General features: G+C 40.6%; 2 protein-coding genes and 2 long non-coding RNA genes across 12 annotated transcripts; 2 read left to right on the top strand and 2 right to left on the bottom strand.

Moving 5' to 3' along the window:
• Window positions 1–7,454: 7,454 nt before the first annotated feature.
• Window positions 7,455–8,105, bottom strand: LOC127681806 (uncharacterized). Its single transcript, XR_007977175.1, has 2 exons — window positions 8,055–8,105; window positions 7,455–7,944 (listed from the first exon to the last, which is right to left on the bottom strand). It is a non-coding gene; the product is annotated as an uncharacterized LOC127681806 (long non-coding RNA).
• A 578-nt stretch (window positions 8,106–8,683) lies between these two features.
• Window positions 8,684–13,316, top strand: Lysmd4 (LysM domain containing 4). The gene is given in 4 exon segments (XM_052161016.1): window positions 8,684–8,903; window positions 9,258–9,540; window positions 11,522–11,596; window positions 11,598–13,316. Coding segments are annotated over 3 exon segments (882 nt in total). The 5' UTR covers window positions 8,684–8,903; window positions 9,258–9,267; the 3' UTR covers window positions 12,132–13,316.
• Window positions 13,317–16,917: 3,601 nt separating this feature from the next.
• On the bottom strand, window positions 16,918–145,373 carry Mef2a (myocyte enhancer factor 2A). Of its 6 annotated transcripts, none has more exons than XM_052160966.1 (12): window positions 144,904–145,373; window positions 122,113–122,166; window positions 93,248–93,438; window positions 76,354–76,557; window positions 54,608–54,745; window positions 52,518–52,737; window positions 51,605–51,664; window positions 39,679–39,866; window positions 29,317–29,340; window positions 25,775–25,901; window positions 22,360–22,486; window positions 16,918–20,994 (listed from the first exon to the last, which is right to left on the bottom strand). In XM_052160966.1, the coding sequence occupies exons 3-12, from the start codon at window positions 93,299–93,301 to the stop codon at window positions 20,625–20,627; spliced, it is 1,512 nt and encodes a 503-aa protein (XP_052016926.1). In that variant the 5' UTR covers window positions 93,302–93,438; window positions 122,113–122,166; window positions 144,904–145,373; the 3' UTR covers window positions 16,918–20,624. The 6 variants fall into 6 exon arrangements, with proteins under 6 accessions (XP_052016926.1, XP_052016943.1, XP_052016965.1 ...); XM_052160983.1 differs by lacking the exon at window positions 54,608–54,745 and adding an exon at window positions 54,810–54,941 and having other exon boundaries at window positions 144,904–145,363; XM_052161005.1 differs by lacking the exon at window positions 29,317–29,340 and adding an exon at window positions 54,810–54,941 and having other exon boundaries at window positions 144,904–145,362.
• Window positions 145,374–195,312: 49,939 nt separating this feature from the next.
• Window positions 195,313–233,066, top strand: LOC127667718 (uncharacterized). 4 transcript variants are annotated; one of them, XR_007973926.1, is made up of 4 exons: window positions 195,313–195,463; window positions 199,927–200,051; window positions 202,071–202,135; window positions 232,917–233,066. It is a non-coding gene; the product is annotated as an uncharacterized LOC127667718 (long non-coding RNA). The 4 variants fall into 4 exon arrangements; XR_007973925.1 differs by lacking the exon at window positions 232,917–233,066 and adding an exon at window positions 204,483–204,565; XR_007973927.1 differs by lacking the exon at window positions 232,917–233,066 and adding an exon at window positions 202,549–202,903.
• Window positions 233,067–233,641: the final 575 nt, after the last annotated feature.

The following is a 233,641-nucleotide window of genomic DNA, read 5'->3' as shown; positions in this document are numbered from 1 at the left end:
AGCTTCCTCTCTGATAACTGTGCAGAGCCTGATGTCATGCCTGGATTGTCTTCTTTTCTTACCATGGTGACAGAGTGTCTGACAGAAACTTGGGAGAGGGAGGGTTAATCTTGACCCACAGCGGCAAAGAGATTTCTCTCATCCTGGTTAGTGAAGGCCCAGTGGAAAGGGTGAGTTATCACCACATTCTGATGGGAGGCCGGAGTCTGAAGCAGGAGGAACCTTTAAAGACCCCTAGTGCCCACTTCTGCCAGTCAAGCCTCCTAAAATCCACAGCCTTCAAAACAGTGTCATAAGGTGGGGGATGAGAGCGTAAAACACAAGCGGTAGGATGTCTGCATTCAAGGACTGACTCACAGGCTCTTGGGTCAGTCTGTCTGTCACCCTTTCATAACTGCTGGCACGAGACACCCAAGAAGCCTGGGACAGAGGGCAGCTCCTCGCCTTCGTCACTCACTTCACAACAACAAAGGAACTGCGTGCCTGTGTCGCATTGCACCCTGACCCTAGGGCTCAGAGACAAATTAGCATAAGCTCTGGGTGGTTTCCCCATGACAGAACTGGGTGCTGTCAAAGTTCTGAAGGTCAGAAATCTGAACTCAAGATGCGAACAAGGCAACTCCTCCCGGAACCTAACTTCCCCTGGCTTCTAGGATGGGGGTAGTAGTGAGCAAGCTTGGCCTGTGCTGGTGTATAGCCGCTCTGTCAGTCACTCCAGTCTGGGCAGGTGTCTTCACAGGACTTTGTATCCCAGCATCCCCTTTCCTTATTAACATACCAGCCATTACACTTAAGGGCCACACTAGCCCAACAGGACCTTATGTAAAGGTGACTACATCTGCAAAGACCATATTTCCAAAAAATAGGCATCTGGGGTGGTCAGAACCAGAATATAATTTTGGGGGAAGATATGATATCCCAACCTATGATACCCTCAAATCCTATGGGGCAGTGATGGACACACAGAAAGCACACATCTACAGTTCACAGTGTTCTCTACAGGAGCTGAAAGCCATCTGCGCAGCTTTGCACAGAGGGTGACGTCATCTTTGTTCTTCCAAAGAGCAAATAGACCCACCCTTGTTCCACAGCAAGAGGCAACCTGCCTACCTTCCAAGGCCTTTCGCTCCACAAACATCCTTAAAAAGGTAGAGGAGAAGGAAACTATTCTTGTGATGTACTTGCAGGATGGGCCACTTCAGGACTGACCCACAGAGATCTGTCTCCAACAGGATCCAGCCTCTCTGGGGAGGGACGCAGCAGGTCAGCCTCTTTCCATGGAGCAGGGTATCTAGAGCCACCATGGAGGATGCGGCCTTGCCCCAGCATGCCTCTTCATCCTGCTTTCCTTGCTTTTCGTGGGACTGAAGGGTCCAGTGAGATCTCCTGATGCCCTGAGACTTTTGTCCCTTTCCTCCCTCCTAGCAGCCTATGTCAGGCTTAGACAATGGCCTAGGACCTCTGAGATCAGCAGGATCTGAAGGCCCCATACCAACTATCTTCATAATACAGTGGCCAGGCCTGCTTGTCCTTAGGCCAAGCTCTGCACTGGGAACTATGCTGGAGGGATCTCAGGTAGACATTCCATGTTTTCATGACTCAGTTTCCCTACCTGAAGGGTAAGCATGCCCTGTGCCTTGGGGATGGAGAGATTGCTCAGCAATCCAGAGCCTTTGGTAATCTTGCAGAGAACATGGGTACGATTCCCAATATCCACACGGCAGCTCACAACCATCTGTAATTTTAGTTCCAGGGCCTCTAACACCGTCTTCTGGTTTCTCTGGGCACCAGACATGCATGTGGTACACATGTGTGCAGACAAAACACTCATATACATACATTTTCAAAAGAGAACAGAAAATAAAAACCGCCACGTCCTGGCATGGTGGTGCTGGTGTGGAGGCTGGCGCACTCCACAGCGCCTGGAAACGGGTGAGCATAGAAAAGGTTGGCGTGGCCCCCAGCCCCTGCTGCAGTGCAGAGTCGGCAAAGCTCAACCTTTAGCCACCTTCAATGAAGCCAGCATAGAGCCTGGGTGTCGGTGATGGTGATGGGCGCCTCCCGAGCATGTGAAAGTGTGGATTACCCATGGCTGCCACACAGGCCAGGCCTTTTTTTTTTAACGTTGAAAGTAGTAATTTTTAAATCTATTTATTTATTTATTTTTACTTATTTACTTTATATCCTACTTACTGTCTCCCTCCAGGTCACCCCCTCCCACAATTCTTCCCCCCCTCTCTCCCCCTCTCCCCTGAGTGGGTACCCCCTCCCCATCTCCCCAACCCTCAAACTTCAAGTCTCTGGGAGGCTAGGTGCATCTCTCCCACCAAGGCCAGGAAAGGCAGTCCAGCTACAAGAACAGATCCCATGTCCCAGGCAGCAGCTTTTAGGACAGCCCCCACTCCAGTTGTTCGGGACCCACATGAAGACCAAGCCGCACATCTGCTACACATGTGTGGGGAGGCCTAGGTCCAGCTGTGTATGTTCTTTGGTTGGTGGGTCCAGGTTAGTTGACTCTGTGGTCTTCCTGTGGAGTTCCTATGCCCCTAGAGGCTGCAACCCTTCCTCCTGTTCATCCATAAGAGTCCCCAAGCTCCATCCAAGGTTTAGCTCTGGTGTCTGCATCTGTCTAAGTCAGCTGGTGGGTGGCGCCTCTCAGAGGACAGCCATGCTACGCTCCTGTCTGTAAGCATAACAGGGTATCATTATTAGTGTCAGGGATTGGTGCTTGTCCATGGGAGGGGTCTCAAGTTAGGCTGGCTATTGGCTGGCCATTCCCTCAGTCTCTGCTCCAGCCCCCATGCCTGCATTTCTTATAGACAGGATTAATTTTGGGTCCAAAGTTTTGTGGGTGGGTTGGGGTTCCTGCCTGGCCACAGGAGGTGGCCTCAGAAGAGATAGAGATCTGTAATAAGGGAGGTGCCCAAGAATCAATAAGGATGTCCTTAGCTGTGACTCATGGCATATGGAGTCCGAATAGGCCTTTTAACAGAGTAAGCAGGAAGGATGGCCACCTGCCTGGAGTCTGTCTGTCTGTCTGTCTGTCTCTCTGTGTGTGTGTGTGTGTGTGTGTGTGTGTGTGTGTGCAGCCTTCACAACCAGCTATCATGAGAATGGAGAGAGGAGGAGGAAGGGGGGAAGCTCTGTGGCGTCAAACCATTCATATCAAAGTTCTCATCAGCACTAAGTCCCCAAATGGATCCTTCTGTGGGTTCGACTTTAATGCTCACCACGGGTGGTGGGTGGCACAACTGGACATCTAGATGGAAAGCTGCCAAACCAGGCTCTGTCTCTATAACATACGAAAATCAAGTCAAGGACAATGGAACATTTGCATGTAAAGAACAAGTCAGAGATGGGATTCAAAGCTTAGAACCAACAAAGGTAACGGAGTCTGTATGCAAATCCTCTGCCAGGCCAGACAACCTGAATGCGTGGCAGAAGAGCAGGGGCAGCTGGATTTCTGAGAGGCAACGGGGACCTCAGACTAATCTGGTTTATGTACACCTGCAGAAAACGATTTTTTGTATAGAACCAGAAGGCAAAGAGGATATATATCTGAAGGATATGTATCTGCTAGGTCAGAATCAATGAAAAGGATGTTTCTGTTCCAAAACAGTGAAATATCAACTCCACATGGTCTAAGCTAATATCCATGGGGAAGTGTGTGTAAATGGACCACAACAGCAGCAGTGGTCTCCCATTGCCTCCTCCATGCCTGCACCCTCCTCAGTAAGGCTCCCTGGTTCTACTCACGGTAACAATTTATTTAACTCAAGGAGCAAGTTCCCCAACCTCACTTACTGCTAGCTCTAGTTTTGTTGATTTCTGATAAATACATGGCAGCAGAAGTCTTGGGTGTTGCAGCCAGAGTCTCTCTTTAGAGGTGGGGCATGCTCTCAGTGTGTCTGCTTCTCCACAGCTTCCTGGAGCAAGGATATTGTATCTGGCACCCTAGCAACTGTGGCGGGGCACAAGGGCCTGAGTACTCCATCTGTTCCTGAGGGAAACTGAAAGAGAATACTGGAAGACATTTGCATCACTAATGTGCTTGAAGAGTCTCACCACCAATCTTGAAATGCCTAACCATGTCCAGCCTTATTTATTTTGCTTGTTTGTTTGTTTATTTATTTATTTACTTATTTATCAGAAGATATAACTAAACTTCTATCTAGTTTCTTGGTTTCTCTGCTACATGCCACAATACCTAATGCAATTAGCACAGTGGTCCACAGAGGAGCAAACCCAGATGGCAAACATAGAGAGATGCTCGAACTTGTCAGTGGTGCAAATTAAACAGCGTATCACTCGCGTTCATCAGACTGGTAGAAACGGAAGTCAATGTTAGTGTGTACTGTGCACAAAGGAGTTATCAAATCCAGGAGTGAGGGAGTTATTAAATGCATTGCTGCTGAAACATGGATTCTTATCATTTTTGGGAAGCAATCTGAAAACACCTATTTAAATTCAAACTACATATACCATTCCATCATTCTGGCAAGCCCCCCCCCCCCCCCCCCGGGAATCTGAGCGTGAAAATTCTCCCTCCCCCCCCTTTCTGTGTGGGGTGGGGGTGGGGTAGGGAGTGTTTGCTTGTTAGTTTTGCATGGAGATTCCCTGCAAAGGTTGTGTCAAAAAAATATGTGGGGAAATACAGGAACTCCAGGTCATTGACATTGAGTGACGTTGTCTCAGGTCCCTCTGGAATGTGTTGAGTCTGAGGAGCAGGGGGATTGCTGGGAGTGTGGGGCCACAGCTCCCTAGGCTCCTATAACACTGCCCTTTCCCCTGTCTCCCAGATGGGACAATGGCCCCAGTCATTATTAATCCCTGGGTTATCCTGGTGCTTCCTCTGTCTTCTCCTCTCCTGTGACCTCCATGTCTTTGTTGTGACTGCTCTTAGATAAACCCTGTCTGCCACTGAGACTTAACTTTCCACAACCATGATGTGGAAGGTGAGGCCGGGGACCCAGGACAGAGCAGATTCTTAGTGATGGGGGTGGGGGGTGTCCTCCAAGTTTAAAGAGACCATCTGCTCTATGGTCCTGTATTGGTTCAATACACACTCAACCATTATATTTGATAAGGTATGACACTATAATCATGTGGCAAAAAGGGACCCATTCTAAAGACAGACAACCATGCCCCTCTCTCTCGCTATCAGGCTATTGAGACAGTGAATCCTAAGAACTGGGATTTCCCAGAGTCTCATGCTGGCAACAGGAATGGCTGGGACCTTGGCCACAGTCCGAGAGCTTATCTCTCAGAAAGGGATGCCACAGTTTGTGAGGACAGCCCAGGAGCAAGAGGCTGAGACAATTATGAGTCACTGATGATCAGGATCACACCTTCATCTGGGCTGCTTAGCTAAGCATATCTTTTGCCTTCACTTCTTTGAGCTACTTTGCAAACAAATCCCATTTCCCACCCCACCTCCGCTTCCGTTTCTGACAACCACGGAAGAGCTGATTTCTGTTTCTGTTCTCTTGCAACCCCCCCCCCCCCCAATGTCATTTAAGGAGCCTCGCTTCTTTCCCTTGGCATTGTGCTTCTGAGATTTGCTTAGGGCGTCACAGACATCATGAGTTACTTTTCATTCTGAGGGACAATTTCTGAGGGAAAGTACCACCATCAACTCTGCCATTCGTGGATTGATCTGGTTGATTATGAATAACCCACACGTGTCTCCTCCTGTTCTGGTCTTCACATCCTGGGTAAGCACCAACAGAGGAATTAGTATGGCCATCTTTTCAAGGGCCCTGGGTCTTTGCAGCATTGCCATGGGGCACTGATGTCTCGAGGAAATACAAAAATTGGACCTCACTTAGATTAGATGGATCTGAGTGTAACAAGTGATCAGAAGGCTGTCCGGTGCCCCATCGTGAGGAGCAGGGCCCTGGGGGTGTTGCATTAAGCCCTCCAAACCTGGATATAACCCCCAGATGCCGGAGCTCAGTTCAAAGGTTAACCAGAGAAAGTTGAAGGATTGGAACAATGGAGTGAGGGGGGACGCCAGGGATGAGGTCTTATTCCTCACAGAACAAAGTGGGGGTGTCAAGCCCCACCTCGAGAGCCTTTAAATGCCCACCCACAGCATACAGAAAGGAATGTGGGTGTGACTCTGGGGAAACCCTAAGGTGAGGTTCAGTCAGCCCTGACTTGCAGCAGGCAAAGAGTGGCCAAAAGAAAACTTTTGATGGTCCACAGGGAAACCTCTAAAACAATCTATCCCAGAAGGCATTGCACTGCCCAAGGATGTCTGAAGGGCAGTGACTCCAGTTGACACCCACTTAACTCAGCTCACCCTGTCCAACAGGTTCCTGTCTCCAGGTACTTCCCCATCCTCAGCCCTGAGTACGACTGAGTGCGGTATAAATGAATCCATAGACAAGGGAGATTAAACTGCGCCTGACAAACCTGTCCCTGTGTAGAAGAAGGCTGGGCGCTCTAGATGCTCCTGTTAGGGCCCACTCTCCATCAGTTTCAGCTGCTTTGACAAAGTGCCTCAGACTCATTTCCCACAGTTCCATGAAACGAAAACCCAAGTTTCCAAGGGCGGAGGCGTGGGGTGGTTCTGGGGATGGGGAGGACACCTGCTGCAATGCACCCACCAGACTGCTGTCTTCACACTTTTTTCTCGTTTATAGACTGAGATCTGATATAACCCCTGCTAGTCCAAAGATCAGATGTTGCTGGGATGATCCCTGGTGAGTGTTCAACAGGCACAGCTCATCAGGTAAAAGGGAAATGTTAGCCACAGTATCCTCAAGAGGATATGATGAGAAGCATAGACATCCACTTTCCACTAAAGAAATTCATATTCAGGTTTGCCATGGACTGATTTCTGTGTCCCCTTTCCTTCCTGTTGAAATCCTACCCTCTGAGGTGAGCTTTTAGAAGGCAGACCCTTAAAGAGAGGGCCTGGGTCAGTGCCCTTGTGAAGGCCTGGCTTAGCCTCCTTAAGAGAAATGAAAAGACAAAACTTTTGAAATTCCATGGCAGTTCTGCTCAGCCCTGGAGTTTGGAGCCATATCCAACCCCCTGCTACCTTGCATCCTCTATCCCAGAAGGCTGGACTTGGGAGGAGACAACGTTTGACAAGGGTTGGAGGATATCTGAGTAGACACTTGTGCTGATGGGGTTGGGCTCCACTGGCTTGAGATCAGAGCAGTAGACCTATTCTTGTGGCTGGGTCCCTGGCCCACTTTGATAGGAGGGACATACCTCTCATAACTTCTCAGGTAGCCTCATCCAAGCCTGTAAACTATCACAAACCACGAATACCTCCGTGGGGGAACTCATGAGTGTGTGTCTGAGGGAACTGTTGGATATATGAGCAAGGCTAGCCTCCTGGGTTGTGTGGCAAGGTAAACAAACACCCGATGTTTAAAGCCAGAAAGAGTCCTGTGGCTGAAAGAGAGGACCATGACCCAGTGCCTTCCTGGCCTTAGACATTTAGACCAAGACTTTTAGTTTTATTCTAAACCACAGGAAGAATTTCTGGGCTCTTGTTTTAATCCTGACTCCCAGAAGAGGCTTAACACCTTGGTTCAGCTGGAGCCACCTGCATTCTTTGGTGTATTGGCGGCTCACGTCACGTAGTTTCTTCCTTGTTCACTGGATGAGTCTTACTCCATTAAGGATTTTAGTCTTTGTGACACAACAATGCCAAAGGTTCTCCTCCCTTTTCCAAATATCAGGGATTCTCTGGCTAGCCAAATGATACATATTCTCGTTTATCCAATTCTGGTCTGTGTTGACGCGGCAATATTTCATAGCCCTAGACTTTTGTGTATCTCCAGGCAGAGGCTGGCAACCATTCGGTCCCTCAAAGGATACTGTGTCAATGTCAGGCTCCCTGTGCAAAGCCTCCCGAGTGGCGCGCCGCCGTACTGGGTACGCTCCTGGCCACGAATCAGGACACACATGGGTCAAAGGTCTCTCCTGCCGGGGAGAAGACTGGGGCTTAGCACAAAGCCGAGGCCGCCGCGATGGTGGCAAAGCTTCACAGCTGGCTCCGAAGGGGAAACTAGGCACAGAAGAGGCGAACCTACCGAGGAGCAAAGGTCTAAGGTCCATGCTGGAGCCCCGCCCATCAGTGCCGGCCCGCCCCTTGAGCAGGGCGCTTTCTGACCTCTCAGCACCTCCCGGCTGAGCCAGGGCCCGCCCTCCTCTGAAGTCATTGGTTGGCTCTTAGTCCCCGCCCCCGGAAGACCTGCTTTTTGCAGCCAATCGGAGGGCGCGGTGGCGGTGGAGCCTGGGAGCGAGGTACCCGAACCTGGAGCGGGGTCTGCTGGGTTGACTTGGCGGGGGAGCAGAGCTTCTGGGGTCGCTTGTCACTGTGGGCTCGGTGGTAGGCTGCCACTCCAGGGCCAGTGCCTGTGTCCACTGAGGGCTGGTGCCGGCTTGCGGGAGTGGCAGGATGTGTATTCTTTGGAAAGTTGGGGCCCGGCTTGTTTAGGCCTAGGGGCGGGGACGTCTGAAATTTGTTTTGTCCCCTGCTTAATGACAGCCCACCTATCATTGGAGGGAAACTGGCCTCTTCTGGCCGCTCCGGGTGCCAGGGGCTCAGAATTTGAGACCTGAGGGAGATACGCTGTTCCCTTAAAGGGCCACTCAGAAGGGACCGCCAGGAATGCCTGGAGTCCCATTCCAGCCATGTGGAAGGGAAAGGTTAGTTGTGGGTCTGGTGGTTGACTCTAGGTGACAATAAGGGGAGCGTGGGGTGAAATGAGTCCAGAGTGACCGTGAGACACGGGCAAATTGAAACTCGATAGGTTTTTCCATTGCTTGCCTCTTAGGTCAAGTCAGCCAGGTTCAAAATAGGAGATCTATGGTTGTTCTGAGCTTCTGTCCTTGGTAGTGGCCCTTTTCCCTGAAGACACCTGGGGATGCCTAACGAGGTTTGTGTCCAAAGATTCTGAATGAGAGATTCTCAAGGGTCGAACTGAGAACAGTGCTCCCCTCACACAATGCTGAGACATAAGTGGCTTCTTATGTGGGCTAGGGGAAACATAGTTGTGGATGGGGAAGAAGGGCAGGGAATCTTTTTTGCACATAGTAAGTAGTAAGGAAAAGTATGATCTTAGTCTGCCTCAGTATCAGATGGACTGGTGTGAGGATGCTATCCTTCTGTCCTGATGCTGTTTGTTTAATATCGGCAATATTAGGAAATTACTAATGAGACAGTTCTCTTTAGGAAGCCAGAGGAGAACGGATAGCATTTGTGTGGAATTAACTCCAGGTTTGACTTACAGTTAAGAGAAAATGAGGCAGAAGGAAGTGTTAGCCAAGACCTTCCAAGGCCCAGCTGTTGTCTGTAGGACTCCAAACAGCCACGTTTACATGTTCAAGAATGACAGCGGGGACTCCGGGGACTCCTCTGAGGAAGAGTCACATCAGGTGGTGTTACGACCCCGAGGCAAGGAACGCCAGAAGACCAGCAGCCAACCACCAGGACCGGGCAGCGTGGTGTTGCTGCAGCGGGAGCTGGCCCAGGAAGACAGCCTCAACAAGCTGGCTCTCCAGTATGGCTGCAAAGTAAGCGGGCTCAGCCCTCTGCCCTCCAGGCCAGAGAGAGACACAGGGGAGTCACCAGAGGAGGGGTCCTTGTCCTTCCTGACCCCCACAGGTGACTAGAATCCCACATAGCCAGGGCTGGAAGCTGGAAGCTTCATTCAGAACTCTGGGCTCAGGAAGGTCAGTTAGTTGGGAACCCCAGTTCAGGGTGCATTTTCCTGTGCCCTGCCCTGCCCAGGGACACTCTGAAACAGTGTGGTCTTTGAGCACATTGGATTTAAGATCTTAGGGCTGGAGATGGAAGGCGGAGTCTACAAGTTTCTGTGGCATGCTTCTCTCACTACTTGTATGTTCTGACCTTTGCTTGGCAGTTGCCAATCTGACTAATAGAGTTTTCTTTCTTCTCCCTAGTAGAACTGCATGGTCTAGCCTCTGTGCTGTGCATTTGTATAACCTTATCTTTCTTTTTAATTATGTTTTTAGCACTCAGAGTGATTAACAATGGCAAAGTAAGTTGGAAAGCATTTCTGGAATCGCTCTTCTCCCGCATTGAAACAGTTGGTTTCCTGCTGTTGACCCCATGCTATATACACGTTATATAGAACATGCTGTAACCATGCTCTATACTGAGACTCCATGCTATATACACGCTATATAGTACATGCTGTAACCATGCTCTATACTGAGACTCCATGCTATATAATGCTATATAGTACATGCTATAACCATGCTCTATACCGACAGCAGCTTTTACCAAGGTTGCATCAGCTACACAATTAAAAAAGAAAACTTTACCTCCTAAAAATTGTCCGTGGTTTATCAAAAAAGATCCAAATGAGCAAAAAGACTGTGGGTGTGGGAGTCTTTCCCAAATAGAGGCTCCTCTCCAGGGATGCATAGCATCTTAAGATTGCACTGGTGTTTGTATTTGGATCTTATAATCTGCTTCTGTGGGCATAACATATGCTTTATAGACCATGGACTGAAAAAAAAAAAAACCTTCCCAACAAAGTCATGAAAGATAGACTTATCTTTCTTGTCATGTCAGAAACCCAGAATGGCTATTTATTGACTCCACTAACTAGTCCGGTACTATTGGAAGCGAATACATGTGCTGGTCATTGAGAGCACAAAGAAGGAGAGCTATCAAGCTCCTTCTGTTTCTTATTTTCAGAGCAAGATAAAAAAGCATCCCTCAAGCCAGTTCAGTAAAACTCTAAAAATGGCTGCTGAATACAGCCATCACAGACATGATGCAGTCAACTCCATGGGCTGTGCTTACACTCTAGAGAAGTTTTCTCAAGTAGCTGGGGCGGGGGGGGGGGGGGGGGGACATTAAAATTTGGCTTCCTGTCCCCCCTTTTCTGTTAAAAGCTTTGTGTTACTTGTAAAATCCACAGTCACAGTCCCACAACCTTAGTCTAGGAAAAAAGAAGACTCAATTGGAAGGAAACTCCTGGCTGATGGCTGACCGCCTGGCCCACTTCGCAGGAGAAGTGCCATCTCCCCAAGCTGAACTGACTTCTCGTCAGGAACTAAGTTCCTGTGCCTGCCCTGCTTCTGGGGAAGTGCTGAGGGAGCACCCTTAGGAGGCTCTCTCAGTGGCAGGGACTGAGTGTGCCCAGAGCCAGCTCCTGCTTTGCTGAGCTTGGCTGTCACTTGCTCGGCCAGATTCTGGTGTGACATAAGCGGAACTGAGTTAGACAGGAAGGGTGGCAGTGTTGGTCCTGTCTCACCTGAAGCTTCTGTTGTAGTCACAACCCCTTCCAAAGTTGATCAGAAAAATTTCTAATTAGAGCAATTGGTTTCTAAGCTATTCGTGAAGAGGTAAAAACCAAAGACCAAAGAATCAAAAGCCTGAATTACTTAGCTGAAATGAGGCTGGCTGTGGGTTGCTTTCAAGCCTTCATGGGTGTCTCCACTGGAGCCCCAACAGACAAAGGTCTCTGCTGGGTACTGGTTTTAAGGAGCATTGCATGGTTATAATGCATGGCTTCCATAGGTTGCAGATATCAAGAAGGCGAACAACTTCATCAGAGAACAAGACCTGTATGCTTTGAAGTCAATCAAGATTCCAGGTGCGAAATCATGGGATCCTCATGGAGACCCGCCATGAACTAATGCCCCTTGGGGCCTCACCCTCTGAGACCAGGGTGACCCTGGTAGAAGTGCCTGAAGATGAAGATGCCCTTGGGGCAACTGCTCAGGGCAACCAGCTGACAGACTTCTTCAAAGGCATTGATGAGAACATTGAACGGGCTGTGCAGTCTGACGTCTTCCACAGTGACAGCTGCTGTGTGGAGGCCCCAGATCAGCCACTGCTCCCCGTAACCCAGAAGGCAGCAGCTGATGGAGCAGACTGTGGGATTCAGTGGTGGAACGCTGTCTTCCTTATGCTTCTCATTGGGATTGTGTTGCCAGTGTTCTATCTCGTCTACTTCAAAATACAAGCCACTGGGGAGGCCTCAAATAGCTTGAATACAACTGTTGTCCCCAATGGCTCCATGACCCTGAGCCCAGTTCCAGGGCAAGCCCCCAGGTTGGCAATTCCAGTGCCTACCTTCCCTGCTTCAGACAGCCAGGTCAGCCCTCCCACCCAAGCAGGAGCCTAAGCTCCTTTTCTGGAGTTGGCAGGTTTTGGCAATTGGCCTTGGTGTGTAACTGTCAGCAGCTGTCTGCAGAGGGTGTTGAATTTTGCTTCCTGATATGTGTGGATACCATGGCAGTCTGGATTGTATAGACTGAGGGATGGCTTGGCCTAACTCAAGGATGCAGGAGCCCTCAGACACCCACCATCCCAGCAAGAGAGACATTCACATGAAACTCATGGCCCTTTCTTGAAGACATGTAGGGGTGGCTGTGAGTTCCTGTACAGCCATTCTGTGCAGGATCCTAAGTAGAATGTGACAAGGGTTCTGTGTTATTGCTACCCCTGGTTTTGGATGGGGTCAAATGACTGTCACTGTGTCCCTGCCTGCTAAAGAGAAAGGTGGGCTCAGAGACATGCCCTGTGTCTAGATCAAGGTGCTATATAGAATCACGGAGTTTGTCACAGTTGACAGTCTGACATGTTTGTGTCTTTGTTTGGCCCCACCGAGGCCCTGTTTCAGAAGCGAGAGCCCCATATTCAAACCACCATCCTTTGATTTAAGCTACACCTCCCAGTCACACCAGAACATATCTGTGGTGGTGGCTCCTGGATTCTCCCAGATGGCATCTGGGAAGCAGCTGTTATTGGCAAGTGGTTTGAAGGGACCATTATCTGCCATTGAGGTTCTAACACAGGGACCTTTGAAACAAACTGATTGCCAACCCAGCATTGTTGAGAACAATGGTTCCCACCCCAACCCTACCGCATGCACCCGAGGAAGAGTTCTTCTGCCTCCTTGACTATCCATTCTTTGGGTCCTTAGAGTAAACTTACACATGCTGTGTCTCAGTGTTAAAATGAGACACAAAGGCCATCAGCTTTCTGTTACTGTAACAAAGTAATCTCCAGTGGGCAAGGTTTATCTTGGCTCATGGTTTCAATCCATGGCCTAATTTGTCAGGGCTATGGTAAGAACACCATGGAGGAGAGTGTGTGGTAGAACAGATGTTCACATGACCGGGAAGAGAGAAGAGACGAGGAGCTTGGGTGCAGGTATCACCTTCAAAGTTCTGCCTGCAGTGACCTAATTTCCTCCCGCTAGGCCCCAACACTGAGATGAGGACCAAGCCGTTAAGATATTAGCCTTTGGGGGACATATCCACACCCCACTGAGGGAACTCTGGCGTGAAAGACTGTAGAGAGATGCAGGGAGGTGAGGGGTGCAAAAGGCTCAAGGTTTCCTCAGCCATCCATGTCCTGTAAGGGGTGTGGGAGGAAGGGAGAAGTCAGTTTGCCTTGTCACAGCCGTGACAGGCAGAGGTGGCTGGGAGCTCAGCCTCGGGCAGATTGGCTAGCAGGCTTCTGGGATGGTTAGCAACTTGACACTTAGGCCTAGAAAGCTGACCAGAGGAGCGGGGTATGACCCTCTTGAGCTGGGCCTCCTGTCTGAAAAACAATCCATTCAGGGTACAAATGGCACATTTAAGTCGTCTTCAGAATTGTTTTGAGGCCAAAAATGAACCCATGAATCTTGGTATAATAAACATCTTGATTATGTGATTTCTATCTGAATGCTCAAGACCGTTGTGGCTGGGAAGTTTCTTTTAAATGTTGTCATCATTAACTTCATCAGGCAAGGCTCAGAGTCCCATGGAAAAAACATTTTTTTTCTTCTTCTTTCTCTTTTTTTTTTTTTTTTTTTTGGCAGACAGAGAATGTCTCTAATTTTTTCTGTATTTTTGTCTCAAGTATTGGGGACTTGCTACTGCCTGTATTCAGCCCTGTGTGGGTTCCTAAGTAGAACGTGACAAGGGATATGCACTGTCAGGACTCCTGGGGGTTGGATGGGGTCAAATGACTGTCACAGTGTCCCTGCCTGCTGAGAGCAGGGGTGGGCTTGGCTCCGAGATGTGTGTTCTGTTTAGGCAGACCATGGTGCTATGCAATAGTATCAGTATGTCACTGAGTTTTAGACATGTTACAGTTTTAACTTGTATTTCTGTATTTTTCTCAAGTGGAATAAAACAATTTCTTCTGTGAAGGAAACATGATTCTTCTCTTTTCATAATATGTGGATATTGGTAAGGGTTATAGCAGAGGGACAGCATTGGAGTAGATGACAGTTGCCTCTGCCTCCTGCTGAGCCTGGGCAAGTTGCCACAGGCTTTTGCTGTGCACATCGGTGTATGTGGCCAGGGAAGGACAGACTAAGTGGTAAACAGTGCATTCTGGCCCACTGACCTACATGTTTCATAATTCAGGTAGATCCATAGTATGTCAGAAAGACATACTATGGAGTCCATTTTCTGCTAATTTGTTCTCTGGGGTGCTTTTGAAAAGATTTTTTTAAAGTTTTAAAATTATGTGCTTGTGAATTCTGGTGCCCTTGAAGTTCAGGGGAGAGTGTAGGAGACTGGAGCTAGAGTTCTAGGCTGCTGTGAAATGCCTGATACTGGTGCTAATAACTACCCTGGGGTTCTCTGAAGAGTACTCAGTACTCCTAACAGTGTAGCTTTCTCTCCAGTCCCCAACAAAGTGAGTGTTTTAAAGAATAACTTACCATTTTTTTTGTTTGGGCAAAGTGCTCCCTGTTAAACCTAAGGAATTTTCTTAGTATTGGTGATTTTATATACAGAGACAAGGCTCTGGGCTGGGTTGTACACTACATACCTAATCAGCAGGAGGCAGACAGAGGGGAAGGATGCACTGAAGTTTATGAATTTGACAATCATAAGGGATAGACTGGGCTCTGGGCCATACTTAACCTTGTAGATAAAGTTCAGTCACACAAAGGGGCTGCAACTAGGAGCCAAATACACCAAAGTATACCCTGTGGTGTTTGCTGTCCAATGGATGCCATGGGAGGGCAAGCCTTCTGTAAGGAACTCCACCTTCCCAATCCATCATGGGTAGGCCTTGGCTGTCACATTACAGGTAGAAAGCTAAGGGCCCACAGCTGAGTAATCTGGGCTTGGCAGCCTCAGAGCTGTGTTCCTCCAGTTCTGTGGCCTTACTGCCCAGCTACCCACCAGGCTGCTGCTGGTGGCCTGAAGGAGGTGCTGCCACCTCACACCTGGCTGCATTTGGTTAGTTTAAGGTGCAATTTCATTGCCCTGAATAAGGAGCATGGGCTACTTTTTATCTGCACTCCATCCGTCCACATATACTCTAGCTCTTCAGAATATGAAGACGTGATGTGATAACTGATAACCAGCTGGGGTCCTAGTCTCCTGACCTCAAGGAGCTGATAAGCTAGGAGATGGTGTGGTGAAGGCTCTGGGCCCCACCCAGAGAGGCTCCCTAGGCGAGCTGAGCCAACATTTCCTTAGCTGACACGAGGAAGGGCAGTGGGAGTCAGCCGAGACATTGGGCAGGTGCTTTTTAGGAAATGCTCTTCAGTGTGATCTAAGGACTAGAGGGTGGAACATAAGGACTGTGAGTAGCTGGTGACCCAGTATGTAGGGGGTGTGAATAGAATTATGGGAAAAGGTTGCTGGAATGGTTTGGGGCCAGATGTTAACAACCCGAGTTTTGCATTTAAGGGCTTGGCATTATTTCAGGAAAGTAAGAGGTGATATATGATGGCACGGGGAGGCTGACACCCCTGAACAAAGGACCCTTCCTTATTATCCCCATCATTACTAATTCTTTTGTCTTAGAGCTGCGAATTCATAGTTTCATTTGATTTGGGAAATTGCCATCACTGTTAAATTTAAATTCCTAAATGCTATGTAGGTAAACGTTGGGGAAACCTAGTATTCAAGTTACCTCCAAAACAGTTAACCAATTACAGAGGCAGCACTTTCCAGTGAAGCCTAGAAGGGACCTTCACCCTGGGAAAGGACAGCCATCTGTAGTGAGACACCATCCATTCCAGAACCAACTAGACATCACTTTGGGCTTTTCGCCTAAATATAGCACCTCATATCCAGTCACTATCAGGCTCCTCCACAGCTAAGTGGTGTGCAGCTGGGCAGGTGCTGGGGGTGGGCCGCAGCCTTCCAGCTGGCACAGAGCTTGGAAAATCACTTTCTTGGCTGGTGCCACTCAGACACACAATCAGCTTAAAACCAAGATAAAGGTTTAGAGCAAGGCACCCATGAGAGCTGACTAGGAACTCAAAGTGAATTGATATTAAGTAGCTGCAGCTGTGATTAGAATATTTTTAGCCACAGGACTCAAACAGCTTTCAAAACCTGCTAATAGGAGCCCCATTATAGCCAGCAAGCAAAACCAGTGCAAAAAATTAACTTGATTTGACACCAAGAATCTGCTTAGCTAGGAGCTGGCTCACAAAGCAAAGGAGAGGAAGAGGACTTTTTTTTTTTTTTTTTTTTTTTTTTTTTTTTTAACACTATGGGATTTGGATAACTGGAGCTTTTCTGGCTTCTGGCTCAGTTAAGATCTGAAAGTGTGAAGGATCTGCTAGTGTGCTGTAACAGCCAGCCATCTCTGCAAAACTCAAAAGTTACACCCGTCTCTTGTCTTGACCTCAGTGCTGTGTATGTAATCTGGGCAAAACTAATTTCACACTGTAAACCTTAAAGATAAATGGGAACACGATAGGAAGTGCTAACACCTACTGCCCTCAGCACTGGAGGCTCTTCTCCACGAGCAGTTCTTGGAGACCCACTGGACTTAACTGAGCTGCAGCACAGCCAGGCTGATACTGGGTAACAGACAGCTGGCTGCTTCCTACAGGCTCTAGGGCTGTCTAGATGCCACAGGGGGAAAATGGGGAGCCGGGATGCCTGGTGGCCATGCCAGAACCTACTGTTTCCCCAGGCAAACATGACAGAGTCTGGATGTATGGTCAAAGCCAGGCCATCTTTACTGGAGTGAGTGCAGGAGACAAATAGCTTACAACAACCTCTAGCATTGTCTTAACCATTTGATAAAAACTTCACTATAATATTTATTGTATAATGAAAAAACAACACATTCAGGGAAAAATTGAGATTAACTTATTTTTCTTAAAAGGTTCATCTCAAGGATGGCAACAAAGTCCAGCTTGTGCCGCCAAACGGTTTTACATGATCAAACCGTGTACAGCTTCTTTGTGTGAACTGTTGACTACAAACATTTACCAAATACATAAATCTCTTTTAAAAAAGCCATTTTAAATATAGCAAAGCAGTGTCTTCTTGCACAGCAAAGTGAAGAAAGTTTCTACAGAGAAATAAAAGTTTTACATTTGTAAAGTTCTTTTCACATTCTAATCATCTAGCTTTTTATGATCCAATGCCAGGAGTTTTCAGGTTCCGTATTTACTATGTATTTCTTGTGCGCATGATGGTTAATACAGAAATTATGTTAATACATTATTAGTAATCTTTACAGTTGAAAGGAAATGGTGAAACATGTATTGTTCTTTTAGAACAAACCCCTGATTTAGTTTTGCAACACAATGGATGTAATTAGGGCTCAAAGGATGGAGTTTTGACTGGGACCACCTGTGTTCACACAGCGGTGACATACACTCTCAGTAAAGAACCACTTAGAGTCCTCAGGGAACTTCCCACATCCAGTGCAACTTGAGCTTTTTTTGTTTTTCTTTTTAATAATAAAATATGTTATCTGAAGGGAGAAAACTTTCCTGTGATGGTATCTTATACAAAACACATGAGTCTCAAAGGGTAAGAAAAGTCCGTTTAAAGCAACACCGTCAGTGTCCTCCCTACTCTAGGTTGGCTCCCACTGAGAGCTGTGGATGTGGATGTGTTCACGCATGAGCATCTGGGTGAAGGATGTCAAGCCCATATGCTCCAGATCACACTGGGCATACGGGAAAAGGTTAACAGTCAGATATTCAGTTCCTGAAAACGGAATACATTGTGACTTGGTCAGTGTAATTTAAATACAAACTCCGAGCCTTGTGTAATATTACTTTAGAAAACAGTAGTTGTACTGATTATAAACCTGCATAGAAAGAAAGACTATTGAGATACAGTCAGAAAAGCCATCTCATAAGGCACACAAGAAAATAGACAGTAAATGTGAATGTGTTAACTCCTATTCCAATATACAGCAGAAGTTCATGAACATGCATAAATAATAATGAAAGGGTCACTTAATACTTTCAAAGCTATAAATGGTTTACAAAGTGGTAAGGGTTCTCTTGGAAATTCAGTGTTGGGAGACTTGTCTTGTTTGAATTAGGTATGACCTTATGAAGAACGTGCCTGTACGTCAATTCAGTATCAAGAAGAAAACCTAATCTTTTCTGAGTAAGAGCCAAATGAGACCAGAGTGAGGAGTCAACCTCACCTCCACGTTTTTTTGGCTTCTACTACCACGCACTACACAAACTGTCAGGGAAGTGCTCTCCGCTGCACAGCCTGTGATCACCATGCTTCGTGTACCTAATACCTACGCGCCAGTCAGGAAACCTGGCTGATGAGTGTCAGGACAGCAGATGAGGAAACATCAAAAGGAGCATAATTTAGGGAATTAGGGGGAAAAGCAAAATGTAAGTAAAAACTGCAGGCAGCTGCTTAACATTGTTCAATATAAAATAGCAGCCATTTTTAAACTCTTTAATTTTTTTCAGGAAAAGGAGTATTTAAAAATCTAGGATAAAAGATATACAGGACTTTGAATTTTGTTCATGGCACAAGCCCAGTAAACGGATGAACTTGCCATCACTAACGAGCTGTCTCCCTGTAAGAGTAAGGCCTTGTTCAAAATCCAAGCTGAGGGTGGCACCAGTTTCAGTCAGGACAGCAAGAATCATGTGGAGGATCTGCACCATAGAGAGCTGCTCCCTGCACGCCCTGCACGCCCTGCACGCCCGTGCCTTCCCGCGCACAGGACGCTAAAGCCCTCCTGGATTTTGTAACCAGCTATGTCATTCTATCTTTAGAGTCAAGGAGAAAAAGATCCCTTTCCCTACAGATATTCTAATTATTTACCACTTATAAAACCTTTGTGCTCATCTACTATTCTGCCATCTTCTCTAATATTAGTTAAATTAGGTCATCTTTCTACCATTTTTTTCCCTCACAAAAGGCAAGTTTTAAATAATGCCTTATAAAATCTGTTACAACACATTTATATTTATGCAGGATGAACTTAACACCAATTTTTTGCCACTTTGCTATTTATGTACACATATAAAATATATAATGATGCTCACCCCATACAGCACAAAGATTACAACAGAACATCACACATTCACCACCAGTGAGGGGAAACCCCTTTACACAATCCTCTGAAAAACTGGGCTAATAATTAAAATCCAAAGTACAGTATATTTAACAAAATAGTAAATATTAAACAGTGAATACTCTACTTAAGGACTTCGCCTTTCCCCCCAAATTGGCGGCAATCCACAAAAATATACTTTTTAATCTGGTGACCATACAATACATAGGTACTTACATCAAAGGTGATAATAGATTTAAGATGCTATATACACAAAGAGTTTGGCTCAACTTTTAATTTACATATAGAATAATAAGTGTTCATGGCTTTTTTTTTCCAAGGTTCTGCTTGCAAGATATTTTTGTTTTTTTCTCCCCTCTTAAAATAAAACTAAAAAGTTAAAACAAGATAAAGCTATTCTTTAAAAAAAAAAAGTTACAACATACAGCTTTGGCTTATATAAATAATTCAGCAGAATGTGTTCAAAAGTAGTGGATATAATTTTATATATAGTCATCAATTCATTAAGGGTGTTTTCTTTCATATAAAATATACATGACCTAAAATCAGTTTCTTTAATTTTTAAAGATATGAATGTAAAAGAAACTTCTGACATATTCCAATTATAACTTAATATATTAATTTTATTTTGTTAATGCTCTATATTTCTAGGCTAGTATTTCTGAATATTTCATGCGTGTTTTCTAGTCTCTCTTTTTAATAGCTAAAAATCACTTCTTTGACCCAATACATTTTTTTGCACGTGCAAAACAGTTATGTGTGGGGCTTTTTGTTTATTGTTTGTTTGTTTAATATCAACAGCCCTTTCCCATGCACCCCTTTGCAATAGACCCATGCCAGGTTGGGTTATTAATATAAATGACATTTTATGTACAGTATTGCTTTCTTGGTTCCTGCTTTTCTACTGCTCTGTTCTACAAAGCATTTTTTTTCTGAAGTAACTACAGTCACCGCACAGTTAAATAAAACAAATAAGGGGCCCCCTAGGTTTCTGCAGGCTAATGTGGAAGAATTATATATATGGGTACACGTTTCTCTGCAAAAACTTAATCTTACAAAACAAGTAGTCCAAGGAAGTGCCAGACTGGTCTGTTTCTACAGGGTGCTTTGTCTGCCATGTGGCCACACATCTGCAGACCTACAAGGAGTTTGCAGTAAGTGCCTGATTTTGTGTATGCAACACACACCCACACATACACACACTCACACTGACATACATATATATATGTAAAGGGATATATATGTATGCATCTACATATAAATATATTGAACTCATGTCCTTATTCACCAATTTAAGATATGTAGGGCAGTTCACTGCAGTAACACAAAGAACAACATGAACCAGGAAGCCTTAGGTCACCCATGTGTCCATCCTCATTCGTTTTACAGAAGGGCTTTCTCTGTCCTCAGTATTTGGAGGTCGGCCAAGCACAATTGGAGAATGGAAGTCAGCCCGTGGATCCTCCCGGTCACTGCCATCGTAGGAGCTGCTGGAGCTGCTCAGACTGTCCACAGGGGAGCGCCCCATTTCCTGCCGGGGCTGGGGCTGTGGAGGTTGTGGCGGTTGCTGCTGTGGCTGCTGCTGCTGTGGCTGCTGCTGCTGTTGGAAGCCTGATGGGGTCATTCTATCACGTGGAGGTGAAATTGGCTCTGACTTAATGTTGATGTTCTGGTTGGTGTTAATGGACAAATTTGAACCCTGAGATAACTGCCCTCCAGCCCTGCAGAGAAACAACAGAAGTGAGATGGGTTGGCAGCACATCTGTTTAGCTTATTTATCAAAGCTCAGGAAACTGTCTGTCTGGGAAGACTAAGGGCCTAAGATCCCATACTTTTGAATCTTAATTCTGAAAACAAAAACAAAAACAAAAACCAACCAGTTTTAGTGGCTGGTGTCTCCCCTCCCTCAGGATCTTCTGTACTGGGCTCTATGACAAGCACATCTCATCTTCCCAATAGTCATGAGATGTAAATTGAATCATCCTCATTTTTCATGAGAACACGTAGTTTCGGAAAGGCTAGGATTGTGTGTGGTAGGATGTGAGAGAGGACTTTGCCCTGCGTCTAAGCTTTAAGGCCTTTCCACTTATTTCTGGACTTTCTTGTTATTTATTTTTTTGTCACCAGTCTCCCATGTTGTCCACGGATGATCTTCAACTTCCAAGTCTCAACCCCTTGGGCAGCACCAAATGCCCAGCTTTCAGGTCCACAGTTTTCAATGATTTCACTCAGAAGAGGCCTAGGGTGTCAATATCTATGGCAGATAAACAAAAATCTTTCCCTAAGATACTTTGCACTTTCACCCATAACACAATTCTCCAGAGCACTACCGACTACAATCACGTGTGGTTCTTTCACCATCCCAGAGAAAGGAGTTGCTGGCTCTCTGGGCACTGTGGGCAGGAGGCTAAGGGGCCGCAGGCCTCAGGTACAGTCAGCTAGCTGCTGCTACGCTGTCCCTCTCTGGATGCTTTCCTGTACTTGTTCCTTCTGATTGATGTTCATGGAGTCCAGCCTCTTCTGGGCACCTTCATAATTCCTCTTTGCTTTACACCCTGCCCATAAGGAACATTCCTTTTATGAATGAAGCAGTTTGTAAACTTGGCCAGAAACAAATGAATCCTTTGGCACTTGATGCATACACAGGATATTTTCTTCTACTAAGATACAAGGAGAATGCAAAAGCAAAGGAGGAAAGGAAGGCAGATGAGCCTGTTTTCAGTTTCCTTCCCTTAGGAAGTAGACTCAGATGACGCTAGGAAGCAATGGCTTCGTCATCTGGCAGTGAGTGAGAAGGGAGCAGGTGCACCTGGGCTTTAGGGTTCCCGTGGTACCATCTGAGACTCTCCATGTTTAATAAGAAAAGTTATGCTCCCCAGATCCCTTCAAGGAAGGAAGGCCTGGTTTGCTCAGCATCCATGCTGCTATCCAGAGCTATGTTGAGAAAATGCTTTCTCCCAACATCTGTATGCACATAAACAAGAATCATGGCAGGGCTTGTTCTTGATAGCCTATAAAGTAAAAGAGAAGTGACAGCAAGTGTGTGCAGAGCATGTGAAAAAGCTCAGGAAAATGTCGTTACTCACACAAGAGAGCTGAGGGCTGCTTGTCCTAGATGGTGCTGCTGCCAGGCTGAAGCCTGCCCCAGAGACAGCATTCCAGGGGAAGTAAAGCCTTGCAGGGCGGACAGGTCAGCGCTGGTCAGTGAGTAATCTACAGAAGAAGGGTATTGTTATCACACAGATACACATATCTGACCTCTGGGACAAAGACATACTTAGGATATTAGATACTGCTTACATGTAGTTACTTCAGTTCATCATTAATACTTGGGGTTTACACCTAGTTCTGAGGAAAGGTGGCAGGGACTCCTACTTTGAACTTTTTCCTCATGTCTCAAGAAAGGTGTTTAAAGCAGTATTCCTCCAACTGAATTAATATATTTCAAGGGAAAAAAAGGCTGAGTTGAGAAAGTGCCATTGGCACTCAGATTTCTATGTGACTATGCTTTCATACTTGACAAGCCCAGAGAGTCTCAGCCTGATGTATATTCAAGTGACCCTTCCAGTCCATAATTCTCTTTTGACTTCTTGGCCTGTCCAAGGACCCACTTGACCTATTCCACTTGGCTATCTCCACAAACACCTTAATTCTGACAAAACCCAAACTGAACTCATGTTCTCCTCAAAGCTGTTCTTCCTTTCTTGATAAGTTGCACCAACATACCCAGTGGCTCATGCCAGGAAAATGAGTGTTAACATTACTTCTTTGCTGTGCTCTGACCTGAGCTATCAGCAACTCTAGTCAATTCTCCCTTGCTGTCTCCAGTTTGTGGAGGTTCCAGTGTAATCTACTCCTCTACTCCAAGCCACCGGTAAACTATTATTTGGACCACTATACAACCTTTCTACAACATATTGGCATTCACTTTAAAAACAAGATTTGTTTTTATTATTTTAGTTATGTGTTTGGGTATCTGTGACATGAGCAAAGGTTTCCCCTGAGGACAGAAGAGGGGGCTGGTCTCACCTGCAGCTAGAGTTACAGGCAGTTGTGAGCTGCCTGAAGTGGGTGCTGGGGTCCAAACATGGATCCTCTGCAGGAGTAGCACCAAGTCTTAAGAGCCACCTTCTATGACCACTAGACCCCTGGCGCCCAAAATGACTGTTTGAACATAACACGTAGGACTATAATGCTCTGTAGCATACCCAACAAATCCCCACTTTTCCAGCACAACTCTAACTGCCCTGCCTGTGACACTTACCTTGCTCTGCCTGGTGGCCTCCTGTCTGTGTTAGGGTTGGCACAACAGGACAGGTCTTTCCCAGTGCTGCTTGTCTTTCTCGTGGTAGCCCTCGGTTTCATTACTAACCACACACACTACTTTCAGAGCTTGCTAGGGCACCTGTCACACATGTTAATACATCTTGAAGCTGGGGTGATGTTACTAATGGGCATGAGGAAGTGTCTATGGGACCCACAGGCTATTTTTAAAAATTGTTCCTTTATCATCCCTTTATTTACTGCCTGCCATGGTGGGATTGACACTAAGTATCTACAGAAAGAAAAATAATATATACAATAATATGGAAAAAGAAAAAACACAAACAAAACAGCTATTCTAAGAAGGAGTGTAAATGTGACCTTGGATGGAATGAAACTGATGTTTCGAGTCACATGATTTCAAGGGAGCCTCACTCCATTTTATGTGTTTTACTAATTCTCTGGAGACTTTGTAAAAATGTCTGTATGTATGCAGTATTTTAAAATGCTTATACATATGTACATTCTTTAGAAACTAATAGTGTTTCTAAGAATGAGCATTACAGTAGAATTCTGAGCATACTGGAAGGTTGCAATGAGACATGCAGAATGCTGCACCTAACCCTGATACTCAGCCCACACACGTCCTCAGCTATACTCATCTGCCCACTGGACAGCTCAAGCCCTATCTTCTCAACCTCAGAGTGCAAATGAGAAAGTCTAACAGTGCAGGACTTTTCCTACACATGCTTACCAGCTAAGCCATGTCTGCTCTTCATCTAGAAAAAAGATGCCCTTAACTCAAAATCTCTTATGCAGCAAGTGACTGATGGATTCTAACAGGATTTCTATAAGTGTTTAAGCTCTGACCTTTTCTGGAATTAGTTCTGTGCAAGACAAACAATGGGCTACAATTCATAGGCTATAAGCATCTGACAGACTGGAGCAGTGTCTTTTTTCATATAGGTACCTGGGAAGGTAAAGGTCACACCCCCCCCCAGGCTTTGTCAACAAGACCATTACAAGTTGTTTGGAAAGAACTAGCCCTGGAATTAAAGTGCCAATAAAAGGTATAAACTGCTTGTCCCTCCAGGTAGCTCCACACAGCAGTTTTAGTACCGATGCCAAAGCATTTACTCTGAAGTCTAAAATTAGGTGATCTCTACCACAGTCCACTTATGAGTGTCATAAAGGAGTGACTTCCTTGCATTGCAGTCTTCTGATGACAAAGTGTTATTTCTTTCTTTCCCAGAGCCACAGTTATTTGGCTCAACTGGGGAAGAAAGTGAAACCACTTGTGCTTCCTGCCTGTCTTAGAATGGTAAATCTTCACCGTGTGTGTGTGTGTGTGTGTGTGTGTGTGTGTGTGTGTGTGTGTATGTGTGTGTTTCTACCCCACTTCCCATCCCAAGTGCTGCAATAAAAGGCATGTGCCCCCACTGCCCACCTACTCCTAAACTTTAACAGCCTTTGTCTTAAGAATATTTTAAGATGAAAAGTCTGAAACAAAGCAAAGCAAAGCAAAACAAAACCCAAACAAATAAAAACCTCTTCTCAGCATCACAATGACTGGCTGTGGGGAGAAACAAAAGTTCCTTCTCCTCCACAGGTACAAACAACACAGACCAAGTCAGTAGCTACAGGAGAAAAACACATCTTGCCTGCCTCACTGAAGCACCTTCCACACCCCTAAGACTTCTTCCCTTTCCCAAAGCAGGTTTACAGCAGAAAGGCAAAACAATCTTGATTTCAAAGTTGAGGAAGAACAAGATAGTGTGCTATAAAAGACTTCATAAAAATACCCGGGCAATGTGCCTCCTACTGTCCTTGGCTACACTTGACAATAACTACTTGCTTCTTTCTTGAGAAGCAGGGGAAGGTCAGACATGGTGGCATGCATCTTTAATCCCAGGACTTGAGAAGCAGGGGAAGGCTTTTGAGACCAGAGTGAATTCCAGGACAGCCAAGGCTACAGAGAAACCCTGTCTCAAGGCCCCTCTCCCCCTCAAAAAAATAAAAGCAGTAAAAGCTCATGTTGAAGAAATAAATTACTTTGTTCTATTATAAACTCATTTCATGTAACTTTTTAAAGATTTAGCATTTAATATATATATTTAAATTTGAAACAAAAAACCCAAAGATAATATTCTTAATAAACATGCTAAAAAATTATAAAAGTACACCTTGTTTAGAAAACAGCAAGAACAGAGTCCAGGCAAAGGCCCCAGAGATGCTCACCAGTGTTGTAGGCTGTCGGCATTGCTGAGTACACTAGTCCCTGCGGAGGCAGGCTTGGAGTTGTCACAGACACTACAGGTGTGGCAAGAGGTTGAGTGGCTTGAGAACTGCTTATCCTTTGGGCATTCTGTGAGAGATCAGAAAAAAGATTAAGTGTAATTATGTGGTATTTATTTTCAGACTAAATATTTTAAAAATAACTTTCAATTTAAAGGTGACACTTCACAGTTTTATATGGATGTCATTATTTCTTGAAACAGTGATATGAAAACTTTAAAGTTATTAATGGGAATAACTAATTTATCTTTGTATTAATTATTCATTTTCCCTTGTAAGACTACAGCATATTAATCCCAGATGCATGTCTTAAAATAGAAACTTACCTTCTGGGTGATAACACTTGTGTGTGATAGCTTAATGAGGACATGATATCATTACAAGTATGGTCAAGGTACATTAAATGAAGTCTGTGTATGTTTTAAATGGCTGATGGCAGCAAAAGTAATTTGTATGCATTTGATTATAAATATAAGAGTACAGAAATCAAAACTACTTCCTTTGCAGTCCTTATATACTAATGCTTTAGGCTGTGGATTATTCCATGTAGCTTGAGTTATGGTTTCCCTCCTGCTCACTAGAGAGGTGATGTAAGTTTTAACAGCACATTCAGATCTGTATCATTCTGGCCTTCCAGTTTTCTGAAAGGAAAGGCTCTAAATTTTTAAATAATGTACTTTTCAAAAGGCTATTAAATACTGACTAGTTGTGTCAGCATAATAGTATTTTAGCCAGGTTGGGAATAAATTAAAATGCTGACAACCCCACCACCCGCCATTTCTCCTTTTCCTTTTGTCCCCTTTCCCCTATAAGGTCTATGTAGCCCTGGCTGATCGGGAACACACTATGTAGATCAGCCTTGCCTTGCGCACACAGAGATCCAGCTGCCTCTGCCTCTGCCTCCTGATGGTTGGGATTTAAGGACTGCCTAATCCTGGCAAAAAATGAATCAAGTCGAAAATGATGAGGCTGCATTAGGACAGCCTGTCTTCTATGTGTAGAGGTATGGCACAATAATTTTTTTCTTCACACTGACCTAAAGTTGACTTTTTCCAAGAGCAAGGATCAGAGAACAGAAGAGACTCCACAGTTTATATGGAAGAAAGCTAAAGGGCAACTATAATTTGTTTTTACAAATAGTTATAGCATGATGACTAACAATTTAGGGGGTCTGTGTCAGAACTGAAGAGTCTGAATGAGACCACATTTTCTCTCCCACTATTTTCAAAAGCACTGAAATGAATGAAGGCCTTTTGAGGATCTCGACTCCAGCTTCTCTCATGTCAGTTTGTATTTCCTACACATCTTCTTACAGGACATCTGAATACCATAGAATGTACAGGGATTACCGAGTCTTAGTCACTGATCCACCTCTTCTTAAGTCTGGAGAAAAATCACTGTACTTCTCTGAACCCTTTAATTTGTTATAGAAGGAAGTCAGACTTGTGTGTCATGTCTGGCTTTCAGTGCTCCTGCTGATAATTAAAGGGGTATATTAGAAATGAACCCAAGACAGCATTCTTACTGTCCCCAGGACTTTCTATAGTTAAAACTTTACATTATTGGTGACACTGGTGACTTAAACAAATATATGTATATTCCTTCTGATTCATAGCCATCCCACTAAATCTGTAATGAGATAAAATTATTCTAGAAGTGCAAGGCTTATAACCAAGTCACTGTGACCTCACTCTTGCCAGGAAGTTCTCAATACAGGCCCAGGAGCTGGCTCCTTTCTTTCGCTTCACTTTGGATCAGAGCCATCAACAATTATTTTAGGGCACAAATTGCTTTGAATAACTTTCTGAATTCTAGAGGACTGCATTTCTGGTTCTTTGCATTTTGAATTGATTTAATTTTTAGAGTCTGAATTAACTTAAACATTTAAGGACTGTGATTGACTACCCTTCTAGTGATCTTTCTTATTTTCATGATTTCTACATTTCAACATACTCAGAAACTATCTCTGAGATTCTGCAGCTGTTATTTTAAGGAAGGCAGACGCTCACACATTATCCCGCATTAGTATGACAGGGGGAGAAACAGTTTAGTCTCAGCACTGAGTCAACAATTTCAATGAGCTTTCAACTTTATCTGGTCTCAAATAAAACTAGGTTAAACAATAGTGCTGAGATGATTCCAGATAGGCTATCCCTCCTCTAGGCTTTTTGGAGTTGCATCTTCATGGCAACTTCCTAGTATGACCTTGGAGACTGTAGAAATAATGACGCTCCACATTTGTCCTGCCCACCAGATAGATCCCTGAAGCAGTGTGTTCTGTAAGCGACTTTCAGAACCACTAGAGGGCAACACAGGGCTAGGTAATTAAATCGTTTAGGACAGTTAAGGGTAAGAGTGGGGGTCTAGTATAAGATGAATTATTTCAGCTTGAACCATAATGCAACCATTAGTGGTATCCTTAACTAAAAAATTTCCCCCCAAAGATATTCATTGTATAATCTAGCATCACATTTATAGCTAATCAGTGAGAGTATTTCAGATACCAACCAAAAAATGAGCAAGCACAGAGCTAATAAAAGATCATCTCTTGTTTTAAGGATAAAGATCAGAGAACCTTATTTGAGAACAAACTGTGCAAAACACACCAGCATGCATAAACATGTCATAATAAGGAAATGAAGCCAGTGGAGGCTTTACACCACATGCTCTCATGCACTGCTAACCCTGCCCATGCTACGCTACCCCCCCCCCCCCAGCACTCACAGGCTTTATTCCCCTTAAACCAGTCATCTAATTAGCAAATGACTTGGAATGCATATGATGACATCTGCTAAGTTTGGGTTTAGTTCCCAACAAAGAGCTAAGCTATTTTTAGTAAAGTTTATTTTTCAGAGGGAAAAAACAACAGAAAACATTTGTTTTGGAAAAACAGGTAACAGCTGCTTTTAAGAATCAAATACCTCCTGGTAAGAAGTAAATGTGTGTGTGTTCAATCACAGACACTTCTTTTTGTAAACAGGGAACCCCCTTGTGGTTCAGACTGTTTCATACAGGATGAAATAATCAACTCTGAAAAAGGTGACCTCACCAAAAATGATGTAATCTTTTTGAAAGAAAGAAACATAACACAAGATTCTGTGTTACGATCTCAGGGACTCTGAGGGTGAAGTCATTTTCTAAAAACACTTTAATAATCTGGAAAGCCACATAAGGTATTTTGTGTACTTCCTTAGCAGAGAAAACCTGTATCTTGTGCTCATGGACAGCCACTGTTTTTACAGGCTACTTCAAAATGTCTTCTCCTCTGCCCTCAAATGAAAGGGACCAATATATACAGCAATAAACATAAAAACTAGGGTCAACTACCAGTAGGTGGATCTCTTGATTAAAAAATGTTTGTATAGTGGAAAACAAATAGAAAAATATCTTTGTAACAAAGGAACAAAGGTTAAATAAAAACATTTAAAATAATTAGTACTATTTATATATTTTTCAACTCTGTTCAAACAGGAAGCCACACTCACCAACTCCAATTCCTCTTCCTCCGACTGTACTCAGCACATAAGAGGGATAAGAGAGTTAGCTAAGACTGTTGGAACTTGCAACAAGATCTTTCTTTAGAAAAACATGGCATTTGGATTCTAGTAGCTGTTTGGAACTTTACAGAGGTTCTATACATAGCAAAAGATGTATATAGTACTTGCCTCTATATTATAGTTGGTTTTTCAAAATAAAGGAAAATTCTTTTAAATTCTCTAGCCAATGATTTAAAGCCCCATCCCACCCCTTAATCCCACCTCTCCTCCACCTACTCTTAAATGGGCCTCTCCTACACACAGTTTATGCTTCTGGGACACTTCCAAGTGCAACACTGTGTACTTAAACATTTTAATCCCTACATAACTACCCCATCTGGCCAGACAGTCTACATGTCTATCTACTACCAGACTCTATTGTTAGAAAACTGTTGTATTTTATTTTCCCAGTGGCTAAACACATCATAAAACACAATACAAGTTTACTAATAAATGCTATAGTTTTGAGTAATGGTATGTTTACCATTTGCAAATAACAGTGTTTATTTACATGGATAAAACTATCTTAGTAAGCCTTGCATATGACAAAAAAAAAAAAAAAGGGCTGGAAGTAAGCTGCTAAACTTTAAAAACAGTAAAAATGAATGAGACAGGTTTCCCCCTTCTCTTTTAAGCACTTATGAAATACTAATATGCTAGAAACAGTCTGCTCATTGTTATTTTCTATTTTACTTGAGTAAGTCAAGTTTCTTCCAATTTGTAAAGTGTCCAAAGCCTCACTGATACAGAGTCATAATCTTAAAGCAACAAAACAAGCACTCAGTGTATAAGCAGGCAAATATAGTTCAGCTGCTCAGTTAGACAAATCATTTCGGTATATCCAATCTATAAGACAGAGTTAAAATAATGCCAAACTCCTGTACACTCTTGTAACATACAGTGTACACTTTAATCTACAGAGATAAGGGTATAAATAGCTTATATGACAAAGTTTTAATTTTCCATGGGGTTCATAGTTTTGTTTTTTCTTTCTGTGGCTAGAGGTGATTTTATTAAGCAGTTTTCAAAGTCCCAAGAAGTTGGGTTTTTCTAACACATATTCCTGTGCCTTAAGTGATTTTTTTTTTTTTTTTTTTAATTTCTGAAAGCTCCTAGCAGGTACTGCCTACCTGTGAGGGGCTCAAGGAGCCACTTTAGTGGCTGCTTCTTTTCAGGCACGCTTCTTTGTTATGAGAGTGCCTGCAGAGAGCTCCTCCATGCACCTTACCCAGCTTTCTGAGGTTAACACCCCCAAAACTGTTGAGACTAAGGATCCCACTTGTAAGCTCTGCACTTCACTTAGACCCCACTGGCCTTGGTGAGCTGAAGGACATGAACTTCTGAAAGAATACCTGACCTTATAAGAAGGCAGACATTTTGTTTGTTTGTTTCTTCTTTTTGTTTTACTATTAGTGATGTTAAGCCAGTTACCCAAACTAAGGTAATAAATACAAAGGTAATGTCCTCCAGGATTCTCCACTGTAAAAGCACAACTTCTCCTTTATTAACAACATATATTTAAGTAAAGAAAATTTGATAGTATGTAAATGTTTCACTTTAAATGTTTGCCCATTACCTGCAGCATTTACTTAAGGGCTTGCTTATAAGTTATGGCTCTACTATGCTATTCTAAAGCTGTTTCCTAATCTTTTGTTTGTTTGTTTTGTGTTTTTCAAGACAGGGCTTCTCTGTGTTCTCCTGGCACTGGACCTCACTTTCAGACCAAGCTGGCCTGCCTCTGCCTACCGAGTGCTGGGATGAAAGGCATGCTTTGCTATTCTGAACATTTTCCCAAATTAGATCTGCTCTCTAAGGAGGAGGTGTCACCAGTTCCTTATTTATTTAATCATATTTTCATGATGGAGTCAGCATTTCTTTCTCCTTGGGTTATAATCTCAAACTACTGTAATTTAAATTTTTCTAGTTTTGGCAAACTGGGATTTCTTTTTCTTTGAAAGAATGGCCCCTGGGACGTTTAGGTAACTACATCCTTATTCCCTGGCTCCTCTGGCTTATCTTGTGCCTCTCTACAACCCACCACTTCCCCAAGGGAGCCCTCAGTCTCTGAATTAGATAATGGTGTTTAGATACCACAGAGTACCAGGTACACACAGCTACTAGATGAAATTTCTCAAGGAATTCTCAACAGACAGAACTAGAAAATACATGAGAGTTTCTGTGTCTAGAGAGTCCATGAAGAATACTGGTTTACAGTTATTTTTGCTTACAATGCCTTATTCTGGTTTTGCATTAAAACAGATACTGCCTAATAAAATGAGGGGGAAGTGTTCTTTTCTTTCCTTTCTGAAATAGTGAAGAGTTGCTATTAATTCTTCCTTAAATGTTTGATAGTTTGGCAGTGAAACCATCTAGATCTGGAATTTCTATTTTGGAAGACTTTAAAATGAAAAATTCAACTTCCTTATTTAGCATTTAGGTGAACTAAGTAATTTCCCGGTAGTTTGCCCTTGGGACAGGGCTGTCTAAACCATCCCCTTTCCGCAGCATTTGCATTTTGCACCACCCACCATTAAGTATTTAGAACCTGTGTCTTTTGTCTGTCTTTGGTCAGCATGACTAGAAAATGACCCATTAATCTGGGAAGAAAAAAAACAAGGTTTTTGTTTGTTTGTTTGTTTTTTGTTTTTGTTTTTTTTTTCAGTTTGACTCTACTCTTTTTCCATTTTAAAGTTCCTGCTACTTATTTTCTTTTCTTTTACTGTTCTGGGTTAAATTTTTTCTTCTTTCTCAAAGTAAAAGCTAGGGTTACTAACTTAGGACCTTCTTTTCATCCCTGTCAATAATTTTATTTATTCTGTGTGTGTGCATTCACAGGTATGTGTGCAAGTTAAAGGTCAATGTCCAGGAGTCAGTTCTCTCTTCCTACCATATGAGTTCTTAGGATTGAAGTCAGGCTGTCAACTTTGGGAGCAGGTGGCTTTGCTTGCTGTGCTGGTAGAGGTTTATGTCAGTTTGATTCAAGATAAAGTCATCTAGGAGGAAAGAATCTCAGTTGAGAACATGCCTCCATAACTTTGGGTTTTTCAACAATATTGATTTTCAACAATAGTGATTGATGAGGTAAGGACCCAATCCATTATGGGTGGTACTGTTCCTGTGTTAGTAGTGGTCCTGGTATTAGAAGAAAGCAGGCTGAGCAAGTCATGGGAAGCAAGCCAGAAAGCAGCACTCCTCCATGGCTTCTGCATCAGCTCCTGCTTCCAGGTTCCTGTCTTGATTTCCTTTGATGATGACATGTGATATGGAACTATAAGCCAAATAAACCCTTTCTTTTCCAACTTGCTTTTTGGTCACAGCAATGGAAACCATAACAAAGACACCTGTTAAGCCATCTGGCAATTCCTGACATTTCTGTTTTTCTAATACAAGCATTTAATGCTATACAGTTTCTCCAGCATACTCTTGATGGTCCTCAACATTCTGGAATTTTGTATTTCCAGTTTCACTTAGTTATGGATATTTAAACAATTATTTAAAGTATGTGTACGTCTATGGACATGAACATGGGTGCCTGAGGAGACCAGAACAGAGCATCAGATCCCTTGGTGATGGAGTTACCTATCTGATGTAGTTCCTGATAGCTGAAATATGGTTTTCCGCTACAGCAAGAAGCACACTTGACCACTGACTACTAGGTATATGTACTGCTATATTTCCGTTGATATTTTTTCTGAGGTCCACAGATTATTTAAAAGTGTAAGGCTTGGGGATCATAATAGAAGTGGGAACAAAGATTTTAAGGACTGGAGGTGGTGAATGACTACAAGAAAAGTGTTTTCTGGATTCAACAGAGCAGTTGTTCTAATCAACTCTCAGTGACTGTGGTGGAATGTACAAGACCTGTGCAAGCTCAAACTAGACCAAATTCCAGCATGGAATTGGGAGAAGAGGACACAAAGTAACAGCCCTAGCTGAGAAGCTTTGGCAAACTACTGCTAAGAGAGTGAGCGTCAGTTTCCTTTAAGGCCCTGGCAGGCCACACTCCGGGGCACTTCCCACACTGACACCAAAAAGGGACTCTGTAAATTTTGTTTTGTTTTAAAAAAAAGAAGACACAAATTTGGGTGGTTAGGAGGATATCTAGATGGAGTTGTGGGAGTGTGTTCATCAAAATACACTGTATGAAATTTTCAAAGAATTAATGAAAATATTATTTTTAAAGGTAAATTTATGGAAATATTTCTAAATTAAGATACCTTTCTGAGACTGATTTCTACTGATTATAGACAGTCAGTTCTTATAAATTTGTTAAGTTTTATTTTATGAAAAAGAATGGTCTATTTTGGTGAAATGTTCCATAAATATCTCTTAATATAAAAAATGACACTGCCTACCCTTTGAAACTAGTAACTCTAAGTTAATGAGGAAAAACATCAAGCAGACATTAATTGAAGGACATCATACAGAACATGTGAGCAGTATTCCTCAAAAGTGCCAAGGTCACTTAGCCAAGTCTTAGAAACGCTCACAGCCTGAAGAGGTGAGAAGACCACATTAATAAATATGCTAAAAAACCTAGTGGCTCCTGACATGGAAAAAGAAATGAATGTTGAAACTTAGGAAATGTATGTGAATATGAACCATAGTTAATAATGTATAATACTGGGGTCATTAATGTTAATAACTGTGCCATAGTAATATAAACTGTTAAAAGAAATTGTGTATGAAGTATAAGGGAACCATATGATTTTAGTAATCTTTCCAATGAATCTAAAGTAAAAAAAAAAAGGTTTATAAACTGTCTATTCTTTCATTCCTTCTGTTCTTTGTTTCTCTGTATATAGTCAAGATTTTGATGATACCAGTGTTACTTCTTCAGGAAATCAGTAACATTTCTTGTAGAGTAGTCCTGCTGCCAATAAATTCCTGGTTTTGGTTTGAAAAGGCTTTGCATTAATTTATTTTTTTATTTAATTTTTTTTATTTATTGAAAAGGGAAGTAAAGGGAAGTAAGAACACTTTATGATAAAATTAAAGATTTACGTGGAAAATATTTCAGATAAACACATTAAAATTGACAATTTTCATGGAAAATTAAGGAGTAAAGTGGTAGACATGTAAAACATTGCTAAATTAATTGAAATATGGGATAGAAACATTTTATGATAGAATCGGAGATTTACATGAAACATATTTCTGATAAAATTGTAGAAAAATGTAGAAAAACATGTTAGAATTGAAGATTATCATGGAAAATTTTATATAGATATAATAATGGTAGGCATAAAAGTATTCCTAAGTTGATTAAAAGTGGAATTATAAACATTTTCTGATAAAATCGAAGATTTACATGGGAACTATTTCTGATAAAATTACAGAAACATATACAAAAACATGTTAAAATTAAAAATTATTATGGAAATTATAAAGAAAAAATGATAGGCATAAAGATAATTCTAAGTTGATTGAAGGTAGAATTATAAACATTTTCAGATAACGAAGATTTACGTGGAAAATATTTCTGGTAAAATTCAAGAAATAAATAGACAATCACATTAAAATTGACTATTTCATGGAAAATTTTACATAAAAAATGGTTGATGTAAAAACTCTTCCTAAATTAATTGAAGGTGGAATTAGAAACATTTCTGATAAAATGGAGGAAGTAAGTAGAAAGACATATTAAAATTGAGGATTATCATGAAAAATAATGCAGATAAAATGGTAGACCTAAAAGAAATTACTATATTAATTAAAAGGGGAATTACAAACATTTTCTGATAAAATTGAAAATTTACATGAGCAATATTTTGTTAGTCTATGTCTTTTTATTGGGGAGCTGAGTCCATTGCTGTTAAGAGATATTAGGGAATAATGATTGTTGATTCCTGTTATTTTTGATGTTATTTTTGTGTTTGTATGGGTATCTTCTTTTGGGTTTGTTGGAAGAAGATTACTTTCTTGCTTTTTCTAGGGTGTAGTTTCCTTCCTTGTGTTGGCATTTTCCATTAATTATCCTTTGTAGGGCTGGATTTGTGGACAGATATTGTGCAAATTTGGTTTTATCATGGAATATCTTGGTTTTTCCATCTATGATGATTGAGAGTTTTGCTGGGTTTAGTAGTCTGGGCTGGCGTTTGTGTTCTCTTAGGGTCTGTATGAGGTCTGCCCAGGATCTTCTAGCTTTCATTGTCTCTGGTGAGAAGTCTGGTGTAATTCTGATAGGTCTGCCTTATTAAGTTACTTGTCCTTTTTCCCTTACTGCTTTTTATATTCTTTGTTTAGTGAATTTGGTGTTTTGATTATTATGTGCTGGGAGGATTTTCTGTTCTGGTCCTTTGCATTTATATTTTAAGAACATTTTGCTGGGTAGTGATGTGAGATTTTTCTGTTTATTGTTGCTTCATTGTTTACCAGCTTGAAGAGAGGAATAGTAGTCATTGCCTACCTTTGGTCTAAAAGGCACTGTTTCTTTTCTTTTCTTTTTATTTGATATATTCTTTATTTACATTTCAAATGATTTCCCCTTTTCTGGCCCCCCACTCCCCAAAAGTCCCATAAGCCCCCTTCCCTAACCCTGTTCTTCCCACCACCCCTTCCCACTTCCCTGTTCTGGTTTTGCCCTATACTGCTACACTGAGTCTTTCGAGAACAAGGGGCCACTCCTCTGTTCTTCTTGTACATCATTTGATGTGTGGATTATGTTTTGGGTATTCTAATTTTCTAGGCTAATATCCACTTATTAGTGAGTGCATACCATGATTAATCTTTTGAGACTGGGTTACCTCATTTAGTATGATGTTCTCCAGCTCCATCCATTTGCCTAAGAATTTCATGAATTCATTGTTTTTAATGGCTGAATAGTACTCCATTGTGCATATATACAACATTTTTTTCATCCATTCTTCCGTTGAGGAATACCTGGGTTCTTTCCAGCTTCTGGCTATTATAAATAGGGGTGCTATGAACATAGTGGAGCACGTATCCTTATTACCTGCTGGGGATTCCTCTGGGTATATGCCCTGGAGTGGTATAGCAGGATCCTCCGGAAGTGACGTGCCCAGTTTTCTGAGGAACCACCAGACTGATTTCCAGAGTGGTTGTACCAATTTGCAATACCACCAGCAGTGGAGGAGTGTTCCTCTTTCTCCATATCCTCGCCAACACCTGCTGTCTCCTGAGTTTTTTATCTTAGCCATTTTAACTGGTGTAAGGTGAAATCTCAGGGTTGTTTTGATTTGCATTTCCCTAATGACATTTTTTAAGATGCTTCTCAGCCATCCGAAGTTCTTCGGGTGAAATTCTTTGTTTAACTCTGTACCCCATTTTTTAATAGGATTATTTGGCTTTCTGGGATCTAACTTCTTGAGTTCTTTATATATATTGGATATTAGCCCTCTATTTGATGTAGGGTTGGTGAAGATCTTTTCCCAATTTGTTGGTTGCTGATTTGTCCTTTTGATGGTGTCTTTTGCCTTACAGAAACTTTGTAATTTTATGAGGTCCCATTTGTCAATTCTTGATCTTAGAGCATACGCTATTGGTGATCTGTTCAGAAACTTTCCCCCTGTACCAATGTCCTCAAGGGTCTTCCCCAGTTTCTTTTCTATTAGCTTCAGAGTGTTTGGCTTTATGTGTAGGTCCTTGATGCATTTGGAGTTGAGCTCAGTACAAGGAGACAAGGATGGACCAATCCGCATTCTTCTGCATGCTGTCCTCCAGTTGAACCAGCACCATTTGTTGAAAAAGCTATCTTTTTTCCATTGGATGTTTTCAGCCCTTTTGTTGAGGATCAAGTGGCTATAGGTGTGTGGGTTCATTTCTGGATCTTCAATCCTGTTCCATTGATCTACCTGCCTGTCACTGTACTAATACCATGCAGTTTTTAACACTATTGCTCTGTAGTATTGCTTGAGATCAGGGATACTGATTCCCCCAGAAGTTCTTTTGTTGCTGAGAATAGTTTTAGCTATCCTGGGTTTTTTGTTATTCCAGATGAATTTGAGAATTGCTCTTTCTAACTCTATGAAGAATTGAGTTGGGATTTTGATGGGTATTGCGTTGAATCTGCATATTGCTTTTGGCAAAATGGCCATTTTAACTATATTAATCCTGCCAATCCATTAGCATGGGAGGTTTTTCCATTTTTTGAGGTCTTCTTCCATTTCCTTCTTCAGAGTCTTGAAGTTCTTGTCATACAGACCTTTCACATGTTTGGTAAGAGTCACCCCAAGGTACTTTATACTGTTTGTGGCTATTGTGAAGGGCGTCATTTCCCTAATTTTTTTCTCAGCCTAAAGGCACTGTTTCTATTCACTGGCTGTCTTTAAGAATTTGTATTTGCCCTTTGCTTTTAGCAGATCCAGTGTGCATGTGTTGTCTGTGCACGTGTGCACTGGACCTATTTATCCTACTTGGTGATTGTTAGCTCGCGTAGACCATTGTTCCTACTCTTCTCCTTTTGGAACTCCACTTTAAGACCTGTTGTACTACATGATAAAGTCTTGCAGCTCTCAGATCATGTTTAATTTTGGTTCTCATATTTCAGTTGGGTATTTTCTACTATTTTACCTTGTTGGCCCTGCCACTGTGAGGTTTTTGTTACCTTTCTCAGGAAGTAGACTAGGTTTGAAAGTTATTTTTGCTGTGATTACCTTCCGTATATTTAATTTAAACCTCTCTAAAGGTGGAAGATGGGCAGGCCAGTGACTTCCATTCTATCATCCCCTCTGTGATATGCTTCAGACTGCCTTCCTAGTCACTTAGTTACTCTCATGGTTCCCACCATCAATGTCTTCTTGTTTCAGAACCAAGTAGCAATACTGTCTTTTCTGCATTCCCAGACACAGTAAGGTGTCATCAATGCACTAGAGATGACAATATTTGAGACAATCACCCTTCACTATATTTAATCCACAGAAAAGAAAATGACTTACACAAAGGTCATCCCACTGCAGTGGCCAGCTGAGTTTCGGGAGGTCTTTTCAGTTCTTATATTATGTGGTACACTCAGTGGGATTCAAGATGGAATGACAGGAGTCTTTCCTATAGAGAAGTCTTCTATCAGACTTCTGTAGACTCCTAATAGGAGTTTTCTCCTATAGAGAAGGACGACTTAACCTACACGGGGGCCTTAGGGTGTTCATTACATGCTTGATCTCCAGCAATTCACTAATCAAAGGAGCACCAATATCATTCTCCATAGTAACCATCTTTCTCTAGCCTCTAGACAACCTGACCATTGTGAATTTGTGGCACTAAAATGAATTTTTTAATAGCGTAAAGTTAAAAGCAACTATTTTAAACTTTCTGTTTTTCCAAATGAAAGAGCCCCTCCCCACATTTATCTATCTAATGCAGAGTCTGAGATTTAAACAAATTATGACTTAAAGATCATGGGCATGTGTACTACTACCACGGACAAATAGTAACTTTCAGTTGTTTTCTCATCTCTACCTTGCTATGATCATAGCCTAATTGAGAACTAAATGAGAAAATAACCCTAACAAATTACTGATGTTTTGGAACCTATGAAAAATTACACAAATATAGAATCACTTCCTGAGCCTGACAGCATCACTTTCACTTAACAAAATGTAAATGGCAAATTTAGAAACCGCACAGTAGAACAAGCACCTGGCATATCAATTAGTGTGCTAATAGTCAAACTTCTGTTGAACTCAAAATGTATTTAAAACTTGCATGTGCATTTTAAGACTGTTTACAAGAAGCTAAGGAGCATATACACTCTGTTCTTGACATGAAAAGGCAATTTAAGAACAAATGATTCTAGAACTGTAAAGACTCTCAAGAGATAAAGTAGGAAATATTATACTCTGGTCAAAGAGAAGGGTTATTTGAAAGGAATAAGCAAAGAAAATTATTAGAGAATAATTCCATCCAGTTTGCAAACATTCTTCCCTAGATATTCTATAATGGTTCTCTTTGCTATATAGGATTTTTCTAGCAAATAATTTCATTATTCCACAGTAAAATGCACATATTATATTACTGTAAATATGACAAGTACAGAACAGAAATGGTATGTTTAATTCATAAACTGAAGTCAAATGTCTAAAGAAAGTTTTTAGCCTGAAAAAATTAAAACTGAGCACAACAGCCTCTCCACAGTCAGCTCTTACTGCAAAGAACCATTGGGCGGTTTTACTTCTTATTTCAGTAATTAGGTTTTTAAGTACTTAAATGTCTTTCTTCAAATCCTAATTTTGAATAGAAAATTTATTAAGAGAACCAATGGACACTATGGAGGCTTAAATGACCTCAGAGAAAAATACAGACGAGTATGAATTGTGTGTTTAAAGAACAAAGCTAAAGCGTGGGTCAACTTACAAGTGGGGGCATCATGCCCTTGCTTGAAGGGGGAATGACAACTCGTAGATCTGGTTTCCGACTGTTCATTCCAAGATTGCCACTACCCGGTGGCGGGGGAGACTTTGTAGGCATGACTTTGCCTAAACTATTTGCACCAGTATTTCCAATCAAATTTGGAGAAGCCCTTGAGTTTACAAATCCATTCCCTGGGAAAGGGAAAAACAGTTGCTTATTAACATGTAATCATTAAAATAGTTTAATAAATCTAAAATAATGCTAACTACTCATATATATGTGTATATATAAGTTTTAAAAAATGATTAATTTTATAAACTTAGATGATTAACTTTATAAAAAATAAGAATTTTGTTTATGACATATAAAGTTTACTATTTATAATAAAACACAATGCCATTAATACTGTACTATTATTTTAACAAATACTCATTTCTATTTAAATATTTTAAATCTCTTCTACTTTTGTATTTGTATCTTGAAATCTTGAAATGGGGGGTGACCAACAAGATATTTTAGTGGGTAAAGACACTTGCCACCAAGCATGATGGCTTGAGTTTGTTCTGCAGGACTCACAAGGTAGAGAGAACTGACTCCTCTAAGTTGTCCTCTGACCTCCACATGGGTACCTTATCACCTGCATGCTCCCTCCTAGTAGATTAATAAGTATAATAATAAAAGGAATAAATTATAAAATAATGTATTTATATTTTTGTACTTTAAGTGTTTGATATGCTACAATTCGTTTATCCTTGGAAAAGGCTCTAAGTTTATCCTTTTCTCTGAACCTATAAACAATATTTTCTCTACTACTTTCATATTGCTAACCCCATATTTTTCCTTACCTCTAGCTCTAAAAATAAAACAAAATTCCCAACAATAAACAACATTCTCCAACTTAGTACGGTTTCCACCTTACAGAAGGTACATGGTGAAGAGTACAGTGTCTTCTGCAGCTGACAGTGGGGACCATCACAGCTGCTACTGCAGTTTTCCCGACATATATCCACAGGAAGACAACAGAACAAGAGAAATTACGAACAGGAGGAAAAAGGGAGAGAAACCATAAAGCAGAGCACAGATCCCACAGATGTATAAACACATCACAGAAATAACAACACGGGCAGAGAACTGTGCAGCAGCTTCTCAGCTCCAGGAAAGGATGACAGCGGAGAGGAGAAGATGAGTAAAACCTACAACATCTGTCAGTGATCACAGACTCAAATGAACAAGGGACTTAATGAAAGAAAAGAAAGCTACAAATTCAACTGAAGGCTCATACAATAAAGTTATCCAATGTGGACTAAACAAATAAATCACCTGGAGACAAAACTTTAAAATGGGAAGGAAAACTTCCTTCCATAAGAAAATTGAGAAGGTGAAAAAAGAACCAAGTAGAAATTCTGGAAATTAAAGAACCAATTAATTAATCAAATCAAATAAAAGGCAGGAAGCATCTATAGACAAGATGAAGCAAAGGAACTATTCTGGGATGGAAGACAAGGCTAAGACAGTAACACATACATATAAATATAAAAGCAATGAAATTAAATTTCCAAGAAACCAAAATAAAGCAAAAAGAGCTAAGATAGTCAATGGCTCAAATAATCTATTCACTGAAATATTTGAAAATTTCTGAAACCATGAGAAAGAAAGTGTTCAGCACTTCAAATAGACATGAACAATGAATGTCTTCACGACATATCTGAGGCAAGATTTCAAAAATACAAAGAAGGGTTGGCAAGATGGATTGGTGGGTAAAAGCACTTGCTACCAAGACTGATGATCTAAAGTTCAATCCCTGGGACCCACATGGTGAAAGAAAAACCAACTCCAGCAGAATATCCTGCAATTTCCACACACACTACAGAGGCATATGCATATACCCCCACACATATACATAATAAAATAAATGTAATTAAAAAAAGCAAAGAAACAATACTAAAAGCAATAAGACAACATCAATGAGATGGCTCAGTAGGGAAATGCAATTGAGTGCAGGCAGCACAACCTGTCTTGGATCCCTGATCCTATAAAGTAGCAAAAGAAAAACCAGGTTGCCTTCTGACCTTGAAGCATGTGCCATGTGCTCGTTCTCTGTTTCTCTCTGTCTCTCTTTCCCTCCCCCCTCTCTCCTTCTTCTCTCTGTCTCTGTCTCTCTCTCTCTCTCTTTTACTTAACACAAACAACCCAAAAACCCATGAAGGGAAACACTAAGTAACTCACAGAGGCAGAAATATTAGAATAACAGTAGGTCAGAAAGCCTAAAAGTAAGGAAAGCAAAGAATAGTATTTCACAGTCTATAATAAACCATTATTATCAAATCCAGCAAAATAATCTATTAAAATTGATGGAGAAACATGTTAAGCACAAGTAAATATAATCTGTGGCAATTAAGCAAGAAATGCAGGAAATGCTTTAAAAAATGTATAAAATAATATACACAAAGAAGTTTGACAGTTTACCCACAACACTAAAAAGTATATTTCATGAAAACAAAGGATTAAAAAAGCAAAAAGATAAAATTCATAAGGTCTAAAAACCAGCAAAGGAAGAGGAGGAGTGGAGGAGGAGGAAGGAGGAAGAGGAAATCCAATGGAAACAACCAGAATAACTGCCAACAAAAGTGATCCGGACCAACAGACCCTTCTCAATAACCTGAATGCAAGAGATCCGGAACCTGAGAGGTCCGAGGCTCAAGTCAACCTACCAAGCACCAGAAAGCTGCCAATAAGCTAACCTATCAAGCCTCACATCTGATAATGAAGCCTTGGAACCAAACCTAGTTAGGAGATAAGAAATCTACTACATGGTAACAAAAGGAATAGTCATCATCCAACAGGGCAGAAAGAAGTATTGTAAATGTTTATGGAACAAATCCGGAAGCCTCTCAGGTTTTAGATCTTTTCCAATTACATGGATTTTTTTAGTTAGACCTCATTTTTAAACACCGTCTGTTAGTCTTTTAATGGCCAATTAGTCATTTGCATTCAGGTTATTATTGAGAAAGGTTTGCTGTTACTATTGATTTTATTAGTAGTTGTTCTAGTCGGTTTTCCTTGGACATTCATAAAACAAACATTAAAAGGCACAAAGACTACATGAGGTACTGACGCAGTATGGCAGGAAACTTCATTACCCACCCCCACACATAATCAATTCTTCCAAAAGGAAAATTAGCAAAAACCTCTTCACAGCTTAACTATTAAATAAATCAACTGGACTTAATAGGTATCTACAAAGCATTCTAGCTAATAGAGAAAGAATATACACTTTCCAGCAGAGCATGGAGCCATTCCTAAAACTGATATTACAGACAACAAAGGAAACTTTAATAAACACAAAAAACCCTGAAATGATTCCCTGCATCTAATCAGATCACAGTGAACTAAAACAATAAATCATCAGCAAGATTAAGCTTAGAAAATACACAAACACTTGGAGACTAAGCTATACTTTTTTGAATTTTTGAATTTTTTTGAATCTTTTCAATTTTGAAACTGAAGCTCAATTTTAAAATCAGGGAGAAAAATGTAAAACTCTTAGAGTCAAGTGAACAGCAAAGCACAACCTACCAGAGCCTCTGGGATACAGCCAGAGTCCTATGAGGAAAAGTCAAAAGCTCTGTGACCATACTTTAAAAAGCCAGAAGGAGCTCAAGTAAACAACCTACTGTACCTCAAAGCTCTAGGAAGACAAGAAATCAACCCAGGACTACATGGATTCACTGCTAAATTTTTTCAAACTTCTAGGAAAAAAATCCAAGTATAACATTTCCACCAAACTCCTATAATGCCAGTATTATCACGATACCACAACTAGGTAAAGACACAACAACAACAACAACAACAACAACAACAACAACAACAACAACAACAAGAGTCCAATCCGTATAATGAACACAGATATAAAAATTCTCAGCAAATACTTGTAAACTGAATTCAAGATCACATTAAGATGTTATATCATGTTCAAGTTGGTATCATCCCAGGGATACAAGGCTGTGATTCAGCAAAAGCAAATCAATAAATGTCATACCCCATATTAACAGACTTTAAGACAGAAAAACCACATGATAACCTCAACAGTAAAGTTTTTTGACCAAGTTCAATACATATTCATGATAAAAAGTCCTGAAGAAAAAATAGGACAGCACATACCTCAACATGATAAAGGGTACCTAAGATAAACTAAGCCACTCTCATGATAATGGAAAAGATCTGAGAACATTTCCTCTGAAGTGTAGAAGGAAACAGAATGTCAGAAACAGAAACTATTATTCAATACGGTGCTTCAAGACTTAGTGGAGTAGTAAGACAGGAAAAAGATAAAAATGATCAACTTCAAGAAGGAAAAACCATCTCAAATGGCAGATGATGTAATTCTATACTTAACAGACCCCACAGACATCACCAAAAAACTTTAGGTCCAAAAATACTTTCAGTAAAATAAGACAAAATCAACAAACAAAACTGGTACTTTATACACACAGATCAATATCAAATGGACTAAGAAATAAAAATATCCTATTTTTAAAACCATAAATAAATCTAACCAAAGTGGTCACAGACTTCTATAAGAAAATTTTTAAGAAACTAAAAGAAATAATCTGACAACAATAGATAAAGAAAAGGACATCCATGCTCCTGAACTAGAAGAATTAACACTCTAAAATGGCTAGACTACCAAATTATTCCTCACAATCACTGCAATTTTCAATAAAATTTCAATAACATTACTCCCAGAACTAGAAAAAATAACTCTAAAATTCATGAAGAAATATGGAAGACCACAAAGCAATCTTAGGTAGAAAGCACACATTACAGAGCCATAATGAGAAATATAGCATAGAACTGGCATAAAAAGACATGTAGATCAATGGAATACAATATAGGACCTGTAGATAAATCCAAACGGTTATGGACACCTAGCTGCTGACAAAGTACATGTACTCTGAATAGATAGCCTATTCAATAAATGGTGTTGGCAAAACTGGATATACACCCACACAGAAATGAAATTAGGGTACCTCTAACCCTGCATAAAAATCAACTCAAAGTGAATCAAAGACCTTTAAAAAAAAACCTGAAATACTGAAATTGCTATAGGAAAAGACTTCAAGAAATAGAAAAGATTTCACAAGCTTTCTGAACCGAACCCCAGTATCACAGCAATACCCCACAGAATATGCAAGAGAGAGTACTTGAAACCAAAAAACCTTACAAAAGAAACTATCAGCAGGCTGGGGAAATGGCTTGGTGGGTAAAGTGCTTTCTGTGTAAGCAGGCCAGGCAAAGTCAGGTGTTATGATTAAAGAGATAGCTCAGTAGCACTTGCTACTTTACGGATTCTATGAGTTCAGTTCCTAACTACCCACAATCACCTATGGCTCCTGCTCTTCTAGCATTGAGAGCACCTGCACACTCACTTGGACATGCAAACTGGTGCACGCAATGCAGACACACATAAACACACAAATAAATTAAAGGTAAATCTTAAAAGACAGGTATGACAGTACACGCCTGCAATCCCAGTGGTGATGGTGGGGTGGAAACAATCAGACCCAGGGATTGAGTGCAAGCAACAGTTTAGTGAAATCCTGCCTCCAAAAATAAAATGAAGAGGTTCAAGAAGCCATCACAACATCAACCTCTGTCAACCTGCCAACATGGCTGGGCACACTAGCACACACACACATGCACACACCACACACATTTTAATTCTATAGAATTTCTTGAATGAAACAACTGTGTTTACTTGGTATACTATATGGAAGTTTAAAAAGCAATTTCAGGCACATTAAGTTATATATAGTCAAGTGATAAATTCTACAATTTTTAAAATTACATATATTTGTGGAGGAGAGGCATGCCTGGAAATCAGAAGACAATGTGTATGGGCTGGTTCTTTTCTTCTATCATGTGGAATCTGGGGACTGAACTCAGCCTATCAGATCTGGGGGCAAGCATGTTTACCTGCTGAGCTAGTTTGCCAGTCTTGAATCTGAAAACTTAAAAGACTAAAACTAGGGTGATGGAGAGATAGATTGGTGGTTAAGAGTATTGGGTAGCTCTTCCAGAGGACCAGGGTTTGATGCTAAGCATACACATGGCAGCTCACAGCCACCTAGAACTACAGTTGAGAGGGATCTGACAGCTTCTTCAGGCCTCCTAGGGTAGCAGGCATACATGCAGTGCACAGTCAGATATACAGGAAGAACACCCCCACACATAAAATAATAAAAATTAAAAAATAAATCAGTACTATGTTTAGAAAGATGATAAAAGTTTGTGAAGATAAGGTCTTAAAGAAAATAGAGGCTGTAATTATCCACTTATAAATATTACAGAAGAGTTGAAAATACTATTATAAAAATATTTATATAAAAATTGTGATAGAATCAACTCTGTAGACTCCTAACTACTACACTCATAGGCTAGTACCTGAATACAAGAATGGCAGTGGCATCTAAGAACTGCCACATCTGCTCATAAGGTCCACTTGGAAGATGACTACACTTTTTCCCTACCCTTTATTTTAACCAATTCTCCCATTCTCAAAAATTTTACAACGTGACATAGCAATTTTATTTGTGTGTGACTTTGTTGTGGGCACTGTTATTTTCGTTAATTTTGTGAGGCTATTTCCTACATTCTGCTTTCATTGTCTTGAAGGGTATTTATTCAATCTGGACGCAATCTCTTTTCTACACTCTGCTGAGCAATTTCCTGCATCTCCTGTAAGCTCCAGATAGCAGTGTGATTGGGGCAAAAATATCACCTCTTCTCTAGGTCACCCATTTATGGAGCAGAACAAAACTCACTTAAGAACTAATCCAGGTTTTGTCATCTGGAGGATCAAAAATATTTTACAAATAACATATTCAAAGTAAGAAGAACTATAGGGGCAATAAGGTTAATGAAGTTTCTGTTGATATTTAATTGCAAGAATGTGTGTTCTTACTCTCCAATACTTGAAAGGCTATTTCAAGGACTTAAGCTAAAATCTAAAACAACCCCCCCCCACTATTTTAGTATTATTAGATGATGCAAATATGTAATTTAGAGGCATACATCATTAAGAAGCATGAATGCTTCTTTCCCATGTGAAATCTATAATGCATTTCATATGAGACCATAGTAACCCACGTGAATCAAGTTACAAGAGTGGAAGGAGAGTTAAAAGCACAGTATCTTAGTGTTCCACCAGGGCACCATGGTAGATACAGGATGATGTAAGTGTCTGGCAACGTGCCAGGCTAAGGCTAATCTCAAGTGCAAGCCTGTTACTCTCTTAGACTGTATCGGTGCATGCCTTTTTAGCTTCTATTTAAGTTCTATAATGGAGACACTGCGCAGGATGATTTGTCTTTTTAATTGAATACATTTAAGTTAGTATGATTATTGTTAAAACTTAAATGTTAGCTTATTATATTAACAAAAACACTCTTGAGTAAACCATATACCTGTGCCTCCAGAAATGTAACAGGCCTCATCTTAATCCATTGTTGTTCCATTATATCAATTCAGCTCATATTTCAGAATCTGAATTCTGTCATTTGAAGCAATGCAAGCAGTGGATGGCAATTTTCTTCCACGGCCTTAGGACTACTGCTCTTCTAGCACTAACCAGTAGATCACTATGTCATTGATGCAAACTTCAGGAGACTCTAAAAACCTCAAGCAGATTCAAATTGGAAGTGGCAGCACACACCTTTATTTTAGTACTTGGGAGGCAGAGGCAGACAAAGCAGTATGAGTTTGAGGCGAGCCTGGTCTACTAGTGAGCTTCAGGCTAGCCAGGGCTACACTGTGACAAATAACAACAAAACTGACCTGCTCAGCATATTACTCAATACATATGCAGAAATACATAGTAATGGATTTTAAAATGTCATTTATGTGAAAATATAGAATTTATTAAAGTACAAAAAGATTATGATTTTGAAATAATCAATGACACATTCATTTAGTTTGATGACAATTCCCACATAATGGACAATATAGATCGTATCAAATATTTAATAAAAACCATTTGTGCCCTACTTGCAAAATCCTATCTTTCTTCAACTGTCCTGGGTGGACTGCACTAAAGACACAACTTTCTCCTCTGCCAGAGACTCCATCAGCGCTCATGCAATATGACTGAAGCATAGAAGTACAAATTTCGACTTCATTTCCCTTAATTTTTAGTCCAAATTCAACTTCCAGGGGCTACTTTCTCCAGATAAATGCTGTCATCTCAAAACAATGTTTTAAATCCCTGTACCAATGTCATGCTCTGCCACTCCCATGTCCTCTTCATAAACTGTCCATCCAACACCCCAGTTCATCCATCTTTTTAGCTTCCACTCCTCTGGCACATGCAATCCCCAACCTTCACTTTCATTCAACATGAAACAATTCCAGAAGTTTCTTGAACTTTTCTATTTCTAGCCCAATATATTTTTCTTTCTCAACACGTTTTTAAGAAAAGTAGTTAGAGGCTGGGATGAAAGTACATGTATACAAAATATACACATATGCATATACTATTCCCACCCACCAAGCCCCACAATCTTTTTTAAGTGATGGTGCTAAATATATCAATTATTTTCCTAATCTTGACATTACAATATAGGCCAAAAATTAAATAAACATCTGAGCTACGATATAAGCTGAGTAACACATTTATATTCTCAGCAGTGCAATGTATATAGTAAATCGTAAAAATAGACAGTCACCAAGACAGAGCTATATAAATTATACTATGTACAACTGCTAGTATACATTTTCAATAATGACAGAAAACAAAACAAAACAAAAAGTATTAAATCAGGAAAAAATATCACCAAAAAAGCAATTTACTACAATAAAAATTTTATGACTTTTAGGGATACTATCATTATTGTGTTACATAAAGTTCAAATACTAAAAGAAAGGGGCAAACATTTATTATGTTATAACCCTAACTACTGGAATCAACTTGGGGTTCCTTATGTTTTTTTCTACATAATTTTGAATCACAACAACAAAAAAAAAAAACCTCATTTTAAATTTATCTAATTTTCACATTGCTGCCTATTCTTATTTCATCTAATTTTTCACTGTAGCAAAATGAACCTTTACATATTTTACTTTTCTTCCTTTTTTAAGGATTCATTTATCTTTCTGTGAATAGATGTTTGCCTTTATGTGTGTCTATATACCATATGAGCACTTGGTAGCCCTCAGAGGCTAGAAGAAACCATCAGATGCTCTGGAACTGGAGTCATAGCTACTAGGCATGAGACTCCATGTGGGTGCTGGGAACTGAATCCAGGCCCTGTGCAAGAGCAACCAATGCTTTTAACTGCCAAGCCACCTCTCCAGTCCCTAGCTTACTTCTTTAGACAGTCTCACAAAATGTATTAGGGTTTAGATACTTTATAACCACTGCAATCTTTCAAACTTTTAATAAAGACTATAAGCTGTCAAAAGCATGTATGAAGACCATTACTTCATTATATCCTTTGGGTGTTCCAATGAGAACTAGCAAGTGAAGGTCATATAGATTTTTGGCACGTTAGCTTGAATATAGTTTTGATACAACCTGCTGTTTATATCAGGCTGGTCTAGAACCCAGGATTCTCTCTGTCCCAAATGGCTTCTGAAATGCTATGGTTACAGGTATATACCATATTCACACTAAGACACTGGCTCTAACTAAAATACTGCTGGGTACACACTTGGTGATTAAATTCAATGCTTCACACATGCTAAACAAATACTGATAGATATAATCCCAATCTACTATGCACAACAAGTCCCAAATAACAGACCAACATCACTGAATTACAAGAAAAGAACAAAAAAGTATAATACAAATAGTGTGGCTACTAAGAGGGACTGTTTATTTCTGGTTCACTTTACACAGGCTCCAGCCTTCTCAGGTTTCAGCCCAATGTGATATGAGTATACAAGGCTTTCTCTAAACATACTGCCTTACTGGTGTCAAAGAGGGAAATATAAGTGTACATTAAAAGAGTTCATTTGGATCCAGACAATAAAGCAGGGCTACAATTAAGTAAATCATACATATGAGTTTAGCTGTGCCAATGTTTAACTGATCGTAAAAGCTTAATAAACTTTCCTACATTTGATCTCTTAAAACCCTGTAGTGTTTTAAGACTAAAGTATCATTTAATGTGGTATAGACATAACATCAAAATCATAATCTATCTTTACTACATGTCAGGACTGGAAAGAAAGACTATGACATATTTTAAAATATATTTTAGAATCAGTTATTTTATGTGTATGAATGTTTTGTGTATGTGTATGTATATACATGTGTGTGTATGCATGCGTCTGTACGCATCCACCTGATACTCAGCATAGACAGAAAGTGTTGGATCCTCTGGAACCAGAGTTATAGCTGTAAGCCTCCATATGGGTGCTAGGATCCAAACCAAAAGAACAACAAATACTCTTATCCGTTGAGCCATCTTTCCAGCCATATTATAAAACATGTTTAAACCACCGAAAATCCAGAAGGCTGGAGCTTAAGTAAAGCGAACCAGAAATAAACAGTCTCTCTTAGTAGCCACACTATTTGCATCACACCATTTGTTTTTGTTTTAAATTAGACGGTGCTAAACTATTGTTTAGGACCCACTGTGCATAGTATATTGGGAATAGAGCTACTTAACAGTGTTGGTTCATGATGTATAAGGCTCACACATGCTGGGATAGTCCCAAAGTGAAAAAGCCTATTTGGCTATAACTATGACAAACTATGAATGCTCTACACATGACCAACAAAGCATATCCTCAAGAGAAATCGTTTGGATCTGTAACTTGGGTAGTATACACACATTTCTTTGTACTCTAATTTCTAAAAACATTTCATGGTGTTTTGAAATAAAGTCCTTGGCCCATAGTTTAACTTTAGTGATGACAAAAGTTACATAAAAGCATCTCCCTAAGACATGATCTTAGAAGGCAACTGCCAAACCGGTTGCCTTCTAAATATGTTAGCTGCTGTCAACTCTTAGATATAGAAGCTGTTCTGCATTGAACAACAGTCAGTGCAGAGATTCAAAATTAAAGTACTGAGAATAAGTGACTGTTGAGTACTCAACCCTAATGGGAAGATCTATTATGACCCTCCCCATGAAGGCATAGGGAACATGATGTAAAAAGAGGTGGAAGGAACGTAAGAACTGGAGGATTAGGAGGAATACTGAGAAATGCTGTTTGCTGTCTTCCAGACATGACATGACCACCACAATCACCAACTTACAGAAACTCTGACTAACTGCACAAGATCAAGGCATTCAATATTCTAGCATGGATTAGGGAGGGACTCCACCTCTGGTGGAGGAGTTGTTGCAGTTAACAACAGCTTATGAGAGAGGGAAGGTCAGTTTTCCATGGGGTTGTAGTTGTTGGTATGGTGTCTATGCTCTGGTGGATGGTCTCACTCCCATTGGTAAGCAAGTAGCTCTAACTGAACTCAGTGGATTATTTAAAAAAGAAAAGAAGGAAGAGGTCAATGAAGGTAGAGGCTGTATGGGCATGGAGGAGCATGGAGGGAGTAAGAGGGGAATGACAGGCAAGGGTATCTTCAAGGTACAGTATGCATGTATGTGTGTGTGTGTGTGTGTGTGTGTGTGAGCGTGAAATAGGTATATAGCTATATGATACTGTCAAAAACACATTTAAAATGTTTTAAAAAAAGATCTTGCTATAAATGTTGCATTAGAGCAATTTAGTATTTAGCTAAGAAAATGCCTGGTATAGAGAAAGCACTTAGTACATACTAAATAACTAGATATCTGAGCTTTCAGTCAGTGTGTAAGGGATGAAGCAGGGCTATTGCAGAAACTGTTAAGTCCAAGGCAATACTTACTAGTAACTCAGATAGTAACAGACACGTACAAAGTTAAAACAATAGGAATTCACTTACCCACAGGACTATTTCCAGCTCCATTTGGCACCGTGAGGTCTGTAGTGCTCAACATCCCACCTAACAATGTTACAGAGAAAAGAGAGAATGAATAAAACTTTGCTTATTTCACAAACAGCCAAATGAAGTCATCTCACTATAATTTACACTCTGTTCGTAAAAATCAAATCAAACCAAAATTAGCTCAATTGAAAGTTGCCACTAACTGTACATGTAACATGTTTAACTACACGGGTTGTGGAGGGGTGTCTCTATCCACCAGAGCATAGACACCATACCAACAGCTACAACATGGTTTTCACATGATAAGGAAAAAAATATAGTGTTATATTCACTATATTATTGTACTTTAGCCAGAATTGTTTTTCCCATGGGTATTAAAAAAAACGTACTTAAGCCGGGCAGTGGTGGCACACGCCTGTAATTCCAGCACTCTGGGAGGCAGAGGCAGGCGGATTTCTGAGTTCGAGGCCAGCCTGGTCTACAGAGTGAGTTCCAGGACAGCCAGGGCTACACAGAGAAACCCTGTCTCAAAAATAACCAAATCTAAAAACACAAACAAACAAACAAACAAAAAAACAAAAAAAAAGAAACAAACAAAAACAAAACATACTTAAAATGGACTTAATTATGTAGCAGTGACGATTGTTTTTTGACAACAAAGTGGATTTTTGTTTGTTTGTTTGTTTACTTTTGTTTTTTGAAATAAGGTCTCTACAAAGCCCTGGCAGTCCTGGAACTCACTAGATGGGCTATCTTCAAACTCAGAGATCTGGCTGCCTTCCAAGTGCTGGGATTCAAGGCATGTGCCTCCAACTTGGCCTGATAATAAAGACTAAAGACAATAAACTTTGTCAGCAAATCCTTTCTCATCCTCCTTTTAAAAGAGCAGTGAGAGTACTTCACAACATACTTGCACTGCCGGTACTTGGTGGTCTCTGCGGAGCTCCCGGGGACACATTTCTGTGTAGCGTGGCTGGGGGTGGAGACAGCATGCTCGAATCTGCTAATGTTGAGCTGGCTGCCAAAGACGGTGACACGAGTGAACTCCCTGGGTTAGTGTATGACAAAGCATTAGGGCTGGTCACAGGGACTGTGACAGACATTGAGAAGTTCTGAGGTGGCAAGCCAGGCTGTAAGTAAAGAACAAGGAAGAAAAAAAAAAAAAAAACGATTGGTTTCTTTTTCATCAACAATAAATAACTTTGACTACACAATTCTTCATTATCAAAAGCAAAGGACAGTTTTGTCATCTGCAGTGTTAAGCTACTTTCTCTAGAATTATACTTGAACATGAATACACCATACAAACTTTTTCATTTTCAATTTTATACTGATACATGTATGCTAAATGTAACTATATAGTATGTTTCAAATATTCAAAGAGATGAAATTAAAAGTTAAACCTGGAATTAAAGTAATATTGTTGAATTTAGACATAAAATACATCCCTGTTACCAAGTAAGCATTAATTAGAACTTCAGTGCAAACCAATTTAACATTACATTTCTATTGGGAGAACCCAAATATAACCAAAGGGGAAAGTACAGGTATATCATTAACTTAATATATCAAATTTGGGATATTATGAATAAGTCTAGTATGATTTGATTGATGGGTATTTTTAAAGTAGAAAAGTCAAGTAATTATATACAGAACACAATGTAATTGAATGTAATGAAATATACATAGAAGCCTATATAAGATTAATTATTGCCAAGTTAGAATAGAGTCTTGGTATCTTTGAAACTGTAGAAAGATTAAATTATAAACATTATAAAAGCTATCTTCTTATCAAAATATTTCATATTTTCCCTGAAAGGTCACTTCCTAGTTTGCTCTGGCATTTCCTCCACAGACCAATTTCAATATATTTGTTGACCAAGATAAACAGCAGGCTCCTTTATAACTTAAAGTGATGGTGGTGGGGGGAGTAAAAAAACATACAAACAATAAAGCTAGTTTATTATATTTGCAGCTTAAAGTTTAACCATGGTAACAGCATCCCTGTGAGGTTACAGCAATTTTATTTGCTATGTCTGTTTTTTAAACTGATGGTATTAGGTTAAAAATTTTGCTTAAAGCTATTTTCATGTGATTCTTCCTACAAACTATGCTAAAGACATATGATGCGGATCATCCTCTAGGGCATAGTTCAAGAGATTAAACCTTGACAAAGAACAAACAAACAACAGAATGCCAACACTGGTGGAGCCAATGGTTCAGGGACAGCCTCACCTAGACAGAGTGAGAGTACAGAGCTACAGGGATAGCCTTAGGTGGCTCTCTCTACAGAGTCCAAAGAGAAGATCTTCTGAGATGTTTCAGCCCAAGTACAAGAGCTCAGTGAGCTCAAAACTGACTTTTTCATAGTGTTAAGATATCTGTGCACAGTAAAATTACAGTGACTATCTGTTTTGTGACTAGTTTAAAACTATGGGTACCTAACAGTAAGTCCAGTCCTCTTTAGTGCTGAGAGTGTAAAAAAAGACCAGTTATGTACTTAGTTTTCTTGCTGTTCAAAGGGTTTGGGAAAAATATACAAAGGGCTAATCAGTCAGTCCAGCTCTGTTAAAATGAAGATAATTATGTAAAATAAGTACAAATGATTTAGAGGCATGAAATCTTACAACAAACTCAACTATGTTATATTTGACATTCTTAAGATCAAGCTTATATTTATATACGATGTGTATTAAATTATGGGTAAGACGGGAACACCTAACAAAGGAATTATAACTCAGGGTATCTAGATAGCCTATAAAGAGTAACTAATGGCAGAATCTCAATTAAAATGTTTTATCTTCATTTATACACTTAAGGTATTCAATATTTACTACTATAAGATTTTGGAAATTGTAAAGTTCTGTAAAACCAACAAGTTATGAATAAACGCCTTTTCTCTTATACTCATTGTACTCAATCTTCTGTACAAATGAGGTAGATGTATGGTCAATTTCTTCATGCACATGATAAAAGCACAAACCATACTTAAGTACTCACTGCGATTTTATGATTCCGCATCATATTATCAAATTCCTCATTAATTTTTTTATATTTTTCTTCTGTATGTGGAGTTAGCACATATGAAGTATCAGGGTCTGGGCTGTCGCACCCTCTGTGTTCCTTCTTGTTCAGAGCCTAAATATGAAGTTAACAAAAAGGATCAACAAATAAAAAGTAAAGGTAAAGTGAAAGTACTTACAGGGCCTCGTTTGAAAATAAAATCACTATCTTCATTTAGTTTGCTGAATCTGTCCTCCGAGAGTGGACTGTGCTCAAAGTAATCGTCAGCATCAGGGCTCTCACAACCATTAAGGCCTTTCTTTCTTAAAGTCTGAAATACAATTGGAAAATTCACACAAAAAGAATACTAACTTTCCATGAGTTTTTTGTTTGTTTTGTTTTTGTAAAATGTGTTAAGAGAGCACAGGTCGAATAAACAGATTATTTAAGAGCCGCTGAATGATACTTAAAAGGCTACAAATAGATTACAGTGCTCCAAGTACCGTAAGCCTAAGACAGGAAAACACTGAGCTCTCCCACTCCATCCACATTAAAAAACAGAGCATTTGCTTGTTTGGACTCTTCCTTTTCAAAGTGCTAAGAGAATACTACAACCACTTCATGTTCTGAGTCACAGCTAGAACCCAGTTAGTAAAGTCAGTAAGAATTTAACAAGAACCTATCAAAATGATGTGTTGAGATATTACAGTATCTTGACGCACAGTTCATGTCTGCCACTTTCTCTACTGGCATTTCTATCAGGATTTATCTTACTCAATAGTAATTACCCCAGAATCACAATAATTTACTACTAATATGTTCTCTATTATCATTTTCCCACATAACCTTAAAATATAAAAACTTGAAACCAATGTTTGTTAACAAAGACTCCCTCCTATGTATGATAAATGTCAACATTCTTAGTGACTTTACATACTTAAAATTCTGTAATGAAAAGTTTCTCAAAAAAAAGTTTCTCAGAATACACCCCCTCCCCATTTGCTAGTTTTTTTCTCTATAATTCCTTCAATTTGTTTTAAGCCAGAGTTGATTCCTTAGATAACTTTGCGTGTCAATCAAGTATTCCCCTGAACCACACTGATTTTTTACTTTAAAGTAAAAATATGGTGGATGGTTAGTTTTCTAATTTCTCTCTTAAGGAAAAGACAACATAAAGTAACATCTAATTTTTAAAGCAATAAAAATCCTAGTGACTTAAAGATTATAGAATATTAATTTACCTTCAAAATGCATAATTACATTTTAAAAATCCTGATGTATCTCAGTTTAAGGCAGACCTATTGACAACACAACAGTTCTGAACTATTTTTCTGAGTTTCTAATATAATCAAAAGCAGCACCAGGGTTAAATATCAAGTACACCATTAGAGTAGAAACAAGGATTATCAAAGAGCTGGGCTAGACATGTGACCAGCAAGTAATTAACTTAGATGTAATACCAATGATCTTAGTACTGTAAAATTTGATTTGTTTAGTCCCTGTTTTTCCTGGAAATGTAGAGTATCCATGGAACATTACTATTTGAGAACCTTTCATAAGTTTCTTTAAATGAATTTGAAATTTCACCTTACTCAGTATGACTTATTTTTACATGCTAAAAATTATAAGACCCTCCAAATGCTTCTCTCACGTGTTAGGAATCTTATATATAACTCTTAGAACTCATTAAAATACAATCATTAAATATAAGTGTGTTACAAACACTACATCTCACACCCCCTCCCAGCCCCCAGGCCACTGGTCTTAGACTCTAAAGACTCATGGTCTTACTGTATTACATGTACATTCATGTGTACTTAGCCAAAAAAGATAGCCTCACCATCCTTGGTAACAGTCCTACTTGTCAAATTTCTGAAGTTGTTACATTAGTAGTGAAAATAATCTCAGTAGTGAATATTCTCTCTCTCTCTCTCTCTCTCTCTCTCTCTCTCTCTCTCTAACACACACACACACACCCTCAGCCTTGCTCTTTTTGTAAACTGAAATGTTTATCACTGAGCATTTTACAAATAACAATACAAAGTATGTATCTCATAGAATTTTTAAATACACAGAGCAAAACAATACGACTGCTTTAAAATACATGCAGTTTTGAATTCTATAAAGGAAGGTTTAATCCTATTGGAACTTATGGGGAAGCAAAGTACTGTGGTATCCCCAGCTCTGCAAGCCTTCACTTCATATGAGTTCCTGTCACAAGGAGGGAATTTAAGAGGCAGTATCAGCTTTGTAGATAATAAGCTAATAGAGCTGTTTGACAGCCAACTCTGTTCCTTATCACCAAACACGAAAAGTGGTTTTGAGGACCCAACTACCATAAAAAGACTTTCTGTCTTTATCATTACCAAAGAGCATAGCAGTAAAAGTTTCTCTGCCATCTCTGGTACTAACATGTGGAATGCTGCAATCTATGAACAAGGCCAAGGAAGGCATGAAGAGGCTGGTCAGCTTCAGTTTCCTCACAAGCTTCTATAGCTCTTGTTAACCACAATGTGGAATCTGCTTCCATGCAGAAAAAACCATCATAAACACTACTTTGTACTCTCTGTCAGTACTGCTGATAGTCATCACATTCTATCCTTAAGTAAACATAACTCCAGAAAGCCTGAGTTCCTGTAAGTGTGCTAGACAGTTTATCAGTACCATTCTGAAAAACTTAGAGAAAGCTCACCTGTGCCAAAAATAAAAAATAAAAAAAAAGAACTCAAATTTCTGGTGTATACTCTTTAAGGTGAATGTTCCCATTGATTTTTGTTTTCTGAAATAATTAGAATCTGAAATATACATTACAAACAACTAAAGGGACCATTTGATAAGTAATTATCAGCAGACTTGATGCTATAACTGTATCAGTGTTCTAAGCTTCTTGATGACATTACTGGTATGAAATACTAAAACTAACACACTCAATCTATCAGAAGACAGTTTTAAAAGGTAAGTCACAGTTTTAAAAATAAACTTTTACTACTTATCAGCAATAAAGTTAAATTCAATTATACTTTTGATGGCTTTTGTCTATGTGTGCGATTTGGGCAATTTAGGTACTTTCTGCTCACTTACACTTAGGTACAAAACATAGGGTTTAAGTAAATGAATGCTATTAGTTAACATATACCTTTCAACTTTAGCTGTGTAGAAATAAGTGACAATATTTTTAAAAAACAGGTAAAAAAACAATGAAGTACCATGGAAACTATTTCTGGGGCACATTCTTCCATGTTATCTGACTCTATGGGGTTTATACCTTTGCTTCTGCACTATTTTCCAGTGCTGTAGAGATGGAAGTTAATCTGCAGCAAAATAGTAATACTGTAGTTCTGTATAGACTAGTGCAGAGGACTTCATGAAGTCATTCTCCCTCATTACCCTCTACATGGCCCTCTAGTTTATCTTTTATGCTTAGTAGCATGATGACCAAGTAATACATTAGCTAGGCCTGGAAGTAGCATGTGTTATTTATTTCCATTCACATCTTCAATTAGAACTCAGTCATACAGCTACATTCCTAATCACAAGGAAGTCTTATACAGATTCTGGGTATGTACCCAAACAGTAAAGAAATGGCTCATTAAAAAAAAAATAAAAATATCTCCAATAGATGTAACATAACATTTTACTAGGGTTTTATATTTATTTAAGGTTGAAGGACCTCTAACTTTTCAGAATCCTCTTTGCTGGTTCTACAATCAAGGTTAAGGCTAGTCTCATGCAATGAAGAAAGGAAAGATCCTTCAGCTATTTTCTGTAAGAGTGCTAAATACTAATATTTCCTTTCTAAAAATCTGGGGCATTTATGATATCATCTAGACTTATTTGATAATTAATCCAATCGAGATTTTAAATCAAGATTTTGTTAAACAATTTTCTGGGAATCTGTCTGATGAGCCAAACTTTGAGAAAAGTTGGGACCCTGAGGTTTGATGTGCTCAAAATGTATATTAAAATGTTGGACACAAACTAGACATCTTATTGTTACCCTGTTTATTGTCCACTTTAAATGCCCAGGCATATCCCCATCCACTGCACTGCTAGTGGAGAGCAGAACTGGGGCTAGAATCTGCTGTTCAGTCTACTTCCCACTATGCTGTATCCCTTAAGTTGTTCAATGTCTGCAGTACTCAACAATCAAAGTGACAACAAATAGAGGCTGCTCATCTGGTATCATTTAGCCACTAAGAGCATTTGTTGAGGATGGAGTTGTAGGCATGTCTTTATATTTCTCCATCAGTTTTTCTATGATCCTATACATATACCTTCACTGCAGGAACTGTAAATAAAAACAGTTGTAATACTTCTTCTCTACCCTGTCCCACTGTCATAGCCATTTGGGGGCTCTTGTTTTCTAGGTAGCTAGGGGACAGCTTGTTTCCAGAGAGAAAAAATTTTCACAGGTCTTTGATAGAACTTATTTTAAGTACATGAAAATTCAGGAAATAATGAATGCCTTCAAAGGGCACAGCAAGATAGCTCATGCATTTATTTAATCTCAGTCTGGAATTTAACCAGTCTGGAAGCAAAGGTAGGCAGATCTCTAAGTGCCCAAGGCCCGCCTGCTGCAGATATCCAATTTCAAGTCACCCATGTCTACGTACTGAGATACAGTCTCAAAAAGATAAAATAAACATTAGTTCTGGCTCTTGGTCAATCTGTTTTTTTCTCACTTATCAAACAAACAAGCAAACCTTCAAAACTGCCTTTTTCTTTTTTACCCAACAATATTTATTAAGAACATCTTAGCTTCTTAACATTGGAAACTATGGTATTTGTCCATATGAAGTCTCCAGAGGTGACCCAATGGTCAGTGTTTTCTTATGGTGGCAGCCCTATTTGGTCTTGGCACCTTCTACCAAAGCATATGCTGTTTTAGCTTCAAAGATGGTTTAAGATTTATCCTTCTTTACTTAAGTTATTTTCACCATGTATAAGATTCTTGGTTATTTACTTTTTATAATGACTCCAGAGTTAATGTGTTATTTTTAATAACTGTCAACACAGTTTTGAAGATAATCAGTCTTTTATTTTCAGTGATGTCTTTTTTGCTATGATACATGTGGGAACGTATTATTTTTACTATTTTATTTATTTGTTTTTACTGTTTACATTCAAACTCTGTTTATCTAAAGACAATAGAACTTCACTAATTGTGACAATTCAGTTGTTATCATTTCAAACAGTTCCTCTACCTCCTACTCATTCCCATCCTCCACTGCCTCCTGCAGTGTCAATTTAAAGTAGGCTGTTAGATTTTCAAAAACCATCTACCTTTTAATATTTTCTTTTAACTCTTCATACTGAATTATAGAAAATTTCATTCAGCTCAGAATCTCTCTCTGCAGTTGTGAGAAATCCGCTCCCTCATGTATACTGAGTGAGGTTTTTGTTTGTTTGTTTTTTATTTTTTGTATTTCTCAATGTTTACAAATATTTAATGTTTTCCAATTTTTGTCACTTCTTTTATCATTTCCTATTTCTTGCAGATACTCTCAAGTTTGTTTTTGTCCCCTAAAACAAAGCTCTATGACCTATGTATAATCTGAAATAGCCAGGAGGCAGTCTCTTCATCTTATTTCTATGTTTACGTATAGCATGTCTTACATTCTTGCTTCAGAAGTCTCATACTTCAGGCTGGGATTATAGGCCTACAGGCTTGCACCACAATGGTAAAATTTGTCTTGTATTTCTGCATGTTTGGCCATTTTTCTATGGTGGTCAATAGCTTTGAACGTTTATTAGATTTGGAAACACACAAAAGGTATCACTCTTTAAATGGGATATAATTTTGCTTCTCTGATGCAGTGGCTTTCTTAGACTTCTTATAGTATACAAATTTAGCCAGAAATCCCATCTAATGCTAACACATGGTTTATAAACTCCGACATAAGTCCTCTTCAGTCTTCTTCCCACAGCAAGCACATCTCTGCTCAGCACTAAAGAACTCTTTACTGGAGTTCACTGGGAATAAATGGGAGAAAGCACAAAATATTACCTAATGTTCCAATGTGACATGAAACATAATTAGACTCACTAACCTAAATATGGTAACCTGACCTTGCATCTACATCTGTAAGAATTTGGTGTTCTGCTTTTCAATTATTGTGTGGAGATGGATATATGGCTTAGGGTAGCCAGAACTTTAAATACCTCTTTACCCTTACATTCTTAGGAACCCTGAGATTTTGGCCTGGGATAGTCTTTCAGATCTCTTTTGACACCACAAAGAAATTTTTATTACTAGCTCATATGGCATTTTTGACCTCAGTGGGAAAATTGATGATTTTGAAATGTTGATTATTCGACAACAATGATGTGACTACCAGTGTTTTAAATACCTCCTAGAGGTGCCAGGAGTGCACAGAAAAAGTGTCACCGCCTTATCTGCTCTTGTCCATTGAGCTTTCTAGCCCTATGCGATAGCACTGTTGTGCTACACATGTAGAGAGCCCTTTCTGAAAAGTCTAACCTGTTGTACTGATATGTCTACTGCTGTTCAGATAACTGGTCCTTGAAAATACTGAATTTTGGAGGAAAAAATGAAACATTTTCTCATAAAATCCCAATGTAGTTCTTGTATTTTTTTTTTAGTATGTGGTTTTTTTTTTTCAGTTAAGATATAAACCAGAATTTTACAGCTATTAACAAATTAAAGGCATAACTTACCACACAACCCAGGAAATTTCACTTCTTGTTAGAGACATCAAGAGAAATGGAAATACATGCCCATACAATCTGCACAAATTTCAAAGCAGCAGAAGCACTATTCTGCCTTAAGGAAAGTCCTGATACATGCTACAGTCTAGCTTTGAAAACACCAATATAAGTGAAAGAAGTTACAAAAGAGGATGTATTATTGTATGACTTCATTTAAGTGAAATGCCCAAACAGGCAAGTTAATTGGTATAGAAAACAGATTAGCAGATAAATCTTGTGTACAGATATTTTGATAAATAATTCAAATATGCACTCAATTTTATTAACAGTGAAGGTTACCTGAACAATGATTTATAAATACCAGGTAGCATGGGAGTACTACATGTAAATCACTTAAACTTTAGAAATGTTGATTATTCAACAACAATGATGTGAATACCAGTGTTTTAAATACCTCCTAGAGGTGCCAGGAGTGCACAGAAAAAGTGTCACCGTCTTATCTGCTCTTGTCCATTGAGCTTTCTAGCCCTATGCGATAGCACTGTTGTGCTACACATGTAGAGAGCCCTTTCTGAAAAGTCTAACCTGTTGTACTGATATGTCTACTGCTATACAAACACTGTCTGGATTCCTGTTAAACCACCTCCCAAAGGTGGGACATCTGAGTAGAATAAGCTCATCAGCACATTCAATCTCTTCTCCACTACCAGGACCAGTATATTTAAAAGGGGAATGTAGGGGGAGGCATGTGATCAAAAACAGTACAACTAAATAATTTTAGAAAACTAAAACTCCCGAGAAGTTTGTGTCCTAACTTAATCTTTGGTACTTTAGACTGGTGCTTCATTAGTCACTGACCAATGTGAGATTACTTAAACTGGACCTGAGTAAGATTAAAAAGTCATTTTCTCAGCTGTCTAGCATATTTCTGGAGCACAACAGTTACTTGTGGCTAATGACTACATTGGTCAGTCCAGATGATAACAAACATTTCAGTCATCAAGGTCTGTTAGATAGCCCTGCCTCTGAAAATACTATATGTACATAAGGCCTAAAGCTGTCTTTCCAACACGAAGAGAAAGCAGGGGAAGAAAGCTGATGTATGGGCTGGGCAATGCCCTAGCCTGTTGCACCAAACAGCTGAAGTTTCTGTGTTGTGATAAAAACATTCCTACTTTTCAAAAAGTAATTTCGGTTGAACCTCCTGTTTGTAACTCAAGGTAGCTTGACTAATATGGCATTGTTTTCAAAATGCTTTTGGATACATGACTTCAGTCAACAGGTAAAGCCCATGAAATTGGTAACTTTAACACTGTTCTCCCCAACTATTAAACACTGAGCTGAGTAACACTCAATAAGTGATTGTAATGTCAAAATATGTTAGCCAGAACAATAAATACAAAATTTTACTTTAAAGTTCTAGCAAATGAAAGATCAAATATAGTTAAAAAGCCTAAACTGATATCTTCTGAGTACATACTCATAGAAAGCATTATTTTTTACTATCTTACCAATATATATCACCTATATATAAATGTACCAAATACTAACATAACATTTAATTATCTATTATACAATAATCCTACACAAATACTAGTGGCATTAAAAAAATCAATTTGATTTTTCTAAGTTTCAAACAATAGGTCTTATTCCTGTGGGGGGTTTTTTTTTTTTGCACAATTTTATAAACATTTTATACACATTTTTAAGATTTTCAAGGAAGCGTCTAGAAATAGCAATTTAAACCTAGAAAATGTGAAAAGAAAATTTCTACAAAAAAAGCATTGCAGAAAAATATTTTCCACTGAATTATAAAAGGTAAATTCTAACAAAGCATAATTAACCTTTATTTTATTCAAGAAGGCCTACATACTCAGTGTATTTGTTAAGTTTCACAAACTGCTAGTCTTTAAAAATAATACAAAAGGTTTACTGTCTGATGTTTTATTGTACAATAATTAAAGCGAGAACTATAAGAAATACTTTTTGGCTGAATAAACAGACTTCCTACTCAATCTCTTCATCACTGAGCAATATTCTTCACAGAATGCCCACGGGATACCCAATTAATAGATATCAATTTAATAGTTGAATTAGCCAAAGAAACAAAAATTCTAAAAACTGTAAGTTATGCAACCAAAAGTATATTTGTGCAAGTGTAATGTACCCAAATATTATACTACCATTTGGAATTTTTATAAGTACAGAGCTGAGTGTATAAAATAAAAAGACATAAGAAAAGATACTATCCTTCCAATGTAGTTTAGGAACAAAATAACATTTCAACCTGAGCCACAATAAATTTCAAATATGAAAACTGCATCGTTATCAGTGCTGTTTTAAGTCATATATTTGAAGCCCTAGGTTTCAAAAACTATATATCTGCATTAGCCATGTTATGTAAAAAAAAAAAAAAACCTGAAATATCATTTAAACTACATATCTCTCATTTTTAGGCATAAATGTGTATCCCATCTGCGGTCTGTGAGCTACATGCAATCAAGAACAGTTATAAATGTAGCCCAACACAAAATCTTAAACTTACTTTTGAAATGAGGTTTTTTTTCCCCTGAAATTTGAGAGATGGGTTTTCTAATATCAAATGGTTCTAAAGAGTGAATTTTATAGATGTCATTTCTGCAACATCAAAGGTTAGACACAACTACTACTGAGCTCAAATGATATTCTAAACTAGAAGCAGTACAATACATATACCTTGATAAATAATATTTGGTGGGAAACATCAGTCTAGAGGTCTTGAACCTACCTAACAAAAATAATTCAGTTTTAAAATAATAAAGTAGCTAACACTACCATTTTAGGATAAAAGTAGCAATGTGTCCAATTAATAGTATATTCCCACTATCTTAACAACCTATGTGACATACAGTGTGATAAATAACAGTACAATAATTGAAAATGTAGAATACTACATATAATATTTTTACCTTTTCTATCTTTTCTACAGCCCCCTTTTAAAGTAACCTTGCAATTCCAACATAATTTATCCCCTGAGAAGTCCACAATCTGAACCCTAAGCAGTTACTCTATTACACTCTTTCAGTGGCTAGCCAAACCTCCACAACCGACAAAGCCTTACAGCCACGAGGATCTGGTTTGTATCTCAGGTCTTAGTTTCTTCCCTCTTAATACCACACTTAGGCTATACTTAGCTCATCTAAACTTAAAATAAAGTGCCAATTAGATTTTCCTAATTTCCACCTAAGCCACCTCTTGACCTACAATATGCTTTTTCCTTTCTTTTCTTTTTAACCCCATTTCCTTCTCTAAGCATATTCTGTAAAGGATTGGTGAAATCCTTTACAAGTACTCCTCTGACCTTTCTCCCAAGCCTCCTCTTTCCTCCTCCTCTAATCTTGACAAAGATTTCACAAACACACTGTAAACTTTCCAGAGAAGAAATAACATTCTTACTTGATTAAAACTTACAATGTTCGTTCTCTGATACATGTGAACATAAAAAGAACACACTGATATTAATCAGCAGTCTAACTAAGAAAAACCCTAACTAAAACAGTGATGCTTAGTTTTCTTCCAGTGCACTTTCATTTCTGTTTCAACATTAATCTCTCATGGAGTATGATCTCAAGAAAGACTGCATTTAGAGATGTATAGTTCCTTATTAAAAAAAAAAAAAGCACACAAATAAAAGCCAATAGCTATATAATGAACAATAATATCAAATAGGTATCAAAACAAGAACAGTAGACTTGAAATAGCAGGGACTATGGTGACTGCTATGTGAGAGGATGGTGCAAGGCCATGAGGAGGAGACTGCAGGGCTGTGCACCTCATCCTGAGTCATCACCCTGCTGCTCCAAGCTCTGTAAGGAATAAAGAGCAGGGCGGGGCAGGGGCTGGAGGTGAAGGGAAGCTTTGTCTTGTCTTCAGATACCTCATTATTTTCTCCTTCGCTGCTCTAACTGGAGCCCTGTAAAACATTAAGCAAGCCTCTTAAATACTCTCTGCCTGTTCCATTTCTCATTATAATATGGTGTGGTGGAGGTGGATAAGGGGGCAATGCTTCCCAAAGATTCTTTGAGGATAGTGTTAAGACTATCAGAAAATACAAATGGAATCGTATCTTCCTTTACTATATGGTCCAGACGAGATAATACTCAGGAACAGGAGCCACTGAAAAATTTTGGTTTTTGCTCACATATGGTCCCAAATCCAAATGGAGCAAATGAATGTGGGGTTTATTTAAAAAAAGTTTATGAACATGCAATGGCTTCAAATTAAGTCAAGGTCAAACATGTAAGTTGGGCATAGTGACACACATCTGTAACTGTAGTACTTGGAAGGTTGACCCGAGAGGATCAAAAGTCAAGAGCAGCATCTGCTACAAAGAAAATTCAAAGCTAGCCTGTACTAAAAATTGCCTCAATAAACATTCAAAACCAAACCAAAGTATAAACTGCTTAGTGCACAATATGAGCAAAACAGTTCAAATCTCCAGCACTCACATTAAAAGGTGGGTGGTCACAGCCTGTTTTGAACTCACGCTTTGCATTGGACATGCCATCACACCATAACACCAGCTAATGCTGCCCGAAAAGATTTCTGCTACTCAAAACTGCTGTCCATTGTGAAGTGCAATATTCTTATTACACATGCCAAGTTTTCTGCATATAGACCCATAATAGTTCATGGAAAAACAATTAAAATTTCCTACTGTCATTAGTTAGCATTTATCAAATTAGTGTGTTTTGGGATGATCCTACACTAGAATGGTGAGAATCACTGCTTGAGTTGTTAATTTACACACACAGTATCACGATGTTTGGCTTGAGATTATGACAGGATTTCTTGCTTCTGAACTAGTCCTTATCATAGTTCTGCCATTTTGTATTCCATATTTATATGAAATGGCACTAGCATTGTTTATTATAAAATCAAAATATCAACCAACAAAAAAAATCTCTAGATCCTGTATTACAAATTCAAATTTAATTTTTTATATAATGGCAATTTATACCAATATTTGATATACTATTTTAAACTTTGAAAAGATTTCTTAGAATTATGACTCATGCTTACTCAGTGTCTGAAATTAATTCAGGGTATATTTTTAGGAATAAAATGTTTGAAAAAGCTAAAAAATCACTGTCAAAAAAGTGTGTTCACTTCAAGCTGTTAGTTTACAACTCCACTTAGAACAAGTAAACCAAGTTTCTTAGACCTCATCTCTAAGATTTTTCTTTTAGGTCTGGTTGGGAAACAAAACACTAGGTTCTAAAAAAGTTTGCTGGTGATTTAATACTGGTAAGTCAGGTTATCACACTTTGGGAACCACTATGCTTAAATAATGTATACCTGGCACAATCACTTTCGTTATCATCTTTTTTTCTACTTAAAGATTCTATTATTACTTATTCATGTGTCAAGTTCCCTAGAACTGGATCTACAGACAGTTGTTAGCCACCATGTGAGTGCTTGGAATTAAACCTAGGTCTTCGAAAAGAACAGTTTTAACTGCTGAGCTGTCTCTAACCCATTCTTATTTCCTAGTTGACAGGTGCACTTTATAGTAATTCTCTATTTTCTTTCTTCTTGTATTAGTTCCAGTTTGCTTTGTATTTTGAAAACAGGAAAAATTAAGACTAAAAATGTGACATTTCATGGCTGAACAGACAGGTCTGGGCAAACTGCTTGCTGTGCAAAGATAGGGATAATAGTTCATATCTCCAGTTATCACTTTAAAAGGTGGGCTGGTTAATCCCAGCCTGTAATCTCTGTGCTGGGAAGGGAGATTCAGGAGACCTGTATAGCAAGCTGGTTAGCTAGACTAAATGAATTGGTAAATTCCAGGTTCAGTGGGAAACCTTGCCTCTGTAAATAAAACACGACGATCAAGGAAGACACCCAATGTCAACCTCTGGTATCCTCATGTGCACCCACAAACATAAACACATGTATGTCCACATATATGCAAGTACAAACATACATTTTAGAATCTAAGTTATTACCATCTTATTCCATTAGTCACAGTGCCTCAATGTCCTCAGTTATATATTAGGGACAATAATATAAACTCTAAGATAATACAAGTAAAATAATGAGTCTACCAGACCAGCAGGCTCAAGAAATGGCTCAATGAGTACAGTGTCAGCCATGCAAGCATGAAGAACAGGGTGTGCATCCCCATGACCAATGCAAAACAGCAAGCACAGTAGTACATATCTGTAACTCAGTGGAGGGGGTGGCAGGAATATGGGGAGAGAAATGAATTCCAGCCACCCTGACCCTATCACTAAATTTCAGCTTCAGTGAAGAGACCTTGTCTCAAAAAGCAGGTTGATAATAACACAGACAGTCATCCATATTGACCTCTGGCTCCTCACATATACTGACTTGTGCACACAACCATGTACACATGCATACACCATATGGACACAAGTGTATCAGATTATAAATATTAAATAAACATTGCTCATTACGCTTACTGTAATGATCTTAATTCTCTGATAACCATTAAAGAAAGTGATCATAGTATTAATGCTATACATTACTAATGATATGCATAAAACTAATGCATGGTAAACTGTTTCAGTCCTTCATTGGATTTAGTAAACTAGAAAGCAAAGGATCCAGCTCTAATATCAGTTATGCTATTCACTCACTACATAGCTATGGACAAGTCATCCTATCTCAGTCCCAATTTCTCCTTCTAAAAACCTGCACATTGGGTGTGATGAGTAAATGAGATACAAGTGGGTTTCTTCTTTTTCTTTTTAAACTGCCATGGTCCTCCTGTGGGGGTGGGGCACAACCACCATCTCCCTCTGTGTAGAAACAATATGTAAGATATAACAAGAAAGAAAATGGCCATGCCCCTCTAGTCTGACCTTTAAATGAGTAGAATAATTTCAATTACCACATATGCTAGGTACTGAACTTCTCTAATACTATATCAATATTAAAAAATATTCTAAACAGGAATATTTAATACAACTATTTCTGTAAAAGGGTGGGTAAAACAATCCCATGTGTTTCTTAAGTAGAGTTGCAAAAATCCTCACTTTATTCATGTAACTATAATTATTCTGAAGCACAAGTCTGTGTTCCATTTATACAATCACAAAATTATATAAACAAGCATATATATGAAGACTAGGAGTATTGGGCATTAGTTTCTAGATTTATATATTCTAAGACAGAGCTAATGATTATAGTTATATATAGTTACATTATAATTTTTTCTTAAATTAACTGAAAAGAAACTTGCTGTATTTTTAAGCATTTTTTGCATGACCAGACAAGTCTGCCAAGTAGGCCTTGGGTTATATATAAATCAGTGGCAGAATGACTGCTAATAATGTTCAAAGTCCTGAATTTGATCTCCTGTTACCACACATGGGGGGGGGGTATTGATATTGTATTGATATTGTATGTATTGATACTGTTTGAATTGATGTTGGTATTGTGTATTAATGTTCGTGATTATTGACGTTTGTATTGTGTATTAATGCTTGACGACATGAATATGCATGTCTTTGATAACATGCTCTGTGGATTCTCAGTAATGAAAAACAAGAATTAGAGCTATCCAGTTCTGAGTGCATCTATGTAGGTGAGTCTCATAAGACTTCAAAATAAAAGAGGCTTCTCTTACATCTTGCTCTATGGACACTTCCATCTGACAGTTCATCTGTATTGCAACATATTTTATAATGAAGGTAAAAAAAAAGGCTTCCCTGAATTCTGTGAGCTACTCTAACAAATCAAATCCAAGAAGAGGCTCTAGGAATCCTGGTTTGTAGGCACTTTACTGTTCCTATGATTATAACTGCACTATGTGTCTGAACATTCAATGAGATTCAGTAGACGTCAGAACTGAATGAGGAGGATGGCCAGGGGTGTCTACTGAAGAATCATTTGGTGTATGGAAAAACATGATGAAATATTTGATTAAAGCAAATATTTTGTATATTAAGCATAAGGGCAGGGAGAAGTAAAAATACTGTTCCCCAAAACCTTGTAGTTAGAAGATTACAAGCAATAAAGATACCACTTTACAAACACACATGTCCACATTTCTTGTCTTCAGGAAAATCTCTGAGTTATAGTCAAGACTTTCACACAATAGGTGTCCTATCAACAATAGTGAGCTAAAGAACTAAAAAGTTAAATGAAACTATATTCACAGGTAAAATTTAATATAATTTTTGAGTTATTTCCTAATGTTTAAGTATTTCCTAGTAAAACATAAAATGTTAAATTTTAAGGATAAGAATGTATGTTCATAGGAACCGCCAGACTGCTTTCCAGAGTGGTTGTACCAATTTGCAACCCCACCAGCAGTGGAGGAGTGTTCCTCTTTCTCCGCACCCTCTCCAACACCTGCTGTCTCCTGAATTTTTAATCTTAGCCATTCTGACTGGTGTAAGATGAAATCTTAGGGTTGTTTTGATTTGCATTTCCCTAATGACTAATGAAGTTGAGCATTTTTTAAGATGCTTCTCCGCCATCCGAAGTTCTTCATGTGAGAATTCTTTGTTTAACTCTGTACCCCATTTTTTAATAGGGTTGTTCGGTTTTCTGGAGTCTAACTTCTTGAGTTCTTTATATATATTGGATATTAGCCCTCTATCTGATGTAGGATTGGTGAAGATCTTTTCCCAATTTGTTGGTTGCCGATCTGTCCTCTTGATGGTGTCCTTTGCCTTACAGAAACTCTGTAACCTTATGAGGTCCCATTTGTCAATTCTTGCTCTTAGAGCATACGCTATTGGTGTTCTGTTCAGAAACTTTCTCCCTGTACCGATGTCCTTAAGGGTGTTCATAAGAAAACTGACATTTTATTATTGTTATAAAGGTGAAGCTGTCAGTAACAAGCATTCAATGCAAATTTGGTTGCCAATTGTCATGCTTTAAGAGAAGGGTGAATTATTTACTACAGGAAAATGTTCCTTAGCTGCTATTTGTAATTGGGGTCCTACTCAGGACAACAAAATATGACTTGCATGATAATTGTAAACACAGACTTAACAGGATCATCTGACTTTCCTCATTACTAGTATCTGTTACTGTTCAAAATTCTTGGGCTCAAAGGGTCCCATTCTGGTGTCCACAGAAACAATTATTAATTTACTTCACATCATTGAATCATCATCCTTTTTCACTTCAATGACAGGGCAAGAAGTATAAAGACCTATTTCCCAGGCTCCTGAGTAGTGATGGTTACAGCAACAGATAAAAGTTTAGATTATGCTACACATCATAGATTATTACCATTTAAATGTAAAAGTAACGTGTTTTGGTATGCTATCCATGCAAGGCTACATTTATATAATAGCTATCTACAAAGTTCTCTGTGATCTATATTTTCTATATATAACCATGCTTTTGTATGTTCTCCTTACCTTGAATACACACTGGAATACAAACATATTTTATCTGGCACTCCCGATTGTTGGCTTTGTTGAAGTAAGTTGTCCTGTATAGGACAGGCTCACACGACAAGAACTGAATTACCAAATCTTGCTAAAAATTACTTGAATATGTAAAGGCTCTTCCCCAGGTGAAGTTCATATGATATTAATGGCAAATTTCTTTCTTTCTTTCTTTCTTTTCTTTTTTTTTTTTTTTTTTGGATTTTGGTTTTTCGAGACAGGGTTTCTCTGTATAACCCTGGCTGTCCTAGAACTAACTCTGTAGATCAGGCTGGCCTCGAACTTAGAAATCTGCCTGCCTCTGCCTCCCAGAGTGCTGGGATTACAGGCATGCACCACCACTTCCCAGCTAATGGCAAATTTCTTATATTACAATAGGTAATACACTATACCACAACCGAGTATCACATCCCAATTTCAGAAATAACTACATTCTTTCAGAAGAAAATGTATGTGGAACTTTCAAAAACGTGCAGCTCAAGGCCACATCTGCTTTTGTCTGGATAAGAAAGTACTACTAGCATTAGTAAATCATCTTTAGATTTTTGCCTACATAATCCTTAAGTATATTTGGAAAATTATGAACCTTTTTATATATTCTTGATATTTAAATTTTCCCCTTGCAAATGAACAAGAGTACAAGAAAGATGTCTCACTATTGACATTCTAAAACTAATTGTTCATAAATGCATCTACCCTAGTCAGGTGCTGGTAGAACCTCTCAGAGGACAGCCATACCAGGTTCCTGTCTGCAAGTACTTCTTGGCATCAGCAAAAGTGTCAGGGTTTGGTGTCTGCAGATGGATTCCAAGGTAGGGCAGTCTCTGGATGGTCTTTCCTTCAGTCTCTGCTTCTTTTTTGTTTTTTGTTTGTTTGGGTTTTTGGTCCCTGCATTTACTGGGGGGTGGGGGGGTGGGGGGGTGTATGTTTATCTACTGGAGGTGGTTTTTCACTACTATCTCCCTGCTGTTAGGTATTTCAGCTAATGTCATCCCCATTGGGTCCTGGGAGCGAGCCTCTTGCATCCCCTGTGTCTAGATCTTTCTCCCCTCTTCCTGCCCCTTCGCTCCCCCCCCCCCCCCACCAAACTTATTTCTATTCTTGCTCCTAGCCCTCTGGACTTCTCTCTCCTGTCTCTTCCCATACCTGGTCCTGCGGTCCTGCCCATCCTTTTCTTCCCCTCCCCTCCCTTCCCTCCTTTTTTCCTTCCTCCTCCCCTCTCTCACCCAAGATCTCTCCCTCCCTCTGCTTCCCATGATTATTTTGTTCCCCATTCTAAGTGGGACTGAAGCATCACACTTTGGCCTTCTTTCTTGTTAAGCTTCATATAGTTTGTGAGTTGTATGGTGGGTATTCTGAGCTAAGACAAATGCAGATATTCACAGACAATCATTGGACTGAGCTCAGGGACCCAATGGAAGAGTTAAGGGAAGGACTGAAGAGAGCTGAAGGGGACTGCAGCCCCATAGGAAAAACAACAACATCAACTGACCGGACCCCACAGAGCTCCCAGGGACTAAACCACCAACCAAAGAGTACACGAGTGGGTCTTTGGCTCCTGCTACATATGTAGCAGAGGACTGCCTTATCTGGCATCAATGAGAGGGGAGGTGCTTGGTCCTGTGGAGGCTTGTTACCCCAACAAAGAGGGACCCTGGAGGGGAGCCAGGAGTGGGTGGGTGGGTGGGGGAACACCTTCTTAGAGGCAAAGGGGAGGGAAGGGGGTAGGGAGTTTGCAGAGGGGAGACTGGGAAGGGGGACAACATTTGAAATGTAAAGAAATGAAATATTTTTTTTTAAAAAAAGAAAGTATAGTTTAAAATTTTTTACCACTTAGAATTAAACAGGACAACCAGATACTGATTTAAACCTGGAAGGAAATTTTGTAAAAACTTCCAGCAATAGCCGCAGTTGCGATGTCCCTGAATTTATGGATTTAAGTCTACATAACATGAATAAATAAGATATTAAAGAATAAGATATATCTATCCAATGGAATTTAAATATCTTATCTATATGATAGTCTTGATATGAATAAACTCATCAACAGTTTTAAAGAATAAAATAGAAGGCAAAATATTAAAACTCATTATATGTATGTATATATGTATGTATGTCCCTACTAGCCACACTAAGTCTCATTTTTAAATCCCCAAATGAATTTAAAATGTATAAATCTGTCAAAAAAGCTATAGAAAAACTTAATAAACACTTTTAATTTTAGATCAAAATATTAGGACTAGATATAAAACATGGACATATGAAATATGGAAGCATAATCAATATTCTGAGTTTCTAATATCTGTAGTTAAATAAGACCAAAATATTCAAATACCAACTACCTTTATGTAAAATTATTGGTGCTAGATTCTTCAGATTTAAGAGCATTTTAGATTTTCACACTAGTTGATGCTTCCCCTGTGTAATATTGTGTACTACACTCAGAAAGCATATCTGCCCTTACTCCACTATCTTAATACATACAGTCTTGCATAGGTAGATGTAGGTGTAGCTAAGAGCAGTGTGCCCATCCTTTTCACAGTAATCTCAAAAGGGCCTGCATGTTAAGGATGCAACAGAATAGAATTCATCTAAAGTACATGTTTACACCTGTTTGTTTATTCACCCACATGAGATAGCCAAGGAATCCAAAGCCTCATTATAAACTCATTAGAAGTTTATGTAAAATCTTTAATTACATAAAACCATAGTATTCTTGTGGTTTAAATTACAAATTACTAAATAATAACTCCCTGCAGAGCCCATAGCACAGAAGACCCCCAACATTTTAGACATATGAATAAATGGACACTAAAAGTGGTTGCCCACAACTACAAGTGCTTGAAAGGAAACTGTATAAAAGGGAATCGATGACGATGATGATGATGACTACGACGACAATGATGACGACAACTACAACAACACTCATATTTTGAAGTTTTCCTCCAGTGAGATACTCATAAAGTCCTTTGAATCTGACTCATTAGAAGCTCTTTGTTATTACTGTTACCTATAAACTTAACTTTGGTCCACGATAATTCTTACAGATGTTCAATATAAATGCAGTGTACTTACGCTACTTGGGAGAACACACTGCATCATCTTTTTAAGTGAAAGAAGGCCTGTTTGGATGTAAAATCCAAACCTGTAAGGCAGGCCTCCTTTCTCTTACAAAGACAATTAAGACGGACTTGGTAAGATTTAACATACACTGATGTAGGGCCAGGGCTGTAGCTCAGCCAGCTAACTGTTTACCTAGCATACACGAGGCCCAAAGCTTGATTCCCAGAACCATAAAAACGGGTATAGGGATCTACACAAATAATCTCAGCATTCTCAATGAAGGCAGAAGAACCAGTCACTATCTATTGAGTTGAAGGCCAGACTAGAATATATAACACCTTATCTAAAAGGAGACAAATAAAGAAAGCCTTAAGGTTTTTCTACCAAAAAAAAAAATCCAATAATTTTAATATAGTTATTCCTATATACTATAAAATTATAACTTACAGAGAACTATTAGTAAGATTCATTTTGGCTTACTTATAAAAAGGAACACTGCAAATAAACTTCAAAATTGAAATGAATAGGGACTGGAGACTTAAAGGGTAAGACTACTTATTACTCTTACAATAAGGACTTGAGTTTGGTACTTAGCAGTTACATGGTACCTTATAACCTTGGACATATGTGGTGTATATAAACTCATGCAAGCACACATATATGCACAAATTAAAAAAAAAAAAAAACAACTTAAAAATCCCCATGGATAACTGCCTGTCAAAGTTTTCTCTCATACTGAACATACTGAAGCAGACTGACACATACAAGGCTGCTAGAAAGGTTGGGATTTACTCTCTTACACTTCGAATGCTGACCACACAGAGATGAAGACTGGGATAGTCTGAAAACTCTGAGAGGCTTAAACCAGATTACATTCTTCACATTCTCTAAAGAAGTTAGCTTTAGGTTGTGCGAAGAACCCTCAATTTCCAGAGGCCAAGAACACACTGCTGCAATGAAAGAGTAGAGTAGTTAGGGTTAAGAGGGTGCTTACTTTCGTCAATGAAACTAACCAGCATACCTACTTGCTCACAATTCTACTCCTTTGCTCAGTGAAAGGTTGTGGAGCTTTTGATAAGACATAGATATAGACATGTTGAAAATGAAAAGCCACTTCAAATATATTAGGGATGTTTTCCATTGCAAGTAAATTTAGATATAAAGTCTCCGGTAAAACTTACTAAGATGATCTACTTTACAATATTATAATACAAAATGTGCTTATGAGGGCTAATAGGGAAAAATGTACAATATAATTTGTGTTGCAAATAAGTTCTAAAATAGAACATATGTGCTAAATAACAGGAATTGTCAGAAATGACAGAAACTTAACGGCATTAAATAGTGTTCCTAAAGATAGGGTCATATCAAAATGATTAACAAAAGCATAATTAAAAAAAAAAACCTTTAAACCCATTTCATAGGAGGTTTAAAGTAATACTTCTTAAATAAAACTGGGTAAATTGGTCGTGACTATAAATATGTCATGCTTTTACATCTCATTTGAAATAATTCATTAATAACCATAAAGTATAATATAAGGAGATATTTTTATTAGCAACAAACTAAATCACTGTCCAAAAAAGAACCCAAAATGCAGAAAAGACTCAGGGAAAAATTAAATGCATTGTTCATAACTATGTTATTATGTGTGAAGACAAATTTGATTTGTACATAAGATGACAGTTCTAAGTATCTTCACCTGAAGTTCAACTGCTAGATGTAAAATATAAACTCACAATGTGTTTATTCTCATCCATTCACTTCTGTGCCATCTTTACATGGTTTCTCCAAGTACATTCTCCAAGGAAATACCTAATGTATGTGATTTCTTTCTAATAGTTATATAGATAATCAATAAAAGTATCTTCAAAGCAATGAAAACATTCCCAAAAGTTATAATAAAGCAAAACCTCTAAATGTAAAGAAAAGTACCATAAAAGTACCCAAAGGTAATTGTGAAGTTGATTGAAAACCTCATTAGAAGATGTTCAAAGAAATTGGGTGAGGTGGCTAGCAACTATAATCAAAGTATTTATGAAGCAAAGGAAAGAGGAAGGTTCAAGACCAGCCTACGTTGTATAGTGAATCTCTGCCTTAAAAAAAAAAAAAAAAAAAAAAAAAAAAGCAAAAGCAAACTTGTTTTAAACTTAATTGGTTTGACAAAACTTCTAGAGATACTAGATAGAATGTGATCAAATACAGCAGGACAGGATTCCCTGCCTCTACACACACGGCACTGTTAAAAATGCACTTCCCTTTCATTATGTCTAATGTAAGTTATTACTGATATACATTGTAGTGAAATAATTAAGATGTGTTAAAATTACAGGTATTGTTTTTTAAGCAAAATAAGTTATCGCTGATAAAAAAAAATTATATCGCTTAAACATTAGATTTGTATGGTAGAGAGCTTAACTCATTCTGTTTGAATAAATTGGAAGTTTTACAGCCAAACTGAGACATCAAATAGCAACTGTTAAATCCTTCTAAGAAACATATCTATGTTTTAGAAATACAAAGCAATGTGAGAGTTATTGTTAATTTTTAAGTTAAGTATTACTTGTAATTCACACATTACTAAATATGAGTTACCTCAACAATATCCGAGTTGGTTCTGCTTTCATGAGGTTCATTATACTCAGTGTACTTGAGAAGGACTTTGTCCATGTCAGTGCTAGCATACTGAAACAGCTTATTAGAGCTGTTGAAAATGATGAGTGCTATTTCACAGTCACAGAGCACACTGAGTTCATAGGCTTTCTTCATCAATCCAAACTTCCGCTTTGTAAAAGTAACCTAGACAAAGAAAAAAAGAATTTCAATTAAAAGCTTGGTTGTACTTGGTTATGAGTCTATATTTACACCTAGCTTCATGCTCCACACAGCCTTGTATTTATTGTGAATGTCCACGGGCTCTGAAAAAGAGGTTATTCCCTTATCCTTGGTTGTGGCTGTACTACAGAAGGTAAGGAAATAGCTGACCAGCGGTTTATAATTCACCCTAAATTGGTACCATCTGAATCCAACTCTCCTAGATTTCTGTTCCTAACTGGTTACACAAAAACCACTAATCCAACTTATGCTTCTCTTCACTGGCAAGCCTTTTTACTGTCTCCAGGAAAATTCAGCCTAAAACAAGCAAAACTTATCTGATACCATCCATCTTCTTTTACTATTTCTCTAATTAAAATCTGCTAACTGAGGCATTTCTGAGACTAAAACATTTTTCATGGTTCTTGCTTTGTTTTGTTTTAGGGATTTAAATGTTTATTGTTCTCACACTTGATATAGTTCACTTTTCATTTGGATAACTATTTGTATACTGGGTTTGGAATGATGCAAATTCTACAGCCAATACATGTATATGCTATTATAATATACTTTTTCTATAATTTATTTCTTTAATTCACTTACCATTCCAATAGCAGTCCCCCTCCGTCCTGTCCTCCCAGTCCTGCCCTTAACAATATATCCTGGAAGAGAAATTTATTTCCTCTTCTTTCCCTTCAAAACTCACAACTATTTTAAAGCTTCTACCATGAAATCACACTATCCAATGGTACTCCCAGTGGCAAGGATGAAGTGACACATAACCCTGCCACTATTCCTCAAGAAGTGCCACCTGACTGCCTTTCCCCCAGTTCTGCTCCCACACCAGACTCCAACCTCCCCCCAGATGCTCACCATCCAGTGTCACACCCTCAGTGCCACCACCAATGATCACAGCACCTAAAAGGCTCAGTTTCACAAAGTTCACTCTGGTGGCTTCTTTTCTAGGTCCTTTATTTTTGTGTCAGCTCTGCAGACATTCTTTTACCTTATCAAGCCCTCAGATCTACTCTCCTTACCAGTTTGTTAATGTCAGTCAAGTAACACTCGACCACAATGCTCAGAACTAAAACATGCTTCACATTTGAGGGTTTTCTGTATTTCTGAAATATGTGTTGCTAACAATGAGTTACCCTAAAGACACCTACCTAATAAGCTGTTTCAGTATGCTAGGACCTCGGCCTAGGCATATCATTCATATATACACCATGCATAAAATTATAATGTAATTTCCCACATTATTTTTAGTGTACCGACATTTTGACAACACCCTCTAACATAGTTGTGTGAGATAGTTTCAGATTTTGGAGACATTTGGAATTCATATTAGAGATGTATAACTCTCTTTTCACATCTTTACTCTTTAGGGTTGATGGTCTTTCTATAAAAGAAAAAGGGTCTCATCCCTTCAAACATAGATGCATCCTTTCCTCTTCTCCTTAACACATTTGCCTGACATAGTGCCAGGCAAGAACTGACTGTCCAAACATATCACAAGTACACATGCACACATCTAATGTGAACTGACACATAAATCTCACATGCAATGATAATTAATACTCTAACTTTACGTTTGTTATAATTATCTTCCTGTCTCCTACTACTTCATTTTCCTCTAAAAACTACTCAACACTGAATAAAAAATCAAACCAAAACGAAAGAAAAACCCTATCTCAGCACTCTATCCTCAAATCTATCAATTTTTAGGGCTTCATCCACATTTTTCTTAACTTTTCCTTCTCTGCTCTTACTAATGTCTGACCCTACTCATTCCTGCATGCTTTCTCCTTTTGTGTTGTAATTTTATTCTGCTCCACTAGATCAAATACTATAATCTTGTAAATGTACTCTGGGATCTCTTCCAACTCTATCTTATCACCCCAGTCCTAACCCTTTCTCTCTAATTTAAAAAAAAAAAAAAAAAAAAAAAAAAAAAACCCACTGGAAAGAAATGTATATAGTTGACTTCAGTTTCACACTACATATTCTCTTCTTAACCAATAGAATAAGACTCCCAAGTCCACAAATTCCAAGGCTGCTCTTAATAACATTATAAGTAATCTCACATTTGTGTCACTAAAGTCAGTGATCACTGGTTATCTTACTTTCCACCACAGCAATGTTTGACAAAATCGACCATGTTCTTTAAACATCTCTCTCCTAGCTGTTCATGAACTAAATTCATTGCTTCCTCTCAGCCTTTACCTACCTCCTCTTCAGATTTTATGTGTTTAGGTGTCTATAGGCTTTCAACTAGGGCTCCTTTCCTTTTTATTCTCACACATTTTGACTAGTGGTTGTATCATGATTTTTTTTCTATATTCTTGGTTTACATTCCGAATGCTTTCCTCCTTTCCCGGTTCCCCTGTATCATGATTTTAAAAGCAAAAAATAAGCTCTTTCCAGTCTTATCTGGTTCATTAAATGTATTATCATCTATTCAAACAACAAAAGCAAAACCAATTTTAAGTTATGCTAACTGCTATTTAATATTCTACGCCATCAGCAAACTGTAGACTTCACCTCTGACATAGACTTGGTTTCTTCCCTCGGCTATGTATACCACTACACTTCTCATATACATTGTTCATGTAATAATTATTGAACTTTCCAACTCATCCCGAACACCCCGGTAGCTGCCAAGTAACAGCCAAAGCAAAATGATCAACCTGTTTAAGTGAGAGCTTGGTGTTTCCCACTGCAGTGTAAATAACATCAAACTCAGTAAGCAGTAAAAACAATCTATTCTCCAGCTCCTTATTTGACTTTATTGCATCCATCCATCTCCCTTATATCACTGAATGACATTAGCATGACTTTACACATGCATATAAGTACGTATGTTTCCTAGATAACAGTTCCTTTTCCTAGGAACTTCACTATGTTCCCTATAAGAGGAATACATATTACACATCTCTAGTATGACTGCTTCCTTTACCTTAAAAAACTTTTATAATACATACTTACCCTGTTGCTCACATGGCAGTTTTCCTCTTATGTCATATACATATGTTTATATAAACATAAAAGTAATTTTGCTACTTTACAAAACTATCATGAAGGCATATTTCATACTGGTATAATTAATTACTCATTTTAATCTTTGTTAATGATAAACATAAATAATAATCTCTTCAGTATATATTTAACATACCAATTTGTAACAACTTGGCAATCTCTTTTATCTGTTTTCATATGGGATTTCCTTTATAAAGTTACTTACATTTTTATCATTTTCCTATAATATAGTTTATCCTTTACCTATCTATAATATTCTTATGCAGATAAACTTATTGCTTTATCAAATGCCTTTAATTATTTCATTTATGCATTAACTTATTGTACTACTGTCATTAAAAAGGTTTTTTGTTGTTGATTCTTTTTCAAATGGATCTTACAATATAGCTCTGTAACAGGTTACTACTGTTAATTGCCTAAAGTAAGTGCCAAGAACCAAACTCAGGTTCTCGACAAAAGAAGTGCATGCTCTTATCCACTGAACCACTTTCTCCAGCCACATGCATGACCTTGTTTGAGTGCATGCCATGTGTATGTGGGTGTCCACAGAGGCCAGAAGAGGACATTGTACCCTCTGGAGTTGGAAATGCAAGCAGTTGTAAGCTGCACAGTGATGGTGTTGGAGAAGAACTGGTAAACACCGAGTCACCTCTCCAGTCCTTCCATTTTCTTTCTGAAGTCAGTGTAATCACCAAATGGCTAGTGTGGCTGGCCAGCAAGCTCTACAGACCTTAAGCCTGTTCCTGCTCTTCCATCCCTGGGGGTTACAGGTACTAACGTTCCATGACTGACTTCTCTATGGATGCTGAGAATCACAACCTTGCTCTTCATGCCTGAGCGACAAGAACTTTACTCACTTAGTCATGTCAGCCTCTCTTCTCTTCCCCAAAACACATTTCAAAAGCATTTTTTAAAGTTACAAATCACGAAGGGTTGGTTGATGCTAAAGGAAGGAGTCGATGAATTAAAGAACTTAGAATATAACAATCTCCTCCTCTTCATTATTCCAACATATTCCAACTATAATAAGCTTAGATGATGCCTTCTCAGCAATTTTTAAAAATGTTTCAAATATGGCACCGAAGTTGATACATTGAAAATATTAATATAGTACTTGCAAGCTTTCTAAATGCAAACTTCATTTCACCTGAAACACTTGTCTATTTTTAACATTAGAGAGTACTTTTTAGAATAAGAGGTATAACAATTTCTTACGAATCCCCCATCTCTGTATATGCATGCCCTCCTCTGTTTTCAGTGTTCTCTGACATAATAGTACATTTATCCTAACTGGTAAGCCCATAATGGCACATCAGTAGTACTCCAACTCCATGGTTTACAATACAGTCCACGTCTTGTACATTCTTCAGGTTTGAATACATATATAACATGCATTACACATTTATATTACCATGGAAAGTGTTTTTGCTGCCCTAAAACAACTCAATGATAATCAATTATTTGGATCTACTACAGTTTATTTCCCCAATCACACACTGAAGAACGTACTAGTGTTGTCTAAATTTTTGCAATTAAAAATAAAGCTGCTATAAGCATGTATGTACAAATACGCATTAAATTAAGTTTTCAGCTCTTCTAAACACTAAGGAATGCAGTTTGTTAGCTGATCCTATGTTAAATAGATTTAGTCTAGTAACAAAGTGTCAGAAGCATGGTAAACTCAGATTCCAAATTTGCTGAAGCATGAGTATAAAAAAGTCTTAAACTTATGAACTCCAGAAGAGCTAAAAGAATACTCAAGGAAAACAACAAAGCACTTTAAAACTTAAAATGAGCCTCTAATAATTAAGGTTATGTGGCACTGATCAAAGGATATACCAAAAGACAGGTAACAGCAAAGAGAGAAAGAGACATACACACAGTCAACTGGTCTTTAAAAAAGAAGTTAAAAACACTGGCTCCAGCCACATATGTAGCAGAGGATGGTCTTGTAGGGCATCAATGGGAGAAGAAGCCCTTAGTCCCATGAAGGCTCAATGTACCAGTGTAGGGGAATTTGAGGGCAGAAGAGGCTGGAGGGGGTGGGTGGGTGAGTGAGCGAGGGCACATCCATATAGAAGCAGGAGGGGGAGGGATGGGATGGGGGTCCTGAGGGGGGGGGTGGGAAATCGGAAAAGGGGATAACATTTGAAATGTAAATAAAATATACAAAAAACAAAACAAAACAAAAAACACTGAGAAAAGAAGCTTTAAAACAAACCATGCTGACACAACTTTATATTTAAAAAATAAATTCAGGGCTGGAGAGATGGCTCTGCGGTTAAGAGCACTGACTGTTCTTCCGAAGGTCCTGAGTTCAAATCCCAGCAACCACATGGTGGCTCACAACCATCCATGAGATTTGACGCCCTTTTCTGGAGTGTCTGAAGACAGCTACAATGTACTTACATATATAATAAATAAATAAATCTTAAATAAATAAATAAATAAATAAATTCAGTTACAGACCTTAAGCCCTCAAAAAAATAACTCAAAATAGCTACAAGAACTAAATATAAAATGTGACTTTATTAGGCTCATAAATGAATTGGAGCTTGGCTTGACACTTTTCACTTATTCTTCAAAAGACAGGGCCTCACTAAGCACCCAGGCAGGCTTTGATTCTGACACCTAAACTTCAACATAAACCTAGAACTTGCGACGCGTCCCCCCCCCCCCCTCCACACACACACACACCTCAGCTTCCTGAGAGCTGCAGTTTCACAGATGCACACATTACCACACCCGGTCTCATCAATAACTTATTTTACTTTTTGCCTTGTTAGTAACAAAACCAAAAATATGATCTACCAAAAAAAGACATTTAACTGAATTTTCCTGAAATTAGAAGCTTCTGCTCTATAAAACACCCTGCAAAAAATAAAATGAAAAACCAAAGATACCTTTGGCAAGCAATACCTCACACAGTACATTATCCAACATATGCAAAACACTAAAACTCAATAAGAAAAATTAATGATTTTCAAAGATGTACAAAAGATATAAATAGCAAACTTACCACATAGAAATTAGCATATAAGAGAGACAGGCGAGCATATGGGTGAATACCATTATACAGATGTATTTTTATGCTGTTTTATTCTGAACCTAAAAATGCCATATACTTTTCTTCCTAGGAACTCTTACCTGTTGGTCTAGACTAGACTAATAAAGCACTGCATTAGCTACTGAAGAACCAGGATTGCTTCTGTGGAACCACAGAAAGCCACTGTGGACACTTCAGTTTTCTACAGGCATACAATTACTACAATGTACTTCTAAGTTAGAGTTGTAAGAAGCTTGTGCAAAGGAAGAGCAATACTAAAGAAAATGCAATGTTTCATTTCCTCTGTAAAGTGAAAAAAATTAAAGACAGTAGAGTTGTTTAACAATTATCACTAAGATAAGGTGTCAGCTTTCTTTACTTTTGGTAATGCATTTAAATAGCTACACATCTAAGAATAAATATCTTTCTCTAATATTCTCAAAGTCATTTTATGGTCTTATGTTTCTCAAGTACAGAAAGTATAATCTATGATCATTTAAATATCCCATTGGTCAATAAACTTCTACTTAACTAAAAAATTTAAGTAGCTAATACAATATACTGTTTGAAAGACTGAATATATAAATTGTGCCATATATCCAAACCCCTTTTTGTGTGATATCTGTCAATATCTATCTTAAAAGAAATTTTAGTTTTTTAAAGATACTTTGGGCCGGGCATGGTGGCGCACGCCTGTAATCCCAGTACTGGGAGGCAGAAGCAGGCGGATTTCAGAGTTCGAGGCCAGCTTGGTCTACAGAGTGAGTTCCAGGACAATCAGGGCTACACTGAGAAACCCTGTCTCGAAAAACAAAAAAAAAGAAACAAACAAACAAAAAAGATACTTTGGTTTTCTTCTAGATATGAAACACGAAAGTTTTTTTTTTAAAAAAAAATCTCAACATCTTGGGTCCACAAGCAAACCAGATGATCTAAATTCAATCCCAAGATTCCACAATGGAAGCAGAGAATTCCTAAAAGTTGTCTCCTGAAGTCCATGTGTGCACTATCCTATACATGCCAGCATTTTCACACACACAAATATAAACACACAAACTAATGAATAACTTCTAAAAATATGTAATTAAATTTTCTCAACATGTTGGTACATTTGTTTATAGATACATTTTAGTAACAAGAAAACAGAACACAGTGGGGGAGCAAGGACAAAGAATAAAGGAGACTGAGGACAGCTTAACAATATAGATACCACACAGACAACTAAAGCTCAGACAGCTGAGAACTTCTAAGAAAAAAGCAAACAAACAAAATCAACAATCCAACAGATTGCTGGCAAACTACACACAGAAAAGGGTTACTTTTCACCTTGTCAAAACGGAACACAAGTATCATAAAGCTGAACGAGCAACTCTCAACTGACAGCTATCTCAGAAGTGTTACTTGCCCACTTTTAAGGAAGTATGTTCACAAGTACATACAGCAGCCATCCGAACAGCAAGAACTAGAGAGCACACATGTGGTCTTTGCTATGAGCACGGTAAACAAGCAGCTGAACTGAAGGAGTGAGTCAGATCACAAAAGCCCAGCACTAAACAAAAGTCAGGAGAAACTACCATGCCATCATGTGAGAATGGAAAGCCACTCAGATACAGCACTAAAACAACATGCTTTCAATGAATGCATGTTAAAGAAAATAAGGTGAATTGAGTGATTTACCTTTGTAAGGAAAAGATAAACAGGTCTACAGAAAAATTACAAACTAAATATCTCATTTTCTTTTACAAAGTTTCTGTAGCAAATATGTCAGAACCAAAATTACTCCCAAATAATGAACACAACAATCTTTGTGCCACTATTCTCTATATTCAACCTTTGAAAAAAGAATTTTAGTGTTTTTCTTCCCCTACGTATATGAAGGTATCTGCATCTCAATAAGCAGATATACGTATCAAGTATTAGAAGCAGCAGATGATCTCAAGCAAGGTTACTGGCTAACAGTCATATGAAAAAGAACTATACTTTTATAAATAGTACTTAGCAACCAAACTACAGAAAGCACAAATTGAAGGGTTAGTGAGATGCTAGCAAAGGCACTTTCCACACAAATCTAAGAACCTGCGTTCAATCCCTACATAAATATGGATGAGCATATTTAGTGGGGAAAACCCAAGTCCAGGCAGATTCCTGATTGGTTGCCTTTGTGCAGTTGACTTGACAGTTTCATTTGGAAATAGAAGGGGAAAGACAGCCAGCTTATTCTGCAGAAATACAATGGCAGCCAACTATGGTACCAGATAGCAAATTATAGTAATTGCAATAGTGTAGAACTGAGCAAGGATATACAAATAAGCAAATGCAACAAAATACAGGATCCAGAAATAGACCTACAAATACATTTTATTTCACTCAAACTCAGGCAGGAGAGAAATGCAATGAATTATACAGAGTCACTGAATACCCAAAAGGGAAAATAATAATTTTCCTACACTTAAATTCCAAATGGATAATAGAACCAAAACATGAAAAGTGAAACAAACACTTCTAGAAGAAAGCAGAGAATAATTATCTTACCCCTTGTTTGGAGGTCTGAGCAAGGAGTGCAGTTATCCATAAGTGTTTGACAGAAGAACAGTCTACCTCTACTGTTTACCTGATCATCTTCACAGGGCACACACCAGGGCTAAGACTACAGAAGATACTTTTCTAGATAGTCAATTCAGCTGAATCAACCCTGGTGATTATATGGTGACATGTAACAGCCAGACTGTCCTTATATTTTAAATGAATTCTCTTCACTGCCTTTGGCAAATGGAAGTTCTCAAAAAAGACATAAATAGCATCAGCAATAATGAAAAACACAAAAAGGTAAACCTAGCAAAACCTAAAATGCTATTTCATGCTTATAGTCTTAGCAACTGAGGAGACTGAAGTAGTCACTTGAATCCACAAATGAGACCAGCTTGGAAACCTTAGTAAGACTCCCCTTAATCTATAAAAAAAAAGTGTGTGAGGTTATAATTGTTATTCTTCATTGTCAATTAACTGCATTAACCAAAAGTCAAGATGATGGTATACCTGTGATAGATTTCTTGATTGAATCAATATACATAATTCTATTCAGTTCTGTTTCTCTAGAGACTCCTAACTAATACAGGAAATATGAAATATTGACTTCTGGACATGACATGGTTACTGGAGTCTTGAACAAATAGCAGCTTTGATTACCTACACAAACCTGCACAAGAGTAAGCCTGTTAACACCTTGTCATAGAGGGGAGAAGGGATCCCTCCTCCCTAAGTAGTATATATAAGCAGTTAGCACAGTTAATGATTAGAGAGGGAGTAAAATATTTTTTCCAGTAATGTAGCAAGGCATCCATTTTCTTGTAAACAAACTCTCATCCATGCTCAGGTGCACAACCCACAACCCTGATGAACTCATTGGGATGGACGGACAGACAGACAGACACACACACACACTTGATAACAAAAAACATGAAAAGGAAAAAAACAACTTAATTCAGATTAAAATTAGTTACTATTGCTTGTATACTAGTCTGCAAGAATGGACTACATAGAAAGGGTAATTCCAAGTACTAGTACAGATTTGAAGTACTGCTACTAAATATAAAAACTAAATAGCTAAATATAAATTAAGCACACTTTAGAAAACTCTGGTCAAATCCAGGAAACTACAGAAGTTAAGGACCCAAGTAAGGGTCCAGGGCAGAGGAAGGGACCTATTTTTCCTAAGGGAAGAAAGAACATAGTCTCAAGAAGAAATCAGGGGGATACTAGGAGCACTGGGAGCAGGGGGTAAAGGAGGAAATGTGGGAAGAACAACTCACACTAAATGCCCTTTGAGAAAACATATATAACCTACTACTGTAAAAGCTAAAACATGTACATAAATGAAAGGACTTTAAATGGAGTTACCATATAATGGGAGAAACAGTACCACAACTAGACATCTTATGTCACTAAATAAAACCTCTAATTCCAGGAATAGGCTACATCTTGTTGAGTTGTTGGCCAACAGGGTCCCCTGGCCCTACTCTTCAAACACCAGTCTATTGCCAAGACTATTGGTGGCTTTCCACAATCTGATAATAAGGCATATTGATGAGGACATTTACTTATGCCACTGAACATGGAGAAATAAAACCGGCTCCTAACTAGAAGCTTTACCTCTACTAACTAGCATGCATGGTGACTCTCTGCATGCTAACATGGTGAAAAATAGCCATCCGTATCACCCAGGTACAAATCCTGCAACATGCAACATATAAAATATACTGGTGCACAGTAGCACAGATATTATAGGAGTACTCACACTCACTTTCTGATTGGACTTAAGGCTCACTCCACGAGATAGAACCCATATCTTATACTGCTATGGTGCCCAAGAGTCTGTCTAGGTAGGTGATGGGCGTAAGGGAAAATACACTATCATTCTCAAGGAACATAGCAATTACTCTCCATGATATTCTGCTTTACTCAGATCAGTGCTCCCTTCAACCTTTATCAGAGAAGCATCTTGGCAGTAGATGGCAATTAACAAAGAGACCCACAACTGGACTAGGCAGACAGTGAGAGACTTTGGATCACTCTGTCCTAATGGGATATCTTCATCAAACTCCTCTCCTCAAGGTCTGGAAAGCTATAGAAAGGAAGAGATGCAAAGATTATAAAAGCCAGAGTGCTAACTCCATGGAAAGAGTTTCTTCCGAATATAACAGGACTTTTACAAACATGAATTCACAGAGAATCTGGCAGCACACATAAGATGTGTGTTCAAGCCAGACAAGGCCTCAGCACCAAGAACAGAAAGAAGATACAAAGTCCTACTTCCTCTTTTTAAAATATTTGTTTGTTTGTTTGTTTATGAGTACGATGTTGCTGTCTTCAGGCACACCAGAAGAGGGCATCAGATCTCATTATGGATAGTTGTGAGCCACCATGTGGTTGCTGGAATTTGAACTCAGTACCTCTGGAAGAGTAGTCAGTGCTTTTAACCACTGAGCCATCTCTCCGGCCCCACAAAGTCTTACTTCTATCCCACAAACTATTTGGAACTAATTTCTGGGAAAGAGAAAATTAGTTTTCTCCAACAGAGCTGTCATTGGGTATTATCAACTACACTCCTAGTGTACTGGCTGGGTTGTATGTCAACTTGACACAAACTGGGGTTATCACAGAGAAAGGGGCTTCAGTTGAGGAAATGCCTCCATGAGATCCATCTGTAGGCATTTTCTCTATTAGTGATCAAGTGGGGAGGGCCCATTGTGGGTGGTGCCATCCCTGAGCTGGTAGTCTTTGGTTCTATAAGAGAGCAAGCTGAGCAAGTCAGAGAAACCAAGCCAATAGTAAGTAACATCCCTCCATGGCCTCTGCATCAGCTCCTGCTTCCTGACCTGCTTGAATTCCAGTCCTGACTTCCTTTGGTGATGAACAGCAACATGGAAAGTGTAAGCTAAATAAATCCTTTCCTCCCCATCTTGCTTCTTGGTCATGATGTTTGTGCAGGAATAGAAACTCTAAGACACCTAGAGATACCCCATTTTCAATATAAACTGAATATAATGGCCAATATAAACTGAATAAAATGAACTCGATGTTTTCATGTATGCTGAGACTGAGCGTTTATTTTGTTATTTTTGTCTTATTGGGTTTTTTTCATGTGTGTGTTTGTTCCAACTTTTTTGTACTAGACATATGAGCAAGTATTTAAGTGCACAAAATAAGAATGAAGTGAACTCTTCATGAAGTAGAAAAACTATTTAAGACAGATAAATATAAATCCATAAATTATGTTATACTGTTATACGTTGATAAAAATATACAAATAAACTGACACTAATTTACATGCAAAGCCACCAGACATCAGTTTTACAAGTACAGAACTGCTCAGAAGAACACAGACTGTACAAGCGGGAACAACAGGCATATTTACTTTACAGTGTCAAGGATTCATTTAAATGACTTCCCTTGGGGCTGGAGACCAGGAGACAAGACAGACAGTGGCTCTGGGTATGTCACAAAGATTTCCTATGTACTTCTCCAGACGCTGAGTATAGCTTTTATAATATGGTTAATTCATACTTAGAATTCAAAACACTATTTGCTGCTAGCTTTTCTACTGTATTTTCCTAAGTGATCTCATTATAAATTACAGATTCTTATATAAACTCTCTCAGCATCTGATCTCATTTTTATATGCTATATATTTAAATCTTCTAGAGAGAATAAATATCTATATTTTAATATTTTTCCAGAATCTAATTTAGTCCCTTAAAAGTATACTTGGGTTGGGTAAATTAGAAACTATTTCCCCTTCTATGGAAGGAAGAAAAATTTGAACCCTGAATGCAGTTTCTGAAAAGAAAAAATAAGATACCATTTTAGTTTTTGACAGATGTGCCTATACCACATTTAATCTAAAAAACAAATTGCCCAATTATATCTTCTCCTTCCTTCTTTGCGGGGGTGGGGGAAGAGGGGGAGAGAGAGAGAGAGAGAGAGAGAGAGAGGAAGAGAGAGAGAGAGAGAGAGAGAAGGGGAGAGAGGAGGGGAGGGGAGAGGAGAGAGATGAGAGAGACAAACAGAAAGAAGAAATTATTTACTTGTAATATGTATATAAAATAGTTTGATGTTGTCTACCGGTTTGCTGTATATTGCTTTAATGATGTTTATGTATGGGCCTTGAATTCCTGTTCTTTCCAAGACTTTTAGCATGAAAGGATGCTGAATTTTGTCAAATGCTTTTTCTGCATCTAATGAGATGATCATATGGTTTTTTTTCTTTGAGTTTGTTTATGTAGTGGATTGCATTGATGGATTTCCTTATATTGAACTATCCCTGCATCCCTGGGATTAAGCCTACTTGATCATGGTGGATGATTGTTTTGATGTGTTCTTCGATTCGGTTGGCAAGAATTTTATTAAGTATTTTTGCATCAATATTCATAAGGGAAATTGGCCTGAAGTTCTCTTTCTTTGTCGGATCTTTATGTGGTTTTGGTATCAGCGTTATTGTGGCTTCATAGAACTAGTTGGGTAGAGTTCCTTCTGTTTCTATTTTGTGGAATAGTTTGAAGAGTATTGGTGTTAGGTCTTCTATGAAGGTCTGATAGAATTCTGCACTGAAGCCATCTGCTCCCATGCTTTTTTTGATTGGAAGACTTTCTATGACCCTTTCTATTTCTTCAGGTGTTATGGGACTGTTTAAATGATCTATTTGATCCTGATTTAGTTTTGGTGTCTGATATCTGTCTAGGAAACTGTCCATTTCCTCCAGATTCTCCAGTTGTGTTGAGTATAGGCTTTTGTAGTAGGATCTAATGATTTTTTGAATTTCCTCAGTTTCTGTTGTTATATCTTCCTTTTCATTTCTAAGTTTGTTAATCTGTATACTGTCTCTGTGCCCTTTGGTTAGTCTGGCTAAGGGTTTATCTATCTTGTTGATTTTCTCAAAGAACCAGCTCCTGGTTTTGCTGATCTTCGACAAAGGAGCCGAAAACATCCAGTGGAAAAAAGATGGCCTTTGGGACTGAGCAACTGCTAGATCCTTGGACTTCCATCCACAGCTGCTGCTGACCATTGTTGGGGAGTTGGACTACAGACTATAAGTCATCAACAAATTCCCTTACTATACAGAAACTGCCCATACATTCTGTGGCTCTAGAGAACCCTGACTAATACAGAAGTTGGTACCAGGAGTAGAGTGATGTATTTATTTCCCATCCTCTGATATACATATGTGTTACCAATGAGTCCAAAGTGGTTGCTACTTCCTGCTCACTTGGTCCAATCAGCATAATATCATCAATATATTGCACCAATGTGATATTTTGTGGAAGAAAGAAATGATCAATGATCATCGAGATCCCTTCTAACTAAGTTATAATACAGGGCAGGAGAGTTAATATATCCTTGAGGCAAAACTGTAAAGGTATACTGCTGGCCTTGCCAACTGAAAGCAAATTGCTTCTGGTGTTCCTTATAGACAGGTACTGAGAAGAAGGCATTTGCTAGATCAATAGCTCATACCAGGTTCCAGGAGAATTATTGTTAACTTGCTCAAGTAATGAAATTACATCTGGTACAGCAGCTGCACTTGGAGTTACTACCTGATTAAGTTTTTGATAGTAAACTGGCATTCCCCATGATTCATCTGTCTTCTGTACTGGCCATATAATAGAGTTAAAGGGAGATATGGTAGAAACCACACCACCCCTGCATTTTTCAAGTCCTTGATAGTGGCAGTAATTTCTGCACTTCTTCCAGGAATACGATACTGTTTTTGATCCACTATTTTCTTTGGCAGAGGCAACTCTAAAGACTTCCATTTAGCGTTTCCAATCATAAAAAGCCTTCACTCCACAGGTCAGGGAACCAACGTGAAAATTCTGCCAATTTCTAAGTGTATCTATCCCAATTATACATTCTGGAACTGGGGAAATGACCACAGGAAGTGTTCGAGACCTACCGACCTACTGAGTCATACATCAGTCAAAACTCCATTAATCACCTGTCCTTCATAAGCCCCTACTCTAACTGGAGCCACAATGCTTCCTGGGATCTCCTGGAATCAGTGTCAATTCAGAACCAGTATCCAACAGACCCCAGAAAGTCTGAGTATTTCCTTTCCCCCACTGTACTTACCCTTGTAAAATTAAGTCCCACTGGGGAAGAATTGAAGAAAGACTAACAGCAAAACTTTTAGGTGTCTTATCAAGATCCTTCCTCAGGGGAACCTGGCAACCCCCCTTCATTCAAGGGATTCTGGATCTGCAAACTGGCTCAAGAGTGGAAATTGATTCATTGGCCAAGACTGTCTTTTGCCACGACCCAATGTAGTAGACTTTCTTTCATTTGCTTGAGAATTTTTCTGCTTATAAAGATCAAACAGATATGCAATAGGCTTCCTATCTATTTCATGCCTGGAAATACCATGACTGATTAGCCAGTACCAAAGGTCCAAAAGAGTCATGCCATTATAAATTTCACCTCTCCTATGCAGACCATTATGGGGTATATCTTTGGGGTTTTTTTGTTTGTTTTTTTGTTTGTTTTTTGTTTTATTTTTTTGGTTTTTCAAAACAGGGTTTCTCTGTGTAGCCCTGGCTGTCCTGAAACTCACTCTGTAGACCAGGCTGGCCTCAAACTCAGAAATCCACCTGTCTCTGCCTCCCAAGTGCTGAGATTAAAGGCATACACCACCACAGCCCAGAGGGGTATATCTTTATAAACATCATTTTGTCTACACTGTCCATTATAATAACTACAATCACCTTGTCTCTGGCGATTCAATGCTGCCACCTGGCCCTTGTTACCTTGGGGCCCAATTAAGAGATTTTATGCTATTTTTTACCTTGCATACAAGCCTTACTTAATATTAATACCTCTGTGGCTGCAAAGCAGATCCTCCTTCCTCTACATGCTACTATCTTCATGTGTTGACATGTGGTATTCCTTGGACTCATTCATTTCCAATGATCGGATAGTTATTTTAAACACCCCTATTTTATCAACCATCCTAATGTACTACAAAACTGTGTAGGCCTTACATCTTTTTGCTAGGCAGTCTCTATGAGCTGCAACAAGGACTCAATTCAAGCTGGACTGGACTGGACTATGGTGATGACTGCCATTAATACCCACTTCTTTATCCCATGCTCTGCCACTCTACAGTTCTATCTGCAGTCAGGTAAACTTCTACACTGACTTTATGAAAGCACATTTACAGTGCTGTGCAGATCCTACTGCAGAAGCTGTTCTTCAAACCTCTGACAAACTTCCCAGAGATAACATCTCTCCCTACTGGACATGCTTTGAACATGAGGAATGAGAAGCTTACTATAATAGTCTCTGAAATTCTTTTTTTCTTCTTTTCTCTAAATCAAAGTCAGTCAACTTTTCTTAAAACTACAGACATCAAAGATTTAGAGCCTATGGGTCAGTGAGTTTTATGCCAACTACTCAGTATAGAAGCTATGCAAATGAATGGGCATGGTGGTGCTAATAACACTTGGAAAAACAGGCAGCTAGTTTTGGAAACATATTGTCAATCAGTTTTAAATATAACAATTGGACTCTTTATAGATCAGAATCATATTAAAATTATCCTGAATTTCAAAAAATTCATTGACACTGGTCCTGAAAAGGTATCAGTTAAAGCTGTCATAATACATATGTGCTTAAGAAACCATATTATATGGGTTCAAAACTACATTCATTTCTTCTTAGTTAACCACAAAATATAAGAGACTAGAAACATTCACAGTAACTGCAAATCTGCACAGTCCTTAGTAATAAGAGATGGTATTCTGACAACAATCATGAAGACTAGCAAAAGTGGGTGTGCACCAGAGACTAAGCACTGTATGCAAACTACACAAGAAAAAAATGAAAGGATTGCAGTGACTTGACTTTTCTACTGCACATATGAAAAAACATACTTGAAGGTTTCTTTAAAGTATATGACAGAAAGGGACAATTTTATATCTAACAGTTTTCATTTATTCTGGAACATTAAACATTTAAGAGTTGAAATTAAATTTAAGATTTGACCATTCTATACTATGTTTTAAAAATATGATGACAAATTAAATAAATTAAAATTCGATTTACCTGTCGGTTCCTCTCATCCATTATGCGTGTGATTTGTATTTTCTTTCGCCCCATTTTCAGTCACCTTTTCTTCCTTATATTCCAAATAATTAATTCAGAAACTAATTTTCTTCAATATCCTAATGCATCGTACACAGCTCCTATTATTTAACCTTCTAGTCCAAGGCTGTCGCTGAACTTGTCTTAAAAATCTAAAAAAAAACACAAATTAGAAAATTTCAATTCTGTACAGCTTGTAAATCATAAATACTATTCAAATTTCAAATCTGCTTTTATGCTAGCACAATAAGCATTTTTAGGCTATAACTTCTATCTACAGACATAGAGTGAGCAGGTTGAAGTCTTAATGCCTTTACCCTCTAAATGTTCTCCTGCATCTACTTGGACCTTTATCCCTACGCAAATGCAGCAAGTGTTTGAGATTTTTACAATGTACATAGTAATAATGACAATAATATCAACCAATGTTGCTGAGATTTTTCAAAGTATAAAAAATCTTCATTCATTCATTCTAATCTAGAATCTTATTAGTTAGACATTATTATCTCCATTTGTAAATATGAGGAGTAGGAATATAGAGACATTAAAGGAATTAAATAATGTACCAAAAGTCAGCCAGTAAAGGGACAAACATTGAGATAAGATTTCTGTTGTATTTGTTAACAACATACAATATTCTTTATAGTTCCTGATGACCTTAAAGCAAAAGATAATGACTATGAATAGCCCCAATTTGCCCTTATAAATTCTTCTAAATCAATCTACTTTACAGCTAAAGTTTTAGTACTATTTATCAATCCACAAAGATCCTACTATATAAACTTTACATTATTATACATTTAAGTGAATTCTATTTCTCTAGTTATTGAATGAATACCTCCTCATCTGTTACGATTCAGCTGAAATACCTTTTGATAAAATCAAGACCAATTCAACCTGGTAAAAGAAACTATAAGCTATTTGTGGGAAGGGATGTGCAAATTCATGAGACCAAACTTTTAATATTACATATACATGGCTATAAAACTTCAACTTTATCATGCAAATTCAGCGCCATATAACATGTGAGTCTGCTTGTAGGCAATGGGTTCTTCACTTCCTAGCATTAGTGCATCCCTGCTTACTAATCTTCCCATGTTCATCATTTTACTTTTTAACTTACACAATTATAACACCTGCTACAATGACAACTTACTAACTCACCCTGTAGACCAAGCTGGCCTCAAACTCAGAGATCTACCTGCTTCTGCCTCCAGAATACTAACATTAAAGGCTTATGCCTCCACTGCTACCAGCAGGTTAGCTTTTGCTAATGTCATATTGCCAGCAACATTACAGACACATTCTCTTTTACTACCTAGGATAGGGACGTTAAAATGTCCAAATGAGAATCCAATATCTACCAAATGCACCAAAGATGTGTTTTCTCATACAGTATTACACTGTGTTGATTTTTACTTCTATACGAATGGGCTTTTTCCAAACTGACTAAATCAGAAATAGAAGTTTGACTGTACACAAAGCCAACCTCCAAAAGCCTGCCTGAAACAAGTTACAGTAAGTTGATTTTAGCAGAGCATTCTCAGCAACTCATAGAACAAGCAGTTCACAATGAATGAGGCACAATGAGATCAACAACTTCACTGACACACAGAACACAGTACCTCCGATTGCAGAAAATACTATCTTTATAATCGCATAGTTACATATAAAATACTTGCCAAAAGTGATTACATGACAGATCATAAAGTATCAACAAATTTAAAAGGATAGACATGTTCTGATACCACAGAAATTAACAAAAATTTAACTTCAATGTGTGTGTGTGTGTGTGTGTGTGTGTGTGTATGTGTGTGTGTGTACCCTAAGGATCAAACCTCTAAAAGATCCCTACTTTAAAGAATGAGAACTATAAATGATTTTTCATGACATGCTACCTTTATAACAAAATGTATAACAAACCAGGCATGAAATTTCCAGTTAATGCCATATTCAATGATGAAGACTAAAAACTTGTTCTGTAATATCAGAAATAAGAGAAGGCACATTCTCTCATTATAAAGATAGTATTTCTTTCTTCAGCATAGTGGAAGTTCTAGAGAGCAATTTAGAAAACAGAAAAAAAAAATAGAATTTCCAAACTGGAAAAGGGGAAGTGAATTCTCTGTGTTCACAGATAACATGCATTATAAGTAGAAAAAACTTTTCCTTTAAAAAAAAATGTTGCTATAATAAATTCAAAGTATCAGGGTATAATTCCAACACAACAAAATCTGTTGCATTTATACATACTTAATGCAAAATAAGGTATATTAATAAAGGAAATAAAAGATTAACACACTAAAAATTTTTAAATGCTAGTCGCAAGTATTAACACATTGATCGTAAAATTTTATGTATTACAATTTCAGTACTATCCAAAGCAATCTACAAACACAGTGCAATTCTATCAAAATCCTTATTTTATGTAGCATCTGAAAAAAATCATTCTGAAATTTATATTGAATCTCAAATGAATCCACAGAAAATAGTCTTGAAAAAGAATGCAACTGAAGGACTCACTTTTTATTATTTAAAAATTCACTAAAGTCACAAATTGAAATAACATTGCATGAGAATAGAGGAAGACATGAAGACTAATGAAAAAGGAGAGAGGGCCCAGAAATAAACATAAGTGGACAATTTTTAATAAAAGTGCCAAGACCATTCAACATCAAAGGGAGTGTTCTTTCAAACAAATAGTGGAGAACTAGACGCCCACAAGAATGCAGCTGATACCTACCACGTGTCACACACAAACACCAACTAAGAATGAATCCAAAGCTGAGATCTAAGCCCAACTATAAAACTCCTGAGACGGAAACAGAAAAGGCTTCAAGAAATTGGATCTGACAATGCTTTCTTACCCACAACACCAAAACCACAATAGATTGAGAACAACAAACTAGTCTTCACTGAAATTAAAAACATGGAGACTACAAAAACTACTCAATGAGGAAAGCACTTGCCACACAACCAAAGAACCAGAGTGTGTCCTCAAAATCAACCCAAAGCTAGGTGGACAGGACAGGTATCTAGAGTCAGTGCACAGGAGATGCTCTGGATTCAGCCACAGATCCTGCCTCAATATAGAAAAAGAATGACCAAAGAAGATACTAGATGTCAAACAGCCTCAGACCTTCGGACACATTACACATGTGCACCCACACAAATGCGAACACACATCCATGTTTTTATACCACATATAAATATATATATTATATATATATATATATATAATATATATATATATATATATATATATATATATATATATATATATATATATATATACACACACACATACACACATATGGAATAAATAAATGTTTCAATGGACACCATTAGCAGAGTAAAAGAAATACAATATAACTTCCAAATAAAGGAAGACAATAACTACATATATGACATGGAAACAATATCCAAAATATATAAAGAAATTACTAAAACCTAGCAGCAAAATGATCAAACTTAAAAATGGGCAAAAGATAAGACAAGTAAGATGTCTCAGTAGATATAGACATTTGTCATCAAGCCTGATGACCTAAATTCAATCCTTGAAACTCAAATGGTAAAACGAGTGAATCAACTATGGGCAAAGGAAAACCAAGAATGGTGAATCATGAAATCCTGCAGCTCTTGGAGGCTAAGGCAGAAAGAACACTGCAAGTTGAAGGACAGACAGTTCTGGGTTCCAGGCCAGCATTGGTTACAGAAAGAGATTCTGTCTTGGGGGTGAGTTGGGGAGGGGCATGGAAGTGCATCTCTTTTTTTTTAGGGGGGGTGGGTTTTTTTCAAGACAGGGTTTCTCTGTGTAGCCCTGGCAGTCCTGGAACTGTTTTGGCCTTGAACTCAGAAATCTGCCTGCCTCTGCCTCCCAAGTGCTGGGATTAAAGGTGTGTGCCACTAACACCCAGCTAAAAGTGTATCTCTTAAAAGATGAAAAAAGGGGATAGCAAACTGGTACAACCACTCTGGAAATCAATCTGGAGATTCCTCAAAAAATTGGAAAAAAAAAAAAAATCGACCTGAAGACCCAGCTATACCACTCTTGGGCATATACCCAAAAGATACCTCACCATACCACAGGGACACATGTTCCACTATGTTCATAGTAGCCTTATTTGTTAAAGGCAGAAGCTGGAAACAACCCAGATGTCTCACAACAGAAGAATGAAAACATAAAATGTGGTACATTTACACAATGGACTACTACGCAGCTATTAAAAACAATGACTTCATAAAATTTGGAGGCAAATGGGTGGAACTAGAAAATATTATCCTGACTGAGGTAACTCAAACCCAAAATGACATACATGGTATGTACTCACTAATAATGGATATTAGCCAAAAAAAAAAAAAAAAGTACAGAACATCTAGAATACTATCCACAGAACTCAAGAAAGTTAACAAGCAAAAGAGGCCCAAGTAAGGATGCTGCAATCCCATTTGAGAGGGAGAAAAAAAATAATCATAGGAGCCAGTGGGAGGAGGAACCTGGGTGGAAGAGGAGATGTGGTAGGGTAAAGGAGAACATGATCCAGTATTGGGGTGGGGTGGGGGAGCCAGGAGAATGAATGGAAATATGCAACCTCAGGGGAGGGAGATAGGTAGAAAGTACCAGAGACCTAGGAGGTGAGAGACTCTCAGGACTCAAAGGGAGGGATCTTAGATGAAATGCCCAACTGTGGGGAGAGAGAACTCAAAGAGTCTACCTCCAGTAGAAAGCATCAAGTGGAGGGATGGGGTTGCCATCATAAAGTGAAAAATTCTGACCCAGAATTGTTCCTGTCTAAAAGAACTGCAGGACAAAAATGGAGACAAGCCTGAGGGAAAAGTGGTCTCGTGGCTGAACCCAACTTGGGATCCATCTCAAGGGGGTTGGGGCTCCAAGGCTTGACACTATTACTTATGCTATTGTGTGGTTACAGGCAAGAGCCTAGCAGCGCTGCCCTTGGAGAGGCCCAACAAGCAGCTAACTGAGACAGAGGCAGATACTTACAGCCAACCAATAGACAGAAGTTAGGGACCCCTGTGCTTGAATTAGGGAAGGCTAGAAGAAGCTGAGAAGGATGATGACCCCATAGGAAGACCAGCAGTCTCAACTAACTAGGGGCATTCTCTTGGAAACAGGAGGGGAGGAGAAATGGGATGAGGAACTGTGGGAGGTCGGGGTCAGGAGGTGGGAAGGGCTGGACTATAAAAAATAAAATAAAGAAAAATGGTCAATAAACATATGAAAAAAGTTCAACATAAATATTTTTTCGGCAAATGCAAGTGAAAACCACCTCTCCACACAATCAGAAGTCGATTTACACTTTATTACTAGGAGACGGGGTAGGGGTGGGGGTGGGGGACAGGGAGGGAATGTCATGGATTACGGATTGAGTGTGAAGATCTATCATGTGAGCTCTGCGGATCATACTCAAGTTATTAGGCTTGGCAGAAAGTGCTTTTATTCACCCAGCCATTTTGCCAACCCCAAATCACCATTTACTTTTGAAAATATAAAAAGGAAATTTTAGCATGGTTATATAACTGAGACCCCTGTGTAATTTATGAGAACACAAAATACAGCAGCTGCTTGGTAAAAAGATATGACAGATGCTTTTTCAAAAAAAAAAAAAAAAGAAGTAGAATTTGAGCCAACAATTTTACTTCTAGATATATAAAGAATTTAGAGTATATACTGAGATATGCACATCAAATATTCATGGGAGCACTATTTACAATAGTTGAAAGAAAGAAAGGGCCAGCGAGATGGCCCAGTGAGTAAACGTGCTTATCACCAACTTGAGCATCTGAGTTTGAGTCCTGGTATCCAGATGGTAGAAGGTGAGAAATGACTGACATTGTCATCTAACTTTATGAACTCGATGTGGCATTTGCAAACCTATAGTCAGTCAATCTGTCTCCTCTATTCCCTCCCTTTCGTTAACGGAGAAATGAGTATTCTTTTACATAGATGTAGCATATGCAAAACCATTGTTTTTCTCTCTCTGTCTCTGTTTCTCTGTGTATGTGTGTGTTTCAAGTAAATTAACAAATAATTTTAAAACAATGGAGAATTAGAAATAATAAATCCAATTTTAAAAGTGTTGGGGGCTGGAGAGATGGCTCGGTGGTTAAGAATGCTGACTGCTCTTCCAGAGATCCTGAGTTCAATTCCCAGCAACCACATGGTGGCTCACAACCATTTGTAATGGGATCTGATGCCCTCTTCTGGTATGTCTGAAGAGAGCAATGTACTCATATACATTAAATAAATAACATCTTTTTAAAAAAATGTTAAGTATTTAAGTGCATGGACATTAAAAATAAGGTAAAATCTATTTCTAAACTTGACTAGTATTAGTATCAATTACTGAACCAATCAGTCTCTACTTTTGTGATTCTAGTGAATCAACAAATCAAATGTTTCAAAAGCTACTAAAACAAACTTTGTAATAAAACAATTACTTGTAAACAATCAACAATAAAATCTTAATAAATGAATAATAAGAGAAAATCTCTTATAATTCATTACGTCTTTACAAACAAACTTAAGTATTCCATTTTGGAGATATTAAACTTGAGGTGGCCACGGACAAGTAAAAATATCAATGGGAAATTCAACCTAATACTCATTCTGCAGGGCTAAAAATTATACATTTGGAAGTCTCAAGAATACAGGAAAAATTAAGGAGACAAAATGTAAACTAGAGAGAAAATAAAGTCTACCAAAAGAAACAAAAACATTTATTTTTGTTACACAATAGCAGCTCCAAAGCACACTTTAGACATGAGATTGTAAACAATTTGGTCAACACTCAACATTTAAATAGGAAATGGGCTCTCAACTTATCTAATGTTCATTTCAAGTCTACTTTCAAGACTTATTATAAGGAAACAACAACCAAAACAGAGTGGCAAGAGATACATGTATATGTTATCCCCATGCAATCAAAACAACAGGGATGTGAGGAAGGTAGAGACAGAAGCACCGAGCCTGTCCATACGATTAACTGTCACAGCCATTAAAAGGATGAATAATGAACAATAATCAACAACCTATATTCACAATACATTTTTGATAGAAAATAAAATGCTAGTTTTGTTTCTAAAAGTCTGTGGATAAAAGATTTTTAAAAAACTAAGTGCTGCAACTCAGAAAACAGAAACTAGTAACTTCTGGGAAGTTTTTTTTACTGTTTTCATTTAATATAACTACTGCGGTGATAAAAAAAAAGTTACTTCAAACAAAAACTAATAGCAGCTTTTAAAATTTAGAAAGAAAAAAATTCTAATAGCAAAAAAGTATTTAAGAATGAACTTTAAACATTCCTAAAACTTTGTTTCTACTTCAGCACCTTGTGCAATTTCCAGGTTCTATTTTTTTCAAAACATGTTTACGATTTCAATCCATTATCTGTCTGAGATAGTGTACCACACCTAGAATGAGAAAACCCAGCTTTCTAGACCCAAACTTACAATACCACTAAAATATCTAGAGATATTGGCAATTTCTAAGTAAAAATAACTTTTTAACAAGAAAGTTGAAAGTACATGCATTATATGTACCAAGGAAGCTAAAATAATTTTTTCAAATATTTAGGGTAATATAATCCAAATATATGGTATTACTACTAAAAACTGTATATATCCAAGAATGGTATGTTATTAATCCTTACGATCCCAAACCAAAACTAGTGTAGTATTTCCTTGACCATACAATGGAAATCAGAAAACATAAAATGAAAGACATCTAATAATTAATTTTTAATAATTGGAAGTAAACCTGGATACTGTAAAAAGTTATGTACTTAAAGAAACTAAAAGTAAATATTATATTGAAACATATATAACTTTTTTGTTTTAAGTACAGTAGCTACTTTCATTTGATTCCCCTATTAACTGTAAGCTATCAAATGAAAAAGACTACCTGAGTCAATATTGTTCTGGAACTCACTTTTATCTGAACCTGTCCTTAACAAAACATCAATAAAACTGCCTTTAAAGGTACCTTATAATTTTCAAACAATTTTAGAAATCATTATATTTCCTTCAGTAAAAGAAATGAAATCTACAGACAATGACTAGTCTAAATTCTTAGTGATTAAAATATTCAGTCTTAGCAGTTATCCCCAAACTTCTAATCATTAACATACCAACTTTTCAAATTATGTATCAGTCTTCACTGTTATCTACTCTTCTATCAATCTCCTCTTCTACTTGTAGTAAGTATATTTGAGTAACCATTATTTCTTATATAAAAGAAAAGCTAGTATAATTTGCCATAGTAGGCAATGACTTGAAACATAATGAAAACATAATTAAACTAAAGCAAAATGGAAGAAATTTACTATAGTGATATGTATATATATAATGATATATTACTTACTATAATTATAAAGTAAAATATGTAACGTGCATATATTTACATAATTATAACAGTAATAGTGAATGTAAACAATTTATTTAAAAAATGTACACATGAGAAAGGGAAATATTTGGGCAATCTTTCTTGGTAAAATTAGAATGTTGAAAATTAACTCTAAAATTCAAGAATCAAGAAAATAGCTTTTACACAATAAAACTTTGCTTCAGAAGATTTTTAGAGCCTTTCCCCTAATCTGAAAAATATAGTTTGTAATTTTCAAACAGTAATAGGAGATAGGTATTACTTCCATCTATCTCTGCCATCTATTTTTGGTTAAGACTCTAAATAATTTTAAGATGACAACCTTGCTATGTTTGGCCTCAAACTCACAAATGGTTTTTCTGAGCTTCCTGGGTGCTGGAATTCTAAGTATAAACTACTACACCTGGCTTTGTAAAAGACCAGGCATGGTAAATGACTTTAAAAGGTCTCTTATCAGGCCTTTCTAGTATGTTTTTGTAGTATGTTCATATAAAACATTTTTTTTAATTCACATAACTTCTTTATAACATTGACATAAGAAACTATACCAGAGGCAGTGTATTAATACCTCGAAGTCATAGATGCCAAATATAGGAGCCCAGAGTCAACCCAAGTAAGCATTCTAACAATAGAGGTTCAAAAACTTGGGGATAAAGAGATGGTGAGAAGGTTCTATAGTTAAGAGCACTTGTTTCTCTTCCAAAGGAGCCAAGTTAAGTTCCTAGCATCCGTATCAAATGGCTCACAATCAATCACCTGTAACTCCAGAGCCAGAGGGTCTAATGCCCTCATCTGGCCTCTACCTCCACGGGCACACAAAAAGCATAATCTTTCTGTGTCCCCCTCCCTCCCCTCCCCAAACACCTTTTCTTAAAAAGGAACTCAAGCCTTATATTCCTCAGAAAGGCTACTATCAGGTGTCATATGCACCAGCCTTGGGCTTGGGTCTGGGACTACCCTAGAACAATAAGCTGCAACCCCAGTCTTATCACAGATACCATTTTCTTGGCTAGTAGTTTACAAAAGGAGAAAAAGTCAAGACTATCATATACAACACTTATAAGTTTCAGAATTGTCAAAGCCTGATGCTTTCCTTCCATTTTCATTCTCAGTGGCCATGCCAAGGACAGCACAATCCATGTATGTGCAGGAGTTAACTCCTATTTCTCCACACTTTGAGATAAAAATTTTAATCTATTTTATCTATCCTTCCTCCCCATGTTTTAAGTCTGCAATTAAATTAACAGAAATATTCAATGTTTTCTGCAGTATACTATGTACAATATGTTTAGCCCTTCACATTATTAATATTACTACTAGGTTAAGATTATCATTATAATTAATAATCCTATACTGATATATCATTTCACTCACAGTGCCTCATTAACATCAGAGTTCACTCTTGGTGGTATGTGTTTTATAGATTTGTATGAATATATAATGGAATGTATTCACCATTTACAGTGTATCACACAGAATAATTTAACTATAAAAAATTATCTGTACTCCTCTACATATCTCTCCCTTTCCACTGATTCCTGGAAACCACTCATCATTTTACTAACCCTATAATTTTATCTTTTCCAGAATGTCAACTCATTAAAACCATATTGAATACATCCTTTCCAGATTGGCTTATTTCACTTAGTAATGTAATCTTTGTTTTGTCTTTTCACAGCCTGGAAACTCATTTTAAAATTTTTAATTAAAACACAGTGGCTGCAGAAATGGCTCAGCAGTTAAGAGCACTGGTTTGGTCCCAGATGATCTAGACGGTGACTCCCAGTTCTGGGGGATCAAGCACCGCTTCTGAACTCCCTGGGCACCATGCACAGAGTGCACATACAAACACACAGCCACACCACACACTACACACACACACACACACACACACACACACACACACTACTAAATTTTTAAATTTCAGTTAAAACAATTCCAGAGCCAGATCATGCAGCTGCTTCTCTAGGATCTAGCAGAGTAATTTAGTCTTCCCTGAATTTACCCCCTAAACTCTGCATATCAGTCCATATGTAAATGATGAATGTAAATACATTCTATCTAAGCCAGACATCAGACCTGCAATCCAATCCAACCCACATATCCTCTCTTCTGTCCCAACCTACTCTGCCCATATCAGACACAGAATTAACAAAAGATGCTAATCTTTTAATCTTTTTTAATCACATGCATAGATCTCAGCACAAACATTATGAAAGCACAAGGCAGTATCACACCCCCAAACCCACAGAAATGTTTGCCAATGAGAATTATTTAGATGAATCCCAGGACAGAAAATTTAAAAGAACAATCAGAAAATTCAAAGAAGTTTTAAGAAAAAGAAGCAGCTTAATAAACTTAAAACAACTCAAAGGGATTGAATACTTATGTGATGACAAAAATGACAACGACAATCCAGAATTTGAAAATGAAATTCAATAAGAAATAGAAATATTGAGGAGGATTCAAGCTAAAATGAAGGAATTGGAAAACCCAAAACCCAACTAGACGACTCAAAGGAAAGCCTCACATGTAGAATTAATTCATCAAGCATAAGAATAATCAATGGCATGTATCAGATCTTCAACAAGATCACAGAAGAAAACTTCCCAAACTAAGGAAGACAAACCCAAACAGATATTAGAAGCACACAGAATACCAACAAACCCAGACCAGAAAAGGCATTTTATAGTTAAAACACTAAATATATAGAACAAAGAGAAAGTACTGAAACCTACAAGAAAAAAATACAAGTCAAATATAAACAAAGGTGTATCAGACTCATCAGTATAACATCGGATTTCTCAATGGAAACTTTGAAAACCAGAAGAATCTGCAACAATTCATTTCAAGTCCTAAAAAACAATGACAACCAACCTATACTCAGCAAAAACTATCTGCCAGAGTTGAAGGAGAAAGAAAAACTTTCCATGATACAAACAATCTAAAGAAATTTATATCCAACAAACCAAACCTAAAGAAAATACAGCAAGGAATATTTGGGGTGGAATAGAGGAATAAGAATAAGCAATACACTGTAGAAAGAAATACTAGGCCATAATTACTAAAATACAAAGTACCACTGAAAACATAAACAACAGCATCAAAACCAACAACACACTGACTGCAATAAGATACCTTTCAATAATAACTTTAAATATTAAAAGACTAAATTCTCCAATCAAAAGACACAGGCTAGCTAAATGAATCAAAAAATAAAATCCATCTACAAGAAGCACATTTTAGCTTTAAAGATAGACACTGCCTTAAAGTACAAGGATGAACAAAAGTACTCTGGTTAAATGGAACCAGGAAACAAGTAAGTGTTGCTATCATAGTATCTGACAAAATAGACTTCAAACTAAAACCAATCGGAAGTAATTAAAAAAATAGCATTCACAGTACAAAGAAACAGTTAACCAAGAAGAAGATATTACTATCTTAAACATATATGCATTAAACTGAGGGGCGACCAATTTCACTTAAAATGTACTACTGGAATTAGATATGTATAGAGTATTTCACCCAAACAACAAAGAATATAATTTCTACTCAGTAGCACATGGAAGCTTCTCTACAACAGATCATAGCCTGAAACACAAAACAAGTATTTACAAATTCAGAAAGATCCAGTACCTCCATGTATCCTTTTATTGTATTTATAATACAATAAAATGTAAAATCCAGTCAATAAATCTCCAGTAAAAATACTAACTCATAGAGATTAACCAACTCATTATAGAATGATAAGTGAATCAAATTAGAAATAAAAAATTTCCTGGAACTAAATGAAAACACAATATAACAAAATCCTCTGGGACACAGTGAAAGAAGTCTTATGAGGGTAATTTAGAGCTCTAAAAGTCAGCACTAAAATACTGGGAACAATACAAATAAATGACCTAATGATGCAACTCAAAAATGTGAAAAAACAGGAGCAAGCCAAATCCAAAGGCACTTCACTGCAAGAAATAAAAACTAGAGCAGAAACTAATGAAATAGAAACAAACAAAACAACACACACACACACACACACCAGTGAATCTAAGAGCTGGTTCTTTAAGGAGATAAACAAGACCAACAGACCCTTGGCCCAACAAACCAAAAGAAAGAGAAACCAAATTAACAAAATTAGAAATAAACCGGTAAGCATTACAACAGACACCAAAAAAATTCAGACTATTGTTAAGAGAATAATTTAAATGCCTATATTCTATTAAGCTAAAAACCCTTAAAGAAATGGATGAATTTCTATAGTCAGCCAAATCACCAATATTAAGTCAAGAAAATATTATCATCAACAACCTAAACAGATCCTTAACAAATGAAAAAGATAGAAGAGTAATATAAAGCCTTCTACCTAAAAAAGTCCAGGACCAGATTAATTCATAGCAAAATTCTATCAGACTTTCAAAGAAGGATCCATAATCGATCTTTCTTAAACTAGTCAGAGAGAGAGAGAGAGAGAGAGAGAGAGAGAGATAGACAGACACACACACAGAAGTACTCCCAACCTTCTTCTATGAAGCCATTGTCATTTTAATACCAAAATCAGGTAAAAAACACATCAAAAACAAAACAAAACAAATGAGCAAACAACAACACCTACAGGCTAATACTCCTAATGAACATAAATTCAAAAATGCTCAAAAAAAATACTTGTAAACCAAACACAAACATACATTAAAAGATTACCAATCATGACTAAGTTGGCTTTACATCAGAGTTACAGGGGCAGTCATGAAGGTCAACAAATATATAAACCACATAAATGGACTTAAAGACAAAAATCGCATGTCTCATCTATAGATGCAGGAAAAAAAAAAGCCTTTTAACAAGATCTAAGAATCTTCATGATAAAAGCCCTAGAAAGAGTAGGACTAGAGGGAAAAATATCTCAACATAATAAATTCTATATGCAAGAAGTCCAAGCCCACATCATAATAAAGGTAAATTATTACCTTTACTAGCAGATGACATTAGAGATCCCCAATATTCTACCAAAGAACTTCTAAAAACAAAGAAATTCAGCAATGTGGCAGGTTATACAATCAACTTCATAAATCAATAGCTTTCCATACACTACCATATAGAGAAAGAGATCATGGGCACACTATTTACAAAGAAAATAAAATACCTAATAATAAATCTAACCAAGGAAGTGAAGAACCTTTATAATGAAAAATTTAAACCTCTGAAGAAAGAGGTAGAAAGGATGCTGGAAAATGAAAAGACAGCTCATGCTCATAGATTAGTAAATATTGTGAAAATGACCATTGTACCAAAAGCTACTTACAAATTCAATGCTCATAAACTCCCCATCTTATTCTTGACAGAAATAGAATAAGTATCCTAAGATTCATATAGAACTACAAAAGGCCCCAAATAGACAAAACAATCCTGAGCAAATGCTAGAGGAACTATCATTCCAGACCTAAAGATTATATTACAGAGGCATAGTAATAAAACCAATATGGCACTGGCACAAAAACAGACATGTAGACCATGGAACAAAATAAAAGACTGAAACATGAGTATATGTAACTTCAGCCATTTAATATTTGACAAGATGCCAAAAATATGCTCAGAGGTTGAGGGTGTCAACAAATGATGCTGGGAAAACTGTATATTCACATATAAAAGAATGAAATTAATCCATGTTTATCATCTTGCTCAAGGAAGGAAGGAAGGAAGGAAGGAAGGAAGGAAGGAAGGAAGGAAGGAAGGAAGGAAGGAAGGAAGGAAGGAAGCTAATTCCAAACAGATCAAAGACCTAAATGTGGAACCTAAAACATTGTAACTGCTAGAAGAAACATACTGGCAGTATCCTACAGAATGCAGGTGGGTGAAAAGACTTTCTAAATAGAACTCCCAAGAATTAAACCCAACAATTGACATGTGGAACATCATAAAACTTAATCTTCTACAAAGCTAAAACACAATCAAGGAAGAAAGGAGGCCACAGAATGGGAGAGAATTTTATCTGACAGAGATAAATGGAGAGTTAAATATCTGACAGAGGACTAACATCCAGAATATATGAAGAACAAAAACAAACCAAAACCAAAAAAACGCTAATCCATTCAAAATATGGATCTTGGAATTAAACAGAATTTGCAAAAGAAAAAAAGAAAAGAAAGAAAAGGGGGGAGGCAGAGAGAGAGAGAGAGAGAGAGAGAGAGAGAGAGAGAGAGAGAGAGAGAGAGAGAGAGAGAGAATATCTGAGAAAAAAAATTTATTGTTCCTAGCACTTAGGTAAATGACAATCAAAACGACTTTGACATTTTAATCTTGAACGGAATGGCAAAACTTTGACTTTTAATCTTGAACGGATTTGTCAGAATGGCAAAACTCAGGAAAATCAGCATAACAATGCTGGAGGAGGTGTAGGGGCTAAGGAACCCTAACTCATTGTTGGTGAGATTGCACACTATTACATCAGTGTGGAGAACTCTCAGAAAATGAAAAATATATCTACTATAACATCTATCCATACCATTCCTTGGCATATGCCCAAAGGACTCCAGAAACTTGCTCAGCTATGGTCATTGCTATTCTATTCAAATAGCTAGGAAACAGAAAGACAAATGGATAATGGATGGAGAGAGAGAGAGAGAGAGAGAGAGAGAGAGAGAGAGAGAGAGAGAGAGAGAGAGAGAGAGAGAGACTGACTGATGAATACAGCAGTAAAGAAAAATGAACTAATGAGCTTTGCAGATAAATGGATGGAACTAGAAAAGATCATATTGAATGAGATAGTGCAGACACAGACAAATATCACATCTCTCTCATCAGAGGCTCCTCCTCCAGATTTTCAATATTTCAGATGTGAGTACATAGTGTGGAGTAACTACAGAAATCAGGAAAATAAAAACAGACCATTGTGGGTGAGGAGGGCAAGAATGGGGAAATAGCAGGGTACTGGTAATATGAAGAGGTAAGTGGGGGAAATGTGGCTTTCAATTTAGGTCCAAGGGCTGGGGAGGGAGAAATAAATACAGAAGTAAGGAAGAAGGTAAAGTAACAGTGAATATGTCTAAAATCGTCATAAGGACTCATGCTGTTAACTACCTAAAAACACTTACAATACATGTAAATCAGATAATAAATGTATGTACAGATTTAATGAAATTTCCCCACCTAGACTGACAATGCTCCCCAGCCCCAAGAGCCACAGACTACCAAACAAAAAACCAACACCAGGCATGAAAAGCCCTCTTTTGAGTCAGTGGTCAGAGCAGTTCAAGAAACTCCCAAAAAGGTTACAGGCTATTGCTGTTGCTTTTGGTTTCCCCCAAAAGGTGAAGTAACTAATGCTGAAGATACCATGCACTTTGAACAAACAACCCAGAGGACCCAAGCTGGATCTAACCTAAGAGAACCATTCAAGCTTCCAAAGAAGGGAAGAAACCAACAGTCTTAACTATTATGCCTATGAAACACAACAACCAACATGGCACAATAACCCCAAGAATATAGTAGTGGCACACAGACCTTGGCAGTAACCAACTCTCTAATTAGACTTAACAAGAAGGAACAACAACAACCAGAAGGAAATTATGCCTGGTTCTGGGAACCTGGCCAAAACTATTCAGAGCTACTGAAGTCATGCATCTTAAAGGAGAATCTATAATCACCACTTTACTAAACTACCATAATCCTTAACGACATCGTAAGGATTTATCTTTATACCCACACATATCCCTAATCAAGCAAATTTAAATTTCTCAGCACAAATCCTGTACCTAAGGTTCAGGGATCATTGTGGACGAGGGGGCAGAAAGACTATAAAGAGCCAAAGGAACAGGAAGTTTTTTTCTATAAGATTGTGTCTCCTAGAAAGGTCAAGAAGCTATTGAAGTTTCACCAACATGGCTACCTAAAACAGAAGCTGAACAAGAACAATAGGCAAATTAACATGGAAGGAAGAAAGTTCATGAGACCTCAATGATAAAGAATGGGCAATAAGGGAACACTGCAGGTGAGAAACGGACTCCCCAAGGAAAGAGTACACCATTTGGTTATTCAATAGCAAATGGTCAGCCCTGAGAACATATATACAAGTAACATTATAAAAACAGAACAGGTTGTATGTAAATATTTAAGAACACATATACTCTCTCTCTCTCTCTCTCTCTCTCTCTCTCTCTCTCTCACACACACACACACACACACACACATACACACACACACAACCACCAACACCAACACCACAACAACTAACAACTACAACAGCTAAAGAAAAGGAGACCATGATTTGAATGGGAATAAAAAGGGTGATATGTGGGAAAAAAGGAAAGAGGGAAATGATGAAATTGTAATCTCAAAAAACTTTATAAATACAATTATATCATTTCCCTCTCCCTCTCCTCCCTTCAACCACTCTCATGACCCCCAAACTCCTTTCAAATTCATGGCCTTCTATTCCTTAATTATTATCACTATATACATAACATGCAAAAAATACAAATGTAACCTACTGAGTCCATTTAGTGTTGCTTGGATGTATATTTATAAGGGCTGACTACTTGGAATTGGAGAACCATTTAAGGGGCTCATCTCTGGGGAAGATTAATTCACATTCTCTCTCTCTCTCTCTCTCTCTCTCTCTCTCTCTCTCTCTCTCTCTCTAGGCAGCTTGCAATTTCTTGTAGCTCTTTATTCAGGGGTGGGACTTCTGTGATTTCCCTTATTTATGTTGGCATATTAATTGTCCAGGTCCTGCATAAGCAACCATATTATGCTTTCAAGAGTGTAGCTTTTCTGTCCAATCTAGAAAGTATAATCTTGCAACAAACTTCCTGGTCCTCTGGTCCTTAATCTGTGCACTCCTTCTACACTCTTGACCACTGAGCAACCTCTCCAGTCCTTTGAAATAACTTTTTATTTCATTTTACAATATAAATGTAGCTATATGTTTAAAAATAATATCAAATATATTAAAAAGTTTCAAAAACAGTAGAGAAAATTCATTTCCCTGGGTCTTAGGTGGAAGTCTGTGTTGTAGATGTATTAATAATTGGGGCTGGGTATCCCACGGTCAGTCCTTTTCTACATTTTTCCCGGTGGTGGCTTTCTGTAATAAATCTCCATCAGCTGTGAGAAGATACTTGAGGAGAGGAGAGCCACTTTTATCTGTGGGAATAGAATGCAGTTAGGAATTATATTGGTTCATAAAAGTGGCAGTCGTAGGTTCTCCTCTGAGATGTACAATCTCACTAGTCATGGGTGACTAGGTAGGTGAACAAGATCAGACCTGATTTCCCTTCTGTTGACCAGTGTGTAAGTCCAATTAGACAACTGTTAGCTATCAACAAGATCTATGTGCCACTACTGCACCTTTAGGCACAAAACAGTTCACTGTCCTGATCGCTGCTGTGGTTCATAGACACCACAGCTAAATAGACTACTGAGTAGGGAGCCCATGCTCTAACAATTAAAGTCCATGCGTGCGTTGAAAGAACATATAAAGCAGGTCCTCAGCAAGTATGCTTAGATTTGAAATGATTTTTTTATTTTTATGTATATATGTCAGTGTGGAGTTTTTTTTCTTTGTTCTGCATGTATGTGCAAGTGTCCATTAAAACTGGAAGTGGAAATTACAGGCAGTGTCCTAACCAATGTGAGTGCTGGAAATAGAACTTGGGTCTTAGCTATTAAAAACAATGAATTAAAAAAAAAAGACAATGAATTCATGAAATTCTTAAACAAGTGGGTGGAACTGGAGAATGTCATCCTGAGTGAGGTGACCCAATCACAAAAGAACACATATGGTATGCACTCACTGATAAGTGGATATTAACCCAGAAGCTCGGAATACCCAACAAACAATTCACATATCAAATGATGCCCAAGAAGGAAAGAGAGGCCCCTGGTCCTGGAAAGGCTCGGTGTAGGGGAATACCAGAATAGGGAAGTGGGAAGGGGTGGATGGGGAACAAGGGGAGGGAAGAGGGCTTATGGGACTTTCGAGGAGAGGGGATCCAGGAAAGGGGAAATCATTTGAAATGTAAATAAAGAATATATCAAATAAAAAAAAAAAACAACTTGGGTCTCTACAAGAGCAATACTCTTCGTCACTAAGATACCTCCCTAGCCCTTTGAAATAGTTTTTTTAATTATGTTTTCAATGTAACACTTAGCTCTGTGTTTAAAAATAATTTCAAATACATAAAGTTTCAAGAATAGTATAGAAAATTCATGCAAAACTATTACCTAGGTTGACCAATTTTTTAGCATTTTACTGTATTTTTTACTCTTATGAAAATGTTTGTGTTTTCTATATATCATTGCATAGATATAGATATAAGTGAATCTGACCCACTTGAGGGTATATTGTACAGATCATGCTCTTTACAACTTAATACTTCAAGTATGAATTTCCTAAGAGCAAGAATATTCTCTCATATAGCCAAGTACACTAACCAAATTCAAAAGCATAGGTCATAGTTTCAATTTTGTTAATTATCCTAATAATCTTTAGGGTATTTTCAACCTCTTTTATAATATAAAGCTACAAGGAACTATAACTCCTACTGAAAACATTACTACATTTTGCAATTCACAAGCTTCATAATAATATTTACTAGCAGAATTCTTTACAGTGTCATGAACTTCTGGTTACTGAAAAACAGTGACTGCTTTTTAAAATATTCATTTCATTCAATGTATGTATAATTATGAAATAAACATTGCTGGATATTTATAAGACAATTCCTATTTCTCAGATTGAAACTACATAAAAAGAAGAAACAATTTAAAACAGGATCTTGAGAAGAAATCCTAAGTAAAGGAGCCCATGATTAATCTATTGGTTGTCTCCTACCCCTTGGGCATAAAGGTGGTCTAGGCCAGCCACACAGCCCTGGCTAGCCTTGTAGCCCTGGCTGTCTTGGAACTTGTTTGCAGACCAGGCTGACCTCAAACTCAGAGATCCGCCTATCTCTTCCTCCCAAGTGTTGGGATTAAATGCCTGGCTAGTATTAGTGAAGTGATTAAATCACTCAGTCAGTGTTTTCACTGTTAAAAATGAAGTAGGTGCTGTGTAATTCTCTGGCTGTGGAGACATTAATGTAATAAGAAAGAGCACTCAAACACATCCCCCTTTTATGGCAGATTCAAGTCTTACACAAAAATTCTATGAATGGTTCTTCAGTCATTCTCAATTTTGTTTCAAATATCAAAGTTGTATCTAAGCTTCAGGTGACAAATCTTTACAACAGTAATAATACTCACAGACTTATGGAAACTAAGATATTGTGTGTGTATGTGTGAGTCTCAGTCTCTCTCTCAGAGAGAGAGAGAGAGAGAGAGAGAGAGAGAGAGAGAGAGAGAGAGAGAGAGAGAGAGAGATATGTGGGTGGGTGGGTATGCACACATGCATGTGCTTCCTTCCTGAGCCTCATTGCTGAGATTATAGGTACTTCTTTCTTTTATTAATATATTCTAAAGTAACTCAGTAGCATTAGTAAAGTTATTGTAACTAAGCACAATTATAATAGATACTCTAAATACAAATACTCAACTTACAAAGAACTAAATCCTGATGATCCCATCATTAATTCAAAATAGTTTAAGTAAAAAGTATAAGCAATATATCTGACCTTTGAAGATCACAACCCAGCCTAACCTAGACTAGCTTAAAACACCCCAAAAACATTTATGACAATTGGGCAAAACCTGACCTAACACAAAGCCTATTTTATAATGAAGTACTGGTCACCTCATGTAATTTACTTAATATTATATAGAAACTTAAAAAACAAAATTGTAATTATATATGCTTTTATACCATCTTTAAAGTATATATATAAAAAAAAAAAACGACTAAGACATTAGAGACCATACTACATACTAAAAAGGAGAAATAGTCTACTTTGACATTCAGAATTAAACAATACCAAGTCATTTTAATCCTAATGTCTATACAGAGAACACAACTATATTCTACAAAGAAAAGAAAGGAGGAAAAAAGATATCTGATAGTCTCTTACAGAAAAATACACAAAATATATTGGATGCATTTATCCTATTATAATATATACTAATACCAATGGTTCTTTGCTCTTAAAGAACTATCTCCCAACCCCATTTAATAAAAGATATTTTCAGTACTATTTACTATTAAACCAGGCAGAAATTCATGTTCTAAATTAAGACAATCATAAGCTGTTATTTAATGAAAATAAATATTCCATTCTATTGTAAATTACATTTAAGTGAGAATGACTACATACTGAAAATAAACAAGTCTGTTGTATGAATACAATGGTGCTATCAAACAGCATGTCATAACATAAGGAAAACACAAAACTCTATTTTGAATATATTTTATAAGCTTGAGAAGTAATAACTTTATGTCACTTTCACCAAAAACAGAGAAAAGGAAAAGAAGAAAAAGGTAGGCTACATCCTGAAAACACATTAATTTTATAACTTAAATTTTTATAATTAAAAATACTATATATTCAAGAAATAAGAGCAATAAAATGTATTAAAACATTAAAAAGTGAATGCTTTTTTCATCAGTGATTGCTATAGTGCTCTCATGGTAAACACTCTAGTCTGCAAAACAACTATTAAACTCAAACACTATTAAAGAAATCATGATTCAAAGGCCACATGTGAAAAATGCTAGACACATCATGCACCTGAAAGTGAGACTGTAAGGGCTGTGCAGAACTGGTCCCATCCCTCACCTAGACATCACAGGAGTTGGTCCTGCCCCACGCCTGCTGCAGCATTCAGGAGAGTAAGCCCTGCACCTCACCAGGCAGCACAATAGAGCTGACCTTAATGACTGGGACATGGGTGAGCTGACCTGAGGGTGTGAGTGTGGGAGCTGGCCCCTGCAACTCTCTGCAGTGCAGCAGCATGGGCAATAGAGTTGCCCTCCGCTCCTCTTACCCCTCACCACCGACAGAATTTGGGAGAGCTGGCTCTGCGGTCATGAGAGCAGAAGAGCTGTCACTTAGGCACCATAAAAGAGTTGGCCCTGAATGTGAGGGCTGCAGGTGAGCCAATTCCAAGGGTGTGAGCACAGGAAAGCTGACCCTGCCTCTAGTCTGCTGGCCAGCGGCAGCAGGAATGAGGGAGAGATGCCTTCCTCCCCTTCCTCACCACCTCTGGCAGATGGAGAGCTGGCCCCAGGGTCATGAGAATGGGAAACTGGCCATGTCCCTCACTATCTGCAACACTTGGGAGGGCAGGCTTGGCACCTTGCCTGGACAGCAGGGTAGAGCTGGTCCTGGTTTCAGGGGAGGTTGGGAGGTGGGGTGCTGGTGAGCCAAAGCAGAGGGCATGAAAGCAGGAGATCCAACAAGCTGATGAGTTCAGATACTTTTAATTGGCTCACCTCAGCATCTACCACATCAATACACTGCTGGAGTGCTGGTCCTAAAGATCTAAAACTAGAGGATCTCCATGGCACAGGGCAAGAAAGAATACATAGGAAAGAGTTCCTTTGAGGTTCCAGTATAGAGAGAGTAAACCAGACCAAGAAATCACTGCAATGAGCATTTGCAAGCAATGAAATTGCTTCCACAATGAGATTATTTTTCTCTGTTGTGCACAAGATCGCACAGGTAGAGGGCAGGTATGGGAGTGGGGTAGGTGAGTGGGATTAGGGTACATGGTGCACAGTTCACAAAGAACCAATTAAAAAGCTTTAAAAAGAAAAAAACTTAAGAGCATCAGCATTCCTAAGACATCAGTACCTTTCTCAATAATCAATCCTTCTTTACTTCAAAAGGAGATCATTTTCCTGGTTATTTTGGTAGCAACACAGTAGTTATGTAACTCAGTAGTTAGTGAGTCACATAACTAAGTATCTTCTCAAAACAAGTATTACTAATCACTTAGATCTCAGTCCCTCTACTTGAGTTACCACAGAGTCTCTTTTCAGTTTTTCTTGATTAGTAATAGGCTAAGAATCTCTTTGCCTGCTTAGTAAATATTTAGATTTTCTTTATGAGGTGCTTTTCCAAGTCTCTTTTCCTTCTTTCACTGAACTGTCCATGATTGACAAGAGTGCTCTGAATCTTTGGATTTGGCCCTTTTGTCTGCTAAGTGAATTAAAAATTATCTCTATATTTTCCTATAGAAGCTTCTAATTGTTTTCTAGGTTTGCCTTCTTTAAAAATGAATAATCAGCCGGGCGTGGTGGCGCATGCCTGTAATCCCAGCACTTGGGAGGCAGAGGCAGGTGGATTTCTGAGTTCGAGGCCAGCCTGGTCTACAGAGTGAGTTCCAGGACAGCCAGGGCTACACAGAGAAACCCTGTCTCGGAAAACCAAAAAAAAAAAAAAAAAAAGAATGAATAATCAGTCTTTGTTTTCTGCATTGTAGAAAATAAGAAAATAAGGTACTTCTTTTCCAAAAAATTGTTAGTTACTGAATAATTCTTTACCCTGCTGTTATAATTTCTGCCCCAAAGCAAATGTCTACATATGCATACATCCTTTTCCAAGCTTTTGCTTCCTTTTTGCTTAACCCAGTATTTATTATTTTATGGAATCAATTATTGCATATGCTTAAAAACATCTGATTCACCTGATATGATAATCCTTCCTGTTATCAAACTGTTAGGCATCCAAACAAAATATAGAAAATAAAAAACAGCAAAACATAAGAACAGTCAATCAATATGGAGACCCAGAAATTAAGAACTTAAATAGGTAAGTATTATTATGATATATAAGTTGTCATAACAACAGTTAAGAGAGCAGGGAGCTGGTTTTGTGGGTAAAGTGCTTACTGTGCAAGGATGAGGACCTGAATTCGGATCCACAACACGCATGTAAAAGCTAGGCATGATTGACAACACAGATCTGTAATCCCAGAACTAGGAAGCAACAGCAAGCAGAGTCCAGGGGCTTGCTGCCCAGCCATTCTAGTAAGAAAGGTAAGCTCCAGGTCCAAAAAGACACTAGCTTAAACAACAAGGTAGAGAGAAGTCTAAGAGGACTACTGATGCTAGTCTTTGGCCTCTATGCACCAACATTTCCACAAATATAATCATACACATACAAGCCCCATATCCTACACATTTTTTAAAAAGATGATTACAAAGAAATTTACTATGCTTGGAAAGATATGGACTCAGGAGTTTGTAAAGTGCTTATTTCATAAGCATAAGGATCTTAACTTGATCCCTACCACCCAAGTAAAAGGCCAGGCCCGTGCTCACATTGCTAATCCAGGAGCTGAGGAGGCATAAACAAGCAGATCCCAGAGGCTTAGTGGATGACAGTCAGCCTAGCCTAACAGGTGAGCTGAGGCACAGGTCCCAATGAAAAACAAAGTGAATGAATGTCTCATAAGAAACAACACCCGCTGAGCAGTGGTGGTGCTCATACACCTTTTATCTCAGCACTTGGGAGGCAGAGGCAGGTGGATTTCTGAGTTTAAGGCCAGCCTGGTCTACAGAGTGAGTTGCAAGACAGCCAGGGCTACACTGAGAAACCCTGTCTCAAAAAAACAAAAAAAAAAAGGAAAACACCCCCAAGACTGACCAATGACCTCTACACACATATGCACACACATACTAGCATATACATGCATGAAGGAGAAACAGAAAGAAAAACTTTGAAGAAAAAAATAACTATACTAATAACTTTGAAACCATCTTGGATGGTACATACTTGTGGAGTAAAACAGTGATCTTAGACTCATATATTTGCCATACAAATAAATCACAGAAAGAAAGAAAACTGAAAACACGCACTGAGTGGTGGTGTCAGCAGCAATGAAGACAATTCAAGTACATTACCATTTGTGAGGAAAGGACTAGAGCAAATGGGATATTTAAGACATAGTAGCCAAGCCAGGCGGTGGTGGCGCACTTCTGTAATCCCAGCACTCTGGGAGGCAGAGGTAGGTGGATTTCTGAGTTCGAGGCCAGCCTGATCTACAGAGTGAGTTCCAGGACAGCCAGGACTATACAGAGAAACCCTGTCTTGAAAAAAGCAAATCCAAAAAACCAAAAAAAAAAAAAAAAAAGAAAAAAAAGAAAAAGAAAAGAAAAAAGAAATAGTAGCCAAAACATTTCTACATTTAATTTTTTAAAAAAAGCTAAGCAAAGTTATCTCACAGAAAACTATCCAAGATACAACATAATCAAATTACTAAACCTCAGTAATAGTGTCCCCGCGACCTTTTAAAGACAGGACCTGTGCAGCAAGGTATGCTAGAAACTCACTATGTACTTCAAGCTGACCTCAAACTCAAAGCAGTCTTCCTGCCTCATGTGTGCCAAAGAGGATATAGCAATGGCTGGATCAGGATTAAGAGCACTGAATGCTCTTGCAAAGAACCAGAGTTGGGTTGGGTTTGGTTTCTAATACCCAGGCAGCAGTTTACAATCATCCCTACCTCAGTTCCAGGGGATCTGGTGCCCTCTTCTAGAATCTATCAGCATCAGGCACACATCCAGTGTACTTACATATCCCAAGTAAAACACTCAAAATGAAAATACAAGTCTTATACACAGCTAAAATGAAAAGAAAGAAAAAAGGGGGGAAAAGGTTGCATGTAAAAAGAATAACAGGATTTCTGTCAGGAACTACAGAAATTATTTCTGTAACTATTTTACAACCTATTACAGAGATAAAGTAGAACATTTTATGCCAAAAGAGCCGATTCCTCATAAAAAACACTAACTAGTCATAGGTATCCAATAATAGAGCTTCAACATGAACCAAGAAGTGAAACAGAAATAAATCCATTTATTATATTCAATTATTAGAACAATCAGAATGCCAGGATATATGCTTGAAGTGTTAAAAAAGAAAACTACTCAAGTAACTTGACCTATCAATTTTAGAAATTTCTGCTCAAATTTAGAAATATTCTTCTTGGCGCAAATTAAATCACCAACACAGTCCATTTTCTATGCCTTCTCATAAATGTCATAAAATTCAAAAAAAAATGTCAAACAATGTATGTTCTAATTAAATCAGTGCCCTATAAAAGAATTATGTCTGGAAATTTACATAAATATCTGAAAAGTAAATAGGAAAAACTTACAATGGAAAATTTATGTTATAATTCAATGTATATAACCATGTGACAACAAGGAAGAATATGAAAACAAAGAAACTCAAGATTAAATGTGTATTCATACACAAGCATGCTCTGTCCTTCTCAATGCCTATTCTTAAACCTAAATTAAAACCTTTTTATGGGCTGGAGGGTTAGCTAGGGAGAGCAGCTGCTTCGCATGAATGAGGGGCTAAGTTTAATCCCCAGCTCTCTAAATAATTTTTTCTAAACTCCAACTTTCCTTTAAGAAAGAAAAAAAAATTTAGAAAGGAACTTGGATACTTCACAAACATTCCCAGAAAGAAAGTAAGACCTGTATTAATCTGATCTTAAAAAATAATATTAAAAAAAAAAAAAAAGCTAGAAAGACTGGGAGCTTGAGGAGTGGCTCAGTGGCTAAGTACTTGCTCATTTGAAACCTGGCATCCACACAGCAAGCATCATCACAAAGTAAAACACAGGACTGATGAAGCTTGCTGCCTTCTCAAGCTAGCCACACATTCAGGGAACAGACTTGCCTCAAATGAATAAACATAAACTGACAGAGGAAGCCATCGGATGGCCTTTTCTGGCCTCTGCTTAGAACACAGATGCACACACACACACAGAAAATCAGTCTTTTAAAAAAAAGATAATATCTAGGGGAGGGGATGTGTGCAGGAAGGGAAACTGAAATGAAATCAAGATTCTAATATATAAGAGAAAAATAAAAGTAAATAAATCAAAAAGTTAAATTTTTAAAATGAATCCAGTAATATACAAAGATAACCAAACAGGGATTGCCTCAAAAACTCATGATTAGTTGTTTAATGTTCTAAAATTAATGTAGCTGACAATCACATTGAAATATTCAAAAAGAAAACAAGAAATAAAAACATCATCTCAATAAATTAAAAACAACAATAACAAGCACAGCTAGCAAAATTCTACCACCCATTCACAGCGAGGAAAGAATGATCAACAGAAGCTGGTAAAAAGGCTGAAGGTGTTCAACATATGATCAGGAATAAGAGAAGAATATTAGTTCTTACCATCTCTATTCCACACCTCACTGGGGTGGTTAGTCAACAAAATAAAGAATGCAAAAGAAACAGACATAAAATTAAAAGGGAGGAAGCAATAATCTTAACCACAGAAAAGATGATCTACAATATCTATCTGAAGCAATCTAAAGAATTACTAGCACCACATTTATAGATGAACAAATTACAAAATCTTACACAGGTATCAAGGGTGGGTCACTGTTATTAGCAACAAACTGTTAGAAACTAACACTACCATAAAAAATCATTAGCAATTAATAAAATAAATAGGTATAAGACCTTTGCATTGAAAACCAAAAATACTGTTGAGAAAGACTTTAAAAGAAGACTTAAATCAGAAAAGATACCATTTGGAAGACTCAATATCATTAGAAAGTCAATTTTCCCTAAATTGATCCATAGGGTAAACGCACTCAATCAAAATCCCATTACTTGCTTTGCAGCAACTGACAAGCCAACACTAAACTAGAAACAGAGAAATAGAAAGGACCAGAGTAGACAAAATTATTTTGAAATCAAATAGCAAAGCTGGGAAGTAATACTACTTTTTTCTTGTTTGTTTGTTTGTTTGTTTGTTTGTTTTGAGACACAGTCTCATTATGTAGCCCTGGCTATAGACCAGGCTAGCCTAGAACTCACAGAGATCCACCAGTGTCTACCTCCTGAGTACTGGGATTAAAGGCATATGCCACTATCCCCAGCTAACAGTACTTGATTTAATAATTATTATTAACTACAATAATCAAGATAACACAGTGTTATCTGAAGAATAACAAATTAACAGAACAGAGCAAAATTCAGATCAGGCCCACAAATAGCGACCTGATTTTTATCAGACTCCAAAATAATTCAACAGGAGAAAAAGGTCTTTCTTTAAAAAGTTGCCCAAAAAATTGGTAACCATATTCAAGGAAATGAACCCCAACCTCTACCTCATACTATATACAAAAAGAACTCAAATGAATATAACAGTTCAAATATACAGTTCAACTATGACAGTTCAAAAATATTCTAAGGTATGAGGGAAGAAGCCATTTTTAAAACTTTTATCAGTCCCCATGAAAAACCTCTAATTTCTATCCATAATTAGAGGGAAGACTCCTAATCTGAGGCACTCAAGTATATGTACCTTTAAAGCATTTCCCATCTAGTAAATATTTTAGTAACTCCCAAGCAAGCCTTAATTCAAGTACAGCAGCTCATTAAGCCACAGAAATGCAGCTATGACTAAGATGCTCTACCCACTCCTGCTCAGGGAGCAAGCAGCACATCACTGACTGTAACTGAAATAAGGCTTGACTCATAACACACACTAACACACACACACACACACACACACACACACACACACACACACACACACACACACCTCTTAAGAGGGCTGTTAAATAGCAAAAGCATTCTCTTTAAGACCAGGTCTCCTTATGGTAGACAGTTCTGGCAAGGATTTCTGATCCTCTTGCCTCAGCTTCCAGAAAAGCAGGATTAAGGTATGTCACTATGCCCAGCAGCAAAAGTATTCTTGAAATGACAAGGGGGGAAAAATACAAAGAAACAATAACAACAAAGCCCACAATTAACATACCTTCCCTGAGATTTTACTAATGTGACTATCAGGTTCAATCCCTATTAAGGTTTCTAAAGTACTTAGTTTTAAATAATGTAATATTAGCATAATTTATATCTCTTCTACCTTAAATAAAAAGTAAAGTTCAGAAGAGGTTTTACTTATGAAAGCTCTGAGGACCACCACCTTACTAGCTTATTGTAAGCACTTACCTAGGCTGAAGTGATCAAGGTAACTTAATCCATACCTTTGTAAACATGGGCTCAAGAAGGCAACAACTTCAAATTCTCACAAAATACTCAATCCTCTAAACACCCCCTAAAATGTGTTCTCTTTTTCTCTTTGACCTTCACCTCTGAGGCATGGCTACATTTCCTTTGACTATATATTTGAAAATCTTCCCTTGGATTATTTATGTCCTTTAACCTTATTTTTCTATTTCCTATTTATTATCACCAGAAACTGCAATGCTCTAATGAAGATTGATATTTTCCAATGAAAATTAATATATTACTTGACATTTTTCATGAAAAGTTTAAGGTTATCTTAGGAAGGCCAGATAAAGTAAGAAAACTTGATAATATATGTTTAATATTATACATTTCAGTGAGATCTTACAAATTCCCTCAATTGATCTTAACCTCCAGATAAACTCTAAAATTACTGTCATCCAAGGTCACAAAAATAGCTTAATTTTTAGGAAATGTTTCACTATGGTGACATTTCATAACATGGTAAACGGAAAAATATCTTAATAGATACCAATTACTCTTACATTTGATCCTTGCAGAAAATCCTTCTTTTTTCCTTTTCCACAAGAATGCAATTCCTTAAGGAAGAAAAAAAGGTAAAGGAGCTGCATTATTATTCTTGACTCTCATAGAATTTATTACAAACGTCTAATACCCAATATCATTTGTGGTAGACAGCTCCAAAAATACTTGATGAATGATGCAAAGTTCAGTTGGCAAAGGCATTTGTTTTGCTTAGCCAGTAAAATGCCAACCAATAAAGTGTCTAATGTCACACCCATTTTTTCAGGAAATATTGATTAAATGCTCAGTAATAAATGCAACATGAGATTCAAAACTGGAGTCCTAGGTCCTATTTTCCTATTCTCTATATCACATGGTATCCTTATAGTTAAAGTAGTATAAAATGGTTCAAAATATTGCATTGTTTTTAAAAAGAACACACTAGTGACAATGATTTGCATTCTCCTAAAATGTGTCTGTGATCCAAGATGAGATGCATACTTATACTTTCACCAGCTGTCTTCTAAAGCAAACAAAGAAAATAAGATAATGAATCTAGAAGGGCAACAATGAATAGAAAACATCACTTTAACAATTCAGCTCAATTAAGAAAACTACCCAATATATCAAGTGCATAAAGAACATCATGCCTAGAAATATCTGAGTAAAAAGTAAAAATGGTTAAATCATACCCCACTCCTCACCTCAACTAACCAAGATCAACACCAGGATTAACACAATATAGAAATAGATATAGAAAGGCACAGGTAATTCAATTAATCCCCAAGTAAAACTGCTTTATCTAATGAAAATGGATCATGTCTCTGAAGAAAGCAAGTGTTAAGACTCTAATCTAGCAGTTTTAATTGTGAGTTCATAATTTTTGTTTCTAAATGGCACATCCTTTAAAGGAATCAAACAAACTGCCAAATACTGTTTTTACATTCGCAAATTAAATATTAAACATCAGACATTAAAAGACACACAAAGAAGCCTCTTTTTCTTGGCAAAGGTAGTAAGAAGCTTGTTTTTATAAGCTACTTTAGGCTTTTAACCTAATTGTATTAAAATATAGAAAATAAATACCTCAAATTTAATCCAGTAATTTAGAGTGCTATTTTTATGGGTCTTCCATCTAAATAGTTATTTTTAGTATTTGCTTTGTGTGTTACAGTGGACATAATGATTTAGCAGATTCTTTTAAGTAAGTGATTACATGGAAATTTAATACAGCATGTTATATATGTATTCATATACATATTACATATACATATATATTGCTCAATTTTACAGAAAAGTCATTATTACTCATGTTTTGATCATAATTATCAAATAATTTCTGAAAGGCAATATTAAAAACAAGTTTTTATAATACTTTTATAATGATCTATAATAAAATATACTTTCAAAAACTAACTACCTTTGAATTTTAACTTAGTGTTGCAGACAGTTATATCTAACTGAACCCCTAAAACTGAGAATATGTAGCTGAGAATAAAATACCTGCACATCTGTAGTTGCTAGCCCTATTCCTCTCTCTTCTATCCATTTATCTCCTTAACTGGGACTACATACATTGGGTAACAATCAAGCTCTGTAACTGTACACACTTACCCCTTCCAGGAAATGACCTTCTTAAATGTTCAGTTCAATGTATAGCATCAGCCAGACCAACCCCAGGAAATTATTATAACCCCTTACAATTATTATAACTTCAAATGAGCAAAAGCACTAGTTTTGTAAGTATATACCTCTCCTATTGTACTGCACATGCAATTTTAAAGATCTTTACACACCACTCATTTTTTATATCTTCAGTATTTAAGTCAATATCTGGCACACAATTCAGAATATATTTACTTAGATTCTAATATATTCCACATATTTCCAAGTTCTAGGGATAAATCCCTACCTTTATCTCTCACCTCAAAGAACTTGTATCCTAGTAGAAAAGAACTTACCATAAGATAGATAAGGATTAAGTGTGGTAAGTTAATGGAAAACACTTAATAAGAAAATGATAGCAGGGAAGGAAGTACTATTAGAGGGAAGAAATTGAAATTAGAGAAGATGCTCAGACAAGGCCCGATACAACAGCTGCATCACAGTAAGTGTTACAATACATCAGTACACTAATTACTTGACATATATTAACTGATAATCGGCCAAAAATTAGTGTCCTACTTTTATCCTCAATAGGAAATGACATAATAAAGAAGCAACTTTTAAAGACATACAACTAGTATGGTGGTAAAGCCAAGGTAAACATCCAGGGCCGATTTCAATTGTCATGTAAAACTACACTTCAGTTAATGCTTTAGCTGAATAAAGTAAAGTGAAAAAAGTTCAAACTGTTCAAGACAATATAGGATAACAACATGAATAGGAATAACACTGTGATATACCAAGAAATAAATATGTGATCTCTGTTCTTTGTTCCTTGCTCTCAGCCAAAGTTTCCCTTCTTGGAATCTCTAGAGTAGTAATGATATCTTTTTAAAGTGAGATGGTTGGTGACTTGGGGATCCTTAGATAGGACCAGATGTGACTGGTCCCTCCAACAGACCAAATCATGATTAAAATTATCAATAAAATATACTCCAATCTGACTTTTCATCCCATCTTACCAACATCTAAGTACAAAAAGGCTAATGGATTGTTAACGACCGCAGGGGGGTCTGCCGCGGGGGTAACCAGGGTTCCTTGGTCCAGGAAGACATGACAAACTGACATGACCACAGAGGTGGTTTAAAATCTGAGCGTATTTCTTGGGTATCTCTCAAAGTCTAGTCCAGTCAACATCTCGAATTAAGCATCATATACATTTGTAAAAGGCTAGCTAGGCTTTCTCGGGCAATACAGGGTGTTTACCCCAAGTCTAGGGTCCATGTGGCCAAACTGCTCCTTCATCTTGGTCTTGATGTCGCGCTGGCTCGGAAGCTGAAGAAAGATGGTTCTCGTGCCTAGCCTCCTGGCGAAAATGGCAACATTGTAGAACTTGAGAAGCTGTCTTGCTTGTGCTGTCTTTTAAGAGTCCTTCTGCCTAGTCTGCCCGTTGCATTCTTCTCGCTGCATTCTTCTCTGTGCCATGCTTGGGGCCATCGTAGGCCCTGGGTGATCAGCTAATAGTCTCTAGCCTCTAGCCTGGTAAAGCTAACTGGCTGTAGCTTGATGAATTAACTAACTCATTCCTCCTCTGAGTGACTCTCTCTCAGGTAGAGAGAATCTGTTGTGTCTCTCTGTAAATCAAAAGTATCTACTGTCTCCCTGTCTGCCTCTTTGACTCTCTCTCTCTCTCTCTCTCTCTCTCTCTCTCTCTCTCTCTCTCTCTCTCTCTCTCTCTCTCTCTCTCTCTCTCTCTCTGTGTGTGTGTGTGTGTGTGTGTGTGTGTGTGTGTGTGTGTGTGACTCAATTTAGTCTCTCTGAGTTAGTAAGTATAAAGTGTATCCTGAATCACACCTGGATAAGCCAAGAAAGGTTGTTTTCCTTAAGGGCTCCCTGCGTGAGGCCTGTAACACAAAAGGCCAAGTCCTCATAAAGTTTTCCTTGCTTACAAACAGGCTATTTCAGGCTATCTCAGGTGGGCCTGAGATAGCCTGTCTGTAAGCAAAATCAAGAGTCAACAGGCAGAACTAGATTAACTTGGGGGGGGGGGGGTAGCTAGGGACCAACTCAAATGTAAATTCTACCTTGCCCAAATACTCATCTTTCTGGCAGGGACCTAGTAAGGTTTTTCAGATGTAAATATCCTTAGTCTGGGCTATTGTTTGGAAACTATCTGCCCTGAAAGGTAGTAGACTAGAACCTGTGACTGGAATTTCTGGAATACCTTTTTTACCATAATAGCATAAGTGGTTGAAGCAAAGCAGAATTTTTTGTTATAAGATGGATTCTAACATATCTATATTTGCTTGGTTAGGCCATGTCTCTGCTATAAGAAAATAGGAGAGTTTAAGAAATTGCCAAGTGAGATTTATCTGCTTCTAAATATACGGGGAGGTCCATTATTCCCGGAGACATTTTTTTTCGCCTCTGTCTGTAAAATATCATGTCTACAGACTTTCACTGGGCAACCGTGGCAATGGATGAGTTGGTCACCAACAGCTAAGATGTAATAAATAATATCCAAGTAATGAAATCTTCTAAAAACTCAAAGGACACACTACTAGGTACCTGGAGGCTAGCATGTGCAGAAGCTTCCTATGCCTATCCATACATTTTGGTCTCTACATCTCCTCCATCTGGCAGTTCACTGTATTCTCTGCAATATTCATTATTATACCCTTCACAGATTAGCATCCAATTCAAAAATCAGACATTCTGAATACTGACATGACTCCAGAAGCAGAAAATTCCAAACCTAGTTGTACTGGCTGGTTTTGTGTGTCAACTTGACACAGGCTGGAGTTATCACAGAGAAAGGAGCTTCATTTGGGGAAGTGCCTCCATGAGATCCAACTGTGGGGCATTTTCTCAATTAGTGATCAAGGAGAGAGGGCCTCTTGTGGATGGTACCATCCTGGGCTGGTAGTCTTGGGTTCTATAAGAGAGCAGACTGAGCAAGCCAGAGGAAGCAAGCCAGTAAGAAGCATTCCCTCCATGGCCTCTGCGTCAGCCCCTGCTTCCTGATCTGACTGTTGGTGATCCTGATCTGACTTCCTTTGGTGTGGAAGTGGAATAAACCCTTTCCTTCCCAACTTGCTTCTTGGTCATGATGTTTGTGCAGGAATAGAAACACAAAGACATTAGTCTTCCTATTAGTTGAATTAATAACATAGGTATACACAAAATATTATATAAAATTGTATATAAGGTATATATCAAACAGAACTAACTTCTATGATCAGAATGGTATCTCATTTCCCAAAGATACTGCCTTATATTTATGAAAATATCATGAAATCCTTAAAAATCTAAAATCTGAAATGCTTGATATAAAATATTCAACATATAACAGGTAAACAAAGAGAAAGTACTCCCCGCCCCCCGCCCCAAGTTCTATTGGCTACTCTAGCAAATCAATCAAACCTGTGATGAGGTTTTGGTAATCCACACTTTATAGCCAGTTTTTCAGAAATAAAGACCATAGCTGGATTCATAGCTGGTATGGTGATGCATGCCCTTAATCTCACATTGGGGAGGCAGAGGCAGGCAGATCTCCATGAGTTCAAGGCCAACCTGGTCTACAAAGTCCAAAGGACACCTGGGTTCTGTTACAGAGAAACCCTTTCACAAAAGAGGTGGGGAAGGAAGGAGGGAAGAAAAGAGAAACAGAGAGACAGAGAAAATGCACAAGTAAGCACAGAACCCAGAACTTGCAGTAAGCATCTAAATAGGGCTAAAATAGGACTGAGCCTGCAACAGGCAGAATAGATTTATCTGTTTCAGAAATAAATTTAATTAGGTCATCCACCTGGTTTCCACTGAAGAAAGAGATTTCAGGAGATGGACAATTACCAGGAATGAAAGGACAGTTCATAATATTTAATGATGGTTTTTCAAAAATACAAAATAATTACAAATGTTATGTAGCAAGTTATGGCATACATGAAACAAGCACTACTAATAGAAAAGCAAAAGTCTCAGCAACAAATGATCCTTAGACAAACACATAGACAACAATACTTTCATTTACAAACATTGACTAAAAACAAATCAGACTTATGTATAAAAGGCAAACTATTAACACTTCCAAAATAAACACAGGACAAAAATTCTACTAACTAGAGGACAGTGTGATGGCTCATCAGGCAAAGACTCTTTACTGCTAAGCATGACAAGAGTCCAATAAAGTAGAGAAAACCAACTTCTGCAGGTTGCCCACTGATAAACTGTGTGCATGCCTGTGTGTGTGTGTGTGTGTGTGTGTGTGTGTGGTGTGTGTAAGGATAAATTAAAATAAAAAGGGTATATATTTCACACACCTTAATTTTTTTAGTGTGTGTGTATAATATAATTCTGCTAAAAGGAATAGGTTTGTCAGGTAGTGTACAAAAACCAGGTACCCTATATGAAAACACAGACAATGATAAGTAAACCGAAATTCAAACATGCTCTTTGAAAGAAATCATTTAAAAAAAAAAAAATCCAGACTACAACAGAGACAACTCAAAAAAGGCTTCTTATCAGGAACTGTTCTTGCTTCTTGTTTGACTTTCTTGTCTGTTATGTGATAGGGTCTTACTCTGTGGCCCAAGATGAATTGGCAATCCATCTACCTAAGCCTCCAGAGCACTAGGATTGAAGGTATGTGCCAAGCCCAGTCTATAATGAAAATATAAACGCTCTTATATAAAAACACAAAGAAACAATTTAAGATAGGCAAACTATTTGAAGAGATATTTCACCAAAAACATCAATAGTAAGTAAATAAAAACTGTTAAATATTACTAATCACTAAGGATATGCAATTTTAAGTTATAGCATGATACAGACATACTCATTAAAGTGGTTCAGTTTTAGAGACTGACAACATATGTTGGTGAAAATGATGGAGAAACCAGAACTTTTACCCACTATTGGTGAGCCAGGACACAATTATACTACAAACCAGTTGTGTGACCAGGAATCTTACTTATTGGTATTTTCCCATGAAAGCAAAGCAGATAGCCACAAAAAGACTTGTATTGGTTCAAATGTTCAGGTTGTTGAAGGTTCAGCTTCAAACTTGAAATGAGCAAAATAGCCACCAAAAGTGAATGTAGAAAATGCAATCTACATAAACTGGAACATATAACTTATAGAAAATAAACATGGATAAATCAGAAAAGTAGTTCGATGAGGATAGGAGGAAGCAGGTACTTGTAGATGTCTGTGACCTCAATAAATAGTAGGACAATTATGAATGTGGCCCAACATGCTGGAAAATGACACGCAAGTAATTAGCCCCCACAAAGGGTACGTATTATTTGATTTCATTTAAAACTTTTAAAAGTTTGGGCCACCCCCCTGGTTCTGGAAAGACTCAGTGTAGTAGTATACGGCAAAACCAGAACAGGGAAGTGGGAAGGGGTGGGTGGGAGAATAGGGGGAGGGAAGGGGGCTTATGTGACTTTCGAAGAGTGGGGGACCAGAAAAGGGGAAATCATTTGAAATGTAAATAAAAAATATATCGAAATAAATAAATAAATAAAGTTTGAGCCACCAACAAAGAACATTCATGATGCACAACTTACTTATCATGAAAGCCACTTATCTCTGAAAAATTATTTAAAAAGTTAAAGAAAAGACTTCCTAATAAGGTGTGGTCTAGGAAAAGAGATCAAGAAGATGGTAGAATAGAGGGAAGAATGAGAAAAAGGGTCCTTGCCTATGCCTTCTACTTCAGTGATACATGTATCTATCTCTATCAAACAAAAAAAAATGAGCCTAGCTATTTACTATGCTGTGTAAAGAAGTAGCCCTAAACACTGATTGGTTAAGAAACAAAGCACTAGGTTGAGCAATGGTGGCACACGCCTTTAATCCCAGCACTTCAGAGGCAGAGGCAGGTGGATTTCTGAGTTCAAAGCCAGCCTGGTCTACAGAGTGAGTTCCAGGACAACCAGGGCTACACAGAGAAACCCTGTCTCGAAAAACCAAAAAAAGAGAAAAAAAAAGAAAGAAAAGGAAAGAAACAAAGCTCTACTGATATAAAAGGTCAAGCATTAGTGCCTTTATTCATTATGAGCATCTTTTGGGTTTTTAGGGTTTTTTTTGGTTTTTAGGGTTTTTTTTTTATTAAATATTGTCTTCATTTACATTGCCAATGGTAAAAACCTTTCCTGCTTTCCCCCCTCCCCAAAGACCCCCAACCCCTGCCCCTCCACCTGACACCCCACCCACCCACCCACCCCCACCCCCGTTTCCCTTTATTGGGGCCTCTGTTGGGCCTCTGTTGAGCCTTTACCTGACCAAGGAACATTCCTCCCACTGATGCCCAACAAGGCCTTCCTTTGCCACATTTTTGACTGGAACTATGTGTACCCCTTGGTTGATGGTTCAGTCCCTGGGAGTCTTAGGGCATCTGGGTGGCCAAAGTCATCGTTCTTCTCATTGGACTGTAAACCCCTTCAGTTCCTCTAGACCACCCTCCAGCTCTTCCATTGGGGACCCCACGCCCAATCCAATAGTTGGTGGCTAGTTTCTGCCTCTGTATTTGTAAGGTTCTGGCAGGGCACCTCCAGAGACAACCATGGCATGCTCCTTTTGGTATACACTTCTTGTCATAGTGTCGGGGTCTGGTGAGTGTTTATAGGATGAATCCCCAGGTAGCAGTCTCTAGGTGGCCTTTACATTATGAGCATATTAAGGAAGACTCACCACTTCCAATTCAATTTCTTCATTGTAAGAACAAAATCCAATACTCAATATTCAGACCTTCGTGTGAACACCTACAATCTTGTCTCAAGCTTCGATTTAAGCTCTTCTGTTTCTAAAAAGTTCTCCATTCTAGTCAGAACTTGTACTCTGTACACCTGAGTCTTCTACTCAAAATCTTTCAATGCAAAATGCCTTTATACATATTTAATATTTAAAACAATTTCTCTCCAGCTCAGATACCATGCATCAAGAAGCATCCCATCACCTGCACCATCCCTCCTTCCTGAACTCTGTGGCTCATTACTATGTCTAGGAATTGCATGACATTTATCAATAAAGCATGATAATAGAAGTTATCCTTCCCCAGCCACTACCTCTTAGTAGCAAAGAACTACATCATATATGTTTTGATTCTAAATCAACACAGAAAGTGGTAAAGAACAGAACCCATAAAAGGAGATGGGGTTCAGGGAATAAATCAAAACAAATTACCTTGGGGAGCTTCAGATTTCAGCCAAAATAAAAGAAGTTTGGGGCAGGGGCTCAATAAAAAGTATTAATTTTGTCAAGTGAACAATAAGGAAGAAATAAATCAAGATGAGCCTTTTCCAGTAACATGAATCTGGCACTAGGCACTGGAGCTGGATTCTACTCCATGCATCATCACATGTCCACACAGTTCAAAAAGAATGTGCCCAAACTATAGAAGAAATGATGAGCACATCTCACAAGGATGCCTGTTTAGAGCATAGCCATGAGACCTGCTTAATATTAATACTTATAGAAACTATGAAAAAGAAATGAAATCTATGAAGTTCTAATGTCCAGTATATAGGAATATATATTGATTATGTTTAAATAGTATTCAAAAGCCAGGTGGAGAACTCTTAAATAACTCTTAAATTACAGCAAAAGGTTTTAATTCATGTTAAAAATTGAAAACAACATGCAATGCTCAAGACCATAAAACCAAAACAAACAAAAAAAGGTGGAAGGAACAGTATAACTTGATATTTAAGGATCAACATAAAAAGTTACCTTTTCAGAAAATGCCACAGGAAAGACTGTTATCAGAATAAAAAGTACCATGGAGAACCCTTGGCTGAATAGAGTAGTCCTATATCTCACATTTTAGTATAAGCAAGGCATTCTCAATTTATATTAATGGACATAAGCCTTTAACAACACTGCCTTTCAGGGGGGAAAAAGCATTATGATTCTAACAAGAACTAGCACGCACATGATATGAGAAAGAGGCAAGAATATTTAGTGTTCACTTGTTTATTTCTACTCCAAAACATTCTAGAGCCTCTAGCTAGCTCATCAGTGGAAGGTGAAAGCTATAGTCTCTCCCTAACTAAAAGCTTTATAGCAACTGACAGATTAAGTCAAAGGATCCTCTACTTGAAGTTAAGATTTCAGAGTGCAATGGTGGCAATATAACTCTAAAATAGTCCACTTAACTGGTTTTAATGGAAAGGAAGCCCACACACTACAACCTGAAGACAAAGAATGATGTTTGTGAATGAAGGCTGTATAACCAAAACCTTGCACTTGATTTCTGGAGCTTCTACACACTGCTAACACAAGGCTTTATTGAAAAGAGGCTAGCAAAGGAGCCTGAGGGCCATTCTGAAAGAACATCAAAAACAGAGAAGCCACTCTAAATCTTTAAGTACTGGAAGAGTGTCTGGGCAGATTATAACTCATAAGGAAGAATTCCAAAATCCTGGTGTTATGAAGGAACAGGAGTAACTTAAGAAATCTAGGTGCCATGTAAAAGAAAACTCTGAAACACAGGCCAGAGAAACAGGGCAAAAATGTAGAGGGGGAAAAATATCATTGGCAGTTATATAATAAAACAAAATAGAAAATGAGAAAATGTATGGTTGTAAAAGAAAATGAGAATCATAAAGCTGAGATTCTTTAACCCTTCTCCAACCATTGAAACAGACAAAAAAAATTTAATTACTTAAAAGTAACAAAACAATGCACACTGACAGGAAATTAGTAACCTATGAGCACTGTATATTCCCTCAAAACATGAAAAATTTTCATGTCCAGAAAAAAGAGAAAACAGAAATTGATATATATCAAATGTGGAATACCTTCTCAACCCAAAACAATCACCTCAGAGAAGGAAAAAGTGATTAAACCATTACTTCAAAGAGAATTTAACTCTAAAACTAAAAACAAATAGATACAACATATAAAGAAATAAAGGCAACAGCTGAATTTAGGCTGAAAACAGAGGAGAAATGCAGAATCATTACAGAAATGCAGCACAAACAACAAGATATCTCTAACTCAACAGAGATAAAACAGTTCACTGCACATCTTTTTGTTTGTTTGTTTGTTTGTTTGTTTGTTTGTTTGTGAGGCCGGGTTTCTCTAAGTAACAGCCCTGACTGTCCTCTGTAGACCAGGATGGCCTCAAACTCAGAGATCTACCTGTTTCTGCCTACCAAGAGCTGGGATAAAAGGTGCAAGCCACAACTGTCTGGCATGATCTAGGTTAATGCCATCCTCTAAGACAAGAAGTCAAGGCTCTCTAGAAAAGATGATTCTAGAGCTGAGATGGGGAGATGTATGTATGCATGTATGTATAGATGTATGGATATATGAATGTATGAAAGGATGGATGGGCATAAAGAAATAATGAACCTGGAGTTTCTTGTAAGAAAGGTTCAAAAAGGATAGAGGCAGGTTAGAAGGACACAGGAGCAAGGGAGGAGCTTTCTAGTAGTCAAACCAGAACAGTGTGAGCAACATGAATAACATCAACTGTGACCTTCAAAATAACATGAACATCTTTGAGTCTTTACTAATAAAAATGAATCAACAAAGAAGTGAAGGAAGACTGTCAATAAATGGTTAAGGGCCAAAGAAACTACAAAATCACCACTAGGTAAATTCTACAGTGGTAAATAGTGCTCTAAGTCCCACTGACAGATGCTAAAATAAATGAGAATATAAAGAGATACCACCGGAAATTAGCAGATCCTCAAAAAAAATATCTCTGTAGATAAATATTAATTATAATGAAGAAAAACTCTGACTTCACAGAGAAGACAGCAGACACCTCCTTCATTAAGGAAACAGATTAATATCAGTAATAAGACACTGACATTATATACTCCAGATACAAAACATAACTCCTGATAGAAATCCATTCTATCACCTCTACCCTCCAATGCTGGGAATCAAACCTAAAGCTTTCCACATACTGCTATAGAGCTCTAGACCAGTCCCACAAGCATTAATTACCCTTTTGACTAATTACTTCCCAAGCTTAAGATGCTTCAATTTTCACTGGATAAAATACAAATACCTTACTTAACAAAGTTTAAGGTTTTTCCATAATCTGGTCCCTATTTAACCTGATCTTCTTCTACTATCTGTGCATGTCCTCTCTTCCACATCCACTTTATTTCTTTAAAGCAATCTGAACTCCTGCCCCTAACATTTTTAGTTTTGTTTTTCTTAAGATATGGCCTATCTTAATTTATTTAAAGGATCCTAATGTGTGGGGCCTTGTGAAATGTCCTCCTTCCACGGTAAGCATGTCTATTGGTTTTGTACTTCTGTGGGTCTTGTTTAGACAGCCATGTTGCTAAGGTATCACAGGCTTACCTTGCCTGTTCCTTCTTGGAGACCCAGTGGAATTACTGGTCCTTGGACTCTTACAAACTCACTGCCCACTCTTAGATGTTCCCTCAGCCTTAGGAGCAGGAGCTGCACTAAAGATGTATCAATTAGGCTTCACTGAAACGTGACTAACTGTTCCTTTTATGTGTTTCTACAGTAGTCTACACTGATGCATTAAACACATCAAAGTCAAGCAACCAAATAAAGTGGATTAAACACATCATCTCCAACACTCTCAGGCTAAGAAAGCCCCAAGCCTTGGGGCTGGAGAGACGCTCAATGGTTAAGAGCACTGACTGCTCTTCCAAAGGTCTTGAGTTCAAATCCCAGCAACCACATGGTGGCTCACAACCATCTGTAATGAGATCTGACACCCTCTTCTGGTGTGTCTGAAGACAGCTACAGTGTACTTATTTATAATAATAAATAAATCTTTGGGCTGGAGTAGTCAGGGACTGAGAGAGCAAGGTTAACAGAGTGACCGGAGCAAGTATGCAGGGTTGCCTGGAGCGAGCAGAGGTCCTAAATTCAATTCCCAGCAACCACAAGAGGGCTCACAACCATCTGTACAGCTACAGTGTACTCATAAAATAAATAAATAAATAAATCTTTAAAAAAAAAAAAAGCCAAGCCTTGTTCCCCAACACTTCACCAAATGAAGCAAACAAGGTACTAAAAACCGAAGTATCAAAGTAGTTAGGAAAAAAAGTCTATCTTTATGATTCCTAACTCAAGAAAAAATATTCTTTGCCCCAAACATTGCGACACTTAATTTTACTTCCATAAAAAATGTTAATTAGGTATACATGAGACAAAATTAATAAAGTTTTAAATGTCACCTCATTTTATAATTAAAATGATGCCCACAAAAATTATCATTTGGTAAAGAACAAAACATTATAAAACGCCAATATCAAGATTACATATTGATGTTCACTGATTACATATTTTAATCAAAATTAGATATTTAAAAGTGAAAACAGTTTATCATTTAGTCTATAATAAAGTTTAAAACAAAATACATAAATTAGCAGCTCACTTAAAAGAACAGATTCCACAAAGTTAAAATATAACAAACATCAGAGAATTAATTTTGATATGAGACAACACTGAATCATTTGTATATTATGTACTATAAACACATGGCTAAGCACCATGTTCAACATATTATAATACACACTCATTGAGCATATAAGGACTTGTGAAATAGGATTTCTACTCCCATAAAGCTCAAAACACAATTTGGAAAACAAGCACAACCACAATCAGGTGTAAAGAATCATGCACTGCCTGAGACTGTTAACATTTAAAAAGGCTGGATATTTAGCTTTATTTATTGACAGAAGGTCTGGTATGCACAAGCCCCTGGATTTGACAGTGAAGAGAGGGACTTTCTTCTTCCAAGTTTTGGGAATGTAAAGACAAATTACAATCTACCAACATAAACCCAACAATCTTTAGCTTGACAATACTAACTACTATCTACTGCCCAGTTCTTGGTTTCTTTATACTTAAAGGAAGGAAGGAGAAGTGTTGCTGGAGATGGCTCAGCACTGGCTGCTCACAGAGGCCCTGGTACAACTGTCATTCCAGTTCCAGGGAATCCAAGGTTCTCTTCTGGCCTCTGGGCACCAGGCACTCAAGTGATACACAGATATACATCAGGCGAAACACTCATATACGTAAGATAATTTTTAATAAAAATAATCATGCTATGGCATTCTAAAGTAGCACTAAGAAAATCATAAGATCAGCCAGACTATCTTATTGTTCTACAAAATAAGGATGCAATCAAAAAATAAAACAGAACACATCAAAACAAACAGTGAGTTAAGCCAAAGAGTTAACATTGACCAAATGTGGGTTAGTTTGAAACATTTTTCAAAATGAGTTAAGAACAATAATAGAGAATAACTGATGTGATTAAAAAAAAGAACCCATGAATTCATATTGGTATCAATAAAACAGCTAAGAAAGAAAATCCCTTTACCACAGAATGGAGTACCCACTAAATAACGTTTAAAAGGGAGAGATTAAAATTAAAAAAAAACAAAAAAAAACACCATTTGCAATCACTATATGTGTACCTGACTCAAGCAAGAATCCTCAAGGAGCACCACAACCATTACCTGAACATTTCTGGGTAAACTGAAACAGATGCTTTGACAACAAAAAAAGGAGTCTGTGGCATCTTTTATAATGCAAAAAACTGGCGGGTAAAATTCCCACTGAACAATCCAAGTAAATAGCACCAGTATCATCAGACTGGCATCGAGCTACTTCCAGAAGCACCACTTAACATGAGACTGTGCCAGAAGGACATTACCTGAATGCAATTAGATGCAATAGAACAAATCCTAACTGACACACAATCCTACCAAAATAAAGGCCCTACTTCTTTAACAACACTGTTAAGGAAAGACCAAAAATGGTTGAAGACTGTTTCAGATTTAAACAATACAAGAGCCATATTGACAACTACATGCAACACATCAGAAGACAAAAATGTTATTAAAAAATATTAATGGCACAACTGGAGACTTTTCACTATGAATTGTACCAAATAATATCAAGATTAAATATCTTACACACACACCCATATGGTGGTTATGGGAGAATGTGTTCCAGTTATTAAAAGATACTAGATCAAATATCAGGAGGAAAGGATCACAAGGTACAGAAGTTACTCTCAAACAACTCAATAATAAAAATAATGGAAAGAAGAGGAACAAAAAGGGGGAGGGAAAAAGAGAGAAGAGGGAAGGGAGAGCTACACAGCAGGTTCCTGACATCACAGAACAGTGTATGGTAATGGCATATGATCCTTACGTGACTCCCTTGTGAGCAATGTACATTTCTAGCCATTACTATGCAGGCACCTGTACATTTGGTCTTAGCTGTGTTTCTGATCTTAACCAAACAAACATACATTCCCTGGAATCCACCAGAAGATGTAATCAGGAGCTTCAAACTGTAAATAAAGTAATGATCTTTCTAGACTCTGTGGTCACTTTGCAAACACAAAGAGTGGCAAAAAAGAAGTGACCAAGTAAAGGTGGCAAATGTTAACAGCTTATCAACATAGGTGAGAGGTAACAGGAGGTTACTGTGTTACTCTTTTGTTTTTTTGTTTTTTGTTTTTTTGATTTGGTTTTTTTTGAGACAGGGTTTCTCTGTTTAGCCCTGGCTATCCTGGAACTCACTCTGTAGACCAGGCTGGCCTCGAACTCAGAAATCCGCCTGCCTCTGCCTCCCAGAGTGCTGGGATTACAGGTGTGCGCCACCATCGCCCGGCACTGTGTTACTCTTTTACTATCTCAAAGCTGGAATGTTTTCCAAAATTATTTTAAGTCTTCTGACAATACTAAAATTTTACATTTGGGAAAGTAAGCCATATCTAAAAGAAAAAAAAACTTAACTACTAGCTTATTCACTCCCTTTCACTTAACTACTAGCTTCTTCACTGCCTTTCATAATGTCATCAAAGTAAATCTATCAGCATTAACAAGGTCTTCATATCAAAACAAACAGTATGCTAAAGTAGCACCCAATTTCCAAAAGCCCACTTCTAAGTCAACTGTTCATCATATGGAATGATTTTCACTATTACAAATGACCGGTAGGTTCCTAGAATTGGCCACAAGTTTCAAAATTTTTCCTTAACAATACAGGTGAACTGGCAGAACATTTCCTGGATGCTATGTTAAACTGGAGCCTTTCTGAAACAGCATATGAAATCACCTGAATAAAATGAAGGGAATGGGAGCAGGAAGAATGTTTATTAGTAAAGAACAGTAAGATTATTATTCCAAAACAGAAATAAATACAGCCTTTAGATAACAGGGCTACCCTATGAGAAGGCAAACTGATTCCCAGGAAATACCATTAATCCCCATAAGTTCTCAAATTCCTTTATAATGCTGATGAAAATATGCTAATTCTTACAGAAAATGCATGTTAGGGTTTATAATCTAGAAAGAAAAAATTTTTAATCTGAGTTCAGAAAATAGGTTGGTTGCTGGTTATTTCAGTGATTAGAGCAACCAAATTTCACTTCAACATTTCCTCAGAATTCACTCTTTTTAATAGGATGGTGGATAGAGACCATAAGTGATCTGGCTCCTGATCTAGCAGAAAAGAGTAGCATCAGTTACAATATCCCAAAATGAGATTTATTCTGCAAATAATGTAGGTATCCAGGGCTTTGGAAAGCATGCAAGAACAGGAGAGAAAATTCATCAAGAGAGATTAAAACTAGAATCACAGACGAGATAACATTTGAGCTAGTACTTAAAGGATAAGTAGTTCAGTAAGTCTATGAGCAAGGGAGCATTTCAATCACTGGAGGAAAAAAAATGTGAACAAAGATACAGAAACACTCATTCCAATAGTCAACATCTTCCATGTGCAGGCAGTGTACTATTAATGACTGACAAGACCAACCTACCTTTGTGGAGTTTATAGTCAGATAATGGAGAAAGACCACAAATATATAGGTAACTGAATAAATCAAACTACACAAATTTAAAAGTATTTTAAAGGACATAATCCATGTATACGTATCCTCATTGAATATGGGGGGAGGGGCAGTCAATTTGATACTGAAAAGAATTACAATTGAGAAAATGCCTCCATCAGATTGTTCTATGGGCAAATCTGTGAAGTCTTTTCTTGATTAATGGTTAATGTAGGAGGGCCCAGCCTACTACAGGTGTTGCCACTCATGGACAAGAGTCCCAATGTTGAATAAGAAAAAAGAGGCTGTGGGTGGGGAGAGTTGGCAAGATGGCTCAGCAGTTAAGAGCACTGGCTGTTCTTTTAGAGGTACTGAGTTCAATTCTCAGCAACCACATGGTGGCTCACGACAATAAAGAGATCTAATTCTGGCATGCAAGTATATGTGCACACAAAGCACTGGTGTATCTTAGATAGACAGACAGACATTTATTTGAAAGAAAGGAGAAGAGAAGAGAAGAGAAGAGAAGAGAAGAGAAGAGAAGGAAAGGCAGGCTGGGCCAAGCAGAGGTGGCATATGCCTTTTATCCCAGGATTCAAGAAGCAGACATAGGCAGGAGTTCAAGGCCAAACTGATCTACAGATTGAGCTACAGGAGATCCAGAGCTGTTTCAGAGAAAATATGTCTCAAAAAAACAAAAAGATGAGCTAAAAAAAAAAAAGCAGGCTGAGCAAGCCATGGACAGCAAGCCAATAAGCAACACCCCTCCATGGTTTCTACTTCAGCTCCCACCTCCAGTTCTGCCTTGAGTTCCAAGCACTTGAGGGATCAGGAACGCAATCATCCTCTGCTACAAGGCAATTTGAAGACCAGCCTAAGTGTGTCTCAAAAATGGGGGAGCAGGTGTGAAGGTGGTGGGAGAGCCACAGGAGGCTACTGGAATAAATTACATAAAAAGACAGTCACTTAGAATGAAGAAGCAATGAGACTAAAAGATGTGCAGAAGATAAATCGTGAAGAACAGGACTTGTAGGTGAATTAGATTTGAGAATGAACAAGAATATTATATTTCTGGCTTGAATGAAGTAATGTACTAAGGTAGAGAAGACCAGTAGAAATACAAGATAGTGGAAGAAGGAAGAAACAAGGAGAAGGAAGAGGAGGAAGAGAGGGAAAAAGGAATAAGGAACAGTGGAGAGGAAATCCGACTCTATTTTAGCTATATTATGTTTAAGATTCTAAATGGATGTCTAAGTAGACAGCAAGTTCAGGAGAATTCAAAGCTAGAAAGTTTAAAAAGTAGGAGTCATCACCTTGAAAACACATGGCTATTTCAGTGAAGAGCACACAGCTGGTCTAGGCTGAGGCAGAGAAACCAAAGGTTAATGGCTGAGGTGTATCTGGAAAGTCTGAAATGGAAGGATCTTATTAGGTAAGCTACTGACTAACAACTGCAGCCACAGTAGCAGAAAAATAACAGTGAGGGTAAATGACTGCATGCTATAAAATCAGTCATTCTACTATACTCACACATCTTATTGAATCCTCTCAACAACTCTATGGAGTCCATGTTATGATTCATACTTTACACAATTAACGAGCCTCAAACATATAGAAGACTTCTCAAAGAGCACTAAATAAGCTTATTTTTACTTCACAGTCTGATTTTAAAGGGCAATCTCTTAACCTTGCCTTACAGCCCTTCTACTGATCTTTCCCACGCCTTCAGAGTTTTTGTTTCTGGTTTTGGTTTTAAACAACTGGCATGCAGGTGTAGTGATGGTTCTGCTGTTAAATGTGCTTACTGCTCCTGCAGAGAGGAACTGTTCCTACCCCCAGCATCCACATGGTGGCCTACAACCATCCTCAACACCCATTCCAGAGGATCCAACACCCTCTCAAACCTCTGAGGATACATGTGGTATATATACACCTGCAGTCAAAGTACACATAAAATAATTTTTTAAAAAGAGAGAACTGGCATACTGGTCTGAATTTTAGAAATACATTCTAATCTTACACAGTAGATAAATTTCTGGGAGTAAGGACCAAAGGTGAGACAGGCAAATACAACATTATGCAATGCCAGACAGAGTAACTTGTTTTCAGTAAGTCCACATTACAAGTTATCTTAACAGGTCAAATAGAAAGTAGTTCTTTGCTCAAAGAGTCCTATCTCAAACAAACCCAAGTCAAAACTACACATGCACACTGCTGAGCACAAAACAACAAGGGAACATACACTCACCATTTGTTACTGAAAACATTTCTCAAAGCATAAAACTTTCACGAATTTTTTAATCCGCAAAGTCTCTTTCTGCTTAGAAAATAAAACTAACATTAATCCGAAACAGCCATTAAAAGATGTGATTGCTTTGAAAGCTGGATGTGGCTGTGGTACAGAGCACCTGACTCACATTAGTGATTAGTTTCTTAAATGGTTTGATCCATTTAAGAAAAGGTATGCCTTGAATAGTATTTGCTAACAAAGTGATTAATGTCTGATTTTCACCGATGTTACAAAGTGATCTCTGCCACAGCCATATGCACTGCATAGACAAACATGTATGCAAATACGTAAAATAAGAATAAACCAAGAATAACACCAAGTGTTAACTAGTGTTAGTAAATGACCTAATACTATACAACACTATATAAATAATTGTATTTCATCCCACACACAGAGTCTAATGTTTTAAACTTAGATACTCGTGATTTTACCTTTAAGACAACCCACATTAAATTAAATGTGATATTCATCAATTAGGTTCAGTTAATACAAATATTGCTAAAAATCTATAAAAATTAATATAAAAGTATTTATTAAATTAATGCCAGTACAGATCCTATGTTGTAATGTAATACTTTCTAATTAACAAATGAGCTTATACTATTTAATTATAGTAAACTGGAAGCAGGTGCACTTATCATTGGTACACAGATAAAATAAATACATGAAATCATTTAGCTTCACAGACCAGACACGTGAAGTATGAAAAAATTATATATTACTTACTAATGAAAAGCTATTTCAAGTATATTTATTTCAGGTAGGTTGAACAAATAGTCTTTTTCTGATTTCAAATGTTAAAGATCTCATCTTGAATACAACAATTAATTCACTGAAGAATGAAAAAATTATTTATATTCAAATCTAATTCAAAACAAAATTAGGGGAGAGTGCAAGTCACAATTGCAGATCAAAAACCTAAAGTAAACCAGTCCAGTGAACACTATAGGGATGATCTGAGTGTGAACTGATGCTGGCACTGAAAGAGTTTATCAAAATACGCACATGAGCACTCTCCGTCCCAAGTCCTTTGTGTCACAGAACACTCTCACACCAGCTTACATACAAAACAGCCATAGAAAAGGATCCACGGGGACTGGAGAGATGTCTCAGTGGTTAAGAGCACTGACTGCTCTTCCGAAGGTCCTGAGTTCAAATCCCAGCAACCACATGGTGGCTCACAACCATCCTAATGAGATCTGACTCCAGCTAGACAGCTACTGTGTACTTAGATATAACAATAAATAAAATCTTTAAAAAGAAAAAGAAAAAGAAAACGGATCCACTGGAGCAGGAAGCAAGGCTCAAGCAGTGAGCTGTGAACTCATCTCATTCAAATCCTACTGCCTTGGGACAGGTTGCACAACTCTTTTCCATTTTATTGATGTTATTTCATTAATTTTGTCAGTAGTAAAGTTAGCATCTAAATCAAGATCTGACTAAAACTAAATCAAACTTTCTTCAAAGTTTGCAAATCAGAATCCTTTCATGACATTATCGATCTTAAAAATACATCCAATTTTACCTATTTAGTCTTCTTTAACTACTTAAACTGGAAAAGAAATCACGTCACAATTTATAAAGACCACATTTACAAATCTTGTAATCTTCGGAAAAAAACAATAGTGATCATTTTCAAGACACAAAGCAGTACTCTAGTTGCCCCTTCAGTGTTAAAAAGCTTGGCACTAGACTTTGTAACATTCCTACGAACCTTGAGCTTATCTTTAAAGGAGGAGTATGATAAGACACAATGTTTGAAATTTAAATGCCTCAGAAAATCCATGATTTCATCACAGAGTGTTACAAAGAAATCCTCTTCTTACCAGACTAGAAGATGCAAGAGGGAAACAGTTTTCCAAACAGACTAAAAAGCATGCTCCTTCCCCCAAACAAATCTGACTGTGGGCCCTCCTAAATCAGAAGACAATCTACTATGATTTAACTACACTTCACCTTCAAATATAAAGTTGCAATGAAAAAAAGAAAAAGAAAAACCAGAATCAGCATTTGAAGCAACTCAAACATTTAAAAAACTTTATTTCCAATTACATTTACCAAAGTTAAAATAAAAACAAAACAAAAACACAAAACCCTTTGTTATTTACCTGTTGTGAAAACATAAAAACTATATAGAGAATTAAATTATTCTCAAGACATAATTCAACATGCTGACTTTACAATCATTAAGTCTCAGAAAGCTATCCCTTTCTCTGATCACTAGTTCTTTGATTTAAAATCTTATAGGATGAGTTAAATGCAATTTTACCTTCATGAAAGACTATGCTCTTACGTGTAGCAACAGTATGAATTGAAGAAAATGGGTAAGTACAGTTGAATTTAGAGGTCACCATTCTTCACAAACACTATTTTAATACATAAATATCTTGGAAACCTTTTTACAATAAGAATTATTAATATATAGTCTGTAAGCATGCAAGTAGCCAGTTTTAGCTTTTCAAAGTGCTTTCATGATTTTAACATTATCCTCTCAACTTTTGCAACAAGAATTAAAGTAAAAGTAATTCCAACTCAATCGACAAACAAATACTAATTTTATTATCTTGTACAACATACAGATAAGTCCCAGTAAACATTCCATTTGTATGATATTTACTATAATTTAAATCATCTTTAACGGAGCATGTCTCCCTAAAAGTTGCCATTTACAAGAAAAAAATAGAGATCTCCAAAAATACACAAAAACAAAACGAAAGTGTATATACAAATGTCATAATAGCATTAATAGTTACTTCATCCTCATTTCCTAAATTCACAGGAAAAGAAATGTCATTTTAGTATGTTTAAAAAAAAAACAACACTACTTTGTTTACCTTTTCCTCAGACTGTCCGAGTACTGCTGAGGTAACATAGATTTTAAAACTGACAACTAGACTACTTAGCAGTTGCCAAAACAACGCAGCTGGATTCTTAAAGGGAAAGTACTCTTGTGTAATATACACCTAATTACTGCTTTAGAGAACCTCAACTGTCATACAGTAATGAATTTTACAAGAAAGACATAAGAGAAACACAATGTGCTGCGCTACAAACTTGAAAACTGTTAGACAATATTAGTTTTAAAATATGTATACAGTTGTCAACACATCACAGAAGGTCTTTCTAATTTCAATTTCTGGAATCCCAATTTCACAGTAAACTAACATACAGGTTAACGCGATGGTGTGTGTATTCAATCTACACTCGGTTCCCTTCTGGATCATGATGACAGGCGCTTCAGAGCTCAGGGACCTATTTAAGGTCCGAGTGAGCAAGAATTCGATAGTTATACTTTCCCAGGGGGAGGGAGGAAATGCTAATTCAGAAAATGCTCACCTTTCCCAAATCTGTCTGCAGTATCACTGATCTTTAATACTCAACTGTCCAAAAACAGATGACATCGAGCCCAAAGGCAAAGTTTCCATCTCACCCTGAGCCCCCTGTGCGGCGGGATCTACCCAATTGCAAGGAGCAGGTCCCTTCTGCAGCCCCTACTCCCAAGACCTTTTCCCGCACCCGCAGGTGCTCAAACCCGGCCACCGCCCGGACCAGCCCCAGACACACGACCTAATGCCGACCTCCCCGCAGGAGAGTTCAGACCCCTACATCCCGCCCCAGCGAACCAACCTTCCCCCCGAAGCAGAAGTGGGGGAACTTTTAAGTGCGACCACAGGGCCGGACGCCCCCCCCCCTTACTGGCGGACTACCGAGCGGGGAGACCCCGAGATTCGCGACGCTGGAGGAATGGACCGAGCGGCTCTGCGGCCCCCTGGGAACTCCGTCAACTTTCAGGGAGGAGCGGGGCGGCGCAGCGGGGGGCCCCAGAGGTGGCGCGCTCAGGGAGGCGGCTCACGACGGCTCCCCGCCGGCCCCCGCCGCCGCGCCCGCAGCCCCCCGGGCTCGCCCCGGGGCACCCCGCCCCCACCGCACGGGGCCGCGCCCCTCTGTTCTCCCGAGGGCCCCGCCGCCCCGCGCCCAGCCGAGCCCCGGGTCCCCCGAGCCAGGCGGGCACCCCTCCTCGGCCTCGCTGCACCCTTCGTGGTAGCGCCCCCCACCCAGCGCGGCCCGACCCTCTTCCCAGCCACCGCCACATCTCCGCCGCCCGCAGCCCCTCACCGAGTCTCCGCTACAGCCGGCGGGCGCGCACACGCCGCAGCCCCGGCCCGGCCCGCCACAGCACTCCGCGCCGCCCGGAGCCGCCTCCTTCAGCCCGGGACTCGCCGGGACATCCGCGCACGGATCCCCACACCGGGGCTATTTTTAGGAGTCAGGCCTGGGCCAGACCGGAACTCGTTCTTCGCGGCGCGCGTGCGCACTACGAAGACGTCTTGGTGTCCCTCCGCCGGCCTCGCCTCTCCCTTCCTCTCCGCTTCCTCTCTTTCTTCTCTCTCGAGCTGTCCTTTTAGGGTATATTTCTGCTCTCGGTGGGTCCTGAAGGGTTTGTCATGGGCAAGACAAGGGAATAGTCGGGGAGAGCCGCGCCTTCTCAACAGCCAGCGCTGGTCCACAAGGACATGAGGGGCGGACTATGTTTTTCCGGGTGGGTGAGGCGACAGATCACCCGGCACAGGAAGGAGATGACGGCTGCTTGGCGCCGGGGCTGCAGCCTGGAGCGCGCTTCCCTCTGGAAGGACCGTGTTCTCCTGGAAGGGATACTGGTCACTTGATGAGGGCCTGGGCGTGGCGGGCCGGTGGCGTCGCGCCCCCGCCGCCTCCTGGACCAGCCCGGGCCCACGGCTCCGGTGACGCGGCGCGTGACCGGTCCCCGCGATGGGTCCGCGACCACAGCCGAGGCCCGACACCGCGGGACGGCCCAGAAGCCCTGTGCGGTGCTCGGGACCGAGGCCAGCTCCCCGCCCTCGTGCGCGCTGGGCCTGCCCAGACCTCGGCTCGCCACGCCCTCACTGTGGTCAGGGCCACACCTGTGTCCCGGCCCGGACAGCTGCTGGGTCACCCCCGCTGGGCCAGCAGTTGGATCCTGTCCCTGGCCACTCAATCCCAACAGGGACTTGGAAAGCAAAGACACCTTGAGAAGGAGGCAACCTGCCTATGTGGGCTATAATAGTGGCTAGTATGGCTTTGTGGTAACCTGTATCTCACTTAATACTCACATCCCAGTGAAGTTCACCTCACTCTCTGTTCCCATTTTGGCAGATAAGAATGGAAAACTGAAAACCACTCTGACCAAGCAGGGAGGGTCACACAACATCAGAGAAGGGCCATGAGGATTTGAACTCCTAACTGCTCGACGACCTGATTTTTCTGAAGGGAAAAGATGTCCTTGAGACAGCACTTGTATTTTGCTAACTTACTGATTTTGTCCAGAGAGGGCTTCTGGGGGTGAGTCTCTGCTGGTCCTCACCCCAAGTTGCCACGTCTATAGAGGTCCTTAGAATATGATGGTTGGTGTCCGAACCCAGAGTTGCCCATGCAGTGGACACAAACCCATGCGTATAAGTTTTCATTCAAAAATGAGAGACTCAATTCTGTGTTTAGGGTTTTAAAACAAGTCTTTGGGGTGGGTGAGCAGATGTGCAGAGGAACTGGGAAGTTCCAAAGGAAGCTGGAGGCTCGCTGGCTTCCTCCCTCAAGGACAACAAGGCAGTGTGCTGGGGAGAGTCTGACACAAAGGCAGTACAAAGATACGAGATACCAGACACTGGAAAACAAGCCCAGAGCTTCTGCTCAGAGCCTCGCTTCAGTGTTCGGGGGAGATGGGTGGAGAGGAGTGGCAGGGAACCTTTAGCCTGTCAGGCCCATTGAAAGAAAAAGGCCCGTGTCCAGACTGCAGGGGGGATTTTAAAACACACTAAATCTGGGGAAAAGCAGCAAGGTATGTGGAAATGCATGAGCTTTACCCCACCAGAAGCTGCAGCAGCTGTATTCAATGCTCTACTCCAGGAGAATGACTGCTTTGATGATTTCCATCAAAACTCAAGGTGAAGGAGAGGGAAGACTGGGTCCTCCACACCAGCTTTTCACCCTGAGAGAGAAAGGGAAGGACAAAGAGGACAATTGTTTCAGAAGCCACTTGACCCTCTCATAGCTTCCCCATCCCTGCCCTCTGTATGCAGCCCTCCTGGGACACATGAGACTCAACTCCAGACTGCCCACCCATCACCTAATGCCAAGGCTTTTGGTCACCCTAGAAGCCAGGCAGAGAACTTGGCCATAAGTGCAGCCAAGGGAGAAACTGTTTGCACAGTTTTAGAGAGAACCCTTTTCTCAGCATCTGCATCACAATATCATTGCCTAAGAATTAGGAGTGATCCGGGGATAAAATGAGATAGGGAAGAAGGAGGGAAGGGAAGAGAAGACAGCTGTCGGAAAATATATTAGCAGAGCACACTCAACTGTTACTTAGAGTTAAAATAAGTATTTGGGGGAAGGTGTTGAAGCCTCTAAGATCTCAAAAACCTGCACCTGAAGTCCAGTATCCAGCAACTTCCCAGCACTCGGCTTGGCATGGACCTTATGCCCAGCACGTCTGTGTGCTGCTGACTCCAAAGGAACTACTGAGGAGCAGGACTTCATCCTCCTACTCAGTCTGGCCTCCTTAAAGTCACAGTGACCAGGCTCCAGGGGCTCAGCATTGCTCTGGCGCTGGACCTGAGTGAAGAACAGCCCTTCTTTCTACAGAGAGGCTGCCAGGTTATAGCAGTGATCCAGCTTAAAACACAGGCCAGCTTCCCCGTGACCTTGAAAAGGACTTCAAGGACTTTCTGAACTGTGACACAGAACAGTCAAGGAGTAGCTAAGGAAAGAAACTTATTAGGGAAGTCTTCTTAGAGGAGGCCATGCCCACAGTGAATCTAAAAAACTGATAGGATGCAAAGGGACCCTTTAGCTCTTAGTATAGAAGAAAAAGAAACAGGATCCCTAATCACCAGGGCAGCCTCTTCTTGCCTGTTACCTAACTGTCCCCACTCAGAACCCCCAACAGCCTGTTCCCCCTTCTGGAGGGCAAGCCAGTCCTCGTCCTACCTGGTCCATCTCTGATGGGGCACCATTTTGTATTAGGGCCCTTCTCTAGGTTAGTGCATGAGTAGAAGCACAGCATTTCTTTGGCCTGCCTGCTTGTCTGTCTGTCTGTCTGTCTGTCTGCTTCCCCCATTCTAGAGAGGGCACCCTGTAAAGAAAAGAGCTGTGATTTACTTCATATACTCCCAGTTGGCATGGAGTACAAGTAAATAAGTCCTGGTTATAAGTTTAGGAGCCTTTCAGCTGAGAGTATTGTCCTTGGGGGCCTCTTGGACATGGCCCAAGAGAAGATCCAGGGCTGACATGGTACAACCTCCAGATGGAGGGCCGACAAGTCGTGGTGCATGAGGCTAGAAGTGTTCACAGTGAGTGATACGGTATCTGAACATACTGTCCTTTGCCTTTTACATCGATGCCAGTGGGGAGCTACCAACAGCTATTAAGCAGGTGAAAAGCTTGATCTGTTTGCTGTGTTGGGAGCAAGAGAGAAAAGCCATCCCAATAGGTCACAGGAGACCAAGGAGGAATGACAGTGAAATACAAAAAGGGGCCTTAGACCGAGTTCTTGTATTAAAGGGAGACATAGATAGGAAACTGGTGAAGTTTAACTAAGGTTCATACTTATATGATCAATTTTTATCAACATTAACCTTCTAGTTTTGATAATCATATCTTTATTTTAAATAAAATGTCAACATTCAAGGAAGAATGTAGTGAATTACCATGCCAGTTTTGAAAGGTTTTGTCAGTCTAAGATTATTGTAAGATAAAATAGTTTTGGAATAACAAGGTATTGTTTTAGTATTTCACATAGATTACAAACCCTCTAGTTATAATCTTTGGAGTTAAGAGAACTGGAATGCTGGTTATATGGAGTTTTTTGGTGTTTTTTTTTTGTTTGTTTTTTTACCAATACAAAGTAGCTATAAGTCTCACTTCAGTTTGAGCAATGTTAAAACCACTGGTAAATGTTGATAAGTATTTTGGGGTGACCAATGAGTAAAGGAAAAACCATAGGGAAAATGCTTCCATTTCCAACACAAAGCAGTGGGGTTTCATGTCTGCATGTACTTGTTCCTAAACTTCAGAACCTGACACGTCCACACACGTAACTTCTAACACTGCCTGATGCATCCTTTTCAAGCAGTAAAGGTGCTGTTTTCACTTTTCTTATTTTAATATCACATGGGCTTTTATTCTCGTATGACTGATGATGAAAAGGATGAATACAGACTCTGGCAGAAGGGGATAAAAGAGCTTTCCTTGGCTCCGTTTCATTCTTCCATGTGAAAGTCTACATAAAGATTCAATAAACTTGAAAAACACAAAAACTCAAATCTTTGACAGCTGGGTGTTTTACACGATCATACTTCAAATAAGTCTTTCAATTCCTATTATATGTTGTCATTTTGTTATATTGTAGGGTTTTTTTCCTTCTGTATAGAGTTTATTCAGATTTTGCAGTGCTCTCCGATAGCCAGCCATAGATTCACATGTCAATTATTGTAATTCCAAACCTTGAGTTTATTATCTTTTCAGTTTCTGTATCGTTCCAGAGACTGTTTCACATGCACAAAGCGGCCTCCCGCCCACATCAGCTGCTTGCATAGGAAATGCTCATCGTGGCTCCTTGCCTCTCTCCTCTTCTCACGGATGTTTCTCCTGAAGGCCGGCAATGTCCTCTGGTCCCACCTCAGTAATTTCTTTCACAGTGCATTCCAGCATGACAGACCTCTGCTGTGTCTACTAGGATGTCCGCTTAGACCCATTCTGGGTCTAGATGTCCCCAAAGATCCCTCATCCAGAGAAAATGATAGATTCTCTCTATGACACATTTGCAAATTATTCTCAAACAACAACTCACAGTCTAGCAGGAATTTATATCTGTTGGAAATGCAAGGTGTTGAGATTTGAAGCAAATTTGGGAGTTGCCAAAAAGGTAAAGCTGCAAATTTGGAATTGAATAGTCCTTTGTTTATGTCACATTGCTAACAATTTTTTCCAGGTGTGTTACACTGAGTAAATTGCTCAACTTCTCAACCCAACTTTTTTCATGTATAAAGTAACAGAAACCCTTACTTGAGGTTGTTTTGAGCACTGAGTGACCTATGTAAAGTGCTAAAATAAGTTCCACAGTCCTACCCATAAACAACTTTATGTTTGCCTGCTCCTTGATAAATTCCATGAACTTCTATGAAGACCCTAATATATGCCAAACCGTGTCCTGTGCCCTGAACGAACAGATGGGACCCTTGTTCCCATGGGGCTTGTAGTCTTGAAGGCAGATCATAAAATACACATAAAATATGTCAATAAGGGCTATGGTAAAGACAGAAAATTCACTATCCAGAGACAGGAATTGTGCTGATACTTTAGCTTTGGGTACAGGGAAGGCATCTCTGAGGCAGTGCTCGCTAAGCTGAGTGTCCAGAGGAAAGAGTGATCCAAGTAGAGAGCAGAGTGAAGTGTTTGGAGAGAAATGAGGATAGTCTGTTCAGAGTACAGAACAGTCACAAGCATGGAAGATCAGTCGGGAGATAAGTTCGAAACCACAAGGCTGCAGTTCGATGTCATTACTTATGCAGAAAAGTAAAAAGAAAAGAGTAGATAAAATTACCATCAGGTTAATACAAACTGCTTCCTTACTGTATGAAACAGGCTTTTGGCACCTGTCGGATCACTAACCAGCTACTTATTGATTGATTGATTGTGTATTATTTACTTATTTATTTATTTATTTTAGCTGTAAGAAACTCAAGTCAAACCATTGTCATAAATTAAAGAGAATACTCTATTGGTTTGCTTGCCTGAAGATTCAAGAATACAAGGGTTGACTCCTTAGCTATAGCTTGGCTATTTGTGACTTCAGTTATTGGTGGTCACTGGAAAAAATACAACAGAACATTTTGAAATAGCAAGAGATCACACTCACATAACTCTTATTAAACTGTATCATTCTAATGATTCTATTTTATTACTGGTTATTTTCTGCTTTGCATTTTCTATATTTATTTATTCTGGTCATATGGATTCATGGGTACATGGCTACCATACATGTAGAGATCAGAGAACAACCTTTGGGAACTAGCTCTCTTCTCCCTCCACAGAGGCCCACAGGTGCAACATTGGTCACCAGGCACAACAAGCATCTTACCACATCCACATCTTGCCAGACCCCTACTTTTAATCTTTTCTTTCCTCTCTGAGGATCTCAGATCTCACTGAGGGTCTTTCGTGTAACCTCTGTAGATAAAGGGAAACCACTATAATTCTAGATTCATCATTTCTGGTGGGATTGAGTTGGCACCTCCTTTCATGTCCTCTCTCCCCTCTCTTCTACACCTCATTATATTGTTCTCACTCATGGGTAAGGATGCTTTATGAATAATTCCGCAGCAACCCTAGTCTTAGAATTTTCTATTTAGCAACTTCTTTCAAAATAGAGTTGTTGTTGTTGTTGTTGTTGTTGTTTACTAGCAAAGTTTCATTTGAGCCTGGTTCCATTGCATGTCTCTGAACCAGTCATGACAGCCAAGGTACTAGGATGGTCTGATAGGCCAGATCTGGGTCACTAGCTCACTCCCTGGAGTCCTGAGAGGGTTCAAACTCACCCAAAATCCAAGGACAAGGTGATTGAGAAGGAGGGAAACTATACTCCCCAGGTTAGAATGCTAGTATCAGAAGAAGAGGTTCTGCTTTCCAGGCAGTCAAAAAAGAATACAGAGCTCACAAGAGTGGATCAGCAAATGTGGGTTGTATGCTTATGTTCGGAGAGCTGTAAGTGGCAGAATTGTGGTCCATACCATTGATTAACCTTGCTCTCCTGTTAGGAAAGAGACCAGAAAGAAAGTCCTAAGAAACCTGGCAGATACTGCCATTGCATCTTTGACCTTCACAGGTCCTGAAGGCTGACTCCGGCTCTCACTCCCACCCAGTCCTCAGCCTAATAGAGGCTTCACATTCTTTGCAATCTGCAAACATTTCAGACAAATCCAACCCATCTTCTTGCAGGAACTGGGGCTACTGCACCCCATTGTCATACAAAGCTTGCTTCACATAGGCCTTTCTAAGTCAGGCTGCTCTTGAGTGTCATCCCTGTGCAGCCTTACATGGTAGGTAGTATCCTTGCCTTCTAGGTGGTAGGTATTTGTTGCTGGCTGACTGGGGCTCTGCTCATTTTTCTAGTGCCTAGTGTCTTGTGTTACTTAGGGCATGGAAATCTCTTCTTCAGCATAGGATGGCTAGCTCAAGATCAGATCACAGCCTTCAGTTGCCTTTCCAGAAGACTTTTCTTTAGGTTATCTCCTGTGGACCCTAAGTAAATTATGCTAAGCCCCAGAGGCTAGGAGAGGCCCGGAGACCACCACACACACCTGGCTCCAGACCTTCCCCCTTGGAGATCCTTTGCTTTAATGAGAAGTCCAACCAGCGGTCATTAGGTCTTTCTCATTAATGCTTTCTCTACTGTCTGGCCCATAGTAGGCTTTCAATAAACAGCCTTGGCATGAAAAGCAAAACGAAACAAAACAACTCTATGTTCAAGATCAGGCAGTGGAAGAATACTTTGGTCTATCGAAAAATCTCGGTTTAACTTAGAATCAAAATGAGTCACTCAGAAAATCCAAGAATGGAAAAATCTATTTCATGCTGAGCTTTACTGAGGAAATAAATCCTAGAGATCAGAAAGCCATGGTTTTCAATGTTCATGTTAGCAAAATATCAAAATGGCCTCTCAAAAAGAATAGGCTTCATTTTGTGCTTAGATTTTCAATGAAGTTCCTGTTTTTCTCAGAAATCTCAACCTCTGCTGGGTAATTGCACAACTCCTGGCTTTGCTCAGCCCGTGTCGTCTTGGCACGATCGACATTTCTTGGTACATGCTGTAGGCAAGATTTTTATGAGCCTTGATTCTTGTCCTGGCTTCATTTGATCATGTATATCTGTAATCCAGCACACAGATGAAAGCAGACAGCACCTCTCAGCACCAAGAGGGGCGAGTGCCACAGAAAATGATAACATGTTTATCGTACACACACCTACAGGAATGCAACGGGCTTTCCAGCAGCCGTGCTCTGGCACGTACTGCACCGTAAGCGCACTGTTGGAAGGAGCTAGGTCCTCTCCTCGAAAATCACTTACAATTTCCAGAAGCTTAAACAAGTTGAATGTAGCCCTCAGAAAGGAAAAGGGACTGAAGAGCCTGTCAGGGCTCCTCATTGTTCCTATGTGGGATTCACCCTCAGAGAGGCCGCATTTGAGCAGCTTCTCTCCAGAACCCTGTGATAGAGCACAGCACCGGGATGGAGGTTACTGGAAGACCGTGGTTTTTATCTTTCAGGATGAGAAAGATGAAAAGGGGTTGTTGTTGTTGTTGTTGTTTTTAGGGCACTATAGAAACAGGAATTCTTGCACATTCTTAGGGAGAGTGAAATTGGTACACTCTCTTTAGGAGACCAGCTGACTAGTATTTGTCATCATATAAAGTGTGCACCCCTGTGACCTAGCCATTTCCTGTCAAAGAATTTTCTTTAGAGAAGACTTGTTGTATTCATTACAGAATTATTTATAACAGCCAACTAATTAAAAAGAAAGAAACAAATACCTATCAAATGGAGAGCGGGTAAACAATTTTTAGTACAAACACGTAAGAGAACACTATTCCTCTGTCTTATACATACAATGGTCCCCCTTCATCCAAAGGGGTTATATTCTAAGGCTTCGGTGGATGCCTGAAACTGTGGCTCCTTTCTGAATTGTATGTATACCATGCCCCACACATCCCAAAGCACTGCTACACAGTTCCAGAGTCAATCCACCCTTCCCCATGCTATGTTCTGAGACCTCCTTTCCATCACTACTTTTGCTAGTTGAAGCCATACTTATGTTAAAATGAGGATAATCTGAATGCAAGCACTGTTGCATGGTTACAGTGAACCTGATAAGCAAGGTAGCTACAGAGGGGTAGCACATACAGTGTAGATACACCAGACGAGGGGATGAGTCATATCCTTGGGAAGACGAAGTGAGATAGCAAGATTTCCTGTTACTTAGGTGACACAATTTACAACTCATGGATTTGAGCGTTTTCCAAAGTTTGCATTTCTATTTCAGACCATGGTTAACCATGGGCACCTAAAAGCACAGAGTGAAACTCCAGATATGGGGGAACTTTGGCTTAGGACAAAGGAGTAGTGTCAGCGTCCCTCAGCACGGTCATTTCTGGAGACCACTGTGGGTAGGTGCTTCAGACTTCTAGCCCAAAATATTATCGAACATTCCGGAGAGTGCAGAGCAGCCCCCTCTCCAGTGACAGAAAAGAAGTATCCAAAACAATCTGTTGTCAGTGCTCAGCTAAGAGATCCTTCTAGAGAAGCCTCTCTAAGTTTCCCTAAAGAAAAGCATAGGTGGCCGTGAGAGGGAAAGTTGGGGTGTGGGGGGCAGGGATGGGGGCAAGGGGCAAGGGTGTGGGGGTGGAGTGTGTGGGGGTGGGGGGGGTGGGGGGTGATTTATGTGTGCATATTCTCCGTCTGTATTTTTAAAGTTGGTGCTAAGCAGTTTTCAAATGTGCACTCTCAAGTTTTCTCCTGCTGGATATCAGGTAGGATCTGGTCCCACAGCAGGCATGTGTTTATCTTGCCTCAGAACCTCTCCTTGCTAAGAGTAAAGAGAAACAGGGACTGAGGTGGAATTAAGAGGAACAGTCTGAAATTCACACATTTCCAGGCCATTTTTGTCACCTGGAGAGAGAAACATCCTGACTTTGTTCACTCAGAAAGTAAATATAGAAAAGCATGTAGATTTCGCTACCTGCTCCTCCTCACGCTAACTTTAGAGCTTGAAATTCCAGATAAAATACGCTGTCCCATCTCCCAGCATGTGTGCACATCGATAAGGTAGACACATAACCCAGAATTCAGAGTCTGAAAGCCTTCACATGCAAATTTTATAATTCAAATAACAAATTATCTCTAGAACTATCTTAAATACCCATTAAGAATATAACCACAAAAGTTTCCCAAGTTAGGTCTAGGCAACGGTGCTGACTTCAATATTGTCTATGATGGCAAAAAACTGAAAATAAAAATAGAGGCCAGGTAAATCTTATATAAATGATATTATGATGCTCATAAGGAATATTCTTCTGCTAGACATGAGAAAACCCCACCAGTCCATATGGAGCTGTCTTAGGGTGATCTCAGAGAACAGTCACACCAACATGACATTTCAGAGCCCTTCACACATAGACAGTTCGCTTTGGGGAAAGAATATAAGGAGCTCATTATATATTTTCTCTTGGAAGAGAAACTGAGGCAAGGATTGAGGGAATGTCTCCAGAAACTTTCTCTTGACATTTTGTACTGTGTCATATGCTGTTTATATAGTTTTACTATGCATTTGTGTGTGTGTTATCATTTGAAATTCTTTTATGACACCAGAATAGTAAAAACATATAACCCGTGTAAGTGGTGTTTTCTCCCATGTTTTTATTTATGACAAATACACACAATATACGAATTCAATTTTTCTTATGATGGTTCAATTTATACTTTTTGACCTATATGGAAGTAAGTGATATACATGCAATAGAAAGGTATTTAGATTTTGAAGTACTGAAATACATGTAGCATACATAGATAGATTTTTAAAAAATATTTAGAATTTTGCCATTTCTGGGCTACTGATATGAAGTATACTCCTTTCTGTCCAGTATCAGCAATCAGCAGTGAGCCACACATGGCCAGAGTCACCAGAAGAAACAACCTGTGTGGTATAGTGAGTTCTAGAGTTGATAGAAGGCTGTTTTGTTTTAAGTGTGTGTGTGTGTGTGTGTGAGTGTGTGTTCAGAGTACAACTTGCAGGAATCAGTTCTCTCCTTCCACCATGTTGGTCCCAGGGATCAAACTGGAGATTCACAATTGTCAGCTGTGGCAGCAAGCCCGTTTACCTATTGAGCCATGCCACTGGCCCAATGACAGGTTAAAGATAAAATTCTTGTGATGAAAATGTGTTTGGGTCAGCACATAAGCCCTGTGTCTCAAAATGACATTTTGTGTTTTCTCTTGACAGGAAATGTAAACTTATCCAACAGGGGTCCAAGTTGAAATTTATTTAAGTTGAATCTTACCCAATCTGGAGATCACTTTGCAGTGGTATGAATGAGAATGCTCTCCATTCCACCCCCTATAGGATCACGTGTGTGAACGCTTGATTTCCCATTAGTGGAATTGTTTAGGAAAGAATAGGAGGTGTGGCCTTATTGAGGTAGGTGTGGCCTTCCTGGAAAGGGTGTTTTGCTAGTAGTGAGCTTTGAGGTTTCAAAAGCCCAAGCCAGGCCGAGGCTTCCTCTCTGCCTGCTGCTGCTACCTGCGGATCAGGATGTAAAGATCTCAGTTACTGCTCCAGTGACACGCCTGTCTGCTTCCTGCCATGATGATCCTGAACTAATCCTCTAAAAGTAAACAAGCCCCTATTTACTTAAATGCTTTCTTTTTATGAGTTTACCTTGCTCATGCTGTTTCTGCACAGAATAGTTCAGGACCACTCTCTCTAACTATCTGCATTGCTAGACTTCCACAGTTCCTCTTGGTTCTTAAGCACAGTCACTCTGGTGTAAGTATCTACCCAGATTTTGATGCTGTGTTCCCTCACCTTGCTGCAGAGCTCCTATATCAGGCTCTCCATATTTTACAAATTAGGTTTCAAACTCCACTGGACGAAGATCTGTGAGACAGATCTTCTCCATTTGCTTCATAGGTGTGATTCTTAACTCTACTACGTTAGGATTATCTGAAGAGCTTCAAAAAATGTCAGTATCTTCTGATTTAATCCTCAGTATCCCCAGCATCTGATTTTATCCCCAGTATCTTCTAATTCAATCAGCCTTGGCCACAGCCTTGGCATCATTTTAAGAGTTCTTAGGTGATTTTGATCCCAATCATGAGAACCACTGTTCTAGTTTTTCTTTTAACTCAGTTGGCTAGCTACAGTCTTTGTTAAGGAGAGCATCCCTCTTGATTAGTTCAATCTGTTAATGCATTAGTTTCTACTCTTTTCTTCTTTTTTTACTCTCTAACATAACCCATCATTTCTGGATTAAGTAAGCATGGTTTTGGACGTACCCAGATAGATAATATAAGAGGAATGAATTAGCCACTCCCACAATGCAGGAAGTGTATACTAACAACCAGAAAAAGACATATCTGAATGAGATCTCAGGATATCCCAGAACCACGTTGGAAGGGGTCAGCTCCTAGAATAATCCAGAGACAGCTAAGTCACTGAGCAGCTTGGAGTAGATCCCAGGCCAGAACTGTCCGGTGCCTGCAAGGCCTTTGATGTGAATGACTCAAGGCTGTTCCAGAGTTGCTGGAGCAGAACCCGTCTTGGCAGAATGGCTGGTGGGGGATGGAAGACCAGAGAAAGAAAACCATCAGGACAGTTGCAATGTTCTGTTGTGCATCTGCTAGAAGTAAGTCTTTCATCTGAATTCCTTCAACACATCTCATGCCTGTGTGGTGGGAGCAGCTGTTCTTGCTTTGCGACAGGACAGTAGGGTTCATGGAGTTCCTGTAGCAAGTACTGAGGGTATGCATACAGAGCTCCTAAGACTATTCATGTACACAGTGAAAAGAGCCCATGCTATGCTAGGGCTCTGTCCATAGGCCACTGAGAACTCTTTATGGGGGGCTGGAGGTACAATCAGGGTCTACTTCAGGAAGGCCAGAATCCACTTGATGGACAGATCAACTCTAGATGCCTAATACCAGGTGACACACAATAGTCCAGTCATTGGCCCAACAGGTGCTGAGACTTCCATCTCTGTAGTTGCTACAAGCTCCTGGATGCATCACAAAAGCATCTGAGATCAGCCATTTGGTTTGTCTAACCCCAGGAGCCCCAACTGCAGGTCACAGCTGTCCTTAGCTTCAGGCAGGCAGGCTGGCAGCCACCAGCAGGTGCCTACCATAATTGCTGTGACCCAGAAGTTGATACCTTGATCATTCAGCTGTCCCACATTATATGAAGCATATGTCATGTGTTGTTTAGTGGATGGTACTTGTGCTACAAGTTTATAGATGGGCTGTGATCTCAGTAATTTATTTATATAAGAAATAGCTTTCCATGCAAGGCATGCAACAACATGGGAGCAACACTCCTTGATCCCAAGAAATCTCCCTGGAAAGAATATTTCCTTGTTTTAAGAGGGATTATCATCATCATCATCATCATCATTATTATTATTATTATTTCTGGCTTATTAAAGGCATTTTAAAAGACAATCATCAGGATTGCACATAACTTTGATTTTAAATCAATATCATAAAAATAAAATTGAGATTCCACATTGTTTAATAGATGCACTGAAAGCAAACATGGGGGTGATATAAACTAACTTTGGGAGGGAGAACTCTGTCACAGCACTAAGGAAAAGGGAGAGAAAGGGGAAACTGAGGCAGGGACTTGGTGATGCTGTATATTCAGATTTCACACAGAAAGGGGCCAGCAAGATGGCTTAGCAGGTAATGGTGCTTTTCTGGCAACCTGTCTCCAACCCCCAGAGCTCATAAAAAGTCAGATGCAGTGGTATATTCCTGTAGTCCCAGCTTTCCTATGGTGAGAGGGGAGGCAGAGACAGGAAATCATCTAAAAGCTCATGGATAAGCTGAGGCTAGAGTACACAGCACAGGCGACAATAAGAAAGAACCTGCTTCATTCAACAAGATGATGGGAGGAAAGAACAGATACCCAACAGTTGTCCTCTGACCTACACACACACACACACACACACACACATCAACTAATTAACTAATTAATCAAATTACACAAAGAGAACTGAAAAAAATATAGCAAATATCTATTATACCAGTGTAGGAGAAGCTCCACAAAAATATACTTATGTTTTTCTGTATTTTTTTGTACCTTTGCAGTTTTTGAAAATAGTATTGGAGATCAAGCCCACAGCTTTACATGTCCTAAACAAGCTGAGTTGGATACCCAGCCCCCTTTCTCCTTATTCTTTTTTTTTTTTCTTTTGAGACAGGGTGCCACTAAGTTACACAGATTGCCCTTGGACTTGTGATTCTCCTGCCTCAGCTAAGATTCTAGTCTATGCCTTCAGGCTCATCCCTCTGAAATTTTGTAACCAAACAAATGTTTTTATTATTATTGTTATTATTTGAATGTGAGAGGGGTAGAAAGAAAGTATGCTATAATCTAGGTGTGTGCTGCCATTTCTCAAAGGTCCATGTATCTCAAAAAGGTCCTTTTGCCTGGAAGATGATAAAAGAATGGATAGATATCAAGTTTGGACACATAAGACCTAATGAAATCAGACAGCACCCACTTATTTGCTTAGTTCTAAACACCATGCTCACTAATCCGCTTAAGTACTGGGACAAGCCTGCACTCAGGGACCCACTCACCCAACAAGAAAATGGTTTCCCATTTGAGTTCTCACACTTTTCCAATGCATAAGCCTTATCATAAGTGAGCTATCCAGTCTCAACCTCTGTGTAGTACTGTGTGTGAGAAGGGTCCATGACAAAGAGGCCCTGATGCTAGAAGGCCAAGACACCGGACACCACAGGGAGATAGCCTCCCATAGTCACTCCTTATCCCCTTCATTGTCACCGTTCTCCTGACTGCTGGCACCGAAGACTGCCTTAGCTTGTCTGTGAAATTTATATAAACAGGATTGTTTGGGGGTGTTTTATTCTACTCAAAATAGTTATGAAGTTAATGTGCATGATCGTTAATAGGCAGTGCATTTTCATAACTGAAGAACTTTCTGTTACATGAATAGACTACAATTTATTACTCTGTGGTATTATTGATGAACATTTGGGAAGTGTCTAAGACGTTAGGCTGCTGTGTCTATTTCTTTTGGTGCAAATATCTACCCCTTTCAGTACGTCTTCATTTAGGTTTCATAGATACTGCCGAAACTGCCATCCAAGATGGTTGTGTTCACCTACATTCTCTCCAGCAGTGAGAGGTCATATTCTCCCTGCAGCATTGGTTGGTCCTTACATGCTTTTCATTTCGTTGGTTTGTTACATCTTCCTTTGGGTTATGTTACTATGACAAAACACCGTGAGGAAAAACTGTGAGGAAAATCAACTTGGGAAAGAAAGGATTTATGCATACTGGTCACAGTGTTTCATGAAGGGAAGTCAGGAACCTGGAGACAGGAATTGAAGCAGAGGTCATGGAGGGATGCTGCTTACTGGCTTGCTAAGCTTGCTTTCCTGTAGCCCAGGATTACCAGCCAGGGGTAACACCATCCACAGTGGGCTGCCCCCCTCCCCAAATTAATCACTGAGAAAATACTCCACAGGTTTGCTTACAGACCAACCTTAGGGAGGAGGTTTTTGTTTTTGTTTTTGTTTTTATTGTGACTTCCTCTTCTCAGAGAATACTAGCTTGTGTCAAGTTTGCAGAAACTAAAACAATCAGGACAATTGACTTTTTGATGTTTTGATTCAGGGTCTCATTTTATACCTCAAGGTATCCTGAAACTTGATAGTTAGCCCAGGCTAGACTCCAACCCACAACAATATTCTTTACTTGCCTTCCTAAATGTTGGGGTCACAGGCATGAGCCACTGCACTGATTTGTGCATTTTAGAAATAAATATGGTTTGTTTGTTTATTTGTTTATTTATTTTGGGGTTGGGTGAGCTGTATGTATTAGAACATGAGTATAGATACTTAAGAGTAGTTGATACTGTCTATGCGGATCTGAATGAAAATGACTCCCATAGGCTCTTGTTTGAATGCTTAGTCACCAGGGAATGAAACTGTTGGAGAAGGATTAGGAGGCGTGGCCTTGTTGGGGTAGGTGTGGCCTTGTTAGAGGAAAAGAGTTGTGGAGGAAGAGTGTTGCCAGGCTGAGTCTCTCCCTTTGCCAGCTGTCTGTAGATCAGAATGCAAAGCTCTCAGCTACTGATCTAGCACCGTGGATGCCTGCTTCCTACCATGATGCTGATAGACTAACCCTCTAAAACTGTAAGCAAGCCCCAGTTAAATGTTCTCTTTTATAGGAGTCGCTTTGGTTATGGTGTCCCTTCACAGCAATAGAACAGTAGCTAAGACACTGTCCTTCTTTGTGGAATGCAGGACTCAAACACAAAGTTTGGAGGCAAGTGCTTTTGCCTGTTGAGTGAGCTTAAGTGCATTTTTGAAAAATAATATCTAATCTTCACATTTATGATTATGTTCAGTATTTCTCTAGGAAAAATATTTCTGGTGGGACAATAACTTTTTCCCATAATTATTAAATTCCATAAAATGTGATAATTATTACAATAAGGTTACATACATTCAACATTTTAATGGAACTTCTAAGTTATGCATGCCTGTGGCTGGACCCTGGGTATTAATAAACTCTAACATTTCTACTTCCCCAAAAGACATCTTACTGAGCTGATTTTGTATTTTCCTAGTTAATAAGATCTGGTGGCTCAGGCCTATAATCCCACTTCTGTGGGAGGCTTAGGCAGGGAGCCGTCAAGTTCAATGCCTTCCTACTCTATAGAGAGAGTTCACAAACAGCCTGAGTAACTTAGGAGAGTCTTTCTCAAAGTAAACAATTAAAAAAACCTGAGGTGATAACTCAGTGATAAAGCACTAATCCAGAATCCACAAGGCCCTGGATTCTATCCTTAGTACCTAAATAAAATAATCAACAACTCAATAAACAGTTACTTATTTCTTATAGATTTATTGTCCCTTTATATTCATTTTGTGATTGATATATTCACTTTCTTGGAAGAACTTTAGTTCACAAGATTACACTTCCGGGCAGGTAAGAGGGTAGGATTTAAATCCAGACTACCTAATCATAAGCTCATATTTATTTTATGATATAATATAATATACTCTATATGGTCTATAATATATATAGACCATGCTTACTAGACAGTGTTATACAATGTGTCACAATATAGATAATGCTATGCACATCATTCTGTATTATATACCACACTATACATCTACTCAGAATGTACACTACACAATACTATGTATCACACTGCACATGATACAATATTGCCTACCTAGACATTATACACATTGTTGACCATACTGTCCTAAACACCAAGTTAATACACTATATTACTTCCTAATACACTCTAGGGCACAAGACACTGTTCTACATCATACCATCCACACTAGGCAACCTCTTTATTGTGTAGAATGAATTTGCACCTCCAGAAAATACACATTCTATAGGGGTTCACCTTTGCTGAAGAGCTAACTGCTTGGTCATTAGTTTGCTAGTCATACCCATTTGTTAGTCTTAATTTCACCACGATAATGAGAAACAGCTTTTACATGGGAAAGAGCTGGTTGTTGTTCTTCACATTTCGAGCTTCCCACAGGGACAAACATTTAAGGATGTTAAATAACTTAAGTTCGAAGGCTGGGGCACACTTCCTGCTCAGCAAGCCTGGGAACTCCTCTCTGTTTCTCCAGGGTCAGGAGGCAGAGAGGCCAGGACCCTTTCTGCTCATCTGAAGATGAACCCGGAGGGATGGAAAGTGGGCGGGTCATGAGACAGTGGGATGCGGAGGCAACAGTCCAGGCCTCCATCCCTGATCCCAGCTTATGAGCTGGGAGCCGTGGGCCATTAGTTTCCCCTTGGGATTTTTGCTTTTTCATTTTTAGAAAGTGTGTGTTGGACTAGCTGGTTTTATATAGTCTCCTCTTGGGCAAAATGACGTAATTTTGTGTAGTTTATAATGCAGACTGTGGGAGTTATACTGTTTTCATTGGAGGGGGAAAAATCCCACAACTAACTAAAGTATTATATCTACTACAATGCAATAGCATCAGAAAAGAAACTGTGATGGATTTTAAAAATCTGTACCTCTGGATAGTAGAATTTTGTTTCTTCATGTTCTTTAGCATTTTTTCAATTTCTGTATGAATATGTATTACATTGTAATCTAAAAAAAAATGTATTTTGTTTTTCTTAACACATTGGAACTGTGGAAGACCCAAAAATAGACTAAAACAACCCAAATTTTAGTGTAACCAGATGGAAGGCATAATGTCCCACATATTATGGAACATTTTAAGATGTCAGGGGGTCAGGATCTCATCTGACAGATGAACTCATTAGCAACCCGGCCCTCTCAGCAGCATCCGGGGACAGTGTTTCCACAATGACTCATAAGGATGGTGCCAGCCAGACCCACATCGCAGCCTTTTCCATTTGCAGCCCCAGAGTTGTGACGACCTGACACTGTGGTTCTCATGGAATTCTGAGACAAGCCCGGCCTCATCCTAATGACAGCTTACTCGGGGCAGCAATGGGATGGAAGGTATGACTAACGGCATCTGGGGAGAGTATGGGGACAAAACCAAAAATTAGAGTGACTTTCTAGTTGGGTCACACTGGATAGGAAAGGAACTGTGTATCCACAAACTCAAGAGGGTATGCCCGGCTAAGGAAGCAGAGGCAGAAATAAATAGACTTAGGCCGTTTCTCAGTTTCCGGTGATGTCTTGTGATCCAGAATGGGATTTGGGTAAGGGGACACTTGATAGGTGGACCCCTCAACATCAGAAGCAAACTGTTTTGGCCTCAGCACCCCAGAGTGACCCACATTGGCATGAAGGACATTCTCCATTATCCTTCAAACACTGTTTTCTGGCCACAGCACCAAAACTCTCCACACCCGCACCTCATAGTATCAGGCATACTAGTTACGCATACTAGTCACGACCGAAATACCTGACAGAAACAAGGAAGAGAAGGTTTATTTTATTTGGGACTATGACTTCAGAGCTTCAGCCTGTTGGCGAGGAGCCCCTGAAATCATGGTGCTGGAAGCGAGCTGCCGAGAACTGCTCACATCAGTAAGGACCAGGAACAGAACCAAGGGCTGGGTATACCCTCCAGAGGACTGCCTGCCCTTGATGGCCCGACCCACATCCCGCCACCCTGACTAGGGACCATTGGTGAGAGGTTCCCCCACTTAGGGGGGGGGAGGAGCATGAATGTATTCAAAACAGGAGCCTGGAGGCGGAGCACATTTCAGATTTAAGCCAAATCATATTGACATATTGAAGTCAAATCCTTGCCAGTTTACAAGCTTAGCAAACTGTGTAAAATGTACAATTTCTAGGTAATCCAGTTTCCATCAGAGTTCATATCCTGGATCCACATATTGTTAAAGGATCTGCAGACAGTCTTTGAACTTAGGCTAGTTACTAATGTCTTACTGAAATTTAGCCTTTCCTCCCATAAAGTATGAAGGCAACAAATCACATATATGGTACAGTACCTCAATCCTGTCATAAATAGAAAGCAGGGTCATATACAAATTCTAATACCATTGTTGCCTATATCTCAGAGCAATGTTTATCCATATTACTTGAAAACTCATGCAACATATTAGACTGAATAACTAGATTTTGTTACTTAACTCCTGTCACTAGGAAGTACCTTGATCAAAATAGTGAAATTTAACTTAGCCAAATTCTGATAAATGTATTTGCTATGTTGATTTCTCTTTATTTTAATTCGTGCACCCCACAACATCCTGAGGACAGTTCCTGAGATGGCCAGGAGTCTGCAGTGGCACATATTTAAGAATGGCGTTAGACTGGACATGGTGGTACATGCCACAATCCCATCATTCAAGAGGTGACAGCAGGAAGACCATAAGTTTGAGGCAAGCCTGGGCTACCTAGTCATTCAAAGCCAGTCTAAGCTATAAAATATGGCGCTGTCTCAAAAACCCAAAACAAGCAAAATCCAAAGTCTTAAGCCCCTTAACTGAATCTTAGAATGACTAAATTCATGAAATTTTTAGGCAAATGGTTGGAACTGGAAAATATCATCCTAAGTGAGGTAACCTAATTACAAAAGAATACACATGGAATGCAATCACTGATAAGTGGATATTAATTAGCCCAGAACTCCGAATACTCAAGACACAATTGAGTGGGCATATCAAATGACTCCCATGAAGAAGGAAGGAGAGGGCCTGATCCTGGAAAGGCTTGATCCAGCATTGTAGGGGAGAACCAGGACAGAGAAAAAGGAGGGGGGGGTGTGATTGGAGAATGGATGGAGAGAAGAGGGATTATGGGACATATAGGGAGGAGGGAACTGGGAAAGGGGAAAGCATTTGGAATGTAAACAAAAAATAGAGAAAAAAAAAAGAATCTTACAAGGAACAAGTCACAGAAGTTCCCACTGTCCAAACTATGAAATCTACACTTGTTGGTTTCCTAAGAACAACTATTAATCTCTCAGAGAAGCAGGAAATACGGCCCACAGTGATTAAAAACTCAATATAAATAGATCCTTCAAATGACACAGTAGGGATAATTAGCAGCCACGAACACGCCATAGCTGAGATTAAAAGCAAAACAAAACCACACTATATAGGATGAATACTCCAGAGGATGGAAGAGACCAGGTGCTGCCCCAGAAAGTTCAATGAATTCAGACATAACAATAGAAACTCCAATACTGGGATGGGACAGAGAGTCCATGAGCTGTTGGACAATCTCATGTGGCCTATAGATGTGGCCTATGTGCACACGGATGTGTGGCATGTGTGCAGGTGACTTCAGAGGCCAGATAGGACATGAGATCCCTTGGAGCCAGAGTTACAGGCAGATGTGAGGCACCCACCATGAGAACTGGGGCCTGAACCCTGGTCTTCTGTAAGAGCAACGAGGGATCCTCACACTCAGCTGTTTTCACAGTGCAGTGGACATTTTGACAATTTAAATCCTTCCCGATTTATGAAAGCACAGTATCTTTCCATTTGTCTATACCGGCTCCAATTTCTCTCATCAATTTTGTAATTTTTGATATGTAGTTTGAGGAGTGTTGACTTTAATTCTTCTTTGGATGTTTGCTAGAAGTCCTAACTAAAGCCATCAATCAGATCCTGAGCTGTTTGCATTTTGTTTTTGTTGTTTTTGTTTTGTTGTTGCTATTGTTTGCTTTTAAACTGTTGATTATTATTCATTGAGTATACCAACTCACAGTGAACTTCTCAGATTTTCTACCTCTGCCTTGTTCAGTCTTGTTAGGCTGCATGTTCTACAGATTTATTCTTTTTTTTTTCTGGGTTACCCAATTTATATAATTGTTCATAATAAAGAATTATCATTTTATTCATATATATATACATATATATGTATATATATATATATATACAAGGTCTTATTCATACTAGCAAATGCTTTTCTACAAAGCTATATGCAAACTTCAAAACAAAAGCCTTTACCCAGAAAAAAATCTTTCTGAAATAAAGGCATTTTAGACCATACAGATGCAGACTGACTCCTCACTAGCAGACCAGCCCTACAGAGCAATATCAAGAGAATAATTAAAACAGGAATAAGAAAATATATGAGAAGAAGAAAACAAATGACAATATGGTAAATTTAAACTTAGACATATTAAAATTCACATTAAATATAAACGTTGAAAATATAAAATAGCGATGGTCACAGCAAATAAAATTAGAAGACCTGGCTACAGGCTCCCTATTAGAAACACGAGCATGCTAAATATCAGAAGCAGACAGAATAAAAGCACAAGTAAGAAGAGATACACGGTGCTGACACTAATTAAAGGAGAACTGGGTGGTTATATTAATTTTAGAGTAGGCCTCAGGAATAAGACTATGCTGTGGAAAGGGAGCATTGCTTCATAATGATACAGTAGTCAGCTCCCCGGAAGACACGGGAATGAGGAATGTGAGCCATCTGATAACAGAGCCTTCAAGAACCAGTAAACAGTCTGGCCAGAAATGAAAAGACACAATGAAAAACTGTACTCAGAGATTTAAAACTCCTTCCTCAGTAATTGATGAGTACACAAAAAAATCTAGTAAGGTTATCAAACACTACAGCTATATATATAAATCCTGAGTGTCCCCCAAAAGCCAAGATTTGAGACTTGGCCCCCAGGATGGTATTATCAAGGGTGCTGTGAACCTCAAAAAGAATCTTGTGAGACATTCTTAGGTCCTGGGGAAATAGCCCAGAGGAAGATTATGTAACTCTGGTCAGTTCCTTGTTCCCCTTCACGTCTTAGTGTTGTGATGAGCAGTTTGTTCCAGCAAACACCCCCTGCAGGTGCTATCAGCATGTTTACCAAGCCCCAAGACAGCAAGTCTACTGAGTCTTGGGCCAGGGCCCCTAAAACTGAGGACCAAAACCAAACAAAAACCAAACCCACGCTTGTCTCCCTATATGCCAACTATACTTGACAACAACAAAATACACATTCTTTTCAAGCGTGACTATTTACCAAAGCAGACATTATTCTAGCCATAATAAGTCTCAGTATTTAAAAAAACTCTGATTCATACAAAGTAGAGTTGAGATCTTTTTTTGGAACTAAGTTAGAAATCAATAATTAGAAGATACATGGATGTTGTTCTTTGTATCTAGAAACTAAGCAAAACATTTTTCTAGAACCCATAGACTGAAGAATCAACTTTCTCAAAATTGTTATTCGGCATATTTTCCCCATATAATACATTCTGATCACAGCATTCTTCCCTCATATCCCCCCATAGTCTCCCCACTTCCCCAGCTGTCCACCCCCACACCTTCTCTCTCTCCCTCTTTAGAAAACAGACAAATAAAACAATTAAACCAGAATAAAACAAAACAATCAGACAGAAAGTGGAAAAAAAGAAAAAGCATGAGAAACATACACAGTGACATGCATGTTCCACATAAACACATGCACACACACATGTGCACACACATGTACACATGCACCCCATAAAAACATATAGTGGGAAACTATAATAAACAAGCAAAAGAGCTGTAAGGTTAAAGAAAGCAAACCATGTTTGTATTGTGTGGTACTGTATTGGCTGTCTACTGCTGGAGATGGGGCCAGCCCTTCAGTGTGATCTGTATACTCAGTAAGAATTCCTTGAAGAAAACTGGACTTTTCCTTTACAAGAGATTGTCATTTGGAGACAGCTTCTAGGTTAGGGGTAAGGATTTGTGTCTAGATCCCCCTCAGCACTGGCACCCTATCTGTCTTGGACCTGTGAAGGGTCTATGCATGCTGCCACAGTCCCTGTGAGGTCATGTGAGTGTCAGACCTATTGTGTCTGTAAGATACTGTTTCTTTGGCGTCTTCCATTGGCTCTTTTACAATCTTTCTTGAGGGCAGGAGTTTGACAAAGTCTTTCCATTTTAGACTGAGTATTCCAAGGTCTCCCACTCTTTACACTTGGGTCATGGGTTTCTGTATTAATTCCTACATACTGTGGGAGGAAGTGTCCCTGGTGATGGCTTACCAAGACACTGATCTAAAAGTGCATCAGAATGTCATTGGGAATCATTTTATTGCTATGTTCTTTTAGTAGAATAGTAGTATTTGGTTTTACCCTAGGTCCATGACCTATCTAGTCTCATATTCTTGGCTACCACTTAAGCAGTGTCAGGCATGGGTTCCATCTCAGGGAGTGGGCCTTAAGTCCAATCAGATAGTGGTTGGTTACTGCCATACCTTTTATGCCACTAATGCACCAGTGTATCATGCCGTGCACTCAGATCACCATAGTAGATCAAAAGACTTTCAGCACATAGCATGCAGAGTACTTTTCAATACCATAAACACTAGTCAGTTGGTGTAAAGACTTTAGTTAGTCATCAGTTTGACTTTTTCATGTCAGTGAGATATATAGGTATTGCTTTCAACAGTAGGCTCTTATTATCAGTTTGTGGAAAGCAACCAATAGCTTTGGAAATAGCTTAAGTTCTTTGAAGGCTTCCATGGGGCTCTTTGGGCCAACAATTTTATTAGATGTAACCTATTCTTGGTGCTGGAGGTTTCACTTGGTGGTGAGAGATGTCTAGTTGGGGCTTTGCCTCCTCCACAGTTTGGTGATACCATTTATATTTCTTTTTATATTATGTGTATATTTTAAGGAGTCTGCTGTAGTAGGTTTTCACATGACACAAAAGTCCAATAGCTTCAGTGGTATGGCCTGGTAACCACTGAAGGAAGCCATGCATCAGATTGTACAGACTTTTGCAGAAAACTGAAGAGGAAATACATCCCGACTCCTGAAGTCAGCATTATTCTCATTCCAATACAGACCATTAACCAGAAAGAATCTAGAAACTCAAATCCCTCATGAGCACATTTATAAAATGTGTAATGAAATTATAGCCAATCAGAGAAATTTCTACAAAAGTGAGTTTTTTCTACATTCTTTAATAAGAGCAATGTTGTCACCTCATGCTGTTTATTGGGCCAGCCCATAACAGGGACTACTTAATATCATGAAAACTTTTGAAGGTAGAGCATATTCATCTTGTTTTTAGATGAAGAAAACAAAAACAAGCCCTTGAAGTCACAATCCCACAGAGCAGATTTGACTCCAATCTTTTGAATACTCCTCTCCTTGCCAAGGAACACAAGGCTTTTCCTGATGGTGTACCCCCCACACACACACCTGCAGTGTGGAAAGCTGTCTCCTTTATACATCCTATTGGACATTAGACATTAGCTTCTAATAAAAACCTCTGATGTTGTCAGACTGGTCCCTCTAACATACTGTGTACCAGAACCCAGTAAACCCTTAGCCACAGGATTTTCTAGCATATCTTGAACAAGAATCCAGTAAACCCTTAGCCACAGGATTTTCTAGCATATCTTGAACAAGAATCCAGTAGCTCCTTGGCCACAGGGGTCTCAAGATTCCCAGGACTGACGGACCTGTACTGAGTCCTTAGAGTTGCCCCTCAGTATCTGTAGAAGAATAGTTCCACACCCTCTGTGTGAACCAGAAACCACAGCAGTTGCATCTCAAATTCCACATGTGTAGAATTTGCATATCATCTCTGTACATCATCCAATAAGCTCCAAACCATCTCTAATTCTTCTAACATTGAATACATGGGAAATGCGATGCACATTGCTGCTACAGTATGTTCTTAGGCAACAATGACAAGAAGAAGCTGTGTACATGTTCAGTACAGACATGGTTTAAATTTTTTTTTTAAAAAAATCATGATTGGTTGATTGTGTTGATGTAGAACTTATCCATAGAAAGCCTGACTGTATATATTTTGTTTTCCCTTATACTAGCATGTTTAAAATCATGCTATAAATTAACACCATAAGGGATTAAGAATGATTAATAAAAAGTAGACCGTTAGCTGGGTAGTGGTGGCACATGCCTTTAATCCCAGGACTTGGGAGGCAGAGGCAGGTGGATTTCTGAGTTTGAGGCCAGCCTGGTCTACAGAGTGAGTTCTGAGACAGCCAGGGCTATACAGAGAAACCCTGTCTTGGAAAAAAAATAGACAGTTGTAACAATACATATGTTCAGCAAATGTGAAAATAGTACACAATGCACATGTGGAGGTCAGAGGAAAACTTTCAGGAGTCTGTCCTGTCTTTCCACAGGCTGGGTCCTGGGAATTGAGTTCAGGTCATCAGGCTTATCGGCAAATGCCTTTGCCCACTGATCCATCTCACCACCCCTCTCTGGAAGTATCTTATTGTACCACACTTCTTGTTGACCACTGGTGGTTAAGACGGTTGAAAGCAAACCCTCAGGCCAGGGAGAGCTGCTGTAGAAGGCCCTGAAGGCACTGCCGCATCACTTTGCTCACTCAAGTTTCCTCTGACAAACGTCCTTACTGTCAACGAGAGGAGCTCACATATCCACTTCCTCAACCAGCCTGTATGGAACGGACTAGGAGCACATAAAGTCCAATGCAGAATAAACAGCAAAGTCTCCAGAAAAGCCAAGAAAACCAAATCTTGCTGCCAGCATTCAGACCTAGAGAGAGGAGTGTGCCTGTAGAAGCATCTCAACTGAAATAAGAAATGAGAGGGAGACAGAGCTTCTATGACCCCTGGATGCGTAGACACTGTTTTACTTTAGAGGTATCTTCTTAGGACAAAGTCACAAAGAGAAAAAAATGCTTCTCAGATTAAAATCCAATCTTCTTCTTTTATTTTATTTTATGTTTTCCCAGATACCTTCTATCCAATTTGGTTGAACAAGGAAAGCTCCATCTTCACAGGAGGAGAAGGCGGCGGGGGAGGGCGGGGAAGGAAGAGGAAGAGGAATAGGAGGAAGGAAAGGAGGAGGAGGAAGAGGATGAAGAGGAGGAGATGATGGAGAGGAAGGAATGAAGGAAGTGGTTTCCATCTTTAATGGATTAGTTTGTAGTCACTGACTTCATGGTGGTGTGAAAAAGACATGTGTACAGTAACAGAAACCATCGTTTGAAGTTTGAATGTTTCCTTTTTCTGGGACAGCACTCTGGGCATGGTCACTCTGTCAGTGGCAGGCAGGAGCAGAGGGTGGCAGCTCTCAGGCAGCTGCAATGTTCACAGCTGTACTAAAATGTTGTCTCCATGCTTCTAGATAGATCTTTAATCCATTACATGAGTCTGTCAATATTTTATAATAAAACAGGCTTTGTGTTAGACGAGTTTGCCCATGTTCAGGCTAGCGTGAGTGTTCAGGGCATGCTCAGCAAGCCAGGCTAAGCTCTGATGCTCGGCACACTAGATTTAGTGAATGCATTTCTACTTAGAATATTTTCACTTTGCATTGGGTCCCTCGGAACTTAACCCTGCTGTACATCAAGGAGAGTCTGTACGATGTATGGATCTGGATACAGGCTTCGATAACTTAAACCTTCACAGTATTATAGTGAGAACATAAAATGCCTGAAATCAATGGCTGGAGAAATGGATCAGTGGTTGAGTACTGGCTGCTTTACTACTCCCTGGTGGAAAGCACCCATATGGCAGCTCACAACCATTTGTAATTCCAGTCCCTAGGACCTGATGCCCTCTCTGGTCTTTTTGGATACCAGGCACCATACCAGCTAGGTGAATAGACATGCAAACAAAGCATCCATGCATATAAACTTAAATAAGAGCAAGTTTTAAATGCAGGAAATCAAATATTTCTAATTTGCAAAATAACAACCCCTTGTTTGATTATGGAATAGGTAGAACTGTGGCAAAATAATTTTTACTTAGATGACAATCTGAGGAACCCAAAACTCCAAAGTTCTAAAATACACTGGATTTTCTGCTTTTTGTTTTCTATGCTATGCCAGAAAAGGGGGGGTTGTCTTTTACTCTTATTGGATACTTTAAAAGTATTGTCACATACTTTAATATAGCAACAGATATATTAGAAATAAAGAAGTTGAATGCCCCAATTTTTCATTCATGAAATGTTTATTAGTAATTATAATAATTACATAAAACTTGTAGTTCTTCTGGTCATGATGGTGTACAGGGACTATATCTTTGTACATAGACTATAGAAAATCAGACCAAATATATAGAGTAGAAGTTTTAAGATATCACCAATAGGCAATGCAGACATGTGATTTTCAAGACAAACAAATGAAATCAACAGTAAAGATTGCCCCAGTTTGCAGCTGAGAGGCCAGTTTCAGGCTGCAGTGTGAAGAGGGCAGATCCCTAGAGAGCCAAGTGGTGTCGCTGAGTTAGACTAAGAATTTCCAGAGCCAGAGAGAGGAACTGGATAGATAAAAGGTCCTGAATAGGGGGCGGGGGCGGGAGGATGCTCCTGAATATTTGGCTAAGATTTCCTCTGTACATGTATGAAAAGAAACTACTCCAGTCCAAAAGCAAAATCAGTCCATTAGAGGCCGAATGTGTCTTTGAAAAATTCATGTGGAAGGCCTACCCAACTGCAGTGTCGCTGCCTTTGAAATAAGAAAGTAATTAAGGTTAACTGAGATGATAATGACGCATCTCTCACCCTCTAGAATTACTGTCATTACAAGGAATAGGAGAGCCCTCCTAGCACACTTTGTCCATACGATATGGAAAGGGCATGTGAGGACGCAGCACAAAGATGGAACAAAGCCAGAAAGAGAGCCCTTGCCCTGGGATTTCTGGTTTCTGTATCTCGGAGAAACAGTTTTCTACTACGTAAGTCACCCAGTAGGTGACATTTTATCATGGCGGCAATAAACAGATTCATATAGCATTACTCAAGACAGTTCCTGGAGATAGCACGGTGTCGGGGCTGGTTCATGATCTTACCACGCACCATGGTGTTTGAGGCGCAGAGCACTGGGTAGTGATGGGGCTAACTTATCTTAAGCCTCTGTCATCTTTCCTCTGAGATCTAATACTGAGCTTGAAAGCGTCAGCTGTCCTAATTCTCAGCATTCAGAAAGTATCAGTTATGAACAGAAGTAGGAAATGGGGTTCCAAAATAAGAGCAAAAACCTTAGACGTTAAACAGCCTTATTGTGGAGATTTCATGAAATCCTAATGCTATGGTTATTTGAGCAAGATCGGAACAATGAACACACCAGTTGCTGTTCCGACATGGATGGGGGAATCTCGAAACCCCTTCTCCAAGATAAGGAGCTACAGGCCTCTTGTGTCCATGCTTCAGTGAAGGCAGCTGGGGCAGGCTGTGGGCACAAGTGAAGGCGGGAGCTCCGCATGCCTGACTGACCCTGCTGCCCTCGCTGGCCCTTGCTACGTGCCCCCTCCTGTTTAACCGTCAGATGTCTTCACATAGTGTTCTTGCCATGTAACAGATGAAGAAACTCCACAAATAAGTAACTCCCAAGGGAAGCAAGCGCAGGAGAGCGAGCACAGCACAGCACCTTGCATTTAGGAAGACGGGAAGATAAGAAATGCACACATGTCTGCACATTTCCAAAGACCGCACACGTTAAAGACAATGACGGGATTCATGGAAGTGTGTTCAAGAGAAGCTCTCTCCTCCCTTTTCAATAGCCCCGAGTTTTGATCTACATAAATAGCTTCTATATTTAAAAGTATTTAAATTGAAGCAAAAGATGGGGAAATTAAAGCAGAACACGGATCTACAAACGCTATAGCCAACTGATAACATGTATATGGGGAAAATGGTCATTTCAAGTAACTGAAGCTCACCAGAAGTGAGTTAGTAGTTTACATTAACGTTAAAGTTGTAAAACACAAGCCACAGAATTAATGCACAATATAAGCACAGTGGGAAAGCCCTGGCCAAAGATCTTTTGTTCTCCAGACTCTTTTTTTTTTTTTTAAATGTTTTTATCTATTCACTTTACAACCCAATATTAGCCCTTCCTCTCCTCACAGTACACCCTCATGCAAGTGCCCCCTATTCCACCTTCCCCTTCTCTTTTGAGCAGGGGAATCCCCCCCTCTCTGGGTGTCCACACCACCATCACCTAACACCCCGCCCCCCCCCTACACACACATCAAGTCACTGCAGGACTAGGGGCATCCTCTTCCACTGAGGCCAGACAAGGCTGTCCATTTAGGGGCACTGGATCCACAGGCAGGTAGGCAGGCAACAGGTTCAGGGACAGCCTCTGCTCCAGTTGTTGGGGGATCAGCATGACCCGAGCTGCTCATCTGTTACTGATGTTCAGGAGCCTAGGTCCCGCCCGTGCTTGCTCTTTGGTTGGTGATTGAATCTCTGGAAGCCCCCAAAGTCTAGTTTAGTTGACTTTGTTGGTTTTCCTGTGGAGTCCTTGTCCTCTTCAGGACCCTCAATCTTTCCTTCCAACTCCATCTAATATTTGGGTGTGATTCTCTGCATCTTTTTCCATTGGCTGCTGGGTGGAGCCTCTGAGAGGACAGTTATTCTAGGCCCCTGTTTGCAAGGATAACAGTATCATTAATAATGTCAGGGATTGGTTCTTGCCCATGGGATGGGTCTCAATTTGGGGCAGTCATTGGTTGGCCATTCCATTAGTCTCTACTCTGTCTTTGTTCTTGTAGGCAGGACACATTTTGAACTTGAAGGTTTGGTGAGTGGGTTGCTGTCCTTATCCCTCTGCTAGGAGTCCTGCCTGGCTACAGGAAGTGGCCCTGACTGACTCTTGTTGGACAAATATCTTCCTTTACAGCTCTTGCTTTACTGTGTAAATAAAAAAAAAATATATCAGTAAATAGCAGTATGGGCTGTCATTTTGATGACCATTTCCTAAGTAAAGAATTTGTCATAACATGGTGCCAATGCAAATATTACAAAGGTATTTAATTAATCTAATGAGCTGATTGGCACAGCATGGTGGAGATCCCAGCCACTCTTGCTGTGCTGACTCAGCATGAATTTGAGCTGCACTCATTAGTTAATTTCTTGTACTCAAGATAGACTCTTCATAAGAACCAATAAAAGATGAGGCTTTAACTTTCAGTGTTGGGCATTTGGAGTAGAGGGTTATAATTTCATGTTTTAAAAAAGCCCTTTGGGGGACATCATTGGATAAAAACAATATGTAGTTGTTGGAAAACAATCTTAAATGGAAAATAAATGCTTATAAACTAGATACTTCCTCAAGTTATTGTATGTATTTGGTGACTGAAAACAAAGCGTGGTAAGTCCTAACTAATGTCTGTCTAGCAGTATTCAAGTAAATGGCAGAAGGCTTGTTTATACCTGAGTCAAAAGGACCAGAAGATCTCTAATCAGGGCATTGTTTGTTGTTATCAGATGTGAATGTTTGTTTCTTTTTCTTTCTTTGTTTTTAAAATTTTCTATATTCTTTGTTTACATTCCAAATGATTTTCCCTTTCCAGGTTTACCCCTTCCCACAAGTCCCATAAGCCCTCTTCCCTCCACCCTTTCCCCCATCAACCCCCTCCCACTTCTCTGTCCTCGTAATCCCTTACATTGCTGCATCAAGCCTTTCCAGGACCAGGGCCCTCTCCTTTCTTCTTCTTAGGAATGATTTGATATGTGAGTTGTGTCTTGGGCATTCCAAGCTTCTGGGCTAATATCCACTTATCAATGACTGCATTCCATGTGTGTTCTTTTGTGATTGGGTTACCTCACTTAGGATGATATTTTCCAGTTCCAGCCATTTGCCTAAACATTTCATGAATTTATTGTTTTTAATTGCTGAGTAGTATTCCATTGTGTAAATATACCACATTTTCTGTATCCATTTCTCCATTGAGGGACATCTGGGTTCTTTCCAGCTTCTGGCTATTATAAATAAGGCTGCTATGGATATAGTGGAGCATGTGTTCTTATTGCATGCCAGGGAATCCTCTGGGTATATGCCCAGGAGTGGTATAACAGAGTTCTTCAGAAGTATCATGCCCATTTTTCTGAGGAACCAACAGACTGATTTCCAGAGTGGTTGTACCAGCTTGCATACTCACCAGCAGTGAAGTGTTCCTCTTTCTCCACATCCTTGACAACACCTGCTGACTCCTGAGTTTTTAATCTTAGCCTTTCTGACTGGTGTGAGGGGAAATCTCAGGGTTGTTTTGATTTGCATTTCCTTAATGACTAATGATGCTGAACACTGGATTGGCAGCGCCAGGTACACAGAGATATCCCGAGTCTAACATCGCCTGGGACACAGCCTGCCAGGCTTCTGCCTGCTGCGGGCCATCTGTGTTTCTTTTTCAAGACAAGGTTTCTCTATGTAGCCCTGGCTGTTCTGGAATTCACTCTGTAGACCAGGCTGTCCTTGAACTCAGAGATCCAAGTGGCTCTGCCTCCTGAGTGCTGAGATTAAAGGCGTGTACCACTCCTGCCCAGTTAGACTTGAACATTTTACTTTCCAAATGTTTGAATAAAGTTAATTAGCATTGAGCAAAGGATTTTTTCTATTTTTGATATTTTAAAAGACATTTAACTAGGCCAATCATAGTGGCACATGACTTTAATCCCAGTATTTGAGCGACAGAGGCAGGAAGATTGCTGTTGTCAGGCTGGTCTACACAGTGAGTTCCAGGACCACAAGAGCTACATAGTGAGAGTCTGCCTTAAAAAAAAAAAGGCATTTGACTATTTAGAGCAAAAATAAAAATAACATATTGTGGATTTGATCTATATGTAAAAAATACAATGATAATTACAACACAAAGGTAAGGAGAACTGAACTGAAACTGCACTCTTAAAGGGTCATGTGTTACACCCGTTCAAGCAGCTTTTGCAAATCCCAAAACAACCACCAAGGAGCTGATTCCAATGCAATTGCACTCGGAACTTTATTCAAGTTCGAGCTTGGACTCACTGCCATCACTGATGCGGCAGGAGGGGAGGGTGAAGCCCCGAGCCCAGATTCAAGCAAGCATTTAGAGAGGCAAGCAAACAAGCAAGGGGGTATCCAGCTTGGCACACGTCTGATTGGGGGGGCTTTTGCTGCCCTTTAGATTGGCTGGTGCTGGAAGGCAAACCATAAACTTTCATAAGTAATTATCTTTAGGTACCACTGCAACTTCTGCTTTCTTCCTGATTGGTGATTGTTAGGGAGTGACCTGGAGACTAGTGCTAAGTTCAGGCTTGTTGGTTAACTTGAGTTCAACCTTAGGTCAGGTTCTCTAAGATGTAACCTGAACCCAAGATGGAGTTGGTCTGGTCTCTCACATGCACTATATAAATTATAAAATATTATTTATACACTATATAAATGTGTATGCTACAAATACATAAAAGTACATATTTTATATAGTCTATATGTATATCTATATATATATTGTTAAACCCTAGAGTAGCCACAGGAAAAAAATAAATTAAGAGATGCAATTGATAAGATGATCATGGAGATATACCAGGATTAGAAATATTAGTCTAGGGGCTAGACACATGGCTCAGTGGTCAAGAGCATTCTACTGCTCTTCCAGAGCATCTGAATTTGGTTCCCAGCACCCATATTAGGTAGCTTACAACCATGTGTAATTCCAACTTCGAGGGATCTGAGGCCTCTAGCCACCAAAGGCACCAAGGTCATGTACACATGCCTACATGCAGGCACACGCGCGCGCGCGCGCACACACACACACACAGAGACACACACATACCTGTACATAATTTAAAATAATAAAAAATTTAAATGGTCCAAACTAAAACCCCTTTCTAAGTTTGCATTAGGAAATGCAAACTTAGAATCTAAAATGGTTAATCTTGCTTGTATGCATGAGACTGGTCTAAGACTCTTCTGGGTATGAGACTATAGGACATTTCAAGAGAAGATTGGCTCATGGGTAAGTGACCCCTTAACAAATATATAATATGATGGTATTATTGGGAGGGATAAAAGTAGGAGGTTGACTAGTGTTCCAACATGAGCCAAAATAAATGTTTCCTCCACTGGCTTTTTCACAGGAATTTTGAAGTAATTACATAAAATAAACTTTCATAAACCAGTAGTAAAATTGTAGCAGGATAAAGTAAATTGAATCATGCCGATAATGTTGTTAAATGTGGATGGCATAAATACACTCTAAAAAGGCAGGGTGCTAGATTAGATTTTTACCAAGGTGCCTATGAGAAAGTCGCTTTATGGGGTTGGAGAGATGACTTAGCGGTTTAGAGCACTGGCTACTCTTCTAGAGAATTCAGTATAGATTCCCAGTGCTTACATGGCGGCTCACAATCGTACTCTAGTTCCAGAAGATCTGATGTGCTCCTTCGGCTTCCACAAGCAGCAGGCATGCAAATGGTACATAGATGTGCATGCGCGGAAACATCTGTGGGGTTTGAATGTGATGTCTCAATAAGTGGGGCCACTTTGAATACTTAATCCCCAGTTGGTGGCTGATTGGGGAAGACTAGGAGGCCTGGCCTGGGTGGAGGAAGTATGTCACTGGGGGGCCAAGGCTTTGAGGCTTCAAAAGACTAGTACCATTTCCAGTTGGTGTTCCCTGCTTCCTGCATGGGGTTCAGAATGTAAGTTCTCAGCTGCTGTTCCACCACCATGTCTGCTGCCTGCTGCCTTAATTTTCCACTGTGATGTTGATAGACTCTTAGATCTCTGGAACCATAAGCCTGAATAAAACCTTCTGTAAGTTGCCTTGGTCTTGGTGTTATCTCAGAAAAGTAACTCAGACACATTCATGTACATGAAATTCAATTGAAAAAACTGTACAGCCACTTTAAATAAAAAGTTACAAATGTATTTTTTTAAGGATTTAGGGTGGGGGGACCCACAAAAACTACAGCCATTCAGAAAAGTGCTAACGTGGAAGACCTCTAAGATGGCTTTCTTAGACAAGTCTTTGTGTAGGGCTGGCTTTTGGGATTCTGTTTGGATTTAGAAAATGACACTCCTTTCTCAAAACAAACAGTAGTGGCCCTCTAAGCGTCAAACAGCTTGTACAATCAATGAAGCTAATGTTGAACTGCTTACCATCTACAGGTCTAGAATTATGAATGCTAGTCAGACAGTGTCTACACAATCAACTGCTGCCTCCTCCCCCAGCAATAATAAAGACTTTGGACACTGGATCCTTAACTTCCCTAAAAGATAGGTAGGTGCCCTATTGGTGGCTAGAGAAATCATGATTATCTGTATACTTAATTTTTTTTTCAAGACAGTGTTTCTCTGTATAGCCCTAGTTGTCCTGGAACTCATTCTGTGGACCAGGCTAGCCTCAAACTCAGAAATCTGCCTGCCTCTGCCTCCCAAATGTTGAGATTAAAGGCATGCGCCACCACTGCCTGGCTTGAGTATCTGTATAGTTTATTTTGCTTTGTGTCTTTTCATTATGAACTAGAGACATAAATACAACTATGCTGAACCCTGGGTCTCTACATGAACCATAGAACCTGGGAGTTGTCTTGGGGGCTACACCATGAAAACACCTATCAAGAGAAAAGCTGAAGTGGCTATTTTAATGTCAAAATAGGTTAAGAGTAGTAATATCATAAGGAACACACGTTGAGTGTCTGTGTTGGTGGCTCTTATGTTACCTTGACACAAACTTGAGTCATCTGGGAAGAGGGACTCTCAGTTGAGAAAATGCCTCCATTATATTGGCATATAGGCAAGTCTCAGGGGTGTTTCATTGGTTAATAACTGATGTGGAAGGGCCCATCCCATTGTGGCTGATTTTACCCCTGAGCAGGTAGATCTGCACTTTATATATAAATATAAACATATGCACATATACATAGATATGTATGTATGTGTGTGTAATCTGGGTGGTAGTGGCACACACCTTTAATCCCAGCACATGAGAAGCAAAGGCAGGTGGATCTCCCTGAGTTCAAGGCTAGCCTGGTCTACATAATGAGTTTCAGGACAGACAGGGCTATGCAGAGAAACCTGTCTTGGTAAGCACACATACACGTACACACATGTACATGCATCAGGCCAATCATGCCACGGCGAGCAAGACAATAAGCAGCACTCCTCCATATTGTCTGCCTCAGTTTCTGCTTCCAGGGTCCTGCTCTGACTTCTCTCGGTGATAGACTATAAACTTTAGAAGAAAATTAACCATTTCCTCCCCTTGTTGCTTTTTGATGTTTTATCACAACAACAGAAACCTTAAGACAGGGTCAAAGACATGACATGCAACCACCAGTACTTCAAAATAAATGAGTCAAAAATGGAAAGAACTGTAAGGGAAAGCACATGACACCATTTTTATAGGTTGAAATTTCAACATTCATTTGTCTGTAATTGGCTACAAGGATATGCATAGAAAAACAATCTGAATACAGTATTAGAAATCAATAGGTCAATACTTGGGACATCATTAAACATTTAGAAATTAAGTGAAACACTTTAAAATTCAAGGAAACAACAGAAATTAGAAAATACTCAGAACTGAAAATAAAATATCACATTTTACATATAGAACATGCAGGTTCAATCTGGCAGCAGGCAGAATTACAGCCCTGTAATTCCAGCTACACAGGAAGCTGAGGCAGGAGAATTGCAAGTTTAAGTCCTACCAAAGCTATAGAGCTGTTTCAAATCCACCTAAGTTAATAGCAAGAGTCTGTCTAAAAAACAAACAAACAAAACAAAACAAATACAAAAAAACAACAAAAAGAAAATGTGTTTTTGATGAACTAGAGCTTGAGTTCCAGGACTGAGTGTTTGCTGGTGTGCAAGGCTCTGGGCCCTAAGGAAATAAATAGTTGCTAAGCCCATGTTTGCAAGAAAATTAATCACATTAAATCTTTACATTAGGAGAAGGGTAGTTACCAAACCATATGCTAATGAATTATAAAGCACTGAATTCTAGTCAGTGCTGGGGAGACACCTGGCTTCTCACATGTACATTCCATGAAGAAATCAGACCAGTGGTGGGGGGCAGGGGGTCCTCTGCTCTCCTGGTCCTTCGCCCATGTTCATCATTTCCAAAATTACAAATGTACTGCTCTTGTAATTTTTTTAAAGTTATAACAAAAAGTTCTTGGCCAGATGGCATCACATAGCAAAAATCTGTCTATTTGAGAGGGAAAGTGAGAAGAAGAAAAATATCCCTAAGCTTTTTTTCTGCTCTAAAGTCCATGACTGCCCATTCTTGGTAGTTAGCTACAGCTCAGAGGCAGTGAAGGCCAGCGTGTATCCAGCGTGCATCCCCGGGGACAGCAATGGCCTCCTGTATCACGTCCTTGCCCAGTACCAACACCATGGCCTCGCTGAAACTCCATGTGTTTACCTTAGACTGATAGCTTTTTTAAAATTTCATTTATTGTTTTATTTTAGGGCAGGGTTGTGTGTTACAGCCCTGTGTGAAGAACCACAGGAGTAGTTTCCCTGTTTCTACCACATTGATACCGGGGATTAGACTCAGGTCACTGGCTCCATAGAAGGCACCTTACATCCAGAGCCTGTCTCAGAATCCCTGAGGTAGAACAGTCCAGGTAAGTTGGGTAAAAAAGTGGGTGTCATGATCCGCCCAGGTTAAGGCAAATATGTTCTGTGACTGGGTGTCAAAAGGAATAGAGAAAAATGTGCCCTTTAGATCTAGGACTGAGAAATGAGAAGTTCCTGAGGGGATAGTAGAAAGAAGTGTGTAAGGATTAGCTATGACAGGATGGAGAGGAACCACTGCAGCATTAATGTGCCTGAGGTCTTGAACCAGGCGATAGGTACCATTAGGCTTCTTAACTGCTAGTATGCGGGTATTGAAAGGAGAAGAAGTGGGACGAAGGAGTTTTTTTTTTCCTTAAGAGGTCAGAAGTGATAGGCTTAAGTCCCCTGAGGCTCTGGAGAGAGAGAGGGGGTATTGAGCTTGGGTGATATACCTGGTAGGGTCCAGCAACTGGATGACAACAGGAGAATGATGTCTAGCAACAGAGGGGTTCTGGACATCCCAAACTCTGGGGTCTACCTGAGAAGCTGGTAGAGGAAATAACATGTTAGTGTTAGTAGGTTGATTGGCTAGAAGGAGAAGTAGAGGAACTGCTGGCGAGCTTGGGTTCAGGCAAGTGGGGAGAGCAAAAGAAATTGAAGCCCCCAACTTAACTAAAAGATCTCTTCCTAATAAGAGAATGGGAGAAGATGGTACTACCAAATAAGGAATGGGTGAAGGGTATATTTCTAAAAGTGCAGCTAAGTGGTGGGGTCTGATGAGGAAGGTAAGGCTGTCCTACCATCCCGATTATGGGAAGATGCGAGGGTGAGGTGGGACCCCAGAACTCCACCAGGACCAAGTAAGTGGCCCCAGTATCCAAAAGGAAGGAGATGGGCCTCCCACATACCACGATAGCTACCTGGGGCTCCCTGCTGGTGATGGGCATGGTCGGGTCGAGGGAGCTCAGGCCCCTTCATTCATCCATAGCCAAGCCTAGGAGGTCAGTTAGAGGGGTTTCTGGACGGGATGGCTCTCTGTTCTGTGTGACACAAGAGCAATCGACAGTCCAATGTCCCTCACGATGACACCTAGGACATGGTCTTCTTGGTTTGCGGGGGTTGGGACAAGCCTTTGCCCAGTGACCTTGTTGACCACATCTATAGCAGGGAGCTGGTGGTACCTGAGCCTTGGAAGGCCAGGGGCCCAGGGTGGTAGCTGGAGCTGGTCGGACAGCTTTTGCCAACATGTGGTACTTTTGTTTTCCGGCTTTTTCATCTCTCCCAGGTATACCTTGAAGGCCAGCACCAAGACTTCCGCCTATGGAGTTAGGGGCCCCCTCTCCAAGCGCCTAAGTTTAGCTCTTATGTCGGGGTAGCTCTGGGAAAAGAAATAAGTCATTAAAAGTTGCTTACCTTCCGGATTCTCAGGATTTAGATTAGTGTATTGTAACAAAGCCTTTTTGAGGCATTCTAAAAACAGAGATGGATTTTCCTGTTTGTCCTGGACAACCTCTTGGAGTTTTTCAGAATTTACTGGCTTTAAGGCTGCCTTTCTGAAATCAGCCAGAAGGCATGTAACAAACCTGTCTCTGGCTAAAATACCACCTGTGGAATTGTAATTCCACTGAGGGTCCTGGTCAGACACTGGCTCAGATCCAATTGGATAGGTTCTGTCTGTCTGGTGAATTTCATCTGCATGCGTTCTTGCCTCTTCCCAAACTTGCCTGCATTCATCAGGAAGTAAATTGTTAGTAAGAATAATATGAATACCATGGAAAGTCAAGCTGTAAGATTGAGTAATGTACTGAAACTCTTTAATAAAGTTAGAGGAGTTAGAAGTATAAGAACCCAGTCTACTTTCTATTTGAGAAAGTTCGCTCAACAAGAAAGGAACATGTACTCTAACCAGACCATCAATTCCAACCACTTTCCTCAGAGGAAGGACTGGCACTGGGTCAGGTGTCCTTGGAGGAGAAGGAGAACTTGGGAGTTTGGCTGTAGCCTTAGAATGCATAATTGGAGGGGTAAAGGTCAGCGCCAGTTCAGAGCGTTTGGAGTGACCTGTAGCTGGCGCAGAGGGAGAGGAGGGATCTAGGGAGGTCGGGTTGGTAGATTCCAGGACCTGGTAAGAAGGAGAGACCGAGGCTGCAGTTTGGGATTTTGCAGACCCAATAGACCTGCCACGGGTGGGTGGTGGCTCATCAGTGGGATCAAAAGTAGCACCATCTAGCAGAAGGTGGGTAGGTTTTATGGCTAGGAGAAGCTGGGATGGGGGACAGGCAGAGCAGAGGGAAGGTTTAGAGCGAAGATAGATAAAAGCCTGAACATATAGAACCTGATCCCATTTACCGGATTGCTGGCAGTATGTATTAAGATCCCTTAAAACACTTGGATCTAGGGTGCCATTAGGTGGCCATTTGGAATTATTGTCTAACTTATATTGAGTCCAGACCTTATTACAGAGGTTTATTAGTTTTGACTGCCTCAAATTGGGCGTTAGTTTCAGAGACTTGAAATTTTTCCAGAATAGACATCCCAGTGGAGTGCCTGGAGGTATGGCCGAAGACAATTTATTGCCCATTGGGTGGGTGGGAAGAAAATAAAAGTTGCTAGATATATTTTAGTGTCCTGAAAGAAATTAGCAACGCAATGCAGTTAAGGTACTTTAGGAGCTGAAACATTCTCAGAACGTCGGAGGAAGTGCCCTGCCTCTGCTAGGACTTTGTCTACAGCTGTAAAAGCTAAGGGGGGGATTTTAGGGTCACTTCCGGATAGGAGTACACCCAGGGGCTTAAATGTCCTATTACGAATGTTAGCTGGAGAGGCAAATCTTAGCTCTAGAAAAGGCTGGCCAGATCCTTTCTGCAGCTAAGATTCCCTCCAGCTAACTGAAGCACCTTACCGATAAACCGATGCGTGTTTGTTAATGTTAAAGGTGTGCAATCCGATAGCTGTGAGTGTGGAACTGTTTGGTTGGGTGGCCCAGAGACAGCCCACGTAGCAAGCTGTAGCGCACAGCTCACATGATGAAGCCCGAGAGTCTCAGGCTGCAAAGTCCACGGTGGTGGCGGTGGCGGTGGCGTAATGGAGACGGTGGTAGTGGGGAGCAGTAGCAGTGGTCTCCAAAATGTTGGCTTTTCCACGCAGGTCATCTGCCTACGCTGCAGCACAGGTCACTTGTCTGCCCGCAGTGTGGGCCGTGGGGATGCGGTGGGGATGTGGGCTGCAATGAGATACACCAGGCCAAACAGTTCCACATGGGGCTTTATTTAAGATGGGGAAAGGTGTAGCGGGCGGGAAGAAGGAAGGTAAAGAAAGAGAGAGGGGGGGAGAAACACTACCCAATTATATACGGGTGATGATGTAAATTACAGGTAAAGGTGGGCCATTGAATTCTGGGTATATGGCGGCTGTTGCCTTGGCAACAGGCCTATAGTTACATTGTCCTAATTGTCATCTATATGACGTCACAGGTCTCGCAGGCCTCGGTACCAACAATAGAGACATTTCACTAGGTGACCATTGCCCTGGACTGGTGTGAACTGTAAGCCGTTGTCTTCCTTTGGATCTTGGGCTGGTGTTTAAAAATTGAGTAATTGCCTTGATTTTCTGAAACTATGGAAAACCAGAAAAGATGTTGTAAATTCACAGGAACACACAGAACTATCCAGCTCACCTATCTGAAGTTATTACAGATTTTTAAAATGAAAGGTGAAGTCACATACCGCGCCCCCCCCCCCCTCCCTTCTGTTTCTTTTCTAATTTCTACCAGGAGTCTCCTTCACCGGAATGACTTCTTCCTGAATTCAGCCAAATCAAATTCCCACTAACTCAGGCCAATCTTTCTGGGCCTCCCAGACTAGATCTGGCCCAGTTACAGTTCTTAGGTCCTGGTTCTTTCTAGTATTGCAGGAGGCAGCTGTATGTTTAGAGTTTTACCGTGTCTGCCTACCACCTGACCCCCACCAGGAAGCTCTCTTCATCAGATCGCTCACCTGGGCATCCTGCTTACTAATGCTTTTATCCATCAGGAATTCAGTCTGTGTTTGTTGACTAGGTGATTCAATTTTTCATTCAAATCAATGCAGTGACTACAGTTCCCACCAGTGAGATTGAGTGGAGGGTCAGTGAGATGGCTCAGCCCAGTAAAGGCACTTGCCACTGATCCTGACCAGTATCTGGAACCCACACAGTAGAGACAAAACTCACTCCTGTATGGTATCCTCTGACCTCTGCCTGGACATGATGGTACACATGCCCTTATCCATGTGCAATAATTAAATCTAATTAAAACAAAGATTTAGTTGAACATGATACATAATTTAGCTTTAGCTGAGACAATCTTTAACTGTCTGAAAGTAAAAAAACAAACAAAAATCTCAACCATCTGCTAATGCCAATATCAGTGCACTTGAAGAGTCCAGCCACCTGTGGTATGATGAAATCTATGAGCTACATGTAACAATGCACCCCCACAGAATTAGATGGGAACCCTGGGCAAAGGTTTATGTGGAGCAGAATATATAGGAAGTAGTAGAAACTCAGTTTGGTTTATCCAAGCCTCTGAGCCTGCGATGTATCATTTTAGGATTTCATATTTAGAGATGCTGGACAGGATCTATGTATGCTGGGAAATTCTGTAGTCAGTTTGGGAACTATACAGGTTCATCTTTGGAAAGGAATTTAATACAAAGCCTGTAGCTAGTAACTTTGTTACACAGTCTCCTGTTTCTACTTGATCACTTTTAGTCTTAAAGCAACCTTGGGGGACAGTTGTCTTTGATGACTCCAATCTTCAAAGATGGAAACTGAGGCTCACAGTGAGACTGAGGTAACATGGTTATGAAAGAGTGGAGCCAGAATCCCAGCCAAGGTCCAGCCAGCACACCAGCTCCAGATCACCGTGTTATCCCCACGCCTGTGGATTGCCTGTCAGACTATATCCATCACCACAGCTACTCCAACCTCATCTCCCGTCTCTCTCTGGAAATGTTACAGGTTCCGAGGTATACCTTTCACTCTGAGCCATGAATGCTTTGCGCACACGGTGTCTTTTATTAAATTTATTGCATTCCTTTCTTTATTTGAGTGTGAGTGCTAAAACACAAGTGCCACAGTGTACCTATGAAGGTCAAAGGACAAACTGGGGACTTGGTTCTCTTCTTCTACCACGTGGCTTCTACTGTCGCTTAAACCCATGTGATCAGGCTTGGGAACAAGTACCCTTCCTACTGAGCCATCTTTCTGGCCAAATAGTTTAAAAATCGTTCTTAGTGCATGAAGTAGAACATTTAGGCAATAAGAATAAGACAATTGAATGTTGGGATAAAATGAAGAAAGGTCATATTTTCTATGCCATTCACCTCAGACAAGATTGTCAGGTCCTACTGTGGCACTGGCTATTCCATTGCAATGTTATATTACTATTTGTATCATGGCAAGAAATACAGATCTAACACAACAGTTTTAACTCCTATTATATTCAATGCCTTTATTTATGCCTATGATTATATAATAAAATTCACAAAAATTCAGAATCATGAGCAAAAATACACTGAATGCAATGCAAAGAAAATCAATTTCAATAAAATTATATATGTATATGTATATGTGTATGTATATATATATGTATACACACACAAACACACACATACACACACACATATGTTCTTGGGGAGGTATGTCTAGACTAAGAGACACAATCATCTAGCCTGATCGTGTCCCACACTGAAACAAAGCCTGTTCCAGTTGAAGATTCAAAGATTATGAACAATGTTGCTGTGATGTGTTTATTTGTTTTCTGAAAAGATGAACAACTGTCAGCAAAGTTTCCAACAAGAAGTGAAGTGAGAGTCTTCTTAAAATCGATGGGTGATGCCTTCCTGAAAAGCTCAGCACACATTAAATCTCTTCAAATGCTCCTCTCTGCTCAGACAGACACAGTGCTAGAAAGGCAGAGAGTTCCACATTCCCTCATTGATTTCTGGTAGGATCTTCTGAAGCTGTGTGGGACTTGGGACGATTCTTCCCTTGCCAGTTGCTCCACAGGTATTATCTAGGGAACCCTTGTTCCACTCCCCTAAGAGCCAGTGTTGTATTCCCAGTCTGAAACAAAAACAACAAACTCTCTCCCCACATGCTAAATTCACAACCTCCCCACTAACTGTCCCAGGTATACTGCAGCATTACCTACAAATACTGTCTAGCAATTTACTGATTTTTCCTATAAACTAACAGTACACCCTTCTGGGCATCGTAAGGCTTGATGCTCTGGAAACAAGCCTGTGAACAAGATCATCAATGGTTCCTGACCCTGAAGGGCAAATGATCTAATAAACAAGACAGATGACAAGCTCAAACACATTGACAAGCCATGTCAAAGGCCATGGAAGAAATGACTGTTACTGAGAAATGGAGTAACACTTGACTCTAGTCAAGGCATCGCTGGCAAGGGCTCTTAGAACCAATCACCTGTGACTCGGGCTAAAGGCTGTTGGGTGGCAACAGGGTGGGGTGGGGAGGGATCACTCTGCTCTCCCATGATTTCTAACCAGCTAAGACTCTCTGAACTCAAGTCACTGTAGTTCCAAGGGGCATTAACTCCAGATAAGAAATGAATGAATACTTTTCCCAAAGAAGATAAAGAAGCAAAGAGCAGGGAAAAAAAGATGTTCTTCATGAAAATCAAAAGGAGAACTACATTGGGTACCACTCAACACAAGAACAGTACAATAAAAAATACCCAAAGTAAGCATGAATCGTGATATGGAGGAATCAGAATCTTGTGCATTGCCAATAGGACTTCAAAACGACTTAGCCACGGTGAGAAGAAAAACATTAACATGGGTCAAAAAATCAATGTAAGATCATTGTATAATCCAACAATAATACTTCTAGGTATATTCTCAAATTGAAAACAGGTACCCAAACCCTATACAGGAGTGTTCAAAGTAGCATTATTCAATAGTCAGAAGCCTCAAATACCCAAATACTGTCTGTTAGCAGATGGATAGGTCAATACATTGTGGTAGAGACACACCATGGAGTATTATTCAATCATAAAAAGGAAACAGTTTTATGCCCTTGTTTTCATGAAGCAGTATCTCACCGTGTAGAGCAGACTGGCCTCACACCTGCAGCCCACCCACCTCGGCCTCCAGAGTACTTGGATTATAGGAATGTGTCACTAGGCCAGCTAGGAATGCGGTTTCAGTAAGTGCCACAATAGATGTGAATCTGGAGACCGTTGTGCTACGTGCAAGAATTCAGACACAAAAGATCAATCCCATCTTGAACAACTCCGTGTCCATGGATGTCTAGAACAGATAAGTCTCTGGGAAGGAAAACCAGATGGGGATTGTCAGGGGCCGAGGGTAAGAGGAAGGGGAGAATTGATTGCCCCATATTGGGATTTTACTCCGAGCTGATGAGATGTCTTGAAGCCTGGAAGAAGCCGTGGCCGCTACAACATTGTAAATGTATCAAGTTCCACCGAGGGCTAGAGAGATGGCTCTGAGTAAAGGCACTTGTCACCAAGCATGACAGTCTGAGTTCAATATCTGGAACTCATGTGATGAAAGGAGAGAACAGGCTCCCATATGCACACTGTGGCAGGTGTGCATACACAGACATGCACATAAATAAGTAAAACATAATAAAAAATGCCAGAGTTCACTTTAAAATGTTTATATTGCAAGCTTTATATCAATTTTTTTTTTAATGGATAGACACAGCCTCTTGCCTTCTGAAGGTTTTTCTTCTCTTTTTGTAGTTAGGGATCACTCTCTTGGGTTTGTAACCATACACTTTGCAAGCAATCCAGTTTGTTTATTCATTTCCCCCCAATATAAAGGGATGTGTGTTACTCATCAGACACCTCATGTGAACACTTAGAAGGATGGGCAAACTCCTTTCTCAAGCTCAGAGCCTATTCAAACATCTATGAGGGAGGTGTCTAGTGCTACAGAGTATCCTGGAGAACGGTGGTGCTCTTCCCTCTAAGTCCTACAGTCTACAGGGTACCAGAGGGAGAAGATGGGACACGGCAGGAAAACCACAGAACCATGAGATGGGGTGGGGTGGGATTGGAAGGAAGCTGACTGTAGTGTGTGCTGTGAAAGACCTCTAAGGTCAACCTCACAGGAATACTCAAGGCGCTGTTAGAAAGGTTTCCGATAATGGGCAGGTTTACTTTCTTTTTGTCTGAACAAGGAACTCATTTAGATACAGGTGAAAATTCCAAGTTGAAAGGAGTTAATATGTCCATTTCCCCCATGGATTTGGGGACTGTGATCTTCGTGGTTATGGGGGGGAGGGGCATGAGACCAAGAGAGCAAGCATCTCAGTTCTTAAGGAAATAGCTCAGACCAGAATCCAATTTAGTCTTCATTTTCTAGGTCAGGGTACACTGTAAACACCAGAAACCACACTATTTTGAACAGAAAGGGATTTGGTACAAGGATGTGTGCTTTTAAAAAGCACTGGAAGGTTCCAGGCGCAGACCTCAGGATGGGTGGAGAGGAACTACGAATACAGCTGTGTGGGGCTGCCACTGCAGGATGGGGGGAGGAGGGACACCCACAAACTGCAAGACACTCTGCCTACGCGCAGCACTCAAATGAGCCAAGAACCGGAACAGAAATCTGAGCTCACACACTGAGGAGTGTTTTTTTTTTTTTAAAACAAATGTTTTTATACATTATTGATTGATTGACTGACTGACTGACTGACTGATTTAGTGTGTGAGCACAAGAGCCTCTGTGCTCATGTGGAGGGCAGGGGAAAACTTACAGAAGTCACTTTTTTCCTTTCCTTTTACTGTAGAGGGTTTCCAGGACCACACTCAGGTTTTCAGGCTCGATACCAAGCACTTTAACCACAAACCATCTTGCTGGCTCCCAAAGAGTAGTTTTTGGTCCCCAAGCAAAATGACAAAAAGGAGCCTCCTATATCCTGACATTGCAGAAAAAGGTTGGAACTGTATTGTCTAGGGCAGACTCCGGCATAGCCTCTGTATCATTTGTCAGCAGAAGAAACAGAAGGTGGTCAGCACCTGAATTTAATAAGCATCTGAGTTTGAAAGGGAGTGACCAGTATGCAAAAGTTGAGCTGCAAGGGATCCTGGAAATACTAACTTTTTTTTTTTAAAAAAAAAAGCACTTACAGAGGAGAGAGAGAGGAGAGAGGAGAGAGAAAAGAGAGAGAAGAGAGAGAAAAGAGAGAGAAGAGAGAGAGAAAAGAGAGAAGAGAGAGAGAAAAGAGAGGGGGGAGAGAGGGGAGAGAAAGAAGAGAGAGAGAAAAAGAAAGAAGAGAGAGAAGAGAGAGGGGAGAAAGAGGGGAGAGAGAGAAGAGAGAGAAAAAGAGAGAAGAGAGAGGGGAGAGAGAGGAGAGAGAGAAAAGAGAGAGAGAAGAGAGAAGAGAGAGAAGAGAGGGGAGAGGGGAGAGAGAGAAGAGAGAGAAGAGAGAGAGAAAAGAGAAGAGAGAAGAGAGAGAGAAGAGAGAGGGGAGAGAGAAGAGAGAGAGAAAAAGAGAGAAGAGAGAGAAGAGAGAGGGGAGAGAGAGGAGAGAGAGAAAAGAGAGAGAAGAGAGAAGAGAGGGGAGAGAGAGGGGAGAGAGAGAAGAGAGAGAAGAGAGAGAGAAAAGAGAAGAGAGAGAAGAGAGAGGGGAGAGAGAGAAGAGGAGAGGAGAGGAGAGAGAGAGAGAGAGAGAGAGAGAGAGAGAGAGAGAGATCATGTGTTACACTAAACTCCATTTGGAGGTTAGACGCCCACTTGTGAGAGTTAATGTTCTACTACATGAATCCCAGGGATTGAGCTCAGGTCATCAGGATTGGCAACAGGCACCTTTACCCACTGAGCCATCTTGACAACCACAAAAGTTGATAACCTTCTAGTCTTGTGTAGACAAATTGAAGCTAAAAGATAACATAATGGGGTCGGCTCACAGCACTCTTCTCACTCAGCTTTCCAGCAGGCTTCTCGCTGCCGCCTCCTCCCCACACCCACTTCTCCCTTTTCTTCCTTCTCTTCCTCCCTTTGCTGTTGTGTTTGGTGTTTTGTTTGCTTGCTTTTTGAGATAGAATGGCACAAGGCAGCTCAGGTTGGCCTTGAACTCAAGATTCTCCTGCCTCTGCCTCTCAAGTGCTGAGATGACAGGCAAGTACCACCACAGCCAGCTCCTTGAGACCTTTTCTTAATGATGAAAGTATTATAAAACTGAGAGTAGATTAAGTTTGTACTTAAAACATGGCCTCTCTGACTCTTACCTTTAAAGACCATATACGTCCTGAAAGGGATTGCTCCCATCCAGGCTTAATGTACTTGGAGGATTTTGGAACAGGAGGGAACTCACTTTGCCCTCATACAAAGACTAGGGAAAGAAAAGCTCAGAGAAGTCCTGGGAGGTTCACTTTCAGCACTGGACACTCAGAACCAAATAATCCCCCATTTGTATAAATACTTGCTATTCTAGGAGGAAGCTCCTAAAATTATATTTTCATAGGCACTGAGAGAGTTTACCCACCACAGAGGCAGATGTGTGACTGAGCAGCCTTGTCATGCCTGGGGCAAGCTGCAAGTGCCCCTCCGATTTGCCCCCTAATTTGCCAAACCATGGGATGACAAACCTACAATTGGAGCTGTATTTTTAAATCATCCAGAGTTTTCTGTGGCACCTTTCCCCTCTGCACAGAGTCTGGACAAATGCTGTTATTTTCACAGAGGAAATACACAAAGTGGGCTCAAAATTACTAGGCACATTTCAAGTCAGGAAGAGGCAGCGGGTTTTCTGGGGCCACCACCAAGCTGGACTCCACTCAATTGTCCCAGCCGCATGATGCCACAAAGTCTAGCACCTGGGACAGCCATGGCCTGACCTTGGAGTGGGGAGATGGCCGCTTCTAGTTTTTCTGTGCAAATCTATATGAGACCTTAGCAGCCATTAGAAAATTGCCTGCTTTGGGTTGGGAATTAGGAGGGAGTCTGGCCCTGAATTCTATGTCATAGAAATGTCAGCTATGTTCTTGTTGCTTCTGTGGTAAAATGTTCTTACTCCACCACTCCCACCCCCAGTGAAGCTCATGACATTTCATCTGTTCTAGAAATGACAGAAGACAGGTCCCTCTGGGATTCGCGCGCCTCTGCTGGGATTTTCACACCGTTCGCCATGTTAACATGAAGCAACAGCTGGGTTGAAGAGAGCTGATAAAAATAGCAATGTAACTCTGCAAGCAAGCTGCAAGAGGAAAGGGGGGGAGTCAAGCCTACAGTGTGGGGTGGCAGAGATTTCTTTGCTTTTCTGACTCTAGACTTGCTCATCATAGAACCCCGATTTTTTTTTTTTCAGAAAGGGTCAAGCAAATTGATTTTCCATCTATATGTTAAACAGGAGACTGAGAGGACAGCCAGGCTGTTTTAGTGTTCTGCCATGCCCCAATTTGTAGACAACTGGTCAACCTACTTCTTGGCCAGTAGTAGATCAGATGCCTGGGCCCTGCAGTCCCTGAGTGAGCTAGCTGAGCCAGCTTTGGGGACTTGACTATTTAAGGTTGCTGTGTGTCGATGTAGGAACTTCCCACAGTTTCCCCATCTTTCCATTCATTAAAGTGAAGCTTGCAACTGAACATTCTGACACAACGTAGCTGAGATTCTTGGCAGCAGCATTAACCATACTCAAGAGTTTCCTCAGACGATGTTAAATTTTCATATCCTCTGGAATGCTTGCCACCTTTCTTTAATAACCTGAGCAAACACACCCCTCTCAGGATTTCATTGGTCCACCATTTCCCCCTCTGCACATAAACTCCTTTTAGAAGTATGTTAGGAGTGTGTATTTATAGAATCCGGACGTACATAGGTGGGTTAGGATTTCACATCTTACAAAAACCAGTTATCTGAATGGACCTTACAGAAAGTTGGTGAAGTGTTTTTTTTTTTTAATGTGTGTGTGTGTGTGTGTTACATAAGACCATATTTTTCTCTCCTCTAACTATTTGGTCATTTTACCACAAAATTATATATTTTCAAAAAGCATATATTCATGAGCTCTCACCCTTGGGGGTCTGAAAATAGATTTTTTTAAACATTCTTTAAAGTCAACAAAGAACAAAAGAATTTAAATGGAAAAGTGGCAAGATAGGGGCTTCTCTCTTCCTCTATAGTGAAAAACAGAGTCTTACTATCTGCCTTTATTCTGATAAAAATTTAAAGTGAAAAATTAGTTGGTTTACCTTTCTAGCTAGTTTTTTTTTAATTGCTCTAAGACTCATTTTCATTAATATGCAAAGCAAAAACATGCCAAGGTCAGCGGACAGTCAGAAGGAATTCGTGCTTGTTAGGCACCTACACAATGGGAAGCTTGTACGCTTCTTGGATGGCCGGTGATCCAGTAAGTTCTTCCTTTCAAATGTGGCAGTTGTAGCCTGAACGACAGCCACAAGCAGCAGTTGCTACTCACACTTTCACAAACATTACATAACGTAACACAGTGTGGCTAACTGGAACCTTAACCCAGTTTGTGGCATTTCAGAACCCAAGAAGCCCTACTCAATCTTGGCCGTTGAGCTGTAGCTGCAGTTCCGTACCCCCCCTCACCAACTATTCGGGTAAATACACAAAGGTAGGTAGACTGAGGTCCGCGTAGCAATGGTATTGTATTTCAGATCAACACTTTACAGTCCCTAAGTTATAGATAGAGGAAGAAATGCTTAAAGAATTTACAAACTCAGCTCAGCTGATGCAGCTAAATGGGACTCAAATTCCTGCCTCCCTGGCTCTCTGGTTGACACAATAGCCAACTGCATGAGCTTGCATTTGTCACCTGAGTCTTTTGAACTCATCATGTCTCATGTCTCTGTACAAATTAAAATTAAATGTGATGATTTCCATTGACTTCTTCCCTAAACATGTGCAGCACTAAAGAGAAGGGGGTGGGGGAGTGAAGCTCCCAGATGGGATTTTGGAATCTGATTTCTTCAGCCACTGATTTTTATAAATGTACCAGGCTCAACTTGCTTGGAGATCCAGATGCTAAAATTGTGTTGCAGCAGTTTGGGCAGCTTCTGAGGAAGTGGGGCTGCTTCCTGTGTGCATTTGTCAAGGTGTCTGTGGCTTTAGTCCTTCCACCCACCAAGGCACACCTGGCTAGACTGGGTGCCTCAAACAGTTGGGTCAAGTCCAGTCAGGTCAGCAGACAGCGATCACAGAGCCCAGAGAGTGGGGACAAATGGACACCTTGGTTTCCTAGATAAAAAAACAAAAAACAAGTGTGAGAAGTGTCAACTAGCCGCCAAGGCACCCACAACTCAGGAGGCTGGTGGGCAAAAGGATGTCTTCAAAATGAACCAAAGAAGTGTAAGGATAGAAAGACTGAGAGAGAAAGGGCTGGGGGAGGAAACCAAAGCTGTGCAGGAACGATCAAGCCCAATTACCCAGGACAGCAATACCATCCTTGGTTTAGCCAGGTTGTTCCTGTTCGTGGCTGAGGGTCTGAAGGAAAACTTAACTAAACAAATCGTAGCTAAAATAAGAGAAACCATTGCTTCACCTTGCCAAGCCACAAGGAAGACTTGTTGGCACCATCCACTGGGACAATGGAGCCCACAGAAGCTGAGAGTAATGCCTTTCCTGGACCGTCCTTCCTCCTCCTCCTCTCTCACCTGGGCCTCGCCTCAAGTGTGGCTTTCATTGCCTCAGACCTCTCCATGCTCCATGGGGTAGATAGCACTGTAGTTTCCAGATTAGAGTAGAGCCCTCTTCCCCTCCTTAACTACCCCAGGCACCAACATTTCCAAAAGTCCAGGCTGGAAGAGATAAGATGACAAACGCCTAAACCAACCCCTCTAGCCAGGGATAGATGAAAGGTTCTGTGATTGGTCCAGAGGTGGGATGTGCCCACCTCCGGGCCAATCACCTTGTCCAAAAGGCAGGTAAGGTTTTGACTAGTCCACTTTTGACTATTTATTTATCAATACAGGGGGAGCATTGATAATATACATTTTTCACAGGGTTCAGTGCAGTTTGGAGTACCTAGTATGTAAAAGAAGTGGAGGTCTGGCTTCCTGTCCATACACTGTCACCATATTTGGACAGTTGTTCCATCTGTTAAGACTCAACTGGGAGCAGCCAGCCTGTCTTTGTTGCATCAGAATCTCAAAAGGTAGGGACTGTTTGATGAAGCATATTAAATGTATATAATCCGCTTGGCTTGAAATCATAGTATTTCATGCCATTAGAAATTTCAAATAGTATTAAGGAAAGATGTAAACTGCTTTTTTGTTTTGTTTTGTTTTAATGTGGATGAATCAAAGATGTTGAGACACAGCATTTAAGGGAAATTTCCTCCAACTCCCTTGCCAGTGGGAGAATCTTTTCCAATTTGGACAGAGTTTGTCTTGTTCTCGTTAGGTGTCTCTGGGACAAATGGAAGAAACTGATCTGAGTGTCCAGAGTGTCCACATTCAGAGAGAGAGAGAGAGAGAGAGAGAGAGAGAGAGAGAGAGAGAGAGAGAGAGAGGAAGGGAGGGGAGGGAGGAGGAGGAGGGAGAGAGAGAGAGAGAGGTAAGAGCCCCTGTACCAAGGCTCTGCCGTGGATCAGGTGCATTGTATGTGCAGTCTTCAAGTGACCCCATTTCATCTTTTCTGGCATCTCAGAGAAGGGCAACCACGTGGGCTATTTGTCACAGGTGCACAAGTCTTAAAATGAGTGTCTTGGCAACTTGCTTAGTCTCCCAGTCTGCCACGTGGCTAACGGTGACTTTTGTCTGCATCCGTGTGGAGAGGGTGGAGGAGACGGTGCCTGCAAGCTGAGCCTGAGGAAGACACTGCTTTCCAGTCCGAAACCGTGTTACGATACAGGAGCATTCTTTCAGCCCGGGCATCTGCTAGGGTTTGGTCCTGATGGAGCTTTTAGAAGCAACCAGACTGTTTCCACTTCCTGCCTAAGGCTGCAAAAGGTGCTGGGAGTGAGCGGAGGGCTGAGAGGCCATAGGCAAATCACCGTGGCCAGAGCCACTTCACCCTCCCCATGAAATGGAAGCGAAAATACGAAGCTGCCAGGGTTTTGCTGAGAGACAGGGGAGCGACTACGCCAGGTTTCTGACATGGTGCCTAACCGGCACTCGGGATGTGCGGGACCCGTGTAGCTAGCGTTACAAAGGGAGCCGAAACAGCTGCCGACTTATTTTTATTTATTTATTTATTTATTTTTACCCTGAGCTTGGAGGCTCTGCTTTGCTCAGCTAACTGGATGGCAGCCAAGCTAAATTAACACTCTTATCTTCTGGCCCCTGCAGCTGGCAGCCTCTCTGCAGGTCCTTCCAACATTCCCTTTAGGCTCAGCCGTGAGTTGCTGGGAAGCCATCCTGGGCCAGCCAAGCCTGCCTCTGCCCTGTGCTCCTTCATCTACCCATAGGCAAGACTCTGGGCTCTGCTCTTGGGCCAGATGAGGTCATGCTTTTACACAGGAAAAGGAAGGTCACTGGGGTGGCCTAGCCCCTGACATAGTGGAAACCCGGCACAGATCATCAAAAAAAAAAACAAAAAAACAAAAAAAACGTGACCGGGTTTTGCCAGCGTGAACTCAGCTAGGTGCTTTGAAGTTGTTAGACAATGCAGGTCATGCCAGGGGATTCTGCCCCGGGGTTTTCTTAGAAAAGTTTCTTAAATTCTGAAGAGCCCGCCAACCTCTTAAGAATGAGATTAAAATGCCAATTCCACCCGAGGAAGCTCTGGAATGAGGCAGAGACCCAAAGTTCTACTAAGGTTGCAGTTGATGCTCCTGAGCTGGCTGCCGATTTCTTCCCATGGAACCGGGCTCTGAGACACCATCTCTCATGCATTAGCCATGGCTCTTGTCACACGTCATTTGCTGTTGCTGTTAAACTGTTTTGTTCGGTCTTGTTGTATTGAGACAGGCTCTCATGTAGCTCACATGGGCCTTGAACATACTATAGGGCCAGGGCTGGCATCTAATTCAAGATCCTCATATCTTCAGCTTTCCAAACGCTGAGATTACAAGTGTACACCAGCATGCCCCACTTTGCTTACGTGTGCATGCACGTGCTAGTGCATGTGTATAGAGGCGTCTTGGGGTCTTCCTCTATCACGCCCCTCCTTGTTTTCTTTGTTTTGTTTTGTTTTGTTTTTGAGATGGTCTCTTACTGAACTTGGTGCTTCCTGATTGGCTGGATAGACTGGCCAGTAAGCTGTGGAGATCTACCTGCCTCCAATGACAGTCCCGCCCCAACCCTCCCTCACACCCTGATCCTGTCTCCCTAGTACTAAGATTACAGGTGTTCACAGCCATGCCTGGCTATTTTACATGGGTCCGGAAAATCCAAACTCAGCTCCCCGTGCCCGTCCGGCAAGCACTTTGCCCACAGAGCCAGGTCTCTAGTTCCTTGTTTAGCTTTTACTTACCTTAAAGTTTACTTTCCAAAAAATGTGTATAATTTTCTTCAAAGTGATCTACCTTTAACTCAGATGTGTGCATATTGCCATGGTATCGCAACACAAAGGGTGTTATCTGAGTTCTTACACCTTAAGCATTTAAACTGGAAAACGTAGATTGTGATCATTTTTGTCTAGCATTCCTGTGCCATCATCCTAGACTGAGATATACCTCTTGCAAGGGGCTTGGGGAAACTGCATAGCCTGGGCCACCCCAACCTTGTTTTGGTGCTCTGTAACTTGGCAGCTGCTTTAGAGGCACGAGCGCCTGAGGTTGTGGAAAGGGATTGGGTGGGTTTTGGACAGTGTGTTAATTTCAGCAAAGAGCACCTTCTCTCACCCAGCAGGCTCCTTAGGAACTGAGCCAGGCCAGAACACCAAAGGACTCTCCTGCAAAGCTATATCCAAATGACTTTTGGGGTGTGTGTGTGGGGTGTGTGGTCACCATCTTGCAGAAAAACCCTTCAGTGACTAGAGACTAGAAAGAAAGAGAGGAAAAAAAAATCTAAATTCCCTGCCGACTCCTAGGTGCTTGTTTACAAAGTGAAACATCCCTGGTGAATCATTTCATTTATAATTAAATCTAATAATAAGCCATTGTGGCTAAATTAATTTTGAGCTAATTACATGGGAACTCCATGTCCCGTATAGCTTCTGAAGTAAAGAGTCGGGTGTCAGGTAGTGTGTTGAATTCCAACGCCAAAGCCTCCAGAGACAATTCCAGAAGGCACAGGAATAAAATGCTGTGTTAAGAGACTGATAATCAACACCCCTGCTGGCCAGAGATGCTTGCATGATGACTGAGTGGGTGTGGCTTTCTCCGCATATTCCAACCTCTGGATAGTCCAGGCAATGGACTCTGGTTGAACCTCACTGGTGCTGATGATACCCAAGAGGAAGCAACATTCTTGTCACCTGTGTTTCTGAATGGCCCCTTGGTACTATGAACAAGGACGTGCCCGGGAACCTTCACAGGTAGGATCCCACTTCGTCCCCCAGCAGAATCTTCAGGGACATCACAAGTGTAAGAAAGTTCAGAGCTGGGATTTCCACCTCTGCTCAGGGAGTGACGGTGCTGTCCCTCCCTCCCCTGAAATGCTGACCATGGAGAGCTGCTGCCCCATCCAGGTGCTCCAGTGGGCACCTCTGGTTCCTCTGAGTGTGTCTTTCCTTGAGTTCTCCACTTGGCTGATACTGACCCTTCACGTTTGAATGTGAGTGGTTCCAGGGATTACCTTGGGCTCTCCACCACTCTGAGGCGGCGAGAACGAGGGTGGTCAAGGGAACTAGGAATGTGGGACCCTCATGAATGGGAATCTGAGGACACGGACCAAACCTGCTGGGATGACTTTATCCTCGGAAGACAGGCCAACTTTCTCTTCTGTTCTCTCTCAGCTGTTTATCCTTTGTCTGGTCGCTACATCCCTGCCTTTGATGTAGTTGTGTAGTGAAACATTCTCCCTGTTCGCCTACAAGTTTCTCTTGTGTTGTGTTTATGATTTATTCGATTTGATGTAGGGTGATTGTGTCCAATAGAAGATCCAGAGCTATTGTACCATGAAGGGACAAACAGAAACACCCCATTATCTGGAACTCTGAAGCTCTAAAAGTGTATGCCTTACACCTCCCCGAAACCAGCCCCTACCTGGGGTTGTTTTCAACTGCTCCAGGCTAAAATACTTTCTTGGTTATGTGACTGGTTTGGATTATTAAAATGACCTTTGAAAGAATTCACAGAGCAGGTCCTCTTCAGGGTTCAGAAGTGATGTGTTTGAATCTGAGTTTTCTCTTCCTGAGTTTAATTTTTCAGAACAAAGAGATTATGTCAATGATACTGTCTCTGTGTTTCCTGTTGGCTTGTGACACTGTGGCCTCCTGAATATCTTGGCCTTTCCAAGTAGCATGGGTTGTGTGTGAGGCAATAACAGGTCACTGCTTGTGGAGAATTCAGAATGCCAGGGAATGAATGCTGAAGGTGATTTGCCTGTGTCAGGGCTTGGGGAACCTGACCTTTGTGTTCCCGGGTAGGGTGTCATTTCCAATTGAATATTCTGAGCATATACCCAACCTTCTGTTTGGCCTTGTTTGTGTGTTAAGTGCAATGGACCTATCTTTCAATGTGACCCCTCACAACCACCCAAACTGATGTGGCTGTTTTGTTTCTAATCAAAGGAAGTCTGTGGCATCGGCAAACAGTGTATCAGGAGATGCAGAGGAGCTTAAGATTTAGAAAAGGACAGGAAGAGCCACCCAGCCAGGCTGACCGGAGCAACCCCAGAACAGGAAATGGAAGCACGGTATGTGGAAATACTTCCTTCTCTTCCTGTCTTGTGTCTGCTCTGACATCTGGTGGCTGGCCCTCCTGACCCCCACCCCACACAGTAACAATTGCTTCCCTTGGAGTGATGGCTTTCTAAAAGGTCTCTGGGTGGACTCACAGGGTGCTGCCTTCATCACCCACGTGGGGCTTCCCCTGTCACCAGCCTTTGCTTTCCCTACCTTCCTTTCCTCATGCAAGAGATTGTCCCTGACAGTCACACCCAAACATCGAGTTCTTTCTTCTCTCCCTCTCATGTGAGCTGAATGTGGCAGAATCCTGTTCGCATCACTTGACATCTGAGGAAATGGGGGGGGGTGGCAGGGCAGAGCAGCCCATCAGTGAGAAGCCCTCTTGTCAGGCAATGGCACCCACTAGTCACAGTGGCCCTTCCATCTCTCATCTCTCCCAGCAGCACTAGCGGCAGGGCTCCTTTCTCTGACTCACCCCAGGCCTCTCAACAAGCTCTTTCCTTGTGCTTCCCTTGACCCAGGTCACGCCTACACACTTCCTCCTTGTTACCAAATCTCTGTGGCTCCATAATGTCCCACTTGCCACTCAGTTTGGATCTTTAGGTGGAGCATCTTAGAGACTTCCAGAGAACCTTTTTGTTGTTGTTGTTGTTGTTGTTGTTGTTGTTGTTGTTAGATTTCAAGACAGGGTTTGTCTGTATAGCCCTGGCTGTCCTGGAACTCACTCTGTTCAGGCTGGCCTTGAACTCAGAAATCTGCCTGCCTTTACCTCCCAGAGAGCTGGGATTACAGGCGTGCGCCACCACCACCTGGCTCCAGAGAACCTTCTTAGCAACCGAATCCTGAGAGTCTTATGGGAAAGACAACCCTTGGGATTAGTTTTCATTTCTTAGCATCCGAACCTTGCTCTTGGCTTGGAGAGTCCTCAACTGCTACCACCACCACAGAGGTGCTAGCACTGGCGCTGGCACTGAGGCTAGCTCTGGGGCTGGGGCTGGGGCTGGGCCTGGGGCTGAGGCTGGGGCTGGGGCTGGGGCTGGGGCTGGGGCTGGGGCTGGGGCTGGGGCTGGGGCTGGGGCTGGGGCTGGGACTGGTGATGCGTGTGTGTGTGTGTGTGTGTGTGTGTGTGTGTGTGTGTGGCAATCTTAGTGTAGAGTAAAAACAACCATCCGAAGGTGGTGTACCCAGCAACACTTCCTCCTCCCTGAATGCCTTGCAACTGGACTCAGACTTTACAGCTGACTCAGGAAGAAAGGGAGGGTAGTAGTCACAGGGACAGGGACAGTGGCAGCTGCTGAGCACAGCTCTTGAGACAGAAGAAGGAAGAGTGTTGAGTGTAAGCGCTGAGGTGAGGCCAGCTCTGTGCTGTAGTTTGATCCTATGCATCTCAAAGATCAGCTTTGTGCCTGTGCTGTAGGCCTCCGTGGGGTTCTCTTAGCTACCGGGTATCCTTTGGAAAGATTCCCTCTTCCCTAATTTAGCCCAAATGGGTGTCTGTTGCTTGCTTTTTGGAACCTTACAAAGACAGTCTCCTGCCTGAGAGTTCACCACAGCCCCTCATCTTCACTCTATTTTCTTTGTGGATCTCCAAACATCGTCTATACAAGGAAAGGGGGAGAAATCCATTTCTGAAGGGTTATGTAAACTATGTAGCGCAGATAATTGTGATGAGTAACCCAAGGTTTTTGGCTTCTAAAACAAGTGAAGGGAAAGGGTCCGGTCACAAGCATCTCTTGGAGACACCCATGCACACCCTTAGTGCCACAGTGGACATAGCCAAGAACCTAGCAGATGGCCCGATTGGTCTCTTAGAGTCCCCGCCAACCCAGGGTGGCACAGCCCATGTTTCTATGGCACCCTGGGAGCACAGATGTGCTTGATAAAGGAGCCAGAGGTCATAGAGGTGGCTGCTTCAACCTGGCCCCCAAGGGGCCACAGACAAAGGTGTAGGACTGGGGGCATCCATGCCCTAGAGCCAATGAGCACTGAGGATCTTTGTCACAGTTATACCGTTTATCTCATCCCAGAATGCATCCTACCCAAACGTGACATCTGGAAAGAAGGGGAGAAGAAGGAAATGATGGGGAAATCGGTAAGTGATGCGCTCTTCTCCGGTAGATAGAAAAAGATTTAGTAATGACCTAATGTGGATAAGGGATTGGATCTAGTTCAACAAGAAAAAAAATGTTTTTAAGTAATTTATTCACTTGCATGAATCAGCAAAAGTTTTGCCCTTCTTACTTCTGGGTGATCACCCTAGATTTGATATGTGATAAGTCAGGAGGGGTGAAGGTCAGAGGTGGTAGGTCAGGAGGGGTGAAGGTCAGAGGTTAAAAACCATCCATCTTTCAACTCAGCACTTGTGAGCTTGCAGGTGTGAGGCTGGAGTAGTTAATAGTAGAGCACTTGTGTAGCATGCAGAAGACCACACACACACACGTACACGTACACACATACACTTCCATGTCATTGCTTTTTCTCCCACTATATCCTCTCCTCTTTCAGAGAACACATTAGCTTGCAAAAGTGAAGAGTCATGGAAGTTTCCATTATGCTATCAAAGGAACGAGGACTGGAGATGGCTCAGTGTTCAAGAGCATTTGTTCTTCCAGAGGATCAGAGTTCAGTTCCCAGCATCCGCATGGTGGCTCCCAACCATCCAGTCCAGGGGATCTTGTACCTTCTGGTATACATATAAGCATATAAGTATTCAGGCAAAATACTCATACAGATAAATGAAATGTCAAAAAAAAAAAAAAACAACAATGACAAAAACCAACCAACCAAACAAAACCAGCGACACATATACAATGTTTTAAATATCTCAAAGGAAAGAAGAGTATACTTTTTCAGAGGGGAGTAAATTCCTAACTTGGGATTCTATTTTGAGTTATATTAATGTGCCTTTTCCTTCCTCCTTAACTGGTGGCTTTGTCCTATTCACCCCCAGTTGCCACTGTCCCTGGGGAGTGGCTGCAAGCCCAGGGACAGCAGGACTCAAAGCAAGCTTTTAAGTGCAAGATTCTGGCCCTAAAAAAATAGATTTCCCCCTAAATGTGCAAATGTTGGAGGGTGAGCACGGAGCTCTTGTTTCACACCACAGAGCAGGAAAGAATGCGCGTGCAGCTCAACATAGTAAACCTCGGAAGAGAGGACCAGTCTTTCTCATGCTGGGATGAGGCTGGGGCAGAGAGAAGTGACATTTTCCATGGAGGAGATTGTAAGAGAAAGGCACTCACTATACCAAAGGTGCAGGGAGAGGGTGTGGACATGGTAGGTGTGGACATTTCTGATTCCAAGGAAGGACCTGAGAATGTGTCTTCCCTCTCTCTTTAGAAGTCCAGGCAGAGTCTACCTTGAAGGGTACATACATGCAGGCACAGTACCTTTGAGAAATAGTGGTATGACACACGTAGGTAGAGTGAAGTCTGAGACACAGTGGGCTCATCCCACTGGGTGAGATTTACAACTTCCTGTGTGGGGCTGGCAGTAGGGAGCAACAGAGCTAAGATGACTGAGGGACAGGGTGGGGGTGGGGCCTGGTAGGAACCAAGATTACACTGGTGGTTAAGAGAAGAGCATAGGACCCCACAGGGTAACTTCTAGGCCCCTCCCACGTGTTTAGTGGAAACTCCAGGTCACCAAGGAGGCCCAAAGTATCAGTTTGCTCAGTATGGACAGAAACCACTTCCTGGCCATGTTGTGGGGGGTCAAGAAGATGGCTTTGAGAGGATCACTGTGCATTTTAAACCTAGCACACCGCCTAACGTGTGATGATATGAAGTAGAAAGGGAGACGTGACTGGGTGTCAGCTTAAGGGTCAGTAGTAGCAAGATTGGTGACTGTCACGTTACTTTTCAAAAGTCTTCCTGGGGTGGGTGTGGGGATGGAGTACATTTTCTTCATTGTATAGTCACTGAAAAAGTGTCTGTGTTCCTGTGCTTCTCCAAGTAATCCAACTAAACTCATTGCTTCCCCACCCTCCTCCACATAAAACCAAGAAAACAGGAGGAGATTAGTTGGAGGACGGTAGGGAACTAAAGGAAGGGAATGGAGTGGCCAATATAATCAAAATACATTATATAGGCATATGAATATGTCATAATGAAACTCACTGTTGCATAATAATTAAGAAAACTTTAAAAAAAATATAAACCTCCCTCTGGTGGGGCCACAATATATACAAATTCTTACAAGTCAATAACAGCAAAAATAATGTTCTTATTAATAATGTCTTGATTTTTAATGGACAAAAGAACTCAATAGGCATTTCACAGAGAAGATGCACGGACTGGCTGGTATGCTCATGAAAAGTGCTTATGATGTCTGTCCTCATTAGAGAATTGTAAACTAAAGCGAAGACAAAACTCAGTTCACTTGTAATACCATGATCACCGGACAGCCTGTGGCAATGGCTGAGAACCGTTATTTCCCGACAGCTTATGGAGATGGCTGAGAACCGTGATTGCCAGGCAGCGTGTGGAGATGGCCGAGAACTGTGATTGCCCAACAGCCTGTGGAGATGACTGAGAGACCAAAGGGAATATGTCACATGACATCATTGTAAAGAGCTGTTGAACGGCTTCGTTCAAGCACATGGCGACCACCTGACCCCACCATTCTACTCTTAGTTACCAACTCTCAAGAAATAGAAGTTTACATCTACACAGGTGTGTGTGTGTGTACAAGAGTGTTCCTAGCATAAAAATACATAAAGAATTAATTTTTCAAAATCTAGAGATAAATTGGTGAAAAAAAATTACTTGCCACACAAACCTGACAATGTGGGTTCAAGTCCCTGAATTCCGTGCTGAGGGGTGAGAAGTGACTCTCAACAGTTGTCCTCAGCCTGCCAACTACAGACCACGGTGCTCCCAGGTGTGCATATTTGCATGTGGGTGGACGCACATGCTAATAATAGATAAAATCTAAAAATAAAAAAAGAATGCTTATAGGGATCATACTAAGAATCAGACACTGTCTTGCTTAGATTTTTTCCCCCTTTGTCAATTTGACACAAGCTAGAGTCATTTAAGAAGAGGAACCTCAAGTGAGAAAATGCCCCTTCCAGCCTGGCCTGTGTGCAAAGCTGTGGGGCATTTTCATGATTGATGATTATCGTTAGAGGGCCCGGCTCTCGACCATGGTTGTCGAGAGTGGGTGGTCCTGGGTTCTGTAAGAAGCAGGTGGAGTAAGCCATGGGAAAAGCCAAGACACTTTCCCCCTAGCCTCTGTATCCGTTCCCTCAGTGACAGAGTGTGACCTGTCCATTGTAAGCCGAGAGAAACCCTTTCTTTCCACATTGCTTTTAGTCATGGTGCTGTTATCATAGCAATAGAAACCCTGACCAGTACACACCTAAAGGCTTGACAATAAAGCAAGAACTAAAAATGGAATTCTACTCAGCATTGCCAAGGTTTATCATTCTATCCAACACATGGATGGATCTCTAAAACAACGCTGAGTGAAGAATCCAGATTAAAAGACAAACACACACACACACACACACAGTGTGTGATGACACTTCTGTAGGGCTATAACAAGCAAGAGGGGGCTATACTGATATAAGTTCAAAAGTAGTAGATGCAGGAGGGAAGGATCCAGGATGACTATATCCTGAACCTTGTTTCCAGGGTTAGTTATACCAATGCATGCAGTTGCCAACTCCATTAAACAGACCATGGTAGAGCTAGGTATTTTCTTGTAAATAAATTATGCTAACCTTTATTTTAAAAAGGAAGTATCTCCAGGTGGTGGTGATGCACACCTTTAATCTCAGCACTCAGGAGGCAGAGGCAGGTGGATCTCTAAGTTCAAGGCCAGCCTGGACTACAGAATGAGTTTTAGGACACAAAGAAACCCTGTCACGAAAAGGAAAAAAAAGTAAATACGAAATAAAAGCTTAGAGATTTGGCTGAATTTCTTATTGGCTAATTTCTTCCTGGCTCAGTTTCCATAGCATGCAGCCTTCTGGAAGGCCCGACCCTCTGCTCTCTCCCTCTGCCCGCCCCTTGCAGACCCTTGTTTTCCCTCCCATGGTCTCTAGCTGCTCAAGAGTCATCTCCGGTTCTAAACCTCAGCACGCTCTAAATCATAGTTTGTGTGTGCGTCTTTTTCAGCAAAATACGGATGTTTTGAAACCACTTTCCTCCTCTAAAGGCCTCCTCCTTCCTTGTTAACTCTGTGCTTGGCCATTTCATAAATAATGCAGCTCCCTCTCTTGTTTCAGTTACAAGTGCAGCTCTCTCTCTCTCTCTCTCTCTCTCTCTCTCTCTCTCTCACACACACACACACACACACACACACATCAGCCATCTTCCTCTTCGCAGTGACCTCTCCATTTCTCAAGTCTCTCTACCAGCTACCCTTGCTCTTGTTGCTTGGACGAAGAATTCAGCTGGCCCCAGAAAGAGCCTCTGCTTGGGTGGGGCTTAGCATATTTTTGAAGGGATGCTTACTCTCTCCTAAGTTTCTTCTGCCAAAGCCAGGTGGCTGCTGGACTTCCTGCTCCAACCTGACAGTAGTCTGTGCGGGAAGTCCCTTTGTGTAGGCGGTCCCCTAGGAGATACCCTTTCCCCAGGGTCTGTGCGCATGCCATGTGGCCCAGGACAATGCCTCCAGCATCATCGGTTTCCAAATTGCAATGGTTTGGAGCCCTTGCCTGCAATACTGGAATCATTCTGAAAGTCGCACTTTCCAAATGCCTCCTAACACCACGCTGCCCAGACAAACAGCTGCCCATAGTCCGCAGAGCTGTAGGTCTAGGAAGCCAAGCTCCCAGCTCTGCAGATGGCCTTAGTGAGGTTGGGGCCTTCATGCCCTCCTCCAGATTGCTCTTCTGGACCTCACTTGGGTGGCAGAAAGCATCCTTGTCCCATCTACGCAGCACTGTGTCCTGAGGGCGCCAAAGGCTGTCCTGGAGTCCAGTCCAGGTCCTTGAAGTTCCTGAAAGCATCCTATCAGGGCTGGTCCCACCTGTGAACAGCATCAGTAAGGCCTACTCCCAAGAGAAGATAGCTTTAAAAAGCCCAGTGGGGTGATGCCCTGACACCTGAGGTCAGAGGTCAGGTTGATGACTAGTAGATAGACTTTCCAGAATCAGCCCTATAAGTAGACACTTTCTGAGACTAGTTCGCGGTGTTCCTGGCCACATGGGCTAATAGTAAAAGAGTGAGTAGGGCAAGGGTTAAGAAGTGAAACCATGGATGGGGTAGGGGCCCGTGAGCCCCACCCTTGGCTGAGGACTTATTGATGGCTATTGGAAGAGGAAGAATTAGTTTCTTTAAGGGCATTCCCTTAGTAGGGAAGAATAGGAAGTGAATATGCTAAAAACACACATTTGTATGCATGAATGAAATTCTCAAAAAATTAATAAAAGTATTATATTTTTAAAAAAATAAGTAATGCCAGGAGTTGCCATGGTGTCCTTTCAGAACCAGCAGCAGCTTTGGGTAGACAAAGGATCCCTGGGGAGGAGGGAGGTTATTTTCCAGAGGAAAATGTAGGTGGAGAACAGGATGAGGTACACTAGCAATAGTGGTGTCTCCAGGCCCCGCCATGAGTCCAGGGTAGTTTCCTTGCTCTAGGGAAGCTAATTCTTCATGATCTGAGGGCAGGGAGGCCTAGTGGCTAAATCTGTGGTCCAACATGCTAAAGGGGTTGCTGTGGTAGGGGATCATTCCGAGGCAGATAGCATCCTAACCCATCCCTCCTCTGACCCCTTTCTAGCCCAATTCCCCAAACCTGTCTCTGGACTTAAAGCTTGGAATATGGCCTGACCCTCTCTTAGGCTCATCCATGGTGGTGGGTTGCCTTGGCCAGCCTGTATCTTCTCAGGAACTGCTGGCCCTGGACTTCCCCGCCTTCCTGGGCCCAGTAACAAGTGTCAGGGGAGAATCGTGTAGTGATACCAAATGTAGGGTGGAGACAAAGTGGGATGGTGAGAGTAGGCGGAGTTTCAAAGAGAGACCGGAAGTCATGCCCTTCTTCCTTAAAGATGGTGAAGAGATGTCCCGCAGTTGCTGATGGGGACTGAGTGAGAGCTGAGTTTCTGAAAGATGTACCCAGGCCATGGCTATGTGGTCAAGGACTACAGTCTCAAAACCTATCTCCTGGCACAGCGTCTTCCTGCTCCACTCCTGATGCCTGTCAGTTTTCGCTCTCAAGCCCCCTGATGCTTCACCCATATTCATTTCTGGCTCTGCTCTACCTTTGCTCCTGAAGTCTGCAGCTAAAATCCCTCCAGATTCCTCGCAGTGAGACTATCCTCCTGTTCCTTTATGTTAGGAACCCCTCCTCCCCAATGGGATCATTTTTGATTGGCTACTTTGAAAGTAGAAACAACAGATACAACCATTCTCTCCCTTGTCTTTTGGGGTGGTGGTGGAGGTGAGAGAGCCCTCCATTAAATGCCTCTATCAGAGGGGCCCACTACATATTCTTAATTAATTAATTAGTTAATTTTACTGGATGCTGCATCCTACCCTTCAATTCACACGTTGAGATCCTAATGTCAACGGCAGTGTCATTTAACCTGGACTTTGGGGAGTGTCTTAGTTACTCTTCTCTTACTGTGTTAATTACCATGACAAGATGACTTGGGGAGAAAGGAGATACCTGGCTTACACATTCCAGCAACAGTCCATTACTGTGGAAAATCAGACAGGAATTCAAGGAAACCTGAAGGCAGCATCGGACGCAGAGATCATGGTGGAACGCGGCTTACTAGCTTGCTCCCCATAGTTCGCTCAGCTAGGACCACCCTCCTACCTACAGTTGCCACTCCCCATCCCTGGTGAACTGAGCTGAGGATCCCACATCAATCATTATCAAGAAAATGCCCTACAGGCTAATCAGATGGAGGCATTTATTTTTTTTTTTTTTTTTTATTTGATATAATTTATTTACATTTCAAATGATTTCCCCTTTTCTAGCCCCCCCCCACTCCCCGAAAGTCCCGTAAGCCCCCTGGAGGCATTTATTTAACTGAGGTTCCTTCTTCCCAGACGACTCTAGTTGGTGTCAAGCTGACAAAATGCTAACCAGGACAGGAGGCCAAGAGGGTTAAGACCTCATGCTAACGGGCCCTGTGGGTTGCCTTACCCCTCTCTATCATGTGGTTATACAGCGGGACACTAGTGGCCTGTAACCCAGAAGAGGATCCTCTCCAGAACCTCACCATGCTGTTACCTTGACCTTCTCCAGACCTGGAGAAGACACTTGTCATGATAAAGGGGAAGCAAGGGTTCTACCCGCTCATTACTCAGTTTTACTCAGTTTTCACCTGCTTTAGAATTTGAGGCGAGAATGCTTTATTGGACCTGCTGGGAGACCTAAAATAAAGTCCCAGAGTCTGTCTGTCTGTCTGTCTGTCTGTCTGTCTGTCTCTCTCTGTGTGTGTGTGTGTGTGTTATCTGTCTATCTTTGTCTCTCTGTCTCCCTGTGTCCCTGTGTGTATGTGTGTGGTATATGTGTCTGTCTCATGGCCTCTGTCTGTCTTTCTGTCTTTCTCTCTCCTACTGCCTGTTTTGTTGCTATCCTTTGGTGTTTTCACCTGCTGTTGATTTGAAAGGTAGGGGAAAGGACTTTCACTCCCAATAAGAAGTAGAAGGTAGGGTCGGAGAGATGGTTCAGTGGTCAAGAGCACTGGCTTTCTTTTCCAGAAGTCCTGAGTTCAATTCCCAGCACCTACATAACCATCTATAATAGGATTTGATGCCTTCTTCTGTCGTGCAGGCACAATGTGCAAATAGAGCCCTCAAGTAAGATTTAAAAAAAAAAAGATTAAGAAGAAGTAGAAAGCAATTCAGTTCTGCAGCAAGGACAGAAAAGGCAGATGCATCTGGAAAATCTTATTTGCAAAGACCCTGGAAGGATGCAGATACGGGTAGGGGGAACTGAATAAACTAAAACAGGAGATAAAGAAAATCCCTCTCTGGGTTAACAAGGCAGAAGTGTGCTTGGCTTCCAATAAAGTGCTTGGCAAAGTCCCACTGAAGACTAGAAATAGGCAGCCTGCCCCAACCCAGATCCATCCAAACCTATCCAGATCCATCCAGATCCATCCAGATCCATCCAGATCTATCCAGATTCATCCAGATCTATCCAGATCCATCCAGATCCATCCCTCGTGGATTGAGGCACTCAGGACCTACTCTAATATTCATCAGGGGAAAAAAAGTGAACTTACCTCTGCACTCTGTGGGCTTGAACATTATACCAAACGTTCAACACACATGAAAAAATGTTGAGACAAAGACATGTAGAGAGGCCAGGAGATGGGCTGCCTTCTGTACACAGCCATCTATATAGCCAAGACAGTCTCTGTGCTTAAAGACTCTTAACTCAACCATAGCTTCTGTGTTCTCTTTGAAACTTATGCAAAGGTTCCAGGATTAGGGTCTTAGTCTCTCCAAGGAATCAGCCCCCCCACTACCATGTATAATTTCTCTTGGGACATTAGCAAGACCCACACACGGATTGGTCTGGGTTTGCCACTCCAGCATTATAGTTACAAGTGTGTGCCATCATACCTGGCTTTTTAAAATGTGGGTTCTGGGAATCGGAAAGGGGTTAAGATTTGAATGTATAGACTATGTACCCCCTGTAACTGGAGGGGGCAGGCTACGTTGGGAATCCCAGAATGCAAGGTGCTTGCCTCGTACCCCATTGCTGAAAGAAGACCAATGTGTCACATCCTGTGGAGCACCCAGCCCCTTCCCCCAGATGGGCACACGGGCGTTGCTATGCTCTATGGAGAGACAGGATGTTTTTTTTAAAGACCAAGTTTACAAGTGGTAAAACTTGTAACTTCAGGGTGACCCTGTCCTCCTAGTTTGACAGAGGTCAAAACAAGAATCTTCAGCAAATGAAGTTGAGGAAGGTTACATTGCTGCATATCTGGGTCTTATAAACTTTACACCCGCTGCTAATACCTAGGCCCAAGAAACCTCCTGTTCCCCGGGGGGAATCAGTGCCAGCAAGCTTTCTTTGGCTCCTGGAGCTGTTTGGTTCAGCTCCGGGTGGGGCCCAGAAGCAGTAGTAGCAACTCTGTGGAGGAAACTCCTTCAGCTTTCTTCCCTGGGCATGGTGCCACACGCACATGTAGTCACTGCTGACAGGCCCGCCCAGGGCCTTGGAAAGCCGCACTCACCTCAGACTGCTCAAACCACTTGCCAATGCCTGCCCACCCCCCCACCCCACCCCCGCCACCTCTCCTTTATTCAACTTGCCTACTTTTTCCTGCTCCTGGAAAAATATTTGGACATTGTGCACCTCCCTTGCCACCAATGGCAGAGGACAGAGGATGAAGGCAGGTCTGTAGTTATCTAGGTGACCTCAGAGCACATCAACCGCGTTGCCAGGCCCTGGGGGCTTGGCCTGGGTGTTTGCTGCCAATCTGAGGAAACCAGCCCCTGCAGCACCTGGGAACAGCGCCAGGAGAGCTTAGAGCATCTATAGGCTGCACGGCTGTGTTCCCAGCGTTTCTTTGACCTTGACCAGCTGGGCCTTCCTTGAAGGCACGGCCAGATATGGCTGGTTGAAGGCCTCATAGCTTGTCTTCTCTTGCTCTCCGTCCTGGTGGAGTGTCTCCCCACTTTCCTCCGGCCTTCAGCAGTGTGGTGGAGGGTGGAGGCTCACATGGTCCAGGCCAGGAGTTCCTAGGAGCGGGAAGCAGCACAACTCCACAGACAGAAACTAAGTCAGAGGTGGAGTCTTCTTATCCCAGAAATCTCAGGCACCAGTGTCCTCCTGGACCCGGTGACACTCCTGTCGGCCGCTCTTTTTCTTTTCTCCCACCCTCATGGTGGAAAGGACAAAATGGCAAAGACACAGTGGAGCCTCTCTTTCCCCAAGCCCCCCCCCCCCAGCCCTCGCCCTCTCCCCTTCTCCATTGACTTTGCTGTTGCCCGGTCGTCACTTCCTGGTTCAGCCTTCCCATCTTCTCGGGGCTCAGAGGTGGCCTTGGAGCCTGCTCTGGGAGGAGTGATTTCTACCAAGTCTTCAACTCTGGTATCTCCAAGCCACAGCCTCATCCTTGAAAAATCTAAGAAATGGCAGGGAAGCACTGGAGAGGAAACTACCGACCTGGTAACCAAGTTTTGACAAGGGACGCCTTTGCTTCTGTAAAGGAGAGACAAGCAATGGCCATGATTCCAATGTAGGCAGGCTCTGGGGGGGGGGGACCCTAAGGCAGGGATGTTTACTCCTTCTCACCAAAATGCCTTCCTGTCTATGACCCTCACATCCATCCAGGGGCCCCGCCCACTGCTTGACCCTCTGCCACCGACCACATGTCTCTGGGGACCAGGAATGGGATTCTTAGAAGCAGGAATCACACCGGGGCAGCTGGCCACTCCTGGATGCGGGGTGGGGCGTCAGGCAGATGTTTTACAGGTCAACGTGAGTGTGGTCAGTCTGTCTAGGAGGGTCAGGAAGCTGAAAGGGGACTGAAGAGTGAAGAGGAAATGGATGGTGTTTGTGATCCTGAAAGTGGGGTGGGGGTGGTAGGAGTGGGCTTTTACTTGTTTATTTTTACTTTTCTCCCCCCTCCTCTTGTGCTCTGGAGGTACAATGTCCTCCAGAGTCTTATTTGTTTGAACACTCCATCCTCACAGGACACAACCCTTGAGATAAGGCCTAGCTGAAGGAAGTGGATGTGGGGGGTTGGGGGAGGGGGAGGGCAGGCCCACTTCTGACCTGTCTCTGTTTCCTGACTACAGAGGTTATGTGACCAGCCACCTCACAGACCTGCTGCTCTGCCTCCCTTGAGGCGATAGATTAAGTCTCCTCTTAAATCTTAAGTCTCCCTTAAAACTATCAGCAACATGGAGCCTTCTTTCAGGTCCTTCTTGTCAGGAATTTGGTTGCAGCAACAAGCAACTCATATATCTGTTTTTAAGTATTTATCCCTTTAAAGTATGGCATTGGAGGCCCAGGGGTGCGCCTCAGTTACTGTGGTGCTTGTCTGGCACACATGAAGGCCTGGGTTTGATGCGAACACTGCATCCGTCAGTGTGGTATGCATTGGGTGATCTTGGCCCTTGAGAAGAGGACAAACAGGTCCAAAGTCCAAGAGCATGCTTGGCTACAAAGTGACTCTAAAGCCAGCTGGAATACCTGAGAATATGGGGGTTGGGGAGAGAGAGACAGACAGAGAGAAAGAGAAAGACAGAGACAGAGAGACATAAAGAGAGACAAGGAGAGAGAGACAAAGACAGGAAGAGAGAAACAAACGGAGGCAAAAAGAGAGATGGACAGAAAAGAGCAAGAGAGACAGAAAGAGGCAGGAGAGAAACAGAATCAGAGACAGGAAGAGAGAGACAGAGAGAGTCAGAAAGACAGAGAGACAGAGACTGAGAGAGGAGAAGGGAGAGGAAGAGAGAAAGAGAGAAAGAAGGGAAGAGAGGAGGGAGGGAGAAATAGAGACAGGGGGAGAGAGAGGCAGCGATAGGAAGAAAGATTATCATTGGAGAGGCCTTGAACCCTCTAACCTTAAGTTGCACACCAGGCAAGCTCTTCTGCTCTAATTAGCTTAATTTTTTTTTTTTTTTTTTTTTTTTTTTTTTGGATTTGGTTTTTTTCAAGACAGGGTTTCTCTGTGTAGCCCTGGCTGTCCTGGAACTCACTCTGTAGACCAGGCTGGCCTCGAACTCAGAGATCCGCCTGCCTCAGCCTCCCAGAGTGCTGGGATTACAGGCGTGCGCCACCACCACCCGGCTCAGCTTCATCTTTTAAATTCTTCAAACAGTACAGTCACACAAGAGTTTTCTTTCCTTCCCTTGAGATCAGCTGTGTGTCTTCACCTGTCATGCATGAGGTGGAGCTGCTCGTAGGAGTCCACTGTCTGCTTTTAAGTTCTAGGTTGAGGTGTAGCAATGCCCACCGAGCAAGGACTATGCAGAGCCTGGGCCTGTCTAGATCCCGGGAGATACTGCCTGCCCCTTCCATGTCTCTTTTACTAGTGAGGCAGGGCATACAGCATCATTCTAGGGTGTCTTGAAGGCTTAGGAGAACAGGCATTGCTAGCCCTACTTGCCTTGATGAATCCAGTGTGAGGAGGCACTGTTCTAATTAATTTAATCTTTGCTTCTGCTCAGGAAGTAAGTTCGATTATATCCCCTGTGTACAGAGGAGAAGGGAGAGAGACACAGGGCATTTTCAAAGCCGCATGAGACATTCGTGCTAGAGGCAGAATCCTAACTCAGGCAGACTTCAGGGAGCCCCTGATATGCTCAGCTGTCTCGGGCAGAAAGGCAGGTATGGAAACCAACTCCAGATGCCTGCGAGGGCTTCGTAGGACACAATCATGACCTCCATGCATCAGACACTCCAATGTTTCAAGAGAGCTGGGCATCTGGATATTTATTTAACATTCCCAATTTTAAAATGTCAAACCCTTTTAAATCTTTCTGTTAGGAAAACACAAAACAAACAAAATAACATTATCACCAGACCATGTCTAGTTCCTGGGTGGTCTGTCCATTCTAGCATTCTAGCAAAGGCCAAAGAACAATTTGATATCCACTCCATCTCATTGGCTGTGGCTACCCGGAGAACAATGTTGAGAAGGACTCAGAGTCTGGCTTCGGTGAGAAAGACTTTGACAATCCATTGGCAATGCCTGCTATAGGTGTAGCCTGGGGGAAAATGATATCATCTATGCCATGAGTTTGCTCTAATGGGGTTAGACACTGTCCCCAGGAACTAGTGGTCAATCCCATGCATCTAGGCTCTGATGAAGCCTCTGTGTTTTAACTCTCCTCCAATCCAGAGCACCTTCAGATTCGGTAACTTTTCAGAGGTCATTGGGTTCCAGGTGCAAATCCTACGTACATTTGACCATTTCTGCCTCATCTAAGCAGGAATCAGAAGTCCTGCAATCTTCAGTGTGACCACAAGATCCCACCATACCCAGGCATTGCGTGGCTCATTGAGGCTTTAAGGGTGCCAGGTGAGGGGCCATTGAATAGTGCACACTATTTTCACTCTCCAAAGCGCTCACGGCTTACCCTGCTTTCGTCTGTACCTCTGATGAGAGCCTCAAGTCTCCACTGGAGGCTGGCTTTTCTCCATTGGGACATTCTCAGTCCCCTTTCTGGCGCAACCATCTCATGTGATTTGTGCATACCCTTCAGTGTCTCTTCTTGTTCTCCTTTGCTTAAAACTGTATTTTCCCCAACGAAGCCAGTCTCGCCTTGAGCAGTTCTCACACCAACTACTAACAGAAGACTGAGCTGGGAGGCATGAGGATTTCTGGGAAGTCACACAGAGGCAACTCTTCAGACACCTCAAATGGGTGATACTTCGGATATCCTGGTGGTCTCACCCACAGGCTGATAGCTTGCCTTCGTAGCAGCCACGTTTGCTGAGTTCTGCCAGCACTTGGACTGACACCCTACTTTCCCTGTTTGTGAAAGACCACACCCTCTCTGTGCTTCTTCATTTGCTCATTGGCTGGCTTGTTTCAGAGCCCAGGATGCAGGAATACAAGGATGGAGGGAGGCAGGGAGGCAGGGATTCAGGGAGGCAGAGAGGCAGGGATACAGGCCAGAACAGAACACTTGTCTACTCTCTTGGGCCATTACCCTTCCTTCTGAATATGCAGCTATTTACAAATGCTCGGATTCTAGTGGCTTTGCCAGGCATGGCCTCAGTCCTCAAACCCTCTGCAGCTTGCATTGACTCCATGCAGTTGGCTGTGTTGATGCATGCCCTGGAGAGAGACCACTGTCACCAGGCCTAGGCAATACCATTGATTCTGGGCAAGGCACAGCACCTGCCTAGGTCCCATGTCCATTGTAGGGAGTGAGGTGAAGCGCCCAGCACAGAGCAGGTGTTCTCTATTTTTCTGCATAATCACACTCAGAAAGAAATGTTCAAGATTCTCCATCCACCCCTTCCAGACTTCCCTTATTGCCCCGATGCTTCCAAAAGTCTCCTTTCCCTGCAAAAGAAAAGATGCAAATTACAAACACAGACCAATGAGTCCACCTTTTTTGACTTTGGATTTTCAAAATTGGTTTTAAAACATAGAAGAGAAACAGTAATCTTAGGAATCTAGAGCCGGGTGTGGTGGCACACGCCTTTAATCCCAGCACTTGGGAGGCAGAGGCAGGTGGATTTCTGAGCTAGAGGCTAGCCTGGGGTCTACAGAGTGAGTTCCAGGACAGCCAGGGTTATACAGAGAAACCCTGTCTCGAAAAAAAAAAGGAATCTAGGATTGGTTTTTTTTTTGTACAAAAATGGGGCTTTTTGAGAAAGAAGGAGAAAAAAAATTACTGGATTTCAGAGAGAAACTAAATGAATTGGGGCATAAGGTTTGTTTCCCAAAGAGCAAACTGGGAAGAGGACAGAGTCTCACGCAGACAGACCCAGCTTGCTGAGGCTGAGAGAGAAGAGATGAGAGGCAGAAGCCTGCTATTCTCTGTCCAGCCAAATGGGTCAGGTCTAGGGAAAAGAAGGGGCCCATCAATGAGCTTGGGCAAACCTAAAGAAAGGCGGAATGTTCAACGGGGTCTTGATAGGGAAGCAGCTGAAGAGACACGGGTAAGCAGGACAAGGAAGCCTAGACAAGTCTCCCAGAATCTCACAGACCCTGGGAGGAGAAGCCACACCACCTGAGAAGAACAGGCTATGTGTAGAACACAGCAGGCAGTGTGCCAAGGTTCCTCACATGACAAGGAGACACATCACCAGTGGCTGGATGGGCTGTGCCAAGTGCCAGCTACGTGAGGGGTATGCTCAGTCTCGTAGACGCAGACAACAGCAGGCTTTATGGTTTAGCTTTGTGGTTTCAACAAACACCAGTAGAAATGAGTGTTGTAGCTAAGGCTGAACATTATATATCTCAGTGGGAACCAGTGCAAAATGATTGGTATAGTCAGGATAGGATAGGCTCTGCTGTAGTAACAAGTAAACCCAGAGCCTTAGAATGTCAGCGCGTGAAAGTGTTTCTTTTTCATTGTGTTACAGCCCACAGTGTGTCTGGGAGTTTTCATCTCCTAGGCAATGAGGCAAGGATCTCATCAGCTCAGGGACTACGAGACACCTCATTCTATGGTTGTAAGCCCCCCGGTTTTTGATGCTTTGTTTAGCAACCCTAGACAACAAATATAATTATTATTTAACAAATTTGACTGCCTAGAGACCTCCATGCTGTGGGGAAGCCCAGGGAGACCACATGGGGAGACCACATATATGCACCACCTGGATAGCTGTGGTGCCAGCTGGTTGAATATCCAGTGCCCCATCACAAATGTCCACCAGTGAGGCCCAGGTACCATGCTACAAGTAAAGGTTCCACACAATCTGTGACCATTCGATACAGATGTCTCACCCCATAATGTTGTGGCTTCCTGCAGCAAAGAAGGTTGATCTCACAGATGATGATGATGATGATGATGTCATCATCATTGTCTAAAACCAAGTGTCGAGCCCAGGTTTTCTGTTTCTAGAACAGACTTCTCTACTTAATGCAGGCTCATCCATCTTTCTGTCCCAGAGGATGCCAGGTAAGATCTTTGCTGACTCCTGTCTTTTGGGCAGGCCTAGTCGGGTTAGGCTCTAGTTAATTCTTAAGGACCACTTTGTGTCTGGGGAAACCATCTCCCTTGTAGACCTTCTCTGAGCTTGGAGAATGGGCCAGGGTCCTGAAGGCAATCACTGACTCGGACATCTACTGGTTCTGAACAGTTAGATACTGAGGGCTGGAAATTGTAGGCTTTGCTTGAATTGGTTCCCATGGTTATTTTGCTATTGGGTTCAAATAACATTGGAGGCTCTGGGAGGCAGAGTATCAGCTGGTGTCTGGTTGCCTAGGTTTAAATTCTGGCTGTATACCTTGCTGGCCACGTGACCCTGGAGAGTTGCATAACTTCCCAAGACTGTTTATATTCATCTGCAAAACAAGAAAATGGGATGTCTCAGAGGTTTTCAGGAGAAACATCAAGTAGGAGACAACCTAGCACATAGTCAGTCCACAAGTACATGTCATCTGCATCAAGAGGAGGTTCATTTTCTTCAGGGCCTATGACCTGTTGACCTGGAAGCCTCTTTGCAAGGGGAAACAAACTTGAGAGTCTTGGGCTGTTTCGAACCTGTTTTGTGTTAAGGATTCCAGACAGACTTAAGGTAACATTTTTATTACTGGTTTTATTGTTCTGAACAGCCTCAAAAAGTAACTTTGAAGCTCCAAAGGTAACAATTAAGGCCTCTTGTGGGAGCTGTCACAGCAGCAGAGTCTTAGCAGTGAATTGAGCTGCCCCTGCTTCAGGTTTTACAGCCACTGTCTTCCACCAGGCCTAGTCAGGAATGGTAGAGAGTGCCCTACGTACCACCCTGAGGGCTTCCAGAAAGAGAAGGCAGATGCGGTGACTCAAAGGGAGCCATCTCCTCCCCCACCCACACGACTCAGTCTGCAGGCTGCACCCTATCAAGACCCTTCTACCTAGTAGCACACAGAAGCACTGCTCCGAGCCTGAGATGAGCCTCTTTTCCCCAGCTCTGGCTCGGAAATTTGACTGCAGCCTGCCTTTCAGGATCTGAGCTAATTCCCTCGCCAGCCACAGCCAGTCCTGCTGCAGTACTTAGTCAGAAAGCAATCTTCCAGCTCATGGATGGCAGGGGTGCATGCTGGCTGCAGGGTCTTCAGCCTGCCCCCTAGCCCTGCAGGGCAAGGCTTGTCCAAATATTTGGCTTGATCCTGCTCTCTGATTCATCTTGTGCAGAAAACCTCTGTAATTTCATCTACTGTGTGACTCAGACGAGAGCTGAACTCAAGTGCTGTGCACCAGCAGCCGAAGCCTGCACGGAAGGCAGGCCGGCATCCAGTGCCCACAGTGCCCAGCCTGGCCTCCTGGGCTGGGCGAGAGGTGCAGGCTCTCTCCAGCCTGGCTGGCCGGAGATTAAATCTCTTTAGTCTGAGATGATTAATGGAGCCCCAAACACGCCTCAGCATAGGGTGTAAAATGCACTTTGTTCCTTTTCCAAGTCCTCCCCCCCCCCTTTTAAATCCATTTGCATCTCATAAATTATATTGGCTCCCAAATGAAGTGCTCCTGACAGCCTCAGGCAGGGTGTGGGCACTGCCCTTGTTGTCTCCTCACTAGGAGACCCTAGGAAAGATCCCCGCTTATCTTCTAAGGGAGGAGGGAGGAACAGCCGAGCGTGACCTAGATTCCAAATCTAAAGTCAGGTACAGCCAGCTCACCTGCACATCTTCAATGGGCTGCCAGGCATGGTTTCAGAAGCACCCGATGGAAGGAGGGTCCCTGTGGCTCATGGGAGACATGGCCATCTTCTTCCTCAGCAAGTTAAGAAAGAACACACATTGGGCTTCCTTAATCTTCATGATGCCTACCTGGGGCAAGGGAAGTAGGGGTGATTGATGGCAAAGGTCAATTATTTCTTTTGGAGGTGAGGGCAGGGAGGAGTGTCTGAACAATGAGTAGGACAGTTCAAACACCAGGGTGCCCAGAAACCAGAGACAATCACAGCTCTGTGGCACGGAGCAAAGTTACTTGATCTCTCTGAAGTTGTTTCCTCATGCCTTCTTTCAACAAACACTTCCTGAGCATTCCCTCGGCGTTGGGCCTAGAGTTTGCCCTTGGCCTTTGAGTTAGTACATAGAGATAGTACATAGAATACAGAGCTGCATGTGTTCCCAGAATGCTAGGCGGTGATAGAGTGTCATGCAGGCCAGAGAACCCTAAGATGGATGCCACAGACTCAGAGATTGGAGGGGCAGCAGGGTGGGAGGGATCTGCAGAGACAGGGTAAACCCACGTGCAGAACACAGGGTGAGCTTCTGCTCTCATTATCTGACCACTGGCTGTGGGGTATGGGCTGAGGATGCTAAAGGGAAGAAGATAAACCTGGAAGGGAAGTGACAGGGTGAATGACAGAGCCATATTCAGCTGTCACCTCCCTGGCTCTCTCTGCATGCTCTATTCCCCCCCCCCCCCCCCGCCTCCAAGACACAGGTGGCTTCACCATCCCAAAAGGTCAGCTGGTTGGGGTTTCACAAGCTGGCATTCCAGCCCTGGGGCCCCCACACAGAGAGCGCACTGCCTGTGGTCAAAGCCTCCCAGTTCCCAACCAGGACCAGCTGCCTGGGGAACTCTGACCTATGCAGGGGCATCAGCTGCTGCCAGGGAGGGGTGGAGCTGGAGAGGGAGGGGAGAGGCCAGCATGCCTCTGGCAGCTGTCCTTGGTAAGGGGTGCGAGCACTCCAGGAAAGGGAGGGGACACACACACACACACACACACACACACACACACACACACGCTTTTGTAATCATCCGTACCTGTGACTTTTCACTTCCGTAGTTTGATTTAATTTCCCATATTGTAAGTAAGGAAACATGTCCTGGAAAAAGTTCTCATATATGAAGCAGAGTCATATATGACGCCCTCATATATGAAGGGCAGTCCCATGGTTTGACCTCTGTGCTCTGTGTCTTTAGATGCTGGCCATTGTTCAAGGGGACCCCACCATGGGATCCGCTTTGCTAGGGCGCTAGGTACGGGACTCCAGGATGTATATTCTAGACTAGTTTTCTACCACTGAACCCCACCCAGCCCATCCATGGGCGCTTTTGTGGATAACTTTCTTTATGATTTATTGACAGAAACCAAAGAAAATGTTGTGTTCCTCTTTTGTTTTATTTGTTTGTTTGTTTATTTATTACAGTGCTGAGGCCATCCTCCATCCTAAGCCTGGGCTTTAGCATTGAGCCCCACCCACAGCCTCTTTCCCGCTTTCTGAGACCAGGTTTCACTTAGTTGCCCAAGCTGGCCCTGAATTTGCCATCTTCCGGCCTCAACTTTTCAACTCCCTGGGCTTGTTTTTAAGACTTAGAGAGTGATTAGAGAGGGTAGGGTGGGGTGGAGCTTAACCCTCTCCCCAGAGGGAACCTTGGAGATGGGGTACAAAGCCTGCACTCAGCACTTTTCGCCCCGTCCCTTCCTCTTTTACTTCCGGCCATGACTTGGGCCTGTGCCTGCCTCTTCCAGGGAGTACACTGTGCTTCCCTCTTCTGGGTCGGTGTCTCACAGTGCCAGCTGCAGCGGTCTCAAAGAAGGACTCGCTCTGGGTTTGTTTCTTTGTTCCTGTAAGGAAAATGAGAAAGCACTGCAAGCCAGGCTGGGCCCTGCTTGGACAGCATGTCAGCAGTGTGCAGACTCAGCTGAGAAATACAATCCTTCCCAGGCTTTCTGTGGGCACAGGCGGTGCGCTGAAGGCTGTCAAGTGACAGCAAGGAAGCCAGCCTCATCCTCGGCCGCTGTGCCAGCCAGCCCAGCAGTGAACAAGTCCTGTAAGCAGAAATCAGCCCTCCCTGTTCAGTCACAAAAGCAGGGCTGCCTTTTAGATGGGGCCAGCGGAGGAGTGTTTCAGAAATAAAGGAAGTAACCTTTACATCTTGGGGGAAGTTTAAAGATACCCAGAGAATGAAATCTCAGATTCTGCTGTCCTGAAAGCCTGAGGCTGGCCATGATTCTCTGCCTTTGTTCCCCTCCTTTGTCTTGGTTACATGTGCCTGGCCACACTCTACCTGTGGTTTCATTGTCTCCCTCATGGAAGCTGGCAGGGCATAAATCAGTAAGTGAAAATTTTTAAATGTAGCTCTTTGGTCTAGTGTCTAAGGAGACAAAGAAGAAAAGGGGCGCTTAATGAATGCCTCTGGAAACTTGGGGTTTATGTGGGGCTTCTAATAAAAGGCAAAACCTACTTTGAGACCACTCATGCCAAGCCCAGGATGGTCCTCTGGGCTCTCATCACAGCGTGCTTTGCAACCTCAATGCCTACAGCCACCAGGAACCATTTGCCCCGTGGCCATTAATGGGGCAGAAAGGGGCAAGAGTCATGGTTAGCAGCTAACAATGTCCATGTCTCTCCTTCAGAAGACAGGAAGGTGGAGTCACACAACCAGCTGCTGCTTCTGGCTTCCCTGGGGTCTTCCCGTGGTCTGAGCCTAGGTCTAACAACACCGGGTCCAGCCTCTTGGGGTCTCCTCTATGAAGCAGCATCCATTCCTGCTGCTGGGCATCTCACACCAGAAGTGGCTGGCCTATGGGCGCGTGGTAGCTTTAGAGGAAGCAGGGTTGCCTGACTTGTGGAGAGGCTCCAAGGCAGGATTATAAAATCCTGGCCAAAAGATAGAAAAGGAATGCTTTCTATACCAGAGTCCAGTGGTGGAGGGAAACCAGTGCTGTGCCAAGCCACCCACCTCCAACCCCTGCACTTATTTGGGAAGACAGCCACAAAGAAAACCTTCAGCTGAAGCCAAGGTCAACGTACCCTCCTAAGCCATTAGCCATCCATAGATTAGTGGGTTAAGACAGAGCTGTCTCCACAGATGAATTACACCCAGAAGCTGAGCTGGAGTCCTTGGGTTTGACATTGAAAGGTCCAGTTATCATAGGGAGAGTGATGCCTGCTTAATTTTGATAGGGCTTAATTATTGTGATAAATGTCCTTGGAGTTTAACTCCTTCCTTGCCTATGGGCTGTACACTTCTGTCTCCTAAAGATTCACATGTGGTAGCTAACACAAATAGGCCGTATGTGAGGGTCCCTTTGGGAGGTGTTCAAATCCAAGTTAGGAGACGAGGGTGAAACCCATCGTTCGATCAGAAGAGAAAGGTTAGAATTTTCTCTCTTCGCAATATGAAGATGCAAGAAAAGGTAGATGTCTTCAAATCAGAAAGCTGGTCCCTACCAGGCACAAGATCTGCTGTTGACTTGATCTTAGGCTTTTCTAGCACTATGAGAAATGTTTGCTGTTTAATATGCCCAAGTCTGTAGTGTCTCGTTATAACACCTTAAACTCCATCCAGAGACTACCCCACCTAGTGATCCATCCCATATACAGTTACAAAACCCAGACACTATTATTGATGCCCACAAGTACTTGCTGACCAGAGCCAGATATAGCTGTCACCTGGGAGGCTCTGCTAGTGCATGACAAACACGGAGGGGGACACTCTCAGCCAGTCACTGAACTGAGCACATGGTGCCCAATGGGGGAGCTAGAGAAAGGACCCAAGGAGCTGAAAGGGTTTACAGCACCATAGGAGGAACAACAATATGAGCCACCCAGGACTCCCAGAGCTCCCAGGGACAAAACCATCAACCAGAGAGTACACATGGAGGGACCCATGGTTCCAGATGCATAGGCAGCAGAGGATGGCCTTGTTGGACATAAAGAGAGGAGAGGCCCTTGGTCCTGGAAAGGCTCAATGATGCAGTGTAGGGGAATGCCAGGACAGGGAAAAGGGAGAGGGTTGATTGGGGAACAGGGGGAGGGAGATGGGTTATGAGACTTTCAGGGAGGGGGAACCAGGAAAGGGGACAACATTTGAAATGTAAATGAAGAATATATCTAATTAAAACAAGTAAAAAAAAAAAACACCTTAAACTAATGCAGAACTAACAGGAGATATCTAAGAGAAGCCAGGGACAGAAGACACAGGTGCTTGCTGCCAATCCTGATGACCTGAGTTTAGTGCCCAGGAAACACAGGGTACCAGGAGAAAACTGACTCCCACGGGCTGTCCTCTGACATCTATATATGCACCAAGACATGCGCATGCATGTGTATATTTGACTACCAATACACAATAAACAAATACATGAATATGATTTTTAAAATTGTTTAAAGGAAGCCATAATATGGGAACCTGTTCATATGATTATACAGGCCAAAAATGTGCCACAGTCTGCCATTCACTAGGTGGAAACACAAGAAGTCTGGGGTGGGACTGACGTTGAGTCTGAAGGCCTGAGAACCAGAGGAGCTAATGGTGTGTCTCCCTCAGAGGTGAAGACTGAGCACTAGGAGTGCAGGAAGGTGTAAGAAGATGGGGGACGGCCTTATGTTGAAGGACTACGGCTGGGGGATGAACACAAGTCAGAATCACCTCACCACACTCTTTGCTCAAAGGCTGTCACCAGGAGATGATGCCGCAGTGTGGGTGAGAATGGATCTACTGGTCCAGATGCTAATCCCAGTCACACCTAGAATGTTTTCCCAATTTCGTGGGCATTCCTTAGCCTGGACACACTGACAGACAAAATTAATATTTGCAGACACGGAGTGTCAGAATAAGAACCAGTCTTCACCTGGATATGAGAGGGCAGGTCCCTTCCCTTCCCAGCCACCCCTGGGAGACTGTTCACAAAGAGTCTAAATCTATCTTTATGTATCTCAAAAAGACACATCTATATCATCTGTGCTTGTCATGAAGCCCACTTCAAAAAGACTCTGAAATTGCCCGGAAGAAATTAGGTGTTATTTTGGAACAAACATTTAATTTAACCCCGGAACCTCAAAAGATATGGGATCCAGGTATACAAAAGAGAAGAAAATGCAGAAAGCTCTTCTGTCTTCTGAAAAAGCCACTAAAATGTATGTATGTGTGTGTATGTTCACATGTGTGCATTTTCATGTGTAGAGGTGCCTATGTATGTGCACATGTGTGTTTGCTGTGTACACGTGTATATTTGGAAGTCATAGGAAAACCTTAGGTGTCATTTCTCAAGTGTGGTCTACCTGGTTTTGGAGACAGAGTTTCTGATTGGCCTGTCCCTCACTGAGCAGGCTGGGCGTGATGGCAGTGGGCTCCACCGCTCTGCCTGTCCATTGCTGGGGTGAGAAAAGTAAACAGTAGTATGCCTCTCTTTTTATGTGGCTACTGAGGTTGGAACTCAGGTCCCTGTGATTGTATTATAAGCACCTAACTGGCTAAGCCATATTCCCAGCTTATGGTCTTACCTCCTGTCATAATCAGTTTTTGCCATCTTGACACAAATACAGATATTCGTTGTGTTGGCTAGATTTCTGCTGATTTGACATACGCTGATGCCATTTTGGAAGAGGGAGCCTCGGGTGAGGAAAAACGCCCTCACCAGACTGGCATGTGGGCAAGCCTGTAATGCATTTTCTTTAGTGATATTGGAGGGCCCAGTTAACTGTGGGCAACGCCATCCCTAGGCTGGTGGTCCTAGGGGCTATAAGAAAGCAGGCTTATGAGCTATAAAGATCAAGTCTGTAAGGAGATCCCTCTGTGGTGTCTGCATCTGTTCCTGCCTCCAGGTTCCTGCCTTGAGTTTCTACCCTGACTACCTTTGAGGATGGACTGGCATGTGGAAGTGTGAGCAAAAGAGACCCTTTCTTCCCCACTTGCTTTTGATCATGACGGTCATCACAGCAGCAGTAACTTAACTAGGACAGAACACAGTACCAGGACTGGGGTATTGCTGTAACAGACATGACTCTGGTTTTAGGATGACTGTGGAAGGACTTTGGAACTCTGGATGGGAAAAGCCACTGAGTATTGAGAACACAGTGGGATTTTCTGTAAGAGCTTAGAGGATATGAATTTTAGGAACAGTGCAGATGATGGAAGCCTAACTTGTGATGTTTCAGAGGGGAGCAAATATTCCACTGGGCCATTTGTATGAAGAATCTGTAGTGTCTGTCTGGTCAACTGGAGCAGAAAATTCCGCCATGATTGACAAGAGACCAGGACTGCTAAGGTAAAACTCTTGTTTTGCTGGAACAATAGATTCTGGTCAGATTGGCCTGAAGAATCATCTGTGATTGAAAAGAGACCAGCATCAGTGGTCATCAATATCAGGTGAAGTCTTCTGTGAAGTGTTTCCTCAAAGTTAACATATGCAAGCTGTATTCTAGAGGTTGTTAAGGTTGTACCTTGTGCTGGCAGTTGAACTGGGTAGTGTAAGAGCCAGTGAAATGGTTCTGGTTTTGAAGGCATGAAAGGGGGGCATGAACAGTACTGTGTGTTAGGACTAGAGTTCCCAAAGAGAGCCCAGAAGAGGCTATTGGTGAAAGTGCAATCCAGTTGCAGCAAGAAAGTCCCAGCATTTTGGAAATGCTAGTTTTCAACCTCCAAGCATAGCAACAGGGACGGAGGGGATTAGCCAGAGACTGAAAAATAAGCCGTGTGTGCTGCAGAGGGTGGAGCCAGAGAAGTGGCCCAAGCCTAGAAGACGGTGAGTGAATCCCAGATACTGGACATTGAGTTATTTCCATTATTGGAGTTTGGATTTGCTGTGTTCAGATTACCGTTCTTGTCTCTTGAAAAATATTTTTGATTTTACAGAAGCTCACAGTTGACAGTTTTTAAACTTAAAAAGAAAAAAAAAAACCTGGAGTTTTACAGAGACTGGGTTTTTAAAATTTGGATATTTTTAAAGAACTCGCTTTTAAAGCATTTGAGTTTGTAAATCTCTGGGACTTTTTAAGTTTAATTTAAATTTAAGCAAAATGCTATATAATGCAATGTCTTTATTAATGTGTGACCTGGGAGACGAAAAAGAAAGGAAAGGAGGTGGCTTAAGTTATGTGTTTATGTGTCAAGTTAATAAGGAATCTGTTTTATGGCAACGTGACACAAGCTACAATCATCTGAGAAGACTGTAGACTTAAGACCTCCTTAAGATCAGACTGTAGGCAGGCCTGTAGAGCATATCCTTAATTAGTGGTTGATGGGGGAGGGCCCAGCTCATTATGGGTGGTACCATCCCTGGGCTGGGGGTGGTAGGTTCTATAGGAAAGCAGGCTGAGCAAGCAACGGGGAGTAAGCCAATAAGCAGCATTCCCCCATGGCCTCTGCATCAGCTCCTGCCTCTAAGTTCTTGCTTGAGTTCCCAACGTCTTTTGATGTTTGAACAGTGGTGCAGAAGTGTAAATCAAATAAACCCCTTTCCTCCTCAAGGTGCTTTTGCTCATGGTGTTGACCACTTGCAATAGTGACCCTAACTAGGACATCAAAGGAAATTAGTCCCTAAGATCAGAGAGGAGATCAAGGTTGCTGAGTGACCAGAAATCAACAGGCCACAATACCTAGTCCTCCTTGCTCTGGCTAAAAAATGTTTCTCAGGTATACTTCAAATATAGTTTGCAAAATATTTCTCTTGTTCTCAACTTGCCTTTCTAGTCTCTAGGCTGCTGCCTTTGCTGTTGGAGGGATGGCCAGCCCTACAGCCCCTGCAGCTCTTCTGTTTTCTCACCTTGGTTTCTGCTCTCATTCAAGACTCCTCTGTGGGTCCCAGTGGAGGTCATCAGGGTCTGGCTTTGTGTGGCATGTGGCTAAGCAAGATGGTTACAGGAAGCCCTTTGCTTCTAGGCCATAGTCCTTTCCCTTAAGAAGCCGCCTCTTTCTGTGCTATTCTACACTCTCATTTATCCCCTTCCAAGTCACATGGGGCCTCTTTCTCAAGGCTTTCCTAGATTCCAAGCAAACTCAAGGACTCTCTGAGATGTGATTTCAGGACCACACCACACCCTAGTGACTTGACTATGGTTGGTCTCTAGCCTGGATAGTCAGACCCTGGGAGGCAGGTGTGCTGGGCACAGCCTCAGACAATAGATGTTGCTTCCAGGCTTGATCTTCCAGGCCCACTGTAGACATCACCAGGAGCCGGGAAAATCCCAGCCAGGCCTATTTCCGGCTCTCTACATCCTCACAGGTCCTCTTTGCCCAAGCCTCTTCCTCTCCAGAGAGTTTCTTATCTACAGCCCCCACCCACCCAAGTCCAAGCCGAAGGTGGCCCCGCTGGCCTACTTCCTGCCTCTGCTGCTCTGGATCTGAGTCAGAAGGCTGGTGTTTGGAACCAGGCTCTGAACTCCTTCCCAGCTCTGTGAATTCGGCCATTGTCTCCTTCTCTGCCAAGCCTTAGCTTCGCCTCTTAAATGAAGTGGTTTTGTTGTTGTTGCTTGTTTGTTTAGTTAAAACTAAAAGTATCCTTTCCAACCAATCCCCTTCCCCTGTGGAGCCTTTGTTAGTTCTTTACAGTGGACTTGGGGTGTGCAGAGCTGGTTCTGTCTGAATTTGCAAGCACACTAAGGCTGACCTACTGCTACAGCAAGAGCCCCAGACACATGCTCTCCTATACCTTATGGGTTCCCCCAGCTGATTCCTTTGCCTTTTCCTGTGGGGTGCTCCAGAGACATTGCTTGACTTGGCAAGATAACAAATGACCTGTAAAGTCAGTTAGCCCCAACAGCAGACATTTACATTGTTCAGTGAGATGGTTCAGCTAGTAAAGACTTTGGGCATAAGTCTGATGACCTGGATTCTAGCCACAGAATTCACACAGTAGAAGGTGACACCTGTCACATGCATGCAGCAGCATGCATCCCCCCTCCCCCCCCCCCCCCCGCAACACACACACTAAGTAAATGTAGTGAAAATATATTGGGACAAGGAGATGGCTTAGTGGATCAAAGTCCTTGATATGCAAACTTAATGACTAGAGTTTCATTCCCAGAACCCATGTAAAAATCCTGGTGCAATAATATGCATGTGTAATTCCAGTGCTCCTATGATTGGAAGGGAGACAGAGACAGGAGCACTGACCAGAAGCTCAAGGGCTGCCCAATGTGGCGGACCTGGAGTACACACACACACAGAAACACACTCTCTCTCTCTCTCTCTCTCTCTCTCTCTCCTCTCTCTCTCTCTTTCTCTCACGTGCACACACACACACACACACACACATGGGTAGAAACCAGAGAGACCCTGCCTCAAAACAAAATAGAAGAGAGTCAATTCCATGGAACTTATCTTTTTGCCACAGTGTGTGTGTGTGTGTGTGTGTGTGTGTTTATTCTGTGATTATAGTAGATCTGCCAACAGCTATAAGAAAAAGCAGAGAAATACCATGTACACATTCCCTAGTTTCCCCCAATGATAAAATCCTCCAAAACTATACACAGTTTTGCAACAAGGCCATCAGCATAGAAACAGTCAAGAGATACCCATAATATCCCATTAATGTTTTAAAAATATAACCAATTCTCTCCCAATCTCAGCTCCCAGTCCCTGCGCTCTGCTCCTCACCCCAGGAAATATCAAAGATGCCTGCTATTTCTATAATTATGTCACTTTATGAATGACATGCAAATGGAGTGGCACCACACAGCACATAACATCTGGGTCTGGCTTTTATCTCAGCACAGTTCCATAAAGATTTATCTAGGTTGAATATATCAACCAGTTGGTTCCTTTTCATTGCTGGCTAATATTCCTTGAAATGTATGTAACACAATCTGTTTAACCATTCACCATTGGAGAATACCTGGTTTGTTTACAGTGTGAGTATACAATTTCTAAAACTCCTGTAAATATTTGTGGGCAAATTTTATAGGAGTATATACTTCCTTTCTCTAAAATAAACACTGAGAATGCAATGCTGGGCCATGTGACTGTTGCATGTTATGCTAGTTTATTTTACACACATTAAAAACTTAAATTAGGGAACTGATCCTGTGCCACAGCACTCTGTACCCAAATATCCAGGGAGAGAGCTGGTTTTCCAGGAGTGATGGCACACCTGTAAGCACAGGTAAGACCACCACTTTGGCTCAAATTCCTGGCCCAAGAAGGACCATCCCAGAGTCATCAGGACACAGAAACCAAGGAACAGATGGGGACAGGATCCTTCAGGTTTCCATCTGCACTCTGGAGCTGACCCTGTGCCACAACTCTCCATACCCAAATTCATCCCAGAGAGAACTGGTTTCCCAGGAGTACTGACACACAGGCTTAGGAGGGACAAGCCACAGTCAGAGACAGCAACACCAGCTAATACCAGAGATAACCAGATGGCAAGAGGCAAAGGTAAGAACATAAGCAAAGAAACCAAGGCTGATTGACATCATCAGAACCCAGTTCTCCCACCACAGCAAGCCCTGGATACCCCAACACACCATAAAAGCAAGACTCTGATTTAAAGTCACATCTCATGATGATGATATAGGACTTTAAGAAGGACATAAATAGCTCCCTAAAAGAAATACAGGAGAACACAGGTAAACAGGTAGAAGCCCTTAAAGAGGAAACACAAAAATCCCTTAAAGAATTATAGGAAAACACAACCAAACAGGTGAAGGAATTGAACAAAACCATTCAGGATCTAAAAATGGAAGTATAATCAATAAAGAAATCACAAAGGGAGACAACCCTGGAGATGAAAAACCTAGGAAAGAGATCAGGAGTCATAGACACAAGCATCACCAACAGAAAACAAGAGACAGAAGAGAGAATCTCAAGTGCAGATACCAAAGAAACCATTGATACAACAGTCAAAGAAAATGCAAAGTGAAAAAAGCTCCTAACCCAAAACATTCAGGAAATCCAGGGCACAATGAGAAGACCAAACCTAAGGATAATAGGTATAGAAGAGAGCGAAGATTCCTAACTTAAGGGGCCAGGAAATATCTTCAACAAAATTATAGAAGAAAACTTCCCTAACCTAAAGAAAGAGATGCCCATAAACATACAAGAAGCCTACGGAAGTCCAAATAGATTGAACCAGAATAGAAATCCCCTCCAATCACTTAACAGTCAAAACACCAAACACACAAAACAAAGAAAGAATATTAAAAGCAGTAAGGGGAAATGGTCAAGTAACATATAAAGGCAAACCTATCAGAATTATGCCAGACTTCTCACCAGAGACTATGAAAGCCAGAAGATCCTCAGCAGGTCATACAGACCCTAAGAGAACACAAATACCAACCTAGTCTACTATACCCAGCAAAACTCTCAATTGCCATAGATGAAGAAACCAAGATATTCCATGACAAAACCAAATTTACAGAATATCTTTCCACAAATCCAGACCTACAAAGGATAATAGATGGAAAACTCCAACACAAGGAGGGAAACTACACCCTAGACCAAACAAGAAAGTCATCTTCTTTCAACAAACCTAAAAGAAGATAGCCACATAAACTTAATTCCACTTCTAACAACAAAAATAACAGGAAGCAACAATCACTATTCCTTTTTGAGGGGGGTTGTATTTTTTTTTTGAGACAGGGTTTCTCTGTATAGCCCTGACTGTCCTGGAACTCACTCTGTAGACCAGGCTGGCCTCGGACTCAGAAATCTGCCTGCCTCTGCCTCCCAGAGTGCTGGGATTACAGGCATGTGCCACCACCTCCCAGCTAATCACTATACCTTAATATCTCTCACTATTCCTTAATATCTCTCAACATTAGTGGACTCAATTCTCCAATAAAAAGACATAGACTAAAAGACTGGATACATACACAGGACCCAGCATTTTCCTGCAAACAGGAAACACACCTCAGTAATAAAGACAGACACTACCTCAGTAAAGGGCTGGAAAACCATTTTCTAAGCAAATGGTTCCAAGAAACAAGTTGGAATAGCCATTCTAATATCGAATAAAATCAACTTTCAACCAAAAGTTATCGAAAAGGATAAGGAAGGACACTTCATACTCATCAAAAGAAAAACTCTACCAAGAACTCTCAGTTCTGAACATCTATGCTTCAAATGCAAGGGCACCAACATTTATAAAAGAAACTTTACTAAAGCTCAAAGCACACATTGCACCTCACACAATAATACCCCAATAATACCCTCAACACCCCACTCTCATCAATGGACAGATCATGGAAACACAAACTAAACAAAGATACAGTAAAACTAACAGAAGTTATAGACCAAATGGATTTAACAGATATCTATAGAACATCTCAATCTAAAACAAAAGAATATACCTTCTTTTCAGCACCTCATGGTACCTTCTCCAAAACTGACCATATATTCGGTCACAAAACAGGCCTCAACAGATACAAGAAGACTGAAATAATCCCATTCATCCTATCAGATCACCATGGACTAAAGGCTGGTCTTCAATAACAACAAAAACAGCAGAAAGTCCACATACACATGGAAGCTGAACAACACCCTACTCAATGATAACTTGATCAAGGAAAAAAAAGAAATTAAAGACTTTTTAGAATTTAATAAAAGTGAAGGCGCAACACACCCAAACTTATGGGATACAATGAAAGCAGTGCTAAGAGGAAAACTCATAGCTCTGAGTGCCTCCAGAAAGAAACTGGAGAATAAACTAGCAGCTTAATAGCACACCTGAAAGCTCTGGAACAAAAAGAAGCAAATATACCCATGAGGAGTAGATAGCAGGAAATAATCAAACTTAGGCTGAAATCAACCAAATAGAAACAAAAAGAACTATACAAAGAATCAACAAAACCAGGAGCTGGTTCTATGAGAAAATCTTTCTTTCCTTCCTTCTTTCCTTCTTTCCTCCTTTCTTTCCTTCCTTTCTTCCTCCCTTCTTCCCTTCTTCCTTCCTTCCCTTCTTCCTTCCTTCCCTCCCTCCCTCCCTCTCTTCTTTCTTTCTTTCTTTCTTTCTTTCTTTCTTTCTTTCTTTCTTTCTTTCTTTCTTTCTTTCTTTCTTTCTTTCTTTCTTTCTTTCTTTCTTTCTTTCTTTCTTTCTTTTTTTTTATCAAATATAGCCTAACAGTAGTCAAACTGAAAATGGAAACTTCAGTTGAGAAAATGTCTCCATCAGATTGTATAGGAGGCAAAAGATCATTGAGTATTTTCCTTGACTGATGATTTACTTTTGCAAGTGCCATCCCTGAACAGCTGGAATAAGAAATCATTCTGCACAAGATAGTAATTCTATTCCTTTATGACCTTTTTTTCAGTGCCTACCTCTAAGTTCATGTTTTGATGTCCTGCCCTGACTACCATTCATAATGTAAGATATACGATGAAATAAACTCTTTACTCCCTAAAAAAAAAAAATCCATGACTAATTATAAACTTAATACATCATTACACAATTACAAATTAGTACAATTTATAATTAAACTCGGTTGGGCAAAACTAAGGAAGGAGTACTACATCATAGAGGTACTAAATGATTGCAGTTCTAAGGGTGTTTAAAACTAGCAGAAAAATGCCCATGGGCTACATTTTTATAATCTTATTAAAATTGTTAAATAAATGTTTCCTTCTTGAAAAAAATTAAATTAAATTAATTATTATTATTTTTAGGGCTGGAGAGATAATTCAGTGGTTAAGAGCACTGACTGCTCTTCCAGAGGTCCTGACTCTGGTTCAACTCCCAGCAACTGCAAGGAGGTTCACAACCATCTACAATGGGATTCGATGCCCTCTTTGAAGAATCTCTGAAGACAGCAACAGTGTACTCACATACATAAAATAAATAAAAATAAATATTTTAAAATTATCTTTTAAACAGATACAAAAAAGCATAAAATGTACATCTTAGTGGGTAACTTATAAAATCTCAAAACATTTAAATTGTATAATGGTCAAATCAGGTCAAATATATCTATTTCATCAAATAGTCATCATTTTTAGTAATAAAACACCCCAACCCCCTTTTCTGGCTTTCTGAAACAAAGAGCACACAGTCGGCATGTGTGGTTACCTGCTGCATGGTAGCACAAGAGAACGCCCTACTACTGTGTAAGGGTAACTTAGCTCTCTGTGATCTGTCTTTCCACTTTCCTCTCTCCCCAGTTTGGGTGACCCCCATTGTCCATTGTCCTCTCAATTCCTATGAGGTCAACGTTATATTCCACATCGGCGTATGCAGATGTCTTTCTGAGCCTGGATTATTTCGCTTAGCAGTATCTCCAGTTACATGTATATTTTCCCCCAAATGAAGCATGCCTAGTTTTATGCCAAGCTCCTTTGCAGGAGGCTGAGTCATTGACACCCCTACCATAACACACCAGCAGTCCAGCTCCTCT

The sequence above is a fragment of the Apodemus sylvaticus genome, chromosome 1 (assembly GCF_947179515.1).
Source record: "Apodemus sylvaticus chromosome 1, mApoSyl1.1, whole genome shotgun sequence".
NCBI classification, from domain to species: Eukaryota; Metazoa; Chordata; class Mammalia; order Rodentia; family Muridae; genus Apodemus; species Apodemus sylvaticus.
This window is presented reverse-complemented; position numbering and strand designations above follow the sequence as displayed.

What these genes read in the sequence shown, in the direction of transcription:
- Mef2a (XM_052161005.1), bottom strand. Translation starts at nt 93,301, where the DNA reads ATGGGGCGAAAGAAAATACAAATCACACGCATAATGGATGAGAGGAAC. An exon ending in TGGATGAGAGGAACCGACAG is followed by an intron (nt 76,558 to 93,247) that starts GTAAATCGAATT and finishes TTCTTTGTCTAG; the next exon opens with GTTACTTTTACAAAGCGGAA. An exon ending in TTATTTTCAAACGAGGCCCT is followed by an intron (nt 54,746 to 54,809) that starts GTAAGTACTTTC and finishes CTTCATATTTAG; the next exon opens with GCTCTGAACAAGAAGGAACA.